At 47.5% G+C, this 288,358-nt stretch overlaps 1 protein-coding gene and 1 non-coding gene across 2 annotated transcripts; both read right to left on the reverse strand.

Moving 5' to 3' along the window:
• Nucleotides 1-35,121: 35,121 nt before the first annotated feature.
• Trabd2b (TraB domain containing 2B) lies at nt 35,122-242,350 on the reverse strand. The gene is given in 8 exon segments (XM_052715815.1): nt 35,122-37,774; nt 37,776-37,791; nt 45,239-45,508; nt 48,427-48,517; nt 60,385-60,559; nt 66,869-67,015; nt 239,243-239,803; nt 241,778-242,350. Coding segments are annotated over 8 exon segments (1,551 nt in total). The 5' UTR covers nt 241,880-242,350; the 3' UTR covers nt 35,122-37,585.
• A 13,442-nt stretch (nt 242,351-255,792) lies between these two features.
• LOC128097984 (U6 spliceosomal RNA) lies at nt 255,793-255,899 on the reverse strand. The gene has a single exon (XR_008214036.1). It is a non-coding gene; the product is annotated as a U6 spliceosomal RNA (small nuclear RNA).
• Nucleotides 255,900-288,358: the final 32,459 nt, after the last annotated feature.

Here is a 288,358-nt window from a genome sequence, read left to right on the forward strand (position 1 = left end):
CTACAACCTGGACTGTGGTGATATATTATGTACCCTAATAAACTTGCCTGAGGATCAGAGAAGCAGAGCAAGCCACTAGAGTTGACATAGAGTTCAGGCGGTGGTGGCACACACCCTTAATCCTATCACTCCGGAGGCAGAGATCCATCTGGATCTCTGTGAGTTCAAGGCCACACTGGAAACAGAGCCTTGTAGTGGTGGCACACACCTTTAATCCCAGTACTGGGAAGCACACAGGCCTTTCACTCCAGGAAGTGACATGGCTGGGCGGAGAAAGGTATATAAGGTGTGAGGAGACAGGAAAAAGGCAGTTCAACTGAGACCCTCAGGGACAAGGACTCAGGCGGTCAGCCTAAGATTCATGGAAACAGGATCGGCTAAGGAGTGAGTGAGGGGAGGCTGGCTATGGCTTGCTCTGCTTCTCTGATCCTTAAGCAAGTTTGTTAGGGAACACAATCTATCACCACACCAAGCACCCACAAGTACACGTGTGAAACACAACGTCCCTGTCTGTCTAGAGCAAGCTAACCAGGTTCCAAGGAATGAGACCTAGTCTGGGTGGAGAGAGGAGTGTCAGTCAGAAGAATAGCACCCAGGCCTCTTGCTTCCCAGATTGGCTAGTTCCAGAGTGCCAGGCAGCCCCCTCCAGATAGATGATCAGGACCAGGCTGCAGGGCCAGACACACTCACACCATCCGCAGATGCAGACCTTGCATTCCAGGGGGTACCCAGAAGTCAAGGCAGAAAGCTCAGTATACACCAAACAACCAGACAAAAGCCACAGGAGCCCAGCGAGTGACCTACAGGAAGACAGACCAGGGCGCTCCCCCTGTGGTCTGAGCACACCCGCCCAGCCCTCCCTGCCTGTGTCTGCAGGCCAAGTTTCATTCTCTCCGCATCCTCCCAACCGAGCCGCTTGAGCTTAACCTGGGCACGCGGGCCGCTGGGCCTGGGGCCATTATGCGGGCGCATGGCCTGCCTCGCAGGGGCGCAGAGCAAACTTAACCTCCATTTGGGAGCGCCCAGCGGCCGGAGCGCGCGGAGCAGCCATCGATCGCTGCTAATGGCCTCGTCTAAATGCGGAGCCGCTGCCTCCGCCCCCGGGTCAGGGCGCCCCCGCCCTCGCCCAGCGCTCGGTGCAAAATGGTGTTTACCAAAGTCAATATTGGCCACAGCGCCGCCCAGGCATCCAGGAGGCCCGCTGGGTGCCCCAGCTCAGGGCCGAGTAGGGACCGCCAGGGCCCCCTCCTGCCTCTCGACTGACCCTGGGCCTGAAGAGGTACCTGAAGGCCAGACATCAACAGGCCTTGGCCAAGGTCGCTGAGGAGCAGCAATCTCCCACCTCCTTCCTGCCTGGTGCCGTACCTAGGTCTGATTTGGGTACACCTGGCTTTACCTCAGGCCCCAGCTCTGTAATGGAGCAGATCTTTCTCTGCAGGGCCCCCACGGTGCCGTTTTAATATCCCTTCCCTAAGGTTGTTGAAGGGTGGCCTTAGAGAAATAATAGCCGGGTGTCTGAAACAGATCCCCGCTTTTTCTTACCTGGTTTTCTTCAGGCCACTTCTGAGTTAGCCTCTGCCAGGCCCAGCTTATCCAGGACAAACCACTGTCTCTGGACAGTTCACACCTAAATCGTGGCCTCTGCACCGAGGGTGATCCTTGTAAGCTCAGCCCCACATGGAGGTGAGGGTAGACACTAAGCAGCTGGGCAGTGAACCACCTCCTAGAGAAGGGCTTCAACATGCTGATGCCAAGGCTAGGCTTCTCCGGGTCTCAGCCAGGAGCCAGGTGTTAAAACCACACACATGGAAGCTCATTTCATAACAAACCTATCCACCTCATAGGCTCTCCTTTCCTTTTGTGCTGCCAGTTTCGAGTTTTCAGAAAAGCTTAGTAATTGCAACTCTCTCTTCCTGTGCCAGGTCTCTCTGTTCACCTAAGAGGAAAAAAACTAAAAGAGTTGGGGGTGGGAGGGAGGGTGGAGGGGGGTGCTGGCTCCAGAGCAGTTTCTGGCCCTGCAGGGTTGGCAAACTAGCAACCCGAGCCTGCCCTCTGGTGGCCATGGCTATGCTGACAGCCCTGCTCCTGGATTGCTGGGCTCACAGACCTAAGGCGACAAGTGTCACAGTTAAAATCTCAGGTTCCTGTGTGGCAGATCATTTTTGAGTTTTCAGATGTTATGCTCGTTGGGACATTAACACTACCCACCAATCTCGGAGCACTTTCTCTGTGTCAGACCCAAAGGCAGCAACTTTACAAGATGTTTCTTTTCATTCTCTCCGACACCTCATCCCACAGTGTTGGCCTTTATCTCCATTATATACTGTAACTTGTCCTAAGTCACACTGTGATGAGCAGTAGGTGGAAACTTGAATCCAGGCCTCTCAACTCTATGTCTATGCCTGCAATAATTATGCTGTCTCTACTCTAGAATCAGGAGACAGTTCAGACATTGTCTTCCAGTTCAGTGTTCTAGATTGTGTCTGGACAATCAACGTTTGGAATCACTGAACCCCAAGTAGAAGGTATTTTAAATGTGAGGACCCAGGAATCATGGGCAGTTGGGATAGAGAAGATCTTGTTGCTGGGGTGCTGTGGAGGGTGGGCCCTAGTTTTGCATATGGAGATAGAGAATGTAAGGTCTGGCTAGGTGGTGCTACAGGGCGGGAAACTCGGGCCTCTGGTCTCCTGACCCGGAGATCTTTCCATGTGGGTTTCTCAATCAAAGCTTCACCAATCCTGCTCTTTTACAGCCATTGCCATAAAGCTGTGGACTTTTGTTCCAGAACAGCACATAAAATATCCCATTATTTGCTTCCTAGCCCCGGCTTCTGTTTTACATCTTAAGTCTAAAGTGTAAGCCTCATAAAAGGTAATCATCTAAGGCCTGTTCAAAGAGAAGCCATAAATTGCCCATTTAGCCCAATCAGTCTTTATTGTGCTCCTATGGGTACCTGACCAGGACAACCTGGGCCCTGGGAGAGGGAGGGGAAGCAGAAACCCCAGCTCCAGTTTCTAAGCTGTTTAACTCTCCTTTGGGAAGGAGTGCCGAGATGTAGAATAGATCCAAGAGACAGAAACATCCGGAAATATCATCATCATCATTCGTGGTCAGCTGCACAGTGGGGTGGGGGAGAGGGAAGAAGCCAATGTGAGCTGAGAAAGAGCGGAAGCGAAGAGGGCAGGATACACTGGTATTATTATTATTATTGTTATTAATTACTCAGCAGTGACTATGCCCTAAGCCCTGTGCTAGGTATGTGATGTATTATTACACAGCATTCCTGTCATGCCCTTTGCTGGGCAAATAGGAGCTTGGGAGTTGAGATGTCCACCCATGTTCACACAGTCAGCAATTCCAGACCTGTGATGCAGACTGAATTTTACTTGATGCAGAAGCCTTTAACAACTGTTTTGTGTCACACTGTTTTGGGGTCTTAAATGATACCAGACTATAGTAGGGAGAGAGTTCTGTTACTCGTGTCTAGATTAGGCTTGGGGTACGACTATGGGGACTCTGCCTCCCTAGCTCTTCCTGGGTCCACTATGTCCCTAACCTCCCAAGTCCCGCCTTCTTCCCTCCAGCTCCTGCCTTCATCTGCTTCAGGTTTCCTTCCACATCCTCTTCTCTCATGCCTTGATGCTCACCTCTCCATCGGCCTCCCCACTTTCCCTCTCCTCCATCTTACTCACCACCCACAATGTGGGCCCTGCTCCACCAAGACCCCATTTGCTCTCAGGACATTGTCCAGGCCCCTTGTTCAGGGTAAAAGGCTCTTCCTCACCTGCATCTGTGGGTAGCTTCAGCCTTCCTTCTCTGTGAGGTGTGGTTCTGGGGCGAGTGATCATGGTCAGATGAGTCAGCCCGTTTGTTAATCTACACACCAGGGATGGTAAAAGAGTCTTCACAGGGGTGCTGCATAGGTTCAATAACACAACACAAAGTATTTATAGCATTGCCAGGCACCTAGTAAACACTCAATAAAATCCTCAGGGTTAACTACCGTCATCATTGTCAGCTCCTAACTAGTCCTGAGCCAATGTCTTTGACCTGTTTCCCAGTCTTCAGGGAGAGAGAAAGATTCAACACAATTTGCTCTCACTTTCAAGATCTGCATGTAGGCCACCTTGTTCCTTTGAATGTGGTTTGGCCTGTGGCTACTTTGGCCATTAAACTATGGCGGAAGTGACATGATGCCAGTTCTGAGCTTTTCTCCCTGGCTCTGGTAAGAAGTCTGATGGTTCCTGTGACCCAGGAGGGGCCCTGAGACACAGGGTCCCAGAGTCCACCTTCCAGCGACTCTGTCAAGTCTTAGGAATCTGAGTGGATCTTTCTTGGTCCCAAGCCCCATGCTCTACCACCATCTGAAAACTGCCCAGTGTCTAAGTGAACAGTTGACAGAGCAGAACTCCCTAGGCAGCCTGCCTGACTCCTGGCCTCTGAGATGGAGAGACAGACTAAAACTGCTGTCCTAAGCTGGTGAATTTAGGATTGCTTGTACATAGACATAGACAGGTGAAACAGTGAGCAAGGGTTGTCTGGGCTTGCAGAGAAAGCCCTGCTGCTGTTGCTATGTAAGATGATCTTCTAGTAAGTTATTGTGGGCTAGGGGATAGCTCAGCTGGTAAGGCGCTTGCTGTGAAAACACAGGACCCGAGTTCGATCCTCGGAACCATTGTTTGAAAAAGCCTAGTGTGGTAGTTTACGCCTGTAATCACAGCATATAGGGAGACAGAGAAAGGTGGATCTTTGGGGCTTGCTGGCCAGTCAGATGAACCTATTCTGGGAGCTTCAGGCCAGTGAGAGACCTTGTCTATAAAGTCCAAACAAGGTGGATGGCACCTGCGGCTGACCTCTGTCCTCTACAGGCATGCACTCACATGTGCACCCATGCCTACATACGCACGTACACATGATTTTCACAAACTGAAGAGGGCTGAGGTTGTAGCCGGTTCTTGGAGTGCTTGCCTAGCATTGGTGAAAACCTGGGTTCAATCCCCAGCACTACATAAACTGGACATGGGAGAGCACGTGTCATCTCAGCACACAGAAGGTGGAGGCAGGGGGATCAGACATTCAAGACCATCCTTGGCAATATAGTGAGTTGCAGGCAAGACTGGGTTACGTGAGACTCCCGTCTCATTAGCAAAGCAAAGCAAAGCAAACCAACAATCCTCCAAATTTATGACTATGTTTCCACTTACATTTATCCTAGAAGCATCAGTTTTGTGAGTTAGCTTGTTTCTTTACTATTTCCACACTCATTGTTATAAACGCTTAATGTTTTAGATATTTTATTTTTATATTTACTCAGCATGAGTTATCTTCCAGATTGAAAGGTACTACTGAGCCAGGCCAGGACACGGTAGCAGCCAATTCGATCTTTGAGCATGGAACATTGTTTGTCTTCCAAGAGATTGAAAAAGAAGCCCCTGGCATACAGGCTGGGCAGCTTTTTCTCCTGCTTAATCTTCACTTGTTACATCAGTAAAATGTATAAATCTGAGCCTTTCACACAATCTCCAGTTTTACTGCAACCTGGTTTCTCTTTCCAAAATTTTAACATTGCAAGTCTCACTTGGCCGGAGTTACACAACCCATTGTCCTGTCATTGTGACAGATGGATCTAGTCTGTGAGAATTATTTAGGGCTTCTAGATCCTTTTATTATCTTATAATTAGTGGGGTCATCTGGAGGTTTCCTTGGAGATGAGGGATTGAGTCTGCATGTCTCTTCTCCTCCCTAAGAGCGCAGTTAATTCATCACAGAGGAACACCTGGCCAGGCTGGTGCGCTGGTGCACGGGCTCCACAGAGGCTGCCTGCTTGGCTGGTTGGCTCAGTGGGGGCTCATCTTCCACCTAACGATCTTTTCCTCTTTCATGACTTCATGGTTCCCTGTGACTTCTCCTTCTTGTTTCCATAGCTAGAAACACACAGATAACAATGCTTTACAAAGAAAGACATTTACTAGAAAAGTAAAATCCCCATATGTAAACATCCTCCAACTTACAGAAATAATAAAAGTGATTTTCTTATCGTTTACCTTTTCATCATAACCACCTTGCTGTATGCTTTTCACTAACACTGGTGACGTCAAGAATCCATGGCTTTTTGTGAACTTACCTTAGTGTAGTAAACCATGTTCCTCCTGCCTCTCTTTTCTGTGTGCTGTTCAGATGACCACCATGTTGCCACTGGAAGGCGCTGCAAGCTAGCTCCTTGTTTAAAAAAATACTTTACTGGTCTCTAAGGCAGCCCTGGTTTCTGGAAAGAGCAGGAGGCTCCATAGCTATTCTTATGTTCCAGTTTCCCTGTGTGCCATGGAGCCCCCCTCCTCTAAGAGCAGAGAGTAGTAGCAGAGCTTAGGACTTTGGGCTCTATGTCAGCAAATGAAGTCTTAGTGCTGGGACCACAGCTCTTCTGGTCTGTATCCTGTATCATGCTTTCGTATCATGTCCCTTGGACAAAGATAATGGTGCTTCAGACCTCTGGGGATCTGCTAGGATATGTGTCCTGGCTAGTTTTATGTCAGCTGGAAAAAGTCATTTGAGAAGAGGGGATCTCAGTTGAGAAACTGTCTCTATAAGGTGAGCCTTTGTGTGAGCACACACACTAGCACAGTGAAGTCTAACTCATACAGGGAAGACAACAGCAGCAATGCCCGCCAATCCCTTTGCAATTTTAAAGAGGACAACACAAATCCACAGAAACTCAGTATTCACCACAGCCCTGCGCGACAGTTAATACGTCCAAAGTTTCCCACACTATGTAGACTCCCCCTCCAAAGGAACTTTATATGGTATTACTTAATGGCCAGTTTTTCACTTTCCCACAAACAAATGGATATTCTAACTCGAGGGCAGAAATAACACATAGATTTTGTTTTACTAGTGACACAGATTGCAGGAAACCTTTTGGCCAGCTCAAACTGCCTGCCACCACTGTCCCCCAGAAGATCCAGTGCCATGAGTTTTTTGTGACACTTCCCAGAGCTATGTTATGCACTTACTTGCAAGTGAATGTAAATATATGGTCTTCTCCCACTTCTCTCAAGTTACTAAGGGCAGTCCACCACACATTACATTCTGCAGCTCACTTTTTTTTCACTCTATAATGTATCTTGCAGCTCATCCTATAGAATGTCACAAAGAATGGTTACAAAGAATAGCATTGACAAATATACTTCACCATACTTAACCTTCCTATAGGACTACAAGTTGCTTGTCTCTAATTATACACTATTATGGAAGATGCTTCAGAAAACAACTTTTGTACAAACATTCCTTTGCCTGGGTGTAACTGTATTAGCAGGCTAAGTCCCTGGATATGGTGGCAGGGCTTCCAGGATATATTATGTATTTTGCCAATGTTGCAAAACTGCCGTCAGCGGGGCAAGCCACCTTGGTTAGACGCCTTTATAATGAGAGCCTGGTGGCTTCCACACATCTTGCCAACGGAGAATAGTATCAGGCTTTATGATGATGTCCAGTCTAGTGGGTATAAAATAGATTTTACTGAGCCTTCATTTGCAAGTCTCTGCTGCCAGTGATCATGAGCATCTTTCTTACACTTCAGAAGAGTTTTTCTCTCAGAGCAGTACACCTTGCCTAGGTGTACTGTCCATGCATTCAATTGATCTTTACAGCTCAGGTTTTAAAGGAAATTGTTTTTCACCTGTGATATGAGAAGAAAGTATTTTCCTAGGCCAGTATTTGGCCTGCAATTCCTTAGGAGTAATTGTTACATGTTAACGTTTCCATGCGAACTTAAGAGTTGGTGAAGTTGAAAAAAACTGTTGATATTTTTATTGAGTGTTCTTACCATTGAAGAAACTTTATAGTTTTTTTTTAACAGTCAAATTTATCTTTTTTTCGCTTGAAACGTCTTGTCTTTATCATTTGTAGGAAGGTCATTCTCACTGGAATTATAAAACTGTCCTCCCTCACTTTTGGGAACTTTCATCTTTTGGATTGAAATCTTTGAGCCATTTGGGGTGAGGTGTGAAGTTAAACTCAGCTTTAGTTTAGAAGGCTACCTAGTTGGTTTCATATCAACTGGTGAATAATTCATCTTTTCTCTGCCAGTTTCCGAGGCCAGCTTCACAATACACAGTTCCATATGTCTTCTGGTCTTGTTCTGCGCTTCCCACTGTGTTCTGTTGATCTGTGTGCCAGGGGCAAGTTGTTTTAATAAGTGTGGCTTTGTGAGGACTGCTTCAAACGCAGGGTCAGTATTCCTCACTGCTCTTCCTTTTTAGGCTTTTCTGGAATATTATTACATACATATTTTTGCAATATAAACCTTAGAATTGACTTATTCATTTAAAAAAATACTGTTGATCTTTCCACTGGGATGATGTGACACATGACATTGCCTAGAGTGAACTGACATATTTATGATGTTGTGTCTTCTCAGTCAGAAATGTGCTTGCCCTCCCCTTTGTTCAAGCATGTGTTTATGTCTCTCAGGAGTGCCTTAAAGTTTTCTTCACATGGATCTTGAGCATTTCTAGTTAAGATGATTCCTAGATATTTCATCTTTATTGTTGGTATTGTGTGTTTCCCCCATTACACAATATCTTCTAATTGAATGTGTATTGATTCTCCCTCCCTCTCTCTCTCCCTCTCTCGCTCTCTCGCTCTCTCCAGAGCCTAGAAACTCCTTTTCCCCCTGCCCCCAAGAGCTGGGGTCACAGGTGTGTACTAACATGCCCAGCTTTTCTCTCCTCTCCTCTCCTCTCCTGTCCTCTCCTCTCCTCTCCTCTCCTCTCCTCCTCCCTCCCTTTCCCCTCCCCTCCCCCCTTTCCTCTCCTCTCCCCCCTCTCCTCCTCCCCCTCTCTTAAGGTTTTTCGAGACAGGGTTTCTCTGTGTAGCTTTGCACCTTTCCTGGAACTCACTCTGTAGCCCAGGTTGGCCTTGAACTCACAGAGATCCGCCTGCTTCTGCCTCCCAAGGGCTAGGATTAAAGACGTGTGCCACCACCGCCCAGCAAGAGTATTTTCTAATACCGATTTGTCAGTGGAATCCTGGGCTATGTGGGAATAGAGGTTAGTACCTCCATGTGGTCAGGTGGCAGAAGCTGGTCCTGTGAGATTTAAGACTGGGTGTGTGTAGAAGAAACGTGACATCTCCACAGCAGTTCTTCCCCAGGAAGAAGGCTCCTAACCATTTTCCCCTGAGTGGATGGATGAAGAAGCCAGTAATATTACTGTATTTGAGTTCCTCTCAAGAGGAAGGAAACCTTAGAAGTAGAGAAGAAATAGTTTCACACTCCTCCCTCTATAACAAGTATCTGCAAAACATAGAAAGTGATAATGGCAACAGGAAAGCTTCTTACCTTCCTCCTGGAGCTCAGAGCAAGTGCTTCTGGGACATCAAAGATGATGCCGGCACATCATATGGTATGAAAGTGTCTTTAGGAAATACATTCCTTTGAACAAAACCAAATATAGTACAGAATCTAGAACCTTGCCCGTGCTAGGCAGGCACCTCATGACTACACAGTGGTCCCATCTCTCTATTATTTTTAGAAACAGGGTCTGACTAAGTTGCTCAGGCTGACCTTGAACTCACTTCTCAGCCCCTACATGCCTTGAACCCATAATCCTCTTGCCTCGGCTTCCTGAATGTTTGGGATTAAGAGCCTGTGCACTGGGTTCATTGCCTTTTTTTAAATGAAGAGTGGTTGAATCTATCAAATGTTTTATCATTGTCTATGGAGAGTGTCATCTCAACTCAATTTTCTTCTTAGGTCTTTAAATATAAATAACAACCTCTATCTCCCTCTGCCTACTCCTCATCACCCCCTTTTTTCTTTGATGGGGTCTCATTATATTGCCCAGGCTGGCCTTGAACTTCTGGACTATCAAATGCTGGCTCAAGAGTCACAACTTCCCATCTATAATAATTCCCACTAATACAATGCTTAACACTAACCCATCATTGTAACAGGTAGAGGATTACTTAGAAAAAACAGTATTCTTTTAGTGTTCTTCTGGATTCTGTTTGTTAGTGTTTTACTGAAGTTTTTCATCCAAATGTCAAAGTGAGATTCCCCATAGTTTCCTATTCTTCCTTTCATGAAACAACCACTGGGACCCCACCTCAATGCTTAACACTTTTCTTTAAAAATTTCTTTTAGATTTATTTGTTTCATGTGCATGAGTGTTTTGTCTTCACGTACATATTTGCACCACATGCATGCCTGGTGCCCACAGTGTTCAGAAGAGGACATTAGGTCTTCTTGGACTGGAGTTAGGGGTGATTATGAGCGTCACCTGGGTGCTGGGGATTGAGCCGTGGTCATGTGTAAGAGTAACAAGTGTTCTTTTTTTTTTTTTTTTTTTTTGAGTAACAAGTGTTCTTAACTGCTGATCTGTCTCTCTGGCCCCTACACTTTCCTTTTTAAACTATTTTGAATCTTTATACATTTGTATGCCCTTGGACAATTCAAATCATGCCAGAGCAAACTGAGGTGTGGAGCAGGGGGTCAGGTTTTTTTTTTTTTTTTTAACTTTCTTCTTAGTATGTGCTTTTAGATTATAGGCATACACCATCCATTGGATTTTAAAAATCTCTTCTATCAGCATGTTCCAGGGCACACTCGGTGCTAACATGCCTTTTGATCTTGTGTTAGGTGCGGGGATTGAGAGGTAAACCAGATATTATATCTACTCCTAATGGATTATACCCAAGTCGGGAGACAGCTACAGAAACAAGTGACTTGAATGTGGTATGCCAAGTCTAGAGATTCTCAGGAAGACTGCGGACAGAGCATGTGTAGTGTGCGTTGACACCTTCCCTGCTCGAAGACCTGCACCAGGTCTCTATTCGCAGGCTGAATTTTAGGAGGTTGGGAGAGAGGTTCCCACCACCAAATCTTCTGTTGTGTTTCCCTTTCCATGACAGTGCTGTGGTTCCTTGTGTGAGTCTACCTTTCTTTGTCTGCTCACCCCCACCCCTACCCTCTGAATGCCACTCATCATCTGCTTGTCCGTGGGTGACCTTCTCACTCCTTCACATCACTTAAAAAAAATAGACTCCCATGCCTCCTGTCCTTGTAAGCAAATAAAGCCCAGACAGATGGCAGCCTTTCCCTTGCCACTCAGATCCCCCCCAGCTCTCTGCCCCCGTGACCATCTCACTTGGTCCCTCTCAAGCAGAAGTAAACTGCTCTGGGAAAGAGGTCCAGTGACTTGCTCAGGGCCCCTCCTAACAGTCCCAGGGTTCTAGGTTTTTGCCCAGCGGGCCCTTCACATTCCTTTGCCTTGTAACCTCCTGTTGCTATCTCAGGATGATGCCTGGAGGTCAGCTTCTACCTGAACCCTCCAGTGCTCTTGCCATTGTGAGGTCACACTTCTCTGGGCTTGCTTTGCACACGTGAGGATGAACACTGTTGTTTTTTAACTTTTTATTTATTCTTTATGTCTTTCACATCATGCATCTTGATCCCATTCATTTCCCATCCCTGTGTATCCACCCTCTGCCCTTGCAGTCTCCCCCTCCCACCAATAAAATGTAAGAGAAAAAAAAGAAAAGAACAAAAAGGGAAAACAAATCTCGTCACAGAAGCTGTAGTATGACACAGTGAGTCATACAGTAAACCCCTTTGTCCGTGTATCTTTACTTGAAAATATTCATTGCAAAGAGTCACTGGTCTGGTTCGAACCCCCTGGTTTCTACTACACTATCAATGCTGGCCCTCACTGGGACTCTTCTTGGTTATTCAGCTGTAGCCCTATGTTGTGGAGATCCTGTAGCTTTGGGTCAGCTTTTGGGTCTGGCCCCTTCACGTGCTCCAGCAGATTACAGATGAGATGGATATTGGGGTGGGCCAACACATAAACCTGGCTCTGGACTTGGACAGTCACAGGTTTGTTCAGCCTGCCAGCTCTCCCTTGTCCTCACCACCAGGGTGAGTTCGCCTGCATTGTCTTGGTGAGTTCACCGTTGCGGCGATGAGCGAGGGCTGGGGCCAGTTCTCCTGCTTTCGTGCCCTTAGGGTCAGATCTTCTACATCTACAGCTTCAGGGCCAGCTCTGTTGTCCAGGCGTGGCGTAGGGGACACTCTCCTGCGTGCTGCAGTGGATGAGGGGTAGGGCCAGCTCTTCCACTCTTACAACCTCAGGGCCAGCTCTCCCACCTGCCTCAGGTATTGATGGTCGGTGGGTGGGGTGGGATGGCGTGGGGTGGGGTGGGCATCTCTCTCACCCATGCTACCACATGACAGATGAGTAATGGGGACAGCTCTTCCATGCTTACAATATCTGGACTGACTCTATTGTGCTGCCCAGTGTTGCAGCTGGTGGCAGGCAGGGTCATCTCTCCCACCTGCCTTAGGCATTGATGGGAGAGATGCATCTTAGGGAAGAACACATGTTTAATGAAAGGAATTAAGTAATGTTATTAATTATGTAATATTACTGTTACCTTCCTTATACAGATGAGGAACAGGGCTCAACACACCTTCCTGTCTAGAGTCACACAATGAACTAGTAGGGAAGACAGATATTTAAGATCTAGTCAAATGCAAAGTCAAATTCTAGTTTTGTCTTCTCATTCTTTCATGCAGTCGCTATCAAGACAGAGAATGCAGAGCTTGGGACAGACAGGTCCTGACATTCCATCTCAGCTACTGTCCAGCCACTGTCCAATGACTATACTTCTCCTGTGCTCCCTACTCCTCTCCTCTCCTCTCCTCTCCTCTCTTTTCCACTTCTCCTCTTCTCTGTAAAACTGACATAATAATGCTATCCTACTCCTCACTGGGTAAAGGTTAAACAAAGTAGGATAAGTTAAGCACCAAACACTGAAGGGTTCAGATTCAGCAGATTTTAAATGTCCTCCTGCCTGGTGCCTGGTTCTGTACAGTAGAACCAGCCAGTACCTTCTCTGTAATTACATGACCACAACACAAGGTGTCGCTGCAGTGGGAGCAAAGCAATGGGAGCAAGGCAAAGCAGTCAAGCAAGGCAGAGATGTTCTCCGCAGGTGAGGTATCTCCCCTATCTATGGGGTCCAGCCACATCACTAAGCACCCAGAAGATGCTGGCTGAGGCCTTGGCAATGTACAGGCACTTGGGTTTCTTGACCTTAAATCGGGTGAGTTTCAGAGAGGACCTCAGAACTCTGTAGCAAAGAAATGTCTGGAGATGTCTCAGTTTGAGTCTCTGATGAACTATTCAGAAAGCTATGTAAATGCGGATTTATTATGTACAGTTCATTTTACATTTTCTTTCAGGTTTGTTGTAACATTTCATTGTGAGTTAAAATAAGCTCATCATGGAAATTTTAGGAAACAGAAAAGCAAGCTAGAAAACAAGACCCTCAGAATAACTACTGAGAACATCTGGCTGTACTAGAACCCTTCCACACCTATTGTTATTTTACATGGTGGAGATAAGAATTTGCACACAAGGGAAGTTTGATTTCTTTTTTCTAACCTCAATTTACAAATCAGCTCTGGTATTCTGGTGAAAACACTCCTGTGTATTATTTTTAGAGGGTCACATCCTATATTACTTACCCAGTCTTTAGTGGTGGGGCAGATTGACTGTTTTTACCTACTTGCTGTTATATGCTTTGATGTGCCAAGCACCCTTAAGCATGGATCTTCACATGCCACTTACCCATTACTTATCCATTCTTCAGCTGTGGGGTAGGTTGGTTTTTGCTGCTTACTTACTATTACACGCCTTAATGTGCCATGCACCCTTATGCATGGACATCCAGTGATAGGATTACTACAGTGGCTTTTAGGATACTTGATGGTGATTTTAGAGGAGAACTGGCAGTCTAGGCTAAGAGAAGCACCTGTTTCCTTTCCGTTTCCTTGGTGACTGCAAGTTATGCTTGAGATCTTGCACGGGCCCTTAAGCATTGTTGCTCCTCACAAAACATTTGTGACATTGTAATATCAGTTGAAATGATTGGCTAAAGTTGAGTGGAGGGGAACAGAACTGCAGAGCAGCAGGAAAGGGCAGGCGGATGGGATGCCAGAGGAAGATGCCACTGAGAGTCCTGCCCACACTCTTTCTTGCCCTGCTTCAGTATTCTGTTTAAAGTCTCCATGGGGGCACTTAGGGGACTAAGGAACATCAGACTCTCAAAGCCAGGGAAGTGGAGTGTCAAGATGCAGAGATATACACAGATATAATGCACAGAACAGGACAGGGCTGGACTGGGCTGAACTGGGCTGAACTGGGCTGGACAGGGCTGGATAGGGTTGGACTGGGCTGGAGAGGGCTGGACTGGGCTGGACAGGGCTGGACTTTTGGCTACTGGCCCATCTCATGGGTGGACTGTAGGTGGCACTGTGGCCGCAAAAGTTTTGGGCTGAGGTGTCTGAGCAAAGTTACTGGGAATTGGGAGAGAAAGAAATAAAGAAAAAGAAATGAGATGAAGCAGATGAGCAAGAGGGAGAAAGTGGAAAAAAAGAGAGAGGGAGAAAAAGAGAGAGAGGGAGGCTATGGGTCATGCTTGGTCCAGAAGAGATGAACTAAGCTAAGGTCTCATTCATTCGTTCATTCACTCACTCATGCACCCACTCAGTTACTGAGTCCCACCCGAGGCCTGTTGTGGTGTGATGCAGATAAAGTAGCGGTTAAGCAGCTGCCTCCCTGAAACCATGTGGTTCATGAGAAGCAAGAATGGCCAGCATTAGCTGACCTCTGTGTAAATAAGCGATGGTGTGCTTAAGACGGCCACTGGAGGCCTGGAGTGAAGGAGCTGAGCTAGCCTGGGAGAGAGCATGGCTAAGCATGGTTGTCAGTAGAGGTGAGGTTTGAAGTAGCCAAGAGTGAATCAGCAGGGAGAGATGAGGGAGGAAAGCTGAGCTGCAAAGGGGGTCTGTGCTGAGAGGAGCCAGTCGGACATGTGGGAGGGGGTTCATAGCAGAAACAGGGTGAAGCCCACACAGCACTTTATTTAGACAGAGATTTTGGCCTTTATCCTGAGAGTATGGAAAGGGGTTGAGAGCTTTGTGCAAGGTGGGAGCTGGGTACAGAGTTGTTCATGGAGAAGACCACTTTGGTCTAAGGACAGAAACGGCCTTGGGGCTAACCAGAGAGGAGGCTGTGTGTTTCAGTTAAGGGACTGTGGAACTTGATGAGAGAGATGGGCCCCAAACAGAGGAACAAAGTGGGCAAATCACGGCTGGTGACTGAGATTGAGGGCTCTCATTGTGGGTAGTCACCTGGCGTTGGCACCTGAAGGGATGGATGCTGGTGTCACCATGGAGGCAGTAGCCTTTGAGCAATGATCGGGTTTGGATGAGAAGCCCAGGCACTTGACTTTTGACACCTTTGTAGGGACAGTCATAATCTCATCCCGCTATTGCTTCCTTGGCTCAGAAGCAGGCAAGGACATGTAAGGAGGGGACTTCCTCCCACCAGCAGGTGTGGCCATCCCACTAGATTACTCTGTCCCCTCTTTCTTGTGGAGAGCATGTTGGGGTCAGGTACCATCGGACTAGTGGAGCTTTACTCAAGCTGGGACTTTGCTCTGCTGGCTATGGCTCTGTGGACACTAGGGTGGGAATCTGCAGGATTATGTTTGATGTCTCGACCCAAATGCTTACCAGGGTACATTTTCCTAGGGTTTGCACTGGGGTGATTTCACAAAGCAGGCTTGCCGCACTTTTAAAATCTAAATTCACCGAGGCTAAAGCCGAGATGTTTCTCTCCTTCTGTAGGGTCCATAATGTCTTTTTTCTATGTTGTTCTAGAAGGGAGAGAAGAATGTAGTGTATTGCTTTACAGTCTTCTACGTGGAGATGCTGAATAGGTCTGAAGCTTGGAGAAGAGGCCCGGGCCAGAGAGCACAAGTCACCAGTAAGAAGCATGGAATGGGAAAGAGCTCTGGGTGGGCCTTGAGAGCTTAGTGTTTTAGAGGGCGCAGATGGAGGTGTTCTCATGAAGTAGACATGAACAGAAAAGAAAGGAGTGAACTGAAGATAAGGCGGAGCCTTAGAACCTGTAGGAGATGGGGGCATCAGGGGAAGTAGCTAGCGCCTGATCATGTCTGTTAGATTATGTGACAGGGAGGTCCCTGGTGACTTTAGCAAGCTGAATTTGGAAGGGTGATGGAGCTGCATAAGCCAGCCTGCAGGGGGAGAGTGTGCAGGAGGTGGAACTGAGGGGTTCACGGGAGAGACGTGTTTTGAGGTTTGGGGGTACATGCCCCCCATTCATTTCAGCTTCCTGTAGCTTCATTGTCCTGTGTTTGGAGAGCTCCCTGACTTGAACTGTTTCTGAGAAGCAGGCCTACCTCCCGCCACACACAACCCAAGGCAGGTAGCAGGTGCTTGTCTTCAGGGCTGACCTGGATCTGGAAAACCTCCAGTGCAGGGCTCAAGTGTCAGCTCAGACTGGAAAACTGGGTTTTGTCAAGCAGGAGAGGAAGGACCCAGAGGAATGTTTCTACAGCAATGATGGTTGTGGAAGGAGTCCGGGCAGCAGGGCAGCAAAGCTGGTGATGGGCAGTGGGGAATGATAGCGAGGTGAAAGGCGTGGAGAGGCAGTTGCCATGGCACCAAGAGTGGGGGAGTGGCAGGAGCAGTGGAAGAGGTGACAGAAGTAGACCCAACCTAGGGTCCCTGTCCTGGCGATTTTGTAAGCAAGAGAATCTACCCACTTACCTATCATCTGTGCGCACCTCTGATGTTTAAGTCAACTTGAATGTGGTGCCATCCACTGAGTCTTGAGAAATGCACACACCAATGGTCTCCCTCTTCCAATCAGCTTGGGTATGTCCATCACTCCTACAAGTTACCTTGTGCCCCTCTGCAGCCAGTTTCTCTCTGAACCTCTGGCCCCAGGGAGCTCCTTGCTCCATCGATCTACCTGGTTCTCTGGGGATTTTATATAACCTTAGTGTATTGTACCTGACTCCTTTCCCTCAGCTATGAGGGAAAGAGATGAGCTGTGAGATTCCCCATGGAAGTGTCTGCGCCCTGCAGAAAATGTGTGGATCTGCAGTAGTAATTCAGCCCTGATGGCTGTGAGGAGCGCCCACTATGTATATCACTCACTGTAGGGAAGATCAAAGTCATGCCCAGTGTTTGGCTACTACGACTAAGGCACATTTGTGTGCAGGACTCTTTGTGATGTGTTTTAGTTTCGTCGGTCAGTTTTGCTTTTGTCCAAATCACAGCTAAGAAACCCCACAGCAACAGGAAGAGAGAAGAGAATCGATGGCAGCTGGGAGAGGCCGTAGAGGTCAGGAAAGTATTTTATTTTTAAGGTGTAAAAGGCTTGAGCGTGCCTAAACATTGCTGCTCATGATCTGCTTGGCAGGGATCAGCTGAAGAAAGGGAAACTGGATGATGTGAACCCTGTAAAGGAGTGAGGGGAGAGGACCTCACTCAGCTAGAGGGGAAGCGTTGTAGGGGAGGCAGAAACAGAGACAGGGAGGAGCAGCATGTGAGCAGAGGAGGAGGGATTTCATAGGAGGCTTTCAGCTTTTCTGTGAAGTAGGAGACAAGGCTGCACACCAGAGAGGAGACGGGGGTCAGAGGTTGTGAGAGGGGTAAGATATGCAATGGACGCTGTAAGGAGGGCAAGAAGGCACGGACTGGAAAGATGAAGTGAGACTGCTCGACACTGATGTACAGCTGAGGCTAATGTCTGACAGGAGAGTAGCACCACCCTGCTGTAAGAGGTCTCACCAGGAGCCCAGTGCTCAGAGGCAGGCCTGAGGAGGGCAATGGGGAGTTTCTGAGTAGAGCAGCAGACTTGGTGACAATCCTGCAGAGCCCTGTGGCAGCATAGGTATCTAAGTGGATAAGTGAGTGTGGAGGGCCCACGGCCCTGGTTTAGCTCTGATTGGTGTGCCAGAGGGAACACCTCAAGGACAGAGAAGGAAAGGGGCTTGACAAGGTCACATGCAAAGCCCAGGGCAGCCCCTAAGGTCTATGTGACCTCAAGTCCAAGTACTCTTTCCTTGACTGTCCAGTCAGTATGGCCTAAATGGCCAGGGGTCTGTACTCTGATCCTGCCTCCACCTCAGGCTCACCATGTAAGTGCTGAGAAATTCCTCCTTCCCCATGTGATAGAGACATAGACAGCTGGAACAGGGAACTCATTGGCCACTGGGGTAATTTTCCTTTCTGGCCCCAATTCTTCATGCCATGTAGCAGGATTGCTTTGCCACACACTTTTATATAGTTGCTTCCTTCTGCTGATTTTTGCTGAGCCTTCTGACTTGATCTTCCCAGTTAATTTAGTGAACCTAAAGGAGTTTGTTGTGGTTAATATATTGTGCACCCCAATAAACTTATCTGGGGTCAGAGGACAGAACAGCCACTAGACAGATATAGAGGCCAGAAAATGGTGGCACACATGCCTTTAATCCTAGCATTCCAGAGGCAGAGATCTGTCTGGATCTCTGTGAGTTCAAAGCCACACTGGAAACAGCCAGGCATGGTGACTCACGCCTTTAATCTCAGGAAGTGATGTCAGGAAGCAGAAAGGTATATAAGGTACAAGGACCAGGAACTAGCCTGGTTAAGCTTTTAGGCTTTTGAGCAGCAGTTCAGCTGAGATTCATTTTGGATGAAGACTCAGAGGCTTCTAGTCTGAGGAAACAGGATCAGCTGAGGAATTGGTAAGGTGAGGTTAGCTGTGGCTTGTTCTGCTTCTCTGATCTTTCAGCATTTACCCCAATACCTGGCTCCAGGCTTGATTTTTATTAATAAGACCTTTTAAGATTCGTGCTACAGTTTGTGTTTTGGTAATTGCTAAGAAGGAATATACATGGACCAAACTCAACCACTCTGCATTGTGGGACAGTGATACTCAGCAGAATCTGCAATATAACAGCTGAGCTGAGTGTAGCCAGTCATAACATACGGCAGAGAAAATGCTTACAATTGAGGCTTCCACAATGTGGGTGGTTTGTCACACGGTATGACTGACTGATAGAGGGCAGGCCCTCTGTCAAGTACAGGTGTGGTCACTACCACCATGTCTACTCTAGGCAGCTTGGTTTAGCAGAGGTAGAGGTGGCATGCCTTGAGATTTCATTATGTATTAAAATAAATACTACTTAAAGATCAAATTCCAATTCTAAAGTTCATATTGAAATCTAAGCGGCAGATGGAAATGTTTACATTGCTTCTTGGGGAGACAAAGGTGGCTAAAGAGACTCACTGAATCTTTCCTGCCCTGTGCATATGGCAGAACCTAATTGTGATTTAGAGAGAGAGAGAGAGAGAGAGAGAGAGAGAGAGAGAGAGAGAGAGAGAGAGCGAGCGCTGAGCTGAAGAGGACCTTTGATGAAAGATGTCGTCAAACATTACACTCGATTATCAGCAATTGATTTTAGGTTTAACTTGAATCCCTATTCCAGATATGTATGAAAGTATGCATGTTAGAGATTTGACCATGTGATTACTTTCCCCTCCATGGGTAATAATGAGGCCAGGAAAACATGTTAGTGCTTGGTGCTACTTTCAACCAAACATGAGGGTTGGTGTGGGCTTGAGGGTATCGCCAGAGGCCTTACCTTTGTTGTCGGCTTCCTGGTGGAAATGCACCTTCCCACAGGGCAGCCTGAATGGCCGATTCTATTCAAGTGCCAAAATAACAGAGTTCATTTTCTTCATCTTTTTTAGTAACCTGGAGCGGAAGTCCAAAATGGCTTCTGGAGCAGATTCTGGTCATAGTTTCTGATCTTAGGGCCCACTTGTTTCTTTCACACCCTTGGCACTGAGAGGCACTTGATCCTGTTTTTATATTGAAAGAAGGTACTAAAGAAGCAGGAGAGGCAAAGAAGAAGTGTAATGGATGGCTCAAGGTCCTGAGACAAGTAAAAGGAGAAGACTGGAGTCCTATGTGTGAGTAGGAAGATGAGCCCTGAAAGAAAGAAGGGTCCTCTCTTGGCTGAGACTAGGGGGAGTGTGTGGGAGTGCTTGGTGTGTCTGGGACTGGGGACCTGGAGTGAGGCAGCTATCTGAGGAGATTCAAGCCAAAGGGCTCAGTGAAAAAGGATGCAGACTTTCCCTTGTGAATGAGAGCCACAGGGGTTAGAAAGAACCACAGATGGAGCTGTTGTGGAATATTATTTTAACTGTGCAAAGATGTGTCCCATCTGTTTCACCTTGCCTGCCTCAGGCGCCTGATTGGTCTAATAAAAAGCTGAATGGTCAATAGCTAGGCAGGAGAGGGATAGGCAGGGCTGGCAAGCAGACAGAATAAACAGGAGAAGAAGGGAGAGAAGGAGAAGAGAACGAGGGAGAAAGAGAGGGACACGCCCAGGGCCAGAAGCCAGGCAGCTGCCAGCCAGACATGGAGACAGCAGAAAAGTATGATATACAGAAAGAAAGAAAGGTACAAAGTCGCAAGGTGAACCACAGATGAAGAGAACCAGGTTAAGTTATAAGAGCTAGCAAGACGTGAGCCTAAGCTAAGGTCGAGCGGCGTTCATAAGTAATAAGAAGTCTCTGTGTCATGATTTCGGAGCTGGTTGGTGGCCCTGAAGAAAAAGCCTGGTGCATACAAGACAGAAAGGGGCTGACAGGGCTGAGGAAGCACAAGGTGGGTGAGGTATGTATCCTGATGGAACTAGCTGCATTCTCCGTTCCTGGCTGTCAGCTGGCATGGCTCCATCTCTCAGGGAGGACACAGTGCCTGCAGTGTCTTCTCTGGAAGGCCTTCTATGATTGCACTCCCGTCCTGCACTCTAGTTCTCCAGGTTGAGTGGGCCCCTGTGGGTGCTTTGCAACCTGAATGTTTCTGACAGTGCTTTTCCAAGCTTTGCATCTGCAGTCCGTGTAGGACATGGATCTGGCCAATCCTGGGTTAGGCTGGTCCAGGTAGGCTGGCAGACAGCATGCATGCCCTTCCTGCAGTCAGACTTGAGAAGAGCAATTTGACTTCCTGGCTAGCTCCTGCCTCCTTCTTCCTCTGCCTGTTGCTCTTCCTTTTAGTTTCATTGCCCTCTTGGCCCTTATACCAAGCCAGCCTCCTCACTGCTGTTCTTTCCTTTAGGTGCTCTGAACTTTCCTCTGGGATTCTTTCCTCTTGGAGTAATGTAGTACAAAGAGGATAATCCACATCAAGCTTAAGGCTTTGAGGGAAGCTATAGAATGGAGCACAGAGCAGGGAACCCCACACATAGGCAGAAGCCCCACTTTCCCCTGCTCAGTCCTGTAGATGTAACCAACCGTCTTATTAAATAAGAAACAGAACCAATACAGAGATGAAAGCCAAGAGGTCAGAGCAATAGCTAAGAGCTAAAAACCTTACCCTTCACTTTCGCTGTTGTCCTACCTCTCAGAAAAAGAGACCCACTTCCTGTGTGTCTGTCTTTTTATAGAGTTTCTGTTCTGCCTTCTCATTGGTTGTAAACCCAACCACATGACCTCCTAGTCACTGCCTGTCTGTACAGACCTCCAGGTCTTCTATGGTTGGTATTGAGATTAAAGGCGTGTGTCTCCATGCTGGCTGTATCCTTGACAATACAGAGATCCGCTTAGCTCTGCCTCCCAAGAGCTGGGATTAAAGGCATGCACCACCACCGCCCAGCTTCTGCTAAGGCTTGCTATTAGCTCTGACCCCCAGGCAACTTTATTTATTAACATACAAATCACATTTTAGTACAAATAAAATATCACCATACAGTCCCATCTCACTTCCCTGTTACTCTCCTCTCTGTCACTAGCTTGCAAGTCAGTACCTTTCTCTTCAGTTTTCTGTCTGTCTGCAAATCACAACCCTCAGGACATCTACGCACAGCCATGATGCTGTAAAGTACACTGTATTTGTAAGTTGTCCTGTGCTGTTTGAGTTCAGTGAGACGCTGGCTCTGGAAGCCAGTTGACTCCTCCGTCTCAGAGCCAAGCATGGTAGTCTCGATGAGTCCTCTAAGACCGTTTGTCCAAAGAATGGGTTGGCCCTGTCCCACTCTGTGACATGAAGGGAAGAGAGCAGCAAAGTAGCCCCAGAGTGAAAGCACCGCATCCTCAGGACCAACTGGAAGGAAAAGCATTTCCATCAGAGGTTATTGTTTATCCCATGGTATAAAAGTGTCTGCAGTGGGAGCGTGAGGCAGAAGTTCAGCCATGGGAAGATCATCGTGGAGAGCAGCTCAAATGGGAAACCCAGTTGCCTGCCTCACCTTCCCCAGATGCTTTCTGCTGGATGCTTGTAAACCTCTGAGTTGATGATGGCAGGCAGCACCAGTCATCTCTGCTGGGTGAGCCCCTCATCCCATGGTGTTCTTTGTTATCTGCCGCTTCTCTTTTCCTGCTTACTGATCCTTTCACACTTGCTTCCTGTGGACTTAATACACTTATTCAAAGTGAGAAGCATGGCTATCATAGGTTGTTCTCTTGACTGGACAGAACAGAAGTCCTTGAGGACCTGTGGCTCACACTCCATGTGTTCCTGTTATTCATCTTGGGCTGAGCAGACAGACGGACTCAGTCCACTTTTCATGGCATTAGTATTGTCTTGACGGGTTTCTGGCCCTATAACCCAGAGCCACGACCTATAGTCAAATGTGGTACAGTTCACAGTCAAGAAAGCTTGCTGTTAGCTGGTGGGCCCCTCACAGGAGGCCAGAAAGTTCTCTAGTGCAGATTCTGGTCATGCTCTCAGGAGTGTGTTTTATTAATCTGTGGCTCCTCAGAGCCTGGCTGGGGACTCCCACAGAATGCACATCTGAGATCTGGCTAGCGAGTGAGTTCCTGAATGGGAGTCTTGGCTGGACTTGGTCTATGATTTTTCACACCTCATTAAAATAGAGAAGTCCAACTTCATTGCATCAGAGCATTCAAGTGACACCACAGAGTTTTGAGAGGCAGCTCAGAGTCAGACATGGAGAGGCAGGAAGGGTGTCAGTCACGGGGACTGTGTGTTCTAGTGGGGTGTGGGCTGGATGTCAGGCTCATAAAGAGATTTACAATGTACCATCAAGGTGACTGTTGATATGGAAAAAAAAACGAATGTAAGGGAAGAACAGAGTCTAGATGGGGCGTTTCTTATGGGGTACGCAGAGATGTCTCTGAAAAGGGGTTTTATGCAGAGTGTGAAGAGGGCAGGAGGAAGGTAACAAACATTGGGAGGAGGAGTACCCTGGGCAGAGGAGAGAAGGGCAAAGCCCCAGCACAAGAAGATGCCAGGACCTCAGGGAAGGGCAAGGAGAGCCATGTGATACGGTAGCATGGATAAGCTAGGAGGAGAAGGAGTAGACCATGGATGCTGAGGTTTTGAAAGGATGAGAACCTCTCCCAGACTTCATGGCTAGAAAGTGGCTGGAAGGGGTGGTGTGAAAACTTAGTCCTAGGATGCTCTTCAGCCACTTCTCTCATCTTTCAAAACCTTAGTACTCATGTCTGTAAGTTGGAACCAGGAGCACTGGCTTCTCAGTATCATTAGTGGAATGCATGAGCTAATCTAACTACAGCACCCTGATGGGAATACTGGGTAAATGAAGGCCTAAGATAGAAGAGAGAGAGAGAGAGAGAGAGAGAGAGAGAGAGAGAGAGAGAGAGAGAGAGAGAGAGGGAGTGTGTGTGTGTGTGTGTGTGTGTGTGTGTGTGTTTGATTTTCCAAGACAGAGTCTTGCTATGTTGCCCAGTCTTGAACTCAAGATCCTCCTACTTCATCTTCCTGAGCCTGGCTAGGACTACGGGTATGCAGCACCACATCCGGCTCTCAATGGATGTTTGATACTGGCATTTCCCATGTGAGACATGGGCTTAAGTGATAAGAGTGAATTCAAATCTTCCTTTGAGCTGGAGAGATGCTATCTTCAGGGTCTCTCCTGAGGAACTCATTATTGAAATGAACTCCTATCAAGTACTGACTGCATTCATTCTCGACTCCAGATCTAAACTCAGCCAAGATGTGTCTACACCACAAGGTCTGCAAGGGCATTTTGTTGTTGTTGTTGCTGTTGTTGAAGTAACTTGGACTTTCATTTTTGGACTGTTTGAGTCAGACCTTGGAATGAAAATTATACACAACTTGCTATGTAGTTAACACAGTCATAATTATGCTTAATTGTTCTGAAGTGCCACATCACTGATTTCTGAGATGGGTCTCCCGTGTCCTTTCCAAGTGACCCAGGAAGAATGACTACCCAGAATAGCTGAGGGCAGAACCTCCTGCCAATCTGCTTTGGACTCCTCTTTCCTTCTGCTTGTGTGGCCCCTTTGGTGGCTTGGCTTCCAAATGGAACCCGCTTATTGATCTGGCTGCACTGGGACAAAAGAGGAAATGACTCATTTTTTTCCAGGCACTCCTTCAGTGAGCTATAGACATCCCTGTAGGGCCACTCATGTAGATCCAATGGCTTTCATCCATCACTACCAGTTATTGTAAGAGTCTCCATTGGTTGTTATTGGGTAGCTGGTGTGTGGGAAGTTCTGAGCCAGTTTCGCCCTTCCTCAGCAAGCCTCACAGGGACTAACTGGCTCCTTTCTCCATTAGTGATGCAGTCTGTTTGAAGCCTCAGCTGTGTCTTGGAGATACTAGGAAATATTCCAAGTAACATCTTGTTATCTAAGACATTAGTTCCTTCATCCCAAGTGCTTCACTTTCATCTGAAACACAGAAGGTAGGTAAGCCTGCAGGTCATGGAATTTGACATTGCTTGAGTGACCATGGTCAAATCATCTCTCCTCAAGGAAACTTGGCTCTTCCTCTATAAAGCAGGGGTGAGGTCTTCGCTCTCAAGGACACCGGGAAGATGGCTTTGCTCTTTAGGTATTAGGTGACACTAGTCCAGCCCTTAGAAAGCCTATAGAATAGATGCTACTGTCATTCTCATTTACAGATTAAAAAAACCCCTGAGACTCAGAGAGGTTGAGTTACTTCACAGGATCGAACTCATGAAGAACAGATGAGGGTTTGAGCCTGGGTCCATCTGACTCTAAAGCCTGTGGTGTTCAACTTACTTTACCTCCCTTACCCAGCTTGCCCTGAGCCCTGTCTCTCTGTTCTTTCTGCCAAGAGGAAGTGTTCTGCACTTCGTGGACACAATAGGGCATCCTTTTGAATGAAGTCATTGTAAGAATGCAATGTTAGACTCCAGCTGATGCTCAGGCCACAGCATAGGCAGAAACCTTCCCAGATACAGACAGGCACTCTACTGAAATATTGCCCCTCCCCCCACCTTAGCTAACAGACTTCCAAGTGCAGGATCTCTCACTTGGAGAAGGGAGATGACATCAAAGCTGGTACTGGCGGCCACACATCCTGCTCCCTATCTTGCCTTCTGCATGGGAATCAGAGAACATGGCTGCTGGCTGCCACTGCAAAACCTATCTACGCTCAGAAAGGTAAAAGAAGTGACTCCCACTTCTGCCATGTGGGCTCTGATTCCTCTCCTCAGACCCCCGCCATGCTGTCTGACTCTGGTGCTGGAGTCTGGATTCTACTCAGAGCCCCAGCCTTGCTGTTATTTATCTGTCTACCTGCTGGTGGCATTAATAACTCTTCTAATAAACTCCACACCCCCAACAATCCATCTCAGTGTCCCTTTTGAAACCCCATCTGAGATCATTCAGTCACTTTCTTCTTGAGAGCAGCCAAGCACCCTGAGAGTGCCCCAACCCCCTCCAGCTGAAGGATACTTCCTGAATCACTTTATAACAGATCCTCACATCAGTTAGTAGTGGTGACTCTATTTACTTCCTACCACTGTCATTTAAACTATATAAAGTACCTAGTTGGTGTTGATTTGTCCAATATTGGATTAGTCAGAAAGAAAGAGGCTTTTTCTAGTCTTAAGCCTATAATCTATTTATAGGTAAGACATGTAAAGTCCTTGCCAATACTATAGCAAGATGTATATGATCCGATACCACGAGTCCAGGAAGTTAAAGGTGTTATGATTCAGGGAGAATCTGGTGGCTGGTTAGCTGGGGAAGGTTATAGTCTGAGAGAGGAAGCCACAAAAAGCTTCCTGGGAAATGTAGAATGAGGTTGAGGTTTGATGGCCAGTAGAGTTTGGAGAGAGGAAGGTGAGAAAGATATGTGTGGTGTTTTTGCCGCAGAGAGCTCACAGAAGGGTAGAGAGGGAGGAACCAGCATGGCTACATGCATTCTTCCAGGGAGCCTCTCCTTTACAACCCCGAGCCTCTTTGCTCCCTGCTTGGGGATTTTTATGACCCCATCCATCTGTTTGTAGTCAGTCTCAGATTTGCTTTGAAATTCAAAAGCTGAAAGGGAAGTGTGATATTGGAGCCAGAGCAGCAGGCTGGGCAGATTTCTCCAGGAAGGAAAGAGTGCCTCATGGAGCAAAACTAACTACAGGCAGGAGAGCACTTCTGGCTGGCAGGAGTCCCCAGGCAGTGAGGGCCGGGAGTGACGGTGTTGAGCCAGGGAGAAGAAGCTTCTAACCCGGACTGAGACAATCAGTCCGGTGGACACCGATGTGTGGCCAGGGGTGGAGACCAGGGGGGCTTCAGCAGGATCTCTGGTGCTTGGTCTGGCCCCTGTGTTTGTTTTCTTTCCCTGTTCTGGCAAACTGGCCTGAGCCTGCTGGGAGAGTTGGCTCAGTCTTCTGTGCCTCCTGATTTCCCTGGCTCACTTGCTACTCCTGCATGCCTTTGGAGCATCAATATTACACAGAGAAGAGACTTTTATTTTTTGTGAGATATCGGTCATTGGTCAAGTCCAAGGTCCACAGTCTGGACCTCTAAGTACTGCTCAGTACTTCCCAGACAAGGAGCTCGGTGGAGCTCTAGTCACCTCTCTACATTTTCTGTCATTCACACAGCACCAGACTGTGACCTCCTGGGTGGTTCCTTCCCACCTGCCTTCCCATACCCCACCCACACTTCCATGGCTGCCTTTCCTGCCTGCAGTTCCACAGACCCCAAGCCTACTCTCTACACTATGATGGATGCTGACCTCCTGTCTCTGTCCAGGAGTGTTAGGAGCGCCTCTTGCATGTCCCTGGGGCTCCCTGCTACGTCTTGGAGAAGCTTAACAGAGTCAAACTGCCCAGGCAGAGAGCTCACACAGGTGGCAGTTAGCTGGTAGGATTTAGCCTTAGATACAAATCACTTAAAAAAAAAAAAAAAAAGAGATGATTTCCAAATCTGGCAGTTGAGTTAAGAGGTTGGAAGGTAGAGAAAGAATTCCAGCCCATTAAAACTAGACATCACTTTGCAGATGTCTGCTCCAATCCTGCATTTTTCCAGGGTGGAAACGGAGTCTCCGTCCTGATGTTATTTATGAAGTTGCTGGCAAACAGAACTGGAAACACCGCTGGGGTCTGAATTAGCCCCTTGGAGTCTTTGAGTGAAGTCATAGGGATTGTGGAGACGCAGGGCACCTGCTCTGCTTCTTTGAAGGGCCACCATAACAGCGCTGCTGTCTTGCAGGTACGAAGCTTTCCAGGGTGCTGTCACAGCTGATCACCATCCCCGCTCTGTAAAGGCAGCCTTGGTTTTCCTTGCTTCCCAGACTGAGGGTTCAGGGACACGTTCAAGGACAAGCTAACAGCAAGCAGCCACGGCAGGCCTTGGGACCCAGGCCAGCTGTCCTTTGTAGTGTTCCACCATGCCACCTCCCTCTCTGGGAGCAAAGTGCTGCTTTCTTTAGGATGCCCATGCAGTGAAGGCCAGGGGAAACAGGGCAAATGCACATTAGTTCCAGGCACAGACCCTCCGGAGGTCATTTCTCAAAGCTGAGTTGTGCTGAGCAATGGTTGTTTCTTCAGACTTTCAGATCCGGTGTCTTACGTCAGTGCAAATATTTCATGTCCTCTGTAAAACTCATGGGCAACACCAATGTGTTGATTAAAAAAAAAAAAAAACCAAAAAACCCAACCAAATGCCTTAGCTACAAGAAAAAAAATAAAAGGAAAATAGTTTGAAACAAACTAATACATGGTTTGATTTGTTAATGCTTGTAGCCAACACCACTTGTGGCTCTGACACAGTAGACCAAAGTCTCAGGATATGGTGTTCTGTACATCTAACTGTTAAAATGTTGATTTTTTTAAGGCAAAGCCCATGCCTTATTCATGTGTGCATTCCCTCAGTGATGGGAGTCTTTAGAACAGAGAACATGTTTATTTTATTCATGTTTATTCCATTTTGCACCTGTCTGATGCTGTTGTGACAGGTAAAATCTGGGGGCAGGGGAGTAGGGAGTAGGTATAAGTGGTTCTCACACCATCATAACCTCTGTAGGGCAGGGTTGGAATGGGGCCACTCCTGGGAAAGTGTGGAACAGCCTCGGAATAGCCTCCTTCTAGTATGGACGTTGGTTGTATTCCTGTAAGCATGAGTGTGCATTAAAATTTAGCAAACACACACTTTGTGTTTATATGAGATCTCAGATAATTACAAACGGACTTTCCTCAGACTGTTTGTCAAGGCTGGATGGGGTTTGTCAAGGTTGGGGTGGTGGTGGGGTGTTGAGGCAGTGAGGCAATTTTTTTTATAGGAGTCTTTCTACAAGTCACCAAATATTTTTGATCCACAGCCACATCCCTTGTGTCCCCAACAACTATATGCACCAAATCCCTGTACCCATTGGTACTTGTGGGTAGAGGTGCAACTCCTGGGGAAAAGCATATGTAGAAGCTAATTTACAGATAAAGATGGGTATCTGCCTCCATCTTTCTTTGTATTGCTATTTATTTATTTGCTTATTTTTGGTGGGATGGGGCCAGGGTCTTGCACATGCCAAGTGCTTTGCTGCTGATCTACAACTCCAGCCACTACTTTGCTTTTGGTGAACATAATTTAACACTCATCCTGGATGGTGCTTCATCTCAGGTTTAAAACTGATAAAATAAACACGTTCTCTGTTCTAAAGACTCTCTCACCACTGAGGGAATGCAGATATGAATAAGGCCTGGATTTTCTCTTTAAAAAATAAAAAAAAAATCAACAGAAAACCATATCCTGAGACTGGCTGTGCAGAACATTCTGGGACTTCAAAAGAGGTGTTAAGTGTGAGGGTGGGGGCAGGGCGGACTTACAAGGAGGTAGAAATTTGGCTAGCCTTGAGCAACAGGAAGAAAACATTCAGTTGGAAATAGGGAGAATGGGCAACAAGCTGAAGGGACAGTGGGACCGGAAACCAGAAGCATGCTCAGGGAGGTCCCCCCCACCCCCCTGTAGCTCTGTGTGTCTGGAACCTGTTTTGCAGGAAGAGATGGGACACATGGTTGGAGACATTGCCAGGATAAGATGTAGAGGCCTAGGGAGAGATTTGAAGGGAGAGAGACAGCAAGGAGGCAGAGGATGCAAGTGTATGCTCCACAGTGTCCCTGCTCCCTGAGGACCAGCCAGTCCTTGAGCTTAGAGGTACTCACAGGAGACACTTGACTCACAGCACTACCTGCTTCCAGACTTAGCTGCACTCTCTGGGAATGCAGGTGCTACTTCTTTGGCTGGGAGTACAGCGGTCACCTCACAGTCTCGGTGGGATGAATGGTTTCCTCTGAACATAGCTATATGCTTTCAGCTCTCAGAATGGGGCTCGGGGCTCCACTGTCTCAGGTGCTGGGGAGCAGACGGTTTGTGTAGCTGAGGACAGGAGAACTTGGCCCAGTGCTTTGGATCTAGGTAAGCCACAGCGTGCCAAGGCTGGAAGAGGAGCCTGAGGGCTATGGGACACCTGCCGACACCTCAAACGTGCAGAGTCCAGGGGTATGCTTCCTCTTCATTGGCCCTTCTCTGTGAAGTGAGGGGCCCCAGCCAGTCTGCCTCTCCACACCCTTCTTTCCAGCCTTGCTCCTTCAGGTCACCTGTTCAGAGCTCAAGGTCACAGCCTGAGTAGTGTTGCCCTCTGGTGGCAGCTACTGGATGTAGGGGACTGCCTTCTAAGCCTAAACACCCCAAACCCCCTATGCCTCTGGGGTGTGGCTGATGTGGGTGATCCAGAGAAGGAAGAAGCTGAAAGGACTTGGCAGAGTCCGTTCCTCTTAGGGATCCCAGTGGGGCAGCAGAAGGGTCTCTGGGATATGTGAACCCATGGGTCATTCTGCTTCTGTGTCCAGGCCTAAGGCAGGAAGCCCAGGAAGTTTTCCTTCCCCTCATCCTGAGACCAGCAGTATTGGTCTTCGTCTCTCATCTCTCCAAAGCATAGGTGTACCCATTTCACTTTCTGGGCAACTCTGGGCTCTGTCTATGTTTTCTTATTGTAAGGGTGTGAACACTGAGGCTCAGGAGAAGGATGAGGCTGGCCCCAGGCTAGCAGTTTTGCTTTGTATTATGCCACTCTGTTCTAAAGCTGCTGTGGTCCCCGGCTGTTCACAGTGTCTCAGAGCCCCTGGTTTCCACCTCAGCTACGCTGGCATAGCCCTTGTGTTGCTACTGGCATTCCCGTATTCTGAACGCAGTATATTCCAGAAGCCTCAGCCTCCTCAGCTGCTTCCTGACCTCTGCTGCAGGTGTGTGGTGCCCACAGGGGAAGCAACAACAGCTAACTCATCCTGTGAGCCTGTTTCCAAGGTATTTTCCATCCACCATCTCACTAAATGCTCACCACTGAAGTACTTTTATTATTCCATTATAGAACCAGGGAAAATGAGGCCGAGTGAAGGGAAATGGAGGTCCAGGCCAGGCCCGGCACCCAGGTCCCCCGAGGATGAGCCCAAGACTGACTGAGCCTGGAGGATCTTAGTTGGGATGAAGGGCGTGGCTGTCCTATCAAGTTTGGGAAGTGATTTACTTCAAGTCTCCCTGGGTAGAGGAGGCTTCTGTCCGAGAAGTGCTGTCTCCAGGTCCATGCCTGGGCTGAATTTGCTGAGGCCCTGGTGACATTCCTCATGCCACAGAGACCCTGCTACACTCTACTCCTTCCTTCAGACTGCAGTGGTCCAGTCTCCTGACCCAAGCCTCCCTTAGGTTCATTTCTTTCTGTCTTCTCAACCCAGGCCCTTTCCACTGTTCCTTTTTCCCCTCTTCTCTCTAGCACCCTATCTCCACGTCCCTGCTTTCTCTCCACCCTTCCCTAACTAAGTATGTTTTTTTTTTTTTTTTTTTTTTCTGTTTTCCCGACCTCATGCATTCACTTCCCCAGCCCTTGGTCAAGGTCCTGCTTGTGTGGCAGGGCCAACTATCTCCTGCCACCATTCCGAGGAGATGGGAGGTAAACAGAAGCCAGGAAGGGACACCAGAAGATCCCATGATGCTCCAGCTCTCCTTGTCAGGAACTTGATCTTCAGGTTGGAAATGTTATTCCTCTTTATTTGTAACTGATCAGGGAGAAAGAATTGAAAAATGAGAAAAAGATATACATGCATGACACACAAACACACATACACATCACACCCACACACCACACTACACCCACACAAACACATCACACACACTCCACAGCACATACACATATACATACACACATCACTCACACACATACCACACAAACACATCACACACACACTATACTATACACACACCACACACACATTCACATCACACACACATCATGCCACACAAACACATCACACACACACACACACACTACACTATACACACCACACACTACACACAGAAATGAGGGAGAAACAGAGGAATTGCTTCCGAAGACCAGAACCAACCAACGTAAAAAAGGAATTTTGGAAAATAATTTTATTTTAGTGTCATAACGGTGGCCTGCCTGCTCACCTGGGTCCACGGCTGTGTGAACAGCAGCTGGAATCATACCCTGTGCCCGTCCTACCCGTTCTGCTTGACATTTGCCCAGCACTAGCATCTCTAGGACAGAGGGAGGAGGGGTTCTAGTGGGCTCTGCACAGCCTGAGGTCCCCTGTCTCCCTTAGCTCACTGGTCTGGCAGGCCCAATCTCTCCCTATCTACTCAAAGCCCAGACATGGCCAGGCTGTTCCTACCCTGTAGCATCTGGCAAAGGTCCTCTTGCATCCCCAACCCTTCCCAACTCCTCCCTGTCCCAGAGCTTGCCACTTGGCTTCCCCATGTCTATTTGGTCATGCAAATCAGCCCCTTCTACAGGTCCCACTTGGTTATTCACTGGCAGTGGAGACCTACCAGAGAGGGCAGGGCTGTGGGCTCAGATGTGGAAATACCTGCTTGCAGATTTGCTCCCCAGAAGAGACGTTCTTGGTCTCTCTCCATCTTCTTCGCTCCTTGTGTTTTGCTGTAGTTTGGTTCTTAAGTGTCCCCCAGGGGCATGGTCATGTTTGTGGTTTGCAGAACTCACTTTGGCTGCAGGGGAGAGGACAGACTAGAGGGACAGGGATGTGGCTTGAAGAAATTTCCCAGCAGGCCTGAGCCAAGGAGAGCCACAGAGACAAGAGGCCAGGAAAGTGAAAAGGAGCAGTAACAACTCCAGCGTGAGAGGAAGCTAGCAGAAGGAGGCTCCCCCAGCAAAGCCCAGGTCCCAGTGGTGTGTAACACAGCTGCACAACACTTACTCCAAACATGGGCAGCTCCCTCTGCCTGGCAAGGGTCATACATACCTCCTGGTGATTGGCCATGCACCTACAAGGTCTCTGCTCTAGCCACCTTTTCAGCCTACAACCAAATCTATGCATAGAAAATGAGGTCATTCCCATTATCTATGCCACAATGATATAGGCCCTGGCCCTCACAAGCCAGGTAATTCCCCAAATGTTCCCTGCAAGAGAAGGGGGGGGTGTAAATTCAGCACATGGAAACACCAGGGTCAAGTTCATAATATCTTTTATTAATATATTATGCTACAAAAATATTTTTGGCAAAATAACATTAATAGCATCTTTCTTTGTCTTCTATTATACTCTTAAAGAACTCTTCATGACAATTCACAGGGGTGAGGGAAGAGGTGATAAAGAACACCACAAATATGGTGAGAGCTAAAGCCAGCTTGGTACAGTGAGGCACAATGGGACAGCCAACAAATCTGACACTCCGTGCTGGACGAAGGTTAAGGCCAGCCTCCCCACGGAGAGCCAAGAGCTCCACCCACCCAGCCTGGCAACCAGAGAGACTCCTTTTTAAGAGTCCCTGGTCTTTCACACTAGGCACCGTAGACTTGGATCCCATTCAGAACTACATTCCTCAGGGCAGGTCTTAGAATGGAGGGAGCCTTTAAGTAATGCTTTCTTGTCTGTCACATGCTCCCATCATGGCAGCCTGCGGGGCCTACATGGAAAGCTGGGCTAGGGAAGGGTGGAACCTCACCTTCAAGGAGACCCAAGATCATATACAGAATTTCCTCCTGGCCCCAGGAAACTCTTCCTATGGTCCGTAAGGAAATGGAGGCTCAAAGAGGGGCAAGGGCTTACCCAAGGTCAGCAAGCAAAGAGAAGGCACAGCACACCTCCCGAGGGGAAGATCCCAGTCTGCCTTTGGAGACAGGCTGTGAGGGGCTGACATTCCCTGAAAAGGGCCAGGAAGGGGGCCAAGGGTCCTTGTAAGCCCTCTCTTCCCTTCCCTAGGGTTGGGCACAGACAGAAGTGCTCTGGGCTGGAGCCATGGGGCAGGGTTTCAACCCAGACCTCTCCTCCCCAAGAGGTCCCCTGCCCAAGGGCTGTAGGCATTTCTGCCAGTTCATGGCAAGTCTGGCTGGGCTGTGGAAGAACAGGGGAGGGGGTGTAGGGAGGCTTGACTGAGTCCTGAATTTACCGGCTTAGACAGCCAGCCAGGGTGATATTTTTGGCTGCTTAGATGAATTTTTGGAAACATAACAACGTTTAAAGAAGTTGAGTCTTACCGAGCCAAGGGGGCACCTCCATGTCATTTACAACAGTCCTTTGCCAAGACTTCCAGCTGGCTACCACACCTTTAGCCGGCGGGTCTTGGGGCCTTGCATACCATGCTTTTCCCTCCAGTCAGAGAACTCTGCCCTCAGGTGCGGTCCTTTACCGGGTGGGAGGTGGAGGTTGTCTCAGAAAGAGAGCCAAGGCTGTCTTTCTTCTTTCCTAGCTCCAAACTTCTCTTCCTCCCTTGATCCTCTCAGTGCATCTACAGAGCATCACCTTTGTGTTGAAGGACACAAAGAAACTGACACATGACCCCACCCCATTAAATGGTTGGCATTCCCAACAGGGAGCAAACTCCTATCTAGACACCCCCAAGTATGGAATGTGGGCATGGTACTGGGTACTGGGACTGCACAAAGGGCTCCAGGGGGACATCTTGGAGCTAGTGCCACATGGGCTATCCTGACAGGATAAATGTTTGGAAGAAGGGAAGAGAGCTTCCCTCAGGGAGCATCATTTATAAAATATTATGCATATTTTAGAAATAACAAATATGATTCCATCTGTCAGGTCCGGGGTGGGAAGGATGAGAATGGCCAGCAAGGTCAGCTGAGCCAGGTTATGGAGGGTCTGGAATGCCCAGTGGAGAACCTGGTGATTATCTCATGGGCATCACTACCCCAATTCTGGTTTTTGCCACCCAGAATGTCTTCTAAGCTACAACTCCTGAATAGAATGTCACCTTTTTCAAGACATTCTCTTTTGGTAGCAGTTCTTGTCTTTGGGATCTGTTGGGACAATAGATAGGACAAAGTACCTGAGCTGCCAGGCTTGCCCAAGGCTAGACGAGGCCAGGAAGTAGCAGGTGACTGACTACAAGTGAGATGAACATTCTGAGTCACCCTCAGTCCCCACACGGCAGACTCTGGATCTTTGACCCAGGGGATTGGTCCCTGCACCTCCCTCCCTGATTCTTTTACCCTCACCACGTGCTGGTCACTTAATTTGCTGGGCTTCAGGCCTTCCATCTTTCTGTCTGCCTCAAAGTCAAAATGAAAGTCCTAAGAATACTCAAGAAACTCTCAAAGGGACAGGGCTCTGTGTTTTGTTTTATGAGTCCAGCCAGCAAGATATGAAGTCTGAGAAACTGCTGATGGATTATTGGCATTTTCAGAGCAGGACAAGAAGTTGAAGTGACCTAGCCATACATTCTGTTTTTGTGCCTAAGGTCTCCTGGGATGTAGGCCAGAAGCTGAGTTTGCTACTTACTCAAACCCTGGCTTAGTAGAGATTTCCAGGGACCAGGAGACTTTGGCCCTCGATGTCTGACCAACAAATGATCTTTTCTAAGTCCATGCCAACCTGGAAGTTTGTTGATCTGTTGGCCTAGCTAGCCTGCATGCCCTTCCTTCCTTCCTTCCTTCCTTCCTTCCTTCCTTCCTTCCTTCCTCCCTCCCTCCCTCCCTCCCTCCCTCCCTCCCTCCCTCCCTTCTGTTATTTTTTATATAGGGTCTGGTTATATGCTCAAGCATTTTTAGAACTCACTATGTATCCCAGGCTGGCTCAAACTTACGATGCTCTTGCCTCAGCCTCCCAAGAAGAGTCATTACAGACATGTGCTTCTAAGCATGGCACATTATCTTTCTTTAAAAACTTTAAAGTGGGGCTGAGGAAGAGAGTTTGGAACACCTCCTTCACTTCTAGTCTTCCTTAAGGGATCTGGAAAGACAGTGGCCTGACATTGGGGCTGGGACAGCAGTAGCCCAGGATGGCCCCACTAGTCCCATCTTGAAGGTGAACTCTTCTGGGCCCAGGAGGGTAGGTATAATTCAGCCTGTATGTGTAACCCTGGCACTGTGCTTTCACAGTGATTACATGCTGCATTAATTCACCATTTTGGCCCCACGCCTGGCACAGGTCTGGGCACACAGTCAGGTGCCTGGACTGTTTCCCCAAATGCTTCATCTTTAATTAACCTCAAGCTTGATCTCCATACATCTCATGCCATACTCTGCCCCAAACAGGGGAATCTGGCCTGTGTGTTTCCAATTCCTTTACACTTATCTCATCCCAATAGCGCTCTGCACGATCCGTTTGATGTCTAACTTCTGAGCCTGCTTTAAAAGTCAGCTAAGCCCCTTCTCGCTCAGCAATAGGAAGTCACATTTTTTTGCCAAGGATAAACTGACTCCAGTCCTGGTTGAGGTCAAGTTCAGTTTACAGTGTGGTGCCCATGGGGCTGGCGGGACCCTGTGAAGCAGAGTTCCAGAATCTTGCCAGGTCTCAGGCTAAAACCTGTCCACTGGGGCAGAGCTGGAAAGAATTCTGCCGCCTGCCAGGATGCCTGTGGGACCCCTGACTATCCAATGAGTCGTCCAGAATCCTGCATCTCAGAAGGGAGAAGTCTGCCAACCTTAGAATGGCAATGATGCAGCCAACCAGGCGCCCATCAAGCCTGCCAGGGAAACCCATGTGCAGTGAGGTGAGAGAACAGGACTGGAGTCAACATGCCTGGCCCAGCTATGCCACCTTGGAGAAGTGTCTTCTCTTTCTGGACCTTAGTATTACTCTTACTGTTATTGACAGGTGAGGGGTCTTTCCTGCTGTCAGGATCCAGGACTCCTTAAACAATGAATGAGCCACAAGGCCAGCTTTGAGCCATGGGCTGAAATTCAGCCCACATTGGCCTACCATGTCCCCAGTCAACTCCCTGCCTGCCCACTACCATCCTGCTGGAACCCCCTGGCTGCAGGAACCAGCAGAGGGAGCTGGTGAAACAGCCTCCTTGCCTGCCATGGGAAGCCTGGGAGGGTTCCAGTTTGGGAGATCTGCCTCCCCTGGCACTTCTCCAGACAGGAATAGGGGCAGAACACAGTCCATGAGACAAGGATAGTTTTTCTATCACACTGATCTGGGGCGAGGGAGTAAACCTTGGGTGGATCCTTCACCTTCTTTTGGGGGTTCAGTGTCATCATTGAAATGGGGGTCATCATATCTCACAGCACTAGTCTGAGGATCTATGAAGAAGGGAGAATGCAAAGAACCTACCCTGCGGCAGGCTTCTGGCCCATGGCCCTCTTTACCATCGTGATTACAATAATCGGTGGCTCCTGAACTCCATCACCCCTAAAACTGCCCTGTGCCCACTCCTGTCCTTCTGCCCAGCTCCCTTCATGCAGCTATGGTTTTACCAGCCTCTCTTAAATGGAAGCTGGACCAGTACCACTGGAACATAGATTACCCACTTGCTTTGTGTCTTTGGGTAAACCCCATTCACTTTTGGGTCTCAGTATAGCTATCTGACCACGGGACTGGGTTCACCTGCCTCAGCACCAATCTCCTACTTTGATGGAAAACCTCACCATGAGCTCCAGAGGGCCAGTCCACGGACACTCAGGACTTCAAAATAGCAGCATTCTTTTTTTTAAAAACTGTCCCTCCAGGGCCTGCACACATCCAGGGATGGGGAGGATGGTTGGCCACCACGCCTCTGGCTATGAAATTCAGCTTCACAAGAGCTGGGGCTGCCTTTCTGCCTGCCCTCAGAGGTACCTAGAGTGGGAGAAGCCAAGCCTGACTAGGAGGCGTGGGGCCAATTCAAAGCCACAGTCCACACAGGTCACAGAGGTCACGGGAACCTGGGCTCCTTCCCTGGGTTGCTGTTGGGGCTAACTCAGGGACTATAACATAGGCTACATAAAAATAGTTTTTATCAATAGAATAAATACATTTTCTCTTTTAATATGGACACATATTTTACAAAAGAGCCCCATAGCACTATGGGAAATTAAGACCTTCTACAAAAAAGAAGATGTAATTTGGATACAATAAAGCTCTAGTGTTTTTAAGGTCCCTGTCCTGTGTGAACTGCCTTGAGGTGTCAGCACCCTCTGAGGCGGTGTCAGATGGCGGGCGTGGTCACAGACTCCTGTGGCTTCTCTGGCTTCTCTGCAAGGGTGGTCAAGGTCAGGATGGCCCAAGGGTGTGTAGCAGGAAGGGGGCGACGATGGTGGCAGCGATGGCAGGGGGGAGGCCCAGTGTAGGTGCTGAGTCGCTGGTAGGCCCCGCAATGTCCTGCTGCCGGAGTTGGTGTGAGGGCTTGACAAAGGGCTTGGTCGTCCCGGAGCTGGGAGTAGGCTGGAGGGGCAGCGGGGGGCGGCGAGACAGTGGTGCTGGAAGGAGCAAACAGTAACTGTCAGCAGCCTCCTCCCAGGAAGAGAGCTTGGGGTTCAGCTCTATCTTCACCAGGTGTCTTAGGGAAGAGGAAAAGTCTAGAACCCCACAGCCAGCTCAGCTGACCTCCAAGGACAGGCTGGCCCCACCTGTGACCAATCATGAGGGTAGGTCCCAGGCAGAAACGATTGCAAAGTCGTGGAGGAGATAGCTCTGAGGTTCCCAGAGTTCCACCTGTCTGCAGGTGTTCTGCCCCTTGTTGCTCCTTCCAAGGTCGCTGAAGGTGGCAGAACACACACACACACACACACACACACACACACACACACACACACACACGTGCGCACATGTGCGAGCACGCGCCTTAATTTTCACATCATCCTATCTGCCTTGGTTGGAGCTTCCCCCGTGCCAGCTGTTCAAACAAGATCTCCATCGTCACAATAAGCCTTCTGAATGGGTATTACCACCCCCTTTCAGCAAGGGGGGACCTCAAGGACACTACCTGGTAGCCAGGTTCTGGGGCAAAGCAGCTTTGTACACCCACGGGGAGGAGAGGAAAGACTGTTGTCTGTCTCAGAGGAGGCAGGCACGGTGCTCCTAGAGTGTGTATGAAAACAGGGGTGAGCCAGGGGTGGCACATTTTTGCTCACGGAACCCAGTGGGCTTTGTTTCCTGCCATGCTGGCCTTCAACCACATGGGGCTTGTCACGATCTCACCATACTGGGCTGCTTTACCCTCTACCTCATCCCTGTCACATCCACTGTCTTGCTGTTACTGTCTCACTCACCTCTAGAGACTTGTCCCGGTACCTTGAGGAGCGAAGGCTCACATAAAACACTCTCCACTTCCCACTGACCTCACTGTCATCGTGGGACATATGTTATACGAGGGTTGAAGAGCAGGCTTCTACTGAGGAGTCTTAGAACAGTGCCTGGCCCTGGGAGGTGTGTGTTTTGTTTTTTTAAATCGATCCACAGCCAATCACTAGACAGAGCTCCAGGAGTCCAGTCAAGAGAGAGAGGAGGGATTCTATGAGCAAGTGCATCAGGATCATGATGGGGAAACATGCAGGGACAACCAAACCTAACTATTGGGAACTCATGAAAGTTGGATCAATGGCTGTGGAGCCTAGGTGGGACTGGACTAGACCCTCTTCATGGTGAGACAGTTGTGTAGCTTGATCTGCCTGGGAGGCCCCCTGGCGGTAGGATCAGAATCCATCCCTGGTAGAGGGGGCTTTTTGGAGCCCACTACCTATGGTGGGACACCTCCTGCAGCCTTGAGGCAGGGGGAAGGGTTTGGACTTGTCTCTACTGGATGTGCCTCCCCATGGGAGGCCTTCTCTTCTTGTGGGTGGGAATGGGGGTGGGTTGGGAGGGGAGGCTGGGGGTAGGGTGGGAGGAATCTTCGATTGGTGTGTAAAATGAATGAAAGAATTTTCTTAATAAAAAATCATCATTAATATTTTTGTGTCTCTGCCTCTTCCACTAATAACATCTTTCATTTACAATGTACTTCTGAATACAGGCAGTCACCATGCTCAGTGCAATACTTGTGCCATATTACTGTTTCTGTTTCTGTTGAAGGAGATGAGGATTCTTAACTAGATGAGCTGCGCTGGGGCCATCTGTTCTGAAGCATGAACTGTGAGCCTTAGTGAAGTGCACTATTTCCTGGTAAGACCTTGAACATTGATGTGCAGGTTCCAGGGTAAGACTGAGGCCTTGCTGGCTGTAGCCCCTGGAGGGGACTAATGCCTGTGCCTAGTAGAGGTCATTACCTCACCCTCTACCCTCCTTCTCTTGTCTAATGAAAAAGAAAACTGCAAGCAACACACACACACACACACACACACACACACACACACACACACACACACACACACCAGACACACACACCATAAAAGTCTATGCCTAGCTGCTGCTGTGTGTCCCAACCTGGGTAGTTGGGAGGCTCTGAGGGTTAGCTTCAGGGCAGTGGGCTAGATGCCCTGTGAGGTGGCTGGAGCCAGGGCCCAGGCTGTCCTTGGGGGGCAAGACCAAATGGGAATTATGTCTCACAAGGCACCTATAGGCATTTTCTTTCACACTTTGAAAAATAAAGATGAAAACTCTCCCTTGGAGCCCAAGTGGGGTTTTTATTGCTTGGAAAGAGTCCCAGGAAAATGAAGTGGGACTGGGGGGCGGGGATGAGCCCCTCTGAGTACAACCTCCCCCCTTCCTTCCTAGCTTACTCAGCTCACAAAGTTGGTCCCCAGTCCAGGTCCCCACCCCCTCCCAGGCTCATGCTGGGGAAAATTGTCTCATGGCACAACGGTCTAGAGGCCAAACCAAACACACTGCACATTCCCAGGCTCTGCAGATGGCTGGCACTGGGGCCTAAGTCTGCCCTGAGCAGACAGGACAAGTGTGGGAAGGCCCCTCTGGCTGACTGGAAGACAGAGCTCTGTGCAAATCTGGGTTACCTCCTTGGCTTGATCTGTATATTTGGGCCAATACTGTTTTCTAGGCCTCAGTTTCCTGCTCTATACAGAGAAAGGACAAGAATGGAGTTAGGGACTTGTAACTGCTTTCCAGCGGTAAAAGCCGGAAGGAAGTAAGATTACAGGCAGAAATCCAAGGGAAAGTATAGACAAGTGAGGCTAGTTGCCCGGTACTGTCAGTTGCCACCCCTTTCTGGAGGTTTCCTGGAGCAAGGATGAAATCTGGCACTAGAGGTCAGGAGGAGCCCTCCGGGACTCAGTACTGGGCATCACTGACATTAATTTTCTTGCTAATATGAGGAGTTGGTGGTTAACTAGGTGCACAAATGTACTTTTTGCTCTTTGAAAACCAAAGATGACGCCCTCACCTCGCCAAAGCCTAGAGTTTTTTATTGCTTGAGTGGAGTCTCAGAGAAGTGATGGGGGGGGGGTTGGTGAAGAGGACCAGCCTCTAGTTACTTCCTTAGAGACCCTCAGAGAGACGCAGGGGGCACCAGCCTTGGAGAATGCAGGGCCTGGATGACAGGATCCTCCATGTCATTGCTGCGGGAGAACTTGTGATTCTTAACTGGATTCTGGCCTCCTTGGGCCAAGAAGTCAGATGTAGGCAAAGACGCCACTTGCTCAGCTTGCCTGCTGCTTTCTCCTGCCTCCACCCGGTACCTGGAGCCTATCATCAGCCTTCACATCTTGTGCCATGATTCCTTCCCTGGGAATGCCTTTAAATCTCCCCTCAACCTTGCAGACTGTGGGTTAACTGTCTGATGTGTTCTAATCGCTTTATAGTGGGCCAGAGGTGGAAGGAACTTTCCATCCTGAGACAGAAAATGGGCCCATAGATGGGAATTGACAGGGTCTTGTAGAGCTGAGGCTCCAGGGCCTTTTCGGTGACACTATCTTGGGAGCCATATGTCACTGTCTACCACCAGCACTAATCCACAGTAACGGGCGACTGGTGTGTGTCCCACATGTCTTTGCGAAATTGGGGATGGTGTTCCACAGCTCCCACCCATTGGCTCACTGATGGCTTTAAGTCTAAGACACACTGAAGGCCTCAAGAAAGAAGCACCTTGCTAGGGAGATTGATCCCAAGACACCCCAGACCAGAGACTCTGGAAGTAACATCAGCAGCAGCCACTTCAGGGTCGCTGAGGGGCTGATGTTGGCTTTACTGGCATCTCCTTACTGTCAAAGCCCTGTGGGGTGGGATTGCAACACTACTCTGTCTGATTCTTTCAGTGGGTTTTTTTTTCTTTTTTTGATGACTGAATGACTTCATTTTCCAATCCTCATGGGGCACCACCCACTTCAGGTGGGGTTCTGGCCTGGCAAGGACACTTTAGCTACCCTGGACTACCCCACATTGTGAGGAATGAGTGGAATATCTTGAGCAGGATGAGCAGCAGACAGGAGGTGTGCAGATCCCTTCTGTACTGTGTTCCCTCCCATCGTTGAGGGCTTTGACATGTGCACCATGGACGGCCTGTACTTGCCTAGTGGCACTCACTGTATCTGTTACATACTGATGCTCACCTCTGGGCCAGGCTTTGGCCAATGCCCAGCAGCTGGAAGGTATTCTCTTCTCTAGACCTGCGCATCTTCAACGTGCTTCCAACCCAGACCTCCATCTGTCTCCCTCTTACACACACACACACACACACACTGTGTGTGTGTGTGTGTGTGTGTGTGTGTGTGTGTGTGTGTGTGTGTGTGTGTGTGTGTGCTTGCAGACTTGGGGACATGGAGAATGAGAGCTGGCATAGCCTCCAGAAACCAGCCAAAGCCCTAATGGAGCAGGAATCACTTTAGGATTGCCGCAGGCCCATGTTTTATGGGAATGGTCTCTGTCCTGGCTTGCCCTGGTCACACCTTTCCCTGCTGTCTCTCTCTGTGCTCAGAGGGAAGGGATTCCTGAGAACGCTCCGCTGCCATGCATCCGTCTGCGGACACGACACGCTCAGCCCTTTCCACGGGTCCCCATAAATCATCCTGCCACAGGCTGCTGCTACTCTAAACTTCCTCCACTCTGTTTACATCTCGGGGTAATGAGGGGCGAAGGGAGGCCAGCCTACTCCAGGTGGTGTCCCAGCCAGGCACTCACAGCCTGCACCCCTGGTCCCCTCCTCCTCAGACTCGAGCATACAGTCAAAGACCCTTCCCACTTAGTGAGGCCTCGGATGACCTGTGGCCATCCAAATCACAGATCTGTGCCCAGGATTCCCCAGCCTAGAAACAAAAGCAAAGAAATGTAGTGTGGGCGATGGTGCCAAGAAAAAGGGCTCCCACAGGTGGCTAGGGCAGATAGAAGAGCTCAGCCAGGTGAGGATGGGAAGAGCACTTCGGTGGTGGGTGGCGAATATGAACCTTAGGGTTGGATGACAGTTCTGTGTCTCCACCTCTCAGCAAGTTCACTGATCTGGATGACTCTAATTCCTTCCCTGTGAAACAGGTCTGCTTTCTGTGACTCTGTATAGGACTAGGAAGTGATGGGTGTAAGTGCCTGGCACAGTGGGAGCTTCACAAAGGCCCACTTGCATAGAGAAGCAGAGAGAAGCAATAGCATGGGGGGAGGGGCAGCATGGGACAGCCCAGGGTGGCCCATAACCTAGAGAGGACCCAGTGGAGGTGGAAGGCGGAAAAGAAGGGGAGAACCCTGAGGCAGGCAAGACCAGAGACCAGAAGACCCTCAGGGGCCCTGCTGTCGGAGTATAGATGGAAGACGGGCAATCAGAGGTGGAAGTGGAGAGCTAGCTCCAGCTGGATTTCAGAACAAAGTGAGAAGTGGAATAAAACAAATCTCTTTGTCAGAAGGGCTTCAGATGAGCTCCATTCTTGTCCTCTGCTCCTTCTCAGAAAACTGGAGACTTGGGCACTCCGGGAAGGTGGAATGAGTCCTTTGCACAGGGAGCCTTGTGCCCTGTGCTTGGACTTCCCAGGGAGTACAGGGCCCGCTTTCTCAAGAATCAACGAGGAACTTTAATAAACTGCTCTTTGGTGGAACATTCTATTCCAGCCTGAGCAGAGGGAGGTGCATCAGCCAACCACAGTTTTACCTGCTGGGGTGGAGAAAGGCTTCCCTCTGCCAAAGAAAAGCTGCCTTTCCCCCCTGAAGCCAGGGTCTGTATTCCAGACCCTCTGTTGTAAAAAGGAAACTGTCCGGTGTCATTTGTCTGCATTTCCGTTTCAGACACAGTTAGGGGTTGGGGGCTCATTACAGAGCCGGCAGCCTGGCCTCCTGTTACTCCATGAGTTAGACTCCTCGATTGACCAGGACGGTGAGTGACCAGACTATTCAGAGCTCCTAGTAGACTGCTCGTAGCCTGTAAGCTTGCCCACACCCGAAGGATGCAGCTCTTTAAAACTCTAGACTCTTGCACCCAGTGAGTCAGAGTAGCCCTCGCTGGGCACCCAATCTTAGTGGGTCTCAGCCAATAAAGCTACAGTGATGCCTCTGTGGTGGGTGGTAGGGCTGACGTCTCTGCAGAAGTACATTCTCCAGTAGCCCACAGGAGGCGCTGTGGCACCAACACCTAAAGGCTCTGTGGCTTTGATGCCTACCCATTAGAAGTCTTTTCATGATAGTGCATGCCATGCTCTTTGTGATGAGGCCTGGACTACATCAGTCTCTTGTCACTAGCTCAGTCACCTGGCCATAGAAGAGCCAGGAAGTGGAAGGTACTGGTTGGTCAGCTTCTGGGTCCCTGGGTGGCCCCGGACAGGCTCTCTGGCTCTATTATCTTGGTTCATATTCATGAATACACATTGGGCCAGAACTCCCTAGAGCTGCTTGGAACCTCCTGGATCACACACCCCAGGCCTCTTCCCTCTGACTCTCAGGCATGAGGTCTGTGTGGGGCTGAAGATTTACTTACTTAACAAGTACCCAAGGTGATTCTGTTCAGGATGCTGAGGAAAATTCTGGACAACATTAAGATCCCGACTGGAACTCTAGGTTCTGAGGTTCCACTGTCTAAACATCAGATCCAGGAATGGGCTACCACAGTGCGGGAGGACTCCAGTCCGTTCCTGAGACATTCCTTAGTGACACTATTCACTATATGTAGAGATTTCTGCCATGCAGCTGACTCAGGGAGATTGCTCTGGAGAGGAACTGAGTGAGGGGTGTTAGACAGAATCTTGGAGCAACAGGAGCTTTGGCAACAGGCTGAGGCAAGAGGTGTCGGCGACAGGAGGAGCATATGGGAGGAGGGTGGGAGAGTGCCAGAACCTTAGGCTGTGCTCTGTACCTGCCTGTTTACAGAAAGGCTCGCAGTAACACTTTGGAGCTACAGCATCTATTGCCTGGTGTTCCTTTCTCTCACGGGGAGGGGGCCCCTCAGATCTCAGTGCTCACACATTCCCAGCACAGAGATCTGACACCTTACGGCATATCCATCCTGCCATGTTGGCTCCTGCTTTTATCCCCATCCATGGGACAAACGGATCAGGGGCAGGCCAGGCATGGTAGACTTCTGTTCGTGGCACCGGAGGATGCTTCCACGTCTTCCTTTTAATGTTACTAATTAACCGAGTAATTACTGGCTGTCCTGGGGATTGAGGCCAGGGCCTTGTGCATACCAGGCAGGAACTCCATCATGATGCGACATCCTCACACGTCTTTCTACCTTTTATTTTGAGACAGACTCTTACTAATTGCCCAGGCTGGCCTTGAACTTGTTATCCTCTTGTGTCAGCGTTTCAAGCCCCATGCCACTTCTAAACTGCAGAGAATTCTACTTGCTGTTATGCCGAGAATAAACCTCCAAAGTCAGATGTGCACCTGTTCTATACGCCCCAGAAGGTACCCCTGGAGGTCCTCAAGAGTCCGGGAAGGCTGCCTCTAAGCTTCCCCTCTGACCCCTCTGTCCCTGCTTGCTCAGAGCAGGGTCTGTGGCAGTGCGCTAGGCCCCAAGGGAGGCTGACAACTAGCTCCTAGGCAGCCTGTCCCTTCCCAGCTCACCTGTCCTCGATGCGGACCCAGAGGTCGTTGAACTGCCTCGGCCGCTGGTGTTTGTTCAGCCTCTTGCGCCACTTTTGCCGCCCGAACTCCTCCAGCTGGCTAAGGCTGTCGGGGAGCAGGAGGTGTGGGGACAGGACTGGATCTTCCTCCTCAGGAGGGCTGGTGGGGGTTGCTGAGGTTGCTTCTGGGACTGCAGCAGCTGGGGTTGCCGGGGCTGGACTGGCAGCAGAGGTGCCCTCCGGAGAGGGAGCTGGGCTCCCAGCAGCAGGACTGCAAGGTGGAAGAGAATGTGAGTATGCCACATGTGCAAGGGGGGATGCAGAGGGGATGTCATCGAGGAAAGGGAAACGGCACTGCTGGGGCAGGCAGCAGGGACCCAGGGCAAGCACTGTCTGTTACAGTGAGACACAACATGGATTCACTCTTTCATCTTCTAGTCCACGAACTCCCTGCAGCCAGCATTTCCTAGAAAGTAAGTATCAGCAGTGACCCAAACAGATGCCCCCACTGCCGTTCATACCCCACAGTGGGAGACAGAATCAAACACACAGGATGTCACGTGGCCACACTGCTGAGGAGGAGAACATGAGCATATGGCAGAGACAGGTGTGGGAGCACAGGGATGGACAAGGAGGTCTATGCTTATTATTTCATTTTGATCAAGGTTTCATCAGCAGTACCCCTGGCGGAGGAACTCTAGGTGAGTTGTCTAACTTTGCTGTGCCTCAGTCTCCTATAACACGGGGGTATGATGGTCCTGTACCTTCCCGGGGACATTGTGAGTTTATAGGTAAACACAAGTGAAGGGCTTAGAATGGTGCCTGGCAGTGGCAGGCAGCCCAGGCCACTGAGTAGTTTATGCTGTTCGAGCTACGTGTGTGCACTGGATGTCTATGGATCATCTTTTGAATGGAGGCAGGACAGGGGATGTCACTGGAACTCAACCTGAAGACTGATACAGACAGTCCACATCCCACTTGATAACGCATGGCCCAGATTGTTGGATGGGTAGCGCTTGGAAAGGGGATGGAAGAATATTGCTACCCGCTTTGTCAGGATGGTATGGCGGTGAAGGAGCACCACCATTCAGCACAAGGCCTGATACCTACAAAACCTCTCTGACGCGGGTCACCAAGCAAAAGGACCTGACTATGCAGGCCCTCGAGGGTCATTTAGTCATGTGTGTGGAATTCGTGCTCAAAGTAGGGGTATGCCTCCCAGCCTGCAGACACTCTCTCTTTCATTCTTTGCTTTCTGTGCCTCCAAAGGAATTCCTTGGGGACATCTGGCCCCGGAGGGTTAGAAGTGGTTTTAGGAACTGTGTCCAAGCAAACATCTTGCAAGGGAGGTGGTACCCAGGACTGAAAGCAGCCTGTCCTCCCATCCTACCCTCACACTGCAACAGTGAGTGGGTGAGGGGCTTCTCTCTCTTTGAAGAGGAAAAAGCCATTGGCTCAGCTCATCCTCTCCCAGCCCCCATGGCAACTCCAGACTCCCAGGGTCCAGGCTATTGGAGATGCTGCAGCTGTTGAGGAGATAATTCAAAACAGTCAGACAAAAAGATAGCTACAGGAAGCACCTGTGGCCAAGGATGGCTTTTTATTGTCGTTGCCTCCTCAGCTTCCCCACCCCCCTCTGCCCTGCTAGCTCCTTCATCCCCCTGTACGGGAGACTAAGGCTGAGAGTTCTCTGAGCAGAGCTTCCAGCAGAGCCGGTGGGGGCAGAGGAGGGGATCTCCTCCTCTAATGCCTGCGCTCCAAGATGAATAGGAGCCTGCTTGCCTCCCTTGCCCTGCCTGGCCACACACAATGAGCTTCAAGGGAAAGATCCTTGGGGGTGTGGGGAGAAGGGTGAAGTGAGAGAACGGGAGGGAACTAGAGGAATGCCTTGACTCTGAGGCTACCCTGCATCCCTTATTCCTCAAATACACCTGCCCTAGTTCCCTCCAAGACTTCTGGCAGAGCTTGGGGAAAGTGGTGGGAGGCTGGGATGGAGTCCCAACACTGAGGCTCATAACTTCCTATAGAAGTCACAGGGAACTGGGTGTGTGTGGTATGGAGCAGTCCGTGCTCTGGGACCCAAGAAAGCTTCCTCTCCAAAGGTCAAGGTCTCAGTCACTCTGGAGCTCCCTGTGCCTAGAGTAGGTACTGGAAGTAGTCAGGAGCTGAGGGAGGCCACAGAACCAGACTGTCCTACAAATGTGTCCTTCTGCAAGTGAGTTCATGATAGGCTCAGATGCCCCAAGTCAGGAATAATCATAGTTCCTACCTTGCCAGGCTATGGCAATGAGTTAGACACATACAGAGTGAGTGCCACACAGAGTAGCAGCCAATACCACTTGTCTGCTTGTCTGTGACTAAGGAAGCCTCTTTTGGACTTTGGGTCTTGTACCCATAAGGCCAGGGGCTGAAATCACAAAGGGGCCCTCCTTGTGGGTTGGTGAGAAGGTTCCTACATAAAGGCATGCATGGATCTCTGAGTTTGAGGAGCCTGACCCTTTCCAGGAGATCTCGAGTCTGGTTATTGCCCGATGCTGGGGCTATAGATCCTGAGACAGGCAGAGCTGGGCCCTGCCCCGGGGAAATTTCCAGGGTGGTGATAGGTGGGGTGGTCTAGACTAGGAACCCACATGGGAAGAGGTTGGGAGAGGGGCTCTGTGGGCAAAGTGAGAGTGTCCTGGCAGGAGAGTGGGAAGCTAGGAGCACAGACTGAGGAGGCAATGGAGCAGATACAGGCAGGAAGTAGAGGATCATCAGTGGGTGGGACAGCAAGAGGGCCGTGCAGTGGAGATGGACACAGGGAAGAAAACAAACTGAAGCCTCTTCTTCCCAAGGCACCATCTTCCATGGCTGTCCATCGGCTTTCAGCATGACTGAGGTCACTTATGCCCCTGCCCAATCTACTTGTATCTGAACCCCAAGAATCTTGCAAGTCCTCATTCTGCCCCCCTTCCCACTGCACCAGGCGATTCCCAACAATACTGCATACCAGCCTACTCACCCCATCTGTCACCTTCCAGTCACAATGCTTGGTCCGGCCTATTCCCAAGAGAGACTTCATCTCACAGCACTCTGCTTCACAACGCTCCCTGAGGCCTGACCAGGTCACAGGGGCAGTGACCACAGCGTGTGGTGAGGCAGCAGTCAGCCGGCCAGCTCCAAGATGCCACCATATACCCTGATGCTTACCTGTGGATGGCTTGCCCAGCAGGTGTGTGGTCCACCTCCAGCCCTGCCTGTCTTAGGACATCGATGACAGTGTTGTTCCCCAGAAAGTGACCTGGAACAGAAGATGCAACGTGGTCTCAGCCACATGCCAGGTTGTCATCCAGTGGATATATGACCATCCCTTGGGTTTGTGTCTGGGCTAATGAATTATACCAGTGGAGGCTCCCCCAAGGGTCTCCTGGATGGGTATTGGGACAAGGAATGCATATATGTTAGCAACAGGGTTCCTTCAAATCCAGGTAGTGTGTCCCAGCAGGGAGATATAAACCTGGTCCACCCAGCCTGTATTCACACCTCAGCTCTGCTCACAGGCTGCATCTCTGCATGCTCCAGTTTCTTCACCTGTCAAGTGGGAGTAATTGCAATCACCTTCTCCAATCTGTGAGGACTCCAGAGATCAGAGGCTGGTGTGCAGCAGCCTACTGCATCACTGTGCCTAACGCCTCTAAGCTGACCCTAGGGCCAGTCCACCTAGGGTGGGTAGCCTACAGCAGTCATGAAAGGCCTAGCTCTAAGAAACCCCTCAGCTCCACAGGTCTATGGCTCCTCTTTGTAAACTCCATCAGCAACTCATGCCTCCTTTCCTTAGTGCCCGAAGAGCCCTCCAGGGGGCAGAGACCACCTTGTCACAGCCTTACACATAGTCTTGCACATGCTCAGCATGCTGGTTGGGTCTAAGCATTTAGATTCATTTCTTCACCATCTACCCCACGATGGCCTAGGTACTGAGAAGCCGTAAAACCCTCCTGAATCCAGGACTCCAATGGACAGTGACCTAAAGGAGGTGCAAACAAAATGACTCTCCTAACATGGCCTTCAGAATGTGTGTGTGTGTGTGTGTGTGTGTGTGTGTGTGTGTGTGTGTGTGTGTTCCATCTCTCACCTCCCACCCACTATTGATTCTCTCAGCAAGCATTTATGGTGCACCTGCTCTGTATGAGATACCATAAATACACAGACAGAGAATTTAGTCCAGGGCCCAGAAGAAGGGAGTGGCTTCCCTTTACCAGCACACAGGTAAGATGTCTGCACCTCTTCCAGCTCTGGTTAGGGAGAGTCCAGGGGAGGCCAAATGATTGTGGACATAGGACAGCCTGGGTTAGGCCCTGCCCTCTTCCCAAGCCTTGCCTTCTGTCCTGGCCTCAGTCTCCCCACGTTTGCTGTATGAGCAGTTTGGGTTGGCCTATGCTTCCTGAGTGCTCCAGCATCTCCCCATGCTGAGTCTGCCTCATGGCTCCACATGCAACACTGCCTTTCTGCTTACATTTAGCTCAGAACCTGGGCATGGAAGGCAGGGAGTTTAATCACTGTCCCCTGACTCTGATTGCCTGTGACAAGTGGTGACAGGTAAGAAGCAGGAGGGTCAGCATGCTGACAGCCCCAGGGAGGTCGAGAACACAGTGGACAAACCGGCAGGCATAGACAAGCTCCTGACACCGAGGGAGTCTGCAGGGCCTGTGCAGTGGCTGGAGCAGAGGGGCCAGGCTCAGCTGGACACACCTCCCCAAGTCCAGCCGTGTCTCCCTAGCTGGTCAGTCAGAGTAGCTGTGGTTCCACCCGGAGATCACTGGAATGATTACCACACAGGGAAGGCTGCTATTCCAGAATCTGCTACTCTTCCTCTGAACCCCTGGGCACACAGGGGACCTCCCAGTGTCTGTCTTCTCTAGGTCAGAGGGTGAGGTTGGAGTGCGGGATGAACATGGCTCATTTCATGGTCCATGGGGGAGAGTTTTGTTTCATTAAAAAACCCCATAAAAAGGTACTCCTCTTTCTCTATCCTTCCCTCCCTCCTCCTTTCCCTTCCTCTTTTTTTGTTTTTTACTTTCCTCCCCCTTTCCCCTTCCTTTTCTCCTTGATTCTCTCCTCTTCTCATATACTTATGTGATTGGTTTAACTGAGCATTGACTATTGCATATTCCATGACATAAGTATATGACTCTGGTCTGTATTGAGTTAACAGAGACTAACCAGCACACAGGCTGAGGGAGAGAGAGACACAGGCTTGTCCTCAGCATGCAAGGTCAAGGCCAGATTCTGGGGGACCTGATCACGCCTGTGCTTCTGTGTCAAGATCCTGCTGGCTTCATTCCTCTCCCAGTCTTTGCAAACGCTGCCCTCCACCTGGAGCCCCTCCTCACCTAGCAGTACCACCTTCTCCAGGAAGCCTTCCCTGTCACCACACTAATGTGGATGCCTCACACATGTGCACGACTTCCTATGATGTCTTGTGCATCGTAGGTCATTCCCAGATGCCAAAAGCCAGATTCTGAGGCAGAGAGGGGCTCCCGGTGGAGCGATGAGAATCCTTCATGCCCAGCCAGTATTCCTGACATTCCCCCTTTCTGATGTTTGGTCTCATGAGACCCACAGCTGCAACTTCATAGTGTCCAAGCCCCCCTTCTGGCCTGTGCGTTTTTCACCATGCTCTTACTCTTCTGGTGACGCTCTTGGTGGGCTTTCTCCTGCCCAGTCCAAGCATGAGCCTTGGAAACTTGCTCTTGGCCTCTTTCCTCTTCATCCTGTTCACACCTCAGCCACCAACCTCATCTCTGGTAAGTTCGGTGACCCACAGTATTGATGACTCTGGAACTGCCCTCTACTTCAGACATAGTGGTGCCCAGTGGCCCATGGACATTTCCACCCAACCCTTCCATGGGGCCCACCAACCCTGCTTGCCCTCTCTCCACGCTGGCACTCTGCCTCTACTGGACATTGCTAATCAAACTACACTGGCCCTCATCCTTCCACAGCCAACAGAGACCCCCTGGATGTCACCTCTCAAATACACCGGACTGCCCAGCCACTACCACCTGCAGCGGAACTCCAGAGATCACTGTTCTTTAGTCCCTTCCCATTGCAGCTAACCTGACCTGCCCACAGCCCAGAGCTGACTCTGTTGGAACATGCTCTCTAAGAGCCACCTGATGGGGGTGGGGGTGGGATATAAGCTTTTTGAGGGTGGGACCATGCCTGATTCATCTTTGTCCCCAGAGTTAAGCCCAAATCTGGCGCACCACCGTGGCTCCGTGAATGTTTGTTGAATGAATGAGTGACACAGCCTGTTACTCCACATCCTTTCCATGATCTCATCCTGTCCCCAGGAGACCCGAGTTTCCCCTATCCTTGTAGCCCAGCCCTAGCCCTTGGTGATTCTCCCCAAGATCCCACCAATCCTAGGAGCTTGGCCCCTATGCAGGCCAGAGCCAGGGTCCAGTGTATGCTGTCCCTAGGGGTTGGCAGACAGGGCTTAGGCTTGTCTCCAAAGTTGGAAATTCTGGACAAGGCACCACCCCCATGCTGGAACCTGCAGGCAAGGTGGTGGAAGGTTTCCAAAGGGGCCCCACAATGTTGGGGCTCAGCCTGCTTGGCCTGCCCAGCCTCCCTGGGGCTCCTGGCCACCACTCAGCATCTCCCTCCAGCATCAGCTTCCAGCTGTTCTCTGGCCAGCTCTCTCTGCAGGAAGACACGTTCCATTTCGCTTGCTGAGTCCAGAGAGGACAGCAGAAGAGGAAGGAGAGGGTGGGGCACAGGGAGCCAAGGAGACAGGAGGGAAGCAGGAAGAAAAGCAGAGGGGCTATCACAGGGTAGAGGTAGGGGTGAGTGGGGAGAGAACTCCAGGACCTGGGAAGCAAAAGAAGACAGAGAAGAGGAGCCGGAGACCAGCCGTAGGAAATGCAGCTTCAGAGAGAGAAGAGGGAAGGGGAGAGGGTGGTGGTGGTGGGGACTAACAGGACAGAGATGGAATGACTTCCACAGAGAAAAGGAAGAGGACAAAACGAGGAAGAGGAAAGAGGATCAGAGTTGGAAGCAAAGGGCACACTGGGGAGACAGCCCCGGGATGGGTGATACTAGATGGACATCAGGGGGATCCAGGTTCAGGGAGTGCAGAGCTTCAACACTGAGGGGCAGGGCTGGCCTTGTCTCCCTGAGAAAAACCAGGGGTCACTTACAGATATACACACACACACACACACACACACACACACACACACACACACCACACCACACCACACCACACCACACCACACCACACCACACAGGAAAGGGGCAGTGAGATGTTTCAGAGCTGAGAAAAGGTTTCTTTTTTCTGGGTGCATGATGGGCTGCGCCAGTGCAAAAGGCTTGGGGAGCCAAGAGCACAGTCCGGCAGCCCGACCTGACCCTCCAGCATGGGTAAGTAGGGCAGGGCAGAGCTTGGACACAAAACTCCACTCACCAATGAACCCTGCGGCCTTGAGTAGTTCCCTTTCTCTCTTTGTGTCTCAACTTCCCCACGTGGGGTTGTACCACTGGCCTCCTGGGCCTCCCTCCACCAGGTGGTGACCTGAACACATGGAGCAAGCCTCCAAACCATCCTCGAAGTAGCCCTTGAAGGTGCTCCCACTTTACAGATGAGGAAACTGAGGCTCAGTGAGGGGAACAGGACTTGCCCAAGGTCACACAGCTGGGAAGAGGCAAGGCTTTTTGGGCTCCCTCCCAGAACTGCCCCAGTTCACAGCAAGCTCTGTCACGCCCACTCTGAAGCACTTGGCAGCTGCAGAGATGCCAAGATCATGGTTGGGGGCAGGAAATGGTCAGAAATGTGTGTACCTTCCAAGGTTCAGCAGATTGGAGAGGAAAGTGTGTCAAGTGCTCAGCATGAACAATGCGCCAATTAACAGGGCAATTTCAAGACTGCAGTGGGGGCTGGGTGGCGGAGGAGGAGAGAACCAGATGTTCCCCCGCACAGGCTCCAGAGTAACTCGGATGCCTTCGGCCAGCACACATGTTTTCTCTCCAGTGAGCACGCGGGTTTCCAGTTTTCTCCTCCTGGAAGAGGCATCCCAAGTCCGTATTTATGTTCCGTCTGAAATTAATGCAAGGGAAACTTTCAAATGCGAATCTCACTGCCAGGGCCTCCGGCCGGATATCAAGCCGGAGCTGTGTTTGTTTTCCCTAGGAAGTGTGACAGGAGGGATGGATAATGAGGGGCACCAGGGCTTCTCGTCTATCCAGGACCGTGCGGAGGGGAACTGGCTGACCTGGGCCTCCTCTCCTGCTCTGCAGTCCCCAGCACAAGGCTGAGCCTTCTCAGTTCCTCGGGGACTCTGATTGTGGCGTATGCAGCTTCATGCCAGGATCTGAGACACACTGTAGTCTCTACCCATGAAGAAGGAGACAGGGATCAGGGAAGGAAGATGGAGGGATGATGGAGAGGGTAGCTGGGAGGGCATGGTGCCAGAGAGTATAGGCAGGGAGGAGAGACGTCGGTGTGGGCTGGAGACAACAGAGGTTCTGCAGTTGAATATAAAGAGAAAGAGGAGGTGGGTACTGTGAGGATTGGGGCAGGAGGGACAAGCTGTGGAATTCTGACTGCTGCAGTAAGAGAAGATGGCAGACTTTAGATGGGACCAGAAAACTCCCCAGAACCATCTGACTGACCTGGAGGGAGCTCTCTACTTCCTGAGGTGTGGCAAGGAGGAACATGGGCATCCTCAGAAGTTGGTGATGCCCGGGTGGCACCCCAGCCCCTGTGTCCTCCAGCAGCCATTGCTCTGCTGCTGTGTGGCAGCTTCTGGAATGCTAGGTGTCGAAAATGAAACAGTGATGGATGAAAGACTGCCTCTGCTCTGCCATCAATGTGGCAGAGGTAGACACAAACACCAGGAGGGGCAACTCTGCCTGCAGGGGGAATGTGCCAAATATTTAGATTAATTTTCTCAGCTTCCCAACTTGCCCAGGCCATACAGGCACAAAAGGCAGAGCTGGGTCTATGTCTAGGAGGCAGAGCTGGGTCTATGTCTAGGCACGGCTCAAGTCCATAGCAAGGCACTTGTGGAGTCAGCTGCCCAGACAATAGCCAGCTTCTGGGCTCTGGGGAGACTCCCCTTGGAAGCAGCCTGTGCTCCGGAGCCTCTGCCACTATCTGACAGCTCTGGAGTGGGTATCCTCCTCAGGATGTCCCTGGGTGTGAATTTCCTCTTTCTTAGAAAGTACCTCTCCCCTTATCAAACCATCCACTTGGTTCTAAAACCATGAGTTTGAAGCTTCTAAGTCATTCGGATCAGATGCTTTCAAACATCTGCTCTGAAGTCAGGAGGCATGTCTCTGCTGACACCTGTCATTTCCAGGGTAACTCGGGGGTAACTTAGGGTGAGGGAGAAGTCACAGAGGCTTTGGCTAGCCTGGTCCTGAGGCCGTGGTGACCACAGTACTTTATCTAAAAACTTTTACAGGCATCTAATGCATATTAGATGCATACTAGGCTGTGGGAGCCCCAGATGAGTCAGAGATGGCCCTCTTTCTTCTTGTGCAAGATGACCACAGACAAAGGCAATGACTGTAGGTATCAGGTCCCAGCTGTGTGCCAGGAAAATCACTCTTTATAACACCAGGCTCTTTCCTGAGGTTCAGTACCCAGGCCCTAGGACCCTCTGTTGGCTAGAGACATATTCAGGGACAGAAGCTCACCCTGTCCTGTGCCTCACTGTTACTTAGCACGAATCTTGGTTCTTGAGACTTCCCTGCAGTACCACAGAGGTTCTCTAGCCTCTCATCTGGGGTGGCCTGCCTCTCTTCTGTCCAGGAGCCTTGTCCTCGGAGGACAGTAGGCTGTGAGAAACCAGGGGTCCTGGAGTAGTAATGGGTGCACAAAATTACGCTGACCAGCCATTTAAGCCATGTCTGGCACTAAGCTATTTGTGTGCTGCTCACTGATTCCAGGCCAATTACAGAGGGGACTCTGAGGCTGGGAGAAGTGAAGGTACTGACTAGCCCAGAGCTACTTCTCAGGAGAATCGGGGTTCTCCCACAACCTACCTTCAAAGACCACAAACTAGTCTGTCATTTCCTCCTATTGCCTTCTTGGCACTGCCCTGCAAGAGTGCCAAGCCCACAGCTGGGATTCTCAGATCTTCCACCAACAGCACAGCCGTGGAGATGAGCTGGGGGACATGGCACACAGTTCCTATTGACTCGCCCTGTCCATGGAAAAGCTAGCCCAGCACAAGCCAGAAGGGGGTGTTCCTTTGCCTGTCTGGATGCTCTGGGTTGAGCTGGAATGATTCTGGTTGAGGATGGTAGCCCCTGCAAACATGCTAGCCTCTAGATGCATGTGTGGTGTGGTGACAGGACTCTTTTAGCACTGTTGGGAATTCTGAAGCACTTCTGGAAGGTTTAGCCTCGTGTTTGTGCTTGGGGAGCGGGACAGACATAGATGCTGTCGGGGAGGGAAAGAAACTATTGGGAGTCCAACCTCTAGTCTAGACTCTGGCTGTTCCTGGGCCACCTGAAAGCTCCGAGGAGTGGAGAAGCAAGTGCAAGTGCAGGGAAGGATGGATCTTGTCTTGAGGACTAGGGGGTTGGTGTGAGAAACTGGAGGGCCTCTGGGCTTGCATAAGGGACATTTCAGCTGGCTCCCACCTTCTCCAGGAAACCTTCTCTGAGTCAGCCTCTGCCAACAAGCATGGGATGTGGGATGCAAGGAACCTAACAGCTCGCCTCTTGAGGGTCCCTTGTTGTGCAGATGGAGTGGGAAAGACTCCGAGAAGACGATAGGAATATTTCAGAAGGCAAGCTGGTTCCATGACACCAAGCTGTTTCCCTTTCCCACCCTCATGGTCTGGACTTAACTCTTGTTGTGGCTTACTTTTCTCACTGATTCTCATTCTTACCATTTGCTGCCTCCTCCTCCCACGTCCCAGAAACCCCGCTTAGCATTAAGCCTCTGCCTCTTGCCTCAGCCTGTGTGGTTTGCTCAACCAGACCTAGGACTCTCTTTCTAGTCAGTTCTCAGGCCTTTTGTTTGTTACTGGAATCTCAACTTCCAAAAGGTGGGTACAGTGTTGCCAGAGCCCCTAATTCCAACCATGGAGACAGAAGACTTAGATTCTGGATCAACTTCTGCTTGGGGTAACATAGAAGTGAATGGCACTTCTACTTACATACCTCAGGGTCATCTCATTCATTCATCCATTCATTCATTCATTCATTCATTCATTCATCCAATTATTCATTTAACAGGTAAGGATGAGCATCTTCTGTTCCAGGGGTCAACTTGGACTAAGAGATGACAGTGTGCTGTGTGAGCAGAGTGTGAGGATGAAGTTCCAGGGTACTGTGAGAGCTTAAGACAGAGGGCTCAAGCAGCTGGATGATGCTTTGGGGAGCTTAGCCACAAGGAAGAGTCGTCACCATAACCTCACTAGAACTCTGAGGCTCTCTTGCTTCCTGTGTGCACCTCTACTTATCTGTCTGCCAAATGGAACTGAAGGAGTATCTTTTCTTTCCAGAAAGCCCTGAGTATGAGTGGATTGTCAAACTTCTACAGAAGTAGCTGCTTAATTCATTCATTAATTTATTTTTGGTGGTGCTGGATTAACGCTAGGCAAATGCTTTATCTTTGAGCTATATCTCAGTCAACAGAGTTGCCTTTAGCTAAAGTGTGCTCATGGCTCAGTATGGTAGGCTAATAGCTTTCCTTTCTATCAAGTATAAATCTTTACCACTAATGTGTTCTTGCCTCAGGCCCATGTGGTTCTGAATGCGCTTCAGCAGCTTGAAGGCTGAGTGTCCTGGATGTCCCAACGCTCAGAGCAACAGATTTGTGTCTCTGACCCTGCCTGCCTTCTTTCTGTCTGGATTTTGCTTCCTGTGGGGCAGCTGGTGGCTGCCCTAGAAGGCATGTTCAGGTTCTGCAAGGTTCCGTACTGCTCCCAAGTCTCCAAGAGTGATTGAAACAAAAACCATGCTGGAATGTTATGAGCCTAGAGAGCCAGGATATTGCAACCAGGCAATTAGAGCAACAGAATGCTGGGATCCAAGGATGTGGGGTGTCAGAAGTTCAGATTGTATTCATACTTTAGTGTGCGAGGGCCACAGAAACTGATAACTTCCAACTGTTGGGGTTGGAAATGAAGGGGCCCTAAAGGCTACCTGTCCTCCTGCCCCACACTCCAACTACTGGTGACTCATGCTTTCAACTCAGCTCCTTCAGTTCTGAATCACACATTTTATTATTGAAAAAAAGATGCTACGAGATTCTTGGATGGCTGAACAAATAAACATCCTGAGAAAATCTATTACTCTAGAATGAAGGATAAGATAACCATTTCCTCCTAGTGCCTAGTAAGCCCTCTCTCACTCGTGAGATGCCCTGGGACTGAATGGAATATACCCAATTCTTTATGATTTACTTCACCATATCTTTGTACAGAATCTGCCAGGTGCTAGTAATTTTGAGTTTGTGGACCCTGTCTTGGTATAGTTCACATGCACAGGGTGGTCACAGAGCAGGGAGTGTGCAGGTAAAATCAGGAGGCATCTGGGTACAGTGTCCATCTTTAAATCCTAGCTGTTGGGTGTTGCTAGAGAAACCATTTGCAACTCCATAGGGTTATGGGCCTTCATTGTCAGCAGAGAGAACAAGTACCTGGCAGGCACCTGTTGGAATCCTGATCCTCAGCAGCTATTACGGATCAGTCAAAGCTCTTCTTTGCTGGGCTCTGATGTGTTCTTTACAGCACCACACTCTAGGCACCCACTAGCAATCAACCACAAACAGTCCGAGTTAATCTACTCTAACTTCCTGTACTGGTTAAGTTTGTGATCAGCTGTTCTTGTATTCATATCTAATGCTTTCCCCTCTTCAAACCAAGAGCCTTTTTTTTGTCCTCCTTCTCAACTTTACCTTCTAGCAGAAAGAGCAGACCTGGCTAGAAGCCATCAGCTACCTGCTCATACACACTTGAGGTGAGAAGGTGCCCTCTTCTGTCTGGAGACCAACTCTCTCCCCTTGCTCCAGCCCTCCTTTCCTACCTGCTTCCATACTGGCAGCCTCAGCCATCTCACTTAGGTAATGAGGCTTTAAAAGGGCCACAAAAGTTGCCTTGAACTTGGCAGCACCTCTTCCCTCGTTTCTTTTATTATGCCAAACGATTTCCCATATAAAAGCAATGTGGATGGATGTGGGGCTAAATGCAGTTACCAGTTTTCAGTGTTGTTGCCAAGTGAGGACTTTGAGATCCCTCTCTGCTTCTGTCTCTACCAGTTGTTTGCAGGATGCTTTAATTTGCAAAGGTGCCTGAGTGGATCATTGTGCCCTGGAGGGGCATCCTGCTCTCTTACTGGCCTCCCTCAGTGACTGTGCTCTCTGGAGGTTCCTGCAAGTCTGAGGAACCAGGGACTAGGTGACCTCAGGGGCGGCCCTTCTGCAGTCAGCTAAGGCCATGATGTACAGAATCACTGCCCAGAGGCAGCTGTGTGGTAAGTGAGAGGAGAGGTGCTGAGGGGACCACTTCCTTAGAGAGGTCCTCACAGCTACCTGGCTCACACCAGACCCCATGCATATATCCTGCAAGAGGGAGAGCGGTCCTCCATCTCCATGTATTAGTCTAGGTTTTGTTCCTGCAGGGTCCTCCAGGAGGCCCTTCCAGATCCCCCGTGAGACCTCACCTGTCTCCTACACCTGTGCCAGAATCCTAGACAGCCTGTAATCCAAGACAGTTCAAGCCAAAGCCAGCCTCCCCCACCCGCCCCACTGTCTAAGTGAGTAAACTGAGGTTGTAAGAAGGCCACAGTGGGTCATAGCAGAGCCCCTGTGAATCCAGAGCTCTTTCTGTGCAGCTTCTGTGGCCTTAATGAGCTGTCTTCAAAGGGCCTGTATCCACGACGGAGCTCCTCCCACCAGCCTTGCTGCAATGGAGGTTCAGAAGGGGGAAGAACAGCCTGGATAAATATACCGCTGGCTCTTGCCCTTGACATACTTGGAGCTGAATGGGGGTAGGGGAGAGAAAGAGATAGACAGTAGACAGCCCCATTACAAAGTCAGGATGTCCAGAGAGGTCTGTGTGGATTGGACTGACTTCTCGGCCTGGAGGGTAAAGGCCACGGAAAGAGAAGGCAGAGCAGCAGATTGTTCAACATATCTATAAGCTGCCATCTTCTTTGTTTGAGACAGGGTCTCACTACATAGCTCTGGCTGGCCTTGAACTGTCTAAGTAGACCAGGCTGGCCTCAGAGATCTGCCTGCCTCTCTCTCCAAAGTGCTTGGATTATGGGTGTACATCATCACACCAAGCTGTAAGCTATCTCTTAATTCTCATAAAACACAGATGGATTCCCCAAATTCAAGTGGCAAGAAGCAAATGGTTATTGTAAATCACTGAGCAAAAGCTGACTAACAAAGAACTCAAATCCAAAATCCCAGCGCCAATGCAGCCATTGTAGGGACAGCCACAGAGAAAGGCAGGAAGGGTGAGGAGGAGCAGAGAAGGAAGAGGGACCCCAAGGAACCATGTATAGACATCTTTAGTTCCCTTTGCAGGAGAAGAAAGATCCCCAGAAACATTTAGCATGTGCCCTGTGTTGCCATAGTGATGATTAAGTTCATTTTAATGGTGATGATGATGATTGCAGCTGCCACTCTGGATTCCTAAGATATGGCATGTTATTTAAATGTCACATATCCTTACAACTACTCTACAACATACATACTTATCAAATAGTTATTGCTATCCTTCCCATTAGCAGAAGAGCAAATTGGAGCCTTGGGAAAGTACCAGCTGGGGAGACATGACACTTGGCCCGGTTGAAGTTGGAGTCAAAACTGTGGGCTGTCTAAGTCCCTCTCCTTCACCCTTGAGGTCACAGGGCCATTATGATTAGCCCTGGTTCTAAGTTGGGTGGGTCCAGGCTGGGTTGGGCACTGGAGCATTGTTTTGGGCTCTCATAAGTCCACCTGGCACTTGGAGGGGCTGTAAGAGTTACCATGGATGGGGCAGGGGCTGCTTCCCTTGCCAAGGAAGATGCTATGAGAGAATACTTGGTCAGAAGCTGGGGAAGTGCTAGGTCCTAGCTCTGCTCCTGGGTACCAGGTGGCTTTCCTGCCCTCTTCTGGGCCTCAGCTTCTCCCTTGACAAGTAGAGGTTGGGGCCAAACCTGCTCCGAAGGCAAAGAAGCAGATCTTGTCCTGATTCTCCCGCAGCAGCGCCATGACTCTCTTCCCCATACGCTCATTCCTCTTGTAGATGAGCTCCTGGCGGAAGTAGCTGTCAATCTCCTGGGCTGTCACCTGCTCATGAGGCGGCAGGGTGGTGTTGATGAAATTGGGTAGCTGCAACGGTAAGACAGAAGCCATCTTAGGTCTTGATGGAGGAGGGCACATGTCAAATAGGACTGGCATAGTGCCGGTAGGACTGGCATCTTACCTTTCTGAGGTCAGCAGGCTCTGTGTTTCCTGTTTCATCAACCCTCAAACCCTCAAAGATGAGCATTGTTCTGGTTTTACTTGTGAAGCAAGCCCGAGAGGGAAAGATCCTGAGACATGCGCAATCACAGCCCAGCTGTATGCCCTGATGGTAAGACTCCCACACAGGCCTGCTTGGTATTTCTCTAGAGGCTGGGGCCCAGGAGGTTGGGGCCATGCTGAGTTCCTTATGTTCTTTCTTCAACTCTGAGCCCAGCATGACCTGGACAAGGAACCCAGTTCAGCAAGGGGGTCTAGATAACAGGTATGGCAAGAAGGCCAGAGAGCTTAGGGGTCAGGGAGACTTGAGTTTTGGATTCAAATCTGATGCTGGGTATACTGAACAAGCTACTCCACTTGTAAAAGCTGAGCCCTGGCTCTCATTTGTAGGAAGGGCTAATGTGCCGGGAGGGACTAAATGAGATGATGGGCACTGCTGGGCTCCACTCGGCCCTCTGCTCTACAGAGATGAGCAGGACAGTACTTTTGGCTTTTCCCATGTCTGAGCTGCTGTCTGCCCATCTGGCTTCAGACCTTTGTCTTTTCTTGAAAACTATTCCAGGATCACAGATCCTTCCAGGCGGATGCTTGTGGGATAAGCTGTCTAGGGATTCTCCATCCTTATAGTTCTGGGTTCTTTATCCTCATTCTTCTCCACATCCAGCCTGAGGCCTGGCAACAGCTTTGCTGATGTGCTTTTGAGCTAGGCAGAGGGATCCCTGAGCTCAAGGATGAAGTTATGCCATTCCAAGTCCCCAGGGCCTGGTACAAAGAAGATGCCTATCGGGGATCCAACCTTGAATATATGATTGCACTACCCCTTTTGGATTACTGTGTTCTTTTTTTTTTTTTTTTTTTTTTTTTTTTTTTTTTTTTTTTTGGTTTTTCGAGACAGGGTTTCTCTGTGTAGCTTTGCGCCTTTCCTGGAACTCACTTGGTAGTCCAGGCTGGCCTCGAACTCACAGAGATCCGCCTGGCTCTGCCTCCCGAGTGCTGGGATTAAAGGCGTGCGCCACCACCGCCCGGCGATTGCTGTGTTCTTATCATTTCATCTGTCTGGCCTGGATGGTGGGTCCAGGCATTCTAGTACCATCTCCTCCAACACACGCATGGAGGCTGCTTCGGAAACTAAGGCAATGGATCCAAACACACTATCTTTCCTCTCAGTCTACCCATGCCAGAACATCCTCCAAGCTCTTGCTCATAGGACATCTTCCATTTCTCATTGCCTTCTACCCAAGCACAAAGCACAAAATACCAGTCCTGACTGAAAGATGAGGGGAGACTGCGCCTGAGGATACCAACTTCCTAGAGATCTTAGTCCTTCAGAAGAGCCAATTGTTAGCCCAGTCACATGGCTTCTTTACAGCCACTGTTGAGTTGTCAACACCCTTTCTGGGGAAGATCGGGGAGTCGACAGAGACTGACTCTGCATCTGGTACGCTGGCCAAGGACCAGTGGGTGAAATGTGTGTAAGAGCACCTGCACCATACGGCTCCTTTGTCCGAGAGGCCAGACTCACTGTTCTGGGATGAAGATGGAAACGATGTGACAGTCTCAACGTGAGCAGTGCACGATGTGTACAATGTACATAGCAGCCCTGCTCGTGCCTAGGCCGGTACAGAGCTGGCACCCAGAGACTGCTTGTTTGGCAGATAGACAAATGAAGGAACCTGTGTTCTTACCCTCCTCCACACTGGAAGGGTTGACTGGCAGCCCTGACGAAATAGGTCACACTTGACTTGACGCAGTTACAGGAGACGCCGGAGACTTTGGAGTCAGGGTGGAGAACAGAGAGACCATGACTAGAAGGGCTGTTTCTGGAAACACGCCTCTCAAAGGCCTCTCCCCATTTAGGGGGTATGGGAAAGGACAGGAGGCAATGCTTTACTCCACTTAAGTGTTTAGTCAGTGAGCAAGTGGCCAGACGAGCGGGATGAGAGGCAGTTGAGGAAGAGTGGTGATGAGCACAGGTCCTGCAGTCCCACAGTCCAAGCTCTTTCATTGCCTGGTGCTCACTAGGTTATGGTCTCTCTGAGTCTCACATTCCTCATTGGCAACAGGGTGACATGCATGGCTTACTGCACGGATTCAATGAGGCCAGCTTTGCTAGCACGGTCTGGCACTGTGGAAATACTGAGTTATATACCTCATTGTGCACTGTCACCTTCCCATGTGATGTCACAGGTTACTAGAGAAGGGTGGCCTCCCGAGATGACAGATGGTCATTAGAATCACCAGAGAGACGTGAAGACAGAGGTCTGACTCCCCTCCTCCTCCCATGGATTATGGGACCCGTGGGCACGTGCCCTTCCTTCCTGTATGCTTACTGCCCACAAGGCGCACCCGAAAGACTCCCCAGGGGACTGAAGCTATTTACAAGGACAAGAAAAAGAGTAAAATTTCCAAACCATGAAGAAGTGGGGCTGGACATGCAGCTTCCTCTAGGCTTCCTAGCCACAGGCTAGCACTCACTGTGTGTCTCATGCTGATGGGCCTTGGCTCCGCGCCAAGGATGGGGCCTGGGTTTGGGCCAGGGCTGGGGGGAGAGGCAAATTAATGATGTCATTAGACTTGTCTGGGGCCTTAAATCTCCCATGACAAGTTTAAGTGCAGGGCATATGATAACATTTTGAAGAGATCATGGAATGTCCCTAGAGCCCTAGAGCGATTGGTGTATGATGGGGTGACAAGGAGATGGACCAGGCAGGACTGCGGTGAGGTCATGGGGGAGGGATTCAGTGTAGGCTCCCCTGACCTGTGGCTGGGGATGGCCAAGTGCCTAGGTCTGTTGATAATACTCAACCACCCACTTCCCTGTACCCACCCACCCAGTAGATGACCTCTGAGAATCTCCCTAGGTCCTGCCCTGTGTCAGGCTAGGGGACATCCCAGCACCCTCAGGCTGGGTCTGCTGTCTCTCCTGAGAGTACCAGCCCAGTAGAGGAGTCAGCCATGCTTGTAAGAATACTGTAGGGGTATGTAGTTGGAGAGGGTGAGCAGGGGAACAGAGTTCACAGAAGGTCCCTGATGTGTGACTATGTGGTATGGTTTGTCCAGGTCAGCCTAGGCTTGTGGTTGGATGAGATTGCTGCACTGCTGTCAATTACCTTGACCCTGAGTAATATTCTGCTGTCAAAAGTGTCTGGGTTTGGGTAAGACATATATGTGGTTACTGTGCCCCTCAGGGAGCTAGGGACCCCAGGCTTCCCAGGCAGGACTTCTGTGTGGCCCTCGCACTATGGACACTAACAAGATCAGTGACCTGGAGCTGCAGAGACAAGGCACAATCATTGCTGAGGGTGGGGTGGGGGTGGAATGGGGAGGTGTACAGTTAGAGGGTAAGAAGCACTGGACCTCAGGCACTCACTTGTTCCACTCTGGCCTCCAAAGGCTACCTTATCACCCTCCCCACTGCAGCCAGAGGCGTCTTCCTGACTGCAGTGCTCCCTGACTCACACTCCCGGGGGCGGGGGGTCCCCACTCCTTAGCTGCATTCCCACCTTATACTTGTTCTCTGCTTTGCAAACCACGCCCCCTGGAAACACCCACCAGCCCCTACTGTCCGCTGTCATTCTCACCTAGGAAGCTCCGCTGACAAGCTCAGGAACTACTTTATGATTACCCCCGAAGCCTTTCTGACTGCATCAGGGTGACGAGCCCTAAATCTCTAGACTCCCCAGACCTTGAGGCTGAAAGGCTTCTGACTGCAGATGTGGCCCCACATAACAATATGTGCAAGGGCAGGGTTCAGCCTTGTGACCCTGGCTTTTCTGCACCTTGGGGCAGGTTTCCTGTGTACCTCATATGCAGCCTGGACTATGACTCAAATCTGGGTGGACTGGACCACTTGCTCTGCTGGGGGACATGACTGCTGTCATCAGAGATCAGCAGTGCTTCTGGGCAGAGGCTCAAAGGAAATCTGAACTGACCATTCCCCAAGCTCACTCCATGCCTTTCTTGCTCAGCTTAGAGTCAGCCACAGGCTTTGTCCTGTCCACCCCTTCTTCCTCAGGCCAGCCACTTCACAGCCAGTTGTCCAACTTACAAGTAAGACCTCTTTGTTGTGGAATCTACCCCCCCCCCCCCCCGAACCAAACCTGCCCCGTTGGTAGATTCAGAGTGAGGCTCACCAGAAGTGGGGTTCTGGTGACAGTCTCATCAGTTCATGGTATCAGGCTCCTCTCCTCCCTCCTCCACCATGCGACTAGAGCCCTCAGACCTGGAGCCTCCCACAGTAAGGGCTGGGTTCCTTCTTCCATTCTCTAAGCTTCCATAAGTACATGATGTACCTCCAGTGTTATGCGTGACAGTCACTCACTGGCAAGCACTCTGCACCAGGCGCCAAGGGGTCTCTCCAGAGCAGTGGGGACCAAGGGATGAGCAGCTCATCCCTGCCCTCAGGGAGCCTGTGTCTGGGGGTTGGGTGGCAAGCACAGACAGAACATTGTGGCCCCAGCCTGGCTGGCCGCCAACCAGAACTCTCCCCACTCCTCCTCCTCTGGGTCTTTGGTTCACTTGCACACTGTGCTCAGTGCTGGAACATTCCTCCTCTGTCTGTGGCTAATGTAGGTTCTTCTGTGGCCTTTTACTTCACAGGCATCTTTCCTTATGGCCCCAGCCCCAGCTGCAGCCACATCTAAATGAGAGATTCCTGCCATGGGCTGTAGCTGTGCCTCTTCTGTCCCCAGAGCAAGGGTTCCTATATGAGGCAGTGATTTCCCAGGTCTCCCAGGCTCCTTGTGAGAGGGCATCTCTCGTGAGAGTTGCCCTCTCTGGCTCCCCACCATATCCTTTTGCGTACTGTGCTACCATATTTACAAACGATTTCATTTATTTGACAAATATTTACAGAGTCCTACTTCAGGCTGGGACTTCTCTCAGGAAAGGGGATAAATGAATTAATGACAGTCCCAAATCCTGCCCTCATGGAGCTTGAGTTCCAGCGGGAAGGACTAGATAATCAGTAGTCACTAATGAAAGGACTGAGTGTATGGTGTGTTAGAGGGCCTTCCAGACCATGGGAGGAAAGTGGAGCATAATAAAGTAATGATAGTTGGTTTATTTTGGGGGGGGAGGGAGGGAAGGGGTTCAGGCTACAGTTCAGACAGGGTGGATGGGGCTAGTCTTACGGGGCTGGTGATGTCTGAAGATGGAGAGGGAGCACATTATGGTAACAACTGGGAGAAGCATCTATGCTGAGGGACTAGCCAGTGAAAAGGCAGAAGCATGTGGATGGGTTCTTGAGATGACATGGTAGATGGCTGCTGGAGTGTATCTAGGAGATGAGGTCCAGAGCAGGGGCAGAACAGGAGGAACACACAGACTACTGCAGAGATTGGCTCTTACCCTGAGAAAATGGGGACTGCAGGCAGGGTCCAGAACAGGGATATGGCCTCCTTTGCCCAATCCAGGCTTTCTGAATGGATAAACATCTAAATACCATGGCAGAGGAAACCCTGGGGAAGATTGTGTGGTGCCTGGGGAGATACCTGATTCCATCCGGGTGACTGGGGAAGTTTCTCAAAGTAGGCAACATTGAGCCATGATCAAGTTGTAGGAAGCCAGGGGAGGAAGAACCTGGAAGAGCTCAGAAGTACTAAGGGATAAGCTGTAAATTCCACAGGCCTGGGGTGGGGGCATGGGCTCTGAGAAGGCCACCAGAGGGCAGGTCTTAAAGGGTCATTGAGTGCTGGGTGGAGTGTCTTGGAATTTGTTGGAGATCAATGAGGAGGCATGGTAAAGTCTGGGCAAGGTCAAGCCAGACTTAACCCTTTGGGGCCTTACTCAGGGTCTTGCTAGCCTGTCTGTAGTCTTTGCTCTAGGATTTGTATCAAAGCAGAAGGTCCTGAGACAGGCTCAAGGCCAAGTTCATAGTAACTAGGTTATCCCTTCTGTGGGCCTTCTGGTTCAAGTTGCTGTTCTTGATGTTTTAACAGCAGTAAGCTGCACAGCTTTGAGCAAGTAAGGCTGTTGTCTTCTGTGAACCGTAGTTTCCCCCTCTATAGAGGCGACGACAGTAGCTTCTACAGCTTATCATAGCTGGAGAGAAAGCTGCTCTATGCCCACTATACAGTAGGCATCTGGTAAATCCAGATGGATCGTGTGGGTCTACCTCCAGGTCTTTGAGGCTGGTGATGCAGTGGCCATCAGGGCAGGAAGAGAGGAGGGCCTCACCTGGGATGTGTCATGGTTGAAGATGACTGCATTGAGGTCCCCACAGTTGTAGTGTTTGATGAGGTCCTCTGTGGTGTAGGGTGCCTGCAGGCTCCCAGCCCGCACACTTTCATGCTGCAGCAGAGTCTGGTTCAGGGCAAACAGCACCTGGCCAAGGAAAGAGAAGGGCATCAGGGATGTGCTCAAGGACTGCTTGGCCTCTGGGAGTGGCCCTCCAGCCTCTGGACGTTGGGGCTATAGGCATGAAACAGAAGGTGCACGACACAGCAAAGCATCTGAGTTTGGAGTCTGGGGTGAGTCTTCCTCTTGGCTCCTTTGTTCTGCTTTGCTTACCAGTATTCTAAAACAAGGAAACCCATTCTACAACCAAGAGCACCCCCAAACGCAGTCAAGGCAATGAATGATATAAAACAAAGCTCAGTTCTGTGTGCAGGCCCAGAGGCTTCAGGAGCTGGATCCTTGGAGCCCACCTTCCCAAGCGTTCAGTAAGTGCACCCTCCTACTGTTCTCTGGGCTACTGGCTCCAGGGATGCAGTTTCCAGGCATCAGGGTCACTTGGACTACTGTACAGAAGTCCCCCTCCCCCCAGAATCAGAATGATTCCCAGGCACTTTCTAAGCAGCTTATGACATTTGAAGTTCATGGCTCCCATGAGCACAGGGGTCTTAGACACAGGCCCCGGGAGACTACCCACTTCGGCCTTCCCATTTTATTTTGTTTACTTGAGACAGGTTCTCATTATGTAGCCTCAGCTGCCTTGAACTCACAGTCCTCCTGTCTTACCTCCCAAGTGTTGGCATTATAGGCACAGACTCCCACACTGGGCAGCAACCTCAAGTTTAGACTGGGAAACTGAGGCCCAGGGCATGGATGGCACTTTACCCACATAGCTTGCGCTGGAGTCTGTATCACAAGGTCTGGTATCCCAGACTCTTTTGGCCAACCAAGGGACTTTGTTGACTGCACCCATTCCGATGCTAGACTTGCTTCAGCAAACGGGAAATGGCAGTAAACATTACACAGGAAGACCTGAAATGCACCTGGGTGCTGTGGCTGTTCCCTCTTCACATAGTCTTTGCCTTTGACTCCACTCTGTGGGAGGGTGAGAGACACACAGAGCAAAACTTACACAGTCAGTGACACTCAGACTAGTGGACAGACAGCCAACTTCTAGACATGTGAGACTAGCAAGATCAGTGGAGCCTACCAGCAACTGGCCCTGGCTACCTGAGCACAGCATGCTGTTGTTACACAGCATAGTCTCAGTGACAGATGACTGGTAGACCACGCTTCCTTCCACCAATGTGTGCATACTAGCTTTCACTGTGTTTAGCTGCCAGCCTTACATAAATAGGCCGAGTTTCCTGAAGTCAGGAAGTCTATCTTCCTGGCGCTTGAATCTGCAGCTCTCAGCACTGTGCGTGGGGAAGAGAAGGCAGTGTGATCTGCTTCTCTTTAGGACCTGGGGACCTGCTGTTTCCTTTATAGTTAAAGGTGTTTTATAAGCACTTAAGAAAAATATCTAGAAGGTTGGCGGACATTCCTACCAAGACATATAATCTGAATAAAAAGCTTTTGAAATAGGTGTACAGGGCCAGGTCAACAGGCAATAAGACCATGCTTCTGTTCCCTCCGTGTTTGTTAATGGCAGGAGAATTGGATTGCACAAACTGTAGCAGCCCCCACTGTTCCCTTTAATGAGAGGGTTGGAGGTGAGGTCAGACCCCTCGCCCCATGCCTGGGCCTTCTCCAGGCCCCTGGGCTTTGGCTGCCACCACTGAAATCAGATCTGCAGCCATCTGGTGCAGAGTGTCGATGGCAGCGTGGTGGCTGGGGATGAATTACAGGAGGCAGTGACGTTTTCTGCTGTGGACATTGCTAAGGCAACAAGCACTTCCTCCTATAGGGTGCATGCCGCCGATGTAAGTGTCCGTGTCGAGCTGCTCCACTCTTCTCCTCTGAGGGCCCAAGACAGAGGGACTTCCTGTGGCCACACCCAGCTGCTGCACACACCTGCTCTGTTGCTTCTTAGATCAGCCTGGCCAAGGCACCACCTGACCTGGTGTGAGGTCATCTGCCTGGGCACCAGAAGACCTGGCTGGAGGGTAAATGTCTCCCTTGGACCCTGCTTGACTCATGAAGTCAGGTCTGCAATGACGTGGCCTTCATGAAGTCAGGAGGTATTCCAGGGGATTAAGTATATTCCCAGATGCAGGGTGTTAAGCACAGTCCTGGCATGAAATGAGTGCTGAGTATGTGTTCATTACATAAAACTTAGGAGGAAATAGCGCCCAGTCTTCCCAGCTTGATGTTGGGAGAGAGACAGTCCCTAGAATTCTTCTGGTGCAGAAGTTTCAAAGTACTTTTAGCTGTAGAATTCTTTTGTCGTTGTTATTGTTGCTGTTGTTGTCTTCTAAAGGAATTTTACTTGGAGTCTTGAACATGGAACAGATAAAAATAGTTAAGGTCCTGGTTGATATGAGGGAGGCTGAGTGGGATGCCCTCTTGCTCCAGGGATTTCCACAGGGACCCTGGAGCCCAGTTAAGGACCCTGATTTCATTTTGTGCATTCATAATGTAAAAGAAGAGAGGGGACAGCATCCCAGGCAGGTAGGATGGGGTGTGCATGAGTCCATACAGGGAGCTGGGCAGAAGGGGCTCCACCCAAGGATCCTGACTCCTAGCGTTAGGTCACCAGGCTGATGACGCAGGACCTTCTGAAGTCTACTGGCACAGCCACACCCCTTGTTTCTCTGGATTACTGTAAAGCAGCCAGGGGTGTTTGCTGTTGGAGTGTTGCAGACAGGAAGCTAAGGCCCACAAGGCCATTTGAGAGTTTGAGCTCCCTGCATGTCTCAGCTGGTTTGTGACATTAACTGTATCCTGGTGGGATCTGGTACCTCCCACAGACTCCCTGTGCACAGACCACTTTGGAGGCACATGCGTGTCCTGGAATTGATTCAGCACTCTGTCTTTTTGTTTGCTGCTGAACCCCAATGTCACAAACATCAGACACCTCAGGAAACATTGCAAAAGGAAGGTGCTGACCCTGAATCATGTGCCCCACCTCCACCACCACTTCCTGCTCCATACCTACTCTACTCTTTGTAACTCATAAAGGAGTCATCACCCCATTCATACTAGGACCCCTGGTTTTATTGAGCACTTACTATGCACCATAAACTTCCTAAGTGGACTCATTATTTAATCTTTACAGCAGCTCCCAGGTAAAATCAAGATGAAAAACCCACAGCAAAGAGACATAAAATACCTTCCCAAGGTGAGAAGGCTAGTGAGATGTGAGATGGACATTTGGCACACTTCCTTAGCCAGTCAGCCGCTCACAGGGGCCTCCCTCTGCTCTGCTGAGGAGAGAGACAGCAGGGACGCACAGATGGGGCACAACAGAATCAGAGGGAATGATAGGCTGCACTGCTCAAGAAAAGTAGAGTTGAAGTAGAATTCCAGAGCACTGGCTTACTACAAGCAGGCCTTTAGGCTCTGTGTCCTCTTTTGTGAGCATTTTTGGTGCTTCCAACAAGCAGGGGGAAGCTACAGCCCCACCTCCTCCCCCCCCCCCCTTCCCGTCCGTCCTTCATCAAACAAAGGCTTTCCACAGCTTCTCAGCAGGGGCTTGAATTTGATACAGAAATATGACTTGGTTTCTAAGCACATGGAACTCATGGAGGAGGCAGACGCGCCACTGACCTTCACGCCAGGGTGACAGAGGCACACGCTTTGCTTTAGAATGAAGTACTGCCCTGACTTCTGCTTCCCTCTCCAGCCCCCAGAATCCCCCAGGCCTCTGGGCATTCTACTCCAGGCCACCTTAGAACAACAAACCTCCCTTGCAAGGAGCCTCGGTGGCCCACACTAGGATAATGTTTATGATAAGGCTACGACATGGAATAACAAACACTAGCTGAAGAGTGGAGGAAGGCCTCGCTCCCCTGGATGCCTGTGTGGAGTCCTGGCCACAGGGAACCCTGGTCACCAAGAAACCCTGTGCATCCTCTACTGCCCCCCCGTCGCTAGGGCTTGTGGGGCACAAGGCGGCTGGAGGCATGTGTTGAGTATAGCCTTGGAATCTAAATAGGTCTTTAAACAGAGACCTAAGGCAGAGAGTGGCAGGCACCAGGAGGCTGGAAACAGGCTTGTTGTCCCAGAACAGTCCAGTAAATAATCCTAGACAGACTAGAATGCTTGACTTGAGGCCTATACTCACTTGGTTGCCCATGCCACCTAGAGGGAAGATTTGAACCCAGGGCTCTTGGGACAGGCCTGGCTCTCAGGTTAAGGGGTCTGGAATGACCAGTGAGGACTTCTACCAAGATGGGAGCCCAGAATGACAGCTAAATCACTGACAGCAGGTTGACGGTGTTCACTGAGTACCTTCTAGGTGCCAGTGCACCAGACAAGGTCAGCACTGACAAAAGCCTCCCTCTCACCCAGCGTACCTGCCAAGTGTACACAGAAGGGACACTACCATCAGTGAAACAGCACAGTGGTGATCCAGTGCTGATCCTGCTCAACTGGCAGTGAAGCTGTCTCCCTGCTACTATGGGTCCATACACCTCTACAACCACAGGCGAAGAGGGTGGAACCGCCAGTTGCTGCTGGGGGCTGGGCTCTGAACACTTCCCCGCAGTGGGGGTGAAAAGAATGTGTAGAACACAGAGTGTCTTTTAGGGTGACTCCATGTTCCCATGCCCTGTGATTAGAGTCATTGGAAAATGACAGCACTTGTGCTCAGGCAGATTCCTGAATTAAGCCCAAGGATGGAGCTTTAGGTCCCAGCCAAGTTCTGAACCTTGGAAGCTGAGGTTCTTGCTGAGGCAAAGGAAGTACAGAATGGATGATAGAGGAGTAGGTGGGAAGTACCAGAAACTATCATGTGTGGTCATTCATAAGACATGGAGAATGCACTAGCTACAAATACTTATTTTTGAGACAGCATCTTATGTAGCTCAGGCTAGCCTTGAACTTACTATATAGCTGAGGATGACCTCAAACTTCTGATCCTCCTTCCTTCACTTCCAAAATGCTGAAAGTACAGGTATGTGCCACCATTCCCAGTTTATGTGGATGCTAAGCCAATGTCCTCAGCTCTGACTATGTTTATTTTGTGTGTGAGGGTAAGTGTGGAGGCATGTCTAGGTGTATTTATCTCAAATATATTTGCTTTCTTGTCCTCTAGTCATGTAACATTGATGTATTGACAGTCTCTATCATGGTATTTAAGTGCTGTTAATTAGACATCACACTAGATACAGGATGTCAAGGGGAAGAATAAGTGGCTGAGTGTCTAGCATCCTCTTCTGGGGAAGGCCTACTGCATTTTTGGTTGTGTCCAAGACAGCTGCTCATGTTAAGCAGAGCTATCATCTTGCCTCTGTCTTTCCTTGAAGCCAAGGCATGGCTTATGGAAATGAACATGGGTACCAAGTTGACAAGCAGTAGACACATGGTTGATTATGTTGAGGTCCCAGATACTTAAGAAAATATTTCTCTAGATGTTTCTTTTCTCAGATAGACTTTTATTATTTAAAAAAATCCTTGCAAATAAAACAGCACACATCAAAAAAGTGTCTACTCAGTTCACTTGACAGTTTGATGACTGGCAGTTTTATTCCCTCTGTATTTAATCTCTGCAATTCTTTGTAAATTCTGGATATTGCTCTCCTGTCCGAAGTGTAGGCAGTAGATTTCCTCCCACTCTGTGAGCTGTCTGTTAACTCGGCCACTGTTTCCTTCGTCATAGAGAAACTTTTTATTTCCATATTATCCCATCTGCTGATACTTGGGGCGTTGGTGTTCTACTTAAAAAGTTCTTGCCTACCTTAATACCTTGAAGGATATCTCCGTATTTTCTTCCAAAAAGTTTCAGTGCTTCAGGTTTTAAGGTAAGATCCTTTTTTAAAATTGATTTTGTACCAGATGAAAAGTATAAATCTAACTTCATTTTTCTGTGGGTAGAATTCCAATTTTACCCATACCAGCTATTGAATAGGCTATCTTTTTTTCTAGACGTTTCTAGAAAAGTATTTTTAAGGCAAGATTAATATTTCGTTTATCAAACTTTGAAGAAAATGAATCGTTATCCATTGAGTGGGTGGGGCTCAATCAACTGAGAGTTTTAAGAGAAAAGCGACTTTCTGCACTCTGACTGCAGAGCTTCGAACTTGGAACTGCTGTATCAACTCTCTCCTGGACTTCCAGTCTGCTGCCCACCCTGGAGATTTGCCATATTTTATATCATTGAGACAATTCCTTGAAATCAATATCTGTCACTGTTTCCTCACTCTGTCTTTGCACCTCTCCCATGCACATGCATTCATGCATGCACACACACAGTTATGTATCATACAAGTGTACTATATAATGGGGTTTTGGTCAATGGCGAACAACACTATGAATATACCCTCATAAAATTACAGTGGAGCCAGTTATCTATGGCCTCATATTTTTTTTTAAATTATACCCTTTCTGCATTTAGATGCATGAATATTTGCATTAGGTTACAAATGTCTACAGTTTTCTGTGCAGTAAGTAGCATGCTGTGCAGATCTGTAGCTAGTGGCAATAGCTTGTACCATATAGTCTAGGTGTGCAGGAGGCTGGGCTTCTAGGTTGTACAGATACATACTGTGACATGTGCACAATGACAGAAGCAGCTAATGATCCATTTCTCTCAACATATTCCCATTGTTAAGCTGGACATTAGCTACAGGTGTGGGTATGTGTACATAGCTTCTACTAATCCATTCCTTGGATAACAAAAATGATAGGTGCTTCAGAAAAGAATCAAGAAAAGCGGGGGGCGGGGGCGTGGGGGCCGCAGGGGTGTGGAGGGAAGAGGGACCAGCAGGTGCCAAGGCCCTGTGTGCACATGATGGAAAGCAGAGGCCAGGATAAGTAGAGCTGAACAAGCAAGGAGAGAGATGGGGGTGCAGCTAGAGTTGACAAGCATGCCAGATGATGTGGAGAATGGCAGAGACACTGGGAAACCATCTCATACTGTAATCCTTCCAGATGACGACTGTCATTGCCGTGTGACAAATCAGGAAACTGAGACCTTGGGGATGATGAAGTCACTGCTCAGGGTTTCTGATTGGAAAACTAGGCCTGGGATTCACATCCATTCCCAACAGACAGGTCTTGGGTTCCCTCTGCTCTCCCGAGCTCTATCTCCCAAGCTACCTCCATTCATCCATTAGTAGAAGGACACACATTAACAGATGCTGGAGCCAGTCTGTGAGGCCTGTATTCTGAGTGATCAACTGGGAAAAGACAGATAGATAGATAGATAAATAGATAGATAGATAGATAGATAGATAGATAGATAGATAAATAGATAGATAGATAGACAGACAGACATAGAGATAGACAGAGATAGATATATAGATAGAGAGAGTCTTGATTATCAGGTATTGTCAAGGTTGACACATAAGGTCACCCCTTTGGGGTTAACCCTAACCACTGGTATCTAGCCTTCTAGTATCTTTACCCTGTGTCAGCCTGATGGAACTTCAGGCGAGTCCATAGCACCTCTGAGGGGCACATTGTCCATCTTGGCTTTGGTTATTCCCCAGAGAGAAGACAGTGCCAGTCACATACCAAATGAACAGGTCAGTGCATGGCAAGCGAGGGCATCACTCATCTCATGAGCCTCATCCCTAGCAGCTCCCCACCGGGACCCAGACGGAGCAGCACTGCTATCCTGGACCTGAGGTCAGACTAATCTGTAAGCACCCAGTGCAGGGGTGGAGGGCAGCCTACCTCACAGAAGCCATCTCTGGCATGGGGGACATTTATGCAGAGGCTCCAGCCCTTCAGTTCTGCACTGCAGTTTGTTGGTTTGTTTTCCATGCCCTGTGGACAGCACCAAAGCACTAACGACTATTTCCTGGCTTCCTACTCCAGGACTGGCTTCGAAGTCTCCCAGGCTTCTAGCACAGATTCTATCCACACACACACACACACACACACACACACACACACACACACACACACACACACACACACCAGGCTGCGTAACAGCAGGCATCTAAATATAAACAAGGTTTCCTGGAGCTGGGGCCTGGCTCTGGGCTAGTGGCAGGGACCAGAGATCCAGCCACCATCTGACTTGTCACTAGAAGCCCAGAGTGGACCATTTTTCTTCTCCAGGCCTTGGTTTACCCACCTGTGACAGGGGCCAATTGACACATTCATTGACTGAAGATTTATGGAGCACTCACACAGCAGCTTGCTGCTCCAGGCCAGGGGCACACCAGTAACACAGCAGGCAAAGGCCCTAATCTAGTGGAGCTTTCGCTACATTAGGAGGACACTGGTACTGAGAGAAGCGGCGGGCAAGAGAGTGACAGCCGCTAGGGAGAAAACAAGGCAAAGGAAGGGACTGTGTGTGTGTGTGTGTGTGTGTGTGTGTGTGTGTGTGTGTGTGCGTGCCTGTGTGGTGCAGTGTGTGTGTGTGTGTGTGTGTGTGTGTGTGTGTGTGTGTGTGTGTGTGCCTGTGTGGTGCAGTGTGTGTGTGTGTGTGTGTGTGTGTGTGTGTGTGTGTGTGTGTGTGTGTGCCTGTGTGGTGTAGTGTGTGTGTGTGTGCCTTTGTGTGTGTGTATGTGTGTGTATGCCTGTGTGGCGTAATGTGTGTGTGTGTGTGCCTGTGTGGTGTAATGTGTGTGTGTGTGTGTGTGTGTGTGTGTGTGTGTGCCTGTGTATGTGTGGAGGGGGGTATGGTATGTGTGTGTATGTGTGTTTGGTGTTGACATTTTGGATTAGATATCGGGAAAAGTCATGAAGATGCTGAAGGAGGAGCTCCGTGGAGATCTGAAAAAGTATTTGAGCAAAGGCCCTAAGGCAGAAGAAGGGCTGGGGGTGTTGAGGAGCAGGAAACCCAAGGTGAAGGAGAGACAGTGATTGGAGCTCCTTCAAGGATGGGAGTATTCAAAGGTGTGGGGAGAGGAGTAGGGGTGAGGTAAGCTCTGCCCCTAACCCTTTGGAGACCTGAGTGTACCACAGCCACAGACTCCCAGGAAGGGGAGTCCAGTTACTCCCAGCAAGGCCTGGATCCCTAGCTCCTCCCGCTCCTGCCTGCCAGTTGCCCTTATCTGCCACTGAAACCAGGATATGGTGTTGGGATCAGGTAGTGTCTTGTCAGTCCAAGGTAGGGGAATAGGAGGGTTATTGGGAAGAGGGTGGTAGTGGGAGGCCTCTTGTTGACAAGTATTGGGTGTAGGGTAGAGGAGGCAGCCATGAAGGAGGAGGCCAGCTTGAAGGCAAAGCATCTTTATCTGTCTTTCTTCTCACTCAGCCTCCACACAGAGAACCACGGATTCAGCTTCATCCACAAATGTTCCTGTTCTGTGGACTCTACAGGGTGGACCCTGTACCAGCAGCAGACCTTCCCTGACCTGCAGTGGGGGGCTGGGCTGACTGTACTCCCTTCATTTCTGTTCTCTGGGGGCCAGGCTGTTCCTCCCACGACCACCCTAGAATTCCGGGGCTCCCCACCTGTCCTTCAAGCAGAAGCACCCACATGAGCAGAGAGTGGCACTTGCTGGGCAGGGAGGCTGGTGGCAAGGGGCTCCAGGAAGGACTCTGTGTGGTCTGTCCTGTAGAAGGAGGGCACCTCCTCTGTTTTCAGCCCAGATAGGTTAAGACTTGATACCCAGAATCTGGTGCTGCAGCCCAACCTAGCTAGGAGACCAGCAGCAGGAGGTGAGGAGTGGCGGTAGCTCTCAGCTCTGGAGGTCTTATTCCAGGACCTGGCATCTTTGGCTACGGTAGCTACCTCTTCATGACTCAAGAGTCCAAGGTTCCTGGTGTATTGTTCACCAGGCTCTTTTGTACTTTTTGACAGGTGGATGGTGTTACTGATCTCACTTTGTAGACAGAGGCTCAGAGAAGGAGGCAGCACCCCACCTTCTCTGAGCTGGATTCCCTGAGAGTTGTGACTCTCTCTCTTCTCTGAGCCTCTAAACCCATTACATTCTACACAGGCAGAAAAAAGAATAGGATTCATTATAAAGTCCCAGGGAAGCATCTAGACAAGTCTCTTCCAGTTACAGAGCCCGGAGCAAGTTCAAGGGGATGAAGCTGGAGAGAACCAGTTGGCTCTAGCACCAGGGACAAGCTAGTGAGAAATGGAAACCAGAGCACTCGGGGGCTTCCTGACTCAGTCTAGGAAGGTGAAGGCATCGGTGCATTTCAAAAGGATCAATGGGGTGGAGAGGGAAGTAAATGCATTCGGGACAGAAGGTGTGGAAGTGCAGACGCTGGAGATATGTCAGAAGGGGACTAGAGGGGTTGGGGCCCTGCCGGTCTTCCATGCAGAGCTGCCGTAGATCGGGATAAGGCATGAGCGAGGGAACGACACAGGGAGAACCCACAGGTGATGGGCTGGACAGCCACCATCGCCATCATCCTCATTCTTGTTCTCAAGCATCTGTGGACTCCAAGCTCGCTAGGAGTCCTGCTTCAGCCACAGACCTGCCCTGCCGACACAGCTGCCTCGACTTCAAAAGGCAAGACTCCACATTCATTTGCAACATCAGTATGGAATTCCTAGAGGGCTCCTCTAATTCCTCTGGTCTGACCACACAGCAATTACCCATTTACAGAGGGGCGGGGGATGGCCTCCCAGGCTCTCCAGCTGTGTGGGGACCTCTGCTCTCCGTGGCCTTGAGCACTAGCTGGGGAGGGCTGGACTGGAGTGGACACCTGTTGGGGGCCTAGTGTGGGAGAACCTGGCTGTGAGCACATAGCACAGAGAAATGGTAACAGCCTCCCCGCTTTCCTGCTTAGCCACCATTGCCAAGTGCTTCTGAGGCAAACAATGGTGGACAAGAAAGGGCTCTGATGGCCTTCAGTCCTGACCCTGTGCTTACAGACCACGGAAGTCTTGCTCCGGGGCCTTCCATGTGGGACAAGCCTTGATGCTCTCTGGACCTCAGCTTACCCATCTGTCAGGAGTGTGTGTGTGTGTGTGTGTGTGTGTGTGTGTGTGTGTGTGTGTGTGTGTGTATAACATTAGTCCTGCCTGTTTGAGGCTAGCATTTTCAAAACCTCGTCAAGTACTGACTACCCTTCCTTAGGATGGGAAGACACATAGGACACACTCTTGCTTCCTATGGGCTGGGGTGCTCTCCAAAGGCTCTGCTGCAGGGGTTCAGAGGAGGGGCTGGAGCTCAAGCAAGCGTGGACAGGGTGGACAGGGTTCCTGGTTAGGTTGTGTTGGTTGCTGGGTTGATGGATCAACTAGGTTTCAGATGTGGGGTGGCTCATGGGGAGGACTTGCCGTGATCAAGCAAGACTTGTTAAAGCCAGTGTCAAGGGGTGAACACTATGCCGCTGGAGTCCAGCAAAGGAGCAGGGACCACAATTAGCGGACTCTCAAAGATGGTGACTGCAGCAAGTGCACCGTGAAAGCATGTGTTTGCCACACACAAGAGAAAGAAAAGGAATTGCAGGTGATGCAGATGAACAAGGAGGCACTTTGTGGCTCCTGTTAGTGCTGAGTGCAGCCACAGGAAAGGAAAGGAGACTGGGTGGACTCCACAGTTCCACATTTCAATAGTCGCCATGGGCTGGAGGCTAGCATCAGGGCCAGTGGAGGAGGGCATAGGGTGGACCCAGTGCCGGTGGCAGGATCCAGACCTCGGACTTTACTGGTATACGGTAGTGATAACAGAACTGATGGAGCAGGAAGGACCAGCCAGGTTTTGGATTCAGAAGCTCACCTTTGCGGTGCTGGCAGAAGAGATTAGAGGGTACCCTGATGAACAGCAGGCAGTCTCAGACCCCGGGCCAAGAGAGGGGAGGAAGCCCTGCCTTGGCCTAGGCCTTGGAGATGTGGAGGGCAATTTGAGGCAGGTGAGAAGCACAGTTCTCTCCTGGCTTTGGCTTCTAGAATGCTCTGGGTCAGGACTTTGAGGGCTCTTGTGACCCAGCACCGACCCCACTGTCTGAGGATGAGTTCTTTTCCTCTGCCTCCTCCTTCTTTACTTTCAAAACCCACCCCTTGCAGCAGCAGCTGGCCAGGGGAAGGGCAGCCCAGAGTGGAAGGAAAGCCAGAAGGCTCTGTGGTGCTGCCCGAGCCCTAAGTGCCGACGCCCAAGGAGAACAACTGTTTTAGGAAACATCAAAGGAGAAAGCTGCACAGAGCCTCAGAGAGATGGCAAAGCAGTGCCAACTTCTGGTTTCAACTTGTTGAAAAGCTCAGAACACAGCACCTAGCAACAGATGGGGGTGTTGGACACTAGAGATAGGTAATAGTGGACTCTCAGCTTCTGCATGGGCCTCCTCACAATGCAGAGGCCACTGAAGCCCAGAGAGGACAGGAAGGTGCCCAAGGCCAAGGTCACATAGCAAGCATGAGGATGCAGCTGAAGTCAGGGGTGAGGCATCTGTCTGCTTCTCTGGCTCTGGTGAAGCCTCTCGTGGCCCCGTATCCCCTTTACCCCTCTACCACAGAAAGAATATAAGATGAAAGCACGTCAAACTGAAGCCCAAGCATCAGACGTGGGGCCAGAACACAGAAAAGGCAAACTCATTCTGGATGAGCAAAGCTCTGCAAATGGGTCAGATAAGTGCGAATCAGCCTCCAGACTGGGAGGGTGGTCTAAATGTGCTGGGTGGGGTGTGGGTGGGGTGGGGGTTGCAGAAAGCCACCCTCAAAGGACAGCTTTTAAGGGTTCATATATTTTCAGAATCTACCACAGGTGAGCAGGAAGCCTGCTCAGCCTTTCAGCCTCTGGCCAGAATCTTCTCCTGGGTCTCAGGTCTATGCTAGCTGTTCATGACCCTACCTTAACGTCGCTCTGGGGCTCTGCGCTTGCTTCTCTCAGCCTGTCCTTCCCAACCTATGCTTCCCTACCTACTCTAAAAAGGTCTCCTAGATCCTAGTTCCAGTCTGGGGTTCCCTTTTCTGGGCTCTTGTGACCAGAAGGCTCAGTCACGACGAATCAAAGCGTTGATCTGCCCTGGGATTAGGAATGAAGTCTCTGAGTGACATCCAATATTGCATGTGCCTATGTACGTGTAAGGGAAAGACAGAGATCAAGAGACAGGATAGAAATCTCGTTATCCCAGCCACAGAGAGACTTGTGGTCAACCACATGACCTGTGATCTGAGTTGTTATGGTCCAGGAGTCCTGGAGGCATAGACTGATGCTATTCAGTCCTGCTTACAAACACCAAGTGGCCTCTTTACCTCTCTCCATCATCTGGTCCTAGACTACCTGGCTAGGCTCTGTGACCTGGCTCTGTGTGTGTGTCCTCTGCCTCATCCCTCCACTCTTTTCTCTTTTTTTTTCTATGGGGACACTGCACACCATGACCTCAGGCCCTGAGGCCTAGGGGTCAGACTACATCTGGTACCCTGAACATCTCTAGCTGACAGGCCAGCTGTGGATGCTGTGAACTATGAGCATCATAAATGGGAGCGCACTATGGCTCTAGAAATAACGACAAACTGCTTCCACATGGGCTCTCCGTGCTCCTTGGCAGGGCTCTGCTTCTCCCCAGGTTTCCCGTGCCCCTTGTCCTCTGAGCTCTGCATTTTAACTAACTTCATGTGCTGATTTACACGTTTGTTTTGCAGTGTGCTCCTTCTTTCCCTCTTCAGAGCTTTTGCACATGCTGGTCCAGGTACGCCTTTCCCATCATGCCCCTGTTTTGCCCCACAAACTTTATTTAACGTTTCAGCTACTGTTCAACTACCATCTCTTGGAGATTCCTTCCCTGGCTCCATAGATCATCTCAGGGGTACCCTTCAAAGTCCTCTTACTCCCTTCCCTCTTTCTTTTGAGCACTGAGAAGAGTTTGTCTTCATCCACACATGAGGTTAACATTTATGTAATGTCTTATTGTAATGTTATCAACTACCAATGATTGTTCTGTGCCAGACACTGTACAAAGTTCTACGCCAGTTTTATTGCATACACATTCCAATAATTATGAGATGGTTTTCATCTTTGCTCCCTTTCTACAAGAGAGGCAAAGGAGACACAATAGTTAAGTGAATTACCTAAGGTCGTGCAGCAAGTGGTAGATGAATGAAGAGTATCTGAAGATTTTTACCATGTGTCAAGCAGGTCCAACCACCATCTATGCAGCTGTGACAAGAGTAGGGACCAAGTTCCCCTTGCTCATTCTCCTATCTCTGGTGCCTAAGGGAAAGCTGTGACACCCTGAGGGCAGCCAGCTCCATTAGGCAGAGCCTTCAGCTCTGGTTTAAAACCAGTAAGTGTACTTGAGGGGAGGGGACATGCTGAGAACCCAGAGGTGGATCTGACTGTGGATGAGGAGCTCAGAGCTAGAGGGACTCAGGAATGGCCCAAGGGTTCTCAGCATGGAAATCCTTTCCAAGGTGCACACACCTCCCCAATCCATGGCCCCTGACACATGATTGTCAGCTCAGTGACAAGGAGACCGTCCTCTATGCTCCTGTCAGCCCATTGTGGATGGCTGAGGAAGAGGTTCTTCCACTGAGGAACTCCTGGAGGCCTTTTGCCCCGAAGGAGTCTACCTTCATCTGGGCTGCTTCCTAGCCTGACAGCTGCTCCCCCCATCCTCTGCACCATGCTCTTGGCACCCAGGCCCAGCAGGGCTCAGCCACCCTTGTGGGCTGTTGGCTCAGGAGCATGTCCGCTAGCCTAGGAGGCTTCCACCCCAGCAGCACTCCCCCTTTTCAAGGGGATCAGGTTCCCCCACAAACATAATTGAACAAAAATATGAGAGAGAAAAGGTCTTTGTTCTCCCATTTACAGCGTCAGAAAATATGTAACAAATTAGCCGTTTATGAGGTAAGAGACCAGCTCTGTGTGCAGGCGGTGTGGCCTCAGCAGGCACAAGGGGCCTTTGAGCCGCTGCATGGGGGGGGGGCACGGCAGTGGGAAGGAGGGCTCGCAGGACTTCAGGGTAGGCACAGGAGGCCAGCAACCATCTAGGACTCAGGGAAGCTTGCAAAGAGAAACAGAGGGCCAGCCAGAGCCAAGGAGGAGATCCTGAGCGTGTGGAGAGAACAGCTGCCGCCGGCCAGTCTCCAACAGGGCCAGGGCACTTAGCAGCCAGCGGGCTGCTGGGGTCTCAGTGGCTTCCCTGCTGGCTTCTAGGAACCTTAAGAATGGACAGGTGCTTCTGCTATTGCTGGTGATTTCTCTCCATAACAACTTTGATTTTCTTCCATGGGCCAAGGAGGAATGCCAGCTTGAAGCATCAAACATTCACTGAGGTCAGGGAGAGGGGGAGGCGGCAGAGAAAGACCAAGAGGCTCCGAGCAACAGGGATGTCATGACTCTCCTCAGCATTGTTCTGGCTTTCGTTTGTTTCACTTGGATGTCTAGAGTTATTCATGGGGTATCTAGCCGTAAGCGTAAGGGTTTAGCATCTTAGCTTGACCCACCGGGGTTGTGTTGCCTGGTGACAGCACAGGCTAGCATTTACACCCAGCATCTTTGGTCCCCTTATGCTTTAGCGTCTTCTGCCTCCTCTCCTTCCTCTTCATCCTTTTCCTCTTTTTGTTCTCTTCTTTTCCTTCAGTTTTTTTTCATACAGTCTCACTATGTGGCCTCAAAGTCACGATCCTTCTGCTTCAGCCACCCCAGTGATTGGCATTACAGGTGTGTGCACCACACCAGGCGCTTGGTGTAGTTTCTGATTCTGTTAGTTCCTGTGCTCTAAGGCCCACCTTTTCCATTCCCGTGCCCATGGTCAGGACTCTCCTTGCTGCCAGCCCGGCCACACATCATGAGGACACATGTTCAGACACCTCCTGTGATGCATCCATGGAACTGCCTGTTCTTTTTGCTCACCACAAGTCCCTGCTCAGTCCAGAGCTGGGTCCTGGCTATGTACCATGGCTCTGGGCCTTTGAGAGGAGGTACTGGTGAGGATGGGTCCACGCCAGTCCAGTAAGGAATCTCTGTAAGAAGTGGGGTGCTGGGCTTCTGTCTGAATGCCCTGAGTGTTTGGTCTGCAGTCACAAACACGTCGCTTTCCTGGATCTGACTTTATTTGTTTTGATTGGATCTTAATAGTTCTTTCAGGCTGAAGCTGCCCGGGATCCTGGGAGACTTGCTAAAAACTTCAACTGCACCCAGCGTAGCAGAGTCACTTGAAAGTTAATCAGCGCTCGGGGATGCCTGCCTCATTCTTTCCAGCCCTGGATTCTGAGGTGGGCTGGGACCTCAGGATAAACTTGCAAAGGAGATATCTGTGCCTGGCAACTTCTGCATGGAGCCACAGAACGAAACTCTGTGCGACTGGCCTTTACCCTCCCCGTGTGGACCCCTTCCTAGGCACTCCGTCACCCCGTTTTCTGCCATCCTTTCTCCTCTAGCTTGAAACCCTTCTCTTTACATTACTGTGTCACCCTCCAAAAAGAAAGACCTCCCATGATGGGGGAAGCCCAGTGACTTTCATTCATAAACGTATCTCCAGCCCTGCCACTGAAAACATGCCCAGTGTCTCACGAATGAATGAATGATACTCTTGACATTTCGTTTCATCACCATGCCTGGTCTTTTTTCCTGCAAGGCTGTATGTACCTCTGTGGCAGGGCCCCAGCCTATCAGAGTGCTCGTTCCCGGGGAGGAGCCAGATGGCGCTGAACACCAACCAGGCTGACTGTTCATTTCACAAAGCTCAGAGAGGGAAGGAGTCACCCAAGTCACAGAGCACGAGGAAGCCTGTTCAGACATAGACACTGCAATGATGTGTCTACGGAACTGTGGACCAGTCTGCTCCCCAGATGGCTAGGGAGGGCCCCTGGAAACAGTATCTGAAGAGAGGAAGAAATGGAAGGGAGTGGGGAGCTCTCAGCCAGGCTGCTGCTTCTGGGCTGCACTTCTCCACTCTCTTCCTCCAGCCAGGCTAGCCTCCTTCCTCTACAATGTAGGCCAGGGACCTCCCCTGCTGGTGTCAAATCCATCTCCTCTCTACATACTCTTACCTGCCAAACCTTGGGAAACAATTAACATTTGTTATCAAGATAACAGCACTACACCCCACAGAGGTGGCCAAGATCACACAGGTGACTGCACGATTTAACCTAGCTTATCTCCTGGGTCTTTGGGCACCTCTGCCCTCAGCCTCCTCTGGGCATGTGGGCAGGTTTCTGCCTTCCTTATTGCTGTCTTTCAGAAAGCCGCACCCCAGCTACACAGGCTGTCAGCTCTACACCGAAAGTTCCCTCTGCCTCTCCCACAGTGCTCTAGCAGTTTCAGGGTGTCATTTTCACATGATAGTGCTAAGCAGGGAGCTACACAGGCAGTGACCAGCCAGGTAGTGGCCAGTGGTCCCTGTGGCTGTTCTGCAGAAGGCTCTGTGCTATGGAGCCAGGAGGTGAGTCGGGACTCACACTAGCAATCAAGGGCCCTGGGGTGGCATTCACCTGCACAGTTAAGGTGAATCTGTTCACCTCTTCCAAGTGCTCACCTGCATGTAAGAAAGCCCTGAGCTAAGTGGGACACGGTGAGCCTGCAGGAACCTGTCTCAGTAGCAGGGATCAGGCTGGGGAAACAGGAATCAATGGCCTCAGAGCTCGGGACATGAAGTCAGCCTGCTAGTATATCTTCCGGGGCAGGCACTCAGAGGGCTGTGTCATATTTCTGTGCCCTAACAGTAGCCCATTACATCTTTGCCCTTACATGAAACAGGAGCCTGCCTGTCTATCTCAACTGGCCTGTGGCTCTCCTGAACTCATCTGTACTTTGTCATTCTGGAAAGGCTAGAGATGCTCCTTGTCAGTCAGTCCTTCTCCAGGCCACCCCACCCCCACCACTTTGTCCACCCTCTTCAGGTTGTCATCACCTTTTCCGAAGCAGCGGATGCAGACATCCAAGGAGGCAAACACTCACTGGGTTGGAAGGAGGAGGCATTGCTGACTAACTCTCAGCCAACCCGAAAATGTAATTAACCTTACTGCCCACCCAAGCACTGCATAAAGCATGCGTGCCCTCTTGTAAATATCTCTCCCACCGTGCACAAGTATTCAGTCACATGCAGACACCAAAATTCTTCCTGAGGCCTTCCATAGCTCTCTGCGAGGACATGTCCAGGCATGAACAACCTTACTGTCTTACACAATCATAACTGTTCACACACACACACACACACACACACACACACACACACACACACACGTCTACAGGCTTGATCTGTCCATGGGCTTCTCTCTTCTCAGTGTGTTCTTCCTCTTCCACATCTCTGTGAGCCGGCTTAGAGTATGCAGCTCTCAGCCTTGCCTCTGGGCATCTGTGAACCCCAGAGGATGGCCATTACTTGGCCTTTGGGTCCTGGGGTGAAGGGCAGATATCTAGCTGTCTTAGACTTGAACAGGTCCCTCAGCCCATCACTCACTGAGCTGAGCTTCTTTGTCCCTGAGGGTGAGAGGTTAGGGTCATCTAGCACCCACCTTCTTAAATTGTGGGTCATAACTCCATGCTGTATTACATAACTAGATGTGGTACACACACACACACACACACACACACACACACACACACACACATTTCCAACAGTAAATGATTCCTGAACTTGAAATGACCAAAAATTATTTCAAGAAATCAAATGTGTGATTAATCTGAGGTGTTTCTGGCAGGGTTAGCCTATGTTACATCACGGGCATTCACTGCAGGCTCAGTTCTGCACACAAAACGTGTACCCTGCACTGTACACATCGTTCCATGCAATGCTGATGAATGCCTCCTGAAACCCCTCTGCTCACACCAAGATGGCTACATGGGACAAACTGCCGAGTTTCTGCTGTACACACACACACACACACACACACACACACACACACACACACACACACACACATACACACACACATTCACACACATACATACATACACACACACACACATTCACACACATACATACATACATACACACACACACACACACACACACACACACACACACAGAGTTTTCTGTCCTTGTAGAGACACAATGGGTTAATTATAGAAACAAAGACTTTCTATTTTTCTCCTGCCATCGTTCCTCAGCATGTAAGTATCACATTAACATATCTTTGGATTCTATTATGTTAGAATGTATGAATTTTTAAATTATTTACATTGCTGACTCAAGTTTCATTTAAAAAAATCATTAAATGAATTTTGGCTTGAGATTAGGACCGAATTTCCAACAATTTCTGAAGTGGCCCTAAACACACTCTTGCCATTTTATATTATATATTTATGCACAGTTGCATTCTTGAATTGATGGTTATGAAACCAAAGTATCCATCAAACTCTGAGAAATGTTGAAGATGTTCTGTATCCAGCAGAACTGAATATTCAGCCAAGATTTAATTCATTGTGTAAAAATAAACAAGCATGTCCATCTCATTATTGTGCAGATGCACGTTCATCTCTAATAAATGGTAGGCTTGCACATACACCAAAGGCTTGCTTTAAAGTAAATTCCTGGGGCTGGAGAGAAGGTTCACTGCTTAAGAACACTTGCTCTTGCAGAGGACCCAGGTTCAATTTTCAGCACCCACATGGGGGGCTCACAACCATCCATATAACTCCTGTAACAGGGCATCAGACACCCTCTTCTGGCCTCCAAGGACATCAGACACACACCTGATACACATACATACATACATACATACATACATACACTCAAAACACATAAAATAAAATACATAAATCTTTCATGACTTGTTAGCAGCAAATAGTTTGTGTGTCTATTTTATATACCTGTATACCATGGGTTGTGTAAAAACTTCTCAGTGTACAGGTTTTATGAGTAGGCAAACCTTGAAAAGTTCTGAGCTAGGAGACTGACTATGGAGTTCAATCTGACTTTACTATTCACCAGCTCAGTCAGGGGCCTTGGACTTGGATGCTAGGCTTCTGTGAAGAGGTGTTTCCCTCTGTAAAATGGGCTATCTTTCTTGCAGGTTGTGACAACTAGAGATGACATGCATCCTGTGCTTTTATTCTTTTAAACAGGTACTACCAAGACCTCACCTTAGAGATGAGGAAACATTTAGAAGTTAAATAGCCAGACAGGGCTGTGAGACTCCTTTCTCCCTTCCTTCCCATAAGCAGTAGGGGGATAGGTGTGACAGAATGGGGGGGGCAGTGACAGACTGAGGACTAACAAAACTGTGGCAGGAGAGTGAAGCTCAGGGGCAGAGAGAGGCGTCAAGATTAGCATATAACAGAAACCAAAGAGCAGAGGGAAGACCAGGAACCCCAGCCAAGGGCTGCATGTGAGGGCGGGGCATGCTTAAGGGAAGCCTGGAGAAGGCAGGTGAGCACTATGTAAAGGGTCAGAACCATCACGGCTCAGGGCTATTGAGCCTTTGAAGCTTTTCCTACTTCTGTCCTGGAAAGTGGTCTGTCTCTGCTTCTATCACTGTTCATCCACCTCTGTCCAGTTCTTTGTCCTAGAACATAAGAACCTGGAAACATGAGCTCGTAGCTTCCAGACTCCAATATCTGCTGCCCATAACACTATCACTGTGTGCCCATGATGGAGCACTGCCCCTGTCCAGGCTGTCTTGCCGAAAGGGCTGTGGGCTCAGGCAGCATGCCCTACAAGGAGAGCGGCACCTATGCTGTGGTCTTGGAGAAGGTCCCTGGTATCATCTGCTCTGAAGGCCTCTCAACCCAGTGCTAAATTTCTTCCTCACCTGGATGGAAGAGTGGCAGGGACAGGGTCCTGATAAGGCCTGCAGGAACTCAGAGAACACTGGCCTGGCCTAGCAAAGCCACTGGTGTGACAAGATCTTGTCATTGTTCATGGGTTCCCTAAGATGCTGGAGGTGGTGGTCTGGAGTCCTGGTGCGGACTCAGAAGGCAAAGGGATGGTCCCTGGCTGCACAGGAGAAACAGACGCTGGAGAACCAGCCAAGCCGCTGCACTGTCAGCACATTCTTGGGGCAATGTATTGCAAAGCCTCCTTGACTTCACTTCTAAGTGAGAATGAGGGCCTCACTGCCCCAGCAGGGTCATGCCTGGGTCACTGACTAGGGCTGCAGGCTTTGGGGTATGGGGAGGCCTTGGCACTTTGCCAGTCATGCTTTGCCTTTGCTGAGGCAGGGCCTTCTCACCTTGCCTGGCCTCCTTGCCCCAGAGTACCAGCCCCTGCTTGCATTCTCTGACTGATGGGAAGTTTGCTGGTGTCTTCAGCTGGGGAAGGCCATTTCCATAGGTACACTTGCTTTTAAAACCAAGTATGTGCTTTTGCTGGGGTAGAGAGAGCTAGTGGAGATAATGGTCTAGGAGGAGGGAGGTACTGTCTTCTTGCAGACTGAGAATAGATATGGGGGAGGGGCAAGGCTTCATCCTGATGTAAGCAGAGATGCCACAGAGGATCAGCACAAAGGGTACAGAGAGCCAGAGAGGTCCTCCATTTAAGCTTATCCTCTGTGTCTTCACAAGGCAGAGCCACAGCCCAGTAGTGAAGAATCCTGGCTTCCAGAACTCTTCTGCTGGGAAGTTGTACAGAGGGTGATAGTTGAGGGCCTCCAGGAATCAGGGTTCTACCTGGGCCCGACTGCAGCACAGAAGACACCCTCTCTCTGTTGGGAACATCTCAGATGTCTGCTGATGTGAATAGCTTTCAGGAAAGCCCAGAGAATGGGTCCATTCTGGTCCTGGGAGGTAGGCTGGTGACTCTCTTATCCTTTCTGAGCCCAGAATTCCTCCTAGTAACTCAAACCAATATTACAGGGCTGCTGTGAGTCATTTCACTTAGCATACGAGGACACTTGGGCAAGAATCCCCAGGCTGGGAGCAGGATCAAGGAACACAGGAAAAGGGAAGCACCCATCCCCCACAACCCTTGCTGTAACTTGCAGAGATGGTGCACCAGGCCCCAAGAAGTCCACGATCACACACCCTCTCACTTGCTCCACCTTCACTGAGGGAGGCAGGGTTAGGGTAGACCTACCTCTTTATGCAACAGATACTCATAAACTAATTTTTCCCACTTCTGCCAAGGCAGGGCTGTGGAGGGATGACTGATGAGTGTTCCAGCTTCACTCAACGTTGTGCAGACTAGATTCTGAACTCCAGTAATCTCACCACCACTGGCCACCCACCTTGTGACAGATGAGCGCCCACCCAGCAACCTTACTGCCACCTATGGGCGGATGGGGCTGCCATGCCCACTGTAAAAAGGAAGAAGCTGAGGTCTAGCACAATGCAGCCGCTTGTCCAGGCACAAAGATCATCTGGCGAATATTGGAAGGTGCACTTGACCCCACGTCTACCTGACTCCCAAGGCCATGCCTTGTCTAGTCCAGTTTGCAAACTCATTGCTAGCAGAAGACACAGGCAGAGAAGGGATGTGTAGGAGAGAGGCCCTAGCAGTCAAGAAGCTGGGAACAGGTGCAGGATGAATTACTGAGGGTGACATTTGAGGCTCCTGGCCCTTTAATAGTTCCTCTCCTTCTGTTCATTCCATTGTTCCCGGCTCTGAGTGGCCTGCAGAGTGCCTAATCATGGGCAGTTACCACAGCAGCACATCATAAACAGTCTGTAAAAGGCCCAGGGAACCCAGCTCACACCCTCCCTGAGCCAGGCAAGACCCCCAACACCCGATTAGCAATGGCTGCCTACCAGAGGAGGCCAGGCTGACCAGCACATTCATCACATGCCCTGTGAGGAAATGGAGTGGCCAGCCCAGCTTTACCCCAGAAGTAGCTTTTCCAAGGCTGCTGAGTGGGCGAGGAGCTGTGGCAGGAGAGGGACCTGGATGCCTTTGTTGCATGGAACATGAGCAGGAATGAAGTGCTGGTGTCCTTCAAGGCACCGCCAAATCTGCAACAAATACCAGGCAGCCAGCTTATAAACACGGACAGGAAAGCTTGGAGCAGAGAGCCATGACCTGTCACCAGATTCACCATTAGAATGACTGGCTAAGAGCAGCACTCAGACTACACCGTCTGGCTCTGAAACCCTCCATAGCACCCTACGACCTCCTCACCTTTATGACCTGACATTGCTTTCTTTACGTTTACTTCTCACATACCTCGGGGTTCTGAAAAATCAATTAGAAGACAGGCTCAGATATTGGTGAAATTATTAAGGCCACTCCATGTAGTTAAAAGGGAGGTTTATTTTGTGGGGTAACTTACAAGTGAAGGGATAGTTTACAGGGTCTGGGAAAGGTGTAGCGCAGTCCGGCGGTGTTCTCTGGAGAACTCTGCTCAGTCTACATCCAGCGTCCAGGGTCCAGGCACCAAGAGAGCCAGCGCATCCAATCTCGGGCCTTCAGGGTCCCTCTCTTGGCCCCCGCCTTGTAGGCATGACAGTTACCGGAGCCTCAACGGGGTTTGGAACTTCCAGATCAAAGCTGGAATGGCTACGCACTATACTCAGTGGCAGATACTTATAATCCCAGTGGTGGGTAAGCAGGGACAGACAGATCCCTGGGGCTCATTGGCCAGACAGCCTAGCCTACAAAGCATGCTTCAGGCTAACAAGGTGTCTCAAAAAACAAGGTGGATGTCTCCTGAAGAAAGACACCTGAGGCTGACCTCTGGCTTTCATTCCCATGTTCACACATGCACACATATATACATGCACACACAGATGTGTATGTGCCCATCATACACAAAGCCAATTTACTACTCACAAGTTCTCCAAGGCCTCTGCTCTTTCATACAAAGCTGAAGTTTCTCTTATCAAGCTACCACCGGGTGGGGACCCACCAAGGCTGAACACCTTTTTTTTTTTTTTTTGTGGATTTGCATCAATGAATTTATAGATCTCTGAGATTGAACTCTGAGCCCTGCAAGGGTGGGAACCCAGGGCTCCTGGACACTTCTCTTAATACCCAGCTTGTTCAGAAGGACACTCACTATGTTACCACTGCCCACACTTTCTTCAGTGGGTAGTAAGTTGGGAGGAAGCTGCTGGTTTCTCTGCATGTAGCCAACTTTCCCATTCCCTAAGGAAAAGAGATCCTGAGGTTGTAACAGTGTGAGGGCCTTGAACTGGGAGCCCAGGGCCAGGGTGCAGGTTCTGCCTCCTTTCAGGTAACTTCCTGGGTGGCATGGGGCAGGCCCTTATCCTCACTGTCTTTGATTTCTTGTCCAGTAGGGAGAGGTCAGAGACTCCATGAGAATGGAAATCCTGGTGCTCAGAAGACAGTAGAGGCTCAAGGAACATTTGGTCACACACTAGCAATGAGTTGAGAAGCACTGTCAGGGTAGAGGATGAGTCTAGGGAGCCATTCCTGGAGGAGAGACCCTTTAGAAGCTTCCAGAAAGGACTTGGGCAAGGCCCTGAGTGTCGTGCTTCTGCAGTGACCCTCACATACTGGGAGACAGGGCAATGCTGAGTAAAGCATGACCCTCCAGCCCTACTCTGTCAGTGGGTCCAAGCTTCCTGCAAGAGGGGATGTGGCGGCTGTGTCTATAGCATGGTGAGGAGAGTGTTCCAGGGGCTTCTGCTAGGACTACCCAGTATGCTGATTCCCAGTGTTAGCCTCCAGCTGGTAGGACATGTGAAGGAGGAAGCACCAGCAAATTCTCCAGAGGCTGGCTGGGGTGAGGGGGGCAGTACAGAAAGGTGAAGGGATCAGGGAAATGCGCAGGTAGGACCAAGGATGGGTTTGATCTCTCCAACTAGCAGTCAGTGTCTGCGCCTGCTCTGTCTGCAGTGGGACCACCTGGCTCCAGGGCCCAACTCACTATCTCCATAGTGCACACGGCAAGTTCCTTAGTCTCTCTACTCTGCACAGGGGCTTTAGATGGCATCGACACATAGCATCCGGGGTAGAGGCAGCCAAAGGAGCTGCAGAAGAATTCAGAAGCTCGAAGGAAGCATTTCTCTCACCTGAAGGTACCACCCTGTCCTCACCATGGTGGGACTGAGGTTTCCCAGTCCCAAGGAAGCAGAAGGCAACCTGAACAGGGGATTATTCAGGAAATCACTCCCACAGCCACTCTCAGTGTTCTGAGAACAGGAGCTGGGGCCCAGGAAGGGGCAGCCACCTATATTTTGACTACAATGAGATATGCTTCCTCACCTTTATTAATGGGGAGGATTAAAAAAAAAAAACTCAATTAGAGCATCACCATTGAGAACAGCCACTTCAAAGGTCAATGAAGTGAGCTGAGATGTTAGAGCTTGAAGAGGTAATAGGAGTCCAACCTTTTGCTCTCCAGTCTCATGATCTTGAACTGGGAGCCTCAGTTTCCCCATGTTAAGTTGGCGACAGTGAGCCTTTCCTAACTTGCTTGCTTGAGATATGAACTCAAATGTGTATTTAAGGACTCAATGCAGGGCTACACATAGTAAGGTGACTTAAACAGTAGATGATCCCTTCTCTTCTGTGTACCTTCAAGGTTCAGTTTACACTCTTGTGTTTCTACCTCCATGGGGCAGCCATATCCCCTACCTTGGTTGTCTCTGGAGTCTTGAAGTCTTCTGAACTTCCCTCCCTCAAAAACAGATCCTAAGCCTTTCCCACTGTTGCCTCTACCTGGAGGATGAGGGGAGGTGGCATAATATGTAATCTATCTATCTATCTATCTATCTATCTATCTATCTATCTATCTAATCTAGATATAATACAATATATAATCTAGAACATGGGAGCAGCACTAGCAGGTGGCATAGGGGCCATCCACAGCCTTTGAGCATCACAGAAGGGGCACCCAGTAAATGGCTCCCCTTTGCGGTCCAAGTGTGCAGAGGGCAGAGGTTCATGCCCCCTCCTCAAAGCTTCTGTCTATATGGCTCCTGGTCAGTACTGGGGCTCCCATCCTCAGACCCTCCTGGGAGTAGCCATCCAGTCTTTCCCAGTCCTTTGGACTAGAAAACACAAGTTGAATGTCATCCAACAACAAAATGAGTCTCGAAGCCAAGCACTTGTACCTTAGAGAGTCAGGCTGCTAAGAGATCAGAGAGCACCAGACACACATATAAAAAGTGCAGTCGAAAAGGGTCTCATCACAAACATGTGGGATAGGTAGGGCCAGCAGCAAGCCCCTCATTCACTGGTTTCTGGGCCACAGCAGGCTGCCTTGGTCCTGTGTGTGTGTGTGTGTGTGTGTATGTATCTCCTAAGTCTCTGTCCACACTGTGGGGCTACAGCAGTGATAGCAATGTGAATGAAATACAGTAGATCTTACTTAGGCTAACCCTGAGTTTGGAATGTGAGCTAGGGAGGGAGGGTCTTGGCAGCTGAGGAGATGGACTCAGGGGAACTGGGTGGCCCTAAGTAATCCAGAGGAGTGCTGTGCCTGCCTTGTCCCTTATGCTGTGACATCAGGACTGGTTTTGTGTTGACTCTACAGATGCTTACAAGAAGCTAATTTTTTATATTCTGGGGACTTGGAGGAGGAGACACAAAGAATGTGTTGGCTTCTCAGACTTTGGGGTTGCACACACAGCTCCACTTGGCCACAAGGAGGCTCCTCCAGATGGTTTCTAGAGGACTTCAGTCTCTTCTCTCTGCCCTAGAGGGGTTTGGCATGTGGGAGGGGGGCTTAGGAGCCACACAGCTCAGGAGATCTGCTTTGTAAACTGGTCTTCTACAATGACAGGCAGGCACTGAGGCATGTCCCTCTTCTGTGCCTGGTTTCCTCACACTCAATAGGGCTTGGATGGTTGCTTCTATTACTATAACAAAATATTTGAGTAACTCAGAGAAAAGGTTGTTTTGGTTCATAGTTTCAAAGAATCCTGACTGTAGCTGTGGACAACTGCTGTTTTTAGGCCTTTGGTGGAAGTGCTGGACAATAATAGAGGGAGAGTGTGGTCTTGCAGAGTTTCTCACATCATGGCTAGGAAGTAAAAAAGAGCAAGACACAGTATCCCACAATCCTCTTAGAGGGCACAGCCCCTAAGGACTTCCCACCTCTCAGCTTCTAAATGCTCTGCTATTGCTGACTCTGGGAACTAAGCTTTTAACATGGGCTTTTGGGGGACATGAGACATCTATACTGTAGAAGGGTTCATAGTCGAGATTTACCTGCAGGAGCAGATGCCCTGGTCTGGGGTCAACTTGGTCTCCATCCTCTCAGTAATGAACTCCCAAATCTACCTCCCATATCTTCAACCCATCGCTATTCCATACTTCTCACCTTTCAGGCAGCCTCTCTGCGCTCCCCTCCTTATCCCTATCTCTTGCACTTCCCTCTCTATCAGTTTGAAGATGCAGTCTGAAATACAGGTATCCACAGCACATTCAGTTAACATTCCACAAATAAATTCATGCATGACATTAAGACACTCCATAAAATACTGCCAGCCACAAGTCTTTCGCTATATTCCACTATTCTTAGGATAAAGCCAACGTTGGCTCTGAGCACCAGGGAAGGTGGCTTTGCCTCTTGTCATTGGCTATCCCACGGTTATGTCTCAAATATACTAGGATTCTTGGTAGATCTGTCAAAATGCCAAGTTCTCTCTGGATTCTAGACTTTGAACTTGCTTTTCTATTTCACTAAAACTCTTTTCCATGCCCCTCACTTCTGTCCATCTTTGGGAACCATACCTGAACATCACCCCAGAATCCCTGTCTTGTTTGGCCAGGAATTTTCTTGTGCTTTCTTTGTTTTTTTTTCTGGAGTCTTATCCTGTGTCTCAGAATGGTCTCATCTAGGATGCTCCCTGAAGGTAGCAGCATCTTTGACCCTCATTAACTTTTCATCCTGCTTCCTAGTCCCAAAGTGGGTCTGGCTCAGTGCATCTCCTCAATACTTCATTAGTGAAAAACAAATAAGTTACTTGTAATGACATTCAATACTAGACCTTCAGCTAGACAGTCAGGACAGAGAGGGTTAGGGGTTACTTATGGACCTGGCATTGTTATCAAGAAATGAATTAACTTCATAGATCTATTTGCATGAGAAAACCCCTCAGAAATGTTCAACATTACTAGTGATCAGGAAGATGTATAAAAAAAAAATAATGAACTGTCATTCACTCCAGTTAGAATGACTATCATCAAAAAGAAAAAAAAGACACATGCTAGTGAGGATGCAAAGGAAGGGTTGTCAGGTACTGTTAGTGGGGATGTAAATTAGCACAGATAGTCTGGAAAACAGTACAAAAGTTCCTCAGCAAATGGGAAACACATGATCTGGCCATCCCACTACTGAGTACATGTCCAAAGGAAATGAAACCATTATGTCAAAGAGACATCTGTGCATGTTCACTGACATGCTATTCACAGTAGTCAAGATAGGGACTCAACCTGGGCGTCTACAGATAAGCAAATGTGTTATTTATACTCAATAAACATTTGGACATAAAAAGAACGAAACTGTGTCACTTGTAATAACATGAATGGGACTGTGAGGCATTTTGTTGAAGAAATAAACTGGGCACAGAAAGACAAACCCACATGTTCTCACTTTTATGTGAAAGCTGAAGACTTGATCTAGAGAAAGAGTGGAACCATGGTTATCAGAGCTGGAGAAGGATGGGGAGCAGGGCTGGAGAGTGGTCAGCGGGTGCATGAGAGCCGGAGAAGGATGGGGAGCAGGGCTGGAGAGTGGTCAGCTGGTGCATCAGAGCTGGAGAAGGATGGGGAGCAGGGCTGGAGAGTGGTCAGCGGGTGCATCAGAGCTGGAGAAGGATGGGGAGCAGGGCTGGAGAGTGATCAGCCGGTGCATCAGAGCTGGAGAAGGATGGGGAGCAGGGCTGGGGAGTGGTCAGCGGGTGCAAGGGGCAGGTGCATGTGAGGAGAAGCTCCTCATTTCCAGACCACCACAGGATAACTATGGCTGATGATTAACTGAATACTTCAAATAGCCAGGAGAAGGGATTTGGAATGTTCTTCACACCAAGAAATGATACCATCCAGCAAGGTGGCTCAGAGGGTAGAGGTATTTGGTGCCAAGCTGACAACCTGAGTTCCCTCCCTAGGACCCACATGGTGGAAGGAGAGAACCAAACTCCTACAAGTTGTCCTCTGACCTCCACACATGCACCATGACACACACACCCTCCTAAATAAACAAATGAACGAACATTTTTTTTAATATCTGAGGAGACTATATATCAGTTACCCTGACCTGATCATATACATAGTATCCATGTATTGAAATGTCACAATATATTTCATAAATATGTACAACTACTATGTGTCAATGAAAAAGTAAATATATTTTTAAAGTACCCAGTGGGGCTGGGGAGATGGCTCAGTGCTGTGCAAGCAAGAGGAACTGAAAATCTAAATTCTTAGAACCCATGTAAAGCTGGACACGGCAGCTCACATCTGTAATCCTGGTGCTCTTATGTCAGGATGGGAGGTGGGGACAGAAGAACCCTTGGAAGCTCATGAGCCCACAAGCATGGAGTATACAGAAGAAGAAGAAGAAGAAGAAGAAGAAGAAGAGAGAGAGAGAGAGAGAGAGACAGAGACAGAGACAGAGAGACAGACAGAGAGAGAGAGAGACAGAGAGAGAGAGACAGACCCTGGCTCCAACAAGATGGAAGGTAAGTACTGATGCCCAAGGCTGTCTCTCTCTCTTCTTCCTCTTCCTCCCTTCCTCTTCCTCCCTCCCCTCCCCTTCTCTCTCATACACACAAAGATAAAATTAATTAACTAATTAAATGTAGCTAGTGATTAGCCTGTAGTTTTCAATTTGGCAACAACCTTTATCTAAGTAATAACTACAGTAGGTCTTTCTTAATAAAAAGAAAGTTTCATAGGCTGTGAATCAGAAGGCACTGGGTTCTAGTCCCAGCTTTGCCTCAAAGCCAAATCACCTCCTTTCTCCTGGACCTTAATTTTCCCTCTTAACAAAGAGGACGTGACCCCGGTTTGCACGCCTTTGAGGATCAGACAAGATATTTGGTGGTGAAAGGGGCTTTGATGAGTACAAAGCTCACACTAGACATCCAGGATGACGGATGCTGTTCAGGCACAAAGAGAGGTTTCTCCAAGGTCTGTTATCTCTTCTTTATTTTCTTTCAAGGAAATGGCTCCAACCAGTCCGCCTGCATTATTGTTGGCACTGGGAACCAGGGGGAGAGGGCGGCAGAAAGGGAGCAGAGATCTTTAAGAGAGACTCTCTGGGGGACACTAATATTTTTAATAGTTTGTGGGTTATGAAGTAAATCTCTGTTCTCCGCATTATATATCTCAGCTGAGCCCAAAGAATGTTTCCAGAGTCTCTAATGAAACTGAAGCAGTAACCCAGCAGAGAGAGAGAAAGGAAGAAAGGGAGATTTATCTGCAGAGATGTTTGTTCAGAGAGAGGAGAAAGCAGCCAGAGGCAGGGGGCCCAACTCAGCCACATGCCCCCAGCCCTCGCATGCCCTTATTCTGTCCCTGGTCGCTGCTGGACCACCTGTCCTCACCTTTGAAGCAGGCAGGCAGCCTCCTCTTCCCACGGCTGGAGACTGGGGTGCTGGGGTTTTCCTTCTGATCATCTGGAGAGGGGTGAGCTTGCCAGCAGTTGGGGGGACTGGCTTTTACAGCACGTAAGAAAGCCGGCTGTGGCCCAGCGCCTCGGTGGGAGAGCGCAATTATTAACAGGTCCTACCTAGGCCTTGGGAAAAATGCAGGACTGCATGGAGTTTAAAAGGTCGGCGTGAATAACAAAACCAGACTTTCTGGGGAGTCAGAATGGATTTAAAATACACTTCGAGGAGCCTGGGGCTCCTTTGCTGTGTCGGGCGCAGCATGAATGTCTTTGTGTGTTCACAGGCATGTGTCCACACTTCTGGGTTCTGGGACCTTTGTCAGCTCACAGGGTGTGTGCTCTGGGCAACTTTTAAGTGCCAAGAATGACAGCCCAGCAGCCGAGCTGCTGTGCAGGGCTATCGCTCATTCCCTGTTCCTCTCCATAAAGCCAGGGGAGTGAATTAGCTCGTTCTAACTTGAGTAGCCAAGCAGTGGAGGATGGGAAGAACTGGTCCCTGGCCCACCAGGTGCCTGGGTGCAAATCTCCAGCTGGCCACCTAATTGGCTGGGTGATCTAGGCAAGTTGGTGCATTCCCTTGGCCTCCATGTGCTGTTCCCTCAGGGCAAATGAGGGAATGAAGTGAATCTAAACCACGCGTGGACCATGGTGTGAGCACGTGGCTCTCTCTGCTCTTGCCAGGCTTCTTGTTTCAAAGCTCGCTAGCACTTATCTTTTTACCTACACTTCAGAAGATCCAACCATTTGATGAGCATTTAGTGACCATCCCCTGTGTCCTGGCATTCTAGGCATGGAGATATAGCTGAAAACTCATGCCCTCTAGAGTTTCTGCTTTATAATCCTTGGTTTCCATCTGTCCTAGGATCAGACCCAAAGAGGCAGGGTGTAGGAGGTAAAGATTGGAGGCCCAGGCTGGCCACAGTCAGACAGACATTCACTCTGAGGGAGGGAGGGGAGGCACATAGTTTCTCAGAATGTGAAAAACAGTAGCAACCCTTTTGGGGGAAATGGGTGTGTAGCACCTATTGGGGCCTTTTATATGAAAATGTTGGTAAACTTCAGAGGGCTGCTGTCTTCTTTCTCTCTCTTCCTGTCAAATACTTACTGTGCCAGCTACTTCTACATCAACTTGACACAAGTAGAGTCATTTGGGAAGAGGGAACCTCAATTGAGGAAATGTTTCTACTAGCCTGGCCCACAGATAAGCCTGCAGTGCATTTTCTTGATAGATGGTTGATGTAGGAGGACCCAACTCACCGTGTGGGTGATGCTATCCACGGGTGGGTACTCATGGGTGCTATAAGATAACAAACTGAGCAAGCCAGTAAGCTGCACTCCTCCAGGGCCTCCACATCAGTTCCTGCCTCCAGGTTCCTTCTCTGACTTCCCTGGAAGAGTGACTACAAACTTCTCCCCAAGTTGCTTTTGTTCAGGGAGTTTTAGCACAGCAGTAGAAACCTTAGCCAAGGTTTATGTGTATTAAAGCTTCATATTGAAGGGCCACAATAGGACTATCAGAAAACCTGAGCAAGCCCCAAACATTCCACAGTGGGGGCTAGCAGCACTTGAACACCTAGTATGTACAAGTCTGGATGCATGGGGGTGACTACGACACTGTCCTTTTACTTTTTATCTTCAGGGTAGCTATGACAACATCACAGTTGTCAACTATTTGGGGGTGATCAGTACAAGCCAGAGGAAGGTTCTGAGAAAGTGATTTTTTACCAAGTATCACAGTTATAGGCTCCCAGCTTCCTAATTTTATTAAGATTTTCCATTTATTATAGTTATGGAAGTTAGGAGCATGTCAGTTGTCCTGGGCACAGTTAAAGTAAGAGGCAGAATCAATCTAGCTCGACTTCCATGCTGAGAACTCTCCTGGACTTGATTGTCAGAAAATCTGAACTTATTTAAGTACAAATACCTAGGCAAGACAATGATGTTACGGTGCCAATGTGATTGCAGGCACCAGGGGATGGTGGCGGGATGTTTGAGGCCTTGTGTACTTGGTTCTGAGCTCAGCAGAAAAAAAGGACATACTACATATGAGAGCACAATTATGTGTATAAGTTATGGGTTTATATATAAGTTTATGTATAAGTAAGTATGTGTGACAGGCCCAAAGGTGTGACTGCCTGGAACTTAAAACATGAAAATGACTCTTGCAGATGGAGAAGTGCCCTTTGGATGAGAAAGCTGAAGCATTGGTTAAAAGTCTGGCCAGAGCGGTGAGAACTAACGAGAGGTCTGAGGTGACAAAGGCTGCTGGCAGATGGAACCCCTCAGTCTTTCCTCGAGGCAGCTGTAGCAAGCTGGTCTCACCTCTGCTTATGACACTGCCCTGTATTTCATCATGATTATACCCTTCGGAAGACAGTGACTCTTACTGTCATGGACATGCCTTTGGGCATGTAATATATCTTTGAGTTCTCTTACAGTCAACTTGCCTCTTGGCTCATGTTGGCTACAGTGAGCCATTGGGCAGGCTAAGGACCTCGGAATATTTCCTCCTCAAAATCCAAAAGTACACCGGGCAAATTGTCAGAATCGACCTTTTCCAGAACTCTGGATAAGAATCAAAGGCTTGCACGATTCAGGAAAAATTTAATCAAGAAAAATAGCTCCCAGTCAGAACAACATGCTCTGTGGCATGTTAGCTTGCTCCCTTCCCCGACGCTGCCTCATCAGTAGATGTGAGAACCAATCCATGAAATCACAGTGAGCAGCTGCTTGGCTGCTACTAAAAGGGGCAGAACAGGGACGGAAGCCTTTGAAGCCCCGTACCTAGAGCACTGTCACTTTCTGACATGACTGGTGGTTTTCTGGAAGCCTCCCCTGTCAAGGCTGTATGTAGTGAATAGCCTTTTCCTGGGGGTGTTTGCTGAAAGCAACCAGAGGCAATTAGTTAACATCACAGCAGCCCGAGACAATGAGAAACTCCAATAGATTTCTGGGAATCTAGAAAGCAGCATGTATGTATTGGACTGCTCAGAGCTTTGTGCTTGCTTAGGAAAGACATGAAATGACTCGAAGCTCTCATCTCTAGCTAACTCAGAGGCTCTATAACAGGAAGGGAAGACAAAGACAGAGCTGTAAACAGCATGGGTGAATGTTGAACATATGTCCAGCACACACTCAGCTCTTCAGAAAGGATTATTGGCTCTCTGTCTAACCATTAGCCACTCAATAGGGAAACTGACCAGAGATTTCAATGTCCACATATGTCAATGAAAAGGGAATGACAGAAAAGGCTCTAAAAAGCCCCCAAGTAAACAGTATCAACCACCAACAGTGACAACAACGAAGTTCAACAAAGGAAGACTAACCCTACATTTGAGAATCGTATTCTTTTAAATGTCTAGTTGCACCCAAAAGTTAGTGGACATTCATAGAAATAATAAAATATGGCCCATAAATATAAAATGTAGTCAACTGGGAACAGCCTTGAAGAAGTACAGAGGTAAGGTGATTACCTAAGCAAAGGCTTTGAACCACTTATTTTAAATATTATAAAAGAAATAAAGAAACAGTGTCTGAAGAACTAGACATTGGGGGCAGGAGAGGTGGTTTAGAGATTCAGAGCACTCATTGCTCTTCCAGAGACCCAGGGTCAGTTCCAACCACCCACCTGGTGGCTCACAACCTTCCATAATTCTGGTTCTGGGGGATCTGATGCCCTCTTTCAACCTCCGTGGGCACTAGACATGCATGTAGTATATATACATACATGCAGACAAAACACTGATATACATAAATAAATCTAAAAAATGGTGAAAACATGAAAATGATGCCTCACCAAGTACAGAATATCAATAAAAGTAGTGATTATACATGTATATGTAAATATACACAAATGCACACACAGACATCTATAAATGCAATAGACATCCACATATTACATAGTTGAAAAATACAGTTGCTGAAATAAAAACTTCCTGAAAGGGTCTCAATATATTTTTTATCAGACAGAGAATTAGCAAACCTGAAGATATTCCAGTAGAAATTATTCAGCTTGAGGAAGAGAGAGCTAAGATAATGAAGAAAAATGGGATGCCGTAAGTACACTCATATGTGTCCGGAGAAGGGAGATGAGAGAAATAAGCAGAACGAATATTGAAAAGCAGTGTCTGAAAACACCCCACATTCACTAAAAAACAAAACCTACACAGCCCCAAAAGCTCAATGACCTTTAAGTTTTGTACATTCAAAGAGATCTATATATAGATGCATTATAATTAAACTGTTATAAACCAAAGACAAAGACCGACCCTTGACAGTGGTGGGAGAGAAGTGCCCTCACACAACTTAATACAATTCACAGCCGATTTCTCACCAGAAGTCATGAAAGCTGGAAGACAATAATAAAAAAAAATGCTGCAGGTGAAGAATTCTATATCTAGCAAAACTATCTTTCAAAAATGGAGAAGTTAAGACCTTAAAATAATATAAAACAGAACACCAGACAACTAAGTTTGATAAAGGAAGTTCACTGCTCATAGGTTTGGAGCCTGCAAATTCCAAGACTGAGGCATCAGCACATTAGGTGCCTGGTGAGGTCTCATTTGGTTCACAAGGTCTCCTGTGTCCTATTACCATGGGGCATAGGGGTGGGGACAAATGAGCACTTCAGAGTCTCTTTTATAAGCATACTAATCTCATTGACGACAACCTCATCCTCATGATCTAATCACTTCTCAAAACTCTAACCCCGAATCTCATCACACAGGGGATTACATTTTGAAACATGAACTTTGAGATGACACACACATAAAAACTAGGATTAGTCACCAACTGAGTTGTCCTACAAGATTAGGAATTAGGGTTAGAAACCCTTCAGATGAACTATCTCTTTATCATCCAGCCAAAGTCTAAGCTCCTGCTAAACTGCATACCACAAAGGAGAACACTGGGGCTCAGGGGACCCCAGCTGGAGTCCAGAGAGGAGTCACTGTAGGATCCATTTCTGTCCCCTGTTGGGTTCTGAGAGTCCAAGGCCAGACTCAGCAATGCAATGGACTCTTCAGCAGGAAATGCCATAACCTTGGCACCCAGAGGGAGCAGATGTGCGTTTTTCCCACATTAGGACATCTAGCTAAGAATGGGTTCCTTGGCTCTGAGAGATATTTGGAATTCAAGGGTGACAGGGTCTGTTTAAAGTCTCTTAAAGGGACCACTACATCCTCTTTGGACTATGTACTGACTCCCTTCTTTCACTACAGACCTCTGTAGTCTCCACTTGGAATCTCTTGCCTCCCACACACTCTAACGCAGGACTAACCCAGACCCTTCCCTGTGTCTCGTCTCGCCACCTCACTCAAAAGGGACATCTCAACAGAATCCAAGTCCAGAGCCTTAGATTCTCCTCCTGAATAGCTGTACCAGTTGTCCCTTCAGGTTTCTGCAGAGATCAGAGATGGGAAGTCATCTTCTGGAGACACTTTCTGTGGCTTCCTGAATGCTTCTGACAGGTTGAAAATCATCTTGGAGGGCAGGTATCATACCAAGCTCTCACAGGAGTGAATGAGCAGGGAAGGAAGAGAGATGATGCTAACTATGGATAGGCTCTTCCATATCTCTACTCCTGCATTCCTCACAATGTTCCTATGAAGTAGATATTACCATGAGCCCAGTTCAACCACAGAAATGGGTGGGATCACTACTGGCATCCAAATACCCTCAAGGCAGAGCCCATATGCTTTGCCACAATCCATTCAGCCACTCCAGAAAAGCTATGGTCCCAGGGAGGCCATGAAGGGCAGCAGAGGCCTGCTTTGGTTCAGCTCAGTGCTCAATCACTCAACACCAAGAGGAATCAGGCCAATAGTGAGGAGAGTGTGCAATCCAACCTTATTTTCTCTGTCACTCTTCCCTCTCCAGGAACATTGGTTTCCTTGTCAGACACATCTGTGGCCAGCTTCTGAGCTAGGCCAACGCTTCTGGAAACCATTTACCCTGGACCTAGGAGGATGCTAGCAAGAAAGCAAATGCTACTTGTTCTGTCTCGGGGGGGGGGGAGGTGGAGCAAAGAAGGCTGAGGCTTCTGAGATAATTAGTGACATATAAAATGGGCTTCCCAATAAAGAGGTGACCCTCAACTCTGGAGGAAAGGGGCAGAGGTCACACCCTAAGCAGAGCCTGTTGGTTGCCTGGGAGGGCTCTGTTGACTCTGGGAAGTTTGACTCTGCCTACAGCTGGTTGGGTGTCCCTGGTCAATGCATTAATCACTATAAAGGTTCTGTTTCCTGGTCTAACATGCAGGTGTTGAACAGGTCTCTGTGGTGAGTTACTGAGAAGTTTGGAAATTCACTCAAATCATACACTGGAGAAGATGAATCACTTTGGTAGTAGGTTTTTGTTTTAAGACAGACTGACCTTGAACTCTTTAACCTCTTGCCTCAGCCTTCTGATTGCTAGGATTATAGGCATGCACCACCATGCCCAGCTGGTGACATAGTGTAAACTACCAGTGGTCAGTTCTATAAAGGACTTGATTACCAAGTGGGCAATTCTCAAAAAGATGGATAGGAAGACTAAGGCCCCTATGAGCTCAAGATGCACTGGGTGCCATAGAAGATTCATCCACTGGGATGCTGCCTGGGGGAGGAGGAGATGGAGGGTTATTCAGAGGGTCAAGACTAACACCTAATTCTTCTGAGAGAAAAATGGAAAAGATGCCTAGTGAAAGGCTAAGGCTGGAGTCACACCTAGCCTGCTGCTGTAAGGGAGGTTCCTGCCCTTGCCCCTCCTGGATGGTGCAAGTGGTGGTAGGCACTAGGTAGTCACAGAGGCTATCTTTCCTGGCTCACAAGGACTAGAGAAAGCTTCAACTCTCAGCTTCAAGTCCTGTAGGATGGGAGAGAACCTAGCTCACAAGTTCTGTGGACTCCAATGAGGTTATAGCTGTGCAGCACTCTGAGAGCAGAATCTGATACCCAGGGGTAAATGTCATTTGAATAGTCACATTACCTCGTGTTCAAGAAGAGGATGCCACTGGCAGGCATCCTCTTTGATAGATATACTATTACCCAGTAGGGAGCAAGTGGGAAACACATTATGTACTACATTTCCACAGCAGGTGCCAAGAACTTGGCTCCTTTTACTCTGCCTCCTTACATCTCACACATCACATGTTCACACACACACGCACACGCTTGTACCTGATCTTTCTCCCAGCTGGCAGATATAGCTACCTGAATGCCCTAGTACCATAACCACTTTTCCATGGTACCTCCTGTGACTTGCTGTCACATCCTCCCTGTAGCCAGAGTAAACTTTATGAAATGCAACCCATGCCTCTGAGGAAAAGGAAGGAGTGAAAGAAGAAAGCAAGGATTCCTGACACAGCAGCTCTGGAGGAGCCCAGACTCTATGTGGCATGTGTAGTGATGGGGTCATCCTGACAGACCCTCCACTTTGACACCACTGCTGTTACCACAGCCTCCGCCAACAGCATCCAAAAGCCACATGGTCAACACATGCCACAAGTCCTTTGTCTATCTCTGAGACTTCTTTCCAGCCATCAAATGCAGACCTGTTTGTCCAGCAGGAGGAAGACAAGGATGACAAGATGGCAAGTGAGCGGTGTTGGGTACATCTTCCGGCAGGGAGAAAGCTGAGCTCGCTGCTGTCACTATTATCACACTGCTGGTCTCAGTTGGCATGGACATCCCACACTCTTGTAGACTGGGGGCTCCTTGAGAGTGGTCATGTCTTTAGATTCAGTCCTGGGGCCTGGGGTCCAGCTCAGGACTTGGGCAGAGCTCACATTGCTGAGCAAATGATCTGAGGCTTCTGCCTGGTTCCCCGTCAAGTCATAAGAGCTCAAGGGGCAGGAAAGGACAAGAGGGCAGACACGGCAAGTCCATTCTAGAGAGGAAAGTGAGCTCGGAGAGAAGTTTTGAAGAGATTGCGCCTCTTTCCACAGCCTGGTAGCAGTCACTGTTGTTTGCCGATGGGATGCTGTCAGCTGAAGTGAAGCAAGTCCTCTCCCAGGCCGTTCTTTCATTCATTCAACAATAAGTGGGCACCCGCTGGGTGTGGCCCTTCCACATACACTGCCTCTTGAAGTGTGTACCATCCTGTCCAATTTCAGGGCTTCTGTGACTTGTTCCAGGTCATACCACTGTCTGGCAAGTGGCCCACCATGACTCAAGCCCACACCCCCTGTGTCTGTCTGTCATTCTTTTCTCTGCTCAGATAGACTCTCTAGGCCCAGCTCCTTGTCTCTCTATATAACAAGACTGGATCAGATGTAAGTCCTGGTCCCCTGTATCCCTCTGAGCACAAGGACTCATTCTGGAAGCAGAACTTGGCAGACCCACTGGGATTAATTAATTACAGGCCTATCTTCAGGGTGGCCCCGTCGGCTATCGAGGCTGCTGCATACCTGTTGATTGCATAATCCATAAATACATTTGACATCTTTAATTGGAATCAGGCCCCCCAGGCCTTGCCCACAGCTGAATTATGAGCTCCAACCTCCCTGTTGGCAGCACAGCTTCTGCCTAAATTGGGGCCCAGGGAGGAGAAATCAACTTGGGGCATGATGACATTTCTCAAGGACTAGGAAGTAGAGAAAAATCCACTGCTTCAGGGTAGCATGGGATGGCTCTCAAGCTCTATGGCTGTGGTCATCATCCTGTCATATTTCTCTTCCTCTAGAAAGCCTCCTTGGGTTTTCTGAATGCTGGGATGTTAGACCTACACAATGGAACCATTCTCCAGACCCATACTGGGGCTGACATATGGTGGCTTTAGGGCTTTCTTGTTGGAATCTACACACAGTCTGCCTTATGTAGATCATCTCCCAAGAGAGGCCAATCTTCTCTTTCACCCAACACGCACTCAGAAGCCACAATAATAAGACGAGGCTTCTGCTTGCCTGGATATGGACCTTTCAGACCATTATCTGTACTGCAGGAATGTCCATGTCAGAGCCTGAGTCCTGGAACTGTGTCTTCATTCACTCATTGTCATGACCACCTACTACTACCTAGGCTCTCAGAGAGAAGCAATTTGAGAGGAGAAAGAACTGAAACCCCATTCAGAGACGCCTACAGCCCAGTGGGAAAGTATGGATGGCGGCCCCCAGGCAGACCCATACCAGGCACACAAAGTCAGCTGGGGAAGAGCTGGAAGGACAAACTGGAAGCCTCTGGAGTTGGACGTGGACAGAGTCAGGTCTCTCTGCACAGACCCTGCAAGGCCTAGCCAAGCTTTTCTTCTGCCCTATTGACAAAAAGGCTGGCTACTGTGAATACTTAAAAACCCTGTACAGAGGCTTGACTTGGTGTGACATTTGGTTCCCTTTCCAAGCTCTTCTGTGTGAAGGCTCATGTGGACTATGAATATTGGCAGAGAACACTGGAATGCAAGGCAAAGGCTGCCCATGGCTTCAGGCCACTCATCTGGCCACCTCAGACTTTGCTCAGGGACTACACTGTTGAGAACCATGCCTAGGACATGGACTCCACCCTAGCCTGCCTCACCACCCACCTTGCTTTTCTTCCTCTGCCAGGTCATCCCCTCCTACAGCTAGATCCTTTTCTCTCTCAGCACCAGATCCTGCGGAACGTTTCCATGGTTTGGCGCTCCATACTCCAGGAAAGAAAAGTGTTTTCTATGACAGGAGAGCATGCAGCCAAAATGAAGGGAGTTCCCACAGTGGCCTCATGCTGCCTATGCAACTGTGTAGAAGTGGCTCACCCCTCTCAGCTTTGATTTCCTCCTCCGCAGTGTCTACAAAATAGTTAACCAGGGTGATTCATCCAAAGGAACATGCCTCACCCACTTTGAAAGTATTTCAGAGTCTAGAGAAATATCAGTAAATGAAATCAACTTTACCACACTCAGGTACCATTTTAATGGAGAAATCGGGGCCAACAAGTCAATGTTCTGCATGCTGAGAACCTCTGTGGAGAAACACCAAGGGAGATGGAGGTTCAGGGTGTATGTGTTTGGGGTGTGTGTGCTGTTTTAGTCAAGTGGGCAGGGAAGTCTTTACTGAGACGAGAGTAATAGAGGGAGAGAGATAGCAACCATGAAGTTATCTGAAGAATGCTCTAGACAGAGCACAGCAAGCCCACGTGAAGGACAGCAAGAGGACAGAGTAGCTGTGCACAGTGGAGAGGCTGGGAGAGGGGGTATAAGGTGAGGTCAGAGTGGTAGCAATGTGGGGACTGATTAAGGTCCTGATTATCATGTGGGACTCTGGGGCCATTTGGAGGACATAGGTTTTTCTTTGAGCAAGAAGGAAGCTGTTAGAGGCATTTTAGCTACAGGTAGAAAGATCCAATTGGCACTGTATTATACTATTATCATTATTATTACTGCTGTTATCTTGCAGTGGCTGGATTTGAACCAGGGTCTCAGTGAGAAGCAAGGGCTCCACCACTGAGCTATAGACTTCACTGCATTATACAAGTCTCTCTGCCTGTCTTTTGGAGGACAGATGTAAATGGCAAGAGTAGAAGCTGGAAGCTCAGGCTGCTGCAGTGATCCCAGAGGAGATGGTGAGCTTTGCACTGGGGAGCTGGTAGAAGAGAATGTGAGCTGCAGATGCTCTGGGTATACCTGGAAAGTACAGCCAATAGGATTTGCTGACAAACTGGAAATAAGGTGCCAGAAAAGGAGGAGTTGAGGGTGAATCTGGCTGTATTGTGCTAAGGACTGTGGGAGGAGGCCCACTTCCTGATACAGAGACTGTGAGTGAAGCAGCCTGGGTGTAGTCAGGGGGCTTCTCAGAAGCTCAACTTGGGATGTGCTGTTTTGGAAGTGCCTGCTGGAAAAGCAGGTGGAGGTGATGATGAGGCCGCTAGAGGCAGAGTCTTGTGTCTAGGAAGGAAGACCAAGATGGAGATGGGAACTGGGACAATGACTCTGAAGATAAACAAAGGCAGAGGAGAGAAGAGGTTTGAAGAGATGACTCTGATGTGTTTAGCATTTAGAGATCAGGGACAGAGGGGAAACCTGTTAACTCAGGCAAAGGCCACTGGCTGTATGACACCTCCACAGGTAAAGGTAGACGGGGAGGGGGTGGGGGGGGGGTACATGGAACCTGGGAGGAGAGGGAACTGAGCCCAATGTTGGTTGTCTTTCTCATGATGCCAACTCAGACTGGCTCTGTTTGGAAATGGAGGGGCATGACTGATGGACCTCTCTATAGGGGTTCCCATCTTGTTTCTGATCTGCGGGGGGAAAGCCCTTGAAGAATTTGCCTTCGTTCCTAATTCCTAGAATGTTCTTGAGCCCCACAAGAAAAGGTGGAGCTCGGAAGCAGGTCACTTCAGCCAAATGTCCTATGTTTGCTTAGAGTTTGGGCACAGCAACCAGTTAATTACCCAAGTAAATCATGTCACTGTCCCCTGAAGCTCCCATGTAATAACACCACACTGACCACATTTAAAAGAGTGATATAAGCCCATGAGTATGAGCCAAAAGGTTTTATAGGCCACCCTTTGAATGGGTCTCTTTCTCTAGGGGCCCATAAGAGTCATGTGTATCCATGTTCTTGGGGCCTCCTTCTTAGACAAGGTCCAGAGGACTTGAGACCAGTCCAGATCTGTGAAGCCTATCTTTTCTGTGTCATTTGGTTGTGTTATTTCAGAGCCTTTTGCCTACTGCCCTGACACCATTCCGTCCTTCTGCTCAAATCTGCATCACTTCAACCACCTTCTATTGGGCCATTCTCTGAGATGAGCTCTTATCTTTTGCTGTGCTCAGATGTGACTTCATCTGGAATTTAGGAGCATCTACTGGATGTACAAGCATAAGAGTTCAACAGACAAGATGGGGGCAAGAGAATTCTAGGCAAGAGAGGTACATGAGTAGTCCAGGGATTGGCTGTGTTCTCTACTGGGACTGTCACAGAAGTCCAGATGTTTTGACTAAGATTCTCAGGACCTCTGACCCTCAGGTTATCTGAATGTAAGAATGGAAGCTCTGTGCAGGAAGACGTGTACCTGGGCAGATCTTCTCTGGAGGGTACTATCTTCTCAGATGGGAGGGGATGTAGGTTAGGATTTTATCTGACACAGACATCTGCTCAGTACCTTTGTCCCCGTTCATCAATCTCTAGATGTGATTCAGGTGTGTGTTGGTGACCAGCCTTGCCTTACTGGGTCTCAAGGACTCTTCTACCCCTAAACAAAGCTCAACTTTTACCTGACCTGGCAGAAAGAGTAGCAGGTCCTTTAGCATGGTGGTAAACTGAAGACCAGTTAGGACCCCCTGTTAGCAGATAAGACTCAGGTCTAACCACACATGCCACATTTCACCTCCCCAACCCATAATTTCCTCTTCTTTGATACTAGGATAATAATAGCTACAGTAGTGAGCACTTCTTTTTGCTCTCATTAAAGTGTCTGGCATTGGATTAAGTACTTCATAGGCACGATGACTGCTAAACTTCAAAATAAACTATGACAACAGTCTGCTAGTCTCCTGTTATGTTTCCTGAGACACAGGTTCAGAGAGGAAAGGTAATTTGTTCATGGTTACCCAGCTAGTAACCCATGATGTTGGGAGAAGGACCAGGGAACTTTCATCCAGAGCTTGTTATTTATTGACAATGGGGCTAGTAATAAACATACCATTCTTCCTCCAGCTTGTGTAGCAGATATTAGTGAATGTTTAAGGTCTGCCTTTAGGTCTGAGAGCATGTAGCAAGAGGTGATGTGGTGTAAAAACTGTTATTTCTGGGCAGTGGAAGATATGTTCTCAGAATGCAAGTAATTAACTCCTAATATGTTTTATCCCCATTAAACTGTGAATTTTTTTAAGGGAAATGAATATGTTAGCTAGTGAAATGCCCACAACAATGCCTGGCGCATGATAGGTGCTCAGTAAATGCCTAGTGAATGAACTAGCTTTATTCTGAACTTACATAGTGGGTCTCTTCTCTTCCTCTGTGCTCTGGGAAGGTCAGAAGGGGGCTGTGATCTTATAAGGTTGTCTGAGTATGTGACCAGTCCTAGGCTTATGTCTGGCTCTCTGGCAGTACTTTAACAGCTGCCGTGCAAAGATTCCTAAAACCTCTCAGCAAAGGAGCTTAGCAGGGGTGGGCAGTGCACAGCTAAGATGCGGTTAATGCATCCAGCATGCTTCTCTCCAGTTAATTAGAAAACTTTATTACAGGAAAGCTGAAGTGGCTTTTCTTTCCAAGGGAAATGCACTAGCTTCTGAGAAGTGGAAAAGAGGGGTGCCAAGAGCTGCCCATGGCCACCACCCCCTCTCTTCCTCCAGGCCGGTTCATGTGGGCCCCACTGCCCAGCCACTATATCTGGGATGTGGGCTCAGCAACAAGAGCAGCACATGCAGGAACAGTGAGCACCCTTCTAGGAGTCAGAGAGTTCCAGTTTTGGGATGTGATTATTCTGGGCTTTATTCCTCACCCACCAAAGGTGCTCATAGCCACCCTACCTCTGAGTACCTGGTAGAGGCAGGGAGACAGTGAGGTGCATGGAATATGGGGGCTGGGTCTCAGGAATGCTGGCTCAATCCTTGCATGGGCCCAGTGGATCCTGCAGACTGATGCCTGGGACTCGGTGGTGTCTTACAGTTCAAACTCTGTTGAGCGGCTAAGTGGACAAGAGGTGGTAACTAAAGGGGACTCCAGTGCCCAAGTAAGTTGGGAATGATTCACAAGCTTTAAGACATTCTGTCTTTGCCTAATTTGGACCAGGTTAAGTTAAAGTAGGTGTGTGCATGTGTGCGTGTGCATGTGCGTGTACGTGTGTGTGTGTGTGTGTGTGTGTGTGTGTGTGTGTGTGTGTGTGTGTGTTTCTATACATATAGAAACAACCAAAAGTGCCCTCTGACCCTTGGCTCACTAACTGCCTCCTGGGCATTGATTCTGGGGAAAAAGGAGTGTTTGGATCAAAGGATGAAGAGTAGCAGATTTATGAGTGTGAATGAGCTCCTCCCAGATTTTTTTGCTCCTGTGCCCTCCCCACCCACCCATCTGGACAGGCATTGGCCTTGGGAAGGGCGAATGGGAGAGAGAATAAAGGCTTTTCCTGGAAACAACTCTCCCTCAGAAGTGTGTGTGTGTGTGTGTGTGTGTGTGTGTGTGTGTGTGTGTGTGTGTGTATCCTTTGGAGACGGTCCTGCACTCAGGTCATCTAAGTCCACTCCCAAGGTGCCATCAAGGGCTGAACAGGACACTGAGAATGTTTAAAAGGATCTCTCCTGATCAGGCAGGTAGAGTTCATTCTCTGAGATACACAATGCAAGCTTATTCCACCCCCAGAACTTATTACCTGTGTTCTCACAAATCTGCATTCATATATCTAACCCCTCTGGGCATGGGGTTACAATTTGGCTACCTTTATGTTCCCAGTGTCAGCATAGTGCCTGGCATGGGATGAAATGCCTGACATAAAGGACAGAGTTGAAAAGAAATGAAGAACTCATGACACACTTACACAGATTGACTCAACAAGTGCTGTCCCACAGGACAGATGGGAAAACTGAGGCCCCCAAGTGATGAAGTCAAGTGCTCAAGGTGGCTGCAGGAGGCAGCACACGTGTGTACACAGCGGCTCTTCCACATTGTTCTTGGCTTCAGAAGAACCCCCCAAACCCTGGCCCACTTTAATCCACTCAACTGGGCCGTGTGAAGCCCAGTCGGGAGGGAAATTGTCCACATTACAAAAATCATACGAAAGAAATTATGGATGGAAAAATCATTACCTTATAAATTGGCCGAGCTGTTCAGAACTTGTAGGAAACAGGGCATATAAAATTCACATGGCACGCTGGAGCTTTGATAGCTCCTCATTACAGCTCTCAGACCCCAGTCAAAAATGTCCTCATCCAGAGAGGGCTAATTTTACTTTATTAATGACATGGGGTGGGGCTGAAGCCATAAATCCCGGCTACCTGAGCGCCTGCAGCTTGGGACAGAGCTTTGTGGAGATACTATCTCTCATGACTGCACCGCCCTCACTGTTCACTGCTGCTCCCAACTGAAGGAGCAGGTGGCCTCCTGCCCTTGCCCCTGGCCTGCAGACCACCAAACACAGTTGGGGGACAGGAGTCCTTTGTTCTGATAAGGGGTAGACTGATTTGTTCAGCAATTTGGCTTAATAAGAAGCACGGCACCATGAAGAAAGGGGGTCCACAAAGTGGTGTCCTCAGTTTTAGGTGTGATTCTTAATTATTCCACTCCCATCTCTCCAAGTCTAAATGTAACCAGGGCCAGAGCTTGTACTGCACTAACTGTGTATACATGAACCCCATCCTAGGCCCACAGGGGATTTGGGGTTATAATGTCATAGTCCTAACAGAGACCAGTTGACTGAGCCCTAACCCCTGGAGACAACTTCAGCTTTCCACCTCTGGGATGGCCGTCATCAGCACACACAGCTCTTCTAGACGACTTTTTTTCCTTGCCCCTGGGAGAAATGAGGACACCAAGGGCCTAGAAGCATTCCATGAATGCTGGGATAGAGATCTGGAAGAGCAGAAAAGCAAGCCAGAGTCACTTTACCTTCAAGCTAGCAGGATTTCCGAGCTGCCCTCACTCCCTCCCCTGTACAGCAGTGCTGGTGAGTCATGGCTGCTAGGGTCCAAGCTCACATCCCTAAAAATCCTGGCTCTTGCCGACAATGGGCCCTCGTGTAAAGTGGAGGGTCTGTCTGTCTGCTCAGACAGTCACATGCCCCTCAGTCTCTCCCCTACGGAAACACCACTACGGCCTTCATCCATTTTTTAATGCAGTCATATAACCTATGGAAAGTGTCATGTGTGCCGCCTGCTCTGAGCTTCACACCAGTCCGGAGTACAGAAAACCACTGAGAACCAGAGCCAGTAAGTGGATGTTATAGGCCACCCTGTGTCCTCTCATCCTAGCTTATGATGTTGTTTTTTTGGAGATGGAATGTTCTCCTGGTAACTACGTCAATACGAGGTCCTTAGGGTGGCTCCTAATCCAACCTGACTGTCATCTTTATGAAAGGAGATTGGGACACATAGACTCCAGGAGTGTGTACAGCAGGACCACAATGTGAAGAGACGACAGAGGATTGCTATCTGTGATCCAGGGAGAGAGGCCTTAAAGGAAACCAGCTCCGCCAGCACCTGGACTTTGGAGTCCACCTCTAGGAAATTAAGTTCCAATTGATTATGCCATCCAGTCTGTGGTACATTGCTATAGCAGTCCCAGCAGAATAAAACACTATCCAAGCTGCCAGATGAGACTTGAACCTGAGTCTTTTGCCTCCCACTTCTGATTTCTTCTCCCACTGACTAGTGGGCATGTCTCAAAGGCCCTAACAGCCAGTGTGTACGTTTTGAAAAGACAGGAGCCACACTGCAGATTTCCATTTGGCACCGGGCACTGTGAGTCTTTGCTGGTGTGCAGTGGAAGGGTCTGAATGGCTAGCTCTGCAGCAGAGGAGGGAGGCCAAGTGGGCCCCCAAGGAAGCTTGGCTCCTAGTGCCTTTGTTACAGCTGTGGTCAGCACTTGGCCTTACACAACTGTGTTCTTGCTCAGTTCCCCACTCCTTGCAGCCAAAAGTAAAATCCCCTGATGGGACATTTGGCTCAAACCAGGGTTTCATAGGCCTATTCCTTCCAGAATAAGCTTCTGACCCGGCCAGTACAGGCCCACAGACTCACAGGAGAATTGCAAAACCCAAGGCATTTACTCAGGTCGAATTCCCCTGCCTCGAGTCTTTGAGCTACTTGTTTATGTAGAAGAAAATCTATTTCCCCACCCTCAGCTGCGAGGTGACTGGACCACAGACAATAGTGTCACTGGAACACAGCATAGAAGGTGTGACTTCTGGGAGCCTTCCATAGGTCACGAGTCCCCAGAGGGTGCTACAGACTTCCTGAAGGAGGTAACCCAGCCCTCCTTGTCCAAGCCAGGGACAAAGGTCTGGATACCACAGAGTGACAGCTGATAGAGGACTTCGTTATGCTCAGTTCTGTCTCAGGAGGGAGTAAGCTATTCTTAAGAGTGCTAAGCTTATCAGCAAGGGCGGTATTTGAGCTACTGTTGGAAGCTGAGGAAAGACTCCAACATCACATAATATGGCAGCTTGATCAAAGTGACCTCAAGGGGCCTCTTTAAGCCTTGAAAGAGCAGAAGTCTATGAATCTATATTCACTGCTTTAATGAACATTCATTTGCCAAAGTACCTATTTAGGCCTGTGTTGAGGATGAATGAATCGTCGCATGCATATGCATGCACACAACACACACACACACACACACACACACACACACACACACACACACACACACGTGAGGGCTCACATACAGTGACCGATGGGGCCTCAGGATGTGCTGTCCCAGCCATGCCCACATCTCCCCATTCTGAAATGTTCCTGGTGACTTCCAGCTGCAGTGCGGTATTTTTGTTGTTGTTGTTCTTTTTGCTGAAAGTTCTCTGGCCTGCAGTCCCATTCTGCACAACACAGGCTGAGGAATGCATGCTCCCCTCTGGACCACCCAGGACAGAAAGTGGAGGATGGCCACCCGGCTTCCCTGCTTCCCTGATGGACAGGTTGTGGGCACGTTCTTGAAGCCATTTCTAACATGGAGCAGGCTGAGCTTTCCCCAGAAGACATTACTGCTGAGGCTCTTTAAAAAGAGGAGGAGAGTTCTCAGACAGACAAGGGCAGCTCCTCAGAGGACAGTGTGGGTTAGACTGAGCCCTCCCAGGCTAGTGCAGAAGACAGAAGAGAGAGGAGCCAGTGTGATCTCACCAAACCAGGGGGAGGCTGCATGCCACCCACAGATCCATCCTTTCTGACACCCAAGCATTTTCATTTCCTTTTCCTGCCTCGGTCCTTACACTTGTGGTCCACATCCATCCAAGTCTCAGCTCAGCTTCCTTCCCCACTTTGGGAAGTCTCTCCTGGCCTGTATCATTTATACACTTGTTCCTTTTCCCTATCCCATGCCCACCCTCACTGTAGCTCTTGAGAACTGAAGTAGCCTGTCAGCCCCTGAAATACAATGAATAGATACATGATCAAAATGGGTACCTAGTCCCCTTAAGTAAAGGCCTCTGGGGCCTACGGAGACTCCCAGGAATGCCTTAAACCTGCAGAGGGTAGGGTCAGGGGTAGAGACAGAGTGGATGTGGGTCCTCATGGGTGGGGAGACACCTGGAGAGAGGAAGATTTGTCACTAGCTCAGCAAGGGACTGAGTTTTGGAGTTTTATTTTTTCCCCACTACTGAGGATTGAACCTAGGGCCCCAGCTCTCTACCACTTGGGCTGAATTTGTACTTGAGATAAAACAATGTCAGGTGTTTTTCTGGAGTTGGGGGCTCCTGTTGAAGGCCTTTGTCATGTGATTAGGTAAATGGTATCCATTGTTCCCAATGACAATGGAAACATCAATCCCAGCTTCCTAGGGCGATTGTACTATTCCATGAGACAAATGGCAGGTTGAATCAACCATGGACTGAAAAACCAGCATCTATACTGACTACAGACAGGCTTTTTTCCTTGTCATAATTCTTTAAATAACACAGTATAACAACAATTTACATAGCATTTACATTGTATTACATAGTCTAGGTAATCTATAGGTAGTTTATAAGTATTTAGGAAGATGTGTGTGGGTTATATGCAAATACTGTGCCATTTTTATATACAGGACTTCATGTCCTGGAACCTGTTCCTGCAGATAGATACCAAGGAGTGACTATATCAGACATGAAGACATCTCTCTACTTGTCTCACGCTCCAGAAACTTCCACTTCACCCTCAGAGGCAGGAACTATTGAGGAAGCAGAGGACCAGAGAAGTCAAGGGAAAAGCCTGGGGCCATTCTGTTACCATGTGGCAGAGGTAAGACTTAACCCATGGCTATTTGGTTCTATAATCTATGCTCTCAATCAATGTGACTAGCATAGCCCCTGAAAAGTGTCTTAGAAATGACAAAAGAAAAAACAGAAGGCAGTACAGGCAACTGCTGGGGACACTATTGGGTCATCTCAGAGCTCTGTGCTCACTGCTCATCTTGGGAGGCAAAACACAAAGACAGAAACTGCTCACAGGATAACCCTTAATCCAAATACCTAAGAAACCTTGACGGGTCTCAGTAATGACATCTGGACCCTGATGAGGCTGAGAGGCATCAGGGCAGAGCTGCTCCTGCTTACGACCTGAGGGAATCTTGCCCCAAGGAACTGTACATAAGGACTCTAAGGCAGCCTTTGTTGGTGTCTTGGAGCTGAGGAATTCCAGGCCAAAGTAATCTAACGGAGCATGAAGGGAATTGAGTTTTGGCCTCCCCACCTCCCGACCCACTGTGGGATTCATTTTCATGATTCCTTTTGAATGGTGTGAGCCTGTTCTGAAAGCTGAAAACGGGTCCCATGTGTCCACACAGCGCCAAGAATCCTGGCCTTTCCCGAAGTTCAGTAGGCCACCCCTTCCGGTCGTGTCTGGCTAGAGCCCCCGGGAACTGCCGCTCTCTTGCAGCACCAGTGGACTTACACAGCCACTGTGATTGTCCCAGTGTCCTCTGTGCTTCGTCACTCCTGTTGTGTTCACAGCATTGATTACGAACTCTGTGACTTCATCTAGGAGGTGCAGGCACAATTATTCTATCTCTAGTCTTCAGGTGATGGACTAGGATGGGGGTGATGCTCTGATGCAATCATCTGCCCGACCTTGTCCTGGCACATTGAATGTTTTTACACATATGTCTGCCCCAAAGCTACGCTTTCCAGTGAGCTTTACTTGGTCACCCTTAAAATGAATGACGGTGACTAACACCTCTTTGAAAGACCTGTTCAAGTCTCAAGTTCTCTTTGATATTAAATTTCACCTCCATGGCTTCCCAAAGCAGCCAGAGGTGGCGAGGCAGGTACAGGGGAAGGGTAGGGAGGACTAGAAACAGGCCTAACAGAGAAAAAGCCTTTCTTAATGAATGCCGGCTAAGCAGAGTAGCTACTGTGCAAATATCCTGAATAGGGACTTGGTTGTGGCTGGGGCAGAGGGCCACTCACTGGAGACTGGTGACACTGGGGAATGTCAAGCTCGGGGGGATGAGCAAACACATGCTCCTGGACATCCACATTCCTCAGCTTGCAGCCTGGGGCCCAAACCCACCAATGGGCCCTGGCATTGTCCAGCAGTGGCCTGAGCTGGCCAAGGGGCAGGATCAATATTTGCAGGTACATATTGGGTCCCCCTTCCAGCAGCATCTGTGTTTGGACAACCCTGCTTCCCACTGCCCTGCATCTCTTTCCAGAGGCATGCTGGGTCTAGGAGGTCTCCTCGGGGCAGCTGCCACTGGCCTTTGAGTCTGAGAGTTAGGGATAGCTCAGATGGGATTTCTTAGTGTCTGACCCTTAACTTTGCACACATCCCAGAACCACAAAAGTCATGAAAGGAAGAACTTAAAAGCTTCTCTGGAAGCCAAGCTCATGGTCTACTTAGTGATGTATTAGCTGGATGTTCTGGGTGTCATCATCTAATTCTTCTCTCCTTCTAAATCTCACCATCCACCCATCCATCCACCTACCCACTCATCCCCCTAACAGTTAATTAAATAGCTCTGTAGGATGGCTCTGTTTTCTCTCTCACCTTCCCAAAGACCATGCCCTCTTTGCATGGCCAACTACAACAACCTCCTGTCCGAGTTCTCTCATTCTTGCTTTGCTTATTCTTCAGGCTTCAGCTTGAGTGGATTTTCTCCATGTCTTTCCCTGTTTAATCCCTGAAGGGCTTCCACTGCCTGTAAGGACCTCAAATGTCTTGCAAAGACCATAACTGCTTCTTGCCCTCTCTGGTCTCATGTTAGCATCTAAATATTTCATAGGATACGACAACCACAAACAGGGCTTTGAAGGTCACAAAGACACATACAGATTACAATGGTACTACTTGCCGGCTGTGTTATTTTGGGCAAGTCAAATTTCAGAGCCTCTGTAAAATGAAGGTGGGCTGTTGAGCATGAAAGGAAAAATGATGTATCCTTAGCACAATGCCTATTGTCTATAGAATTAGAAGACAGCCAGGGGACAACCTGGAAAATGGAGATGGGCTACTGATGAGTACCCAACATGTTATTAACTTGTGTGTGTGTGTGTGTGTGTGTGTGTGTGTGTGTGTGTGTATGTGTGTGCTCATAATAGTCATAACAATGCACAGAGGTCAGAGGAGGACATCAGGTGTCCTGCTCTGTCACTGTCCTCCTTATTCTCCTGAGCAGAGTCTTTCACTGACTCTGCAGCTTGGCTGGCAGCCAGCAAGCCCCAGCATCCTTTTGTGGCCATCCCCCACAGCTCTGGAGTTAGAGGCACGCACAGCCAGGCCTGGTTTGTTCCAGGGTGCTGGGGATTGGAACTCAGGTCCTCATGCTTGTACAAGTTCTCTTGCCTACTGTGCCACTTCTTGGGCCCCTCAGGAGACCTTCTTATACCCTCTTCTTTCCTCTTCTCTTTCATCACTGACAGAATGGGGGATGACTTAGGACATCCTTCCTCTGAAGTTTCATAATCTAGATACAAACGATCAGAAATGTTTTCTCCAGTCAGAGAAACCGAATCGCTTTGCTAACTGCCTGGAGTGAGTCTTGTTCCTCTCCAGCTTGGTAGTGAGCACCCCAAGTATACTTATAGTAAAGTGTAGGGCTTTGCAAATAGCTTAGCAAGAAATAGTGATGCTGACGAACTACCCAGAGAAGTGATGTCACATTTGCACTTTGCAGGCAGGATGAGTGGTGCTCAGGCTGGCTTTCTCAGGCCACAGGTTGCTGGTGAGAGGCAGAATTCATCCCGGTTGACATATGTCTTCTTGCCTGGTGCTTGAACTCATTATATTTTACTTAAGGCAGCTTAAATAAATAACTTATTATAGAATATTTAAGGCAGCTCAGCAAGATGGGGAGAGGTAGGGGATAGAGGGTCATGTACACCAGAGTCCAAAGCTCAGACTATCCACTCAATAGCTGTGGGGTCCTAGGCAAGTGGTTTGCCCTCTCTGAACCTATTTTCTCAGTTGTGAAATGGGGATAATGAGCCTTGGGATGATGGAAAGCTTAATCATGGTAAGATTCAGTAGATTTCCTTGAATGGTTCATGTGGGTTTTCAGTCAGTTTTCATTTTGTCTTAAATGAAGTACTTCAAGCACAGTGATAGTGACCCTGTGTAGTGCATATAAAGTCCCAGGTTCAATCCCTAGCACCAGGCAGGGTGGGAATGGAAGAAAAGACAATGTTTCCAGTAGACATAAAGTAGAGAAAACTACCTAACAAATATACATTCACCACAGAGCCTTAGCCACAGGGATCTTCCACTGTTTAGTTCATGTCCTACCTCTTCAAAGAAATGCCATGGGTGGAGTCAGAAGTCCACGGCGCCTCCTGGGCCCTGTGTCCTTCTTTTCCTCCCTGGGGGTCATTGCCTTTGAGGTTGGGCTGTGTTCTTTCTGTCTACCCCCTAACGACTTTGACTACCTACACATAACCTACAATCTAGCTTCAAATTTGCAGAAGTTGATGATTGTAGATGTCTTACACTCTGCATAGATTGTCACCTAAAGCTCTAGGGGCCAAGTCACATGCCATCTACTCTAACTGCTCTCTACTACTGCACTGTATGACTACAGGACTCATCTGTTTATCTGCTGTTGCAGACTGGATGCTGTGCCTCCCTGATCCCTCAAGCCCTAACCTCCAGTGTGATGTATTTAGAAACGAGACCTCAGAGAGTGCGCTTCCTTTCTCTACCACGTGAAGATGCAGAAGGAAGATGGCCATTTGTAGACCAGAGAGCTAGCTGATCCTCCCTGGAGTTAATCATGCTTTCAGAACTGTGCTAAATAAATGTTAGTTGTTTAGGCCATCCACTCTACAATATTCTGTTGAGGACACTTCCACACGAACATTGATTGACCCAGCCTCCTCCAGTTCCTGTCAGTGTTTTTTAGTACTGTGCTACCATGAAGTGGCATGGGGGAAGATGCCATTTTTGCCTCAAAGGCAGACAATTCTCTGTCCATATGTGTGGCTGGACCTAGTCTGAGGCCTACCATGCTGTTCAGTCTGGGCACACAGCCTGGTGATGGCCCAATGTTTCTCTGGCTGTGTACAGGGCTATGGCATTCTCAGCATGGGGTAGGAGGACAGTTTGGCAGGGCTCTTGTCAGTTTTTAGCAGGGATCCTTCTCTACCCTCTGTATCATGCTGTTTTCATAGACCCACTGTGGGCATGACGCTCAGCACACAGTAGGTATTAAGAAAACTTAGCAAGTAAATGCAGAAGGTGTTGGAGAAGGGGTGAGTCGGAAAAGGATTGGGTGGGTGCAGGTAGCCAGTTCTGGGATGTAAAGGAAGTCTGGACTCGGCAGACTGTCTCCTTCTACCTGGGGAAGCTGGGTCTTGGTGCTTGGTCCTAGGCCCAGTTCAGCCCACCCCCACGCCCTGGCTCCACACTGTCCACACACAGCCTCTCATTTTTCAAGAACAGAGTCTGGGCTGAATTCCTTGCTCACCACCTATGGTAAAGGAGATTTATTACTCCCACAAGCTCTTTTCATCCTCCCCCTGCCCAGAGACGGATGGATTTTATCTTGATAAATGATGAGGCCAGGTCTCATGGGCAGAGAACAGAGTGGGTGTGAGGCCAGCACTGAGGAGGAAAGCTCAGAGTGCCAGGATTTCTGGCCACTGATTGCAGGACAGGCTGCCACTCTCCATTCCTCTATGTCTGGAAAACTCGGCTGAACTAGGTTTTGTGGCAATTCCAGGCAAGTTCCCATAGGTGGGTACCTGACGGCCACAGCTGGCTAGGGAATGGCCACAACACTGCCTTCCTTCCTAACCCTCGCTGCTGCCCCAGTTCATGAGTCTGCTGGGAGAAGAACATGTAGCCAGGCCAGCTGTAACCTCTGCTCAGCTTTGCCTTTGATCCTGACCATCACAATGGTGCTTTTGCATTCAAAGTCAGCAGCCTCAGATGATGCAACCTCCCTTCTCACAGCCCTAGCAGCCTTAGGAAGGGCCCCTAATTAGCATCCATTAGATGCTAGGAGCCTTCCTTCCTCTACAAGCCAGTCTCAAAGCATGTTGTCTGAGTGTTCATCACCCTAGCCTGCTAGACACTCCACTCAGGCACAATGAGCCATATCCAGGCTACAGTTACTGCTCTGGCCTTGCCATAAGGTGTGCCCAGCCGGTATTCTCTTAGTTATCTGTGTGCAAGACCACTGATCCCAACTGGGAGAAGCCTTTCTGAGTCAAGAGTGATAAAGAAGTGGAGGGATGAGCAAACTCCTGGGGATCTGAGCAGTCCTGGTCCCTAGGACAATCTCATTCTTTGAATGTCACTGTGACATGTGATGAGTGCTTAATGAGCAGCAACTACCATAACTATTTCCTGTACCCTAGACACTGCCCTTTACCTTATATCTCATGTAAAGCCCGGTGGTCTCCATTGCACCCTGTTGAATGACTGGATGATGAGAGGAAGGCTCATCAAAGGGACGTAAGACCCAGAGTTTGTGAGCCAGCATTCAAACAGGATACATCAACTGGAAGCCCTGGGCCTCATGTTGCTGCTTGTTGAGCTGTGATGGGGAGAGAATGCAGACATTTTGTTCAGAAGCCTGGCAGGCAGGCATCCTGGAAGAGGTGAAGTTGCAGACACCTTGGGAAAGGGCCCCATGCTGCAGGGCAGGTGGAGACAGGTGGATATCTAGGCCTAGAAAAAAAAAATTTTCCCCCCTGGGCGTGGGGACTGGGGTGGCTCTATTTGCTTGACCAAAGCCAAATGTAGCCATAGTTCCCAGCTCCCAACTGCATGTGCCTCTGGGTGCTCACTCACATACTGGCCTTAATCCACTGAGAAGCAAGCAGTACAGGCATCAGTCTGGACCTCTAATTGGTGGTCAGGGAGCAGAGGGGCTCCTGTTGGGGAGTCTCCCATTTTCCCAGATACAAAGATGTCCCTTCTGAGACTGGCCTGGTGTTTTATTGCAGAAGACCCAGTTCTATGGGCCTGGCCCCAATGTGTCTTCCATTTTCCTTTTTCTTTCTCCTGGGTTTGTGTTCTCTACTGTGGCCTAGTCTTTCCACCTGGTCCTCCCACTGCCAATGCTATAGTCCTGGTGAGTGCTCAGGCCAGTCATTCTCTGGCTGGGAAATGGAGGGAATGAACTTTAGGCCTACCCAGACGAGTTAAGTTTCAGGTTTACAGCTCTCTCTCTCTCTCTCTCTCTCTCTCTCTCTCTCTCTCTCTCTCTCTCTCTCCCTCTCTGCCTGCCTCCACTGGTACCTCTCCTCAACAATCAGATCTGAGAAGAGGGCCAGGTACTGCCTGGCACGGTATGCTTTCATTTTGACCCATAAAGCTCTGATTATAGAATTTGCAAGTCTTCCTGAGATGGCCCCTTTCTGGCCTCACTACAGGACTGGTAGGGTTTGATTGCTCCAGCAGACACAGGGCAGAGCCTGGCAGAAACCTGCCTTAGCTACTGATCAGCCTGGGTCACATCCTTCTGGCAGAGTGATTCTACTCATCAGTTTCCACCTGCCCAGATTGGATTCATCTGACAAGGCTCCACCCATCTGTCCCAGGAGGTGAGGTCCTCAGCACCTTCAGTTCTGGCATCTCCACTGGTGTTGATCTCATTCCTCTGGATGCAGCGCTTTGTGGTTAACCAACCCTCAGATGTTCATGAGCTCACTCTGCCCTCGCCACAATCCATCTAGTCCTATTGATGGGCGTGAAATGAAGCTCAGAGATGAGGTGTTCTGCCTGGGGTCATCCACGCTTGATGCAGTGGACTCAGAACCTGCCTGATTAGACTGCATGATCTGGAGGACACAGGTAGCTGCCAGGCTGTGATGGTGGCAGGGTAGGCAAGTGGTGCTTGACAACCCAAAGCTTTCATTCTCTCTCCTGGAGAGACCAAGGCTGGTCACTCAGAATGGACTGAAGTCATTACCTCCTCCTATTTAGTCTTGCTGTTTCAATGCTTTAAAACCATGGTAAAAATTTCCAAACACTTATCTTACATTTACTTGCTTCAAGAAGCGTCTTCCTCCTTCAAGTCTGTGTGATTGTGTACAGGTGCAGCTGGGACTGTGACTGCAGTGAGCTGGCTCACTGATGAGTACCTCCTTATTCAGGGCTGGCACCTGGAAAATACACCTTATAGACTATCTAGTGGCTTGAAACTTCTGGGAAATGGTCCTAAGTGCCAAATCTGACAAATGACACAGAGATTGGGGTAGGTCCTGGATCTCTGAATGAGAGCAGATGCCTTGCTTTTTTCCTCTGGGATCTAGTGTTTTGTTATTAACATCAATCTTGGTGCTTGTGTCTCCCAACCTTCCTCTGAAGGAGATGGGACCTGATCTGGTCTAAATAATTTCAATGATCCCTCTGGCTTTAAATTATTGGATTATTTGTAGCAATGAATTGTAACCTGGGGGTTGTTTTGCTACTTCTCATTCCTGGGAGAAATTCAACAATGTCCAGGAGGCATCATTGGCTGTCATAAATTGGAGAAGGTTTGCTCCTCATCTCTAGTATTTAGAGGCCAATTAGAGGTGTTGTAAAACATCCCACAGTGCACAAAATGCCCCTCCTCACCAAATAACCAGTAACTAGGGCTAAAATGTTAGTATCAGAAATGAAGGAGATATGCTATTGACCTCACAAATATTAAAAGGACAATGATAGAATCCAATGAATAACACTTGCCCCAAAATTTGATAACCTAGGTGAAATGATCCAGTTTCTTGACAGACACAGCCTGCCAAATTTCAGACAAGAAGAAAGAGACAATTTAAAGTGGACAACTAGTTAATAACTTTCCAAAAGGGAAAGTGCCAGGGTAATTCAGCAGTTTTCCAGGGAATTCCACCAAATATTCCAAGAATAAGTGAACACCAATTCACCAATGTCTTTCCAAACTTAGAAGCAGAGGGAATATTTCCCAACTTACTGTGAGATTATCTCTTTAGTACTCAGACCAGACCAAGACATTACAAAACTAATATCACACATGAACACAGACACAGAAATCATCAGCAAAATACTAGCAAGTTGAATTCAACAATGTATACAAAAAATTATATACCACAGCCAAGTGGAATTTATTTCAAGTATATAAGCCTGATTCTGTCATTTCCCCATCCCTAAGAGATATCAGCAATGCCTGAGAAGCATTAAAGTTTTAAAATTGCATTTATTTGTGTATTTATTTGTTGATCAATTGATTGACTATGGAGAGTGGTGCACATGCTGTGTCATATTTGTGGAGATCAGAGGACAACTTCCGGGACTCCATCCTTTCCTTCCACCATTTGAATCTCAGGGACTGAACTCAGGTCGTCAGTCTTTGCAGCAAGTGAGCCATCTCCTGGGCCCTCTGAAGGCACTTTTGATTATTACAAGTGGAAGGAGACAGTTTATAAAACATTTAATGTAAATCAATTTATCAATAATCCAAAACACAATAAGATAAAAATCTATAATCATAATAAAAAAATCAGCAAAGGAAAAGAACAGAAGGGAACATCCTTAGGTTCATGAAGAATATCCACAGGAGGTCTACAGCTAACATCAGACTTAATGATAAAAAACAAAACAAAAAATAAAAAAAAAAACCCTTGAAGTTTTTTTTTTTTTTTTTTTTTTGGTTTTTCGAGACAGGGTTTCTCTGTGTAGTTTTGCGCCTTTTCCTGGAACTCACTTGGTAGCCCAGGCTGGCCTCGAACTCACAGAGATCCGCCTGGCTCTGCCTCCCGAGTGCTGGGATTAAAGGCGTGCGCCACCACCGCCCGGGTTTTTTTTTTTTTTTTTGGTCCCTTGAAGTTTTTATCTGTGTGGTGGTAGAGCACGCCTTTAATCCCAGCACTTGGGAAGCAGAGTCGGGTGGATCTCTGTGAGTTCGAGGCCAGCTTGGTCTACAGAGTGAGATCCAGAACAGGCACCAAAACTACACAGAGAAACCCTGTCTCGAAACAAGAACAACAAGAACAACAACAACAAAAACAAAAACACAAAACAAAACAAAACAAAAACCCAAAAAACAAAATCAAACAAACAAGAAAAGCTTTCAACTAAATTTAGGAACAGGGCAGGCATGTTCTCTCTCACCACTTCAAACACTATGTGAGAAGTCCTAGATAGTATGATTAAAGTAGGTAAAAGATGCACTAATTGGAAAGTAAGAAATACTCCCATCTCTATTCACAGGTGACATGAAAATCTGAAGCAATTGCCAACCCCTAAAAAAAGACAAATACAAGCTAAATAAAACATAATACAGCACACCAAAACAAAACAAAACCATTTTGAATCCAACAGCAATGATTTCAAATTTGTAGGCTAGAACATTAATAGAAAAAGCCAGTTGTTTTCTTATGTACCAGCAATGAATGGGTAGAATTAGAAATTAAAAACAAATAGTAGGTACATAAACATCAAAATTATATATTTAGGTTTGCATCTAGCAAAATATTATATATATATACATATATACATATATATGTGTATATATATACATACATATATACATATATATACACATACATATATACATATATATGTGTATATATATATATATATATATATATATAGAGAGAGAGAGAGAGAGAGAGAGAGAGGAAGAGAGAGAGAGGGCTATAAAATTATTATGAAAGAAAAAAACAAACGCAAATGGAAAGATATCCCATGTTCATGGATAGAAAGAATCAGCACTGTCAATATATTAGTTCTTTCCAAACTGATCTTTAAACTTAATGAAACCCTAGCTAAAATCCCAGCAAGAAAAATATTCTAATATCAACAATCTGACTCTGAAGTTTATATAAAGAGGCAAAAGATTTGTACTTGTGAACACAAATTGAATGAATGATGCCACCCAACTTCAAGACTTATGATAAAGGTATATTATCATAAAGACAACGTATATTGGTGAAAGAACAGGCAGATCAAATAGAACAGAATAGAAAGCCTATACACAGACTCAAAAAGCACAGTGGGACTTCGTTAAGTGCCCTTGGACAAAAGAGCAAAAGCAATTCAAAAGAGCCAAGCTGTAGCAGGTGGTGATAGACCAATTGGACATGTATGTGCAAAAAAATGAAGATAGACACAAATATTTATCTTCCATAAAATTTAACTCAAAATGGATCACAGACCTCAATGTAATACAAAAACTTTAAAAGGCTTAGAAGATACTATAGGAAAAGATCTACATGGCTTTGGGTTTGTATCAAGAGACTGAAAGGCAAGCCCCAGCCTGGGAAAGATATACTGGAAAAGACACATCTGATAAAGAATTGTTATCTAAAATATACACAGAACTCTTGAAGTTCAACCATTAAATAAGCAATAATTTAATTAAAATGTGCCAATGGCTGTAACTAAGAGACATCTCAATACAGAGTTATAGAGTTCAAATTTGCAAATAGAAGATGTTGTACAATTGTTTCATGCCGTCAAATGGCAAGGAGATAGTCACTCAGTTATCAAAAGATCAAAACCCAGAGCACTGACAATACCACAGGCTGGAGAGAATGTGGAGAATCAGAATTACATTCACTACTGGTGGGAAAGGAAAAACAAAACAAAACAAAACAAAACAAAACCACTTCAGCTACTTTGGAAACCGGTTGGGTGGTTTCTTAAAAAAATGAAATGCCATATGATCTATCAACCACATCACTTGATGTGCACCCAGAAGAATTGCAGCAGCACAGAAGCCTGCACATGTGTCTAAGTTGTGATCTTTTTTTAAACTTTATTTTATGTGCATGCGTGTTTGGCCTGCACGTCTGTCTGTGCACCACGTGCATGCCTGGTGCCCGTGAAGGCCCGAAGAAGGCAATGGATCCCCTGGAACTAGAGCTACAGACAGTTGTGAGCTGCCATGTGGGTGCACCTACATGGGACTGGCACTCGGCGTTTACTGGTAGGAGTCACTGACCTCCAGTGCCACCTTCTCCTCTCTGTGCCCCACCCACCTGGGCGTTTACATCACTCACTGCAGGCTGGGTCTGAGTAGAGCTTGTGCAAATTGGGGGCTGAAGTTTTGCCTTGTCCTCCCTCTCTCCTGTCCTCCTCTTTGGCTGGTTTGCCAGCAGGATCAGGACTTACTTCCCCTCAACCCCAACAAGCCTTGGTGGAGTTGTTTCCTCCTATCCAATTATCACTGTCCTACCCTGGCCACGTGTCACTGCCCCCAACTGTGGGTCTCTCTCCTCTCCTACAATTAGGTCACACCTGCATATCCCTTTGGTCATTCGGTAACACAGCCCCCATGCTTGCTCAGGAGGCTTGTGTCTGAAGGTGAAGCCAGGTCTCTCTGCAGTTTTGGCTCTGCCCTTCCTCATCTAGCTTTGAGGGCCATGCACTGAGACACCTTGAATACAGCCATACTGTATGTCCCAGCAGTAAATGCTGGGGCCTTCCACACCTCCTGCCCTGTGAGCAGACAGCACCTTCTGTGGGAGCACTCACTGTCCCCACTCTCTCATAGCAGGTTCCTGCTCTTCTCACAGCTCCAGATTTCAGTGTTATTGTCAGGACTCTCCAGCCATCCATGCTGGAACCTGGGTCACAGTGACAATTCTGTGTTGTGGTGGACCTGGGATGTGAGCTGGTGAGGACTGGCATTACATCGTGTGTGTATGCCCCATGACAATCTAGGACATGGACCAGAGCAGACTTTGAGTACCAGCATGGAACAAAAAGGCCCAGGCTTTACTGCACAACCAAGCACCTCTGTTCCCCTTTTTCTTTTGATCCTCCCATGGTCATACAAATGGCCATCCACACAGAAACTACAGCAATGGAAAGAGCCAGGAATCCTTTCCAGAGATCAGAACTGAGACTGCGGCCAACGAGAAGTCCCAGAGGGTGGGAACACCTGCTTCTAAGCCTGACGATTTGGGTTTGGTACTTAGAACCCACATGGAAGGAAGGAAAGAACTGAGTCACAGGCTGCCTCCAACCTTCACTTATCTAAGAAGTAAGGTGTTCTTCTCATATCAAAACAGCCCTTCACAGAGTCCCCAGGAGGCCAACGCAAGCACCCAAATAAGAAAACAGAGGCACAGGCAAGGGTAGTACCTTGAGTGACGTGGCAAATGAAGCTGGAGTTCTGAGAAAACTTTCCTTCCCAGATTGTTGTTGTGGCCTCACAACACCAAGTCTGCCAGATCCATAGCAGAGGGTATTATGGACTTGTCCCAAGTGGCCCCTGCCTGAGAAGGGGAAGCTACTGTAAGAGGAATGTGTTTGTACATCTGTATGGAGCCCTTGTCTTCTCCTTATCCCAAAGATCTTGGTAATGACTGAGGCTCAGATAGCTCAACAGCCCCTAAATTTCTCCTTCCATACTTGATAGCCCCTTGGGACTCTGCCCTGGGTGTGCCAAGTTTCTGTTGCTCTCTATCCTGGGCAGACCACTCAAGCTGGAGGCTTGGCCTTGGTCTCTGCTGCTCTAAGACTGGAGCTGGAGAATCTTCCAGGGAGCTTGGTGAGTTCTTCAGGAAGACCTGATATTGGAAGAGAGGGGATTGCTGAGGTCCCCCCCAGAACTGGATACAAGGTCTGCCAATTTGTCCCTGGTCTTAAGGAGCACTCTCCCCGTGTGCCAGCATCTATTTCTGCCCTCAGACTCACACTTGGGCCCAGGCTTTTTCTGTGGGCAGTCATACCCTTCACCTGAAGATGAGACTAGCAAGCCAGGAGTGGGAGATGAGGCTAGTGTCCTCCTTGCTGATGGATTCCCAATCCAAAAAACCCCAATTCTGTGGACTTTTTTTCTACAAGCTGACTTCCTGTGCACAGAGCTGGGTAACTGAACTTCCACACAAATTCTGTGATGCCAGCCTGCCTGCTGATGTACTTTCCATTTACCTGGCCAGCTAACACTCCGGACAAAGCTTCACTGAAGACTTAATACCTAGAATTTTGTTTCATATTTGATAGTTCATATAATGCAAAAGAATAAACCTTCACTGCATGGGTAGTAGTTACTCCCAAAGGTCAAGGAAATAGGGATATAAAACTTACAAGTCAGTGGCTGTCTACCTCCAGTTCCTGTCATTTTTCTAAGCATGATGTTGTCATTTATAAAGTAAGAGTCCATATCCACTGAGTGTTCTCTCTCTCTCTCCTTCCCTTCCTCCTTTTCTTTCTACATTGCCCAGGCTAGCCTCAAACTCTAGATCTCCCAGCCTCAGTGCTGGACTTACAGCATGTGCCCCTCTACCTAGCTGGATACACTGGTTCCTAATGGTCTCCCAGTCCAGTATTCTGGACAAATATCACTTCCTTTGAATAGTGGTGATAATTCAGTCCAGGCTACTGCCCTGAGTCAAACACAAACTGGTGAGAGATGTTACTATGCACACAGGGATTTGGACTCAGTCAGGCCTGGATTTATCCCTTAGTTACAGTTACCAGGGCAGGTTTCTTCATCCTCTGGGTTTGGATATTGTTCTGTAAAGGCATCTAAGACTGCTTTAAGCATGAAATACTGACTGAACATGGGGAGTCTATCATAGCATGTACATAATTATTAGGACAGCTATTATTCATCACAAGGGTTAAAGAACTCATTTACATGGACCTGCAATCTGCCCTGAGTGCAAGCAGAAGCTGAGACCTGTCCATGTATTTGGTGGCTTCCAGGCTGATAGGATATCTGCCTTGACATATAAATCAAAGGAGCAAGTGGGATTGTGCATCCTGAGGTCAACATTAGTGTCTAAGGTGCTTTGTTCCTTAAGAGTCCCAGGGGAAGCAGAATTAGGCAAGCCATCTGAGCTCAGGGCTAGCTAAGGTTGCCAAGAGCAAGAACACATTCCCATGAGAGTTCTCAAGGGAGTCTTTTCCAGGGAGATCAGAGAAGGATTAAGAGGCATCATTTGACTGTGGGTGACCTGTTTCTCTGCATCCTCCCTTCCTCTGGGGGAGCAGTGGGTAACTGTGAGGCCAAGAGGCAGCCTGTTCTTTTTGCTTCCAGGGCAGGATTCATGCTCTGGGAGGGATGCTTCCCTGACACTTCTGAGTCAGTAACTGACCCAGGCAGACAGTGCCCCTGTTTTTCAACTTCACTATCACCAGCACAGACCTCCCAAGCCCTTCCCCAGCTGGAAGAGGCCTGGAAAAAGCCCCAGGCACATGCGGGAATGAGGGTGAGGGCTGCACCAGAGGAGGCCCGTTGGCTGTGTTCCTCTTAAGCTTTAGAACTTGGCTGTGTGTGTGTGCTGCAATTTACTGGTTGTGCTCCCCTCAGACCCCTCCCCTTGCCTTCCATGCCGTCCAGGCCTGTTATTCCGTCACTTTCTAACAAGGGCTCAAATGAAGGCAGGCTGGAAGGCCCCAGGGGCCTTGATGTCCAGGAATAGGCCATTAGCAGATTTCAAAGGCCCAGTTTTGACTGCAAAGCTGCAGCCAGCCAGACCCTTATTCTCAAGCTCTGTCATAGCCAATCTGGCCCTTACCAGCAGGTGAGAGATTTGCCCAGTTTAGCCATACTGTCCAACTTTAGAGCCACCTGCCCGTCTCCTGCCAGAAAGTACAATATGTAATGACAAGTGTATTTACAGGATTGTGAGCCCAGATGCTCTGTGCTCATTCTCAGCTATAAAGTTTGCCGTTGGCACAGCCTCTTAGAAAGGATGATACCTAGTCTTCATCCAAGAATGAAGGCAAGGACCCAGGTTCTTCTGTAGCCCACGCCAGCCTCAGGGGTGCTTCCAATAGCTATACTTTTCTACAGAGATTGGGGAGGTCAGAAACCCCGGGGTGTGAATTCAGGAGCTGCTCAGGGAAGGTAGGGGGCAAAGATGAAAGATGCACCAAGTAGGCAAAAGCTGCATGCACAGCTTCCCAGCTGGGCAACCCGGGTCAAGTTAGTCAGCCCATCTCCACTTCACAAGGAGCTGGTTGATGATTAAATAAGAGAATGTTTGTCAAGTACTTAGCATTACACGATTGGCTTCCTTCCATTTTTTTTGTTTTTCTGGAAGGAAGGAGAGAGGACAAAGGGAAGAAAGAAAGAAATGGTGATCCCTTCCAAGGACAGGCAAACATGTCCAATGGACATCAGAAGTGTAAAATTGTGTTTTTGCAGGCTCCAGAATAACTTTCCTGTGACATTTTGGGTTTTAATGGATTCCAGAAACCTTAAAAGTTCCTCTGCAGTCAGAACAGGATGTTTAACTTTTGTCCTTTAAGAAAAAAAAAAAGATGCACTTACTAATCTGTTCATTCACTGGAAATATGTGGGAAACAACAAGAAATGGGCTCAAAAAAGCAAATGTGAAACGTGCTGCTTTTAAACACCAGCAGCCTGCAGAGTGTTGCAAAACGTGGCTGGAATCAGCAACAAAGCTTCTGGAGATGAACCACTGAAACTGATGCTCTATTGGGAGAAGATGCTGAGGAGGCCTGGAATGGGGCTGGACTTGCCTTCATACCTCAGGGGCAGGAAGGGGGATGCTGTTGTTGGAGGGGGAAGGAGGTGAGTCAGATTCCTGAGAAAACACCAGCTCCTTGTTCTTTCTCTCTTGAATTCCTTCCCTACGTGAAGTGGAGAAAAGGAAATGCTTTTATAGAAAACATCGATGTGGAGAAACTCAGCAGTCCCCAAGCACTGCTGGCATTTGGTATATGCAGGAACTGTGTCACGTTCTAATTTTAAACAACCTGAACTTCTGAAGTCAAGGCCGGCATGGCCTGCCCTGCTCAGCTTAGTTGAGCACCTGACCCAGGGCCTTTCTGCAGTAAACACTGTGGAAGGAAGGTTGGAAAGAAGAGATGAGAAGAGGGAGAGAGGGAGGCAGAGAGGCAGGGAGGGAGGCAGGGAGGGAGGGAGGAAGGAAGAGAGGGAGGAGGAAAGAAGCAAGAGAGAAAGAGAGGGAGGGAGGAAAGAAAAGAAGAAAGAGGAGGGGGGACAGAATGAGGGAGCGAGGGATGGGGAGAGGAACTGAGGGAAGGAAGGGGCGACAAAAGTGGGAAGGCGATGGACTGAGATCCTGAGCGGGTTCCGTAAACTTCAAAGTGTGGTCCGCATCGGGGAGTTGTTTCTTTGATCATGTGTGGCCAGCTAAAAAAGAGATGGGAGGTTTGAGGTATAATACCCCATCTTCCCCAGCTTGGCAGATACCCTTAAGTCATTTTTTTTAAAAATAAAACTTGAGATGTCTTCCTTTATGTGTTGGCAAACTGGAACCTGTTAACCCAGCCAACTACTCTTCCCGGATCCTCCTTCTTGACTTCGCCTGTAAGCATCACATAGTGAGTGGTCAGAGAAATGTCTGATGCCTTCAGGGAGAGCCCTCTGGTTGACCCCCGCCCTTTTTATCGCCTCTCTTTTCTCCTCAAACATGTTGGGCTTATGCTCTCTCTGTACCCTCCAATAAGAAACTCCTATCACAGACCTGTCTCTTCAGGTGTTCACAGAGGCAGACTATTTAAATAGTCACGTTCACTTGCACTGTATAGGTTCTCAATAAAATTTAACTGAAGAAGTATAGATACTGCCGTGATTAGCAGGAGAAAAAAAAAAAAGAAACACCTCAAGAAGACTTGGTGGGTATAAGAGAAACCAAATGTTTTCTGGTTTTGCGCAAAAGGCACATCATATGTTAGGGTGCAGGGTAAACTAATAACCAATCAGCCACTATATTGGGCATGCTCATCTGAGTAGATGTGTGCCATGTGGTCTCCAAGGACAGGTGAAGCTATGATGGTATACACCTGCACTCAAGAGCCTCTAGTCTCCACCCTGACTGTCTATTATCCCCAGTGGCAGAGAACCATCGAGAAGAGGCAAAGGGCCATTGGGATTGCTTAGCAAGCAAGAAGGCTTGCTGCCAAGGCTAGCGACATGAGTTCCATCCCTGGAACAACATGGTAGAAGGAAAGAATTGACGCCCACAAGGTGCCCTCTGACCTCCACACTGATGTTCAAGATCCATCAGATACAGTGGGTACCTCAGGGTATCAGTCAGCTCCAGCAAGGAGACAGAAACTGTGTAGAAATCTGAACAGATATAATTATTCTAACTAGTGTCTCAAGGCTAAGACCTCAGTCATTCACCACAGATAATGAATGTCTTTGTTTAGCTGCTCAGGAAACCTGCAGCTAAACATTCACCCAGAGTGTGCTTGCTGGGATCTCCTGTGCTCCTATCCTACCTGTGGCTGTTAGGGGAGCAGTGCAACTTCATCTCAGGGTAGAAGATGTGATGCAGGTTAGGGAAGGAGCCTGGGGAGCAGTAGGTGGAGCTCTATCACCTTAGAGATGCAGACCTGGGTCAGTGTTGATGACATTAAACCGTATAGCACAATGATGTTGCTGAGCTGTAAAAGGAAACCCATCAGAAACCAAACTGGCTCTTGCAGAATAATTGATTTCTGTAAGGAGCTGTCAATACTAGCTGGAAGCCCACCACCTCATCCCTCCTTTCTCAATTTCCCAACTCTTTGTAACCCAACTTCAATGGATACTTTCCTGGATACCACCCCTGTTCTGCCTGTCCCTCCACTCTGGAATTTGTCATCATGTACTACAACTTCTTATGTTCATGACTCTTTCTTGTCCTCCAACCACATTTATGGCATGTCCCAAGCACTGTCCTGTGTCAGGGCAGAGATTAATCTGGTATAGTTCCTGCCCTTAAATGACTCAGGGGCCAGTGTGGAAGCAAATGACGGGACAGTGTGACAGGTCAATGCGAAGGAAGTACGGCAGAGCATCTGGTGGGCTCTTCCACTTAGTGTCAGAGAGGATGGGTCAGCTTGAGCTGAGTACTGAAGGGTAGGCGGACATATGCCAGTCTGATCAGATAGAGAAGGGCATCTGGGCAGAAAGCTTTGGGACTTCAGTGAAATGCTCCTTTAAAATGGGGTGTACAGCACAAGAACCATTAGAGTCATAGCAATGTTTAACTTAGATATTTTTACATCTCCCTAAATACCAGATGGCACTTTGAGTGTCACACAGGCTGGGTTCTTTTAGTCTTCACAGATGAGCACATGGACTAGGAACTAATATTCCCACCCTACAGTTAAAAATTTGCTGAAGGATGCACAAGTAGAAAGGTGTTGAGAGTTACTATGGTTACTAAAGAAGCAGACACGTGTCAGAGAGAGGGGCAAGAAGGTCAAGGATGCCCAGTAGAGTTGACCTGTGTGCCTTCCAAGACTCACACTGGCCTTCTATCCCTATGCTAACTAGCACCAGACCTAGACTAGGGATTGAAATCTGATCAGAGGCAGCTGGCTCACAGACAGCAAATAAATCCACTCACTTCCCAAATTGACATTTTTCAAAATATAAAATGAAAAGACCTCCTCCCCTCTCCTGCCACCAGGACATCTGCTGAGCAGGACACTGAACCCTGAATGGACTCACAGTTTCCAGGCTGAGGACTGCTCACACTATGTGCACTGGCCTCTGCAAGGACCATACCTGACATTCAATGTTCACTAGGGAGGTGTCAGCACAGGTGGGATGGTGGGGTCCTGTCCATCACCTCACAGATAGGGAAGGTGAGGCATGGAAAAGTAGGCAATGACTCTTACAGCCAATGACCAGGTTGGAGGAGGCCGACTTGAGGATCTTGGTCCTCAGCCCTCAGGTCCAGTGCTTCTTTGCCTCGGTGACCCATCCCTTCCTACCCTCCTGACAGCCACTAGGTCTTTGCACCAGTGTGCTGTGGATCTTCATAAGGCCATTGGCCTCTGGAGTGATCAGGGGCTTCCCAAGGAGGAGGAAGGGTCAAAGGGCAGACAGGTATCTGTGCCTCCATCCATTTCTGAGCTTCCAGAGATATCTGGGTGAGCCCTCCCACATCTGACATGAGGAAACAAGTGTCTGCTTGTATTTGCATCAGACTGTGGGCTGTGAGAGGAGAAGGGGTCTGGATGCATGGTGCATGAGCTGGATATACTCTGAGGCTATAGTTCATGGAGGGCAGTGGCCCACAGGGGTGGCTACGGCAGTGCTAGAGCTGCTGTCCTGTCTGGGGACCTTGTTTCCATCAGCTCATGTCTATGTTGCCATCTATTGTCTAACTATCTCCAGTCCCCCTGGACCTGTGATCTGCCTCCCTGGATGACCTCCCAGTTCTTACTAGGATATGTCTCAGACTGGCTAGTCAGACTTCCTGTGGTTTCAGATGCCCTTGGGCAGGCTGCTCTATCCTCTGGCCTTATAGACCCCACTGGGTCTACAGACCCCACTGCCACCCTGGGGAGAACTGGAAAGAACAAACAGAGAGTGGGAAAACTGATGGGAGAACAGATAAAGAGATCAATGCTAAGCCCAAGGTCCCATGAAGACCTGGAGCAGCAACAGAATTAGGGTCCAGCTCCTGACTCCCAACTTGGGTCCCATACTCTACACTGGCTGAGAGGAATTGATGGGGCTGCGGTGAGATAATTTGGCATGGGGAGGTGGGGCTGAAGCCAAGGGAGAAACCAAGGAGGGGTGGAGAAGACTGTAACACAGTCTCGGCAGAGCTGTGCAGACTGGCTCTTATATGTCCCAGCAGCCAGCCAGTCCAGAGTCATTCTCTAGCTGGTGGACAGCCCTTTGCTTGACCTCTCCGGGCTTCCATTTCTTCATCTGTAAGTTGTGGGTGATCCATGTCTATCCGATACGCTTGCTGCGAGGTTAAATGTGCTGATATGCTTTTAAGTACTGGCTTTTAAGTAGCTGGCTGGTGGTGGCACAGAGACATTCACTCTCATTATTGTCATAATAGTGATGGGCATGAAGTGGTGTCACCAAAGGAGTGAGTATTGATTTCCATCCACAGCTGTCATCCTATGTCCTGAGAAGATCCACCCACCAGCCTAGCACCCCATTGTCCAGGTGACTCGCTGCTGACTATACCTGGAGCTCCTGTGCAGAGGCCCCTGTGCAGAAACCCAGGCACCCACTTCTCCTGTTCTTTTGTATGAGCATGCCCCTGAAGGAAACGAAGTTTTAAAGCATGAGATCTGTTTGGGAGCCAATAGAATGATGGTGTGAGAATGTTTTCAGGGGCTTGGAAAGGCCTTGCCAAAGCTGTGAACTGTGAGCTAACCCTTCATGGTAATTATCCACCTCCAAGGAGAAGAAAAGTATGTATCTGGCTCCTTCAGAAAACAGTAAGATCTTTGAGCAGCTTGAACACTGGTGGAGAGAAGGTGCAGGAGTGTGGATCTAAGGGGCTAGAGTCAGCCCACCTGGAAGGGGCTGTCCCCCACTGAGGCCCGCAGGGTTCCTGACTTGTTACATAAGGATGCTTCCCAGCCTAGTCCCTTCAGGTGCTATTCTAGAGTACCATCCTGGTGGTTTGTGTGCTGTCACAGACAGAAATTTATTTCTCACTGTGCTAGAGGCAGGGAAATCTGGACCAAGACACTACACTGGTAGAGTTGGTGTCTGGTGAGGGTACATTTAAGTTCACAGAGGCCCTCTCCCTACTGTGGGCTCTGTGGGGTTTCTTTGGTAAAGGCATTAATCCCACTCACTAGAGTAGAGCTCTCATGAACTCCTCCCGAAGATCCCACCTCCTAATACACATTGGGTTGGGATTTTGAGGGAGACATATACTCAGCCCACAACTTCTCCCTGCTTAGAGCAGAGGGTCCCCACCATGGCTGCAATAATGACAGTGAGAACACTATTTCTAGCTGCCACTCCTCACCAGATTTAGAGAAGCTGCATTTGGGGCTTATTGTCTCAAGAGCTCACACATACTCAAAGGAGCGGGGGTGGCAGGTGGTGCTTGGCAGAGGGAGAGAACTGTGCAACATAGAACAAATCATAGGGCCTGGGTAGTGAGTCTCAGTTGTCCTGGAAAGCATGTCTACAGACATGTCTACACCACCAGCTTTTTCTTTCTTTTCTGTCTAGATCACATAACTGTTTTCCCTTTCTCAGAGGAGAAGGTCTGGACTCATGTCTAATAATATATAGCTCTGGTGGCCATATGGAGCCTAAGGAGGCAGCATACAGACCATTTATTATAGGCCAGGCCCCGAGGAAGAGAACTTTTCCTAGAATGTTTCCTAGTTCAGAACCCATGAGTTCATGCAAAAGCTCAACTCTAGCCCTGGGCTTGTGAAATATTGGAATGCTCAGTGAAATGGTTCTTGGCTTCTGAAGACAAAACACTGGGTCTCCCAGCTTGGGAAAGGAGAAGGTGCCAGTGCTGGGGGGGCGGAAAGTGAGATGGAGAGCTTTCTGTCACATGCCTTGGCACTGACCATGGCTGGGCTGTGAGCTGCCTTAGAGCAAGGGGCAGCCTGCCTCGTGGGGGTCAGGAGAGAGTGCACAGCTTGTAACTTCGTGAAGAGACAGGAAGGGCATGAGAGGCTGAATTTTCAGCAGACAATATGGCTAGTAGGTGAGCAGTCTGGCAACTCACCTCTCCAAGGCAGCTTGGGAGGAAGCAGGCTTTCAAAAAGGACAATCAGGAATTTCCAAGTTGACTTGAAAAGGAAGAGGATTCTGGGTGAAGCAATAACAAAACAGGAGGCTGGAGGAACCTACTTTTCAGGAAAGAGCCAACATAACAGTGGCTGGGATGCCCATGCAAAGAGCAGCGAAGACAGCGGCAGCTAGAGGATGTGGTTGGACTTCAATATGGGGTCATCCTGGCCCATGTCGGAAGTTCATAGTCATTTGTAAAGTTGTACGTAAATACATGAGAGACCCTCTGACGCTTAATGCTCAGCTGGGTGGAGAGAAAACTGCCAAACCCCTCAATAAATGTCTACTATCTAGAGATTTCAGATGGGCACCAGGCTGAGCATGGTGGGCAGCAGTGGGCAGGATCCTGGCACCATGCCCAACTATTGTTCAAGGAGCTGTGAGGACAAGTACAGGAAGAATCTTGGTCATTGCCATTATGGCGATTACAGGTTCTGTCTCTGGTCCTCCTCATTCCCATGAAATATTTCATAGTGCCTTTCACAGACGTAACAAGATAAGGGAAACAAACACGAAGGAATCACGGGAGACAACATCAACACATTTACTTTTCTTACTGTGCTTCAGAGATGAGGAAGAATTGGAAACCAGTGCCGGGGGGAGACCCCTGAGGTCCCCTTTCCTGTCCACTCACTTCAGAGATAAGGATTGAGGGTCAGAAATTAGGGGTGTACAGGACACATGTCTCCTGCTGCCTCTCACCTTGAGTTCCTCCTATATCTCCCATGGCTGACTCGGCCTGCTGAGGATGGAATGATGGAAGGAGATAGGCTCTTTCTTCCAGGCACTGAAATCTGGGGCAGGGTCTGAGCTGTGGGGCTCAGGTTCACAATACAATGAGAGGTCTGGAATGCCTCCAGGGTAGGCTGAGACTGAGTGTTAAAAGGAGAACAGCCCGTAGGCCGGGCGGTGGTGGCGCACGCCTTTAATCCCAGCACTTGGGAGGCAGAGCCAGGCGGATCTCTGTGAGTTCGAGGCCAGCCTGGTCTCCAAAGCGAGTTCCAGGAAAGGCGCAAAGCTACACAGAGAAACCCTGTCTCGAAAAACAAAAAAAAAAACAAAACAAAACAAAAAAAAAAAAAAAAAAAAAAAAAGAAAAAAAAAAGGAGAACAGCCCGCAAAGAGAAAACAGCCTCTAACAGAAAGTCAGCATTCTGTGGAGACTGGTCCTCAGTCCAGGGGAGGCTGGAAATCCCTACTATGATGTGGGCTGGGGGCTGTCTTCAACAGTCTCTGTCTATTTCCCACTCTCTCTCCCCTCCACCCATCACACACACTGACTTTGTGAATGTTGCCCATAAACCTTGTAATTTTGATCCTCAGCTAGAGGTCAAAGTAACTCACTCTGTCCTTGGGGATGTCACTGTAGTTTCTCAATATCTCAAGCCATCTGAGAGCCTGACTCTGAGCCCCGACAAAGACTCCAGCCAACTGTCCTGGCCTCTGGGTACATGCACGTCTCTTTATTCTTATGATTCCTGCTGAGTCTTCTACTGGACTGTATGCTACAGAAACAGCATGTATTTACAGAATAAACATGTGAAGAAACCCAAGACAGACATGATGTTCCACAAATGAGAACCAAGGCCATGGAAACCAAAAGGAAACAGTGTTCCCTCTGCCCCACAGGGTTCCAGTCTCCTGAAGGGTCACTTCATAATTCCTACTGTGACTGCAAAGAAGAGTCTGGAGACAGATATGCCTGCTTTGTCCCTGGGTAGCCACATAACCTTGAAAAAGAGGTCCACCCTCCAAATCTCAGTTCTGTCAACTCAAGTAGGGGGGAAAGCCCTCAGATCATAGGGCTGCTGGGAAAAATCAAATAAATGACTCATGGGAAAGAGCCATGTAAACTCTTACAGAGAACAACGTGATGTCATCGTTGCCATGATTAGGAGAGGATGAAGCAGAGATCCAGGGACGGGTCGTGCGAGCCTAGCAACCCTGGAAAGCTAACTATGGCTGCAGGCCACTGGTGCAGACTGATGAGTGGACTGCTCCCAGCCTTGGAGCATGGAATCACTAAGACAAAGGGCACAGGGCCAGTCTGGGAGCCAGGCTCTGTACATAGAAGTAGTGGGGAGGAGCTAGAAAGCCCCAGGGACTCAGGATTCAGAGCTTTCTGGAAAAGGAGCTACAGGTGCACATAAGAGAGCCACAGAAGCATATTTGAGAACATTCTAGAAACACCTCTAGTCTAGGACCTGCCCACAGGGGCCAATAGAACTGGGAGGGTGGAGAGGTGGGGGATGTCAGTGGCTACCATCATTCAGACACTGATGACAGCAACAGCACTCATTCATGTTTCTGATTACTTGTTAAATATGCACATAAGTGCCAACTATGTGCTGGCCCTGGGCTACATGCTGGGCCACTCCTGCATTTATCCCTTCATTCACCAATCTTGTAATAACCAGTGTTTACTGATACTCTTCTTGTGTGTCAGGTAGATCGTGTAGTGAGAGAAGCACACGTGGCCCTGTTCATATTAAAGTGCACTTGGGTGGGGAAGGGACAAAGAAAACATGTTATAAATTATGACCACCAGAGGAAATCAAAGTAGAAGTGGAGAAAGATGTGGGGGGTGAGCAAGAGACTGTGGATAAGCAGAGGCGACTGGAAAGGACTCTACAAAATGGTGAAATTTAAGGGAAGGCTCAAGGAACTCGGCTGTAGCAAAGGATTTTAGTGCTTTGGAAGATGAGAATTCCACTCTGGAAACACCAGTGCTCCCTTGGCTTTGGTTCTTTATAAGACACAGATATGTCTGTGTATGTGTGTGCGTGTGTTCACCCTTTCCTTCCCCGCCCCCCGCTCCTCCATCCCCCCAGTCTGTCCGTCTGTCCCTCCCTCCCTCCCTCTTTCTCTTCCTTCCTTCCTTCTCCCCCTTCCTCCCTTCCTTTCGCCTCCTCCTCTCTTCCCTTCACAATAACAGTACCCTGTATTGGCAGGTGTCATGAAAACAGGGATGAATAGAAACTTCCTGGAGAGAACGTTGCAATCTCTGTCAAAATGTGCATCTTTTTTGAACACCACTTTCACACATTAGAAGCATGCAAACATCACCTGAAGGGATGTCTGTGGTAGAACCACTTATAGAACTATAAATCACCTAAAAGTCAGAGACAGAGATGCGACAGGAAGATTGCCTTCTATGAACAGAAGATGTTGCAGCTGTCAACGTGTTTGCAAACTGATGTCAGCAAGGAGTTGCCACGCACTCAGAAGGGACCACGCCGCGGAGGACTGACACCACACGGTCAAGAACATGCATGACCCAGGTGTAGTGTTAAAAACAGAAAGAATGAGAAATAGAAAACGTAGAAGAAGTTATCTCTGGAGAGGCAGGGGTGGTGTAGAAAGGAAGCACGTGGGTCTAGGTGAGTTGCTGGGAAGAGTTCAGCTCTTGGGCTCCATGGTAGCTCCATAGTTGTTTATTATATTCCTGACAAATAAAACAAACAAGCAAAGACAAACTAGAGTTATCCACAGCCTAGCATGGTGGGCAGCAGATAGGATGACAAAATATTGGTTTCAATTTTATTTTAGATTTTACATAGGTGCTCATCAACAACAAATTAGAAAGCAATATACCGAAATGGTAATAATTATTCTTGGATGGGTTTTATATTTTTATACTCCTCTATTTCCACAATAAAGTTATGCTATTTAATAAGCGTCAGCTAATCTTAAGGCCATCCACAAATGAGCCAAGAAGTCAAAAGAAAGAGGGACAGTTCCCACAGTGTCCTTCAACAAGATCTCCCAAGGCCTTGAGGACCTCTCACTGGGCCCATTCTCAACAGCATCACCATGGAGCCTTAGATGGCATTGAACACCCAGGTTACAGTGCCACCTTCAGTATCCAGGACAGTGGAGTCTCCTCGGAGAGGTACATGGAGAAGTGAATTGATTAGCCAACCAGCCAGGCTGTCACTCGCTTGTGTTTTTATTTTTTGAATGGAGAAACAACAGCTGCACAGATCCTGTGAGGTAACTGATGCTGTTTTAAGCCATCAGGTTAGAGGGTCAAAATGTACCCAGCATAGGACATTGATGAGGTCAGAAGGGGGCTGTGGGAGGACAGTGTATGGAGAGAATGTACTAGCTTTGCACAATGAACAGGGAAATGAGGAAAAAGTGCCCTAGGGGTATCGAGACCCAACAGAGTCTCCCCAGGGCAAGTCTTCTGCCTGGGAAGAGGCCTGATCTCCCCCAGCATGGAGCCTCCATAGTCAAGCCTGCTTGATTCTGAGATTCAGCTAGCAGCCTCTTGCTTCTCAAAATAAACCAGGAGAACTAATCTGGACTTTCAAAGTAATAAGGATGGCACTTGTCATCATTTCTTCCTATTTTCAATGTTAAGAGCTCTGTTTGTTGCCTTCCTTGTCAGAAGTACTGAGAGACAGAGGCACAGCATGGACACTCATAGGTCGGACTCAGAAGGTTGGACCTTGGCCACAGGTCCTGGGGAGCCACAGAAGAGTCTGTGTGTTTTAGTGGCTAAAACCCATGCCACATAGCATGTGCTTCCTTGGCCAAGAATGCCTTTGGTTTTCCTCAACTCTGCATGGTTTGGTCATATGCCCATGACAACTTGGGCTGGTGGTGGCATCAGTGGTGGAGACGGGATGAATTTTTAAGTATAGGCCTCATGTGGGTTTTGGTCTATACAGTAGTCTAATAAGAGGTGGTACTGGGAGATAGAGGCACATTCATAGGTCAGGCTGTCCCTTTAGATTTTATGGGTCACTTGGTCCATATTTATCTTCATATGTCTGAGGACTCCAAGTCCCTAGGAGAAAGCTAAGGGTATTGACTGAGAATCATACCAGCTATGCTCTATGGAGTGCTTAGAACACAGCTACAGCTCTGCTGAGAACATTATGTTCATTTTCTCATTTGTGTCCTATGAAACAGTTCTGCTGATACCCCACTGTACAGCTGAGAAACTGAGGCACAGAGAGATTAAGAGACAAACCCAATGCTTTTAGGGTAACTGAAGGACAGACTACAGCTTCTGAAGCCATCCATGTGTGTCTTTGTCTGTGTGACCAAATGTTTCAATGACTATACTGCTGGATCTTGAATGATAGATGAGCCAAGTTTACTGAATATGCTAACCAGGCTATTTCTATGTTCTCGTAAGCATGGTGTGTCCACATGAGTTCATTGCATGTGTGCATATCAATGTATCCACATACAATTGTGCACAGCAGCAGTCCAAGCTAATTTGGATGAATCAACATGCTGCATATGTGTGTGTGAGTGTGTTTGTACATGCGTGTGCTCGCACACCCATGTGTTGGGGCTGGCTGTATGTGGTTGTGCTTCTGCACAGCTCTGTCAGGAGATAGGCAGGGCTCTGAGTCACATCTGACTCTGCCATGCTGTATGTGGGGAGAAGACGGCTGCCATAGCAGTCCTACCATGAAAGCTCTGTGTGCCCTTGTCCTCTGAAGCAGAAACAGTCCTACTCCTCTTTAGGCAAACAGACCAGCAGGCAGCACTGCTGGGGGCCTGGCTCAGTTTATTTTTGGCAACCAAGGAGGCCCTGTGGCATTTAATTAATTCCACTCCCACTGTAAACACCAATAAACACAAGGTTCCAAAAGCAGAAGCACATCTTGTCCAATCCCCTCCCCCTGCATGCTGCCACTGTGTAAGTGCCTCACTATGGTAAGCACATTGTGCCCAAGTGCCTGCTCCAGGGGTCTCAGGATCTTCCCTCAGGATACGTACCCAGAAATGGCCTCCTCCTTCCCTATTTTGCCCCTACGAAGTCTGCTTCATTCAAGTCTCATCAGCTATATAATGGACCCCTGCAAACACCTTGGCAGGGAGGCAGGGGTCTCTGATCTCTTCTCTGGGCATTGGCCCACCTTCCTTACAGAGGTAAAATGCAGGTCAGTCTGATGGCTGTTTCAGACAATCTGTGACTTTGCCACTCACATGGAGGTGTTGGAATATGTAGCATTGAGCTGAGCACTGAACAGAGAGCTTATGTGCAGAAACCATCACCCATGATGGTCCCAACACTGTGGGTTCTGGTGCTGGCCTCACAGTGACAAGCTCCAGACCATGTGCTAGTAAGTGTAAAGAGCAGCAAAGATCACATAGATCTTCAGATTAGTTCATCAGGAAAAGGCCAGATGTGGGTTGAGGAAGGGGAGAGAGCCTAGGGAAGGAGGCTCCTGGGGGCAAAGCAGAATCTTCACATCTGGATGAGCAGGTAAGGGTCCACAGAGGGAGCCAGTGACCATAGGGATTGAGAAAAGGGTCTAAAAAAGCTATTCATTCCGGGACTGTGCAGGGCCCACTATATACACGCTAATGTATGACTTCGGGGGTGTCAATGAAACAGTAAGCTTTCACCGAGTGAGTTTTTCTTCAAAAAACTTGCAAATGACATTGTAGTAGTCCTCATCGCCTAGGATGATATTTCTTACTCCTCACAGCATCCCTACAACAGCCTGCCTCCATGCTCCAGGCTGGCGTAGAGGAGATGGAGGTTCAGAGTGACATATCTGGCCCAAGGCTGCACCACATCAGAGCAGCAGAAGAGGGCTGGGCCCCCAGTCATTGTCCTCCCAGCGCCCTTACTCTTGACATTGTCTTAGTTCTCTAGCTCAAAGTACCGTTGTCTTGATTTGTTTTCCATTTCTGTGAGATAGGCCATGACCCAAAGCAACTTGGGCAAGAAAGGGTTTATTTAGCTTACACACCCCTATTACAGTCCATTGAGGAAGGCCAAGGCAGGAACTCAAGCAGGACAGGAACCGGGAGGAAGGAACTAAAGCAAAGACCAAGGAGGAATGCTGCTTACTGGCTTGCTCTCCATGACTTTCTCAGCCTGCTTCCTTTTACAACCCAAGACCAGGCCAGGCTGGCACTGACTAGAGTGGGCTGAACTCTCCCACATCTGTCGTTAATCAAGAAAATGCTCCATAGACTTACCTATGGGCCAAAATGATGGAGGCATTTACTTAATTGAAGTTTCCTCTTCCCAGATGACCCCGACTTGTATAAAGTTGACAAAACAAAACCAAACAAAACCAACCTACCCAGCACAACTAGTATGCTAGGCTTGGTGTTCAAGTTCCTTAACAGTTATGCTGACAGTTTTGATTTTTACTGAAATTCAAACCTATTGGTAGGTACAGGCACAAGGGGTCAAGTACAGAAAAGCTATGAGAGAGACAGGAAGAGGAGACAGTGATGGAGGAAAATGCGACCTTGGATCTGAGAGCCTAAAGAGGGGGGTGCATCTTGGGGTTCCTTCTCTGCAATCCTGGAGGAACCAGGAATCCAAAGCCTTTGGTTGTGTCCCGTCATCAGGACATCTGGATGGCTAATCAGACCCAGAATAAACAAATGCCCTAGGGCATATTTCGAGTCTGCACCAAAGCAAAACACATTTACAATCTTTGTGTTCCAACTACAGGGAGGCAGATGCTCAGAGGGGTGGAAATGCAAAGCCACTGCTTGGACTCCGTGATGTCTCACTTAGACGTATAAATGCCACTGGCTTAATCTTTATTTAGCAAGTTGCTTGTATTGCTCATTTTAGTGAAAGTAAAAACTATGCACAAAGCATTTGGGAATTCCACACCCCATATAACCACACCAGAGGCTCAGAAATTCCTAAGCCAGTACTTCTCACTTCTTGGGGATTTGGGGGGCTTAGAAGGGACCACTGTGCCAGTCCCCAGAGGAGGTTAACTTGCGACTAAGTTCTGAAAGCCCTGGATCAATGCTTGGGGTGGTTATATAATGGGAAGCTGCAAAGATGCCAGCCTCCTGGTGTTCAACTGCAGGGTGGTCCATGAACAGTCTGATTCTTAATCTTTTGTGCCCTGTAGGGTGGCTTCCACAATCCTGCTGAATATGGAAGTGGTCATTGGATTTGCTAAAGCCAGAGAAATGTGATCAGAAGTGGTGCCTATTGCTTCTGGGTGACTGTGGGGACCGGTGTCAAATCTGTCTTCTTTCCTTTTCTCTTTTCTCCATAGTGGATGGTGTGAGGTCCCTTGATGATATGTGACATTCATGCAGTACTTGCAAGAAATGAACCTTTGTTGTTTGAGGCTATTAAGAATTTTAGGGGTGGTTGTTCCAGCAGCACACCCAACTATCTAAACATTTACTTCCTGGGCTCACATGCCTGCTTGGGGTGCCTGGAGGCACATTGGCGTCTGGCTTGTCTCAAACCTTCTAACTCAGTAGGTTATGTACGGTGCCTTCGTCACATGGCAGCCCTAGATAAGGTTCAAGAACTCTGCAAACTGGTCATTTCATCTCTCTGCCCTCAACTCTCACCAACCCTTGCTTCATCTTCTAAGCTCCATTCAGACCAAGTTATTTCAGCTATTCTAAGGAGCCATGCTTCTCTCTCTCTGAGAGCTGTGCACATGCTGATCCCATACCTAAAATACTCAGCCGTCCTCCTCATTAAGCAATTTCTGAATATCCTTCAGTTCTCAGCTTATTCTGCCTCCTCCAGGAAGCCTCCCCTGACTCCCAGTCCAGGCGAGGTGGCCATCTAGTACCTCCACTCTTAACAGTTTGCATCTCTTACATGGTATCTATTGGTTTGCAGTCAGTCCGCCTTCAGGCTGTGCACTCCTTGAGAGTGAGGCCTTTGTCTATTTTGTCGCTTAGAATCTCCAGTGCCTGCCATTGTGTCTGACATGTGGTAACTGTGAGGTGGAATGAATGGACAGTGAGCACCCCCATGCATGGGTCCTCTGATGGAGCAGGGGGACAGTGCCTTAACGGAGCAGGGCAGCTTCCAATCACAACCTCCCCAAATCTCTGCTTGATGGGAAAAGCAAGAGAGTTTGTGGTGATAAACAGAGGCCTTTAAAGAGGCTCAGTGGCCGGGACACTTGGAGGGCAGCAGCCTGGGCCTCCTGGGGAGCTAATGGTTTTCAGAAGCAGCTTGGGAGGGAGTCCTGCGGTAGTCGGTAGTAGAAACAAAACTTAACCTTACCCGGCCCCTTGTCCTGAGCGCTCGGCTGAGGTACTGCTCAAAGGAGCTTAATGAATTATTATGTCCACATTGCTCGCTGATAAATGACAGTCTCATGCTCCATTACCAAATGCTGGCTGTAATATTTAATCAAAGTCTAGTTTTATGCATCAGTTGGTTTTGCAAATAATATTTATGGGTCTGGAATGCCTTCAACCTTCAGGCATACAGCCGAAGAGAATCTTTGTTCTTCAGCTACTGGACAAGACCAGGGAAAGTGAGAGAAAGAATGTAAGTGTGCTGCTGCCTGGCCAATGGCAGATCCCCCACCGATGTCAGAGATGCCAGGCCGGATACAAATCAGATCCTTCACACCCAGAATCGTCCTCAGGTCCAAATCTGTGTCCTATTTATCATCCAGCTCCTTAGTCCAAATCCAATTCGTCACTGAACTCACCCTTCTCCAGGGAGCTCTCCATGACCAACCTAGCCAGGATCGCCTCTCTTCTGAGAATTCTTGCTCTGACCCACACGGGGCACTTGTACTGCTTTGCATCTTGGGGTGATTTTACCCTGCTACTCTTGTAGGTTTCCCTCGAACAGGCAGAGGTTTCTCCTTTCTTCTCGCCACCTTTCCAAGCTGCTGGACACCTAGCTGGAGTAATGAAAAGCACCGAGTTTACAGCCCCTGGACTCTGCCCACAGAGGAACTTCAAACATTACTAGGGTCTGCTGCTATGGTCAGCCATTCACTGACCCCTGCTCTTGTCCCTATGCTTCCTATTTCAGTGACCATACCATTCGAGATATCTGGAAGAGTCTGAGAATCTGTCCCCTGCCTCTTCTAATCATTCATCCATTCACTCTTCATTCTTCTCCCATTCTCAAATGCACAACCCTCTAAAAACAAAGCTGCTCCACTTTGGAGGCTCCTAAGTAGGAGCAAGAGCCATTTCTTTTTTTAATTTTATTTTATAATTTAATTTAATTTTACATATCAGCCACGGATTTTCTTGTCCTCCCCCCCCCCGCCCCCCCCCCCCCCCCAGTCCACCCCCCATTCCCATCTCCTCCAGGGCAAAGACTCCCCCGAGGATTGAGATCAACCTGGTAGATTCAGTTCAGGCAGGTCCAGTCCCCTCCTCCCAGACTGAGCTAAGTGTCCCTGCATAAGCCCCGGGTTTCAAACAGCCAGCACATGCACTGAGGACAGGTCCAGGTCCCACTGCCTGGATGCCTCCCAAACAGTTAAAACTAATCAACTGTCTCACTTATCCAGGGGCCAAAGATACCTCCACAATAGACTACTGGCAATGGGTGAGAGAAAGCCCGAACTGACCTACTCTGGTGATAGGATGGCCAAACAACCTAATTGTCATGCTAGAAATCTCATCCAATGACTGAGGGAACTGGATGCAGAGATCCACGGCCAGGCCCCAGGTGGAGCTCCAGGAGTCCAACTGGCGAGAAAGAGGAGGGTTTGTATGAGCGAGAATTGTTGAGACCAAGATTGGAAAAAACACAGGGACAAATAGCCAAATGAATGGAAATGCATGAACTATGAACTAATAGCTGCGGAGCCCCCAACTGAAGCCATTTCTTAATAGGTTAACTCCCTCACATACATTAACGCACTCTTCCCAAGTCTCAGATAGCAGCTGCTATTTCTTTTTTTGTGTTTTCCAAGGTTTATTTTTATTTATGTGTATGTGTCTGTGTGAGTAACTTTCACATGTATGGTAGGTACCCATGGAAGCCAGAAGCAGGCACTGGATTCCCTGGAACTAGAATTACAGATGGTTGTGAGTTACTTGAAGTGGATACTAGGAATGGAACTTGGGGTCCTCTGGAAGATCAGCAAGCAATCTTAGACACAGAGCCCTCTCTCCAGCCCCAGTAGTTGCTATTTATACTAGTCCTATCCTGCAATACAGAATCTGGGGCTTTGAGAAGTTAAATGGTTTGCCCAAGGTAATACACTTGCAAGTATAGAAACAGAATTCTGTATGTAAGATGGACCCTGGAGCACCCCGCCCCATCTTAACCTTGGCATTCTACTGTCTCTTTCTGATAGTGGTGGTGCACCCATTACTTCTGATGATTCTATCTACAGCTCTGAGTGGAGTAGGGCTTGGGAGGTGTGACTCAGTTTCTCCTAAATCAGGCCCAAGAGCTTTTCTGTTCAGAGAGGAAATCAGACTCAAATCTTAGACTTTACAAAATACTTTCGGGGTTGGGGATTTAGCTCAGTGGTAGAGTGCTTGCCTAGCAAGCGCAAGGCCCTGGGTTCGGTCCTCAGCTCTGGAAAAAAAAAAGACAAAATAACAAAATACTTTCATCCCTGGGTGGCTTAAACTGACCAAAGCCTTTGACCCAACTGTTAAATGCCATGGCTTCCATCAGGGCCCTAGGAGAACTGCCTGCCTCCCAGGGGTGCAGGAGAACAGTGCAGAAAGGGAGTCAGTAGAGTGTCAGGCAAGGTCCCCGTCTCTCAGAGTCTTGAGTAACCCGGCCCCTCCAAGCAGCCCCGGTGCTCCTCGCTAGCCTCCTTTCTCATTAGGGTTTCTCTGACAACCTGAGGATTTACAACGTGAAATGTTTCCATTTCCCTGACATGATGCCTCTGCATCAAAGCGCCCGTGCCTGCCCTCTGAAGCCTGGGATGAAGGTGACTTCGAGAGGGAGACAAATGAATCACTGGGCTAATGCCCATCCCTTTCTTTCCCCATAATACATCTGTTTATTATTGAACAGGGGCTTGCACGGTTCCATGATGAATTGCCTTCTCCTCCATAGTCCTGTCCCCAGACGGCTGGGAAGGCTGGAGCGTCTTCCAGGAGCATCTGCTTTTGATCTCTAGTCCTTTTAAATCTTGGGTTAAAATCTTAGTCTAGTCAGATGGGCCTGCGAAGTAGCTGCTAGCAGTAAGGAAGTAACCTTGGCATAACCATCTGGGTCCTCTCTAAAGGGACCGCAGGATTCCCTTACTTAGTCTAGGAGAGGAGTAGGGCCTTGACCCAGAAGGGTGCCCCACTCTACCGGTTCCCTAGTTAGTTCTCATTCACAGGTGCAGCGCCCTAGGTATGCTGGGAGGTAGGGAGTGGAGCTCGGGCCATCTTCTCCACAAGTCGCTGCCTGGAGAGCACCTGGGCCTGTGGCCTCCAGCCAAAAGCACACCAGACACCTGCTATCATTCCTTTTATCTCTTTTTTGGGCCTCCCCTGGAATGTCACTTCTTTGGGGAAATTGCTCTTGACCATTTCCAAACTGTGTGCAATAGCAACTGCTACCTGTTAGCCAAACCCACATCCTCTTCCTCTGGGGCAGGCAGTCTCCATGGCAGGTGAACAAGGCCACATGACTTAGGGAATGGAGGTTGCTTCCAAGCCTGCCACCTAAGGTCCTCTCTAGTGTGATCCATGTTATTTTGCCAGGGGTCTCTTCTCTGGGATGGGCCTCTGGGTTTTCTCTGGTCTATTGCAAACACCCATACTGGGGCTGTGAAGTCACTGAATATGGATGTTTGTTGTCACAATAATTGGTGTTGTCTAAAGCTTGGTCCTTGAGGCACATACTTCTCTAGCCCCTGTATCTCTGCTGTCACCCCATTTTCAGGAGTAAATAGCAGGCCATCTGTCTCTTCCCTAGACAGGGGAGAGAAGCCATGTCTCCCCTTCCCCACTGAAAATGTGGGCCCAACATAGCACCTGGGACACAGAAATAACCCAATGAACACCTACTGTATGTTAGACCATCTAGATGTCACAGCTGAACTCCTGAGCTGCCAGGTATAAAGTCAGGAACCTGATTTAGAACTCGCCTCTGCCACACAGAAGCCAGGTACTTCTCTCCATATCTCTAAGCTTCAGTTGTCCTTATTTGTCATTGGAACAGAGAATGCTCTCATTCTCGGGGTTTGGGGGAACACAGCCAGTGGAACTGTTACTATGTCATGCTGATAGCAAGAACTTGAACCTGAGAGGGTTGGGGGCAGATAGGTCCTTAGAGGTGCCTTAAGTCCAGTGTGCATTATCCCTAGACAGACTGTGAAGGGTGTAAGGCCAGCATGACCAGGAGACTGTCAAAACAAGACCCTGCAAGGTTAAGCTACTAGGTCAAAGATACACAGCAGATAAGCCTTGGTGACTATGAATGAGGACACAGTGGACAGACCACCCTCCAGGTCTCTGGAATCCTATACTAGCACTCCCCCTGGATGAGTCTTCTCTGCCTCTGGGGCATGGCTATGAAGACAGGCAGTTCCACCAGCTGGGCAAGCCGAGGCATGACCTTTACCCTCTCTGGGCCTTAGCTTTGTAATCAAGAACACAAAATTCCCTTCTGAAGGTTTCTAAAGTTTGTGAACATGTTCTGGAGAGATGGCTCAGCGGTTAGGAGCACTGGTTGCTCTTCCAGAGGACCTGGGTTCAATTCCCAGCACCCACACGGCAGTTCAAGACTGTCTGCAACTTCATTTCCAGGGGATCTGACACTCTCATACAGACAGACGTGCAAGGAAAACACCAATGCACATAAAATAAGAATATATAAATAATTAAAAAGTTTGTGAGCATGCTCAGCATGGAGTTGTCCATAAATTAACCACTAGCCTCCTTGGTTCTCTGGCCTTCCCCGCCTCCACCTTTACTTTTCTTCTAAAAGGAAGGGTCTTGTGTATCTCAGGCTGGCCTTGCAATTGCTATGTAATACAGGGTGACCTGGAATTCTCCAATGTTGAGATTAGGGGATTACAGGCATGCACTACCATATCTGGTTTATATGGTGCTAAAGATTGAACCCAGGGCCTTGTATATACCAGGCAAATGCTCTACCAACGTGGCTACATCCCCTATAAGCTTTTTATTACCTGATGTTATTAAATTGCTGAATGTCAACAGCTGTGCCTCCTTTTCTCATCTTAGAAAAATGTCCTTTGTGACTCAAAAGCCTGATGTGATAGTCAAAGCAAGCACGGATGCCACTCTAATTTGTAAACTGTAGGCCAGGCTCTATTTGTGCGCTGTTAATAATAACTGCTCGTAGTTTTAATAATAGATTGGTATCTATGGTCCAAAGTGGTAGACGCCCCGGCCACAGAGCTGGGTCACAGACTCGGTTGGGTAGCAATTACAGAAGTGTTGTGGAGGATAAAATAGCAGGGAGAGTGACCAACTTCTAGCCCTGCCTCTGATGTGGTAGTGGCAGTGGCTGGTGTGGTCACTGAGGTGGCAGCTACTGCAGGAGTGGCAGGAGTGACAGGCTTGCCGCAGGAGCAATGACAGAAATCATCTCTACACTCAAGCCACACTGGCCCCTTGCTGTTTCTGTTTTCCTGGGCCAAACCAATGTGGCTGTAGCCCCTAACAAATATTCGTGGTCTCCAGTGTACCCAGAAACAAGAGCCATTGTCTCAGGAGACCACTGGCCCTAGAATATACAAGGGACTGTTTACTCACAAGTGACTAAAGGGTCAACTGGCCTACCATTGAAGCCTCTGGTCTGCCAAATGAATACCTCTATGAGCCTTCAAGAATCCCCTAAGCAAATCTAGGTGTTCATTCTCCTACAGTCCCTGAATACTCATTCAATAATTATCTATTGGAGGCCTTCTATGGGTCCTGGAGAAGAACAAAATGATGCCCAGCTGTGGAGGAGTCCTGAGTGCACCTTTGTCGTGGAAAGTAGGCAGCTCCAGGGATGGTCCCACCCTCATTTGGTCCAGCATGGACTACTACCTGGACCTCCTTCATTCAGCAAATCTTTTTAGAGCTTTCCACAGAAAAGCACAGGAGATATTGGTAAAAGCCATTGTGAAATCCCAGTCCCGGCTCAGTCTGACCTCAGGCAAGGTGCTTAATCTCTGCTTTGGTTTCTTCAACTGCAGGTTTGCTGTGAGAACTACAGGAGTTATTACTGCAAGTGATGTGTTTAGTGCTGAGTGCACATAGCAACACAGTGGAAATGTCAGCTGTGGGAATGCCGGGGATCATGTTAGGCACTGGCCACATTGCAAGCAGGAAAAGTCTCAGTTCTTCCAGAGCTCTTGTTTCAGCAAGTGGCAGTTGATAAATCTATGTCAGGTAGGCCCTGCAGCTGTGAACAATACTTCCGAGAGCAGAGACAGTGAATACCAAAGGCTACTGTTCAGTTACCTACGTGGTCTTTTTTGAACACTTGAAAATGGCTTGAATGAAGTGAGATATGAACTGGTACCACCCAGGTCAAAGGGTTGATGATAGAGGCAAAAACATGCTTCACATGTTTCTGGAAAAGCAAAGGACCAGTGTTGCTGGGGTGGAGTGAGGGGTGGGGATGGGGTGGATGAGGAGTGGGGTGAAGAAGTTGGGAGCCAATTATGCAGAGCCTTCAAGCTAAAGCTTTGCCAGTAGTAAAGCTGGAAGCCCACGGAGGGTTTTGATCTAAGAAGTATGAGTTGATCAAATGTCATCATTTGAAGGATGGTTCCAGGTGCCTTGGAAGGTGAAGATTCAGAGGTGGGAACATGACATAAAAGAATGGTTAGGGGGGCTATGCATCACATGCAAGTGGTGATGGTGGCCTGGGTCATGGGACTCAGCTGAGGAGGTAGAAAAAAACAGCGAAATTCCGTGTGTGTTCAAAGTGTAGCAACAGCTTGGTTTGGACATGGAATATTTGAAGGAAGACAGCATTCCAGGGCGGGCCTCAGACTTCTGGACTGAAAAATGGCAGAACAGAGCTGGCTTGGGTGAGTCAGGACTGGGCACAGTGATGGGAGAAGGGTCCTCTGGTTTTGAAGTTGTTAAGTCTGACATGGAGATTTGCTACTCAAGTGGAGACTCAACCCAAGTGATAAGTGAGTCTGCAGAGTTCATACAAAAGGAATTTGAGGCTGATGAGAGCGATGGACAGTCCTTAATGGAGAGTCTCTCCATTATGATGAAGTGCAGAAAGACAAGAAGAGACCTGAAACCCAAGCCTGGGACCCCCAAGTTCTGAGGCAGGGGGAAGTGGAACTGTCAAGGACACTTGCCAGTGGAGATGAGAGTGACGAGGAGAGGGGCCATTCTGGATGGCAAGTGCTTCAAGAAAGAAAGTGTACTGTTTGGTAAAGGAAGACAGGGCCACAGGCTGCACAATGTGAACGAACGGAAAGGAAGTGATGGCAGCTAACCTGGAGGAAGAGGAAATCATTGGAAAGGCGGTTGTCCATAGGTCCCGCAGGCATGAACCCGGGCTGCAGTTTAAAGCCTTGGGAAATGCAGTCTGACAAGCAAGGCTTTTAAATCTTTACGAGGGCATCCAGAGGCATAGGAGGGGAAAGAAGCAAGTTGGTCGGGACTGATTTATATGCACCAGGCCACCTCGCAGACAGGGCTAGGGATTCTGGGCGCTCGGCAGAAGCCACCCTGAGGTCAGCAATGGGACAGTTCTACTGAGGCCAGACATAACATCCATAATATTGTCTGGCCAGACGGCTCCTCAGCTGTTGGACATGTCTCACCACCCCCCTTGGGTACCACCAGGAACAGATAAAGTTACAGACTTCTTTACTGTTTTCTGCTTCCCATTTCAATTCAGTTGCAATATAAAAATGCAATTTGGGGGCAGGAAAGGTTGCTCCATGGTTAAGGACACTTGTTCTTGCAGAGGACCTGAGTTTAATTCCTAGCACCCACATGATGACTCCCAAATGTCTGTAACTACAGTTCCAGAAGTTCTTCTGACCTCTGTGGGCACCAGGCATGCACATAGTACATATATACACAAGCAAGCATAGCACTAATACACATAAAATGAAAACACCCCAATTTGCTCTCTTTGGGTTATTGTCCCTCGTAGTCCAGCACTTGCTTTATGAGGGGTAGGGCAGAGTGATGGGACACCCTGTGAAGGTAATACCCTTCTAGAATTGGTCCTGAAAATGAAGTCTCCCTCCATCTCTCACAAGCCGGTTGACGTTCATCAACTGATTTGGCCTCATTCCTCATTCAGGAAACATCCTGGGTGATGACTTTTCAGGAAAGCCCTGCTCACCTCCACTCTCACCAAGGTGGGGTTGCTTGCCATGGTGATCCTAGAATGTTGCTTTGCATTCTTTTAGCCCTGGCATGCTTGCTGACAGTTGACTACAGGGCCCTTGAAAGGAGCCCCTGGCTCCTATCTGACAACGCAGACGTCTATAACTGTTCAAAATAGAAGCCAAATACTGTCTTCCTAGAGTTGTTCCAGGGGTGGAGGAAAGGTCTGAGAAAGATCTCTATGCACAGAATAGGGGCTCAGACATGTGTGTGAACTTCCAAGGTTCTGTGAGCCTCAACTAGTCTAGCTGTCCTAGGATTTTGGCTTTGGTGATGAGGTCTCCAAAACGTGTTTCTGTGAGGTAAATATTTTCCAGGCATGCAGTGATTCACATAGCTGAGGAGAGGTCCCTCAACCGTCAGCCTTATATAACCCGTAGCATCTATCCGTCCTCTGAGAATTAACTGTGTTCCTCCTTGAACCTCATCTCAGCCAACATTCATTCATTCACTCTTTTTCAGCCACTCACATGTACTGAATGCTTGGAAGATGAGAGGCACCGTTCTGTGTGCCAGGGACACTGTGATAAGCAGTGTGGGGTGGAAGGACAGTGAACATACACAGAAGTACCCAGGATTCCAGGGTTGAGGGAAAAACTGCTTTGGCTCACATCCTGGTTTTACCATTTAGTAGTGTGACCCTGGGCTTAGGTTACTGAACTTTTGTGTCCCATTTGCTAAACACTGAGATGGAATGGAACTAGGTCACTGGGTTTATGTGTGTTGCTCACAGTGTCTTGAACAACACCTGATTCAGAGCTTGTACTCAGTTGATCTCCACTATTCTGAAGCATGGACTTTGCTAGGTGATGATGAGTGCTGAAAAGAACCCCAGAGCAGGATATGGGAACAGAATGTGACCAGGGTGAGCTCCTGAGACAAGGTGGCAGGAGGAGGTACCCGAGGAGGTAAGCCCTGGGCAGAGTGCATGATGATTCTCTGAGCACATGTGGCTGAGCCCTGTGGCTGGCAAAGGAGGGAATGGTCTCGATGTGGGGAAATGTGATGCAGAGTCCATGGGGAAAGCATGCCTTCCCTCTCTCATTGCAGATGCCTATAATTCGTAGACCACTCAGTGAGAAGCAGGAGTGTGGGCCCTCAACCCCTGCTGCCAGGAGCTCAGGGAGCACAAACAAAATTTAGAGTGATTTGATACTTTGGGGCCACTGTGCTGGTTGAGTTTTGTCAGCTTGACACAAACCCAGACATGTCTGCAAAGAGGAACATCAACTGAGAAAATGCCTCTATCAGATCGCCTGTAGGCACAGTGAATTTTCTTCAGTAACGATTGTGGGTGGGCCCAGGCCAACCAAGGGCGCCCTACCTGGGCATGTGGCCTTGAGGCGCATAAGAAAGCAGGTTGAGCAAGCCATGAAGAGCAAGTTAGTAAGAAGCACCCTTCCATCACTTCCGCTTTTGCTCTTGCTTTCAGGTTTCTGTTTTGAGTTCCTGTCCCAACTTCCTGCAGTGACAGACTGTTACCTGAGGGTTGTAAGCTGAAACAAACCCTTCCCACCTCAAATTATTTTTGGTCATGGTGCTTTACCACAGTCATTGAGAGTCTAACTAAGACAGACGTGGCAAGCTCACTTGCTCGCCTATTCCCTTGATCACTGCTCAGGGGCCTCACCTGGGCTCTTAGTTCCTCTGGCTCTTGCACCTGCAGCTTTTACAAATCTGCTTCGAGGGCCAGAGAAAGACAGAGACAGAGAAAGCTCCCAGGATAAGAAAGGCAGCTGGTTTTGAGGCCAGCACACACTGAGAGGTCAAAGGTGACAGACTAGGGGCGGCACACCCAAGTTGTCTACTCATGTTCTTAAGGAGCAAACAGGTTAGATGATTATATGTAACCATGAAATAAAGCCAGTGCTGGGAGATAAACAACTGGAGTTTATTAATTAAGTGAATTTATGAATTAAGTGCTCAACAGTAACCTTGCTTTGTTTCAGGATAAGAGCAATCTCAGTTCCCACTCATTTCACTATGTAAGTCTTCTCTCTCAGATCTGTCCCTTCGACATCTTGTTGATGTCTGTCATACATAGGAAATGTGTAGAAGTCATGATGACATCAAACCAATGCTCAGACCAAGAGAGCACCCCAGAAGCAAGCTTCCACCCCAGCGGGTGGGCACTATTCCACATCAAAAGCTGTTGGTCAATTTTCCCGTTTGTAAACTTCTTATGAATGGAACCATACAATATGTATTTTATCTTATTTCTTTAAAAAAACTTTCATCAGTGTATTAGTGATTGACGTATAAGTAGTACATGCAACAACAGTAGTTAAGTCTCGTCTTTCCCTGAGATAATATAGCACAACTTGTTTAACCATTTGCTATTAATGTGGTGGTCTGAATGAGAATGCCCTCCATACACTTATATATTTGAACACTTATAATATGTGAGTACTTGATCCCTAGTCAGTGGAACTGTTTGGCAAGGATTAGGAGGTGTGAATTTTTAGAGAAGGTGTGTCAATGGGGGCAGGCTTTGGGATTTCCAAAGCTGTGTTTGCTCTTTCTGCCTTCTGTTTGTGGATCAAGATGTGAGCTCTCAGCTACTGCTCCAATACCATGCCTGCCTGCCTGCAGCCATGATCCCCACCCTGATGTTCATGAACTCTGACCCTCTGAAACTGTAAGTCCCAAATAAACTCTTTCTTTTGTTAGTAGCCTTGGTCATGATGTCTTATTGCAACAAAAGAAAAGTAACTAAATAATGGGCTTTGTGGACCTTTAGCTATTATGAGTAATGGAGTTAAATACTCTTGGGTGTTCTTTTGGTGATGACACGTTGGACACTCAGGATAGCAATCCCAGGCTGAAGACTGTGCTTGTGCTTGGCTTTGATCACACTTACATTTTCAGATGCAGTTGTGTCTGTTTGAGTCCTACAGCAGTAGGTGAGCCTTTCAGGTTTGGAGAGCATTATGAAGGAGCACATGGCACTTTCAGCCCGATGGTAAAGAAGCCAAGAACAAAGCAAATGGCTGCAAAGGTGCTCATGGTGTGTCACTCATCCTGTAATCTACTGCACAGCATCGATGCATGTTCTGCAATGAGTGCTAAGGACACAGATGTGGTTCAGATGACATACCTTCCCTGAGGGAAACAGTCAGACATGACCACAAACCACCACGATTCCAGGTAGGCAGCACTCAGGAGAAAGAGCTCAGCCAATGCAGGGTAGGAACCAAACTGTTGGCCTCCTGCCTGCCCACCCACCAGTTCACCCAGCTTTGGCTCCTATGTGATGAGCTATCTCAACGTGTCTATCCAAGGGGCCCTCAGAAATCAGCTCCTGTCACCCCTCTGTCATCCACAAAGATGTAGATCTGACACTTGTCAAGGGAATGTCTAGGAGAGGAAAAAAGACAAACATCGCCGGTTTAACCTGCACTCCAAATGTAGAGGATGAGCTAGAGGGAACACACGGTCAATCGGATCCACTTGGCCCCTGTCTCTCAACTTGGAAGTCCATCCCACCACCTTCTTTTCTTTGCAGTTACTGCAACACAGAGCCTGTGTCTGGTCCCTCTGTGCAGGGCTGAGTTGGGCATGGGCTGCTCTGCTGAGCAAAGAGCAGCACACACATCCCCAAGTTCAACAACCTTGTGGCTGGCAGTAGGTGTCCTGGGACTGGCTGGCCCTGTCCACCTCCCTCACTGCTGAGCACAGAAAAGGCTCCTTGTCGGCAGCCACCTCGATGGCTCACTTCCCCAAGGACCAGGTGTTTTGCTCTGCAGCAAATTCAGGGCTGTTCTGGAACTAGCTCTGCTCAGACTCTGTCACCCCGTTCATCACCCAGGTTTGGCTGTAGGGCCCACAGTGGCAGGAGATGGAGTTCACTCCTCATTTATCTTCAACATGCCCCTCTGGGAGGCTGGATTAAGTCTCTTGGAATGACAGTGACAGAAAGCCCTTGGGGGATCTGCTGGGGTTCTTGAGGCCTGTGGAGCACAGATTTCTTTGGGTTCACAACTGGGACAGGGAGACTAGGATGGAGCTGGCACAGATCCTGCCTCTGGCCCCTGAAAGCTTCAGGGCCTGAGTCCTGTGTCTGTCTGGCTTTCTCTAGGCCCAATCACATGCCCTACTACTGGGAATTGCCCCACCAGTGCAGGGGCAGGTTCTGTGTAGCTCCACCCCAGACAGCAGGCCTCATTCCAACGATGGCTCTCAGGGGCATGGTGCCCAACACTGGGCTGCACAGTCATGTACTGTGAGTTCCAGTCCCCAAACCACAGGCTGTCCCTATATCTGTCAAGTGTGATCTCTCCTGGGCCCCTGCTGGCCCCTCCAAACAAGCTATCTTTATGAAATGCAATGACTGCCCTTCATATATTAAAATAACACCTTCCCAGGAAGGACCTCACGTCAGGGCCACCATACAAAGACACATTCACAGGCTGGCAGAGGGAAGCCAGTGGAGGCTTGGCCTGGGGCCCAGAGGGAAGAGAGGATAGGGAGCCTGAGGCTCTGGGGTTACAGACAAGAGGGTGGGTTAAAGAAGGCAGTGATTGGGGGCTATGGAGGCCCAAGGCTAACAAAGAACTCTGGGTTCAAAGAGAGCTGACTGCCCATTCCTTACTCTTGGGACAGGCTGGGTGCTTGGACTATGATATAGGCATGGATCTCTTTGGTCTCTAATGCCAAGGCCAACAATGCCCAAGCCTCTCTCTAGACTGAAGTAAGTGCTCTGAAAGGGAGACTGGGACAGAAGAAACCTCAGATGCCCACCAGACCCAAAGTTCTGTACCAGGACTGGTCCAGTTTGTGAGGCCATGATGTCAGGCTTTGGCCTGTCTATTTCCTGCTCACTGGTGAGTTCATCCCCTCAGAGGCCCCTTCCCCTCATATTCTAAAGAATGGGGTCTGGAGTCAGGTGTGCCTGGTTCTATTCTGTCACTTTGTGGTATAAACTCTATTACCCTTGGCATCGGAGCATGGCAACTAACTGGAAATCTCTGTCAGAAAGATTAAACAAGATATCCATAGAAAATGTACCTGCATAAGTAGACAAGGCCAGCTTTCTTTCCACATAGGCCTGGACTTCTCAATGAGTAGAGATATTTAAGTCAACACCCAGAGAGTAATGTCTAATTAACAACGTTGAACCAACAATGCAGAGAAGGGAGGTACTTCTAAATAAAGTTTCTGAGGCATCGGAGCAAATGCAAATTGAGCCACTGCTGTATATGGGCAGTGTTCTAGGCCCGGGGATGTGCAGCACACAGATTCCCAGTCTTGATCTCACTGTGCACTGCACATGGTGGGGTAGGTGAGAGCAGACAGATTAAGCTTATGTAGCATGCTGACAGTTTAAAGGGCAATGGGGAAAGGAAATGGTGAGGTAGGAGCACAGGGTCTCAGTGTCACAAAGAGGGGACATCCGGCAGGAACACTGGATGAAAGGCATGCAGATGAGCATACTGTCGGTGCCCCTTCTGCGGGAAACAAGCATAGGGAGAGATCAGAACACAGGCTTTTAGGAAGATGGCGCCAGCAAATCTGATGCAGTACGGAAGCCAGGAGGCTGTAGCCAGGGTAGGAGAGGATCAGAGAGGAGAGTGTAGCTGATCATTCTACATCTTATAGGCCACTGCACAGGCATTCCTTGGGATAGGACAGATGGCTCAACCTGAAACATGACCTTTTGAGGTAAGGAGGACTTTACTGGAGCAATGAGCAGGAAAGTCCAAGCTGTATCCAGAGGAAAGAAAACAATGTCCCCACAGGTAGAGATGCCTAGTTGTTTTTTTTTTTTTTTTTAATGCAAATTGGTAAAAGTTTCACTCTGAGGAGGAGCTAGCTCTTTTTCTTTTAGGCAAGGTGAGGCCACTAGGAGCAAGCCTGTGTGGGTGTTTGCTTTGTATCCCTTCCCTTCCCACATCTTACACCCTGCCTCACCTGGGCAATTCATCTTCCTGCCAACACATAGGCATGCGCACACACACACACACACACACACACACACACACACACACACACACGCACACACACACACTTCTTAAGATGGTACTGGCCATGGTTTTCTCCAGAAGTTTTTGGTAATTAACACTTAATAGATAACCTTACAAACCACAGCAACTTACACCTGCCACCAGGAAATATATATATATGCCATCAGGAAAAGTAGCTGAAGTCCACTTTCATCCTAGAAGAGTTATCCTTCAGTGTCTACCCTGTGCAGACCGCCATTCCAATAGCATACATTGGGGCTGACACACAGCATAGGCCCGGAATGAACAAGTGAAAGCAAGAAGAAAGTCGGGTGTAAAAGCCTGTAGTCTTCCCTAGACAGGCGTGGTGGGATGAGTGTAGGGGAGCCACTTGGCAGTGGAGGCTGCTGAAGTGCAGGATGGCTAGAACACAGAGGACCTCTGGTTCCCCAGGTGGCCTCCAGGAATCTCTGAGCCCAGCCTGCCCCGGGCCCTCCCTCTGATAAAAGTCACCACCCTCTCACTTAGGTGCCACTAGAGTGCTAATGAGTTGTGATTAGACCTGGTGTGAGGCTCCCCTTCTCACTGACCTCAGATGACTGACGTTTGCTTTAGAGGCAGAGAAAGGAAAAGGAGAGACCTTGAGAACTGAAGGCCAGCTTAAGGTAGAGAAGTTCAGGAGACATGGGCAGTACAGTCAGGAGTGAGAGGTGTGCTCTGCAAGGGACGCAGGGCCAGAGAGAACACTCTCACCCTCGATCAAGCCACGGTTTTGAAATCCAAAAACCACTGAAGGTCTACAGGATTTTGATAGCTTGCCCTGAACTTACACCATACTCTATGTATTAATCTAGATCACTTTGGTGAATGCTTACATTTTGCTCCACAAATAAAGTATGTTTGATTATGGATGCTGTTCCAGGACTCTGTAGAGCTGTGGTTCTCAACCCCTCTGGGGGTGGAACAACCTTTTCACAGGGGTTGCCTTAGACCATCAGAAAATAGATATTTACATTATGATTCATAACAGTAGCAAAATTAGTTATGGAGTAGTAATGAAAATAATTTTATGGTTGGGGGTCACCACAACATGAGGAAGTGTATTAAAGGGTCACAGCATTAGGAAGGTTGAGAACCAGTGCTGTAGAGTGTTAAACATGTATATGCCCCTTATATGACCCTGTAAAATTTCCCAAATTCCAATTCAAAATTGAATGTATATCAAGGTTTTTGATGAAATGAGATGTAGTTAGACTTCTTTACATTGTTCATTCCTTGATTAATTCACCTATATAGCCACTCTTTCCATGTTGTTTTCTACCTTAGACACTAACATGTTCCCTTGGTTGTAGGGGAAGGTTCCAGGTACCTACATACTCATTGGTAAGTGGCAGCTGAGTTTCTGGGCATAAGACTATGAACTGGACCCAGCCAGGCTCCCCTTGAGCATCCTTCATCATTGTACTGGTCCTGGGATGTGGTCTTATTTCTGTTTGACTTTCTTCTGTTCCAGGTCCATGGATATACTTATGGCTCGCAGCAAATCAAAGGTCCTCAGGCATCCTACTGAATAGAGAAAGCCCAGGCCTTGTTCGCTATGGACACCAGTGGTCTACACCCAGAACAGGAGGTAACCTGAGTGGCATTTTGGGGAGTCCCAAGCCAGAAGGGTACAAACGCTCTGCCAAGGCCACCTGAACACTGTTGAAAGTCCCTGTATCACACATCATGCTAGTTGGGGGGAAATTTGTTCCTGAAAAGAGGACATTTGCCTTCCTGGACTTCCACGCATGAGTCTTGGGGCCTCTGAGAGATGCGATTTGTGATCATGGTGGGCAGGAGAAAACTAGGATAGACTTTATGGAGCAGGTAATATTAGAAAATGGATTTTGATGCACTTTTTGTGATGGTGGTAGTGGTATGCTTTTGTGTGTGTGTGTGTGTGTGTGTGTGTGTGTGTGTGTGTGTGTGTGTGTGTGTGGTGGGGGATATGGATAGGCAGTATCCCAAAGGAAGTGTGTAGCCATAATGATGAGCAATGTCTAGGGCAGATAGGATGATGCAAATCCCATCCTGCATAAATAAAGGATGTAACGCCTCAGTTGCAAGTAGTGTAGTTAGAATGTAGCCTTCCAACATCAGAGGTGCCTCACCAAAGCTCTGCCCTCCAGGAATGACCTGCATCCAGTACACATTCGGTGATGGTCCCAGATAGGTGTAAAAAATGGCTTTTTCTCATAGGAAATACCCCAGCACTGCACCTTGGCTTATTCTTCCCTTAGCTCTGTGCAATTTGCTTCCTCATGAAACATGTGCCCAGAACTGTGCATGCTTCAAAGACAACTCACCTGTGACCATTGGAAAGCTCACAAAGGGGTGCATGAAGGACCATTGGAAGGTAAGACCAGAGAAGCAGGCAAAGACCTCTCTGCCGTTCAAGTTACCAGCTCCACCAGCCTATTATGGTCCCAGTCACCAGGCAGGTGTGGGATTCTTCCCACAGGACTGGCTGTTCTTGCAGGAGGTCAGGGGAGAAGCTAAGACCCCAGTATCATGCTTTGTTTCAGGCATTCTCCCAGGCAGTGCACACCTGCACTAGAGGGATCTGCATCCCACCTGTAGGCATTGAGTTTCCTGATTCTTCCAAGGTGAAGAAATTGACCGCTGGAGAGGTTCACACTGCCCAGATCCTGGGAGCTAAATGTGGAAGTGCCTGAATCCAGTGGGAATTCTGTTCCAAATTCTGACCTTGTATTTCCCTCGGTGTTGTCCCCAGTTTAAAAGCCCCGTGACCAGCATGGGCCTAACCTGTTAATATTGTTTTCTAAATGGAGGAAATAAACTCAATTTTATTCTCTTGGATCCAATGAACAGGCTGAGCCTGAACTCAGCCTGTGTCAAAAGTAGCATGCCAGCCAGACACAGGCTTGTGTGGGAGTTAAGTTAAGTCTGCCCTTTCGCCTCAGTAAAATTAACTAACCTTGACCCTACTATCGTCATCCTGCTCTCTGAATCCAAGCACTACCTTTTCAGAGAAAAAGGAGGCAGAAATGGGTGGGAGTGGGTGCCAAGGAGTGAGAAGACCAGCTAGAAGGGCTCTATTCAACCTTTTATCCATCATCAAACCCCTTCATTAGGATAGCTGTGCCGTCTGTCCCATAACATTTACAGACGATCATAAAAGGGAGGGTAATGACTGCAATTACAACTGAAGGGCTGGTTTAATGAATATTAAACAGCTTTGAACATCAAAGTGTGGATCGGAGTGGAAACCTAATACCTCAGCCCCTTCCATCCTGAGAGGGGGCAAGGCAGATGGCCTGGCCTTCCGCAGGGCTGTCAGACACAATTTGCAAGAGTCACCAAGTGGCACTTTGAACAAGTCTTTCTGCCTGGAGGCTGGTCCAAGAAATAAAGGGATCTGCCATTATCTTCTCTGCTGCAATCAGCAGGAAGGAGCGAGGGGCCTAGAAAGGAAGTTGAAGGCCAGGAGGAGCAGACAGTCTCTCTTCCCTGCCGTAGCATAGTCTCCATTCTCTTGACATCCCCCATTCATCAGGAAAGTCAGAGAGCATCACAGGACATGGCCTCTGCACTCAAGGAGTCTGAGGTCTACAGCAGGCACTGACAAGTGGGCAGGTAATGCTGACACTGATCCATGACGGTCTCAGGGGGTGGATTTATGGGCAAGAGTGCCCCAGCCCAATGGAAAAGCTCAAATAACTGGGAAGGTTGGGTTTTCAAAGAACTCAGGGCCTATGTAGGAAGGCAGGCCTATCACCAGCCTTCAGGTATAGGCCTCATTAAAAAAAATACAGGATATGGGGCAGCTGGGGCTTCTTGGATGATCTCAGAAGACTTGAACCTTGGAACTGAACATGCAAGAAGCTTTGATTGGGGAAGAAGGAGTGGGGTGACTGAGGAAGAGGCAGCCCCTCTCGCCACCAGGCCACTTTCTCTTGATCAGAGTGACTGCACTTTGCTCCTCTCTTCCCTTTCCAGTACAGCTAACACCTGGCTAGGTCCCCATAGTGGCCCTGGTGATGGTTGTTCATGAACTATGACATCAAGCAAGCCTTACATAGCAGCATCTTCCCATGTTGGCCCTGATCCACACAGTCCGTTCCAAAGAATTCACTGGGGAAGAGGGACTGAACTTGCTATATTTCCCAAGGACACCTGGGATCCTACACCTCTGAAATATCACTTCTGGTGATGAGTTAAATTCTTCTAACTTAAAAAAAAATTTTTTTGTTTTGTTTTATGTGTATGGGTGTTTTCCCAGCATGCACTGATGTGTGTTCCTGGTGCCCATGGAGTCCAGAAGAGGTATCAGATACCCTAGGACTGGAGTTACAGACCTTTGTGAGTTGACTTGTGGGTGATAAGGACTGAACCTGGATCCTTTCTGCAAAGCAGTGTTCTTAACTACTGATTCATTTCTCCAGCCTTCCTACCCACCCCTTAATTAACTTTTTAAATAGTTACATGGCTAGCAGCTACTGAATTGGACAGCACAAGTCTACTCACAATTTATCTTAGTCTCTCCAGTCAGCCAGATTTTTGTCCTGCTGCTAGCCTTGGTCTATGCGTATGGTTTCTTCCATTGGCCTACAAGACCATTCCTCTTCTGCATCTTGCTCCACTTCCATGTTGAAGGTTCACCTCTCTGGGGGAGCCTCCTGTCCACTGCTCTCTCTGGCTGCAGAAGCCACTGTGTGTAATGTTGCCTATTTTCGTCCATCTCAGCTTCCAGAAGAGTAATGTCTGTGGAGGATGCCCTTAGAGGCTGTTCATCACATCACCTATGCCTTCTGTACCCTCATACTTGGAAGCCTCTACACACTCTCCCCATTCCAAGGGAGCTCTGCAAACCCCCAAACCTGGAAGCCCCTGCACACCTCGAAATCCATGGCTCTGTATACTGCTCAAGTTCTGCCTCCCCTAGAGATCCTCTGGGAGTGCCTCTGTAAAAATGTGGCAAGAAGAAGTGTTGGGAATCATATTTGAGCACGGGGGAATCGTTGAGGGGAAGGAGCCTTGTTCTTATCTGTCTGTGTCTCCTGCACCAGGCATGGAGCTGGACAGAGAGAGGGAAGGAAGGCATTGGGAACTATCTAGAGTAGAGTCAGGACTGTTAACACTACCTTTCCACAGAGCTTCTTGGGGTGACCTGGCTAGGGCCAGTTAGAAGCTAGAGCAGTGTGAGTTCTAAACAGTCTGCAGGCAGGTGGAGAGCATTCCTGCCCTAACCCCCAAGGGACATATATGCCTCTCATTACCATAAGTAAGAATGGCTGCTAATTCCTACATTGGGCTAAACACTTAACAGCCAATAAATATTTATTGATCTCATGTACCCCTCCTTAACCCGCAGAGTTCCACTGTCCTGGGCTACAGGGTCAGCATTATAGTCAGGCAGGAACCCACAAAACACTTTCTATGGGCCAGGCCATGTGTAGCAGTGCTTCCATAGAGCTGAAGAAGAGAGAAGGTCTCAGTCCCTCCATGCTACCTAAATCGTAAAACAGCAGGAGGCCCGAGCAGGAAGCTGTGACAGGGCACTGGAGCGGCTGGTGTTTGTAGTAGGGAAATGAGAGGTCAGGTCTGGGAGGCCACTAGAAGAGGAGGCAATGGTGTGGCGGTAGGGAAGGGGAGCCTTGGGAAGCTATGCTGACCTCCCTCTCAGCTGGGTACTTCCACCATTCATCCAAACGCCTTCCCACCTAACCTGTCTGCACACCAGAAGCTCTCCCCTCTTGTGCCATCCTCCCTCTGAGGTGAGCACTGTCCTCCATACCACACACATTTTGTTTGCAGGATATCTCACTCCTGTCTCCACTGCCTAATGCTGCAAACCACCTATGTTCCTCACACCCCTTTCAACTCCCATTTAGTTCAGCATATTCTAATTCAACAGAAAACAGTTCATGTACTGAAACCTGGGACTGTCTGTGGCGGACGTAGAAGTAGAGGAAAGGTGAGTCGAAACATAAATAGCAGAAGCTGGGGTAGGGTGGGGGTATTACAGCTGCAGGATGAATGCTTCGTGAGTAGAAAGATCGGACTGAATAGGCCAAGGGGGTGTGTCCAGATTGTACCTGGAGGAAAGTAGCTCCTCAAGAAACAAGTGCTAAAAATAAGCCAAAGCCCATCATTTTTCTCAAAGGACGCGTGACTGGGTTGGGGGTATTTCTCAGGTGAGAAGAGCAATGGGAACCAACTTCAGAGCAGCAGGTGTAAAGGAGGGGGGGGCGTTGAGGGGTGGGGGTGCAGAATGGTAACCAGACACCTGAAGGATCTTGTGTTTGTCGTGACTGAGATTTGGGTAGAGGAAGTGTGATTCTCCACCATGCTATAGCAGAAGTAAAAATGCATCAGTGCCCTGCACCTGTGTGCGACCCCCTGGCTGGGCCCCCACCCGAGGTGGGAAATCTACATTCCACATCCTTTTCTTAGCTCGACAAATCTCACTGCTGTAAGTCTCCGGCTTCACCTGTAGGTCTCTGCATACCTGTCTCCTATGCGCTTCCTCTCCCATTCTCTCCCCGCTTTCCTGTGCTCTCTGTCCCAACTGGACTTTGTCGCTCTGGTTCATGGTGTGAGAAAAGCACACACGTGTATATGAACCAGTAAAGGAGGGAAGGGGGTGTGAAGAAAGGGAGAAAGGCTTCCCTTTGGGGTGGGGTGAATGTTACCCTGGATTTTACCTGCCGGTCTTAAACCTGGCACCCTAGGTGCTCCTGTGTTTAGAGGCCGGCTCAGCACTACTGCTTCTCAATCTTCTGTGCTGAGAAACCAGCAAACCGTGGCTCAGAAAGTGGGACTGATTTATCATGGGCCCGTGATAGCTGAATCAGAATCCAGACTTCCTGACCACAGGGCTGAATGCTCCCCATTCCCACCCGCAGCACTGATTGGGGTCCCAGGAAAGGACAACGTACGGTGTGCCAGGCACTGGACTCCATGCTTTGGGAGACATCGAAGAAACACATAGCCCATTTACCTTGACTAACAACCCTATGAGATGAACCGTTATTTATTTTTTTTTCTCACTTTACAGAAGAGATGCTCAGAAAGGTTAAGGAACTTGCTGAAGTTCAACAGCAAATACACCCTGGAGCTAGACTCAACCGAAGGCATCCAGCACAAACTTCACACTGAAGTGACGGCTTCTGAGAACATAGGAATTCTGACTGCCCTGTGGAGTTTGTTTACATCCTGATCATCTCTACTGTCTCCTGCTAGGGTCTGAATGTGGCAGAGCTCTGTAAACTCTCCCAATGGGGACTGACTGGTTCCCAACTCCCAGCCTCTCTCTGTTACAGCCTGCTTGGTAGCAGCCTGGCTGGGAGCTGTCAGCCGCCTGACAGCCACACCGCAGGAAAAGTGGGATTTCTCTGCAGCTGCCCCTGCGGTTCAAAGGAACAGGGGCCCAGGATCTTGGCTGGGATGGCCTGTATTATGACAGGTCCGGGAACCTTAAAAGCAAAAGACAGCTTAATAGCACAGTAAAGAAAACACAAGTCTCTCAGCCTGGCTCTTGGGAGCCAGAGCCCAGTGGGGGGACCTGCCAACACCAATCCCTCCTACTGTCTGTCCCCATCTGGCAACAGGCACAAAGTGACCAAGGAGAACACAGTGCTTGTCCAGCTTTGGGCCCTGCCATTGACAGTTGTGGTCTCGGCCCTGGAACAGGCTGAGAGTCTCTGCCTGCTCACAATGGGCAGCCCATGTGAACACCAGCCTGTCGCTGGCATGAGGAGGGGCGTCTGGCTCCAATAACACGCATGTTCCAAGCACAAAAGTGGGGCTGTTCGCACAGGATGCTGTAACCTCCAGCAGCTGGGGCTGTAGGCTAGGCTGCCTTGGCAGATACACTTGCATGCTTATTAGAAACACTTTCTTTCATGACCTGGCATTTGTTCATTAGCTGGGCGGAGCCACTAATACGGCTTTTTACAAGGGAGGCTTATGGTCACCAGATCTGTTCTCCAGCACTCCTCAAGCCACTGAGTAGATGAGATATTAAACCATGAACAGGCACTAGGCAGGCTGTGGATCCCTTATCTGAGGTGCTTGGACCAGAAGCATTTGAGAGTTGGGTTAAATTTTGGCATATTTGCATATGTATAATGAGGTTTTGGGGGTATGAGACCCAAGTCTAAAAGTGAAATTCCTTTATGTTCCATTTACATCTTAATATGTATATATATATATATTTCATATATACCTTGATATATATATATATATATATATATATATATATATATATATATATATATATATCTCACATACACACACATATAGCCTGAAGGAATTTTATACATTATTTTAAATAATTTTGCACATGAAACGAAGTTTCACGGCATGGAATTTTCCACTGGGGAGCCTCATGTCAGTGATAAAAAATAATTTCAGATTTTGGAGCATGTGCGATTTCAGACTAGAAATGCTTACTTAACCTCTGATATCAAAGACGGCTAAGCAACTTCGCCTGTGTTACACACCTACCAGACACCTTTTACATTCTTTTTTTTTCATTCCTTTTAACAGATGGAGACACAGACTCAAATATACTTCAGAGCTGGAAGTTACCCTGTTAACACGGAGGGGAGCTTGGCTTGACCTGGTTTGTAAAAATTTGGGGTCTGGTGCTTTTTCCATTATGCCGTGACATAGGAGTGGGATGCCAGGTGCTAGGGCATTTGTGTAAGTTCTCACTCTTCATCCACCCAAAAGAGGAGAATCCCAGGCCTGTGAGGAACGTAAGAAAGGCTGAGAGGAAGGAGTCCTTGCTCACTAGAAATCAGGGTGGTAGGAAATCATCCTGAGAGTTCCTGTGACTTGCTCTCCTGTGCAGTAACTGACTGAAAGTGAGCCTTAGGGGTCTTTGTGCTGGGTTCACGGGGTGGGTGGTGGGTGGGGTGGGCATCTTAGACTATGCCTGGCAAATTGGAGTGGCTTGGCAAGTGTGAGACTAGAGAGGTGGGAGTTATTACCTCATTTCTCTCCTCAAATACTCTGGATTTCTTTTTCTTCCTCATTAAAAAGCAATCTGATCAGTGTTCCCTGCCATGAAACCGTGGAACCTGGGAAATGTCTATATGTATTCCATGGCCACTAAAAGATACCATGGTATGTGTTTACTGGAGTGGGAAGATGCTTGTGACACTCAGTGACCTGAACATGAGGTTTCCAAATAGCACGTACAGGAAAGATTTCAATTTTCTAAATATGTATTCATTTATATGTGCACACATTGGGAGACACAGATTCACATGGGGAAATGTCGAGACGTATATACATCAAATGTTAACAGTGGTTACTCTACCAGATGGTGGAATTTTATAATCTTTTGTTTATGCCTCTTATAACGATTACATACTGTATAATAATACATACTTGTACAGTTCGGTTTTGAAGAGGAGAAAAAAAAAGGACAAATCGTTGTAAGTGGATCACTGATGGGGTGAACTTAGACAAATCAGGAGTCCTTGGAGCCTCGGCCTCCTCACGTGTGGAGATAGGGTCTCTACCCACCCCCAAGGTGGCTGCTGGCTTAGCTCTATCTCACAGGAGAGCCTGGGGACTGGGCTTCTGCCCAGCCTGTCTCCTGTCCCTCTGCTTCCCTTCATGCCTGCTGCAGCTTTTTCTCCTCCAGCCCTCTCAAACTTGTCCTCAACCCACAGTGAGTAAGGAGCCAGCTCTCTCCAAATATCCAAGTCCCACCAGTGTCCCGGAGGGGATGCAGCAGTCCCTGTAGACCTTACGATCTGAGTTCACTAGTGAGATGGGTTGGGAGGAGGGGCACAGATGTCCCTTGCATGCCCCTTTCCATGCCCAGGTGTACATACATGGCAGTCATCCCTGGGACAGCTCTATACAAACTTCAGTTTCTAGAAAATGGGAGTAGTCCAGGCCAGGAGAAAAGCTGACATAAGGAAGGTCCTTCTTTCTAAGCTACAGGGCCTCTCATTTCCTAGTGCCGCCTACCTCTAACTTCCTACTGTGTAGCCTTGCCTCAAGGGCTGGTACAGATGGCCCTCACTTCACCCTTACTGTGCTTCCCTTCTGCTGGGAGTGCACATGCTGTAGTCCTCCCTGGAACTGTGTAAGGAAGGCTCAGCTGCCTCATTTTACAGGAGAGGAAATGTGTGGAGAGCTTAGGTGACCTGCCTGAGAACAAGGGACTAGAAATAACCCCGACCCATGCAACTCTGGGGTCCTGAGAACAAGACTCCCTTAAAAGGCCTATCCCAACTTCCTAGTCTGGACCAGGGACCCTCCTCTCAGTCTCACAGTTTTGTGTTTCCAGGACGAACATTAATAATAAACTGACGAAATTGTAAGATGGCACTGGAAACAGAGGGCACACTTTCACTTAAAGAGTTTGAGAATGAACTGATGACCCTCAGCTGCAGAGCCCTGCAGGGGGCACTTCACATAGGTGTGTGTCCATTTGGTAGGAGTTCAGGGGCCTTCTCTCCAAACCCTAAACCCTGAATAGTAAACTAAGAAACCACAGAGCTCTCTCTGATTGTCTTTACATATATGAACTGCTGATTTTTTTTTTAACCCAACAACCCCAAACCTAAAGCATACAGCACATATGCACTATGCTTTTCATGCTCACAGCCAACCTCCTTGTCGTAGCTCTCCTCATTTTTATCCAGGAACATACCCACCCAGAAGTGATCTCGAAGTTAAGCACAACCAAGTGACTGAGCTGTAGCCCACAGGTCCACACCATGCTCTCCTTTTCTTCCCTAGGTCTGGAATTCAGGAAGAATGCTGGGCCACTTCGGACTGCAGAAAACTCCTGGCAATGGTGGAAAAGCGAAAGGATTCTAAATTCTCCCAAGCTTCCTGGCGCACAGCTCACTCTCAGCCAGGATTTTCACAAGAGGAAATATAAGTGTCAGACATAAAACTACTCCGCTTGTAAATGGAATTCATATTCTTTTTAAAGTACTTATAAGATCTCTGGGACAGTTAGAGGAGACAAGGCCTCAGTGGGACATAATACTTGGGTGGCAGTCTGATGGGCAAAATGACTTTCTCTACTGGAGCAACCCTTGGAGAACCCCTTTTGTACCCCCATCTACAAAAACTATACTTCTCAAAAACTGCTCAGTGCTTGCCAGTTATAACTGCCCCCTCCCCATGTGCCTTCCCTATGACAGAAGGTATCAGACCTGATAGGACAGAAATGACAGAAAGGCACAGATCTCAGGCAACAAGTATCTTTCTTCCTAGAAAAAATATAAGCCAAAGATCTGTCAAGTCGTTGAAGCTGCTGGACTCACTCAGGACAACGCCTCCTCGTCTGTTCCCTGAGAAAATACTCACTTTGCAGACACTGCCACACATGGATGACATCCTGGATGTATGTCTCCCGTGGTCCCTGTTCCATTGGTGAGCATGGGCTCTTGTTAATACCTTATGTCCTCAATGAAGCCACAGCTCTGAAGGGCAGACCCTCCTCTTCTATTGCCATCCTCTTTCTGCCCTTGTCTGTCCACTAGGACCAGCTACATAATTTGCAAGTTCTGGAACAAAACGAGGAGGAGCCCCTCATTCGTAAATTATTTCCAGTCTCAAAATGGGGTCATCAGAGCACAAGATAAGCATGGGGCCCTAGGTGGCAACTGGGTCTCACACTCAGGCAGCTGGCCCTGCCCATTCAGGGCCCAGGTTCTGGCTACACACAGTAGGAGATATGGGGCAATGGTTTGATGGAGTGAATGGAATTGGTACACAGTGCACAGCCTAAGGGCTCTGGCTTCACCATCAGGGCAGTTGGGCTCAATGTGTTTTTTATTCATCTTCCCAGGCCCAATTCTTTGCATTTCTTGGAGAAAAGGGGGTGAGGGAGACCTGGAGGGTCAGAGGCTAGAGGTCACCCAGCAAATAACCTTCTCTGAACAAGCGAGTGAGCATGAGCAAGCACCAGGCTTTGCTGAGCCATTCTCCTCGTTTCTTGCCACAAGATATAAACTAATCTACTTAGTTAGAAAAACATGGTTTATTGCAATCTAAGTAATTTGTATTTCTTTTTCTACCACAAGATGTAAACTAATCTAGTTAGCTAGAGCAAGTTGGTTTAACTGAATTCAGAGTAATTACCCTCCAAAGCAAAGCGATGTGTGTGTTTTTTTTGGTTTGCTGAACTTTTTTTTTTCCTTTCCAGTATGCAAAAGTTGAGACGTATATGTACTTATGACTAAATAAAAGCCAGGCGCCTTTTGGTTTGTTGGGTCTTTGGCCTTTCTGGAGGGTCTCGGCCGCTATCCCTACCACCTGGGACTTCCCGAAAATGTGCTGGAGGTGGCATGGAAAATCCAGCATGTGCTCTGGTGGAAAAAAAAATTGTAACAACATTTCCTGGAGCAGTGGAGGGCCGACTCATGGAGAGGGTCTAGGGAGGGTGGGGAGATAGAATGCCGCTCCAGGGCTGAAGTGACCTGTGGATGTTGTCTCAGTCACTGTGGGCAGGGGCACTCTCCCATGTTCCAGAGGTCAGCATGCCCCAGGAGGAGGCATCTCACACACCCCACAGCTATTCCTATCCCCATAGGACAGGGCCAAGACAGGCTCAGCAGAAATGACTCATCTGTGACAGTGGAGCTGGGAGGCGGCCCAGGACCTCCGCGGTATTCCCACTCCTAGAATCTGGGCTGCTTTCCCAGTAGTTCCCAGCAGAGGCCAGGCCACCTCTTACTTCGCAGGTGAGGATGCTCATCAAATCCAAGAGCATGGGCAGCTGTGGATGAGGAGCATCCACTTTTCCACTTTGTTCTTTGCTCACTGGGTCAGATCCACCTTCTGTGACACTGTCTTCTCGGCTACAGGACAGCCAGGTAGATGCTTGGGGACAGTAGTTTTGCTCCCGCCATGCTTCTCCTCTCCCTGATAGGCCTTAGTTCTTTAGTCTCTCTGCTCCTTCTCACCCCCAGCCCAGGACAAGGAATGGGCTACGCTTCCAGAGCTTGTTCTGCTAGAAGTAGCAAGCGTAGTAGTAAGCTAAGTGTGCCCCTACAGCCATGAAAACTGATGCTACTTCTAACTATTTCAAAACTGCAGGAGATGCTCACCTGGGTCCTGCAAATGCAGCCGAGTGTCTGTCTTCCTGTCCCCACCTGAATTTTATAGGTGGCACTCTAAGTGGTTTCTTTTCTGTCCTCTGAGGTCCTACACAGACCCGAAACATGAACCCAGGGAGTATTCAGCATCCCACAAATGTAAACTCCTAGAGTTCCTCTATCTCTCCCTTCCTTCCCTCTTGGTTGTACTGCTCACCACCCGACTCCAGTGAAAAACAGCAGACATACCTTTCTGACCAAAAAACAAAGAACAAACAAAAAATCCAGGTGGGAACAACAACCTGGAAAGCAAAGGAGCAGAGAAGGAAAGGGAATACCCTCTCTATGTGCCTACGCAGGCAAGCATTATCTGCTACCTCTCACATCAACATGGGCTGGGGGAGTGTTACTGACACCACTGTACAGCTGAACAAGGCGCAGTTAGGAATGTGTCTGGGTGTGGCAGTAGAGTCCGTGGTAGCACCAAGCTGGACCCCAGGCCGCTGTCTCCATGTCATGCTACTCTCATCACACGGTGGCGTGCCTTGGGTAAAGTGTGGAACTGACAACTCTTTCACAGATTCTGGGGTCTCTATAGCCTTTCAGTGCCACAGATGTACCCCTGGCAACCCTGAGTAAATGGCCATAGGAGTTAAAGAAATAATATAGATTTGAAAAAAAAAATCCCAACACTGGGCATGTGAGACCTAATCCCATCCTATGTCCCCCAAGGCTAAGACCACAGACTCCCAATGCCTTCATCACAATAACCCACTAGCCAGTGTTCTAAAGCCAGGACTAGCCAAAACTGTGGGTGAGAAGTCCAGCTAAGCTAAGGAGGATTTCTTGGAGGGATTTTCCTCTTTTCAGCTCTTCTCTAAGGCTCCTGTTTTGCTGACCTGGGCACACTCTGCTCTCCCTGCTGGGAGAGGAGAGCAGGGGCCTGTTAGGATGGCCAAGAGCTGGGTGCAAGGTGAAGGAATGTGGGAAATAATGAAAGCAGGGCCAAGTCAGCTCCTTTGCTTGGGGGCAGTTTTAGCAGCAATGTGCAATTGGATAATTGAAATCAGAGGTGAGGGCTGGGGAGCAGGGAACTGGCTCCAATACAAATAGAGGTGATTGCTGCCGCACCTACTGGCCTGGGTGCCTCCAAAGGCAAGCCACTCAGGGCATATGGCCCTGCTCCCTCTACAGAGAGAAAGAGTATCAAATAAGCAGAATGAAACTAGGTGAGAGGAGATGGACCCTTCCTGCAAGGGCCATGAGGGTGAATAAGCAGTACTTGTGTGAACACTCCATTTCTTTTCTGATGGACCCTGACTGGACCCTGACTGTCCTAGGCAGTAGGTGGGGTGCTGGAGAACCAGTGGTGAACCATGGTAGATACAGTCTTTTGTGCCCAGTGCCCCAGGTATAGAAGTGGTTAGGCACACAGGCTTGCAAAAAGCCTGCACCAGGACACAGGTAAATACATCAAGGCAGGTAGATACATGTATCTGTAAACAGGGATGCCAGTAAACATAGGACAATAGGCAGGACTTGCTCACTGGTATATTCCAAGTGTTGAGAACAATGTCTGGTACATAGCAGGTGCTCAGTAAACATGTCTTCCTACGAAAAGGGCTAAGACAGAAGCATGGCAGGCAGATAAGACATCTTGTGTAAAGTTTGGGAGAAGCGGAGGTGAGGTGAGCTGCATAGGAGAGACGCACTGCCACGGAACTGCCTCGGGAGATTGGGGAAGTAGAGTAAAACGGAAAGCTAGACGTGCCTTGTCCACAGTTTGCACAGCCTGTCAATCACAGATGCTGGAGCCTGGATGGGATCCCTGAGGTCCACCCATATGCCTCTAAGCTGTCATCTCACAGCAGGTTCAAAATCTCATTGCGGGGATGAGTTCAGTTAGGCTCCAAGAAGAAAGAAAACTGAGGAGCAGGAGTAAAGAAGGGGTCCGTAGCTAGGTGACTGCAGATTCCTAGTGCTCCTTCCCTTTAGTAGAGCTGAGTCTGAGATGGGAGGTGGGAACAGAGCTGGGTACCCAATCTGTCTTTGTGCAGCTGCTCATGCTGAGTCATGGTACTGATGCATGGTTTGTGGGGGCAGAGAAGGGTGCAGTCTCCTGTGACAAAAAGTGGCTGCTGCCCCTGAGGCTGGACTCTAGGAGCTACACATGTAGGGTGTGCCCTGCTGCCACTCCCCTTCCCTGCCCCCAGGTGGTGACCCCAAGCTGCTGTGCATGGATGATAGGTCTCCAGGAGACACCTGTTTTTCATTGCAAGTCCCCGAGGCTCTTGGCAGTGGCTGTGTTTGTTTTGGGGGAGGACTCAGGGTGGGAGTAAAACACTGTTTCTGCGGGTCTCCAGGGACCTGAGGTTGCCTAGGAGGCCACAGACAGCCTGGAGGAAAAGCAGAGCTGGGCATCCCTCGGGGCATGGCAATTGCTGGGCTGTTTGCCACCAACCAATTCCACACTAACAGTGAGGCCACAGACTGTGAACAGACTGAAGAAATGCATACACAGAGGAGGGAGAGGAAAACCCTTACAGACTGGCCCTTAAGAAAGAGACACCGCCTGACTGCCTCCCTTTACAGTCATTTCTTCACTTGGTCCTTTATTCGTTGGACATTCTAATACTTACTGTCCTTTCAAAAGTGCCAGCTCCTGCTAGAAGCTCAGGCACCACGAAGGTAAGCCGAGTGTGTGCCTTGCCTGGGGTGCGGAGGTTCTCAGTGTGCAGGGAGGACAGAAGGGCAAACAGAGGTTGTTGAAGAGTTCTGTGAAGGCCCAGCAGAGGACTGGGAAAGTACGGAGGCCTGGAGCCTCCGATTACTGAGAACCCTGTTCGCCAAGGAGGGCTTTCAGGAGGAGGGGCACTTCGTGGAGTCTTGGAAGTCAGGCACATGTAAAAGCCATGTGACACAGGACACAGGGATGAGGGGGAAGCTGCATAGTGTCTGAATGGGGGAGACTCCATGTGACCAGAGAAATGCCTGGGAAGTTACAGGACATGGGACAACCAGACAGGGCTCTATGGGGTACTCCTCACCCACTTTTGAATGTCCTCCTGTCTGGTCTCTTCTCTTCTATCCAAACCTCTTTCCCTTGGGCACTCTCTTGTTCATATTATTCTTCACATCCACTTGGTTCAACATTCTTCTTCCCTCTCCCATTCCAGGTGTGATTAAGAGAAAGTTCCTGCCACCTCTGGAATCAGTCAAAGTTCTGGGTAGTTTAATGCTTCCACTTAAACCTGTGCTATGGAGCAGTTCAATTTTCTCATTTTATAGATGTGGCAACAGGTTTTGAGCAGCTAAGTAACTGGGCCACTGCTTTGGCAGAGCAGACTCAGGGGTGGTGACCAGAACCAAAGACTGGGTCAGGTGCCATAAACTGAGTCCAGGACACAGAGTGCCAACCCCAAGGACTCTGCTGGAGGACCATGGCTGCCCAGGTGAAAAGAGAGTTCCACAGGTCCAGAGCAGGCAGCCTGGGCAAGGTAGGACTCTCCAAATTCATTTGTGAGATGCTAGAGGTCCACATTCAGATGCTTGTCTAATATTCTGGAGACTCCATCAGTGCCTGGGGCAGTGATGTTATAAAGGTATGTAGAAGATAAACTATCATCCCTGTCCCTAGGAACATTCTTCTAAAGTCTAAGAGGCTAGAAACTGCCTTCTTTGCGCATCTTGTTAGATCCTGAATCTCTGCTAGGAACTATGACACACACTGCCGACATGCATGTGCCACAAAGTGGCTGCTTTAGCCAGAATTCCGGGTTCAGTCCTGTGTTTGTGAAGAGCGCCCCTTTCATTTATAATGTCTGCTGCATGCACTGCACTGCTTTATTCACAAAACACGCACTATTACTATTTTACAGGCAGATTAATTAAGTAAGAGTCAGAATAAAATAGCTGACGAGCCAGAGATGTCACTTCACTTCTGAAGGAATTCTCCTAGAGACTCAACTCTCAGGAATGCTGATATGGATGTCATCTTTCCCTCCCTTCTCTCTTGAGCTTTTTCAACCTCCTGAAGTATCAGATTCCTAGTGTATCACACTGCATGGACAGTGCAAGCATGGGCATCCAATGCTCCAGGAGGTCACAGAAGCTCAAAGTACAGGGAATCCATATAGTTGAGGCAGTCACTGCCCAGCCACAGAGCTAGAGCACTGTTCAGGCAGTTCTGCATACAGCAAATGCTCACTGACTGCATGGCAAGTGGATGAATAGAACATAAGTCCGTATCTCGAGAACCTTCTGTTTGTCGGCATTGTGGATGAAGCTCATGACTGAGCCCATGAGTGTGATGCTTCACGTTACACAGCCTCTTGGGGTGGGCTGGGTGGGGTTGCTGTCTAGGGCTGCAGAGCCAGTAAGGTAAATGCAGAATCAGAATCCAGGTCTGATTCCAAAGCCAAAAGCCTTAACTACCATCATGCACAGAAAGAGATTCTCAGTGACTTGCTGGTCCTCTGGTCCCTCTTTTCATTTCCTCTGAGGTAGACAAACAGATATAGGAACAGCCTCGTGGAAATATGCACTCAGATAATAATCTGAGAGACTGGTCATGAGCCAGACTGGGCTGCGAAGAAAGTAGACCCAGCTCTTCACACCCAAGCAGACTCCCTCCCGCACCATTGGCAGCCTAGAGAAACCAAGGTCACAGAGCCAGGGCTTGAGGGAAGCATATCCAGGAGATTGAGCTGACCCACAGGTTGTGTTGTGGTTTTCTCCTGAGGCTGCCAGGGTCAGAGGGGGCGAGGCTGCTCAGACCTGAGTGGCCCCAGAAAGCCCCAGCAGTAACTAAAGCTACTCCTTCCTCCTTTCGTACCTGGAGTACTCTTTCTCACCTTGGAGTCTGCTTTCCTGGGGCATCTTGTGATCCTCCAGTTGGTTATGCCCTCTGTAGAGTCTATGATCTTCCAGGGCTGCCCAGGGTGCAGTTATTTTGTGCTGTGGTTCTCTGCTTATTACGGGTCTCCCTAATTAGCCCAGTCATGGTCTTCTCTTTCTGCTCATGAAATGAATGGGTCAGTACACAAATGAGTGGGCCGGTGGATGTGTGAATGGATAAAGCAGCAAATGAACTAATGAAAAGGGAAGTAAATAAACAAGTGTATGAGAGAGTGACAGAGTGTGTGAATGGAAGGGGTGGCTGCCTGGATGGATGAGTAGATGAACCATATGCCCCAGCCCTCTCCACAGTGAGCTACCTAGCCCAGGAGTACACAAATTTCTTAGCCACAGGGAACTCCAGAAATGTAACTTGGGCTAATTCATCCTAAAGTCTGCCTGGAGCTACAGGCCTAACCTGTCAGGGGCAGAAGGGAACAGGGGACTCGCCCCTTTCTATATTTTTGCAAAACGGGGGAAAACAGCTGGGCTGCTCGTTGGGTCCCACCGCTGCTTGCCCAAGGCGATGTTTGTATGGGCCCCAGTCTTCACATGTGCAAAACGTGGGCCTATCCTGGACCAAGTGGTTTGTAAGGCCATTTTAGAAGAATAGACTCAGAAGATCTTCAAGGAGGTTGGTACCCAGGGAATGGTTTTTTTTTTTTTCACTCTAACTGGCCCTCCTCATCAGTCTTTCTAGCATATACCCTGAGTTAAATGTGCAGCATCAGGTGCCTGGTGGTCAAAAGGGGCTACCCAAAGGGCTTCCTGGAGAGAAGTGCTAGGAAGACAGAATGGGAACAGATGGAGAAGGCTGACAGGGTTCTGGAGCACGAGAGAACCCACCAATGACTACTAGTACCCCAGGCAGAAATTTCTTTTTGTCAGGAGAGAGGAAGGGATGGGGACTAGCTAGAATAGACAGGTTTCAGCTTCACCAAAAGCCTCTTCACAGAAAGCTGTTTTCACGGGGAACAATGATCCCTGATCATAGGTTTTCCTGAGAACCAGGTGATGGAATCCATTGCTTGGTCCAGAACAGGAGCTCATAAGTAAGAGGTGGCTGCTAATATCCTCCCTATACAACAAAGACAATGAGCTCCAGAGGGGAAAAGATGAGCCAAAGGTCACAGTGCGAGCTGACCCTATGTTTCTGGGCCCTTGCTCTCAGGCGTAATTGCCAGCTACTCACAGACTAGGGGCTCTACAGGATGAAGACAACATCCTCACTGAGGCTCATAGCTAGTGTTCCCGACAAAGAGTCTTTGCCTATTGGAGGCACCTCTTTAGAAGGCTGGCTAAGTGTGATCCCCAAAAGGTTGCCTCCCCATTCTTGGCCTGAATCAGGCCCCAGTTAGGTCCAGAAGATGCTGCATCCTTCAAGCCATCCCATATCCTTCCCTCCAGAGAAGCTAGCAGTGAGGCCAACTTTGAGCAAGGGACATTTCAACATGATGCATGTTTGCAGTCTTGTGTTTATCCTTTGAGGCAGGGTCTAGTGTAGACCCGGCTGACCTCTAACTCACTATGCAGCTGAGAATGATCTTGAGTAAGTGTACAGGATTGGGTACCTAGTGCTTAGAAGGGCACATACAAGGTATTCAATGTGTGTTAGCTACCTTCATTTTGTTTATAGTTATATTTTAGGCATAATAATGTATATGTATGTGTAGGCCTTTACTAGAGACCCTGAGATAACCAGTGTGACAACAGAGTTTCCTCTCATTGTATTAGAATTTCTAGCGCTCACCATTGCACATAGCAGGTGCTGTGCCAATAGCAAAAAGGATTTGCTGAGTTAATTGGTTTTGCTGCACCTCATAATATCAGGTTCACAATATACACCAAAAATCCAAGCAATCAGTTCAAAGATGCAGCAGAGCCTCTGGCACCTGAATGAGTAAGAAGAGGGCCCCTGGGAGCCCTGGACAGACAGTAACTTGGTGTTTTATCTATTACGTGTCGCAGTCCAGGGAGCCTTCTAGAAGTCTGTACCTATCCAGATTTAACCTTTCCCAGCTACAGTTTCCAGTTGCTGAAGGACATGACTGATGAAGGGGTGCACAATTCCCTGGACCCTGTCCACACCTGACAGATATGAGGCAGGGCCCCAGGTCCTAGAGGCAGCCCCAGAGAAAGTTCCTTTCACAGAGAGAAGCTGCTCTGTTTGCAGAACTGTCTGAGAGTTTGGCTTTCTGTGTCCTCCATTTAGTTATTGGTGCTCCTCTTTTATACAAAGAGCATGAAAACTGAGTGTAGTAAATACATGTCACACAGCTGCCGCAGTCCTGGTGGCAGCCACCCACGGATGTGGGGCAGATCTGACAAGATAAGGACTAGACCAGGGTGTCCACGGTTGGGCCCCTGATCCCAGCTAATGGATCAGCTGCTCTCTTAGTCCTCGAGGGCCCCTCATGACTTGGCTAAGGCAGGAGTTGGCCTTATGCCCTTCTGTGCACAGCACTACTTTCTGTGCACTGAGAGGTGCTGAGTTCCTTGTGATCTTGTGCCATTCCTTAGTTCTGTTCCAAATACAGAGAGCATGCTCTTCCAAAGTCCTGGTCCTACAAACTGCCACGACCCTTGAGTAGAGCAGAGTTCACTGGACCACCTTTGGGCTCTGGGGTGAGGAGACCACTCACATCTCCAATGGCGATGTCATGATTCTGTTTGGTTTTCAGGCTTCAGCCTAAGCAGCTTCCTGTGTGAAAGTGAATCAAATGCCCAGGGCCAAGGGCATTCTAGACAATAAATCCTGATTCTGCTTGTGGAAGTTAGAGTTCTCTAGAGAAACAGAACTGACGAGGTATATGACTCTCTCTCTCTCTCTCTCTCTCTCTCTCTCTCTCTCTCTCTCTCTCTTTCTCCCTTTCTCTCTCTCTCTCTCTCTCTCTCTCTCTCTCTCTCTCTCTCTCTCTCTCTCTCTCTCTGTGTTGATGGATAGGTAGATAGATAGATAGATAGATAGATAGATAGATAGATAGATAGACAGATAGATGGATATATAGAGATTGACTGATTGATTTTAAGAATTGGTTCATGAGACTATACTCTAATTTTTAGGGTAGATCGTCAGACCAGAGATTCAGCAAGAGGTCAGGGCTGTCTTTTGGCAGAATTCCATCTCTCTCCAAAGTGGTCAATCTGCCCCTCCTGAGGCCTCCACTTTATTTGTTAAGGCTTATCCACACTAGGGGGTAATCTGGTTTGCTCAAAGCCCCACTGATTTAGTGTCATCTGAAAAGACGCACTCACAGGAACAGCAAGGATATCATTTGATCAAGTACATGGGTAGTGTGGTCCAGCAAGTGGACACACAAAATTAACCCTCATACCAGTTGCCGTCTAAAGAGGCCCATGTGAATTACAGAAAGGAGCCAAAGACAGTATAGGACCAGACACGAAGATCAATGGGACAGAACAGAGGACCCTGAAATAAACTCACACAAGTATGGCCACCTAATACTTGACAAAAGCGTCAGAAAAAAACAAACAAACCTTGCTAGAAAAAAAGCCTAGTCACCAAATGGTGCTGGCAAACCTGGATATCTACCTACCTACATTTTTCTACTCTGCACAAAAATCAACTCAAAATGTGTCAAAGACCTTGACTCAAACCCCAGTGTGGTTGAGATAAGATCCCAGAGGACACAGAAAACCCTAGAACCATCTTGTTTGTTCTAGAAACAAGTGCTTCCTGGGCACTCAAAACATAGCAATAATTTTTATTGAGCTCTCACTACATGTCAAGCATGCGCTAAAGGTAACATGATGATTGTTTTGCCTGATTCTTAGCTCAACTGTAATTAAGCTTTAGGATAGAAGACGTGCACTTTCTTTTGCTCAACTTTTCTCTATGTAGTTCATGTAAAGGTGATATTATAAATGTTAAATTAATATAATTTTGTGCTTTACTTGTTTTTTGATGCAAAGAAATATAACTGATTTCCATATATGGACATATAAAAGTCATTTTTCTAAACTTTTCCAATAATTTTTCTATTTTGTCTCTATGTTTCTTTGAATATTTTAGGTAAACCATGTTTACCTATGGACACTAAAAATGGAATTATTATACTTCAAAAGAAGAAAAAGTAAAAGAAAACAATGGGGTCCCTATCCACTTAGCTACTTACTACATCATAGAGGAAAAGATACCAGAGCCTAAGGGTAAACTGGGGATACATGACTGCACCCATACAATGAGCTGCATAGCTCCAAGACTGCATTTTCCAACTTCCCTATAAATATGCCTAGTCAAGTCATGGCTCCTGAAGGTTGCAGGAATGGATTGTTCCTAGTATCTGGAGAAGGCTCAAGGCTCCCTCCCACAGACTCTGGCTCCCAGTTAGGAAAGCTTCTGTCTCCACCTGTGTTTGGTTTCCTAGGCAGCTTCCACATAGTAGGACAGCTAGTCCAAGCAGCTGAGAAGGAAGTCTGACTTTCTATAACCCCTTTTCTGAGAATTCACTCGCACTACCTCTAGATCCTGTCAGGGGGCTGCTAGCTATGGGTAAGAGCTGAGTGTCAGTTCCCTTTCCTGTTGAGAGGTGGAGCCATTGAAATCCAGTAGTCGTGGGTATAGAGGACTAATGAAGACGACAGGATGGAGGGTGAGTCACAGCACTCAATCATTTCTACAGAGGAAGGAAGCCAAGGTGATGTCTGTGAGGTCGGAATCCCTGTCCCTTACCGCCTCCCATTCCAGAAGGCTCCTCCTAGCAGCCATTATTAAGTGCTAGCTGTGTATTCCACTGAGAAGTGTAGGCTGAGTATAAAACCTTGTTTCTAAGTTCAAGAAATGGATAGAAAGCAAAATCCACATTAAAAAAAGATCACATAGCATGCATGTAAATACAAGATCAATGCAGTCAAGCGCTGGGTTACATGACATGAGGCAAACACCCTTCACAGCAAGAGCAGATGATGTGTGGCGGTGGGTAGGGATGTGTGTGTGTGTGTGTGTGTGAGTGTGTGCGTGCGTGCGTGTGCGTGCGCACCTGTGTAAAAAGAGCTCTTTCTACATACCTTGGAGGCCTAGGAAAAAGCAGGATGGAGAAAGGCAAGAAGGGAATATGTAAAGTGTGCGAGGGTGGGTGTGGTCATGTGTTTTAGTCAGAGCTGCAAGACAGAGACTGACTCGGCCTTTTAGTCTGGCATACGTGAACAGTGGCCCCTGGGCTTGGGTGGTAGAGACCACCCGAGGTGCTAAATTCAGTCTTCCTTCTCTGGATGACTCAGTCTTGCAGCCCTGTTTCCCTGACAATATGGTAAACATGGGACCCATAAATCCATTTGCAAACATCTACTTGTCCAAGTAACAAGCCCAAAGCCATCCCATGAGCATGAGCATGGTATGCCCAACCCTGAGGTGGAGCCAGCCTGCAGGCAGGAGGGCAGGCTTCCCGGGTGGAGCTGGCGCCTGTTCCTGGAACCTCCCTAAGGAAAGCCCAGGCTCTTCCTGGTCTCAGACTTCAGGTGAGGAACAGACAGACAACCCCAGGCCACCTGCAGCAGAAAATCCCTCAAGTCATGAGAGAGGCTTCAATTTTATGGGGCAGACTCTTGTTAGGAGAAAAGTGGAGGGGCACCTATGATGGGGGTACCTAGTGGAGGTGTTGTCCTCCTGAGTAATTGCCAAGAAGAGGCTACTGAAGGGAGAAATACAGGGAGACAGGCAGTGGGAATCACAAGGAAGGATGCTGGGCCAGGCAGTAGCTTTGTAGGGCAAGCCTTGTTTTATCTCAGAGGCTGACTTCCTCATCTGTAAAGTGGGAAGACATTTTCTCCTTCCTTGACCTCTTCCCAAAAGCTGAACAGAATGGGCAGAAATCTCAAGAATCAATGTTGTCTGGGCAAGACTGCTGCTCCTCACCCCAGTCAGCACCCATCTTGGTAGCTAACTTCTTCAAGCTTTGGTGTTGCCATCTGTAAATTAGGGGTGATACGCTATGTTTCGGATTTTGGTGAGGACTGAATGATATCTCATAGCAGATCCCTTGTTGACATGCCCCCCCTCACACTTTCACACTTTCTGATCACAAAATTTGCCTTCTTTCTTTCCCATGGCTTATGGGTTCCACATCAGGAACAGCTGGGCCGGAGACCCTGTGAAAAGATTGCTTTTTCTGCCTCCACCAGTGCAGACATAGCAGCTAAGCTGAGAAGAGGGCAAAGCTCAGGCAGTGGACAGCCAGGCTCTTAGCTCCTACACTGCCTTGTCCTTTTTATCTAGAGGGCTCTGAATGGAGCCCTCTAGAAAGACGTCAGTCTGCAAACCAGTTAGTTTGATACTCAAGTGCAGCACATAGACCACTCTGAATGCATGAATGAGATGTCCCTCTAGCCCTCATTCTGAGCTGGCATGGCAGGTATGTGTCCGTATGTCTGGCTTTTGGGCTCCTTTCAAGGCTCAACTCAAACCCTATCTCTTCAAATAAGTCTACTGCTGACCTCCCTGTTGGAACTGATGTTCAGGCACTCCCTAGAGGCAAACTTACAGAGTTGAACCCCCCTTTTTTTGTTTTTTTTGAGACGGGGTTTCTTTGTGTAGTTTTGGTGCCTGTCCTGGATTTTGCTCTATAGACCAGGCTGGTCTTGAACTTACAGAGACCCACCTGGCTCTGCCTCCGGAGTGCTGGGATTAAAGGCGTGTGCTACCACCACCCGGTGTGTTGAACCCTCTTAGCCTGAGATTTTCACCCTGTTTGGCTGGACCTGATGGCTGGTAGGTATGTGACACACAGCTGACTTCTACCTCAAGGGCTTTGCTCTTGTCTGAGATGTTCTTCCTACAGAGTCAGTCTGGCCTTTTATATTCAGCCTACTTGCTTTCCTGCCATCCTTCCAGCCTGGCTTTGCCCTAAAGCCTGATAGAAACCCATGACTGTCTAGTGTGCTGAAAATTGCAAAACAGTCTTCTACTTGTTGGCATCATAATTGTCATCTCTCTGAACTACCCTTGCTGCCTCCCATCGGGTCATTTTCACTACTGTCTGCACACTCCCTCCCTGCTCACTGTGTTCATACTCCCTCCCGTGTCTTACACACACTCCTGAGGCATTTGGTACTTCTATGCCCCTCACCCACTCTACTCTCTCTGTCATGAACGGTCTTCCCCCATGCCTCTCTTTGTGGTTCCCTGCAGCCCCTTTCCAGGGAGCCTCCCCAGCTGTCCCCTCATACTCCTCTTTGGCCTCTGGACTCTTGTGCATGTGATTCCTTCTGTTTATATATTCTTCCTATCACTCCGAGGCACTTGCCTAATTGCTTCTGGCTGTCCTGAGTTATATGTTCCCAGGATTCCCTGCACTGTTTCCATATGAAAATGGACTTGGCTTTCTCCTTCTCCTCTTCCCGCCTTCTACATTGACTTTCTCTCCTCCATATCTCAGCACCCAGGCAGTTATGTGCTCAGACAGGGAAGGCTGAACTGTGTATCTTAAGTTTCCTGGAACTCACACCAGGAGCCCTCCCACATGAAGGCAGAGCCTCAGCCATGGCCAGTCATGGTATAGAGTTCCATTTTCTGAATGTCTTCCATGTCCAAGAGAAGATGTCAAGAAAGAGAAAGACCAGGGGGCCTGAGATTTATGAGGAAAGTTGGACAAAGTCATAGCCCCAGAGATCAGGGTGGCCAGGAGCATAGTGCAGCTCCTTCCGCAGGGATGTGGACTCCCCATATCGCTGTACTATGAGCCCCTTGGGTTGGTGTTTAGCTTCTGGCTGACTCCAGCAATCCCCCGCCCCTCAGCTTGGTACAGCCCAAGGCCACTGGCAGCCTGGGGAGGTGAAGAGGGAGCACGATGCTAGTGAGGGTTAACTATGCCTGCCTCACCTCTCTCCCTCCTCTCTAAAACCTCACCAACAACAGACTTAGAAGCAGCTGTGTGACAGTGTGACTTCTTTGTTGGCAGCATACATACAGAGCCTAATTCCCCATTTAGCCTCTAGGCAGCTTTGGTCCTGGAGAAGAGTTCAGAAAAGCTGCAAGCAATCTACTCCTCTGCCCCCTCTCCCTGCGCATACTTCACCTCCAATGCCCTTAGTAGTGAGAATGCCAAATCCCAGAGAGGGAAAGGAACTAATCCAGGGCCCCACCAGCAGAACACAAGGAGAGCTGACACCAGACCCTCTTTACGTGGGCTTTCCACTGTGGGGCTCCCAAAGACCACACTCCAGGGTTCTCTTGGTGCACCTGTCCAGATGAGGAAGTACAAGGCAAGGTGTGGCTACTGGTGGGAAAAGAAAGGTCCAGTCACAGGGAGTCTTTCTAGTGTTCTTCTGGCTCTGGAACATTCTAGGGCTCCACAAAATAAGGCAAAAACAAGGATAATCATTATTTCCATTGTTTCCAAAGGAACCTAACACTTGAACATAAGTGGCCTGTTCTTCATGTGGCCACTAGCTTATCAATTATGGTTTTGTCAGATTTATACATTGAGTAAGGAAGGAGTGAACAGGGAAGAGAAGACTTTGGCCTTCACAACGGCTGCCACTCAGTGAATGAGACAAACACACAAAGCAGCAGGTGACCAGGACGAAAGGTTAGAGTAGTAGACTGAAGGGGTCACTTCTGCTCTTTGGGACTGCTCTCATCAAGAGAACGGGTCTGTGCCCAATATCTGAGTTTCTATCTTGACTGAGACTTGAGGTGGAAGTGAAACCCTGCCAGTTTTCTGGCTCGGGGTTTGAGAGAATAATGGCTTTCCCTTCATGACACCTGTGGAATTCACACTCTTGGGTTCCTGAGAGGCCCTGTGAGAAATAAAGCTTTTGGAGTGAGGAGCCATGTTTCTGGAGACAGTAAATAGTGAGCCCTGAGAGTACACACATGGCAGGGCCTCCACTGAGCTGCCTTCCTGCTCCACCTGAGCCTCCATGCCACTACAGCTACAGCTGAGTACCCGAGGGAGCTCACAAGATGAATGCTCACTGCCTGAACTAGGAACTAGATGAGGACCAGTAAACCATTAAGGCTGGGATGGTTTATTATGGTGGCAAAAGAGAGTCCAGTCAGTCAGGTAATGACAACCCCCATCTATTTCCTTCCCTGAGAGAAGAAGAAGCAGAGGAAAGGGGCACAGGGACAGGAGATCTACTTTCTGAGGATGTCTCTGGGAATACATTTGACTAGAGGCCTTAAGGGAAGGCAGCCATAGGATGATTCAGAGATGAGCTGCCAGGTAAGGGGCCTATGGGGACAGGACATGGGCTCCTTTGAGGAACAGCAGAGCAGCAAGGGAACTAGAGGAAGGTGGAGAGGGTGACAAGGCACAGAGAGATCCACCAGGCTCCAACGGTAGGAGGCCTGGAGCTCAGTGCAGGCTCTGGGCTTGATTCTGGGTGTGAAGAGAGTTCTGACCTAGCTCAACAAGGACCCCTGTGGATTCTACAGAACAACTGTGGAGGAAGCAGCATCATGGGAATGGTTCGAGGAGGCCATTGCCATGAACAGAGATGGCCAGGATGAGATGGTGGCCCTGGAGAAGGTGGCAGAGCTCAGGAGGTAGAATTAAGTGCAGCAGATCTACCTGTATGGTCTGGTCTTGAGGCAGAGAGGAAAAGTGAGGCTCAAGGTCAGCTCAAGGTCAGACCTGGGGGCATTCACTGAGATTAAACATGGGGAGGGGAGGCTGTGAGAAACTGGAGGAAAACCTGAATTGAAGTTTGTTTATGAACGTGTTAAATTTAAGGTTCCTGATGGACAACTCAACAATAGGAAGTGAGGTGTAACCTATGTGTTGCCAGTTGGCTCAGATTTATGAAGTTCCTGTGACTCCTGGCCCACATCCTAAGACCTCTGCAGGCTTCCATGACAAACAGATGATACAAATGATATGCTAGCATGAAACAGAAGGTCTTGGAGGGGGCGTGAGTATCTGGAGTGTAGACAGAGAGGCTCTGTCAAACACAGCATCCATGATGAGATTAAAAAAAAGTGGTCCTAGGGCAGCAGTGGTGGTGGAACTGAACTGAGAAGAGAATGGGAGGGGAGGAAGGAGAGACTGTGAGGATGCTCAAGTCGTTGGACTTGAGTTATACAGGGAATCAGGAAGACAGAGCAGGAGCTGGAGGGAACTTGGGTCAAGGAAGCCGTTTCTAGAGGAGGGTCATACAGCTCACATGTGTGCTGCCAATCACTCAAGATGGGTAACGATGCAAAGGCTCAGCATCTATTGCAGGGAGGAAGCTATGAGCAAGGTAGCAAGCTATCAAGTGAATGGAGCTCATCCAGTCAGAGACAAGGGATCATAGGTGACCAGCTGCAGCCATACTGTTTAAGTTTAGGGACCCTGAGAAAGTGACTGTTTTTTCTTGTTAGCAAGGGGATAAACTGTCCATGTCTCAGGGCTGTTGGGGTTGGGCCAGTGTTACCCTAGTTCATAGCTGTCAAGTAGCCAGTTTAGAGAACAGTGGCACCAGCAAGTACTGAGGTCTGTGGTCCTGGAACTGGGGCTCAAGTCATGTGATCTGGTCATTCCACAAAGCCCCTGGGTCTGAGTTCCTCTGAAAGGAGAGCTGGAAATCAGCAGCCCAGAGGGAAGCCCAGCTCTCACCTTCCAGGCATGCCAGGCCTCTCTTGAGATAGTCCCTGCTGTTCTCCACCCTGACCTTATGCTCTGGCAGCAATGACCTTCTAGCAGTATCCTATGTGTGCAAACACAAGCTGCTGCCATCAGCTCAGTATTGCAGGGAACATTGTCATTCAGGCCACTTTACTTATAATGTCGTCCTCCCCACCTTATATCCTTTCAATGTTAGCTCAGGCTTTAAATGTGCCCCTGAGGGAAATCTTTCTCTGATGCCCTGTATCCTCATTTGGGTTGCCTTTTCTCTGACCGAGTTTCTTATACATCACTCTGCTGATCTGTCATGTGCCTCTTGACAGGGAGAAGAGTTCAACCCTCTTACTAACCTCAGGGTCTGGCCCAGTGGAGATTAGCTGAACCAAACTTTTCCCAGGTAGTAGAGGCAGGCAGCACTGTCTAGTTCTTTAAGAGCAGCAATGTTCTGGCCCCAAGCTGTCCAATACATGTGACACAAGCACATGATTACTGGGTCCTTTAACATACTGGTGCAAATGGGTTATTGATTTAAAAACATTTCACTTTAAGAAAATAATTGAAATTTCAGGTTAGCATTCATAGTAAGGGTTTTATCACAGCATCTTCATACATTCTCCTCCCACACTGTTTTTCTCCCCCACCCCAAAATCATACTCTCTTCCCACTTCTGGTTCCCTTTCTCCCCCCAGTTAGTTCTTCTTGCTGCTTTCCTATTACCCTATTTCCCACTTCCCCTAAGCTCTCCTCCTCAACTGGCAAGATAGCTCAGTGGGTTAAGGATTTTCTGACAAGCCTGACCTCTGGGACATACATGATGGAAGAGAGAATGGACTCCAGAAGGTTGTCCTCTGATGCCTGCAGATCACCCCCCACACACCCATGATGGAAGGAGAGAATGGACTTCAGCAGGTTGTCCTCTGACCTCTGCAGACCCTCCCCCACATACACACATGATGGAAGGAAAGATGGACTCCTGCAGGTTGTCCTCTGACTTCTGCAGACCCCCCCCACACACTCGTGATGGAAGGAGAGAACGAACTCCAGCAGGCTGTCCTCTGATGCGTGCAAATCCCCCCCACACACCCATGATAGAAGGAGAGAATGGACTTCAGCAAGTTGTCCTCTGACCTCTGCAGACACCCCCACATACACACATGATAGAAGGAAAGATGGACTCCTGCAGGTTGTCCTCTGACCTCTGCAACCCCCCATACACACACACACACACACACACACACACACACACACACACACACACACACACACACACGATGGAAGGAGAGAATGGACTCCAGCAGATTTTCCTCTGACCTCTACAGATCCCCCCATCCCGACACACACATGATGGAAGGAAAGATGGACTCTAGTAGGTTGTCCTCTGACCTCTGCAGATCCCTCCCCGCCCCCCCCATACACACACGATGGAAGGAGAGAGGGACTCCAGCAGATTGTCCCCCACCCCCGCCAACATGATGGGAGGAGAGATGGACTCCAGCAGGTTGTCCTCTGACCTCTGCAGATCCCCTGCACCACACACACACACACACACACACACACACACACACACACACACACACACGATGGAAGGAGAGATGGACTCCAGCAGGTTGTCCTCTGACCTCTGCAGACCCCCCCATACACATGATGGAAGGAAAGATGGACTCCTGCAGGTTGTCCTCTGACCTCTGCAGATGGCCCCCTCCACACACACACATGATGGAAGGAAAAACGAACTCTAGCAGGTTGTCCTCTGACCCCTGTAGATCCTCCCCACACTAAATAATGTATACAAAATAAAAAAAAATCTCTCCACACTCATGACCCCTTCCCTTTGTAGTTTTATGACCTACAAACATACACATATAAAAATACATACACATATATACACATACATGTATATTAAAATCTAGGTTGTCTGCATGAGAGAAAACAAGGTAGTGTTTCTGAGTGTGGTTTGTTTTGCTTAACACAATGCTTTTACTGCGAGTGTCATAATTTCATTTCTTTACAGTTGCATATAATTTCACTGTGAATATATACCTCATTTTCTTGATCCATTCATTTGTGAGTGGGCATCTAAGCTGGTTCATTTCCTGGCTAATGTGAACCCTGCAACACCAATGATAGATACACAAGTGTCCATATGAATATAGAATCTCTGGCTATATGCCCAGGCCTGGCAGTTCTATTTTTAGATTTTTTTTTTTTGAAATCTCCATGCTGATTTCCACAGTGGCTGAACCAGTTTATACTTTCTCCACATCCATACCAGTAATATAGTTTCTTGGTTTCCCTTTTTCATATGGGCTTATATGTATATATGTATGGTGTTGTGTGTATGAGCAGGCATGCATATGTCACAGCACACATATGGAGCCATCTCACAGGTCCAATTTTGTTTCTTGATGTTTAACTTTTGCAGTTCTTTATATATCGTTGGTACTAATCCCCCATGTGATGTACAGTTGGCAAATCTGCTGATTGTTTCCTTCGCTATGCAGAAGCTTCTTAATTTCATGCAATTCCACTTATCAATTATTAGAATTATTTCCTGTGCTACTGGAATCTTTCTAAGAAATTCCTTATTGGCACCTGCATCTTGAAGTACTTTCCCCTAGTTGGAGACTCTGATTCTTAAATTATTTTGATCAGTTATGATGGTGAATGCCTAGTGTATTGGACAGCACAAGCAGAGGGTAGGAAAGGGGAGCTGGAAAGAAGTAGTGTGCTTACTTATTGGCTAGTATGTGCCAGGCCATTAACACTGAATGACACACTAGTCTTTACAATGATCATGTGAGAATGCTAATGCTACTGTTCTCATTTTATAGCATGGAAAGTTACTTTTAGAGAGAGACAGTGTCTTGAATGAAGATGGAAATCCGGTCTCTGATTGTCACATCTCTTATGCCTTCCACTGTGCTCACTAATCATACCTTGCTGTAAGGTCTGGATCTGGAATGTTCTCATGGAGAACCCTTTCCCCTCCCAAGTCCCCTTCCACATCCCACAAACAGCCCTATCCTATATTGAAGGCTACAGATGCTCACAATAGATGTCTGGGGTCCAGCCTGAGCATGGTAGGGCAGGGGCTCTAGGCTGCAGAAGGAAAGTTTGGCCTTGGAGAGCCTGCTGGTGCACTGCATGCTGGGTTCCCCTCGTGTGTGCAGCTCTGGGGAGTTCTCACAGTGCTGTTGTAATTTATTGTTTCTGCTCTAATGACCGCTCCATGTCTGATTATAAATGCCTCTGGCTGGGGGCCCAGATTCAGAAAATTCCCATGACCTGCTTCCAAAGTTGATAAAGTCACAAATGGGACTTGTGTCTGTTTCGTCACTGGCCACATTTCCAAGGACCAAGGGCCAAGGGCTAGACTCAGAGCTCAGAATGAGGAGGAAAGAGGAAGGATTTGGTGGCTGGAGTTCCAGGAAGAGCCCCAAAAAGGCAGAGTCTGGGTCCTGAAGAACTCTAAGCATGGTGCTAAGATGCTCCTGTTCCCTGTCTCAAGGCTAGAGCAAAGTCTAGTCTGAGACACAGGGTGATGCATGCACAGAGAAGGGGCAACACCAAAGCACATAGCTCCACCCTACCCGCATCCTCTTCTCCACACCATAGCGGAGGTGTGGGTGTGGGTGGATGGTGGTGATGTCACATTCTGCAATGACTTCTCCATCTCCCACAGGTAGGAAAGCAGATGCACTCCCTGTAAATCCCTTTAAGCTCTACACATTAGTAACAGTCATTTCTAATGTTTATCCAGGGTCTTCTCCTTGACAAACAGAATGTGTCTTAACTCATCATCTTCACTCCATTCCTATGAGTTTCTGATCTAATGCCAACTCCATGTCTGATTATTAATGCCTCTAGCTGGGGACCCTGGCTATAAATGTCAGTAGGTGGGGTCACTGTCATTAGCCACATTTTATAGATGAGAAAACAAAAGCTCTAAGGAGTTAGATTACTTGCCCAAAGTCAAACCCCAGTCAAACAATGGAGCAGAATTTGAACTGCGAGGATTGTAACTTTAAACTTGAGCTCAGCACCTTGTGCATTCCCTCACACCTGGTCTCATTGAACTGGACTGGCTCTTTGACTTTCACTGGAATGGAGCTTCCAGAGGCAGGGAATAGGTTTGCCTCCATCAAGGAAATGACCTCTGGGAAACTGCTGTTCAAGAAAAACTTACTGTGACAAAGTAGGTAACAATGTAGGGCAGTCTCTTTTTACTGGTGAGGTATTTAAATGGACTCAAAGACCTGGATTTCCTGGGTCTGTCCTCATTTTAAATGCCATCTCTCATTAGGCTCTTTTGCCACTGGAGTGGCCTAGAAATCCTGATATTTGTATGTCTAAACTGCATCTCTTAAATGATGTATCATGGCAGAGGAGACATTCCCCCAAAGCCTCACTGTGTCGCAGAATATGGGATTTAGGAAATAGAAATAAAACAGGCAGACGTGCTCAAATTCTAATGCTACTGTTCATTGTAGGATCTTGGACAAATTACTTCCTCTCTCTAAGGATGAAATGCAAACATGGGTCTTCAAGCTGCTGCCATACAGTGCTATTGAGAGTAGTAAATAGGATGGAAGCACAACCAGGACGACATCTAGCATTGGGAGATGCTTAGGGACTGTGAGTGCCTCCCTTTCTTAAATGATGTCATGGAAGACAGCCATTCTTCACAGCAGATATGGAAGGATGCTTTGGAAAGCCAGTAATCAGAGAGAAATGGGTATCTGGGGCTGAGAGAGATCAAGATTACGATGCTTCACCACTCAGAGATTCACTGTAAGTGTGGATCTAGTAAAAGGCCATCCTAAGAGTAACTCTACTGTAGGGCAGCAAGTGAATAGACAAAATCCTGCCTATCTCCCATGGAAGGGCCCACGGTATACTAGTGTAAATAAATGACAGGATAGGAGAAGAGACTACCCATAGAGTATTAGGATGAAGGACAGGACAATGAGGATTTATACCATTGGGGAGAAGTCAGGGTGGATTTGTAGACAAGCTGAGCCTGAAGCTTGTAGGACAGGTTCTTTCTAGTTCCAAAGAAATTCCACATGGACAAAGGAGAAAACATGAAAGAAGATAAGAATTCTTCAAACTAGACTGCCATCGTATTTGAGACTTATAGAAGGAGCATAAAAAATTTATAAAACTCTTATCACCAGGTGGTGGTGGCACATGCCTTTGATCCCATCACTCAGGAGGCAGATCTCTGTAAGTTCGAGGCCAGCCTGGGCTACAGAGTGAGTTCCAGGAAAGACTCCAAAGCTACACAGAGAAACTCTGTCTCAAAAACAAAACAAAACAAAACAAACAAACAAACAAACAAAAAACAAAGACAAAACCCCTCTTCTTTTGCCAAAGGCATTCTGCTTTTCTACCTAGGGATGTTTGATCTTTGCCATGTTAATCAATTAATACTTCATTTTCCTATCTATTTATGGTAGTTTGAAAGAAAATATCCCCCAAAGGGGGCCCAAAGGCACTATTAGAATGTGTGGCCTTATTGGATTAGGTGTGTCCTTGTTGGAGGAAGTATGTCACTATGGGTGTGGGCTTTGAGGTCTCCTATGCTCAAGCTATACACAGCATCACAGTTCACTTCCTATTGCCTGTGGATCAAATTGTAGAACTTTCAGCTCCTTCTCTAGTACCATGTCTGCGTGCATGCCACCATGTCCCACCATCATGATAATGAACTAAACTTCTGAACTGTAGGCCACCCCAATTAAATATTTTCCTTTATAAGAGTTGCCATGGTCATAGTGTCTCTTCACAGCAACAGAAACCCTAAATAGGACACTATTGGAGGAAGATAAAAGTACCTACCATTCTGAAATATGGTAAGAAATAAATATGTGGAAAACATTAACAACATATTGATCAATTAATAAACACCATCATTATTGTCTCTACCATCATCAGTATCAACATCATCACCATGATTAGCATCATGATAATTGCCACTTGTGGTTGATATATTGTGCACCCCAATAAACTTATCTGGGGGTCAGAGAACAGAACAGCCACTATATTAAACACAGAGGTTAGGCAGTGGCAGCATATGCCTTTAATCCTAGCATTCTGGAGGCAGAAATCCATCCAGATCTCTATGAGTTCAAGGCCACACTGGAAACAGCTAGGCATGGTGACACACACCTTTAATCCCAGCACTTGAGATCTCATGTCTTTGCTTGGGAAAGACACATGCCTTTAATCCCAGGAAGTGATGGCAGGAAGCAGAAAGGTATATAAGGCGTGAGGACTAGGAACTAGAGGCTTTTAAGTTTTTAGGCTTTTAGCAGCAGTTCAGCTGAGATCCATCTGGATGAGGACTCAGAGGCTTCCAGTTTGAGGAAACAGAATTGGCTGAGAAGTTGGTGAGGTGAGGTTAGCTGTGGCTTGTTCTGTCTCTCTGATCTCTCAGCTATCACCTCAATATCTGGCACTGAGTTTTTATTAATAAGACCATTTAAGATTCGTGTTACAGCCACCAACACTACTATCATTACTATCATCACTGCTACCACCATCACCATCATCACCAGTATGCTTATCACCAATATTATCACTATCAAAATCATCATCATCACTCCTTCCCTAACTATTGCTACCACCACCATCATTATCAAAATTGTCACCAACACTATAATCACATCAAAATCAGCATCATTATTACCATCACTACCACTACTATCCGCTGTGGGATAATGCTTTTGTACACTGGTTTAATAAAACGCTGATTGGCCAGTAGCCAGGCAGGAAGTATAGGCAGGATAAGCAGATAAGGAGAATTCTAGGAAGAGGAAGGCTGAGTCAGGAGACACCAGCCCACTGTCCATGGAGCAGCATGTAATGGCACACAGGTAATGGCACACAGGTAAAGCCACAGAAAACATGGTGACATATAGATTAACAGAAATGGGTTAGTTTAAGTGTAAGAGCTGGTCAGTAGTAAGCCTGAGCTAATGACCAAGCAGTTTTAATTAATATAAGCCTTTGTGTGTTTACTTGGGTCTGAGTGGCTGCAGACTGGGCGAGACACAGGAAAACTTCCAGCTACAACTTTGGGCAGTGTCATCCCTGGGTTGGTGGTCCTGGAGTGTATAAGAAAGTTTACTGAGCAAGCCAGGAGTGAGCAATACAGTAAGCAGTGCTCCTCCATGGCCTCAACTTTAGTACTTGCCTCCAGGTTCTGCCTTGAGTTCCTGCCCTGACTTCCCTTCATAATGGATTACAATGGCAAACTGAAATAAACCCTTTTTCTCCCCAAGTTGCTTTTGGTCATGATGTTTATCACAGCAATAGACAACCATCACGAAAATAATTTTCACTCTAACTGACATCATCACCATCATGATCATCACCTCTAGCAAAACTAGCATCATCCACTCATCATCAATGAGGAAAGTGATGTCCAGAAAAGACATGGGATTTATCCAGGTGACCTGGAGAGTTTGAGGCAGCCCTGAAACCTATTGTTTACTATTTTAACATAGGAGTTCTAAAAACAAGCTTCCTGATATGAGTGTGAGCCCAGAGACTCCTGATAAGGAAGTAGTTGTCATGGAGACTAGTCACCTATGTTTACACAAAGGTATTTTCTCTCAAGGTCACTCTTTCTTCTTCTGTAGATGATGACATGGGGCATGATCCCAAACTCAGATACCTAAGTTAGGAAGGAATTCAGTGTCCCAGACTCAGGGAAGGGTTTGGGGATTCACACATCCACCATAACTTCCTTTTTAAAAAAGGAAATAAGAAAAACCATCTCCTTACCCCAATCCCATAGCGGTCTGCAACAAGATTATCATCTTCCAGTTCTGTTACCATTATATGCTTTGCCAGCCGCAAATGGGACCTAAATTATATATTGTAGCCACCAAACCTTGGGCACAGGTCCATAAAACAAGACTTGAGGGAAATTAGGTGAGGCCGAAGGGAAGTCAGGCCTGGAAGAAGAAACTAGAAAAGCAGCAGACACAGTCTGTCTGCAGGACCCTTCTCATTGGGGTGCTATTATGTAAATGGGCTCAAAGATGACATTACATAAAGGCCAGGGGGAGAAGTGAGCAGAGGGGCCTAGTAAGACAGAGCTCAGAACTACAGTATCAAAACCTGCTTGGCTTTTGTTGTTGTTATTTGTTTGTTTTATTTTTGTCCTAGCTCTATCCTCTCCAGAATATGGCCCTATATAAATATTTCCACTCATTTATAAAAACTGTTGGTACCGTTGTCTCAAGCCCTGGGCTAAATGTAAAGACGGTAAAAGTACTCTGGGAGTAGCAAAAGGAACATGTCCCACCTACTCTTGTCTTCATTTTGTAACCACTGGGCACAAAGGGAAAGACATTTTAATCTCCTGCTTCAAGAAATAGTCTGTATTCTGTGTCAACAGATTCTTTAAACATTTGGGGGTGAGTGTGGTCCCCAAGGAAGCTCTCTGAAATTGAGGTTAGGAGGGACCAGAAAGTTTTTCTGGTCTCCTCTCACTGGGATCCTGTGTCCCTTTTGTAAGATGAGTGAGTTGGGCTGGATTCCATTCAACTGAAGCATGAAGAACACAGCATTTGAGACCTATAGAGAGAAGCCATGCATACAGAGCTCTGGAAGACAGCACACACTGCAGACAGCTGGGAAAATGTCCTGGCTGGGGCCAGGAGAATATTCCTTCTGGAAGCAGAATTCTAGGATAGTTTCTCGGGAGAGGTGGGTAAGGTGTTGATGAGTTTAGAATCTCACAGACACAGTGGCTCTGTGGGGGAACCTGAAGCCAGAAAGCTTTCCAGCATGAGGTACCTGGGGTGACACTGTTGAAGGAACAAGGGTTGCTGAGGCCTTAGGGGGAAGAACCTTGATTGCTAATGTCCCCAGGGTTCTCTGATTACCATCAATTAATCAAGTCCACTTTGGAAGGGGTTTGGCATCCGAGAATAGGATTGAAAGCCCAGGTAGCAAGTTTCTTAGAGGTATTCAAGTCAAAGTCCAACACAATGGCAGTTAAGGGAAGACCCTTCAGAGCAGCCATGTGCACAACGGTGTATAAGGATAGCTACACAAATCCTGCTTGCTCTTGTGGAGCGATAAGGAAAGAATTTTGCTGTTGTTTTGAGATAGAGTCTTGCTATGTAGCCCAGGCTGGCCTGTAGCTCATAATTCCTATCATGAGAAAAGATATTACCTGACAATAACAAAGATCATGGAATAAGATAGTGATAATTTGCTTAGGTGCACAGTTACTCTTACACAGAACTGCTAGTTGCCAGGCATTATGCTGTTTGCTGTCTGTATTCTCTTTTTCACTGATGTGAACAGCGCTACGGCCAGGAGGTACTGTGCCTTGAGAGGTTCACTGTGGTCATATTTTCTTAGCCCCAACTCATCTAGATAGTGAGAAGTTGAGCTTACTCAAGTGTCTACTCAAGATTTCCCAGGCACCAGACCTTACCCTAGCTCAAGGCTTTAGTCCTTCCTTCTGGACTCTCCCATAGCCTTTCCCTGGAACTTCCTGCCTCTACCCTCCCTCCTGCACTGCACTCAAAACAGCCCTTTTGAGATCCAAGGGGAATCAGAAGCCTGCCTGGCTCTGTCACAGAGAACCTGTCACAATCGAATCTTCCACACCTAATGCGCCATTTTCAACACCACCAGGCTTCTTTCTCCCTACCCCCAATCACCATGTCACCTCCACTTGGGAACTCTTGCTAGAGCAATGGACTTCAGGTTTGCAATGTTCTTGGGCCATTGTTTGCCCCGGTGACTGTGGCTTGAAGATTAAGCCTTGTTGATAATCCCCAGGCTCCCAAGTGAAATGAAGATGCTTATTAGCACTTGGCCTCCACCAAGACAGGACTGTACTGCAGGATCACAGGCTCCCTGTTATAGGGAGCCAGGTGGGCATGGTCTCCATGAGTCTCTCAGAAGCAAGTGACTCTGTCTTCTAGTGGTAGTGAAGATTATGAGCAGGATGATGGAACCCAGTGGGTGCTGAGGGTGCTCTGTGGACAGATATTCGTATGAACGCATTGTATACTGGAGGAAAGAGGCACACAGACACAGAGGAACCTACCATGGTTTGCATACCTTGGCAAAGATCAACCTGAGACTGGCATGTGACTGTCTGTGGTATCACTGCTGTCTCCAAAAGTACTCTGGATGTGGCAAACAGCCGCTGTCTTCCCTTTATCAGACTATAGAGCAGCCTCCTGAGTAGCCGGTGGCACTCTGCCCTCATCTGCCAGGCTGGCTTCCTGGGTAAGCCCTTTCTGCCAGTTACAACCAAAGTCTCATCTCCTAAGGCTCAACACAGACAGCAAGGCCACAGGCCAGCTCTTCTGTACATCATCAAGGGACAGAGGCAGAACAGACACAGAAATAAAAACAGACAGGCTTCAGTCAGAGCAAATAAAGTGAGCAATGTGGGCAGGAACTGGGGGCATGGCGGTCCAGAAATCTGGAGGGAAAAATGCCCATAATGGCATATTTTCCAGCAGTGAGAAACATTAAGACCCACTTTAAAAATGTAGTTCTCACCACAGCTATTTCTGGACCCCAGCCCAGAAGAGCAGCAGGCATATGAATGACACTCTCTGCCCGCATTTACCAATCCCAGTTGCTGTCTCTGTCCCAAATATCATGTGCTTTATGCACCTCCTCTACGAAGTCTTCTCAGGCCACCCTTCACTGTTCAGTGGGCTCCTGGGTTGCACAGAATGCCAGCTCAAGGCAGGCTTCTGAGTGTCTCACCTGGCTCTGGCTTCATGGTATCAGAGAGACTCAGAGGAGAAGAGGGGGCTTACTGAGATCCCCAGAACCTCAGTGGGAGAAGCAGAAGAGATGCCCAGATCTCACAGTAAGAAGTCCCTCTGCATCTCTACCAGGTACCTGGTATCAGGTTCTCTTTGGTAACCACCAACCCCATCCTAAAGAGTATGTCTGCATGTGTGTACACATGAGCATAATATACACACATAGATATATGCACACACATGAACATGTCACGGGGCACACACAGAAAAAAGATAATGTGTGAATGTGAAGCACATACAAACACATGGACACACCTGAGGAAATGTGAAAACATATGGACACACTTGGAGACACATGTACATACAGGTACACATCTGTACATACAAATGCAGGCTAGTGAAGAAAAAAGCAAGTCCATTATCAGTCAGACATTTGACTGGCCATTGTGTGAGTCTAGCCAAGTTGTATGAGCTGAGCACCATCAGAGATGCCTGGCTCATGGGTCCAGAGCAATGAGGCACTTCAGAGCAAAGCCAGTCCAGTCCTGGGAGGTGTGAGATGAAGGGGCTGAGCAGGCAGGTGGCATCTCCACAGCTATGGTGTTGATACATGTTCTATGTTCGGCTGGCACACCTGGTAAGTGCTGCCCCAGCAAGCTCTGATCCGCCGGACCACACAGAGGTCAGGTGTTCCTCTGCATGAGTCAAAGGGGTTGGAGTCACATCTCAATGACACTCTCCAGAGGGACACTCCTTGCACAACATAAGACTCCTCTCCTACTCATCCTAGGCTAAGATTTAAACAATGACAAGCATAGTAATAATATTAATTACCAACAGTTGCTGCATACTTATTAGGTGACAGGTAGGCATTAATTGATGCTTCCTTGGTTATTAACATATTTGAAGCTTCTAATGACCCAGGGGAGCAGATGCATCACTACATTCCTCTCACAGGTATATAGATGGGGCAGAGGTCAAAACCACAGGATGAGTAGACAGAGCTGGGTGGGAACAAGAGGCTACCAGAGGGCTCCTGCTCCCATGCTTTCCAGACCTCTGTATTCACAGGTGTCATGGAGATTTCAGTTTTCACTGGATTTTAGTTTTCTATTTTGAGAACCTAAAGCCATAGTCACCTGGCCCGCTATCATTGAGGCCAGGAGCTTGGAATCCAATTATTTGCTTGTTCTGAATATTTAGGTAATGTTCTGCCTTCCTCTGATCTTGGTCTACCAATAAAGAATTAAGAATAGAACTATGGGATTTTGAGATTTTATGAAGATCTAGACATGAACTCTTTTTTTTCCTCACCAAAAGAGAGCTTTTTAACCTTAAAACTAGGGGAACACTGGAAGGAACAAGAAAACCTTGCATTGTCTTTTAAAGGGCAATAAACTTAATATTGTCTGTTCAGAAGTATTTTACTGTTGTCCCAGGCTTGAGAGCTTCCACTGATGACAGAAAACTGAGGCTTTGAGAAGCTCTTGGTGTGTGGCTGGGCCTCGGAATCTTGATTTTTGCAGACATATTTCTCCCCAACATGTACAATCATCCCACCCATGATTGATCTCCAATTTCATAGTTAGCTTTGACTTAGAAGTTCTTTGGGACTCCCCTTAACTCAAAGAGAGCAGTTTCGTCGAAGGGAGATGCAGGTGTCACTGGGTGAGGTACTTCTCTCCATGGTGGCCATTCACAGTGATGGAAAAGACAGAGAGCACTCTCTTGGTATCTAGTCAACTGTTTTTGGCAAGGGAATTGGTGAAGCTGGCTTCAGTGGAGAAAAGCTTCCCTTTGCTGTGATGTCCTTCAGGCTGTTCACTTTGACGGGCACTTGATGTAGGGATGCAGAACAGCAAGAGACAACATGAATCCTTGAGTTCTTCCACTTGTAACAACTTCTTCTTTGCTTAGTCTAACTTGTGGCATGGTGACCTTCAATGCCACCTACACATGAACTCTTACATGAAGTCATGGCACATAGCTATCCTTCAATAAACATTACCTTTCCACCCTCCATTTTGACAAGGAATGTCAACTGTGAATGAAAGATGTCTATGTGCCCCACAAGGAAAACTGTGGGTTATAACTAGTATCATGCTATAAAGTGTGTATTGAGAGTCTACTTTCTGTATCACAAGCTTCTCAGGCTTTATGGAGAAGGATCTGTCCATACTGCAGAGCGCAGGAAATGAGAGTCTAATTGTGAATAGAGATGAGGAGACTGAGTCCCGGAGAGGAACTCTGCTATTAGCAGAGACCCCCAGACTAGAGTTTCATTCTCCTGGCACCAACCTAGTATATGGCCCCATGAGGCATGCACATCTGTGCCTCCTTCTCTTCCAACTGCATATGGGATGTATTGAGGACAGCATCACCTTCAAATGATGAGCTATGCCATTAAATGGAACTTACCAGAAGGCAATCCTGAGCATTCATCACGCAACTTTGCTTGGTGCTTTATGCACATTATCTCTCCTAATCAGTCCTGACAATATGCTGTCAAGACACTCAACTAATTTCTGCAACCTAATGCATGCCATATACTGCTGTGAGCAAGCTCGAAGGCCAAGTGCCATAATGGCAGGAGATGTAGAAAGCTTTATAAGAAACAGCTAACTAGGGAATAGGAATGGCATTACATGACATAGGAACACATGAACTAAGGAATGGGGATCCACAGGATACAGAACTCCTAGTGATTCTGTGTGTGTGTGTGTGTGTGTGTGTGTGTGTGTGTGTGTGTGTGTGTGTGTGTGTGAAGGGAGAAGTTAGATCCAGTTGGGTTTCATGGGAAGAGGCCAACCTTGGCACTGAGCAGCAGATAACAGATTCTGGATAGTGAGTCTTGAGAAATATTTGCTGAGTAAATGAATAAATGCATGAATTAAAAGATACTGGAAGAAGAAAAGACCAACGGATGGGGAAAGGACTGGAAAGTCCTTTAGGCAAAAAAGCCAAGGCAGTTAGAGGTATGCATGGCTAACTTCAGGCAATGCCTGTGCAAGGTGAAGTCAAGATGTACATGCAGGCAGTGAATGCCTGCAGACTATGATGTAGCCTATCCCAGGGAGGAAAGAGGGTGGAAGAAGACAGAAGGACCAAGCTAGAAAAGCTGCAGGATGAAGCTTTCAGAATGTCCCACCTGGCCCAATGAGAAGGTCCAGGGCAAAGACTATCCCTGGAGGAGCTGGGCGGGGGTGGCCACAACTTCAAGCTGACCTAAGCTGTAGTGTGGGGAGGTGGGGAAGTCTTCACACTTCTGGCTGCATGCTCTCTCTCTGGAGGAAGCTGTAAGCAACATAAGGCTATGGATGCTATACGCAGAGATGTGACCAGTGGTTAGGCTAGAGAAATCTCCATTCTGGGAGGACCTCTCTGGAAAAAATCAGGGGATCCTTGGAGATTCCAAACAAACTTTGAGAAACGGACTGGGGCTCTTGAAACAGGCAGCAGTTCTCCAAAGTCACCAACATGGGGACCAGTCTGCCTGACAATAGTGGTTTGTGCTCCTAGCCCTCAGGAAATCAAGATTAGGTAGGGGTGGGAAGAAATCTCAGAAAACCTATGGATTACAGCATGGAATCAGGCTTCATGGTACAGGCAATAGGGACTCTGGAAGGAGGGGCTTGAATGTATTTCTGTTTTAGATCCTCGTGGTAGTACAATAAGTGGGTGAAGGGACAGAGAGGCAGGCAGAGAAGGAGTAGGCCATCAGCAAGTTCCACAGCCATAGTGAGAATGCACAGTACCTCCTGGGTTGGATGCTCTGAAACTGATCTCAGAGAAAGAGTTTGAGGAAGGATCTCCCTGGGGCCAACAGACATCTGAATGCCTTTCACCTAAACCTTTACTAACCCACCCATTTCACTAGTCTCATTTTTAAGACATAATTAACCAGATAGTTTTGAGTTTTGATTTAAAATCATAGTCCAATTGCCACCCAAACTGACATATAAAGGAATTCCCACACCCCAAAGAATTCCCCTGTGTCTTTTTGTAGGAAACCCTACCCTCGTCTCCACCCCTGGCAACCACTTATGTTTTCTCTATATATACAGTTTTGCCTTTCCCACAGTGTCACATAAGTGACTAATACAGCATGTTGCCATTTGAATCTGACCTCTTTCACACAGCATCACACATATCAGACATGGTACAGTTGTCAGTCATTCCTTTTTTTCTCATTGCTAAGCAGTACTCCTTTATTTGGGTGGACCACAGTTTATCAATTCCCTGGTCTGGGGATATTTGGATTGCTTTTATTAGCGTACAACAGTCTACCCTGTGCACATAGGGGCTTTTGTATTATCATATGTTAATTGTATAGGATAATGGGTTTCATGGTGAGACTTTCACATACACTATAATGTATTTGAACTTAAGTTTTTTGTTTCACTTGTGTAAGTAGCTAGGGGTGGAACTTCTGGATGAGGTCAGTGGATGTTTAACTTTACTATGCTCAAGAGAAGTGTCTTTCAGAATGCTGTGACACCGCGTCCCCAGAAGCAGCATGTGAATTTGTAGCTTCTCTGCTCTCACAGATCCTTGACGTAGCTATTTCAGTATTACATAGTGGTGTCCCATGTAATTTGCACTTTTCTGATAACTAAAAATTATAGCCATTTTTCATGGGCTTATTTGCCATCTTACATCTTCTTTTGAGTATTTCCATCTCTCATTCACTTTTTGTCCTCCCCCACTCCATTCTCTTCTCTTCCCTTTCAGGAAAGGGATCTTGCCATTAGGTCCAGGTTTGCCTTGAACTTGACTCTCCTGCCTCAGTCTCCAAAGTGTTGAGATGATAAGGAGGTGCTACCACCCTTGACTTTCTTTTCTGTATTATTTACTTTGGAGCTTTCTTTACCTATTGTGGATATCAGTTCTTCATTATTTATACAATTTGCCTTGTTCCTTTAATCTTAGAGCAATTCAATTTTCACTTTGGTACATGCTGTACGTTAGTTGTGGGTTTGGGGTAAAAATCCATTATTGGATCTTGAGTTCTAGATCACTGAGAGTTTTTTTTTTATCCTGAATGTTAATTTTTTTTCAAGAACTTTTCTGTATCTATCTGGATGATCATAGGCTTTTAGGCTCATGTCCTTCCATCTGCTGATATAATGAAGTGCATTGATTGATTTTCCAACATTAAACTAGCCTTGTGTTTCAAAATGTCTACTCAGCCATAATATTATCCCTTTAGTTTTTGATGGATTTGATTGGCTAATTTTTGTTGAGAACTTCTGCATCCATGGTCACGACACAAGAGGTATGTGCTTGCACATTTTTTGTAATGTCTTTGTCAGGGTTGGGGTTCAGGATAATGCTGGCCTCATGAAGTTGGAAGGCGTTCCCTCTTCCACACTCTCAAAGCTTCCTATTCCTTTCACTGCTCTTCGTTGTCCTTTTCATTTGCTTAACAGTATTGATTATGTCAGAAACCAAATCGTGCTGCACACAACCACTCAAGGGAGTGCACAAAGCTAAGACTACATTTTTGTTCCCCACAAGGTACAAAGAGAAACAATAATAACAGGTACCACTGCCTGAGAGGCTGGTCTTTCTATGCATTTATAATACAAATACCAAGCTGCTTGGAAATGTTCCACAGTCCATCTAAGGTGGCCTACCTCCTATAGGGAGGTCCGAACATAGCTTTGAAGCTTCCACTCTTCATCTCAATCTGTCATTTTTACTGAGACTGAAGAGCACCCACTAAGTGCCGCTACTTTAGATGCTTTACTCCTTGTCATTGTTCATTGCTGCAGCTATAGGATGTGTGTGTATTGTTTTCTCCACATTAATCATGAGAAAATTAAGGCTTAGAAAGGACAAGGGACCCACCCAAAGTCACTCTGTGCTGTGAGACCTCAGACACCCAAATGTGTGACAGACAGGCAGTCACCAGCATAATGACTTATACAGTGAATACATATACATGACTCCTGTACAAAGCCCATCTTATAAACAGAGTAATAAACAGAGGTGGAAGCAGGACGGGGCTTAATTATGATGCGGTGCTCCTGGAAAGTACCCAGGGAAAGGGCAATCAAGGAGAGACCTGGAGGAGTCCAGTCTACTGAGTGAAAAACCTTGGTAAACAGTTAAGGCTGGGAAACAGCCCATGGTGCAAACGGAAGCCAAAGCAAGCAGGGTAGTAGCTGGATTTTCCAGTGTGTTGGTCCTGAGGCTGAGCAGGGCTGACAGTGTTGGCATGGAATCACTGACATCTGCGGAGCACTTTCCTTCCCTACACACTGTCTTCCCATCCTCACAAACACCCTGTGAAGTTGTTGCCTGGATTTTACAAGTGAGGAAGCTGAGCAGCAGGGGCCCAGGTGCAGGGCAGACTTCTCATCCAACACTCCTTAGGCAGAAGGCAAGTTACAGAGCAGGCCAGCTATCACAGACTGAGCTCAGAGCAGCACCCCAAAAGGCTCCAGATCCTTGATGACATGGGCCCTTAAAACAGCGAGGAAACTCGAATTTGGATATCTTAGGTTTTGGCATCTTGAGGCTGAATAGTCTGAAACCCACATGTGTCAACAAGCTATAACATCTTGCAGTCAACAGACTGTGAAACAGCGGCAGTGGGCTCTGGAATAGTTGGACTAAGTCTCCAGTCTGTAGAGCAAAAGTCTTGGCATCTTAAGGGCATTTCCTGGGTGACAGCACTCCGGGAACGGCCTTTAGGGGGAGCAGACAGACCAGCTAATGGACAGTAAGCCAAATGGCACTGACAAGGTAAAAGGAGTCTAGCAAAACATTAAACTTCCCAGTCAGTCAAGAATGGTCCCTCAGATGACCCACAGTACCTGGAGTGCCTGGTGGAAAAAAATGCCTCAGGCAGCCCATTAGCATTTTGTTTCCAGATGCCTCTGGCCAAAAGGCTAGGAGACAACAGTGAGAAAGCAAAATGCAGCCTTCAGCTGTTGTGGTGGTGGTGTTTTAATTATTTATTTTGTGTGAGTGTGTGCGTTTGTATGTATGTTGGCATGTACGTGCCACGCCATGTATGTGTAGGTTAGAGGACAACTTGTGGAGTCAGTTCCCATCAACCATTATTTGGATCCTGGGGATTGAACTCAAGTCCTCAGGTTTGGCGGCAAGCACCTTTGTTCATTGAGCCATCTCACTGGCCCCAAGCCTTCAGATTCTTCTTTTTAAAAAACCTCAAATGTCTAGACCTCCCTGCCTGTCTCAACCCTTTGGTTTTAAAAAACAAGACTATCTTCATTTCATTTCATTTCCAGAGAGCAAAGGAGAGGAAATCCAGTCTCAGACCTCACCCAGATGGTTTGCTTTGCACATGGCGCACTGGGAAGAGGAATGTAATGTTCTTGCTTCTCACCAGATTTCCCAGACCCTCCCAAGTGACAAAATAAGATGATCTTTCTCTCTCTTTAATCTCTGGATTCTTCCCTCAAATTCCAAGACGGTTTCCTTCCTTTCAGTTGCTTACACTCTCAGTTCTCTGCCTTTCCATCACCAGATATCAGTTGGGCCACCCACCTCGAGCAGGGGGCCTCCACACCCGCCTCCTCTTACCCTGCGTCTCCCTCCTCTGTCCACAGGTCTTCAGCTCCCATGACTCTGCAGAGCACTGGTGCACTTTTAATGGTACTTTCTCATGACAATCCCAGAAGACGAGAATACTTTGACTGGCCATTCTTGGAAGCCACAAGTGAAACACGGAAAGGAGAAGGTGAGGAGGCAGTGAGGAGTGTAAGCATTGGGGGAGGGGTGGGTACTATTTATGTATACTGTCGCTGCCAAAGAGAAGCGTTCCAGGCAGGCCTCCGCCAGGAGTGAGCAGGAAGAACTGAAGAAAGAACAGAGATGAAATGAGCTGAGCGGGAGAAATGAAGGAATAAGCATTTGCTAACAACGGAAAGGCAAACAGCAAGCAAATCACAGAGGAGGTGTGGCTCTGAGCTCTTCTGACAGGTTACAGAGGGAGGAAGCCATGTCTTCATGCAGGCAAACGGGTAGGAAACTCCAGGTTACCCTCAGCTTCTGCCAATCCAGGTCCCTTTACTTCAACCCAGAGCTGTGGAAACATCTCAGCCAACACCACTTTGCTGCATGAACTTGGTCCATTACCCACTCCTCCGGAGTCTCTATTTTTCAATCTGAAAGTGGTGATGGAGAGCAGGAAGCAGAGGTGGCTGGGACACTGGCTTACCTGGGCCCTGGGCCCTTGGTCCTCACTCAAGGAGGGAGGGGGCTTCACATCTCTATGCACAGTATCTGACATTCTTACGGAGGAGTCCTAGGGACATAGGTGACCCCAGAAACCTTGCCAGCTTGGGAGGCAGATTGGATTGATAGGCCAAGCCTCAGGCCTCTCTGTTCCTTCCCTTCTCACAGCCAAGCCAAGTGGGCAGCAGACAGCCCACTGGACCAAGGGCAGACAGGCGGCGGCGGGCAGGCAGGGTGAGCCACGGGCACAGGGAGAAAGGAGCGCATTGTCAGCCGAAACCCAACCAAGGGGGCTGGGGCCACAATGCGGGGGATTCTTTTGCAAGAAACAGACATGCCTTTCTTCCACCAACTGCTGCTAAAAGAGCCCACTGGATTCAATTCTCTCCCATTTCACCCCAAACAAATGATAAATAAATAAACCTCAGTGAGCTCTGAGCACTGGAGCCAGGACCCTGGGCCCAGAGCAGACTGGACGCCACCCTCCCTGGGTAAGGGAGGCTCCTATGCCAGGTGGGCCTGCCTGCATTCCTGTCCGAGGCCTGTGGCACATCTGTAGGGACCAGGACCAGGGTTGTTGGCCTAGGAGAATGTGGATGTGGAGCAGGCCTAGCCCAGCTGGGCAATTCTCAAGCCTAAAGGAAACAAGTGCTGGGTGAGGGGCAGTACCTCAGAAAACAAGGCAGGGTCTGGGTGCAAGAGAGTAGCCATCCCCTAACTTGCATCTTGTCTAGGGTTTGCTCTGGAGCCCTTCCCATCTCCATCCGCACACTCCTCTCAGGAGTATGGTAAAGCAGCAGAGTTTCCTCTCCCAACTCTAAAGATATCCCAGGAGTGATAGACCTTGTGGCAAGCTACAAGGTAAGATGATGACAGAATGCCAGGTCTCCTTGAACCTCATTTTCTAGATGGTCCAAGTGAGGCACAGAGTGGTAAAAGAAACCATCTCGTGCCAAGAGCTGAGTCTTCTGATGCCCGGACCTCTCAGCATCCATAAAGATAGCAACGCCTTTGGCGGTCATCTCTTTTGACTCAGAGTCGTCCCGAGTCTGATGCCTACAGAAGTGAGTTAGACTCCTGGAAGATGCCAGACACTGTGCAACGTGCCACTGAAGGACCCCTCCGCACTGCGCTGCCACCTGCTGCTGGTTCTTGCTCCTGTGGGCCTACCACTCTGCTTCCCTTTCCACTTGTCCCACTCTGACCTTCACTGAGGCCCCAGGCCCAGTACTTCCTCCAAGAACTCTCCTGCTCCCTCTTCCCTCTGCCAACCTAGCCCACAATAGCCTCTGCTGTGACCTGACAGCTGAGCTCCACTGAGGCATGGGCCCCTAGGGTGCAGAGGGCAGCTAAGCCTACCCTGGCTCCAATCCAAGCATGCCAACTGCTTCAGGCTTCTGGTCCCCTCCACTGGCTCTGTCTTACACAGCTAAGATGCATTTTCTCCTCTGCACTTCCTTCTCTAAGACCCTTGCTAACATCCATGGGCTTCAGGCACACCCTTCCATCATAGCACATGCACACACGCACACACACACACACACACACACACACACACACACACACACACACACACACACACACTTGTCTGTTTCTCCAACTCTTCAGTGAGCCCCTCAATGTTTGGATGCAATGTATAGCAATCAGAGTCACTAGGCACCTGTAAACCATGCCTTCTCTGCTCTCTCCACATTTGCTGGACATCCAATCAGTAAGACCAACTACTCTGTTCTTACAGAACTGCTCTCATAAGGGGCCTGACTCTTGGGGGACAGTGACCTCCATAAGGCCAGAACCAGTTTCTCTCTGGATTTTCTCTGCAGTTTGTTCCCACAAAGAAAGCCTGGGCATCTTCTGAGAGCCACAGTCTGTCTGTCTCTCAGTTCAGTTCAATCCTCCGGGGACAGGGTCACCCTTGGCTATGGCTACCATGCCTTGCTTTAGAGTTCTTAGCTCCTGGCAGCATGTGGCTGAATAAATGGTCCTGAGAGGCACCCTTCCACCTTCCAACATGAGAGGCCAGGGGTCCCGGACTTATCCTAGTGCAGAAAGACACAGAGAAGCCTGGATCATTTCTGGGCAAGAAATGCAGCTATTGAGAGAAATCAGGACCACTGAAAATTGAATGCACACATATATGCAAAGGCCTAATTCCTTCCCTGGAGCTGTGGAGATACTTTCATAGCTTTTTTGTACCATCCTGTCAAATGTTTACAGGTCTCCAAGTCAGAGTTTGGTTCTAAACACTGCTATGTGCTCAAGCCACACTTCCTTGCCCTTAGGATCACAGGCCCCAAATGGACACGGGCAGTTTGCCAAGCCTGTACCATCCTGAAGGCTCATTCCTTATCCATCTTCAGACAGATGCCTCCATGCCTACAGAAGTAACTAGGGCATCCAGACTGGAAAGGTATGATGGCCAGCACAGCTCTAGACTTCAGAGAGCCATTCAGTCTCAGTAACCTACACGACACACGTGATCAGACAATCTGTTTCTTACTACTCTCAATTTCTGAGATTCTCTCTCTCAATAGTGGTGTGTGTGTGTGTGTGTGTGTGTGTGTGTGTGTGTGTGTGTGTGTGTGTTGCTCAGGGTGGAACCTAGGGCCTTGCTTACTTTAAGCACACACCCTATTACTGAGCTTCCATCCCCCAGCCCTTCCCTGCAGTTTATTTGTTTTCAATGAAGTTTAATGAATTTTCTCCTTTTAGATGTACAATTATAGAGTCTCATTTAGAAACTGCTCCTCTGTTTTCTGAGCTCTTTTTTAAAATATTCAAAATATTTTTTCACATAATATATTCTGGTCACAGTTTCTTCCCAGATCCTCCCCACCTCCCCACCCCACCAAATCCACACCACTTCTTTCTCTCTCGTTAGAGAACAAACTTAAATTAACTGGACACAATGAATGAGCACACGGATCAACACCCCAAGATTGCTATATAGTTAAGTCAAACAAGTGTTGAGCTTCATGCATGGCTTCAGCAGCTACTTAGAAAATGCAAATTTTAGCTGGGTGGCTGAGAGGGGTGATCCACCCAGGCTTCCTGCTCATTGCCAGGCTCCTTCCAGTCAAAGGCTGAGCCTCCCTCCTTGGTGTTCAAGTGGCTTCTTAGAAACAGTCACAGTTCTGTTCTCTGAGTAGTAATCAGTTACCCCTCTTTCAATGGCCCCCATGTTTCAGATGGATACATTTCCATCAAACAGTATTACTTGAGGGCCTACTATATGCCCAGCTACAAAATTCAGGTTATAGTTTCAAAGGCTTTCAGTGATAAGAGATGTATGCAACAAGAAAAGGGTCAATGAACTACTAACAGAGGGAAATCATTGGGTAAATGACTGTTTTAGTCAGGATTTCTATTGCTGCAACGAAATATCATGACCAAAAAGCAAGTTGGGGAGGAAAGGATTTATTTGGCTTACCCTTCTATATCACTGTTCATTACTGAAGGAAGTCAGGACAGAAACTCAAACAGGGCAGGATCCTGGAAGCAGGAGCTGATGCAGAAGGCATGGAAGGGTGCTGATTACTGACCTGCTTCCCCTGGCTTGCTCAGCCTGCTTTCTTATAGGACCCAGGATCACCAGCCCAGGGATGGCACCACCCATCATGGGCTGGGCCCTCCCCCATTGAGGCATCTGTCTAATTGAGAAAATGCCTTAGAGCTGGATCTCATGGAGGCAATGCCTCAACTGAGGCTCCTTCCTCTCTGATGACTCTAGCTTGTGTCAAGTTGACACACAAAATCAGACAGTACAATGACAATGTCCCTCCTAGAAACAGGCACCTAGGAGACATGTGGATGATTCCTGGCAACTAGGCCTCTCCCAGTAGCTCTTTTCCTTCTTCACCTTCTACTCCATCAGCCTCAAAGACCATAGCCAAACACCTCAAACTCTTCAGACTCTACTTGCTCCATTTCCCTTCTGGAAACAGCTTGTAGTCACTTAGAGTCGCATTCTGCACCACACAGCTATGGCGCCAGAGGGCTTAGACCTGTATGCTTCAAGGTGATGAGGGTGCTTTAATGAGAAGTGCTGTAGGGAGACAGGGGCTGTGGGCACATGGGAAAATGTGGACTGGCTGCTGAGAGCCTCCTGGGGAGATAAGAGGAAGGTGTGTGTCACTTTCCCCATGGCACTTCCTGAAGTGGGTCCTATCACATCTCTATCTCACAGACAGGGAAACTGGTACAAAGTGGTGACGCTGGCTCAAGAATAGAGTGTGGGCTTCAGAGTATTGGCTCCATACCTCTCCAGATCTATGTCTAGCCTGAGCCCTGCCAAGGGCACCCAGGAGGACAAGCTATTCAGATTCAGCACTGTGAGGCACCTCTGCAGTTTTGCTTCCAATGGTTTTTGTTTGTTTTTGGTGGAGTTGGATGTTGTTTGGTTGGTTTGGTCAGTGTGTTGCTTTGTTGTTTAATAGTGAACAGTCTTGGGATTTCAGCTATAGCATTCTTCCATGGATGAAGGCCTTAGGAGCCCAGGCCGGGGCTGCACATGCTCATAGAAGAGATATCTACTTGTGTGCCACATAAAGGGATTATACTTGCTGCCCAGCTGTGCACCAGCTAAGCCCAGCCAATCTCTGAGCTGAACTGTGTCTCTGTAGTGCTGGAAGGGCTGACTCATTTGCTTGTTAGATATTGACTATATGCCTGTCATGGGGAGCTGCTGTGGCTGCCTCAGAGTGGTGAGTACAAACTGACTTAAAGATACATATGCACCTATCAGATGCATCATCTCCCAAATGGCAATAAGCAGGTTCCTAAGATCAATGACTGTCACGTAAAAGGCTGTCTTCCAATATGCCTGCACTGGGTATCCAAGGCATGTGTGCTGAAGACAGGGGCAGGTGATACTCGGACAAGATTCGAACATCATCTAATAACCTTCTGCCCTACTCAGGTTACAGGTGGTGCCCAAAGACAAGAAAAGCTGGAGGTTAGAACTCATTCCTCGTAATTCACAGGCCAGGGTATTATCTCACTGTCTGGAGCTGCCTCTTAGGGGCAGACCACAGCACTCCAAAGAAAAAGAGCAGGCTATTCCTTCTAACAGAATGGGAAGAATGCTAGAGAAGCTTCAATTAATCCCGAATGAGGGAAAGAATTCTGAAGAGCAGAGGAAGAGAAAGGGTCTGTCAAGAAAGAAACTAGCATTCAGCAGCGGAGATCAACGGAACTGATAGTCCTTCAAACACTTGGGTTATTTATTTATTTGTTAATAGTTCTTGTGCAATTGTTAATTCCAGCTAAAACTCCCCATGCCCAGCTCACATGTGTGGTACATTATGTACCCATCTGGCAGCAAGATTGACACCTCCCTTGGCAACAGCCGGCTAATGCTTCAAACACACTTGCATGTTTGTGTCCCCACAACAGCATAGAGAGGAAACAGAAAGAACATCCCGAAGTGTGCCACACTGATGCTCTGGCTAGAGTATGAGCTAACAATATCTTGTCTGCAACAAGGACTCAAGGAACATGTGAGGAAGTGAACTTGGGTCAAGCCCAAGCTCTGGACTGACTGAGACACTTGGCAAAGCAGAAGAGGGACAGGGGCTTTGGGAACTGAGGCTGAAATCTGAGGTCTCTGTAGAAATGAAGACAATTTGCTCTTGGGGATTCCCCACCCCCAACATTCCCTTTCCTTAAACAAACTCTGGTGGAAAGAACGCCTGCTCTGATTGTCCATGGAAAGGTTCCCTGGAATGTTGGACTGCTGCTCTGGAATGTATAGATTAAACGGGCCAATTTGGAAATTAACAGAGATGAAAAGAAAGCCTTATGGTCACATTACAAATGGGATCTCTACCTAAGAAGAGCATGGAGGTCAAGAAGGCACCTTTAAGCTCCTGCTATGTGAGTTTAGCATGTTCCAGACTCAAACCTGGGCTGACCTACAATTTTAGGAATAGGAGAGTCTGCAGAAGTCACCCACAGACACACTGAAGAATGATCTTCATCATGGATTTTGAAATGATGGAAATTAACTTCCCAAACTTTTTACAGAGAGAGCGAGAAAGAGACTGAGACTTACCCAGCAGTCAGGCAACACTAGAGGGAATTTGGCCCTTTTATAGTTGAGTATGGTAAAGCTAAGGTAAGAAGGGACACTCTTCAGTCATCTTGCAATGAGAGTGACTAAAGAGGTGTTCACCAGACACCCTGATGAGAAGCAACACACTTCAGTCATGTGCACCCCACTGGCAAGAGGTCTGCTCACCTGAATTGTGTGCAGACCCTGCATGGGCGGTGTGCAGACCCTGCATGGGAGATTGAGCACGTATTTGCTCAATCTCAAAGATGTGTGTGTGTGTGTGTGTGTGTGTGTGTGTGTGTAAGGGACAGTTAAAAAGCAGTCAAAGTGACCATTCAAAGAGATAGATAATTTAGTGTACTTTGACTATACTTCAAATGTCTTAAAAGTTAAAAAAAAAACAAAAACAAAAAACTAGATCAATCAGCTCAGAAATATTTAGATCCTCTCAATCATGTGCTTGAACGAGTTGGTGCCTGGCTTTTGCTGGCACTGTTCCTGTGACAGGAACTCAGGTTCCCCGGGGCAGCTATTTCAGGACCATACTTCTCACTCAGTCAATTCTTCCTTTAGTGAGGTGAGATTGGCTTCCAAGACACTAGACACTTTCATGCTACAAGGCATGGACTGAGTCCCTGTGGATAGAGAGAATCCTTCTGAAGATAAATTAGCTGAATTAACCACCTCCTATGCATCGTGCATGTATGGGACTAAACATGAGCACACCTATATACATCATGTGATCAGTAAGTCCCGTATATAACAACTTCCTATATGGAGAACATATGTTCAAACAAACACAAAAATTAACAACCCACTGCATTCATGTTCTTGACTCCCAGAAGAATATTGCGGTATCATTTGAAATTACTCAGTTTAGGCTTGGATTCATACTTAATAAGGCTGGTTCTCTGGTTTCTTTCATCAACGATTAAAAGCAATGAGCAAGTTGCAAAGGACAGCTTCAATAAGACATAAAAATATTCAGTCTCTGATGGGAAAGACCCCCTAGAGTTGGAGAACAACAGCAACCTAGGGCCATCCAGGGAAGAGGCAACTATTACATCTCATTGTGTGAGGTCCAGGACAATTACAGACCCTAAGTCTCCAAGGAAAAGAGTCGGAAGTTGTACGAGGTAAACATACTTTCAAAAGCTGTCCATCCAATACCTTGGCTAACATCATGATAGCCGAGGGTCAAGGTTTTATTAAGTGCTCACTCTACACTGATGCTGCCTAATTGAGGTTTCTCTGTGTGCTATCTTCCAGTGCACAGCACAGTTTTCAAGGCCAAATAATACTGATGATTGTAATGCAGAATGCAGTGACGGGGCATGTGCTGGGCACTACCCCTGGCCGACTGATTCCCATGGTAACAAGAACTAGGAAGAAAGATCACCTGCTAGAGACACTTCCAATACCTGCTTTCATAGAGATAAGAACTCATGCAATTAGCATGTTAATATTTGATTCATAACAATATTCTTGCCTTGTGATAGCTCTGTGTTCATGACCCAGATGCACATTGTAATTACCATTCTAATTTGCTCAGCAATTCCCTCTCCTAGAGAGCCGAAGAAGGTAAACTATATGTGCTCCTGTGGCAATAGTTGTCATTTTACTTCTCTTATGGCCCAAGTCCCTAAGTGCCCAAACCAGCTCTCAAAAAGCCAGAATACTGGGTGTGACTGATCACTGAGGGACCATGACTCTTAGATGTCTGACCAGCTAGAGGATGATATTATCAAATGGTGTTTTTTTCATGAAGGCCCTGGACACGGTATAATTAGAGAACTGCAATTGCAATATCACAACTAAGACTGTCCCTGACACAGAGGGGGTGCACAGAAAGAAGGTGTTGAATAGATGAGAAATGAACGGGCAGCTGTTCTTGTAACCTGAAGAACTCTATCAGCCCAGCAAACACCTGCCCCACATGCTACCACAGCTCTCTGTCCCAGGAAATCCAGTGGAGCCTCTGAACCATCCATCTCAAGCTCCATAAACCCAGCTTCCTTTCACAATTATCACAGGAATGTTTTAACATCCCAGCTAAGCAGACAATACTGGAGGGCTTTTTTGTTTGCTAATCCTTACTACATCCCAAGGAGACCCACGAACAGGGATTTAATGTCTCCCAGCCTGGGGTTGGTTCTAGTAATGTTCACAGGCATGTCACCTAAGCAAAGACTGTAGTCCTCCCAGGCAGGGTACTGACTCAGGGCTTTACTCTCATGTCAACCAGCCCTGGGTAATTTTTCACAAGATGGCATTCTCAAAGGTTGCATTACACCTCTACCACACATTCATGCCATAGAACTGTCACTGTACAGGGAAATTAGACCACCTTTCACAGGGGCTCAGGCAGAGAGTGAGCAACTCACTCAAAGTCACACAGCTAGTAGGGTGCAGAGACAGGATTTGAATCCAGGCCTTTCGGTGGTCATTTCACAGGTGAGGACACAGGTCAGGAGGGGTATACAATAGGCTGAGCATCATACTTTCAAGATTTAGGAATCACAGGGCTGTGAGCTCCTCAGACATCCATGTTTCTCCACACTCAGCCCAGGGCCTAGTCAAAACAGTTGGAACAACAAAGGCACATAAACTAAAGAGATAGGACAGTGAGGTATTAGGAATGCGGCCTAAAAGGAAAGGCTATATGTAATCACTCACAGACCTAGTGACCCCTGCAGAACTAGCCCTTGACTTCAGCAAGTGGGCAGGTGACATTGTCCTGGTTCCAGTGAAACCACCAAAGACGACAGACATTCTACTGCCATGTTCTTTCTGGAAGCTTCCTTCCCAGCACCCAACTTTTTTTCCTGCCATTACTCCTCACTGGCATACTCCAGGCTTGTCTCCTTGGTGGTCTGAGCCCCTTTACAAGAGGCATGGGGAATGTGGCTGGGGCTCTCCCCACAGGCTATTTAGCCCAGACCCCAGAATCAAGAACTTTCTAACTGTAAGTGTTCAGCAGACACATGGGGGAGTGGGGGAGGGGGGGTAGGTGAACAAAGAGGCAAATTATTAGAGATGCCTGCATTAAGTCCTGACTCTCAAATGCCTAGACAATTCTCTTCCACATTTCTTCATTCACCAAATGTTTCTGAAGTGCCTACTAGAAGGTACAGGGCAGGAGCTAGGGTCAATTGGAAAGCAAACACTAACAGCTTTCCAACAGGTCCTTTGGGACTACTTAACCATTCTACACTTACTTTCAAACTTACCCTCTATAACTGAGGTGGGATCTCATGCCTCCTCCATTCATCAACTTTCAATGCCTCTCCCTGCCTACTGAAAAAAAATCACCCAATCTTGATGCTGGCACTAAAGACTCTGAGAACCAGCTGAAGTCTATGCTCTCACAGCTCACCTGTCCTCACCCCTGATTCCATCCACAGCCTATTTACAGTCTACCCCTTGGTTGAGACATAGCAGTCAGATCAGCGCTGGTGATAAATCAGTCGAAGACTCTTACTGCAAGCAATAGTTACTCGTTCTCGCCTGTGCATCAGTTGGGGCTGGACTTCATACAGACTGGGTATTCACTGGACTGGGTTTGTCCATACAGGCTGGGCTTGGACCTTCTGTATTCATTCTGGGACCCAGGCTGAAGAGGTAGAAGCCAAGTGATAGTATGAAAGAGTGAGCCCAACCGTGTGTGCACATCACATCTACCGCTCTGCTTGCTTTCTAAAGTGTGGCCAAAGCAAGTCACATGGCCAAGCCCAAAGTCAAAGAGCAAGAGAACACATTTTATCTATCAAAGTGATGAAATAAGTCACATGGTCAAATCCTATCTCCTTGGTGGCTGGGGGTGAATATTTGGAACAATAATATCATCTAATTCCAGTGTTTTCGCAACTTTCCTAATGCTGCGATCCCTTTTAAGGACAGTTCCTCATGTTCCTCTCAACCATAAAATTATTTCATTGCTACTTCATAACTGTAATTTTGCTACTGTTATGAATTGTAATGTAAATATCTGATGTGCAGAATAATTGTTATATGACCCCCAAAGGGGTCATGACCCACAGGTTGAAAGCCACTGAATTCTAATATACTATTTCAGCAAAAATAAAAGTTGTCAGTCTTGAAGATGGAAAGGCTGGTTCATATCATGGCTACAGATCCTGTCTGCTGAGGGGCCTGGACACAGTGTACTTCCTAAATACTTCACCTCATGCACTAAGAATCTATGTGTAGAAATATGCTAGATCCTAGGCCAGGCGGCTGAACAACGCAGCTGCAATGTGTCTGTTCTCCTGGTCATACAAATAAACTCTTAATCTTCTGAGTGTTGTCTTTCCCAGCCCAAGATGGAGAATCAAACAAGCAACATGAGAAAACTCATGGGAAGCTGGCTGTGAGGTAAATCCGGCATCACCCTGGAAATGATCTGTCACCAACCCAAGTCCTTAAGACAATGAGTCTCTATGTAATGCAAGGTGATCCAACCAAGGATGAGGTCTTTTTTGTACTACGTAGGCCTGTCCAGCCTAAATTCCCAGCTGCCTCACAGGCACTGCAGTGCAGCAGGCAGAGGAGACAGACAGGTATGTCTGATGTCTGTTAAAGAACTGGACCCAGGGCCACACCACTCTAAGGTGCTCTGGACCCAGACTCCAGAACTTCCACCACCGCTTCCCTCACTTTCCTGGAAACAGCCTCAAGTGCTGAGGTTCCCACCAAAGCCTTCCCATTCACCCAGAGAGAAAAATGCAGCTAATCAAAGCAATCTGGACTTTTCTTTCCATTCCCACCACCCCACCCACCCCACCCCACAGCAAAAACCTCCCTAAGTGGTTAAATATTATAATAAGGATTTGGCATATTTACCTTGTCAAAGATTGTGCTTTTGTGGTATCTTGTGGAGCACACACAGGCCCAAAAGCCAACAGTGAGATGGACTATCAGGAGAGAGCAACGAGCGAAGAAAACAACAAAATCGCAAGATAAGTCAATAACCTCTAATCACACACAGACGGGGCCAAGCACGCAGCTAACCAGGCCTTTCCGGCAAAAAATAACACTAATTAAGTAGTTATAAAAATTATTGTTATTATTAGCAGAATCATTATTATTATAATAAATTAAATACTGGCTAGAGACTCCAACATCTTTCTTCAGGGTCTGGTTTCCACCAGTTCCTCTACACACGAGTTTTCTCCAGTGGTGGATCCCCTGTGCTCCTGGAAACCACTGACACCCAATCTTGCTTTGCAGGCCCTCCAGGCACTGGTAAAAAATCTATTTTCCAATCACTCACCTGTTCAACAACCAGTTTTTCAGCACTGTTATGGATGGAGTATGTATAACTCAAACTCATGTGTTGAAATCCTAGCCCTGGAGGAGATGGTATTAGGCGGAGAGCCTCTGAGAGAGGATTAGGTCTTGAGGGTGAAGCCCTTGTGGATAATTAGAGCCCTTATTTAAAAAAAAGGCCCCAGAGAGCTAACTAGCTTTGCTCTCTAACACAAGAAGTCATGAGGAGACAACTGTCTACAATCTCTGATACCTTGATTCTAAACTTCCAGCCTTCAGGACTGTCATGCTGCATAGTTTTATGTCAACTTGATACAAGCTAAAGTCATCTGAGAGGAGGGAACCTCAATTACTAAAATGCTTCGAAGCCAGGCAATGGTGGCACACGCCTTTAAACCCAGCACTCAGGAGGCAGAGGCAAGCAGATCTCTGTGAGTTCAAGGCCAGCCTGACCTACAGAGTTCCAGGACAACCAGGACTACACAGAGAAACTCTGTCCTGAAAAACAAACAAACAAAAATACTTCTGTAAGATGGGTCTACAGACTATATGCCTGTAAGGCATTTTCTTAATTAGTGATTGATGGGGGAGGATCCAGCCCAGCATGAGTGGTGCCATCCCTGGGTTGGTGGTCCTGGGTTCTATAAGAAAGCGGGCTGGGCAAGCCATGGGGAGCAAGCCAGTAAGCAGCATTCTTCCATGGCTTCTGCATTGGCTCCTGCCTCCATATTCCTGCCTTGTTTGAGTTGCTGTCCTGACTTCCTTCCATGATGAACCGTGATATGGAAGTATAAGTCAAATAAACCCTTTCCTCCCAAGTTGTGTTTGGTCATGGTGCTTCATCACAGCAATAGTAACCCTAACTAAGACAGTTGTGAAATATAAATATGTGTTTGCCACTAAGTCACCTGGTCTTTGGCACTTTATGCCAGGAGCTCAAATGAAAACAAACACCCCTTTAGACCTCCTCACACCATTCCCAAGCTGCCCTCTCTCTAATCCCCAACGGAAACTCTGGCCACATACCCTGGTGGCCAGTTTGACAGTTCAGGTTGACAGTTCTGTTTCATCCTATCTAGGAGCCAATCTCTGAAGACACAGGCTTCCTTCCAGAGGCTAACTGGACTTCTATGGTTGTGCATGCTTTGCTGGACATGCTACACATGCCTTCTGTCCTTTTATTTCCTTGATGGCTTAGGGTATCCAACTAGAAAGAGGTCCATGTCTAAGAGAGCACAATACTGCAGTTGGTAGTCAGTAAATATTTGATGATGAAATTTACTGGAAAAACACATCAACACAAAACAGTATGCTTACTAAAAAGAGATTCCTGTGTGCTGGCCTTTGGGAGAGGTCAGAAATTGTCGTGCTTACTGCCTAGCACCTAGAGCCTGAGCCCAGAAAGAGGTGACCTCAAGGTTAGACCCCCTGGTGACTAGTATGTTCTTTACCTGGATCACCCTCCATGGACAGTTTACATTTGCAGTCCCCGTTTCAATAATGTAGACTACCAAGAAAGGTGGCACACGAGTTAACACAGAAAACTATTCTAGTCCCTGCAAGCATGTGATGTAAGTCTGAGCGCTGCTAGTGATGTTGTCATCACAAAATCGGGGTTCAGGTGGACCTTCTCTAGGGAATCACACCACCAGATATATACTTTTATTGTCTAATTTTACTTCTCTCCCACCTCCCCATATTTTAGCTGGTGGCACCACTGTGGGCCCAGACACGTCAGCATTGCACCGGTTTCTTAATCTTCCTGTAAGTGGTCCAGCAGGTTCACTGTCAGTTCTACCTCCAAAACAAAGCCAACTCCACTGACCTGCTCCCTCACGACCCCTCGCCTGGACAACTCCACCACCCCTTACCCTACCCCCCACCCCTGTCCAGACTACATTCAGTGTTTTTAAAAATTAATAATAACAATAATTAGATCTTCCATGCTTCAAACCCACAGCTTCCACCATGGGAATAAAAACTCAATGCGTTTTCCTGTGCTAGGCAGGCCCAGTGAGGTCTCATGAATGTCTCCTCTGCTCCACATCCCAACGCTACCCTGTGCACATGTGGTTCCACTTCTGTCCTTTTTATTTCTTATTTATTTATTTCTTCATTATTCATGATCCACTATTTGGATCGTCATTAGTAAACCCTTACTAGAGAGAAAGTTCTTCAGAGAAGAAGACTTGTTTTGGTCCCAGTGTTACCTTCAGAGCCCATTGCGGTGCCTGGCACACAGTGAGAATTCGGTTCACACTTGCTGAGGTAGTGTGACTCTCTCCTCAGGGATGGATTGCTTACAGCAACCTCTTTCCAGAGTATACAGTATGGACAGACTGGGGGAAAACCTGAGGAACTACTTCATGCAAGTGACCAGAGACAACATCCATCCCCTGTGTGTCCCTGCTGTGCTAATGACAAGAGCAACCTTTTAGCTCTGTGGTCTCCCCCCCACCCCCAAACACATAATTTCAGTCTAATTGTGAGAAGAAAAACATACAAACATCATATAAACAAGCATCAGTCTAATGTTTGAAAACTACCATGGTCATTTCATACTCTCAAGGGAAGTCCAAAAAGATATCAGTGCCAAGTGGGGTTTAAAGAGAGATGATGATGATGATGAGCTGTGGTACCCATGGGAGATTGTGGAATAGAAAAAAAGACATTAGGAGAAAATAAGAAGATTCAAGTGGAGTATGAATTTAGATAACCACAGTTTATAAATGTTGGTTCGTTAATTGTGACAAATGTACCCTGTTAACATAAGATGCTAACGATGGGGAAAGTGGATGTGAGGAACACTCAGTACCATCCTCAAATAATACTACAAATCAAAGCTGTTTTCCAGTCAAAGGTTTATTTCCAAAACACATTTGTTCGGTGAACGCATGTGCGGCAGTAAACACTGCACAGATATCTTCGTTCACTTTATGAGGATTTTTTGAGCAAACAGTTCAGCTCCTGAAGTCTGTTAAACATTGTCTGGGGCAGATCGTTTGCATGATCTCTTTGTTAACAATGCACTTGAACCGCTGTAAAGGCAGCCTCAGCCTACCCCCTAAGTGAACCACCAGTGGCTAAATGAGAGCTTGGGTCAATGACAAAAATAACAAAGCCTGCCCTCTTTGATGACGAGTCACCGTTTCCCATGCTCTCAAGCCCATCAGCCACCAGCATGCTGCCAAAGGCCCACTATGCACCTGAGCCCAGGCGGGGCTTCTCAGACAGCTTCTGCCGTGGATGAGGGAGTAAATGTAAGACTCTCTTCTGGGGTCACATGCTGCTGCAGCACGGACTACAAATGGCACAGGTGTTTAGAGCTGGGGCAGTCAAGGACGACTTCTTGTAGGAAGAGCAAGACTGAGAAACAAGACCTGGAGAGGGAGCATGTGTTCAGACTCCAGGGAGTGGTCTAATTAGAGCTATGGGGTCACCTAGATGGGCAGGAGAGGAGGAAGTCGGTAAATTGAGTTCAGGCCACTGGATGCAGGCCAGACCGGAAATGAGGCTTTCAGACCTCAAAGCACTTCTTTATTCTTCCTTGCCACATGCTGCTTGTGACTTTGTCCCTTCCCCTAGTGACCAGTCAGCCTCCCAGGACAAGATGCTGTGTGCCTCATCTCAGCCTGTGCCAGAGCCCTGCGCATAGCAAGAGCTCTTAGCTAGTGGATGAAGACAAGAGGGAATTTAACAAGCAGACTCTAACCTAAGACACTGGGTCTTTACCCTTCACACAACAGGGAGGCCTGCCAGGCTTGCAGAAACACAATCAATTTCCCCACCTTGTCCCCGGTTTGTTTTCTTCATTTACCTTCCCAGACTTCTTACAAATCATTAGTGTACCTGTTTCCTGTCTGTCACCTCTCAGTCACTTGGCAAACATTAGCTGATTACCTGCTAGGTGCCCGGTATGTCCTAGGTACTAAGGATATGACAACAGGGACAAAAGTCTCTGTGTTCATGGGGTTGACAGGGTGAGAAGCGATGTGCAGGTAAAACATACAGGAGGCCAACAGGTGATGGGTGCTGTGGGAAAAAAAGGGAAGCTGTTCGAGGGAATGACTTGTCGTTTTAGATTGAGTTATCAAGGGAAACTTCCATTGAGTACCTGTAGGAGATGGAAATGAGAATGTTCTCATTTGTGCTCACTGACAGTTCCTGTCATGCAGCAGGCACAAAAGAATTAAAGATGTGTGTGTGGGGGGAGTGTGTGTGTGTGTGTGTGTGTGTGTGTGTGTGTGTGTGAGTGAGAGAGAGAGAGAGGAGAGAGAGAGGTTAGCCCATTGCTCTTTTTCTTTTATTTTCTCCTTCCTTCCTTCATTCCTTTCTTTCTTACTTCCTCCCTCATTTCCTTCCTTCCTTCCTTCCTTCCTTCCTTCCTTCCTTCCTTCCTTCTTCCTTTTCCAGTGCTGGAGATAAAGCCTAGGACTTCTTTCGGTATGTTGCAAGCACTTGATACGCCCCATCAACAGTTCTAAAATTCATTTATTTTAATTAAAATTTTCAGTTTGAGCTAATCATCAATTCATAGACAATTAGAAGATAGGATGCCCTTTATTCAGTCTTCCGCAGTGACACTTTACTCACTGTGTCACAATATCAAAACCAGGAAGTGGACACTGTCATAATCCATTAATAAGGTTCAGGTGTCACCAGTTTTATTGATGTTACTTAAGTATGTGAATGTGCAAGGCTGGCCCATTCAGTTCCAGGGAATATTAATGGGTAGTTTCTCTTCAATGTCCAAGTTAACGGGTCATTTGAAGGGTTGAGAGTTGGAGAAAAAGCTGGGTGAAGCAACCATGGGTGGTCAGCCTGCCTGAGCTCCACTTATCTGGGCAACCATCTTGAAAAGTCAGCCATACTCACCGCCATCTGACATGGTGAAAACACAGTCAAAACTCTTTGGAAGTCCCCACAATTGATGGGCAGAGACCTGACTGCCTCCAACCTGACTCTTCTTTCTGAAGCCCAAACTGTGCAGGATGGGAAAGAAAAGCTGCAGAGGACTCAGAGAACAAGGGAAAGACAGGTTCCAGGAGACAGTGCAGGGGGAGGAAACGAGGAAGGCGTCCCTAAAGGTGCTTCTGGGGTTCTGAGTCAGCATCCACAGGGAAAGTTAGAGGGGTCTAAAAAAGAAACGATGAAGCCCCAGTTCAGCTGTAACTTTATGAGCCATCTTGCACAAACTGTACCTCTGGACTTCACAGTCCTCACGTGAAGACTGAGAATGACCCCCTCATTCCACCCACTGTTATCTCATGTCAATGTCTGCATGCCTCGCCCCCAAATTTATCTGCAATGAGCACTCTTAGGAGGCAAGTTCTGCGGATGTGTGCACTGATGGGATTAGGGCTTTTTTTTTTTTTTTTTTTTTTTTTTTTTTTTTTTTTTTTGGTTTTTCGAGACAGGGTTTCTCTGTGTAGCTTTGCGCCTCTCCTGGAACTCGCTTTGGAGACCAGGCTGGCCTCGAACTCACAGAGATCCGCCTGGCTCTGCCTCCCGAGTGCTGGGATTAAAGGCGTGCGCCACCACCGCCCGGCGGATTAGGGCTTTTATAAGGGACTAAGGAGACCTGAGATCTCCACCTTGTACCACGTGAGCACACACATGCCATCTGAGAAGTAGGAAGTCACTCCTCGTCGGTAATGACAGATGCAGACAACTAGGTCTTGGACTTCCCAGCCTCCAGACTAGACAGAAACATGTTGTTTCTGAGATATCCAGCCCAAGCTATTCTGTTAAAGTGGCACAAACAGACAAGCAAACATACAAGGTTGTACACAACAAAGAAAAGGAGAAGTAATTCTTTACAAAGCACAAGTGCTAGACCAAAGCCAAAACCAGATCGAAGGAACCCAAGCCAACGGCCAAGCCTGTCTGCAGTCTATGACTAGGATGCCTGGCTGGCTTGCTTGGGATTGAAAACACAGAATTTAGGTCAGCACACATAGAGGCTCTGGCTCTGTTTATAAGAAACAGAGAGTGTGTGTTCCTATTAAACGCCTTTGAATCCCAGTGAGAGTGGGAGACCCAGGGCTGTTTACGGCTTTGGATATTTACTTTTCTCATATACAAATCAGCTTGGGTGCCGTCAGAGCTGACGCCACCTCACACTGCGGCCCTCTGACGTCCTGGCTCCTCCCAATGGCCCACACATGGTTTGAATTTATTGGTTTTAGCAGATTTCATTTATATTGTGTGAGGATCGTGGAATGACCAGCAAACAGAAGCTCTGATCCATGCCCTGGAAAAAAACACAGAAGCATGAGGAAGAAGGCTGTCAGGGAGGGCTGGGAAGATCCCTTCCATGCAAGAAGCAGTTCTCACTTACGGAATGGGCCACTGTGGAAACAAGGAATCGGTGGGATGTTCACTGTCTGTGTGGCCCCGCCTGGAGATGGTCAGAGCATGAGAAGGGGAGAAGGCTTTCAGTGGCCCGAGCCATCCAAGCCCAAACCCCTGGTGCCACAATAGAGCATGCAGGTAGGTGACTACCAAGCTTCTTGACTTCCAGAGTTCAACATCTGGAACTTCACTGGTGCTGATGGGGTAAAGTGAGGAGGTGGAGGCTTTCTGCTTTTTCACTCACATACTCAGGAGGTGATATAGAGATGTAGGTGCTGATTTTACACATAACCCCTGAGGATATGCTTGAAGTCAAGCCCTGAGGGAACCCAAAGTCAGTAGATGAGGTTCCTATCCTCAAAGAACTTCAGTCCATTGGAGAAGTCAGAGCAGAAACACAGAACAGACAAAATGCCACTCTCCAGTGGGGTTAGAGCCGACTGAGGAAGTGGCTTTTCAGGAGGGGTGTGGTTTTGGGTTTACCAATCTCACACCACTAAAGAGGCTCAGCTAAGGGAAAGTCTGCCCTAGTACACACCATCAGATTCATAACCAGTGTGCTTATTCTGTGTGAATGGCAGGCCTTCCAGTGTCCCACCTCTGCTCAGGCAGCATTCAACTCACTCTTATTTTGAACAGGTGACATTCCTCTCAACCTGCTGTCAAACAAATCCTGTGAAATTCAGGGATTATGCGAGCCCTTGTGACTATGTTAGAAATGGCAGCCTGAGTGCCAAGCTTTTCTCCAAAGGCCCTGTAATAAAGAAGCTTAGCTGGACTCATTCAGACACCAGCCAATCTAAGTGCAAATATAACCGAGAGTTCCAGAAGCTGGGATTGCCCACTCTGGGAAAGCAGTGGGCACATTCTGGATCCAATAGGTCAGGTGATAGATCCTCATGGTACAGAGGCTTTCTCAGGCCAGTGGGCTTGGGAATGTACAGGTAACCCGGGGTGAGGTGTTCCAGTCTGAGACCCATGAATAAATGAACCAGTGAGCCAGTCATTAACTGGAAGAAATCTGAATGGCAGAACACAATAGTGGGGACAGTGTTCCTGCCAATGCACCCAAGCCTACGCCTGATTGCCGGGACTCTACGGTGTGGCCACATGTGTCTCTATATTTGTGGCTCCCTGTGGCTCCCACTAGTGTGTTCTATGTGGTGAGTCATGACATTACGTCAATCTGGATTAGCATTCTCACCATCATCTCACCCCATACTTACAGCTGCTTCTGAACCTGGGGATCGCCACTGGTCCTTCGGTGCTGAGCTTAGGTGGTCTCAGACTAAAGCCAAGCCAAGAATTCATGGTGGCTGGGGTGTTTGCTATGTTCAGTGGAACATCTGCAACCATAAAAATCTGGATCACAAGGAGTCAGGCTCAGTCCTTTAGGAAGCAGCCATAGGACCTCTAGATGACCTGAGCCCTAGTCAAGCCCCTGCCACCTGAAGGCGGGTGGTACTTAATAGTAACAGACAGGTGGGACACAGCATTCTGTGAAGCCACTTCGGCAGTTCTCACAGAGAGTCCTCAGGGGGGCACTCTGTCACAGTTCCTGACTCCCATGCCACACAGCGCCTCAGAGCAGCATCCTAGCCATCTACACTACCAGTTGCTATGGATGTGAAGCTTCCATGTCCTCTGCACTCTTGCCCTGAACACACCTGCCATCACTTGCCTGTGAGGTTCAGCCTCTACTCTTAGTCTGAGTTCTAGCCCCCTCACCCCATTGCTGACAAGCAGGCCCCCTTGCTCCCTCCTTGTCAGAGCCACAGCCTACCTCAGGATGACGGAACTCGGCAGCCTCTCAGCCCTCTGTCACTGCTTACTTGTCATACTTTGAGTCTCAGCAGAGCCTCCCCGCCCCCCACTCTCCTCCTCTGGAGCACATTTCCTCTTTCCATGAGATGCAGGCCCCACAACCAGACTTGTACAGTTCCAACTCCAGACCCTCTGTTTATTTGCTGTGTGACTCCAGGCACGTGAACCATCTCTCTGAGCCTCCTTCGTGACCCATGAAGTGGGATTCGATCTACCCGAAACCTGTTTTGAGGATGAAGTGGGGCAGTGCACATAAAGGACAGTGAGCTGAGAGTATTAGTATTCACACCTCTATTGTGACCTCAACTCCTCCCCTCTCCACCAGCCCCACAGTCATCTTGAACCCCAGAACCTGGAATTGAGTCTGGCACAGGGCAATTCCCAGGAGTATTTGCCAAGCAACAGTGGAAAAAAAAAAAAAAACACGAATAGATGAAGCATATTTTAGTAACTGATCCTGTTGACTAAGTATGTCCAGGGTACTTCTCTTTAGGAAAAAGCTAAAGAGGAAACTATACATGGCTGAGCACTACTGAGAGCAGAGAGCTCTTGTTATTAAAGTCCCATCAGGCTTTGCCCCCAGCCCTCCCAGGAACTCTGAGCTGACGCTGTTTATTAACACCCACTTGTCTAAGCAATGGAGATACAGGATGATTAGACAAGAAAGAGCCCCATCACCCTCATAACCCAGACACAGCTGAGTCTCCAGCCTGAACTTCTCCAAACCTCCTTTCAGTCTATCCCTGTTCTAGGGAACAACCCGAGACCAGGCAAGACTGAGCCAGAATGGATTTGGTCAGATCTTGCGTACCACTGATGGTCATGACTATGTTCTGGGATGGCCACACCACATAGCTCCCATTATGCTGACCAACCAAACACAGCGTGTGAGTTTAGGAGACCAAGCATGGGGACAGAGAACTGTCTTTAGTTTAAGATAGGCTTCCCAACCTCAGTACACAGGCAGCCCTACAGGAGACCAGTAGTTTAACTAAAATGACCACTAGACCACCTCGGCTAACACTCTTAGCCCATAGGCATCACTGAGACCTCACGGCAACCTCGGTGGGGCACATGTGAGGCCCATGGTTTTCACCCAGTCAAAGCAGGGGACTCCGGTCCAGCTTCCAGATTAAGGCATCAAAACATTGAAGCCTAAATCTAGGTGTCCTTCTTTGTACAATTTATTCTCAATTTCCTTAAAAATGGGGAAATACAGCACTCGAGAGGCAGAAAGCAGGTGGATCTCTGTGAATTCGAGGCCAGCCTGGTCTACAAAGTGAGTTCCAGGACAGGTAGGGAGACACAGAAAAACTCTGTCTGAAAATGGAAAAAGAAAGGGGGGGGAATTATGCCTCCCAGGACTGTTTTATGAATGTACTATGCTAAACCTGAGGCCTAGCACACAATAGAGAGTAAATCAGGGTGTCTATCTTGAGAGCTGGAGAGAAAGGGGCAAAGACAAAGCAAGGGGGTGGGGGTGGGAAGGATTTCCTTATGCCTGTTTTCTACATTTTCCCATCCTGGCACCTTTGCTGAACTGGCACCTTCTTCCCGGACTACCCTTTCCATTCCCATTTCTAAAAGCACTTCAAAGCCACCTCTACCAAGAGGCTGGCATTCCTTTCTCACCACCCTCCCAGCAAAACTATTCTGATGGAAGCCAAGAACATAAAATCATCTCCAAGACCAAGCAGCTGGCCTCAGCATGGGGACTCGACTGCTGGGTCAACTAAACATCCCAGTCAAGATCAAGCACAATGACTGCTGTGACTGGAGGAGTCCCAAAGTATATCAGTTTACCCAACCCATGACCAACCCATAGCCCTTCAACCTGCATATAGAGCCTGGTACTCAAAACTGCCCATAGTCTAGTGATGCCACAGCCACACCACTGGGGACCAGGGGACATGCCCATAGTCCCAATACCTGGCCTGAGTGACTAGAAAACAAATCTGATACCATTCCTGAGCTCAGTGACCACATTGTGGGAGAGGGGGGTGCATGAAGCCACATAGGGGAAGGGACTGGGGTAATGCCCTAGTTGTTTTAGGACAGAAGGAAAAGCTCTAGATGCTACTGGAACATAAATAGTGGGAAGGATCATTGACAAGTAGATTTTTGTCACTTCTCAAACTTAAGGCCAAGCAGCTCAAAGAAAAGAACCATATGGGAAATAAGGCTTTTAAAACGAGCCAGATTTCTAATCGGCCCTTCTCCACTGTGTCTTTATCACTAAGTGAGTCTTTCCAACAGGACCCAAGGCTTTAATGACTAAGAGCCTCACAGGCACATTAAGTCAATGGAGATAACATAGAGCAGAAAACATTTAATACCCCTGATAGGGTGGAAGGAGGGGACTGGGTAGGGTTGGGGGGTGTTGGCTTTATATTTACACTAGGGATTTGGGGAGGGGCTGTACTCTCCTCTCCTGTGAAATGGAACTTAGGGGGGCCTCCTGGCTCCTGGAGGTGTCCTGCAGTCAGGAGTGGGAGGGGGGTGCAGTGTATGCTGTGTCCCCAAGTCTCACAGCAGGCTCATTTTCGGGCCTTTCTTTGCCAGGAAAAGGAAGCACCCCAAACAAACATACATGTGCACACACCATTGTGTGTGTTCTTCATTCCCATACATCTAGCACATATCATGTGTGCACAGTAGGAGGGACTGGAAACGATTTTTCCAGAAAATCGTTCACTGATTGCGATTTTATAAATGAAAAACAAAACACTATACTACAGTACTTCAGACCAATCAGTGCTCACAGCAAATCCCATGAAGCTGACAGATGAGGAAACCAAGACCAAGACAGATTGTAGAACCTGCCTGGGGTTGTCTGTGGTCCTAATAAGCATACCGAAGGCTTCCCAATGAAGGGGGCTCCTGAACTGAATCTGTCCCATGGTGTGTAACTTTAAGAGGAATGAATATGGGGTTCTGAAGGTAAAATCTACAAGGATGCTGCTGAGAATGAGGGAAAACCAGGGAGTCTTATGCAAAGAACACAAGTTCACAAGTCCCAGCAAATGGGAAGGGAACTTTCAATGCGTCTTCCCGATCTTCTTGACCCAGTGGGTTGGAAAGAAAGGAGTTGGAATAAAAGGTAAGCAAGCCTGGGTGCTCGGGACAGAGAGATGTACATGTGCACTACCTGTAGGACAGGGGATGTTGGTGAGGTGCTGGCAGGTTTCCCCTGGGACGGTACAGAAGAAAAAACAGCTCCAGAAACAGGTGTAGAGGACAGACATCCCAAGGCCAAGGCTGTCCTGCAGAAATGGCCCTGGGGCCCAGGCAATTATGAGCCCCCTCTGATGACTTCTAGCTCTCTTCAAAGGTAGCCAGGCATTCAGAATGGGCCAAGTCCAATTTACTCATCAGTCCTTCCAAAACACCATGCAAATAGCCAGCCACACTGTTGCACCTAAACTACTAAACTGTGATCATATGATGTCATTCCATAACCCAGTGACCAAGGATAAGACTTTCTATGGAGCAGCATTTGTTTAAAGAGTCCAGGATTTTAACAAGGGCAGTCCATTCAAGTGAGAAGGAGCTAGCTAGACAATAAAAACTGGGAAGGGGCCCTCAAGTAGCAGGGAAAGCATAAGATGATGTGTGGGGCCATGACCAGGGACTGTAGTGACAGGAGGGGAGAGAAGCCAGTACAGCTCAACGTCACTGGAGCCCCCAAACCAAGAGGATCACAGAAGGATCAAATTAGATGTTTGGACATGAAAAGATGTTACAGACAGATGAGCCTGGGGATGCTCGGGTACTTCTAGTGGTGTGGTGTGGTGTGGTGTGGTGTGTGTGTGTGTGTGTGTGTGTGTGTGTGTGTGTTGCTCACAAATGGCAAACAAAGAAGAGAAAACAACAACATATTCTAGAATCGAGAGTGATGAGTCTAAGAGAGATTCATGGATGCCAGGGACAGTGCTGAGGGCATGGGACACATCTCAGGTAGAAAGTCTGAGACACAGAAGCTAGGATAGCCTCACCTTTTAGATAATATAGCCAACACCCAGCCACAGGCTAACCCACAGAGGTGGGCTTCAGCCTAGAGCATACTCGCTCAATTTTGCAATCACTTGTGAATACATGTTGGACTAGGTTAGAATCAGGAAAGAAGGTCTATCCAAGTAATAAAGTCAAATATAGAAGTGCTGAAAGAATTGTCATAAAATTCCACAATGAATCCCGTGGAGGGAAACACTACACGTGGCATGGTCATAAAAGAAATCTCTGGGCCAAGTCTTCACCAGTTCACACCTGACAGCATTCTCGGAAGACTTCCTGCAAGAGGTGCAGCTTTGAGCTGAGCCTTGAAAATCATAAATTGGGGGAAGCAGAAGCAGAAGAGAAAAGTAGGAAATTCCTGGAGAGGGAGGGGGCCCAGAAGCCACTGTGTTTCCAAGCTTGGGGCAGGATATACTGCATAGATTTAGAAGCCTGCAGATCCTGGAGGAGCAGCCTGGCGAGACGGCTTGGCAGCCACGAAGCAGAGCTGAAGGCTGGGCCACCGGCTGCCTTTGGATTAAGTGGGTGGACAGAGAGGCAGTGATGGGAGATAAAAGGGAGTGAAGTGGATAATATTTAGAAGCAAATTCAAGGGGGAAAGAACGTCAGCCGTTGGGCTGGCAGCTGAGGGTGCCTGCCAGCATTCTTCAGTTTCCTCCCTAAGAAAGCTGCTTCACCAGGCAACCTCTTTCTGGCTTTGAGAGAAGTCCAAATGGGAACTATTAACAAAGGCACGCGCTCAGTTTTATCTCCATCAGAAAGTGCTTTGGCGGTAAGGAAGGCTTTCTCTGGGCCGGGGAGTGGAGAGCGGCTTGGGGGAAGGAGATCCGACATGCTTGCAGATGGGGCTTCTTGGAATTCTTGAGAAATGGACCCTTCCAACTCCAAGATTTTAGAAGTCTGTGTTGATGAGCTGAAAATGCTTCAAAGCTAAGAGGCTAGGATTTCATGACGTGAAGATTCTTCCGGTCCAAAAAATGTCTCAGAGCTGAAGGTTCTAAGATTTCACCATTCTCTGGTTCTCTGAGCCTCAGAGTTAGGGCTCCTGGGTAGAGAAGTCCTGAGCCTGGAAGTTTTGCTATGAATTTCTGATTCAAGCGTCATCACCTCCGGCTTTGGGAACTTGTTCTTTGACGGAGGTATCTAAGCTGTCCTGTGTTTCTGCTTCTGAGTCTGCCACCCCAACATCGGTCCCCCATTCAGACATAGAGATCAAAGTCTGGATCAATCAGGTCACAGAGACAAGACAGACAGAGCCTGTAGCAGGGACTTTTTTTTTTTCTTCTGCAAATTGCTACCTGGACCCAGAAACAATCCATGTGTACACATGAGACAGTGTCACTGGAAGGATTGCCCCACTATGTGACAGAGATTCCCAGAATAGCACCTGGCCACATGGCTGTGGGTGGGAGGCACAGCATGGGTGGTGGGCTGAAGTATAGGAAACACTGCTTTCCAGGTCTAATCTAGAGCTACAAGAAGCCACCGGGGGCAGCCTGTGCTGAATCAACCCTGGACCAAGAATGCCAGAGAGAAGACAGTCCCTGTAGCCTGAGGTCCGCCCAGAGTATCCAGTATCCCTCTACCCTAAGGAGAGCACTGAGGTCTCACAGAGGGCCAGCTGAAGAGCCCAACAACGTGGAATGGAGAGTTGCCTGCTGCAGAAGCTCCCAGAGGCCTCAGCCCTCAGGAGCAGGCATTCTTGGAGAATCTGAGAGATAGTGACTGGTTCTGAAAGCTTTTAGACTTGTGACAAGGCACAGAAGGAAGAGCAGGGTCTCTCATTGTGAAGGGTGAAGAACCAGGATGCAGGAACCACTAATATTCAGATACTGTGGGGCTGAGTTTCCACTCTGTAAAACAGGATTAGTAACACCTACCTTTCAGGGTACAAAAGCAACAAATATTCTTAGGCAGTGAGCTCTCAGCAGGCAAAAACCTATGCCATTCATTCCCAGGTCCCTGGCCCAGATCCTGCACTGCACTGCACTGTGACTGCTCTGTTAATGAGTGAAAAGGTGAAGGAAAGAGGAGATCCTTAATAAAGGAGAGGATCAAGCCTGAGCAGGGGTCAAGCAGGCTATGCCACACCAGCTGAGAGTTGCTCTCTGCTCTGCAGACTAGCAGGAGGATCCCCCATCCTCACCCCACTCCCAGGAACCACCAGCTTCCTGATAGGTAGGCATTAGCCAGGGTCCACCAAGGACAAGCCTGCCAAAGATGGATAAGTCAGGCTTAAAGTTGTGGTGTGGGTTGGCTCAGGCCCTCTAAGATATGGGGCCAGACCTGAGAATTACAGAAGGAAGAACTTGGTTAGCACTGGAAACTGCCTAGCCCAATACTGCCATGGAACAAAGGAGACAACTTAGGCCCATCGAGGAAAAATGATTAGTCTGAAGTCATTGGCAAGGGAGAAATGGAGTGCTTGCTTTGAATCAGAACTCCCTATGCTATGTATTCAATGTCTGCGTCTTTCCAAAGTTCACATGCTGACACCTAACCCCCAGAGTGACCAACTAAGGGATGGTGGGGCTCTGAGACAAGATTGGCTCATAATGACAGAGCCTTGGGAATGACTGACCTAGCAAGAGGCCTGAGGGAAGTCACTACTCTCTCTTATCCCTTGTCACCATGTTAGGGTTCAGAGAAGTCCCATCTATGAAGAATGAGCCTTCGTTATATACTGAATTTTCTGGTACCTTGGTCTTTACCTTCACAGCCTCCAGAATCATAGGTGGTGTTTACAAATGACTTAGTATAAGGTGTCTTGCCACAGTATCTCAGAGGGTTAAAGACAACTCACTGGACGATTTTGCTATTTTGTGTCCCTGTAGGAAGCAATGCAGCTGTTAACGTTTATGAGGGGATGCATTGCTGTGGTTTATGCCACCTTCCTTCATACATTCATTTACTCTACCATGCTCGGTTACAAAAGGGGATAAAGGATGCATATCACAGTTGCTGACCATCAGTCATTCATCATTCTGCAAATATTTATAATGCACTTCCTACCTGTTGATGAACCAGGCACAGATAGCTATATGTAAACTCAGAGACCTTCCGTATTCAACTGCACAAGCTTAGCCTCAGTCAGGGGACTACCTTCACTATAGTTCCATGGGAAACTGGTGATGAATTCCAGGGAGATGGTACCCAGAATGTCTTTGGGAACTCCTCTTTTAGAATTACCTTAAGATGCAATTTATAATCCAGAGAAAAAAAATTCAGTACTTTTAAATCATTTTTTTGTATTTTGTATTTTACTTTATCAATAATGATACAACGCACACACACACACACCTATACATGCATACATATATATACATACATAGACACAAATTCACCAGATAATGTCATGAACTATGAAAAAACAAAATCAGTCCACCTTTTAGATGCCTAAAGAGCATGGGTTTTAGCAAAGGACATTCTTGAGTCCATTGGACCTGTCTATGTAACCACAGTCAATGATCTATCTTTTTCAAGTCTCAATTTACAATAAATATGACAATAAAGCTTTTAGCACTTCCCTGGGGGACTAGAGCTAATATCCTTTGAGGTCCAGTGCTGTCCCCCCCCCTCCACACACACACAAAGACAGAGCTCAGCAATTGATTTTATGATTTCTAACTCCCAGAGGAAAAGACTGAAAATTTCATGAATATTGTGTGTACTTTTAGCAGGTATGCTCCAGAGTTAGGGCTCTTAGACACTAGATAGCACCAGTGCACGTTGGTGAGACGCAGCAATGGGCAGAACAGCATGATCCTTGTTCTCTTACATAACTTGGAAAGACTATCCAACTCAAGTGTTCTCAACCAGTGCCTCCACCATACCGTGTGAGTGGTCAGAAGTAGGGGAAGGACTGAGAATCCTGATGTGGTCCTCAACCTTCCTGATGCTGTGACCCTTTAATACAGCTCCTTGTGTTGTGGTGACCCCCAACCATAAAAGTATTTTCATTGCTACTACATAACTGTAATTCTGCTACGGTTATGTATCATAATGTGAATATTTTTTGGAGATAGAGGTTTGTCAAGAGGGTGCAACCCACAGGTTGAGAACCGCTGCCCCAGAGGGAGTAGTGGCAACCAGCCCCAGTCCCTGGAAGCAGCAAACAGAACTGTTGAGGATCTCCAGCTTCTAAGACTGCCATAAGATCTGGCCCAAAGGCTTAAGCATCCCAAGCTCCCCAAAGCAGGGGCTTGCCACCTTCACATTCTCTGTAGCACGAGGGCCTGAATCTAGTACCTAAGCACTTCGTGTGTAGTAAGTACCTATCACTAAGCTATATATCCCTAGCCCTCTTTTTACTTTTGTACTTTGAGACAGGATCTCACTAAGTTGCCTGGGCAGACGCTGAACTTAGTCTGTAGCCCAGGTAGGCTTGAACTTGTGATCTCCTGTGTCAGCTTCCTGAAAAACTGAGATTATGGGACTGTACCAACAGGCCTGGCTCCCCACCACCCCCTCCATAGTCCAGTTTTGATTTGTTCAGCAGAGGTTGGACAGTGGATATGGCACACCCACTTCTCATGTAGCCCTCTTCTTCCCCTGCCCTGGAGTCCACTAAGACTCCCTGCCAAGCACAGAAACTACATATAGGAAGTTCTTTAGTCATTTAGAGTCCCCACAGACTGGCTCTGTTCCTTATTAGCCACGTGGCCTTGGGCAAGTCATTCAACCTTTCTTGGTGCCCACCTTAGAAAGCCAAAGGGTTACAAGGAGAATTCAGTGAAATGGAAATGCACGTGGAGCTTCCTGCTGGGTGCCTGGCACATGCAATTGATTAGAATGGTCCTATGGAATGTCAGGGCTGGAAGGGGCTTGAAAGATGACCTAATCCTGGTGTCTGATTTCACAGGCAGAGTGAACTAAGCACAAGGAAAGGAACTGACTTGCCCAAGGTCGCATGGTAAAACCTTAGTGATACTGAATCTAGCACCTTGAGTTTATTTTTGAAATCAAAGGTCAAAACCTGTCATGAAACCTGCTTGCTCTTTCTGCAAGCTGAAGAGTTACCAGTTTTCTAAGCTCTCTGATTTGGTCTTCCTGATCCATAAGTCTAATTTAAACTTTCTTTCTCTACTTATCAAGCAAAAATACATATTTCTACCAAGAAAAAAAATACATAACATACCTCAAATCATTAAAATTAAAACTAAAATCTCAGACCTTAGCATAAAAGTAGTCTTTTAAGCTTTTTCCTCATCTTCCTCGCTCACTGCCCACCCCCAATTTTTGCAATAACAGTAATGCTTTGAGGAAAGAAAGAATAAAAATCTGATGCACATAACAGATATTTCAGTACAATAACGCATCACAGATGTTCCTATCAAACTGTGCATGCATGTATGCACACAATTTTACTGAGAAAGCAGCTGTATTTCTGACTGTCAGGTTGAGGATCCCAATGACCTCTGCCCGGGTTCTGGATTCTGCTTTTTCCCAATTAGCCCATTGCTGCCCAAAAGGATGAAGGAGAAGTTTCATCACCTCCTTCCAAAATGATATCAGGACAAATTGGTGCCGTCAGGCTCTCGGGCAGGTGGTGAAGGGTGTGCAGATTAGGAAATGAGAGGACTCCTGTTTTCTTTTGCCTGAGACTTGTTTTCTACGGCCCTTTCAAGAAGCTGGACCCAAGAACAATTTGAAGAGCGGGCCCAGGCTGGTGATGGGGTGGGAGTGTTTTTGCAACAGAAACTGGAGTCTGTTTGATCTTCAAACATGGGCTTTGGAGATTGTCAGCGGGCTCCTTGCTGGCCGATGAACGGCTCTCAGTAACTTTTCCTAAAACATAAGCTCACACACTTTGCAGCAAATGTTTTCAACCCACCAGAGCCGTCATTTGGTTGAACAGCAGTGTTTCCAGACCCCCGAAGAAAGATAGTTTTGTTGTTTTAAGAGAGACAGATTAAAGCCAGGGACTGTTTAACCAGAGAGCTCCAATGCTCCCTTCAGGCCTTGTCAGGTTCCTCTGCTGTTGGTACAGAGAGGGTGTTGAGGGTGATAGTGGATCCCCCACCTCCCAAAACTAAAATAGATATCTATGGAGGCCAGACATGAGGAATATGGGCAGAGAGACCGCCCACAAAACTGCCTCCAAAATGAGATGGGCGGGCGGTGAGTGCTGGGGGCCCCTCGACCACTGATAATATCAGCTCACGAGGCTGGCAAGGGGAAAGTCACTTCAGAAGAGGAGAGCCGCTCTGTTCAGAAGGCTCCGCGCTGGGGCAGAGAATACACAGGATTTTCCCCGTGGAGATGGAGGCAGGCGTAGTCAGAACCCTGCGGGGCGTGACTAACTGCCCCAATATTCCTGCCACCGGGCCCTCTGGGTAAGGACTCCACAATTATGGGAGAGCCAGCAGGAGAACTCACAAACCCGCCTTTCATTTGGCCGGCAAATCAATCTGGCTTCTTACCTCCCTGGGGACAATATTGCATTTCCCCTGGAAAAACAAAGGCCAGAGATCTAGGAAGGGGGATCAGCTTCAGCAGCCGTTTCCCTGGTGAGGAGCTTGCAACATCTCTGGAGCATTTGAGTCTGATTCCAGGGATAGAGTCTGGGGTCTACTCATTTTATGAGTCTATCTCCTTAATGATGAGCACGCACGTCTTGTGCTTACACTTACAGCACCAACCCAGACCCTGTATTGGGGCCTCCTTGTAGGAGCCACAAGCCAGGAGTTCCCATCCTGGGTTGACAGCCCTGTTCTCTAGGCACACATGTGAACTTATTGTTCCCAGGGCCTCAGAGTTGAGGTGGGGACCAGTGAGTCGCGAATGACCTCTGTCCATATAGACAGGCTTTTAAAGACATTTTGCTGGGTCAGGTCTTTGACAGCCAGAGACTTTAAACCTCTTAAACCCCTCCCTTCTCCCCTACTCCCTAGGTTCAGAAATCAGAACTGTCAACCTTAAGCAAACACATTTCTCTGAAATTATTACCCCCCAAACTCTCCTTGCTGACGGGATGCTCCCCCAGTGTTAAGGAGGCAGCTCTAGAGTCACAGACCTTAGCCAAGGCCTTGAGAAACGGTGAAGAACTCAGCATTAACCAGCAAACTAGTGCCATGTCCACAATACCTTGCCTGCCAGCACAACCTAGGCACCATGCCCTCCACCTCCATATTGTTTCTGTAATAGACACACTCACAGGTGAGTCCAAACAACCTCAGGGCAGCTTTGTGCTCAAAGTCCCCAGGGCCTGGGGAAGCCTGCTGCAAATGGGCATCTCCCTCTCTCTGTTTTGTATCACTCTGATGCTCCCGGGGAAATTCTTTCTGCTCAGGCAAGCACAGCAGGTGGAGAGTGGATATCCCCAACAGGGAACCACTGAAATGGAAAGAAACACCCAAACTTTGGCACGTAGTAGTTTCCCCTGACCCCAACAAAGCAGCCCAGTGCTGTCCCAGGGCCAGAGAGATGCTTTTGCTTGGGGCAGAGAGTGGAGGGTGGGGTGTATGGGGGGGATGGGAACCAGCCCAGGCTGTCTGTTAGAGCATGACCGAGATCAGAGACCAGGATCAAGATACTGTGGGGCTGCTGGCTAGGCTGGTGTGTGGGTTCCTACCTGGGAGAAGTTGAGACCATTGAGAGGATGGCATTGCTCCTCAACCCGCTCCACAGCCCCAGTGCTCTTCCTCATCTTCTCGGCCTGCTGGGCCAGGTAGAGGTCCAGCACAGGCACACCTCGGGAGCGCACATCTGTCTCCGTGAGTGAGTTCACCATGAGCATCACCCACACTGGCCTCTTGCGCTCCCAGTTGCCAGCAATGGCATTGAACAGGTAGTCAGCATACAACCCTTTGCCGCGCTGAGCTGGTGTCATCCATGAGGGCATCATCAGCTTCACGTAGTCCAGGTGGCGCTTCAGGCGCCAGTAGAGCTCCCTTGGCAGCACATCCTGCAAGTTCTCCCCGTGGGGCAGCAGCTGGCAGCTGGCCAGGGCTGAGATGGTGTAGGGATCTGTCAGATCCAGCTCAAAGTAGACACGGGTGCTGGCCTGGAAGGCTGCTTTGGAATTATCAGGGATGAAGTCCCAGACTCGGGTGTATGGAACGTGGATGGTGCCAAACAAGTAGGCTGGGGGATGGCGCCGAATAGTCCACAGGAAGGAGTTCAGGTCCCTCTGCTACAAGGAGAGAGGAGAGGAGAGGCAGATCAGTGAGGCCAAAGGCAGCAGAGCAGAGCCAGGTTGGCACAGAGAGGTGGCAGGGGTAGACGGGGCCAGAAGGCAGAGGCCCACTGGCAAAGCTTTTAGCTTTACAAGCTGAGAGCTCCACATTCAAACGCTGGCTTTGCCCTATCTTAATTGAATAATTTGCACTACATCGTTTCACTTCCCACAGACTCAGTTTCTTCTTCTGTAAAATGGGGGTGAGAATGGAAGTCATTGGTAGGATTGAAAACTAGAACATACATATCTGAAGCCCTCAGAGTGGTGCCAGGCACAGAGGAAGTGGGCAATGAAGGGAGGCTCTCTTTATGACTAGCTTTCACTGTGAAAGCCAAGGACTGCCACACCACCTGAGAACATTCATGCTTGGCCAAGCCAAACCTTTACCAGGAGTGTTTCATGTAAAGGGTGGGGAGAGGGGGGACCAAGAGTCCTGCTCTGGCAAGGAAAGCGGAAGTCATATAACTTTTAAATACAGCCATTAGAAGACACATGCCAAGAGCACTCTGAAAGCAGAACACCTATTAAAAATAGCACACCTATTTCAACAGTTACTTCCCATTCATCCGGGTGGGTAAGGTTTTCTTCTTGGAGGGCAGGTCTGGAGTGTTAGCTACTTTGCTCCACTCGCTGAGACCATAGATGAGAAAGTGTTTTAAAAACCTTGCAAAGTCAAATCAAGCCTCAATTTCTGGTTTGGGAGGAGAGGATTCCATAGAATTAACCCCAAGAAATGTACCTATCCTGGGTGCTTCCCAGACTTCCTCACTAAAAAGGAATACCTGGTTTTCCATCCCCAGGTCTGTGTTTTTCTGTGACCTAGGTACACACTGGGTTGTGTGCCTCGAGCAGGGGCACAAACACCAAGGCTGATTTTCCAGTACCAATTAAGATTTAGAAAGAAACAGGAGTTAGGGGGCTATCATTTCTCTCAGGCAAAGTCATCTTCCATCTAGAAGAGTCCCCTGAGTGACCAGCGACCACTTACAAACTTTAGGTCAAGTCATAACATTTTCCTACCTAATTCTGACACAAATGTAAAGTATTTATTGTGGGTGGTGCAAACAGTACCTTGCTTTACCAACAAGATTTGTAAATCTGAATGCACAATAGACAGTGTACACCAGCTAGCCAGGCAGGCTGCTGGCCGTGCACCTTGCCCATGGCCAACCTATGCCCTGCTACTAGGGCAGCATAGGAGGATCCTGCAACAGTGTTCTGGTCGCCTGGCCTCCAGTTCAGGGTGACTGCCAATGCATTAATCTCTATTTGAAGAGAAGGGGCACTGGGAGAAAATCATGAGATTCCGGGCTTGGGGAGGAAAATTGGGAGAAGCAACTACTTGACCCCCTCAGGGAAATATTAGACAAGTATGTTCATTCTGTCATTTCCGTTTCCCTCCTCTGGACTCTTACCCCTTTTCAGGAAACAGGGGCATTTGGGACAATAGGTGCTGGGTGGGGCCTGGGGTACTGAGGGAGAGCACGGGGGCGGGGGGGGGGGCGGCCTTAGGTCAGAAAGAGGGGCAGGGAGAGAGAGGGAAGCCTAGGCAGGGGTCCTGTGTGAATGAAACAGCGAAAGGGCTGGTAGAGTGTAGAGAAGGGCAAGAGGTGTTGGGACGCAGAAAGAGACCAAAGGGTAAAGACAAGATAAAAGACAGGAGAGTCAGAAGCGGGCACAGAAAGGAGAAACGTCCAACCAAGACCAAAAGTCTAGAGGAAACTGTCCGCGAGTGAAGAAGGAACCATCTGGGCTGGGCTGGGCTCAGAGTTGGAGCCCCAGAGGACAGATGCTAAGGAAGGGAGCCCGGGCTGTGCCCAGAGGGCGGAGGTGGAGCGAGTGGGCTAAAGAAGGCAGGTCCCAAACCATCGCCCCTTGGGCTAGAGTGCCCAGGCAGGCGGGAGAGTGGCGGGGCTGGCGCTCGCTCACCGATCCGGGCGGCCGGCACTGTCCTCCGTCAGGGGGTTGCGGGCGGGCGCGGGCGGTGGCGAGGAGGGCGGCAAGCAGCGGCCCCGCCAGGGCGGCGTGCATCCTGCCCGGGCCCGCGGGATGCGGGGGACCCTCCTGGGCAGCGCCCCCTCAGCAGGGCGGGAGCCCCCAGCTGGGCACCGAGGCTCTTCTGGAGCACAGGGCTCCAGGCGCGAGATGCTGGGAGCCCGCTGGGGCGTGGCTGGATGTCCCTGTCGGACCTGGGGGTCCCTCTGGGGCGGGGCTCCGTCTGTTGGAAGAGGGGGATCCTCTGGGGCGGGGCCCCTCACCAGGGCGCGCAGCCGGGTTGGCCAAGCCCCGGAATTCTGCGAGCGCGCAGGGGTCCTGGAGCGCGTGGCGGTCCGGGAGCCGCGTCAGGGTCCAGGGGTTCGCGGGGCTCCTGGGGCAGTCCCGAGGTCCCGGGGTAAGCGAGGGATCTCGGGTTATGCTGGGCACCCGGGGCGCGCAAGGGTCCCAGGGGTGCGCGGCGCTCCAGGGGGCGCGCAGTGGGACAAGTGCGGCGGAGGGCGCGGCGGGGCGGGGGTCGGCTCTGAGGTGCCCGGCTGCCCCCGAGCCCGGCTCAGAGGGGCGGCGGGCGGCCGCGCGGCCGCTGCCCGGGCTCCGCCATGCTGCTCCGCGGCCGGGAGGGAGGGAGAGAGGAGGGCGGGAGAGCGGCGCGGAGCCGGGCCGGGCGGGGGGCTGGGGCCGCCGGGCGGGGGAGGGGAGGACCCGGCGCGGGGGGCGGGGGGCCGGGGCCGCGGCGGGCCGGGCCGGGCCGCAGGGAGTCGGAGCGAGCTCGGCGCCCGGGCGCGGCGAGGCGGGGTCTGCCGGGCATGGCAGGCGCTCGCTGGCTCCGCGCTCGCTCTCTCGCTCGTTCCCTCGCACGCGCGCGGAGGGAGGCGAAGCCCGCAGCAGCCACTTCCCAACTTTCCAAACTTCCCAGCGCAACTTTTTCCTCTCCTCCCCTGCCTGCGCCTCCCCCCTCCTCCCTCTCCTTTCCCCTCGCCAGCTCTGCGCTGGGCCGTAGCTCCGGAGCGCCACCGCCAGAGGGCGTCCGGCCTGATGCTCTGCTCAGTGGACCCCAGGCTAAGAGGTGGAAGCCCAATGGTCAGGCAGCTTTTGGGGGACATGGGCCGGCTTCCCCGAGCACATCCGCGAGTCTTGGCAAGAATAATCAGCCAGCAGGACAGGATTTTGGTAGGCACTTCGAGCTATATCGAAAAATGAGATGGTCACTGGAGATCCAGGGAAGATGCTATTTACTTACAACTTTGTGTCATGCTACTGTGCCTAACACTGGCATGCATTAAAATAAACACTCTCTGCATTAAAATAAAGCATGTTTAAAGAACATAAAATAATTATCACCAGAATTCCTTGGAAGCTTCCATTTAGCCAGTCATTTTCTGGTCTAGTTCCCTGAGTCCACATAAAATCCCTGTGTATGGCTGTTGAAGGGTAAGAATTCATGTCATGTCCATTTCTTAGGCTATAGGAATTGAAAAAGTCCTTAAAATCAAACCTCTCCTGTTCCTTGGAGACAAAGGAGGCCTTAAAGATGTCAATAGATAAAAACCTTCTATCACCAGTTGGTGGTGGCACAAGCCTTTAATCCCAGCACTCAGGAGACAGAGGCAGGCAGATCTCTGAGTTTGGGCACAGCCTGGACTGCATAGCGAGTTCCAGGACAGCCAGGGCTACACAGAGAAACCTGTCTTGAAAAAAACAAAACCAAACCAAAAACACAAACAAACAAAAAAATCCTTGTCTCATCACAGCAAATGGGGAAAGTGACTCATGGCACACACACACACACACACACACACACACACACACACACACACACACACTACTTTTGTTAAACAAGTTATGCTAAGTATGATATCCTGGCATCTGAGGTTACAGGACGAATTCGGTGATATCAGAACTCCACAGCTGACAGACAAGGTCAGATATGCAAGTAGACAATTAATGCAATCATACCAGAAGACCAAGGAAAGACAGGTAGAGGAAGGGCTCCTAAGACAGCTGGAGTCAGGGCAAAGACCTTGGAGGTGTTCTTGAAGAAGTCAGTAGTAGCTAATAGTAGAAAGTGAAGCAGTTGGAGCAGCCAGACCAGAAGGGAAGGAGGGAAGTGCCAGAGAGTGACAGGTCAACCCCACTGGTCACGTGAAACTTCCATTTATTTTTAGGCTGAAAATAAGTGTATGTTGGCAATTGCTTGCCGTTCAAACTACTAGGTATCTGGAGTAATTTGTTCTGCTCAGCCTCTTTGTCACACACCTACTGGTGACAGATGTTGAGCAGGACAGGGTACCCAGAAAATAGGGCACTAGGGCACAGTGTAGTAGCTCTGTCTCCCGCACACAGAGCTCTGAGAGCTGCAACTGTGACGGAAGTCCTTGAATGATACTGCCCTGACTCAGGTCCCCCAACTCCCTGCAGAGTCACCCAACTCCTTGGTAAGAACAGAGTGAGTTGGGTAGAGCGTGGTGGGAGTTTAATTCCACTGAGAAGTAGGCATACGGTCTTCACTGGGGAATTAGAAGATGGCAGATTAGGGAATAAAAAAAAAAAAAGGACCAGATCAAGTTTAAAGTGATGGTATGTGTGACTATTGGTGGTTTTTAAAAACTTCCTTCATGTATTTCAAATGGAAGTTTTCTCATATCATATCTTTTTCTTTAAAATGATAAAGGTTTTGGCAGGTAATTGTCAGAGGTCTAACTTCCTCCTTTGAGGTCTCATGCAGCAGGGCCATGAGCAAGGGCGGAACACAGCATCTCGGAGTCTGGCTTTCTCCAGCCCTCTTCCTGGCCTCACTATTTTTCAGTGAATCAATGTGCGTGATAAGGCCTTGGGCTCATCACCATGTTGCATTGGTGTTGTTAATGAGACACAAGAGCAAATAAGTTTGTCAATCCAAGAGAACTGAAAACATAAAAAAAACAAAGTGTTCTTCACAATAGTCAGAAGGTGGAAGCAACCTAGCCAACTGTCCATCAGCTAGTGAATGAAGAGTCAACTATGGCATGTCAAGACATCAGGCGACATACAATTCTTAAAAAATCAGGCATGGGGGCTGGAGAGATGGCGCAGGGGTTAAGAGGACGGGTTGCTCTTCCAGAGGACCTGGGTTCAATTCTCAGCACCCACATGGCAGCACTCACAAATGTCTGTAACTCTGGTTCCAGCGGACCTGACACCCTCACACAGACATACATGCAGGCAAAGCACCAATGCACGTAAAAATAAATAAATCTTTAAGAAAATACGGCATATTCAAGATAGACTATTTCTTGACTTCAGAGAGGATTGAAGTGAGCATGTAAACAGAGTCAGAAAGTGAGAGAGCGGTCACCCAGAACAAAGCAGCATGAGGAGACAGAGGAGGGACCATCACAAAGGGGTATTGGGTTTCTTTGAGGATTGATAAAAAACATATCAAAATGGTGATGGTTGCCCAACTCTGAGTAAACTAAAAGAGAAAAAAAATCCACTTTAAATAAGTACATGGCATGTGAATTACCATGGAATTCTGGAAGCTGTTATCCAAAACAATAAACACAAACATGGATTTCATTGGGTTTTCAAATTATTTTATTTTTATTTATGTGTGACTATCTCTGTGTCTGCCACATATGTGGAGATACCCAGGAAGGCCATGAGAAGGTGTTGCATCCCTTGGAGCCTGGGTTTGAGGTGATTAAGAGCCACCTGATCTGGGTACTAGGACTGAACTCAGGTCCTCTGCAAGAGCAGCTTGTGCTGCCATAGCCAAAATTGGGCCACTTCTCCAGCTCAATTTCAGCATTTTAAAGCATGTTCTCCTTCCTATTTGGTCTTGTGAGATAAGCCCTGGGTGGTGCTAAGCCCTAAATATTAGAGACTGGGGCACTTGGGTAGTTTCATCATCCTCTCTGGACGTGACAATGAACTGAGGTGACCCACCACCAGCATAAACAAGCTGGTGGGGTGATTAACCTTTAGGGGCCCTCTGCACACAACACTAAAGCTCTTCCTTTAAGGCCATTGCCAGTCTAGGACATTTAGGAAGGGTGAGAAACGACTCTGGGCTCAAGAGGGGGCAGTGGCTGCAGACTCTAGACTGCTCTGCCCGGGGCACATCCGGACCACTTTTCTTTTATTGCATCTTAATTAAGTTGTTCAATCAGATTGGTACCAGGAATCTGTAGGTTGTAACAGCAGGGGCAGGAGCAGAAGCCTTGTAGCGTAACTAAACCAACAAAGTTGGCCTCAGGAGCCCTGCTCTGTTGAAGGGTGTCCCTTCCAGGGTGAGAGATGAGGGACTTAGCTGCAGGCTCAAAGGAAGAGCATTGCTCTGGGCTGTGGGCCACTGGCCACCCCAGTATTCTTAAATGGGCATGGCCTGACTTCTGGCTCTGACTCCTATAGCCAGCACACATCCCCTGACCCCAAGCTCTGTGTTCTCTACCCCAGCCTTGCTTGGAAATTAATCCTTAATGAGTGAAGAACAAGACTGCTTCTGGGCCTGGGGAGAAAGGAAGTGGACTGAAGAATAAGGCAGAGACAGGCAATGTTGAGGACAGTCTAGAGTGAGAGAAAGCACCTGAAAAAAATGCAGACACTGAGATGACTGGGCAAAGGGTATTCTGTCACTCAAGTAGAAAAAGAGGCCAGTGGTCACACAAGTGTAATAAGGGATCAGAGCTGCTAAGTGGGATGGCAGTCATCAAAGACAACACTGTTGCGGCACAGTCCAGTGGGGACATCTTGGGTCCTGAGGAATCAGCCCCAGATTTAGCCCTCAGGGAACTTGCCACCCAGTGGAGAGGACAGAGATATAAACAAATGGAGCTTGGGGAAACAAACAGAAGGGCAAATAAGACCAATCAGGACAGCCTTCAGAGGGAGAACATCACATCAGCAAAAATCTCTCAAGTCCGTGTCTTCTTTTTGTTGTTGTTTTTAGACCTACTGAGTCCAATTAGAGTTACTCATAAGACTCACTTAAGATCATCCCATCAGTGGAAATCAATCTGTAAAGAGTGAGCAGGAAGCTGGGTGTGGTGGTGCATCCTGCAATCTCAGCACTTGCTTACAAGGTGGAGGTAAAGGGTCAGGGATTCAAGGTCATGTTCAACTACATGGTGGATTTAAGAGGCCCTGCTTAAAAATAAATAAATAAAAGAGCAGGAACCCGGAAATTACACCTCCTATAATCTCAGCACTTGGAAGCTGACGCAGGAGGATGGAGAGTTCGAGGAAAGCCTAGGCCACATAGAACTGCCTCAAAACAAAACAACGAAACGAAAAACAACCCCCTCCCCAAATCGCCACCAGCAAAAGACTAAGCTGGAGTTGGGCAGAAAGACTGAAGAAAGAGAAGGCATTAAGGGCCATGGGCATTGCACATGCAAAGGAGTAGGAGTGTGTAGGGGTTTGGTGTGTGAGGGGGACTGGTAAGGGGGATAGAGGAGAACTTGAACTAGACATGGTCAGATTCCAAGGGCGCCAGTAAGTGCTATGCAGGAACTCAGAAAGGGGTTTGCCCTGCCTGTCAGAGCAGACAGTCTTAGCATGATCTGTAGAAAATGTGGCTGCCCCAGAGGGTGTCTTGACAGGCCAGGCTCCAGGTGGGAGGTGCACATGGCTGGCTGTGGGTAGCCCTCAGGATAGCGACGGCTCAGCTCTCACGTGCTGCTCCATATGTTCTGTGCTGTAACTGAGCTGCCCTCCTCCAGCTACTTGTGACTTTTGAACAAGAAACACCTGTAGGTGTTGAGTTAAAAGACATGTCAGTGAGTGCTGTTGCAATGAACTTGAGGGCTGAGATCTTTTGGAGATGCTGATTTCATTCGTTTTGGATATGCATTCCAAAGTGAGATTTGTTCTGTTGTTAGAAAAGCAAACAAACAAAAAGCCTCCAGGCTGTTTTGTATAATGGCCGTGCTGACTTAACTTTTTTAGCAACAAGTGCAAGGACTGGTCAAAAGGACAAAAATTCAGTTACAAGGTAAGTTCTGTCTAGTAATGTGTAGAACACATGGTGTGTGCTTTTGAGTCTAAAGGTCATGATTATTGTGCAGCATTAATATGTTATTAAATCATCACTTTGGACACATACAGTCTGTCAAGTAAATATTTCAGGATGAAGAAAAAAGGATTTTAAAACAAAGAAAATATCTTATAAAGACCAGATGACGTACATTTCATAAAAATCCCGGCATATTGAAAGCTGGGGGGGTCCAGGAAACTTTTCTGGAGGAGACATGCTTTGAACTGGTCTATGAAGGAAAAGCAGGTGCAATGGGAGGAAGAAACACATTTATTTTTGTCCTAGGTAAGAAGAATGGTGAAAACAATGAGTTGGAGGAGGGGCAAGGAGAGAACATTCTGACTAGGGACCGAGAGGTGGAGTTAAAGAGTAGCTCACTGAGCTGGCCAGCCAGCCCCAGGGGTCCTCCTGTCTCTGCCTCCCCAGCACTGGGATGACAGGTGCTTCCCCAGGGTTGGGATTATAGGGGTATGCTATGGCACCCGGCTTTCATGGGCATGCTGGGGATCTAAACTTAGGTCCTAGTGCTTGTATAGTAATGTTCTTTACCAACTGTGCCATTTCCCCTGATGGGTTTGCCCTCATTTTAAAGATGAGGACATGTCTCAGAGGGGAACAATGACACTCAAACCACACAGCTGATTGTTAGAAAGTCATCTGTCTAAACCTCTCTGCTAAACCCTTCACTCCCTCCAAGCCACAAATGGGGAAAGTGTATAGGTAGCAAGCAGATGAGGGTGTGGCTTGTGCACACACTTGTGCACACACAATCACATGTGGCAGCTCTGGGCTCTGTCTGTCTTCCAATCTAATTAGGATAGAGAGTAACTCTCATTTAGGACTTGCCTGTCACTCTAGCCCAAGCTGTGCAAGGCTCCATTCCTCTTTTTAGGACCCTACTGAAGTATGGAAAGGGAAAAAGGAAATGTGATGCTTGAAACAAAATACCCCATCGAGCTGACCACTAAATGGCACTTAGACCCCAAGTATACACACAGCTGCTTTATGTAATGAAGGCTGCGGACCATGTTCCTGGATATAAAATAACAAACCACATATAAAGTTTTACATTGCTGTGTAATTAGCACGGATCTGCAAATCTGCTAGGCTGCAAATGTGCGAGGGTGAGGGCAGAGGGGCTTGGGCCACAAGTAGAGAGGGTGTGGGAAAGAACATGCCCCGGGGTGAGAAGGGTGGACTTTGAATCCTGACCCCACCCTCATCTCCTTTGGCCTTGGACAAGTTCTTCAGACCCTGTAGACTTCCAGTTTGGTATCTGTATGAGCAGGCAATGGTATCTGCTTTCTCAACAGTGGTTTTAACCTTCTCTCTGCCTGAGGACATTTGACAATTTGTAAAGACATATTTGTGTGTCCTAACTGGGGAGGTATTACTGACTGGCATCTTGTGGCTGGGGCCAGGATGTTGCCATGTATCTTAGAACACAGGAAGCAATCTCATTTAGAAGTATGGCCCCACAAATGCCAATCCTGCTAATACTGAGAAATCCTGCCTCACAGGATAGCTATGAGATACTAGATCCATTCATAACTTTGATTGGGCATTTGATGTGTGCTAAGTACTTCCAATCACTTTTTTTAATGTGGTAACTCTTGCCTGTTCATAATAAGTCTATGAGGGAACTGCTACCATTACCCTCACCCTATATTACCATTATCCTCATCCTGTAGATAAGGAAATTGGAGTCCTGGGAGTAAACTCACCCAAACTCACAAACCTGGTAGAGCAGAGAGGCATTTGCAAAAGGCCTGTAGCTCCAGATCTACTGCACGTGAACTTGAACACAATTTGAACTCATGTTTTACTTGCCTGTCGAAGTCAATGCCTGGGACACGCTAACAATAATGATCTCTATGAGTCGAACACTCAACTGTTCATGAAGGCTACATAGAAGCATCCAAAGTTTGGCAGACAAGACATAGAGAGTGCTTGCTCACATTCAGTTTTCTTTCAGAAGAAAAATAATAAACAGGTGACTAAATAAAAATGGAGGCAGTGTGAGTCACAGACACCATGTTACGAAATGAAGAGAAGGGTTCTGCCAGAAGATGTGAGAGAAGGTACCACTGGCTGAGGAAACAGCCTTGGCAAAGGCCCTGTAGTAGGGAGGCACCATGGTGTGTCGAGAATACAGAAAATCCACGAGAAGTAAGATCTGGGTTACAAGGGAGAGGATTCTTAGAAATGCAGCAGAGAGTAGGGTCCACCTGAAGAGTGACCGAGTTGAGGTAAGAAACTTGAATTCCGTCCTCTCTTAGGAGCTATGGAGGTTTTAAAGAAGATTATGACCTGATTTGCATCTTAGAAGTTCATTCAGACCTCAGTGTGAAGGATGGTGAGGCAGCCAGGAGAGGGATCCAGGATCCTGGGCAGGATCCAGGCTGGGATCAAGTGGGGAAAGTAGGGTCTTACCCACATGGCTTCAGTGGGACTGGAGGAAAGGGAACAGGTCAGGATCCCACAGTGTTAGAGCCAGTAAACTAGCATTTTGTGATGGATATGATGGGTGAGGGGAGCAAGGCTAAGACCGAGGGTTTTATTTTGAGCAACTTCTTCATTAGTTGAGACAGGTTGAGGAAGAAACAGAACTTTGTGAGAGTGGAGAAAAAGCAGCAGGGGTCCAGTCTGAGGTCATGTTAATCATGAGCTGCCCACCAAGTGGAGGACATAGGAAGCAACTTAAAAACATCCTGCAGCTCAGAAAAGTGAGCAGGGCTATGGACACATTTAGGATTCATTGCACAGAGATGAGATATAACACTAAGGTCCATTAATGATGATGGTGGTGATAGATAGGTGATAGATAGATAGATAGATAGATAGATAGATAGATAGATAGACAGACAGACAGACAGGAGGACAGGTAGGTAGAACTGGAGTCAGCCTAGGTCTAAGCCCAGGGAGAGCATTCATTTCAACTTTGAGAAACAGCCACTAAAAGAGATAGAGGATCTGACACCCTCTTCTGGCCTCCCCGGGCACTGCATGCACCTTGTGCACAGACAGGCAAAGCATCCATACACATAAAATAGAAAATTAGAAAGAGAGGGGGTGGGTGGGGAAAGAAAGAAAGAACAAGTGTCAGCATTTAGTAAAATACAGGGGTTGTTATTAGATTTGACCCTAGAAGTTGACAGGAGATGTTTTTAGTGGGCTTTTGGAGATGAAAACTCAAGTGAATAAAGGAAGAGGCAAAGAGGTAGAAGCAGCCGCTGTGAGAAATCTCTCTAGATTTGTATCAAAGAGTGGCTGAAGAGCATGGACCAACAGATGGACTCCATGTGTAGCATGTTTTAGGCTGATGAAGGATATAGCACAGAGGGAGCAACTTCTACAACCGCTGATCTTGGGAATGGCATCACTGGACAGACTGGGGAGATGTCTTAGAGAAAGGAGGAGGCAAACTCCAGTAACAGCATGTAGCTGAGCCTTGTTGGGAAGGAAGGCAGCAAACCTAGGCATTGTGCGGTAGTCAGGTGGGTGGGATAGAGTGCTCTGCAGTAACTATCTTTCTTCCTCACAGAAGGGAATCAGAGCCCTCACCTACACCCCTGCTGAACACCAGCCCCGACACTGACACAGACTGAGTCCAGACCCATAGGGTGAATGCCCAATTCTGCCCAGCCAGCTCCCTTCTTCCTAAGGAACACCCTGGGGGAACAACAGAGGGCCCATCATAACAGGTCTCCACAGTGAGAAAAACCATCAAAGCAACGTAAGGCTTAGAAGTACCCAGAAATGGATACTGCCTTCCTGACCCTGATGGGGAAGGGAGTCTCTAGGACCTGTCAGAGTGGTGTAGAAGAAACACATTTGTGGAAGAGAATCATAATAGGAGAGAACCAAATGCATGAGGCTCTCAAAAAAGTTGTGGGTTTTTCTTTCTTTCATTTTTTTTTTTAAGAAGAAAAGTCCCCAGCCGGGGAGGAGTGGGAACTCACTGAAGCTGGCAATCAGGGCAGGCAAGTGGAACTGAGAGAAACCTAAGTGGACTAGGTGTGGTTTTGGTGTTTCATCTCAGTAGGTGAGCTTAGGGCTCTTCAGTTTTGGCCCCTCACAAGGCTAGTGTGATCTGCACAAATATATTTGTGCATATATATGGTAATCAAAGTTTATAGCTATTTAAGAAAATCCCTGTTGACTAGCAAGGGCATCCCAACCTGCTAGCTGGACCTTTCTACATTTGACTCCCTGATCTGTGAAGTCAGCACAGTAGTAATGTGCAGCTCACAGGCTTGTTATGGGCTGGAGTAGGATGGTGACTGGGTTGCACTTTGTGTACTGTAAAGAGCTGTGGTATGGCTTTTAGGATGATTATTAATAATATGAAGAAAAAAGAGGAGGAGGAGGAGGAAGAGGAAGAAAAAGAAGGAGGAGGAGGTAGCCTCAAAGTATCTTCTGTCTTAGGAGAAATACTTTGATGTTTAAAAAGTCAGGAGGAGCATGTGTGGACACCTTATGATTGGAAGCCTCTGTGGAGGGTCTGCATCAGAGCAGAACTCAGGCCTGCTGATTGAATTGGGCAAGATGCGCCTTGCCCAGGGGTGCTCTGCTGATTGGCTGAGCAGGTGGCAAAGTCCAGCAAGTGTTGTCCTTACCATGCTGCACATGTGGCAGGCCCAGTGTCTTCGACTCTCATGGTGCCCACTGGCATGCTGCCTAGCTGTTTAGATTTGCTTGGCCTTTACTTTACCAAATCCATTGCCGGAGAGTCTGATGAGTCTTTATTTGTCCTTTGTCCTTTCCGTGGCACCTTTTAGTCTCTATGTGCAGCCTGGCCTATCTGCTGTGGAAAGCCCCGTTTCCCCATCAGGCTCGTCCTGTCCAACCAAATACACACCTTTATTTTTCTCAGTTCAGACTTTGGGCTCAATTCTCAACTCCCTATGTTTGGAAGCACCTTTTCATAAATCTTCTCATGTTGTTGTCTCGACACTGCTGAGGACATTTAGCGATGGGAAGCCCATTACCTCTCGAGGTAGCCTGCTACTCTTGTAGATGCTCTTAACACTGCTAAGCCATGTATTTCACCATCGCCCACCTGTAGCTTATGCCAAGTCCCTGATTACCACCCTTGTAGCTCCATGGAGCAGACTCCGTTTTCTTCATGCCATCTATGCATAGATTTGGGTGCAGGAACCACGTATCCCTGGGTCTTTTTGCTCACTCTCCCATTCTTTACAAAAGAGATTTTATTTCTTTTCACCCTTTTGATGACTGTTTGAAATTCCTTATGTCTAGCAATGGTACAGTTTGCAGACTATCTCTACCCACTGATTTACCAATTCACTTGGCATCTCTGTCTGGATATTTGAGATGATGCTTGTTGAATGATTTGTCTGGAGTCTTCAGCGACTAAGTTTTCCTCTGACTAGATCCTTTGTGTTTCCCCATACCACAGTCACCTCTGCACAGAGCATGGACTTAGAATCTAGGCAGCATCTATGGTGACAGAAGCTTGCTGATATCCTAACTTTTATCAGAAAGGTTTTGTGTGAAAGAGAGTGAATGTGGACTGTGTGCAAGTGTGTAAGTGTGTGTGTGTTTATGTATGTGAATGTGTGTGAGAGAGTGTGTCTGTGCATTTGTGTGTATGTGGATATGTGAGTATGTGTGAGTGTATATATGAGGGTGTGTGTGTGTGAGTATGTGAGAGTGTGAGTGTATATGTGAGTGTGTGTGAATGTATGAGTATTTGTGTACGTGTGTGTGTTTGTGTCTGTGTGAGTGTGTATGTGAGTGTGTGTGAGTGTGTGTGTGAGGGTGTGTGTGTTTGTGTATGTGTCTTTGGTTTTGTTTTCTGCCTTTCGGCCTTTTCTTTATCTGTCTACCATTTTCAGCATTTCCACCTCTCCTCTGCTCTTTCCAGTGTAATCTGTTTAACGTTCACCATATCCTCAGAATAGACCCTTTCCCCCAAGACTTTCCCAACACAACACAGCTGGGATGACCATTGTTTCTAGCTGCAACACAGAGCATTAGCCCAGGGCCAAAGACATGAGTCTTAAAGAGGATGATTCAAAGAATAGAGGGGGAAAGAGCCTGGCTAGACAAGCTTCATGATGGTAGAGGCCATTTCAGGCTTTTCCATTTTGTATGATTCATACTTCACATTTATGATGATGGTGAGTGCTCACTGAGATGACTAATTGATAGTATATTGGGGTACTTGTTATATTTCAGACATTTAACAGTATATGAGAGTCCTAATTGTTTACCACCTCATAAAGCCTTGGCCTTGCCAGCATTTGTAATTATAGCCATCAGGTGAAGTGTGAAATGGTGTGTCATTGTGCTTTTAATTTACATTTCTTTAATGACTAATAGTGCTAAGTATCTTTCCATGTGCTTGCTTGTTAGTCTTGTATCTTTTTAATGTAGCCTTTGTTAAAGTCTTTTGCTCATTTACATTGTGCTGTTTGACTTTTTACTGTTGAGCTGTGATTATTCATTTCCATTCTAAGTCCTTTGTCAAATGCAGTTTCATAAACATCCCAGTATTTGGCTTATATTTTCACTTTCTTAATCGGGTCTTTTGAAGAGCAAATGTTTTAGTGCTGAGCAAATCCAATTTATCAATTTTTAAAATATAATTTGTGCTTTTTATGTCTTACTTAAGAAATCTTGATCTAGCTCATGGTCACTAACATTGTACTTATACTACTACTTCTTCTTCCTCTTCCTCCTCTTCTCCTCCTCCTCCTCTTCCTTCCTGTCCTTTCTTCCCCCTCCTCTTCTCTTCCCAACTCCTCCTTCTTCTTTCCTAGAAGATTTGCAGCTTCACATTTTATGCTTAAGGCAAATGTTAACTACTCCAAAGTGTCTGAGATAAGAACTGTAAAAGAAGATTTACTTTTAGTTCATGGATTCTGATGTCTCAATCCATGGTCACTTGCTCCCATCACTAGGGGTGTGGGGCAATGTAGCTGCCAGATGAAATGATTACCTAACTTGTTCTAGTATAATAACAACTTGGGAGTCAGAAATTGAGATAAAGACTTGAAGAATCCAAGGAAAGCAGAGCAATTGGCTGACCCTCTCTCCACATTCTCTGGAACCTCTAGCACCAGAAATCATGCCCCCCAACTCTTCCTGAGTCTCTTCCTGTCCTCTGTAGCCACCCTACAAAGTCCTCCAAGAACTTTATGGCTAATCCCGGTCAACCAGTGGCTGACTCTGTCCTAGATGATTCAAGGTTGCTTTATTGGCACAGTGGAATGGCTGTACAGACAATTCTCCTGCAACATTTCCCCCTTTTGTCTAAATAAAAGGAAAGATTTTAACTCTAACAATGCAAAACTATATACAGTAAGAACAATTACCAAGTGAGAAATACATTTACAATGTCCAGTCTATAATATTTGACAAATTTAGAGCAAACATTCCATTTTTTATCTTCTCTTAATGAGCCCAAAGTTTTGTACCTAATTTACTTTCTGTCATGACTAAGGGAAAGTGTAACTGTAACTAACTAGTCTTCTACTCCATCAGAGACCTGAGAAGGATATATTATTGCCCAATTAAACAGGAAATGCAGAGCAAGCAACTTCCAAAACTATGAAGTGACAGAGACATCTGGCTTCCTAGACAGTCATCCCAAGGTTCCTTTGTAACATTGGGGCATCTATCTTTAGGCTACAGGTCTAGAGTATCTGACAGACTTTTCTGTGAAGCAGGGATTTTTGGAGGACTGCCCTACCCTGTTTTGGCAAAGTTTGGCTGTCATTTACTCTCGTGTCCTGCTTGTTCAGTTTGGACAGCATACTGTCAGTAGTCGAGGCAAGGGCAGTTTCTTGCCCAAATGGCTAGCTTTTGCCACAAAGAAAGCAAACTCCATATGGAGGTTCTTTGATGCCTATAATCCTTTTTTTTAAATGGTGAAAAACTATATTTAGAATTAACCAGCTATACTCAGAAAAATATGGAATGCTTCACGAATTTACATGTCATCCTTGCACAGGGTCCATGCTAATCTTCTCTGTATCATTCCAATTTTGGTATATGTGCTGCCAAAGTGAGCACACCCTTTAATCCTTTTAAGAAGTAGGTTGGTGCTGCCAGGAGAAGACCTGTCTCACTGTCATGAAGAGCCCTATGTTATTCAAACATCTCTCAGAAGTGTTTGAAGACCATCTATCTACTTAAAATATGTCTCTGATTAACCTAGAAAATATACCTAACATGACTATAAGTTTGATTGTTAAAAATGACTAATTGCTAACCTGAATTTCTTTATATCCTAAATAGCTTTCAAGGACTAGAACTTTACATTATGTTTTTAAATGAGCTGTATAAGTATAATACCTTAAAAAAGAAATAGAAACATATATCACAGTATAACAAAAATAATCTTAAACTTGTTTCAATATACAAAAATATCTTACATAGGAGTAGAAACATGTATACAGTATAACAAAAATAGCTTTAAATTTGTTTTAATATATAAAATATCTTACACAAGAATAGAAACATATACAGTATAACAAAAAATAACTTTAAATTTGTATCAATGTACAGAAAACCATACCAATGTAAAATATTTGAGACTAGTAGTTGTTTTTTCTTGTTTGAAAGTAGATACAATAATCTACCCTTTTATCCTATCATTTCTGTGTTCCCCTTTTTTTTCAGAATGAGATCCCTGAATCTAATTTCCTTTGCTTAGTATCCTCCCTGAACATGACCATTAACAACTTGTCACCCCCCCCCACCCCCAAGCAATGATAAACATCCATCAAATGACCCAAAACCACCAACCCTGTCTTTTGGGAATGTGGGTGTCATGTTTTTAAAATTACTTTCTGTTGTCTAGGGGTAATGGCATCTTTAGGGGACCCTGAGAAAATTAAGAAAATGGTCAAGTCCTGGGGGAGATAGCTGTTGTCCAGTCTCAGTGTGATGGGATAATGGAAAGCTTATCTGAAGTCCTGGCTGGAGTAGTCAATGAGGCTAAACCATCTTAACTAACTGTCTTGAAATTTTCCTGAGCAGTTTGTAGTACAGAGCTGATCTTTGGATGGTGTTTGTCAATTTAGTGGTGGTATTATTACAATCCAGGGTATTCATTGTTGTGGGACCCCCAACATCCTTTTGGAAACTTCAAAGGTCACTGTTAGGAATGATCATGGTTCATTGCAGGAAACTTAAACAATTTAAATGTCATATCCAGCAGATATTGGAGGGGTTAAAGGACCACAATCTATTAAGTGTATTCTGGTACGCAAACTTAGTTACTAGTTACCTGCTTCAGACTCAAGGCATAAATCATATACAGGAAGCTAGATGAAGCCTATTTCTAGAATCACTAGTATTCTATATGATCATTAATATCATGACAAATGGTTTAAATATATATTAATCTTATAAATTTTGACATAATGTTTATACATAAGAAAGTTTCAAAGAGTCAAAATAAAACCAAAGGATTATGACATTAGTGGCAATAGAATAGTCCCTAATTTTGTTTTTTCTTTTATCTCATACCAGGAGGCTCTTCTGACATGAGAGAGAGATTTTAAATTTTCCTTTAACAAGAGTGCCTGGCCTTAGAGAAGGAGAGAGCCATGCTCCAACTCTAAAACAAGCTTTAGTTTTTAATTGGATTGGGACTACAAAAAGACTATTTTCCCATTTGTCTGTAGAGAATAGCATAGACAAACATTTGGGAAGATTTATGAGATTTTTGTGCTATTGGAAGTATGTTATACCATTAGGCCAAATTACTCTTTTTCTTGGGGAATTTTCTCTGATTGATTCATCTTTCTTCCTCACATGTCTCATTTGTCCAGTGGTGTTTAGATTCCTTAGATGAATGCTTTTATTTTTCCTGGAAAGACAGGAACAAAACTCTGCCCCAGCCTTAACTTTGGGGAGTTTCCCTTTCTGTTAGGTTGAAGTGTCATGCTGTTGAAGAACCATTGCCCCTCCCAATCAAGAGGTCTCTCATGTTTGAATCTAATATTTATCCATTTTGATGGTATCCATAGATTTTCTTCTCTAGTAGAAACAAAAGCAAAACCTCTTCCGTAACATAACACATATCCTGGTTTCCATTCTGAGGTCAACACATCCTTAAAGTATACAGGCTGATTTAGTTCATTGTTTTTTTTTGTTGTTGTTGTTTTTCTATTATCCAATGTATTTCCACAGATGTTGTTCCTTTTTCATTAACATTTTAAAAATTTAAAGTTAATAAAGCTTTGTTCAATCTATATCTGGGGGTCTTTATTAGCCCTTTCTGTTTATTAAGCATATCTTTTAAAGTGTAATTAGATCTTTCTGTAACTACTTGTCCCTGTTTATTAAGCATATCTTTTAAAGTATAATTAGATCTTTCTGTAACTACTTGTCCTATAGGATTGTATGGTTATACCTGTAATGTGTTTTACATTGTAATATGCAAAAAGCCGTTTCATTTTATTAAAGACATATGGTGGAGCATTGTCAGTCTTAATTTGTAAAGGTATTCCCATAGTGGCCATAACTTGTAATAATTGTGTAATTATAGAATCAGCCTTTTCAGAACTCAAAGCAGTTGCCCATTGAAATCCTGAACATATATCTATGGTATGGTACACATATTTTAATTTTCCAAACACCAAAAAAAACAAAATACATCCACTTGCCAAATTTCACTTCTTTGAGTACTCTTAGGATTTTTTCTTACAGGTAGAGGAGTTTGGTTATATAAAGAACAAGTAGGGCATTTCCTTATAATTTCCTTGACTTGTTGCCAAGTGATGAAAAAGTCTTTCTTCAAATAGTTGGTATTAACATGTGTTTTTTTTAATGAAATTCTGAGGCTTCTAGCACATTTCCTACCAATAGTTGACCAATTTCATTATTACCTTGTGCTAGAGGGCCTGGTAGAACCATATGGGATATGATATGTATTATATACAAGGGGTAATTTCTATTTCTAATTATTTCTTGTAATTGAATAAATAACAAAGTTAATTCTGAATCATGTTTAATAAGTTCAGTGGTTTCAATATGTAAAACAACTCTTTCTCCATATTGAGAGTCAGTAACAACTATATTAAGAGGTTCAGGAAAATCTAATAATACCATGAAAATAGCATATAATTTTGACTTTTGAACAGACTCATAAGGGCTTTGAGCTACTTTAATTAAATTTACTGCCTTTCCTGATTTCTTTGCATCAGTATAGAATGTAGGGGCTCCAGAAATTGGTCTTCCTCATACAATGTGAGGAAGAATCCAATTAGTTCTCTATAAAGAATCCAATTAGTTCTCTATAAAGAACTGAAATCTTGCTTTAGGGATATTTGTTGCTAATCTGTCCCAAAAAATTACTGCAAACTCTCTGCCAATGTTCATTTTCTGTCCATAATGAAGAAATTTCAGCATTAGTAAAAGGTACTACAATTTCTGTTGGGTCCATTCCTGTTAATTGATGAAGTCTCAATTTTCCTTTCAGAATCAATTCAGAAATCTTTTCTACATAGGTCTTTAATTTTTTACTCTGTTTCTGTGACAAAAATATCCATTCTAAAATATTATCTTCTTTCTGAATAAGAATTCCTGTGGGAGAATGTGTGGAGGGTAGTATAACCAGGATATAATCAAGCTATGGATCCAAGTGATCCACATGTGCATCCTGTAATTTCTTTTCTACCAAAGCCAATTATCTCTTATCCTCAGCTGATACTTTTCTTGGACTATTTAAGTCCTTATTACCTTGCAAGTTTTGAAATAAATTACTTAGTTCTTGAGTGGTTAATCAAATTGTAGGATATAGACAGTTACTATCTCCTGGCAATTTTTGAAAATTGTTAAGAGTTCATAAGTGATTTCTCTTGATTTGTACTTTTTGTGGCTGAATTTTTTGTAAACTTTTCTTATATCCTAGGTAATTAATAGAATCTCCTCCTTATATTTTTTTCAGGAGCAATTTATAATCCCTAAGGCAAAATTTTCTTTGTTTCTTCAAACATTTTTTCTAAGGTATTTGTATCTGAATCAGCTAGTAATAGTAAATTATTGATTGAGGAAACTGATTATGAATTATTTCCAATGGTTGTTGTACAAAATATTGACATAAGGTAGGGCTGTTTAATATCCCTTGTGGAAGAATTTTCCAGTGAAACCTTTTAACAGACTGGGAAATATTTTAAGCAGGTACTGTGAAGGCAAATTTTTCTCTATCCTGTTCTTGTAAAGGTATAGTAAAAAAGCAGTCTTTTAAATCAATCACTACAATAGACTGTCCTTTAGACAATAGAGAAGGCAAGGGAATTCCAGGCTGTAAAGAGCCCATTGACTGAATCACCTTATTTATGGCTCTTAAATCTGTTAACATTCTACATTTTCCAGATTTCTTTTTAGTGACAAATATAAGAGAATTTCAAGGACTGGTCAATTTTTCAATATGTTGAGCATTTAAATGCTCCTGTACAAGCTGTTCTAATGCCTGTAATTTCTCTGATGTCAAAAGCCATAGTTCTACCAAGATAGGCTTGTTAGTTAACCATTTTAAAGGTAGGCTGTTGATACCACTGAAAGATCGTTAGCTGTTGGGCCCTGTTTATGTACAACTTGTGGTTGTTCTTGATAATATTTTTTACTATTTCTCTCAGAAGTATTCTTTATTTTATGGTTTGTTTCTGAGGTTGGAGGAATGTTAATCTGTGTTTTCCATTGCTGTAACAAATCATATCCCCATAAATTCACTGCTATGTTAGCAACACATGTTTTTAATTTTCCTATATGTCCTTCTGGCCTTATACATTCAATCCATCTTGTACTTTGTTTTACTTGAGATAAAGTTCCAATCCCTAGAAACTGAATATTTATTTCTTGAAGAGGTCGATTTCCATGCCAAGATTTTGGTGAAATTATTTTTACATTTGCCCCTGTGTCTACCAGACCCTCAGTTTCAATGCCATTTATTTGTGTTTTAAGCTTTGGTCTCTGATCATTTATAGAAGTTTACCAAAGTACTTGTTTTATTGTCTCTCCTGAAAATTGTGTTTTATCTATTGAAGCTGTTCTGTCATCCATAGCAGTATGGTTTTTAACAGCAGGCATTAGGTTCTTTAATTGCTCTGTGGAGGAGTTTCCCCATGCTGACAGGGAATGATTGAACCAAATTTGATATTGAGGTCTGTGAGAGGCTCCCCAAGGCGTTTCCTGCTGACAAAGGGTTACCTTGCCTGTCCCTTGTTGATCTGCATTATTTATTCCAATGTCGGCCTTTGCCACACCTTCTGCATACTCAAGAAGGCTGGGGCCTTCTGTTTGGATTATCTCTAGAAAAAACATTGTTTCTAGGAATTCCTTGCCTACAATCCTTTTTCAGATGACCTTATTTGCCATAATTAAAACATCTAGCATTTTGATTTTTCTTAAAATTTCTAAAAATTACTTCTCCTATCAAAGCAGCATCATAAGTGTGAGATCCAATATCAGCTGTATTTCTAATGCATTCTTCTATTGGTGCTGATCTTGCCTTTAAAGGCCTAATCACATTTTACATTCTGAATTAGCATTTTCAAAAGCCAAGGATTCAGTTAATATTTGTCTAACTCCTGGATCTGATATCATTCTATTTACAGCTGAAGTTAATCTTTATAAAAAATCAGTGAAGGCTTCTTTTGGGCCTTCTATAACTTTAGTCAATGATTCAGCTCTCATCCCGATTCTTCAGCTCTGTCCCAAGCATTCAAAACTATTGTACGGCATAGGGCCAAGGTGTGATCATCAAATATAGACTGTTTTTGCAAATCACCATAATGGCCCTTACTGGGAAGCTGGTTTTGGGAAATTTTAATGCCTCTAGCCCTACTTTATTGTTCTATGACCCTAGCCTTTTCTCTCCACCATGTTTTCATTGTAACTGAGGACTAGCTTCCAATATCACTGTAATTAAATCTTTCCAGTCTTGTAAATAATCCTGTTCTGAGTTGCCTGTGAATTTAACATCTGTTTCACAGAGGGTGAATATGTACCATATGAAACGACTGTTTTCTTAAATCTCCTCAAATCTAACATTTCTCTCAGATCCCAATTAACTTCTGTATAGCCATGGGAGTGCATATCATCTGGTGGTCATTCTTGTGTGGTAACTGGATAAATTAAGGTTGGTTTTCTAATAACCTTAGGCCATTCCTCTTCAGTTTCATAATGCAATGGTGAGGTAGACTCTGCTCTAAATTCCTCTGTCTGTGTCTGAGAATTTTTCTTATTTTCATTAGTAGGTCCTTCTAAGGCTTATATCTTATCAGTCAAATTATCTTATTTGGCAAAGTTATCAAACCATTTTTAAGGATAAAATATGAATTACCAAACTGGCAAGTTTGGTAATTCTGATTGACATTATGTCAATATCAGCTAAATTGTCTATCACCTCATTTGTTTTTTTCTATTTGTAAGTTATCCATAATAGCAGTAAACAGGGTCTTAACTCCCTGCATTGTATTCCTGATTGTTAACATGGGAAAGATACCTCCCGGCCTTTTCTTTATATCCTAATTCCCTGTTTAAAAATTCCCAAGTGTCTTACCAAATCTAATGATACTGACAGCATAGGTGGAGATATGTGGGGGTGGGTAGCCAGCTGTAGTGGGAGCACTGTGGGGGGAGGGCCACAGGGTGCCCTGTCCTGTGCTTGTTGCATACTTGGGCTGGGTGCCAATAAGGCTGCTCACATGCCATGGGGGTGGGGGATGGGGGTCGTGAGCGGTCTGAAGGGCTAATGTAAGTAAACCAGCGGGACAAATCTACGTGGCTGGGCTACAGCGCGGGATAATAGGACCACTCACCCGCCATTAGAAGTGGTGGGGTGGCTGACTGGGAGGGTACTCTGCTGGTTGTCACTGTGCAGCAAGGCTGGGCATGGCTGGGCCCCTTGGCAGCTTGCAGCAGTGGCAGCAGCCGTAGGAAAGCAGCTCTCAAGGTGGCTGAGCTGGCCTGGGCTGACGGTCCAGCGAGGAAGGTCCACACGGCAGGAAGTAAGGGCTGAGGCCGGCAGTGGGGTGGGCAACCCCAGCACAGAGTTTTTGAGCTGGTGTGGACAGCAGCTAAAGGCTACAGTAGAAAAGTTGCAACAGAAAAGCCCCAGACGCAAAAAACATGCACGGAGGTCCTATGAGAAAGGAGACAAAGCCTGCTGCTCCCGCAGGCGCACTGACTGTGTGGTGGGTTCACCGTGGCCTTGGTGCGGTTGAATAATGCCACACATTGAGCACCGGATGTAGCTGCCAGATGAAATGATTACCTAACTTGTTCTAAAAACTCGGGAGTCAGAAACTGAGATAAAGGCCCGACGAATCCAAGGAAAGCAGAGCGATTGGCCTACCCTCTCCCAATGTTCTCTGGAACCTCCAAGGCCGGAAATCCTCCCCCCTACCAACCCCCACCCCTCACCCCCCACCCCAATCTCATCAGGAGTTTCTTCCTGTCCTCTCTAGTCACCCTGCAAAGTCCTCAAGAACTTTATGGCTCATCATCCTGTCAATCTGTTGCTGACTCTGTCCTAGATTCAAGGTTGCTTTATTGGCACAGTGGAATGGCTGTACTGACAATTCTCCTGCAACAGGGCAAGGCAGAGCATCATGGAGAGCACACAGCAGAGAGAGCTGCGCATCTCATGGTTGCTGGAAGGAAAAGAGAGAGCTTGCTCTCACAGTCCCCTATCCTGATGCTCATTAAACTACAACTCTCACCAATGGATTCTTCCAATCCTGAGATCAGAGAGCTCATGATCCAGTCACCTCCCCCAAACCTTACTCTGGACACTGATGTGCTGGGAAACAAGGCCTCAGAATACAAGCTCTGAGTGGGCATTAAGAGCCAAGCATAACATCACTTTTATTGGTCTTCTCAAGTAACCGGCCTTTACTGACACTTTCCATCCTATTTTCTATTTTATTCTGTGTTTAGTTTTATATGGCTTAGATTTTGCTTTAGTTTTACCTTTCTGTTCTCATTTCTCCACACCGTGTGTGTGTGTGTGTGTGTGTGTGTGTGTGTGTGTGTGTGTGTGTGTGTGTGTGTGTTTTGGAAACTGACCCCACATGCTAAGCATGTGCATCTCTACTGAGCTGCATCCCTAGCCCCTGTTCTTATTTCTTAAGATGTAAAAACTCAGGGCCTTCATTTGTCTGATAAGAATGTTTAATTCTATATGTTTTTGTTTTAATCTACGTTTCACAAATTAAGGTATGTTGTGTTTTCATTTCTATTCAGTTAAAAAGTTAATAATAATTTATCTTGTGCTTCTTATAATTAGCTGATTTAGAAGTATTGCTTCATTTTTGAATTATTGGGTATTTCCCAGATACGTTTCTGTTATTGGTGCTAATCTAATTCTTTTGTGGCCAGAGAGCATACTTCATCTGATTTCAGTTCTTTCCAGTTTATTCAAATGTATCTTATGACACAGAATATGATTTTCTTTAAAACTTCCATGGGGTCCTTGAGGAGGACATTTGTTGTCAGATGGAAACATTCATGGTCACAACGTTTTCACGTCCTCTTAATCTTTGCTTTTGCATATACTTCATCGACACTTTGATGTAGTTTTGAAGTTGTCTGTTTTTCCTTTCATTCTGTCATTTTCCTTTCAGTCTTTAGAAATGGTGACTTGGTGATGACATCCTGTGATCAGGTCCTCTTGGGTAATTAACCCTTTATCACTATGGAAGCACTCCTTTATGGCGATATGTCATGCTCTGAAGTTTTCTTTGTTTGATATTAGCAAATCATTCCCATTGCCTTTAGATTAGTGTTAATGTAGCTTATCTTTTCCCATACCCTGCTTGTAACCTATTTGTGTCTTTATACTTAAAATGAATTTCTGAAGGCACCATAAAGTGGTAGTTGGATTTGCTGTTTTGTTCCATTATGACTCACTCTCTCTTTTTAATATTTAATGTGGCTATGGGTCTGATGTGTTCAAATCTACTGTATTGCTACCTGTTGCTATTCTATTTGTCACAATTTTCTTTAGATTAATCCATTACTTTGTATTATTTTACCTTATTTCTTTTAAATCTTATCATCCTTCATTTCTCCTGTTTCTCTTCCTCTTGCTTTTATTTCAAAATACGTAGTCCCTCCATGATTTGTAGTATATGTGACACTGTTAGTAGTAGAAGTTTGCCTATCTATCTATTCTATCTATCTGTTTGTCTATCTTTCTTCACTATATCTATCATTTATTTATCTAGCATCTGATTATTTTCCCCACTTGTGTGTTCAAGATTGAAACTGGAGCCTTGAGCATGTTAGGCAGATGTTTTGTTACTGAACTATAACTGTGGCCCTATTTTTAGATTTTAATTTAAAAACGGATCTCACTAAGTTACCCAGGCTGACCTTACTGTACTTCTGCCTCAGCCTCTTGTGTGGCAGGGATTATAGGCATTTGCCATCAGTCCCAATCTATTTTCTTTTATTCTTATACTTCATTAATTTCCTCCAAACACATAAGCAGCAACTTTTGTTTCTATATATTCTTGCAAATATATATTGCTCTTTGCATGTGCATTTTTAATTTATATAAATTATTTTCCATAATTTATTGGATGAGGATACTCTCAAAATCAATTCACATTTCTTTTGAGTTTTACAAAACACTCAGTGGTAGTATCCCACACATTTTTACATGTCTGCTCTCTGAATGATGGTTTTCCAGATGGCCCAGAACTCCCTCAATTCACAAATAATGCTGCAACAGACATCTTTGTGTGCATTCTACAAACCTGGGTTAGCATTTTTTGGAGAATGTACACACAGGAACTCCATAGCTGAATCACAGAGTATGTGTGTACTTTATTTGATTAAATGGCAAGAAATTCTCTCCAACCACTTATAGAACTCCACCCTGCATCTTTCCACATCTCTACAGGTCATGCCATCACCCAGGTTTCTAGTTGGCGTACAGCTTATGAATTGATATCTCACTGTTGTTTAACTTATCATTCCCTGATTACTAATGACCTGGATCATTTTTCCTCTATTTTTTTTCTCCTTGGGGAGTTTCTTCGTCTTAGAAGCATCTGTGCATACCTCTTCTCCACTCACCTTCCTCCAGTGTTCTCTTTCTCTTGCGATTTGCAGGTGTTCTTGCATCCTCTAGAAACAAGAAGATGAAACTGATCTATTGGTTTAGGACATTGTGAATGTCTTCTGTCCCTTACTTATTTCTTCTTCATGTTCCTCACTGAATATAAATCTTTTCATAATTGAATCCAATTCATCTTTTGTACCCCAATATCACACAGGAGAAATTCTTCTCCCTATCAAAGCTACAAAGATTTTCTTCTACATCTTACTAACTTCAGGCTTTCCTAGTCTTTCAGTAACTATTAATGTTTTTCTTCCACATGTGCATTTTAATCAACATAGCACCACACTTGCTTATGATACAGTGCTAAGGGATCAAGTTTATCCTTCTACACATAACATGTGCTAGATTTCTCCCACACTGTGTAATTAGCACTCTGTCAATATTGAGTTGGTTTGTCACATTATGTTGACTGTACATTAAATTATTTTGTATATGTGTCTATAGTGTTCTTGAAAAAAATATAAGCCCCAATGGGCTAACAGAGGGGACTTAATGAGGGAGTATCAGGTTACAGACAGGAGGGCATGGCATGAAGTACCAACACAGGGAAGCCTTCAGCTTTGGCCCTCTAACCTCAGAGATCTTACTGTGCAACGGCAGACACCACACACATAAATAGATGAATACATGACCATACATTGAGATGAGCGCTCCAAAACAAAGGCCCAGCTTTGCAGCCTGGCCATGTGCCTTTTCTGGGTCACTCCTCAGTGTTCTGTTTTGCTGATCTTACAAAGCTCCCTCCCAGATGTTAGGAGACACTGTTTCCAGCCAGGCTAGTTTGTTCATGTTCAAAAAGAAGTGTTGGACAAGACAATCTTTTAGGGCTTTCCAGCACCATGCATTTTTCTTCTCTCCTTAGTCCAATTTATTTCCTCCTTCCCTGTCTTCCTTTCTGTTTTCTGAGCCCTTATTTCATTTCCTTCCCATATTCTTGAGTGTGAAAGAAAGAACAATGTTCCCTAGGGAGGGAAAGAGCTCTGACTAGCTAGTGAATGATGTTGGGACACAGATTCAAACACACACAGTCGAACGTGCAGCTGTAGGTCTTGGGAGAAGAGTCCACCCTGAAACCATGTGACTGAGCTACCTCTCTAGATCATGATGTGGACAAGATCACTTGGAAAAGTAAGTAAAATAAAAGGGGTATATTATGAATAGAACCAAAGGGACAGATCCATTTACTGGGAAGAGAGGGAGCCCTCTTTCAGAGGGAATTTGCCACCAGGCTATAGTCATAGGACAATTGGCTTTAAACATCCTGTGAAGTTGATTTATGAGGAAATTTAATTAATGACTCAGAATCCATCCTTTGGGAGTCTTTTTTTTTTTTTTAACATAATCCTTCCTTTGGAAAGAAACAGTGGGTCAAATTGATGACCTTTTATGACCTCAAACATGTAACTCTGCTAATACTTTTACTAATAGAATATTGGAGAAAGCCACTAACATATTCTTAGTTACCTCAGTTTACCACATATAAAGTAGTTGTAATGATGGTGGCTGTGAGGGTGAATCTAAGTTCTGGGAAATTAAGAAACTGTTGTTATTATGTGTATGCTTACAGGCACATGCACATGCCATAGAGCACCTGTGAAGGACAGAGAACAACTTTATGCAGTCTTTCCTTCTACCTTTATATAGGTTCAAGGATCAGACTCAGGTTATCAGCTTGAGAAGTAGGCATGTTTGCCCACCGAGCCATCTCGCTGGCTTGAAAGGGATATTTCTACAGAATTAAGAAATCATAGTATTGGTCTTGAAAATAAACCAAGGTTTAGATTTGTCTTTAGTCTTTGGCTTTTTTTCTTCCCATTCAGTGACTAACTATCTGTAAACGAGTGCTCATTCCAGCCTCACATATTGCTTTCTTCTGTCCCAGTTTCTTGGACTCCCCACGCCCAGCACTTGGGAGATCAGAAAGATACCATCTGCTGGTTAATAAACAAACATGGATTCCTTTACAAGTTGCTTGGATCGTGGTGACTTGATGTCCTTCCTCTGGATGCTCACACATTCCACCACATACTTATCTACAGTCACACCCCAAGGCTCTGTGACTAGGATGAATCACATCTGAGCCTACTATCCTTTCCGGAATCCATGTGCTGCAACACATGTGGGTTTAGCCACAGTGGACACCTATGGCCTCCTCAGAGCAGGGCTAGTTTCTGGTGATTGAATGAATCATTCCATGAGGCCACTGATGAGTAAGGGCTGGTGCCTGGGTAGGAGGTCTACTGAGGAAGACCCTCTGCACAGTTAACACTGAAGTAGAGGGGTATTCATAAGAGACTCAAAGTGAATTGAAAGACTGACTGGATCCTATCTTCTCAGAAGGAAAGAGAATAGAAATGGGTGGTGGCACCTTGAGGTAAGAACTTAAAGCTTTTCATGGGCAGAGTTTTATTTATCTAGTCCAGATTTGGCATCTAGAAGCCACAAATTCCCCAAGATGAATTAATACTCTGCTTTAAATATCCCAAAGCCTCTCAAGTCCCTCCAAGCACATTAGCTTTGCTCAGCTCCTCCCTTACCCTAGAGTATGTTTGTTTCTCTGTGAGTTGCAGGCTCTCATGTTCACAGAGCTTGGCGTGGGCCTTGGTCTGCCCTCCCCCAAGTGGGGATGAAGAACTGCACACTTAGCTGGGATCTACAGCCTTCTTCCTTGGATTCTTCACCCCTACCCTGCTGGGCGTCCTAGAGATATTAATAAATAAAAGGGAAATTGTTTGCTTTTTATTTTCTCTTCTAGAAGAGATGTTGAAGAAACCCAGCCAAGAGGAGTCAGTTGTCTCACTGCCAAGAGTTTATAAAAGCAAAGATGCCTTGTGTGGACATCCATGCTGAAGGGCTTTTGTGGCACTTCCATTTTCCAGGCGATACATTCAGGACCCTAAAGTTGAAAGTACTAAGAAATCAGCGATAAGATTGAGAGTAAAACCCCTGTGCTCTTTCTCCCAGTCTTTACTCTGTCCAGCAGGGAGTACTTAGGGCAGGCTAATAGGAGCCTATGTGGCCTGAGCATACTGCTAGGGAACACCTGGTGGGAACCTGGAGTCTGAGCTATTGTCCTTGGCCTACACGTGACTCCCTGCTCGATAGAACCACCGTTCTTTCCTTTCTGTTTGGTCTCTTCTTCTGGAAGACTTGGCTTTGCAGAAATGCATCAATTTAACAGGGCTGATCTGGGATAGCGGGGGTGGGGGCCAGGAGAGGGTGGTGGTCTGCATCTGTATGTCTTGTCTTTCCAGGTTAGCTGTAGGTTACAAATCCACTAGTACAACAAGCCATTTGAAAGCCACTGGATAGTGCTAAGATCCTGAGCTCTTAGAATGTGGACTTTGGGGCCAGAGAGATTCAAGTATCAAACCCAAATCTGCTAATTCCTCATAATACTGATGGACTTTCATTATCAAGCCATATGAAAACAGCTTATTGAAAAAAAAAAAAAAAAAAAAAAAAACTAAAGGTCCGATAGAGAAACTCACCACATCTATGTAATGCTGATCATATAAAGGGGTAGATGAGGGTCGAGGTAGCTCCCATTCCATATGGGCACTGTGCATCTTCACATAAACTCTCCACACAAGTCCAGGAAGGCCATTTGTCCCATTTTTCAGATGAGGAAACTGAGACCTCTCAAACATTTCCATGTGCTTCCCAAGGCAGGGGAGGAAATTCTCTCCACTGTGTAGGTAGATGTAGGAAGGTAGGGAGGAAGAGAAACAGTCCAGTGGGGTCATATAGGAGGAGTTGGGGGTAGAGCTGGTGTCAATCCAGATCCGTTGGCTTTCAGCTCAGAGTTTTCTGGCTGCCTGAACTGGCTAGGCCCAGCCAAGCCCAGGGAGGGCACGCTGCCCCAGGGTGGTGCTCTCCTGGACCAGCTGCCCCCCTCTTGCCAAGGAAGCACAGTCCTTTCCTCTGCCAGACAACTCTGTTGCCCAATTCATGGGCAAGAGCCAAGCCTGGCAGCCTAGGGTGGGCATCCAACTTGAGTTACTCTTTCCTGGGCTGAGTTAGCACGCAGCATGGCTTCATCATCCAAATATGTCCTGCCAGACAGGCCTCAGCTGCTGGCCAGCGGGGCACTTGGCGGCCCAAGAGAGCCTAGAGCTAATTGGGCCCAGCCAACATAAATCATGGTTCTTGTTAAGAGGAAGTCCAGCAGTCCCCTGGCAGGCAAAGGGTGAGAGGTGGGGAAGAGGCAAGTCTTCTGTCCATCTGAAGAGCCAAGAGGCTGACTTGAGTGATTGCTGATCGTTTGTGCCGCACTCTAGAAGTGTCCTGTTGCTTTTGGGGTGCGTGCGTGTGTGTGTGTGTGTGTGTGTGTGTGTGTGTGTGTGTGTGTGTGTGTGTGTTTACACTCATTTTTTGTTTGTTTGTTTGTTTTTCTAGAGACCTTCTCATACATTCTCATCAGAGACGGGTCTCATTGCATTAGCCATGGGCTGTCACCTGACTTAGGAGAGGTAAGAAGAAGAAATCTTTCCCATGACCAAGGGCTGCTGTGAAGCATGAAGTAATAGAAAGCTTGAGTTCCCTTGAGAGAGAAAATCCTCAAGGAGGAAAGGGCTTCTCAACTGGCTGAGTCATACACAGACAGATGGGTAGGAGGGATCCTGTCAGGGTTTATTCTGTCCTAGGAACAGATTTGAACAGGGACATTGGTCAGATGAAACTGGAAAATGTTGAGTTAATTTGACTAAAACTGATACCAATCTTAATAACCTCTGACTATAGTAGGCACTCATCCACCTCACCACTCCTGCACTGGCCAGTACACTCACTCACACATTCAGCATTTAGGAAGTTCTGGCTTGTACCAACCACTGTGGAATCTGGGTTCTGTGACTGAGTTGTATAGAGGTGTATGGGGTGGGGGAAACAAGATCTATGTCCCCTGTGACTCCAGCATGTCAAAGGAGAGGTACAGGCTCCTGTAATCCTTTCCCACAGGAAGCACACCCATACCAGTTCCAAATGTAACAGGAACAGTGATGTGGTGCCAGGTGGTCATAGAGGAAGGTGGGCATAGGTCTGGGTAGACTGCACAGAAAAGCAATTTAAGGATGCCAACAGACACAGAAGGAAGTACTTGTCTCTAAGGAAACAGAACAAGTGCATGGCTGACATGGAGCTTGAACAGGTGTCTGTGGGTGGGAGAGGCAGTGTAAGCATGGGGTCAGGTGGTGGACTTTGAGCCTGGCTCAGTATCGACATTTGAGACCAGCGTGGGATCCATCTTTGCCTCCTTGAGTCTTTCTGGTTTTAATTTCCCCATGGTTTCTTTGGGGTTAAACTGTACTCTGACTATTGGCTAAGGAAATTAATGAAGTCATGTGTGGTCATGTGTCTACCAGCCCAGGGTTTGGCATGGGGAATGTGCTGGGGAAGTGAGTTTCATTGCACCCTGAGCACAGCCTGGTCTGGTTTCCTTCCATATACATCTCCACTTTCTGTCTTTATGGAAGTCATTATGGCAAGGTGCCACTCAACAGTTCCCACTGGCCAATGTGCCACATATCTCAGCTCTGCCTGAAGGTGGCATCATCATTATCACTCCATTTCATGGGAGAGGACATATGGAGGAGGCGGTGTGATCATGAGGCCGTTTCATGGGAGAGGACATATGGAGGGAGTAATATGATTATGAGGGAGTTGGAGTTTCTTGGTGTGCTTTTTCTGCTTCACTATGGTGACTGTCTCAGTTAGGTCAAGACCATACCAACCTCTGAAGAACCTCACATGCCAAGGGCACTTGTGAGCTCTGAGAGGGTCTGTACCTGGAAAGGTTCTTCTCACACCATCCTTAAGGAGGGAACCTGGGTGGTTGTAGTCATTTGGCTCTCCCTGCTCTGCCCTGCCAGTGTTCCCAGCATGATTACTTTAGTCCTACCATTGGCCTCTGTGACACTGTTCCCTGGGGACAGGGGGAAGGGTAGACTTAGTTCCTGCCCTGGATGTGCTCACCAGCTCTGGGAGGTAAGTGGAGACTCCTGATTGCTGGTAGGCTGAAGGGCTATGAGAAAGGCAAGAACCTGAGGGATGCAGAGATGAACTAGAGCCCAACAATGGCTACCCTTTCCAGGGAAGACTTAGAATAGCCATGCATTTCTTCATCAACTGGCATGCACTTGTCCCTGCTGGCTGCTGTGGGCCCTGGGAAAGACAGATGACTCAGACTGCTTTTTTAAAATTTATATTTAGAATCTCAGAACTGGTAGTAGTGGGAGATGACCAGGGCCAACAATCAACTTTGAACTAGTCCATTAGGAAGAGAATGGTAGAGAATTGAATATTAAGGCCATTCTAGGGAAAGGAAGGTTAGAGATGCAGCTTTTGAAGAAAGGAAAAGCTTTGTCTACACAAAGCTAAAAAGATCAAGGCTCCCAGGGAACCACATTTACCACCTGCTTGGTGTCCTGGGGCAGTTATTCAAGCTACTTGGGTCTTATTTCAATTCATAAACCAAGTATTGGCTGACTTTTGTATTTATTTTATATGATATCATTTTAACAGAAGGTGGTATGTGTTTAATCAAACCTTTCAGAGCAAGAAACTGATGGCATAAAAAGAGGCTGTTTGCAGGGCAGTTAGCTTGATTTCTGATGAAGAAATATCATCCCGATATTTATATTCTCCTATTGGCTCTAGATTGGCCACTTTACCTAACCACAGTGCGCCCTCAGCAAGAATCTCTCGATAGTCATCTTCCTCACATAGGGTCACATGGGGGCTGTTGGGGAGTGGAGGGTCAGGCTACCGAAGAAGAGGTATTAGGTCCTCTTGCCAAATGGAAGATCAGATGCAACTGGTTTTCTCATCTTGAAGTAATGTGTGCCCCAAGAAAACAGGTTCAAGGGTGGGGTTGAGACTTGGCCACATTTGGCCAAGAATAAGGGATTTAGGATAGGTTATGGCTGAGTTTTGGTCCATAGCTCAGATGTATGTCAAGTGGCTAAGTTACCTTCTAAGAGCAGTGTATGAGATCCTGTAAAGTGTTGGGCCCTGTGTCTGGCTCTTGGGACGTTTTGGAGGAAAGGGGCCTGATAAAATAGATGTAGTTAGATTTTGGGGACCAGAAACTCCAAGGCCTGTGAGAACTGCTGCCTCCGGTACTGCCATCCAGCATCCCTCACCATTTACAGTTCACACTCCCTTGAGCAGGTATAATCAGGCTAGAAGTTGAAATACTCAGAGTCACAATAGTAAGAGGAATAAAGATATCAACCTCAGGGCTGCTCCAGTGGGAATCTGAGCCTGGCTCCTATTCCATGACACCCCAAAGCCAGTAGTACCTCCTTGACCACTTTAGAAAAGCCCCTAGAGCTCTGCTTCCAGACCAGGGGCTCTGCCCCTTTAAGTGGCCCCTTCTCATCTTCACTCTGCTGATTCTATCCATTACCTCTCAATGGAAATTGAAGCTTAATTTTTCTTGCTTGGAGCCATTAACACTCCTGGCCTTGACAGGAAACATGGCTCAGCTTTAATTAGCCACAGCATGCCCCCTGCATGAGCTCTAGCTCAGCCCCTGGACTTCAAAGATAAAGGCTTCTCCTTTCTCACTAATCACAGCTATTAATGAGCCAATTAAGGCCTTCTCTAGGCCAAGGCAGGCAGCTCTCTCAGTAACTTGGGCACAACTCTCATTCCTCCTCTAGGAAGCTCCTCCCCCTGCCCAGATGGAATGCCTATGGGGACAGAAGAGTTGCCATGTGGAATCCCAGCTGAGTTGACTTCCAGCTGTCCAGCTAATCAGCTGTGAGTTCTAGGATCCAGCAAATGTCCTCTCTGAGGTGTTTTCTGTGGCAAGCAATAGCAATGCTATTTCCTGCAAGAAGTATAACAGGCAACAGTGGATCATCAACCTTCATACCCTTTGGACTCTCCCTAGGGCCTTATTAAAATTCTTGGATGGGCTCTACTTTCAGTTTCTCTGTCAGGGCAAAACATAAGAATTTATATTTCTACCTTGTCCTCAGGTGACACAGAGACCACACTCTGAGAAATGTTGCTCCAGACTCCATGAGGAGCAGTACACAAATTATGAGAGCCATTGCTTGAAGATGTTTATTTTGTCATCAATCAATGCCCTGGCCTGACTCTTTCCTTCACCTATGTCTCACAAGACAATTTCCAGGAGCTTTTCATCTGGCTGTCAATATTTGGACATGCCAACATATATCCCCTTGCAGTGAATGCCTGGCAGTGTCTAATATTCCACAGGTGTTCGGTCCTGGGCAGAATTCAGAACCACTTCTTTGCCTGATATTGGTACAATATTTCAAGTCCAGATGCTGGCATCTTGTTTCCAGCGTCTTCTATGGGATAGGAAGCAGATTGGAGGGTTCTGAAAGAGAGGCTCTGAAAGCATGGAGTCTTCAGATGTCATCCTGACAGGCCTGGAGATGTAGACCAGTTGATAGGGTGCTTGACTAATATGCACAAAATCTTGGGTTAGCTCATGTTCAGTGTCTTAGTTACTTTTCTATTGTTTCGAAGAGACACCACAATCAAGGCAACTTATAAAAACAAGCATTTAATTTGGAACCTCATGGTTCCAAGTTCTAGAGGGTTAGAGTCCATGATCATCATGACTGGGAACATGACAATAGGCAGGTAGGCATGGTGTGGAGAAATAATTGAGGGCTTATATCTGATTCATAAGCATGAGGTAGAGAGAGAGAGAGAGAGAGAGAGAGAGAGAGAGAGAGAGAGAGAGAGAGAGAGAGAGAGAGAGTTAACTGGGAATGTTGTAGGCTTTTGAGATCTCAAAGCCCACCCTCAATGACACACCTCCTCCAACAAGGCCACACCTCCTAATCCTTTCCAAACAGTTTCACCAACTTTGGACCAGGACCAAGAATTCAAAAATGGGTGTATGGGCCTCATTCTCAATCAAACCACCAAATCTAGCATGTGCAAAGCTTTGAGTTAGATTCCCAGCACATAGCCACTTGTAATTCTAGCACTTGACAAGTGGAGGCAAAAAGATCAAAGATTCAAGGTCATAGTGAAATCAAGGCCAGCATTAGAAGGAGGAGAAGAAGAGGAGGAGGGAGGGAGGAAGGGGAGGAAGAAGAAAGAAGTCTTCTTGACAAATAAGTCCACACAGCAAAGTTGGGAAAATGGAGACATAAAGGGAGCTGGAGACATGGCTCAGCTGTTGGGATCCCCTATTGTTCTTCCAGAGGACCAAAGCAGTTCCCAGCACCCACACCAGATGGTTTATAGTCCTCTGTGACTTCAGCTTCAAGAGATCCAACACCTCTGGCCTCCTTGGACGCTGCACTCACAGGTACATACCAAAACACACACACACACACACACACACACACACACACACACACACACACAGTCAATAAGAATAAGTATTTGAAAAAAGAAAAAGCAGAGGTGGGCACAGAAGAGTGGTACCATATTGCCTGATGAAGTCTTCCATTGGTGCTCAGCTGAATTCTAACAAAAGGTTTATGCTCTACTCTGCCTGTTTTCCAGGCCACAGGGACACATCCCCATATTCATTTCAGCTACTGCATCCTGCTTGCAACTCTGGACAGCATGACTCAGAGTCACACTGTGCTTCTGGCCACAAAGATGAGCTTCTGTGGTCACAAAAGATGTTAACAGCTCATGTTGGGTTGCAGCTGGGGTTGTTGTCTCCTTGTCTGAGTCTTCCCATGCTCACTCCCCGTCTCTACGCCTTTCCTTTCCTGGCCCATCACCTCACTTGCCCTTCTTCATCTCCTTCCTAGTCATTGATCGAATCCAGCCAGCACAGCTGTATCTGAAGTGTCTCAGAGAGCTCACCCCTGAATACTGTCATTTTGGCTTCCTTCTCTTTAGAGATGGTATGTCTCACAGTGTGTGGCCATGGACTTGGAGGGATGCTACAGACTGCAGACTGCCTTGTGCTTGGACTCCCTCCAGTATACTGGGCTATGGAAAGTCAGTTCTGTCTCTTCCCTGTATGGCCAGTCAAAGCCTTGAACACCACTGGGGTCTGGGAGACACAGAGCAATCTCTCTCTCTCTCTCTCTCTCTCTCTCTCTCTCTCTCTCTCTCTCTCTCTCTCTCTTCTGTTTTTTTTTTTTAAAACAGGGTTTCTCTATGTAGTCCTGACTGTCCTGGAACACACTGTGTAGACCACACTGGCCTTGAACTCAGAGATCCACCTGCCTCTGCGTCTCAAGTGCTGAGATTAAAGGCATGCACCACCACCACCTGGATAACAGTAGGGAACAGACAGAACTCCTCAAGTGTACTTAGGTCTCCTTTTCCCACAGAGGAACTTGCATTGACATAGAGGATCTGAGACTTGAAGGACACTTGACATTAGAAAACCTCATAGTAGCAGGTTTGGGTTCCAGTTCTAGGATTTATACTCCAGTTAGCCTCTCATTGTGTGATAGAGACAACACAATGGTCCTTACCTTGGAAAGTGGCTGCAAGGTTTATGTGAGAGAACATACAAAAAATATCTACCTGGGCAAAACAGTAGAGCTTGCCTTGGTGCTGTGAGTGCCAGTGAGCCAGACCAGAGGGCATGAGAGCAGAAGAACTGGCCTCACTCCTTTCTGTCTGCTGCATTGGGTGAGCTACCCAGGCAGTGCTGGAGAGCTCGCCTGGGTGGTGAGGAATCTACAAATCCAATGATACCGCATCTCCATGACACAAGGCAACAATAGGATATGAGTCCCAAAATGAGTCCCAGTGAGGGCCCAGTATCAAGGGTGTAACAGAAGTCAGAGGATTCGAACCAGACCCATGACTCATTGCAATGAACACTTACAAATAAAGGTGTATGGACTAAAGGGATGTGTGACTCACTGGGCCACACTACAGCTTCCATGTCAAGATTTTTTAAATTTGTTTTTTGATTGTTTGTTTGCTTTGTTTTTTGATTTTACTTTTAAATTTTGCTTTGGTAGGGGAGGTTGCAGGCATGGAGGGCAGAAGCAAAGGGGCAGGAAAGTGAGTGGGATCGGGATGCATGATGTGAAATCCACAAAGAATCAATAAAAAGTTTGAAAAAAAAGAAGTATCTAGCACAGGGTGAGGTATACAGTGGAACGTCAATAAATGGAGAATTTTCTCCTTTTGCCTTTCCTGGTGGAAGTTTACAATCAGAATGATCGAAATGAAGCTATAGAAACTGAGCTGTTACGAGCCAGCGTAAGGGCACACGCGAGGCCTGGGAGTGTTAAGGCTAATAGATCCAGAGTCATCCGAGCAGGCTGCCTGGAAGAGGCAGGTCTCTGCTGGGCCTGACTTAGATGCTCAGGTCTCCAGCCAAAGCCTGAGGTGGGAGAAGGGAGGCTTTGAGGGTTGTATCTCTTTGTGAGCAAGCTACAGCAAGAATCCTTGCCTTTATTTTCGTTTTCCACCCTGGAGGCCCATTTCCCCACCAAATCCAGCCAACACAGCACTTGCCTTCCCCTCCCACAGCCTGAGCTTGGCCAACATCTCAAGTTCCCCTAGGTGTGAGGTTCTGTGTGGGGCCCTCTGGGCTTGTGGAAATTCACTGGGCTCAGCCTCTTTGGCCGCCCAAGGAAGTCTGCCATACCAGTGCCCTGAGGAGACTGCGCAGACAGGCTGCTGGGTACCAGATGGGATCAGGCCCTGCTTATCCCAACCGTTGCTCAGGGGTGAACGGTGGGCAGGCAGTGAAGTAGATTTTCCAGCCCATATTTCTATGTCACCCCCTCCCACTGCCACAAATACACCCCACAAGCTTTTCAAGGGACTCTTTAAACCAGTCACACGTTATCCTTAACGCATCTCACCCTTACCACATCCTAGAAGTAGCATTGTGGACCCCATTTTACAGATGAAGAAACGGAGGCCCGAGACCTGACCACACACCTGCTCTGCAGCCTCAGCTGTCTATCCTGATGCCACTAAGCCACCTAGTCCCCTTTGTACTTTTCCTGAAACCACGGTGTTTGGCTCCACGGAGTCTAGAATTCTAGGAAGTGACTGGGTTAAATGTCCTGTCATGGTGTCCCTGTACTCTTGGGCATTGCATACTTCATCCCCATGGAGAAAGGGAAGTCTCCTGTTGAGATGACATGGACATATATTGAATATTTTGTCTCCTTGTCACCCCGATTCTCTCAGCTTCTCGGCTGTCTACAATTCTTTGCCTCATCTCCCTTAGCCACCCAGGGTTTTTCTAGTGTAGGGCTAGCCTCACAGCTGACTTGGCTTCCCAAAGCATCATGGATTTTCATCTTCCTGCGACTCAATTAGCTTACTGGGTTTCATCAGGACCCCCAAATATTCATAAGCAGACCCCCATGGCTGGACACGGCGGGGTCCTGTAAGATCTCACTGTGAAAGAGCTGCGCTCCAGCACGTTCACGTCAGACCTGGAGCTTGCCGCAGAGCCTGCTGAAACCGCTTCAATGATTAGCGAAGGTGCCAAGGAAATTATGAAAACCATGTGACAGGTAAATGGCTGTTCCTGCTACTTTCTTAAGTTTCAAAGGGAGGACGGCTCGCTCAAGCGCGTGGGCTGGGAATGTGGGCTTTGCTGGTGCTTTCCAGAACACACAGGGCAGAGCAGACTGTAGTCGGGTTCTGCTGCCCTCCTCAGAGGATTCGGAATGGGCCTCTTTGCTTGCGGGACTGAGGCCCCTGTGCAGAACCGGCTCCATCCAGACACTGCGGCTTTGTTCTCTCCATGAGGAGCAGATGTACAAGGGGTTCTGAGTGGAAACAGAGTACTGTAAACAAGCCAGACAGCTTCGGAGCTGGAAGACACTATAGGTCACTAAGTCCAATCTTCTGCCTCTCTCCTGCCCCTCTGCCCCCGCCACCCCCCCCACCCCCCCCACCCCCCGAGGGAAACTGAGTCCAGAACCAAGTGTCAAACAGCTCTAATCATGGCTGGGGCAAGCATTTGAGCCCTTTTGCCAAGTCTTAGACAAGTTTAAGTGATAGGATAGGTTAGGTGAGTCTCCTTATTGGCTGGCAGACTGGGTAAGTCCCATCTGTGGAGAAGGCTGGGTGTGGCTTGGAAAGGGAGAGAAAATGATCACCTTCCTGCACTCTATTTTTTTTTTTTTTTTATGCAGAAGCCAAGGAATTTGTTGTGCGTCATAAAACAGTGCTATCCATCACTTCTGGCTTCCCACTGGAGTTTCTATCATGGTTTCCACCACCCTGTCTTCCTCATGTTGCGCCATCCAGTTTCCCCTTGCTCTCCATGTCTCGTTGACTTTCTTTTCTGAACACACCAAGTTCTTCAGGTTTGAACCTCTCCATTTGTTACCTTCTCCCCCAGTGTTCTCCAGTGGCTGGCTCTTGTCACAGCTCAGGTCTTCACTCACATGTCACCTGGAGAGCTCCTTTTTATGGTTCCACAGACTAGGCACCCTGTTTGATCATTTTACAACCATCCCTAAGTTAAGTCACTTAATTATTTTTTTGTTTCTGCATTCATTTTCTTTGTTTCTGGCTACAATATAAGCACAGTGATGGCAAAGGTGCTTTTTTTTTTTTTTAATAGCCCCAAGTGCCTACAATAGTCCTGGTGCTGAGTGAGTACTTGATAAACTTCTATAAATAGTGGCATCAAGGAGCATTCCAGCAGACCACACCTTAGAAGAAGAAGGGGAGGGGGAGGAGGAAGAGGAGGAGGAGGAGGGAGGAGGATTATTTTGTTGGTTTTCTGAATGAGCTCTAAGAAGACAGGTAGGATTTACTTAAGTGGGAAAAAAACCAAAAAAACAAAAAACAAACGAACAAAAGAAAAACTAAGACGATGTCCTGGAAATGGGCCTGACCAAGATCATAGATTGGCAGGCTGTAAAGGGAGAGAAGTATGGAAGAGAGAGCAGAAACAGCTAAAGTCAGCTTTGTGCATGGGTAAGAATCTGATGACTAGGAACATGGGCTGGGGAGGAGCCTTTGGTGGTCAAAAAGGAGACACTCTTAGCCATCATTCTTTGCAGTCTTCCTTTACAAGCACATGGTGTTATTTCCCATTGAAACAGGAGAAGGGAACCAAAGGAACTTAGTCACTTAATATCCTCAACCAGTACTTGGAAATGAAGTTCACTCCTGCTGAGGCTGAACAATGTTCTTGCCAATACAGAGAAGTGAGGGCAGAATTTGTCTGGACTGATGTGGGGGAGGGGGTATCTTTGCCTTCACCTGGACTCCAGCACAGAATCATTAAATCACAAACTTGTACTGCTTTTCAGGCTCACGGAGGTCATGAGAACCACATCTCCACCTCTCCTGTGTCCTTTAGCCTCACATTCAAGAGGCCATCCGCTGCCTGTTTCATCCCTCCAGTGACAGGGAGCTGTCTCTGGACAGCCCTGCCTTTCAGAATGCCAGCCTTCCCTTTCCTCATTTTGAGATGGAGCCAGCCTCCCAGTATTTCCCCTCTGTGTCCTTCATCTGAATTCTGGGACTGGCTATTCTGCTTGGGAGACACACAAAAGCAATTGCCACATTCTCTAGAACCCGTACTCTGAACTTTCACATCTCTTGCCATGTTTTTTCCAGATCCTTCTGCAGTTGTTTGAATAAGAACGACCCCCATAGGCTCATATGTCTAAATAACTTGGTTTCTAGTTGGTGGAACTGTTTGGGGAAGGATTAGGAGGTGTGGCCTTGTTGGAGGAGGTGTGTCGCTGGGTGTGCTCTTTGAGATTTCAAGAGACTTTCGCCATTCTAATATACTCTCTGCTTCCTGCTTGAGTTACAAGAAGTGAGCTCTCAGCTGTTCCTGCTGCCATTCCTTGGCTCCACCATCATGTACTCTAACCCTCTGGAATCATAAGCCCAATTAAACACATTCTTTTATAAGTTACCTTGGTTGTGGTGTTTTATCACAGCAATATGAAAGTAGCTAATATACTGTTTCCACTCTGAGCACATATCCTCTTTGCTTGCCTCTGTCTACTCCATTCTGCCTCCACTGCTTTCAGGAAAGCTCTGCAGAAGGATGCCAGGAGCCCTCAGAGCCCTTTTCATAGCCTTTGACCCTACTTTAAGACCACATGAGGGGAAAAATGACAATAAAACCACGTAGTGCAGTTTTGTGAAATGTAAGATTGTGGGTACCTTCAACCCAGAGACCCCATTTTTCAGTATACATGCCACAAAACAGGAAGTAGACTACTAGATATACACTCACATGCTTATGGCATCATGAGTCACAGTAGTCAAAAGATAAAAGTGTTCTATAGAAATGGGTTGAAAGACTAGGCAGAATGTGACATAGACATAATAGAATGTTAGTCCTACAATGGAGGAAAGTTATGATATATGGATGGAACTTGAAAAGGACATGTTAAATAAATCAGAAACACAAGAATAAAAACCACTGATTTGACTTCTGTGACATACCTACAATAAACACATTTATAGAGTCTGCATGTAGAATTGTGATTACCAGAAGGCTGGGTGAGTAGGGAGGTAAATGTGGAGTCATTGTTTAAGGAGTTAGATTTCTGTTTGGGATGAGAAAGTACTAAAGATAAATAATAGTGATGACTGTACAACACTGTGGATAGTGCTTAATGCCACTGAACCACACACTTGAAAATTATATGTATATATATGTATATATATTCATAAAAGCATAAATAATATAAAAAGCCAAATATATATATATCCTCTGTACACTGGCAAAATTCAATCAAGTACCAGGCTTCTACACAGTTGAGTTCAGGACTGTCTTATAAACTGTGAGCCACTGAGGCTGGCAGCAGAGACTGCATTAGTGGTCAAGTACTAGATTCAGCCACTCTTGTGGATCCCTTTATTAAGCCCATATAGCCTCTAGAGTAACTGCCAAGCTACTCTGATGAATGGGCCTGAGACTAAGGAATTTGCTTAAGGTCATAAAAGGATGGGCTCAGTATTTTTTTACTACGACTATCTGATTCTAGGCTCCCTGTTCTCAATCATTATACTCAACTACTTCCTGAAATAAATGTGTAGAGTGCTTAAGAGCAAGAACACATGGGCACATTCCAAAGGCACACACATGCATGCACACACACACACACACACACACACACACACACACACACACACACACACATATGCACACATGCATCCTGGGGGTGGCATAATGGGTGAATCATGTGTAAAAGCTTCTTAGAGAAGGGAGCAGCCTTAACTCCAGGCTTAGTCCTCTGGTGAGATTTATAGAGTGAATGAATGCTGAAGGGCCATCAGTGTGTTCTCAAGAGGTCATGGCATCTTAGCAAGGGGCCTTTGGTGTGGGATAAGAGAGGAAAGAGAACTCCTCCTGCATTCTGCTAGCAAGCCTTGCCAACTTCCAGGCCTGGCTTTGGAGAATCTATGTTCCTTTGTGCTCTGTTTCCCCATGATTCCTTGTGGATGGCACCTGCAGAACTGTGGCCTGAGTGTGGGTCCATTATTCCTTTAGGCAGGCAGTGCTCCAGGGCAGAGCCCCAGCCTACCCCTCTCTGTAAGGCCGAAGGCTCAGCAGGAGCTAGCACAGTGGGCACTTCTTGCTGAGGAGACGAACTAAGGGAGAGGGCCAGAAAAAGCTTTGGAAGACCTTAGCCTTGAGCAACTCCCATTCAATTCTCCTTGTTTCCTTATAATTAGAACAAATTCCCTGTTAGCTCAGTTTCCATTCCCGAAGGTGGGAGGAATGCAGGAAACGTCTCCCAAGATGCTGAGCGTCCTTCTCAGTCTGACTGTCTAGACATATGACCCATGGGCTCCCCTTGGCGTGATGTCGTGCAGAACTGGTGGGGGCTGCCACTGCAGCTGGGGAGCATTACCTCTGGGGTTGGCAAGGCCTGCATTGTGGGCTGAGGATTCCTCATCCTGGAGCACAACAGCCCCACTAAATGACTGTGACACACACCTGGCTGGCAATTGCCTGTGCGGGTGAGGTGGGGGCTCTGCTGCCTTGCCAATCCCACTAGGAACAATTCATATAGAGGGCACAGCAGATGGCATTTCCTGGAGCTGCACACCATGTGTGCCAGGCACAATGAGTCTGTATATAGCTGTTTGTCTTTGAGGCCATCTCCCCAACTTTGTATGATCATGACACTCTCCAGGCTTCATTGCCTGCCCATGACCTTTCTGCTCTGGATCCTGGATCCCCCCACTGTCTATATTGTATGTTATTTGACTTCACTTCCCTTTTGTCAAATAAATTGATGTAGGGTAGGCGAATGAGTTGTTATATCCCTTGAAGTTTTAATCTCATTTATAAATTGGGGGTAGGAGAACCTATCTTTAGAGTTCTTGGAAGGATTAAACAAGACAATAGTGACAACATGCTTAGAATAGTGCCTAGTGCATAGAAAGTCTTATGTGTTTTTTGAATACATACATATGTAGCTGGAGGACCTGCCAAGCCCCGGCAGTCCGACAGCCCACTTATAAAATAAACACACAGACGCTTATATTATTTATAAACTGTATGGCCATGGCAGGCTTCTTGCTAACTGTTCTTATATCTTAAATTAACCCATTTCTATAAATCTATACCTTGCCACGTAGCTCGTGGCTTACCGGCATCTTCCCATGCTGCTTGTCGCGGCGGCGGCTGGCAGTGTCTCCCTCCGCCTTCCTGTTCTCTCAATTCTCCTCTCTGTTAGTCCCACCTATACTTCCTGCCTGGCTACTGGCCAATTAGTGTTTTATTTATTGACCAATCAGATCAACACATTTGACATACAGACCATCCCACAGCATACATATTTATCTCCACATGACAAAGGTCAATCCCAGGACTTGGAAGGTGGTAGAAAACAACTGAAACCTGGGTCTGAGTCTTGACTGCATCCCAAACACATGATATTTGAAAATATCTATTACCTTCTCTAAATCTAATTTTCCTAGTCTTACAACTTGGGTTTATGCCAAAGTAATCCTGCGGGTCTAGTCATACTTTCACACCTTGGCATCCTAGGACTCAAATGCTTGACTAGTATATTCACCCTCTGTCTTAGTTAGGATTTCTACTGCTGCAACAAAACATCATGACCAAAAAGTAGGTTGGGGAGGAAAGGGTTTATTTTTTGGCTTGCACTTTCATATTGTTGTTCATCATAGAAGGAAGTCAGGACAGGAACTCAAACAGGGCAGGAACCTGGAGGCAGGAGCTGATGCAGAGGCCATGAAGGGGTGCTCCTTACTGCATGGCTTTTCTCAGCCTGTATTGGTGGGGTTTTCTGTAGGCTTGTTACTAACTAGCTCTTACAACTTAAATTAACTCATATTTCTTATCTATGCTCCACCACGTGGCTGTACTCTTTTTCAGCATGGCATGCTCATCTCCTGATTCCTCTGTGTCTGGCTGGTGACTCCACCTTCCTTCTTCTCCTCACTCTCTTTTGGTCTGAAAGTCCCGCCTAACCTCTACCTGCCTGTCTATTGGCCATTTATCCCTTTATTAAACCAATGAGAGCAACAAGTATTGACAGTGAACAAAGAGATTGTTCCACAGCAAGCCTGCTTTCTTATAGCACCCAGGACCACCAGCCCAGGGATGGTACCACCCACAGTGGGATGGACCCTCCCCCTATCAATCACTGATTAAGATTCTTACAGTCAGATCTTATGGAGGAATTTTTTCAATTGAGGTTCTCTCCTTTCATAAAACTCTAGTTTGCGTGTCAAATTGACATAAAATTAGTCAGCACACCCTTCATGCTTGCCTCAAGTCTTGGCTGAGCTCATCCCTGGCTACCCTGTGTCTTAGAGTCCCCAATCTGGGTGGCCTGGGCCTTCTAAGATGTAGAACTTAGGCCCTATAGAAAAGACCAGGCTAGGGCATGTCAACAGAGATTAGTTCTGGGAAACAGGACAGTTAACTCAGTGTCCCAAGAGAGGGTACTTACCTAGTCAGGCAATGGAGAGGGGACCTAGACATTCCAAGTCTGCTTAAAGTGGCCTCAGGGGAGGACTTTGAGGAAAGGGGAAGCTGGTACTGGGGGCTTTTAATCCTGGGGGATTAAGCTACTGCATAGAGGACTCTGCATAGTGGACGTAGAAGTGAGTAGAGATTTACTTCTCCCAGCCTCAACAGGCTGTGCTGTGGGGAGAGGTTTTAAATAGCAAAGGTGACTTTGGCTTAACTTGGCCAAGCTCACAGTTGAACACATTCTTCATTTGGTTCCCAGGATTCAGAAATAGTCTGGTGATACGCAGGGAGGGCAATGGAGATGCTCTGGGAGAAATAAGATAATGGTATGTTCTGGTAGCCCCTTCAGAGGAATTAGCTCCACCAAATATATATAGGTGGGGCCCCCTTGACCATCATGAGGGGTTTTATGACTTAATATGCCTCAGAATTGTCTTGTGTCCCTTAAAGGGTAAAACTGAGCCTTGCAGACAAAAATAGACGGACCCAAAATCATCCTAAAATAAATTAAATCAATGGCAGAGTCAGGGCAAAGTCCTGGGTCTCCTGGCTAAAGTGAGACTGATCTCTACTATTTATACATAGTTGGCTGACTTTAGATATGACTCTTTAGATATGCAGCTTCTGTACCAGCCACAAGCTGTATAAACTGGTATGACAAACAGTTGCATATGAAGATACGTGTTCAATGTTTAGTTCACATAGGTTGTAGACAAGGTAGGATGGAGTTGGGAAGGTTCCAGTGAACCAAGTGTAACCCTCAACCTCCATCAGCAAGGCTGTGAGCTGCCTAGGGGAGGGACTAGGGTCAGAGCACACATTTGCCTGTGGAGGAGAGGGCACAGGTCTGGGAGTTGGAAAGCTATTGCTGTTTTCTATTTTTGCATTTTCATTGGTCTTATCACCACTCTTAGCCTAAGAGAGTAATCAAAACTCCTTCCTTAGTGTGGCAGCTCCCTCTCTCATGTGCCCCGAGTGAACCTTTCCTATTTCAGTAGGCAGAATGAACATACATCAGTCTCCAACATCCAGCCTGACCTTCCACCAGTCTTCTGTATCTACCATGACCTTTCATTGAATTTCCAGTGTCCTGCATGACTTTCTATCAGTCTCCAACATCTAGCACAACCTCTCATTGAGTGACCCTTTGGCTTGCTCTGGCTGAGCTCCTGATCAGCTAAAGCTATGTCATCTCTCACCTGGTATAATCCTGGGCTCCTCATCCCCAACATGCAGTACTTTTTTTTTGAATCCTGAGTGGTATTTGTATAACAAAATAATATTTAGGAACTAAATTTTGTGGGTACCTGACATCACCTCTAATTCTTGTTAGGGCTATTCTGGGGAAAGTACAGCCAAAGAGGTTCTGAGCAGTCACAAAGACTAGAGCAAGGACCCGTGGGAAGAGCAGAGGTATCAGGTTCCAGCTCTGAGGTTGGTGGCACAATCTACTTACCAGAGGGTTCAATGTTATAATGGGCTGTTTAGGGCAGGGAGGGGGGGGGAGGAAGGAGCGATTTCCCACATCTTGTGAAGTGTACATAGTGCCCTTCTGCTTACTTAGACATCATAGAGGGTGTTCAGGGATCAAACACAGGTCTTAGATTTCAGTCAGGTCTGAAGACTGCCAGCACTGCTTTCAACCTCTATTTCTGCTGTTCCTCTTGGGCAGAAACAGTGTGGGAGTTTGAGGGCAGCTGATTCTTTTTCAGAGCAATACTTGCAAGGGCCAGGTAGTCTCTCCTACTAAATAATGATGGGACTGTGGTGAGAAAAAGTGGCTTACCAGAGTCTGAGAGCCCCTCTCCCCTACTTTAAAGAACTCATAGATAAGAGGGCCTTTGGGGCTAGGTGAGATCCTGCTCTCCCCCACCCTCCTGTCTCTCCTTGCCAAATGTGTACAAGAAAATTTAGCTTCTGCCTAGGATTAGGTTTGTCACCCTGGAGCTTGAAAAGCCAAGGGAGAGAACTGATGGTCCATTCAAATGTCCTTGAAGGCTTCCAGCTGTGGAACACAGGATATTGTTCTTGTTGAGGTGCCAGTTCCAACTCCTACCTGCATGATGGTGTGAGACTCTGCTTGGCTAGGAATGGAAAAGGAGGCTTGGAAATTGGGACAGCAGCTGGTACCACTGAAGGTGGAAGGGTTAGCTGGAAAGGATTCCAGGAGAGGAAAGAAGGCAAGAGACTGAATGAGGAAAAGGCTTTCGGCTTTGGAGGGAAATTCCTTCAGGGCAGAGTCCTTCTTTCAAATGTGATGACTGGATGATCAGATGATTGGAGAGATGGAGGGATAAAACAGATCATAGTCTGTTTAAAGACTTATTGATGCTTCCTTAAATTCTACAATGAGTCAGACCTAGTCTGTGTCCCCAAGGAGCTCATAGTAAACACATGATGGCACCACAGTTGTCATTTAATTTGGGTACAAGCCTCAAAAGATAGAAAGGGTGTGACCACAGGCTGCAGACAAAATTGAGCCAACGTCTCAAAGAGGGTTAAGGGCTTATTCCCTAGGGATATGAGATTTTCCAAACATTTCATGGACCACTTTGAAATGAAATTCAGAATGACTTGATATGTTGGCTGAGTGTTGACTTGCTGCTTTTTAAATTGGATTTTAGTATGGTTAAGATATAGTAGGCATAAAAATTCATGAAAAGTTTTTAGAAGAAAATAGGTTCCAATGTAATCCGTGTGTGCAAATTGAAAGCTTGAAGGGGAGTACGCTCTATACAAACTCTTCTTCTACTCAAGCCATGCCAGATAATTCACACTTTTCGTATATGCACATTTAGGTTTAAGGAGTTCAAGGTCACAGAGCTAGAGCGGCAGAGCTGGGCTTTGGTTGCAGAGCTCTGATATGAAAGCCACCTGATCTCTATTATATCATGGGACCCAGGGCTCTCCAGATCTGTCTCGGGGAAGGACCCCTGGGTACTCCTGCTGGGAATTCAGAGACCATGGAAGCAGAGATTAAAAGCTTTGAGTCTGAACAGAAATGCAGAGGCAGCAGGACCTGGGTCGAACATCGTGAAGAAGTAGGTATTGTTTGTGGTGAGTAGGCAAAATGTTTGCTCAAGGGAAGAGAGGAGAAGAAACTGGGAAGGAAGATGGGGCCTGCACACAGGGGACTTTGATCACTGGATCCAAAGCTGATCACACTTTCTCATATTCCTAGGATAGAGTTGACACCAAGAGCTATTTGTTGGAAATTTTATAAACCAAGAAAATGTGCAACAAAGTTGGAGTTAAGAGGGGAACTGAATTTTGAGTTGTTTGAATTTGCTATGTTGCTATAAAGAAATTTTTAACAAGCACATCAGCTATGATTGAACATCTGCTTACTACTTACTTTGTGGCAGGTACCTTTCAAGATTTTGTGTGAATTAACTCATTTAACCATACAACATCCCCACAATGTAGGGACTGCTATGAATCAGCTAACAGAGGCTGAAACTGTGTACCTTGGAGGAATGGCATAGAATCTCTGGGTCCCAGTGT

The sequence above is a fragment of the Peromyscus californicus genome, unplaced genomic scaffold (genome assembly GCF_007827085.1).
Source record: "Peromyscus californicus insignis strain IS unplaced genomic scaffold, ASM782708v3 Scaffold_5__1_contigs__length_169319896, whole genome shotgun sequence".
In the NCBI taxonomy this organism is placed as follows: domain Eukaryota; kingdom Metazoa; phylum Chordata; class Mammalia; order Rodentia; family Cricetidae; genus Peromyscus; species Peromyscus californicus.